Source organism: Nycticebus coucang, chromosome 2 (genome assembly GCF_027406575.1).
Source record: "Nycticebus coucang isolate mNycCou1 chromosome 2, mNycCou1.pri, whole genome shotgun sequence".
Classification (NCBI taxonomy): domain Eukaryota; kingdom Metazoa; phylum Chordata; class Mammalia; order Primates; family Lorisidae; genus Nycticebus; species Nycticebus coucang.
In genome coordinates this window covers 2418018-2661810 of record NC_069781.1, presented here as the reverse complement: position 1 = coordinate 2661810, position 243793 = coordinate 2418018, and the positions used below count along the sequence as shown (strand labels likewise).

Here is a 243793-nt window from a genome sequence, read left to right as displayed (position 1 = left end):
CCAGGTGGTACTCCTGGTCCCTCACCCTCCTCAGGACTCCCAGGCCCAGCCAGTGCCAACAGCTAGGTGTGGGAGAACATGAACCCCCATGGTTGCAGACCAAGGTCATGGCTTATCTGGCCAGGGCAGAGGATGAATGGTCTGGCCCTTCCCTTTATGCCAGGTAGAAAGCCCCAGAGGAGAAGGAACTCACTTCACAGGGTCAGAATCAGGGCCTCATCCATACCCCAGGCAGCTGTCCTCATCCATAAACTTACACTGTTAGAGCAGAAAGCCTCAGTGACAAAAGAGACTAAGATTGTTGGATGTCAGGCCCCCTGGGCCTGGGTTTGCCCGTGCTCAGCGCTCACCTCTCCCCATTTCCCAGATGAGGAAACAGAGGCCTGTGGAGGGAAGACACCCACTGACAACTCTAACCTGGACCTAGGCCGCCCAGCTGGGACCCTGGAAACAGGCAGACACTGGAGGGGAGGGGACGATGAGCCGCACAGGGGACACGTCAGCCTTGCCCTGCCTTTTCCTGTTTTCTCCATGCCCCTAAACAAGGCACGCCTAATACACATGGGTGGGCTGGAACCCCTCAGAGGTGCCCAGACACGTCTGGAGGGAGTGTCCAGGAGGCCTCTAGTAGGATGGAAAAGGGGACGTTGCACCCTGGCCCAGCCCCCAGGACTGGCTTCTACCTGCAGGAGGAGAGAAGACAGGCAATCCCTGCTGAGTACCTGGCCTCTGCCTTCACTGTCCGGGTGCTCCTCACCTCCACGGGCCTGAGAGGAAAGGGCCCCCATCTGTCACCCATTCTTGAGTGCGTGACCCAGGGAGGCAGAGGAGGCTTAGCTTTCCTCCCCAGCAGGCCTCCTCCACTCCTCCACCCCTTCCTCTACCTCCTCCTGTCCCCGTCTGCCCCTCTTCCCTCTTCCTCTGAGCTAATGAGGGCCCCTGTCTAGAGACAGCCACGCAGCAGCAGAGCCCTCTTGACAGCCAGCCCATGTGCCTCTGAGAACAAGCCCTCAGTGCCCCTCGGCATGCAGATGTGAAGGGGGCTCCAGAGCACACCTGTGTGCAGCCCCTCCTAGTATCTGGGTCCCCCAGTGCCCAAGTGGCGAGGAACTTGACATCCGTATCTGTTAGGAGTGTGTGAGGCTGCAATGCACAGAGAGAGCTGCCCACCAAACTTTACACAAAAGTCCAGGCCCAGCCACATCACCAGAGAACCTGACTCTCACCCCATCTCTGCCCACCATCTGAGCTGGGCTCTTGACCTCTCTGCTGCAGGAGAGCTGCTACAGCCCAGACAACATGACTAGGTTCCAGGCAGGAGGAAGTGGACAGGACCCAGAACACTCTCTGGTAAGACTTGCCAGAAAAGGAGGCATTGCCCCACTGGCCTCCCTACTTAAACCTCATGACCAGAGCTGATTCACATGCCCAGCTAGCCACGAGAGGGCTGGAGAGTCACCTATCTGAGCTGGGCACATGGCCACCCCCAAGCAAAATTAGATCCTTTCAAGAAAGAAGCAGGAAAGAGTGGAAGCAGAAAGGTGGCAGGAACCCCAGAACCTCCAAAGCCTGAGCAGAGAATGAGATCCAGAGGGCAAATGACTTTCCTGAGGTCACACAACTGGAGAGTGCTGGTGGTAAGAGCTGAGTCCTGGCGGCACCTGTGGCTCAAAGGAGTAAGGCGCCAACCCCATAAGTCAGAAATGGCAGGTTTAAGCCCAACCCTGGCCAAACAAGGGATCTTCCCACCTCAGCCTCCCAGAGTGCTGGCATCACAGGCAGGAGCCACTGTGCCTGACCCAATCCCCCCCCAAGTCTTGATGGATCCCAGCCAGGGTAGGATGCCTGGAACTTCAGGTGTGGTCTCAGCCCTGGGAAGGAAGGAGGCCGAGGCTAAGATGGTGGGAAGAGGTAGGGAGGTGCAGGGAGGTAGGAGCAGGGGACCCCCGGCAGCCCCCAGCCCAGCCACCCCACCCTAGCAGAAAGAAGCTGGGCCTCAGCATCTCCACTGGACAGGACACATGTAGGGGAAATGTGGGGAGACAGAGCAGGGAGCTGGGGAACTCTCTCCTCCAGTAGGGTGGGGATAGTGGGGGGAGACCAGAAAAGCCCAAGGCAGAAGGCTAGAGGTGGTGGGAGCCACACCTGCTGCCCAGGGCTCTCCATAGGCAGGCCCAACAGGAGGGAGGCAGTGGAGGGCAGGAGTCAGGTGAGCGAGGCATCTGGGGCCAGCCCTGTCCTTCTGACGCTGCCATGGTCTAGCCACCAAGCCTTTGGCCCTGAAATGCACACCCCGACTGCTTCAGAAGCTTCCCCAAACCTCTGGGCTCCATCTCCCTCTCCCGGGGAGTGTCTCTAAGGCCCCGATCTTCAGGTTGTCTTTTCAAGGCAGATGAGACCAAGGCCCTTCAATAACATTCACTGCAGACAGGGGCAGAAGGAGCTCTTGGCTTCCAGACTGCCCCAGAGGGGACAAACAGACTGGAACTCTGTCTTCAGAAAACTGGAGGAGGAGGGAGAAGAAGCCTGCCTGCTAAGGAGACCTGGGATGGACAAAGCGTGGTCCGGGCCCCTGGAAGCAGGTGAGCTTACACTGCACGCCCCTTGCCCATGCTGCTTCTGGGGCTCCAGAGGCCTTCGTTCCCCAGGGGTGGCTGGGAGCTGGAGGTGGATAGCTCAAAGTTGACCTCTGAGCTCTCCGTGGTCTGCTTTTGCCCCTGGGACCTTATGCCCCACACACACACACACACCTCAGAGCCCACCAGCACTCCAGCAGGCACAGCCCTGCCTCTGCACACGGCAACCATCTGTCCTTCCCATTCCCCTCAGAGGGGACTGCCCCCACAGCACACAGTAGGGCTCTAAGAACACTCATTCAGGGAGAGGCAGAGTCACCCTGGAACCTCCAGGTCCCAACATAAAGGTTTCTGCCCCTCCCCAGAAATGTGTATCTTCCTCCTGGAGGTCAGAGAGAGGGTGGCAGTGAGGCAGGAGGCCACTGGCACCCCTGCACAGAGACCTGGGCAGCTCTGACCCTGGAGCTCAACAGCTCACCAATCACCTCCTCCCTTAGGTGATTTTGGAGGGTTGTTTTTTTTTTGTTTTTTGTGGTTTTTTTGGTAAGGAAATTACAGATACAGAGATGGAGGAAAGAAGATGAATAGCAAATGTTAAATGCAATTTTCTCTGGGTAACAGGATTTGTGCTTCTCTACAATCTCAAAATTTTCCACGTTAAAAAATAAAAAGCCGAATAGCAGGGCATTGTGGTGGGCGCCTGTGGTCCCAGCTACTGGGGAGGCTGAGGCAAGAGAATCGCCTAAGCCCAAGAGCTGGAGATTGCTGTGAGCTGTGATGCCATAGCACTCTTCTGAGGGTGACAAAGTGAGACTCTGTCTCTACAAAAAAAATAAATAAATAAATAAATAAAAAGCAGGACAGTGCCTGTAGCTCAAAGGAGTAGGGCGCCGGCCCCGTATGCCGGAGGTGACGGGTTCAAACCCAGCCCTGGCCAGAAACTGCAAAAACAAATAATAATAATAATAATAATAAAATAAATAAAAAGCCACAGCCAACTCTGCACAGACCAGGGGCCGCCCCAAGGGGACTCACGCAGTGTATGGTGCAGTTTAGATTATGACCACCAGGTGGCAATCAAGACCAGCACATTCTGCCAGCTGCACCCTCCCAGCTCTCTGGAGGGTTTTCTGCATCCTGGGGAAGACAGGGCCCAGTGCACAGAAAGTGTCTGCTGCAGAGATGGCCACAGAGTGCCCATCCCTGGTGGGCCCTCCTAGCAGAGCCCACACACAGGTGTTGTCATCCTCAATAGATGACTGGGAAAATGGAGACCCTGAATGGAAAAGGCACTTGTCCACCTCACAAAGCCCAGCACAGGCAGGGCCTGGGCTAGTATCTCCATCTCTTAACTCACTGATTCATTTTACAAATACTTGGGGACCAATTGGCCTTATTGGCTATACCTATGGGGACCTATAAAGATGAGGGTACACACAGGGCCCTCCAGCAAACGAGGAAAGGACGTGGTTTGAGCCCCCATCGGCCGGAGTGCTTCGGTGCCAAGGCTGCCAGAGAGTGAGGATCCTGCTCTGAGCCAGGTGCGGTGCCCTCCTGAGGTTCCACCTGGGCTTCTATTTGGTTCAGAGTGTGGCTGGGAAGCTCAGCTGCCCTGAGGTCACCAGTGGCACTCCTGCCTGCCTCTCCGGATTCTGTCAGGCCCATCAGGGACACCTCCTCCATGCCCTGAAAACCCACATTAGCAAGAGCCTGGGCAGGGCCTGTCCCACACCAGCCAGGCTGAGAGCAAGAGGAACAGCAGAACCAGGGCTGCAGCCAGAGCCACTGAGGGCACCAGGTCCGAGTTTTCAGGGCCAGGGAGGACATCATCATGGACGTCTCTGGGGACATTGGGAACTGCAGACAGCTGGGTGGTAGAGACCTTCTCCTCAGGGGGTCCTGGGTGGCCCATCTGTAGGAAAGAGGCAGAGGGCAGGGCCTCCTCTGGGAAGGACCCACCTGCCTATCCTCCACCTGCCTCCCACCCCATGCCCTTGGGAAGGCCTGACATGGAGCCATGAGGTGCCCCAAAACTGACCATGGGCAGTGGCCCTGAGCCTCAGTTTTCTCCTCTGTAAAGTGGGGGTCAAAGGCACAGGGGAAGATGAGGGTCCCACAAGGTAAGTACCCACAGGCATTCACTCCCCACCTGCTTACCTTCCCCCAGAGGTGATGGGGCTAGAAAATCAGGTTCAGCCCTGCTGTGCCCCTCAGACACCTTGGCATGCAGCTTGGCCTGTTTCCCAGCACGTGGAAGCTGTTGGACTGGTCTGGAGGGACCTTTGTGCAGCTGCAACAGTGAGGCAGTGCCCTCTTCCTGCTGGAGTCAGGTGGGCACCTGGCTACATCCATCTCACAGATAGGAAAAGTGAGGCTTTACAAGAAAAGTGGCTCCCCAAAAACCCCAGAGGTTGGCAGAGGCAGCACAATAGCCTGAGGCCTGGGAACATGGACCCCCTCCTCAGTACACGGCCAGAGTTTAGACCAGGTCATTTGCTAGGATTCAGCTTCCTGGACCAGCCAAGGAAGGGAACAATCCAGGGCTAGGGATGGTCTCTGCCAGCCTCCCCAGGACCCTCCCTATTACCAGTGGGGTGTGCACAGGCCGCTTACCTTCCAGCCACAGGACCCATATCCTAGACAGGGCCTGCCCCTCAGTGGCCACAATCCCTGGTGACAGGCTCAGCAGAGTAGTATCCTGCATAGATGCACTTGGGCTCTTTTTTCTACCAAACCCGCCCTCTTTGCAGCCTCCCTCGGGGAGGGGCTGAGCCAGAGTGCCAGAATAGGAAGGATCCAGCCAGGAGCCACGCTGTCACCCCAGCTTTCGGTGTGTCCAGGCGAGAGAGGACAGCAGCTGTCCGGGGCCACAGGACAGATCCAAGGCTCCCTCCAGGAGCCCTCTTTCTGTGCTCTGAAATAAGACGTCCCTCTTGGGGGAAGAGATGCCATGAAAGGAGTGGGACTTGGGATCAAGCCAGCCCAGGCTTCCACACACACTCTGGAACACCCCTCTCCCCAATGCTGGCCATAAAACCTCAAAATAGGGCTCCTGCCTTCCTCGCCCTTCTGTGTAACAGCTGGCCATAGACAAGTCCCCTGACCTGCCTCATCTGATTGTGGGTCACAGACCCTCCATCCAGAGGGGTCTGCCCCACACCCAGGAGAAAGGATGCTGCCCAGAGAGGCCAAGAGACTCTGCACAGACAGGCCTTCCGGTGCCCCTCGGTCTGTTACAGTCACATTTCTAAGGCTGCCTGTTCTTCACGGACCCTGAGCACAAGGACAGATGGCTGTCCCCAAGTCTCTGGGTCTTCACTTCTAAAGGCTCCTATGTCATGTAAAACTTTGATTATATAAACTTGTTATGTTTTTCTCATATGAACCTGTCTTTTGCTACAGGAGTGTTGGCTGTGATCCTGACAGTGCGTACAAAGGCTCACATCCTTTCTGCCCCTACTGTTTGAAACAGCCATAATGCCCTTGACAGAAGATTCCTTAGCAAATTCAAGTTTGTCCACTCAGTAGAACCTTAAAGAGCTGTTAAAATAGAGTTATGCACAAGAACCCCCAGTTCATACCTGCTATATACCTGTTTAGCCAAAAACTGGAAATAACCCAATTGTCCATCAAAGAGTAGATAAGGAACTGTGCTACATCCATACCATGTAATGCTACGCAGCGATTTAAAAAAGGGATAGAAGGGCAGTGCCTATGGCTCAGTGAGTAGGGCACTGGCCCCATATACGGAGGGCGACGGGGTTGAATTCCGCCCCGGCCAAACTGCAACAAAAAAATAGCTGGGTGTTGTGGTGGGCGCTACTTGGGAGGCTGAGGCAAGAGAATCGCTTGAGCCCATGAGTTTGAAGTTGCTGTGAGCTATGACGCCATGACATTCTACAAGGGTGACAAAATGAGACTCTGTCTCAATGATAATAATGATAATAATAATTCGTATTAGTAATTATTGACTTATTTTACTAGTATGGTATGGTGTGTCTGTTAGTCTTGTGATGTTTATGGCAATATGGTGTACATCTTTATCTTTGATTTGGGGGTATCATTCACCACCTAGAGGTCCTGCATCACACGCTAGAAGTCATATTTTCAGGAACAATAGCACATACTAGGTTAACTAGGTCACACCCACCTAAAATTCCTCCATTCAGGGCAGCGCCTGTGGCTCAAAGGAATAGGGTGCCAACCCCATATGCCAGAGGTAGTGGGTTCAAACCCAACCCTGGCCAATAACTGAAAAAAAAAAAGAAAGAAAAAAAATTCCTCCCTTCACTTCTGGGTTTTTTTCAACTTTCTTGTCTAGAGATCATAATTCTCATCCTCTCCCACCTCCCTGTATCCTCTTTTTTTTTTTTTCTTTTTGAAACATTATCTCACTATGTCACCCTCGGTAGAGTGCCATGGTAGAGCATCACAGCTCACAGGAACATCAAACTCTTGGACATAAGCGATTCTCTTGCCTCAGCCTCCCAAGTAGCTGGGACTACAGGCGCCTGCCACAATGCCCGGCTATTTTTAGTCCTTGTTGCAGTTGTCATTGTTTAGCTGGCCCAGGTGCATGTGGCCAGCCCCGTAACCACTGTGCTATGGGCACCGAGCCTCCCTGTATCCTCTTTAACCTCCTTTCATCCTTATTCAGAAGTGCTGGGATTGGGGCGGTGCCTGTGGATCAAAGGAGTAGGGCACTGGCCCCATATGCTGGAGGTTCAAACCTAGCACCGGCCAAAAACTGCAAAAAAAAAAAAAAAAAGTGCTGGGATTACAAGTATAAACCACCATGTCCAGCCCATAAAGTTGATTTTTAAAAAGGAGACAGAAGTTTCAAGAGAAGGAATTCTAATTCACAACAGCTGATATCAGAGTAGTGAGACCAGAGAGAAGGGGAGCATTGGGGAGGGGTGTACAGGACTTTCTAGGGGGCTCAAAATCTGTTTCTTAATCTGGGCAGTGATTACAGGATGCACACGAAGATTGATTCATGGAGCTGTACATTTAAGATTTGTTCTACCTCAATTTTAAAACATGGTTAGGAGGACTGTGAGACATTATCATTTTATTGGGTGTGCCTGAGTCCCAAAGCTTATGTTCTTGATGGCAGGAAAATGCTCAGACTGTAATGTAAAGTGGTTAAAAAATAGTACACAAGCCCCAATGGCAAGGATGCACAACAGACCCCTGGGAGACTGGAAGGAAAGAGATTAAAATACTGCCAAAGGCTAAACTGCGGGAGATGGATGCGACTTCCCTCATCCCCACTTCCTCCATTGTTCTACACAGCTGTATTTTGATTATAATAAAAGGGAATATAACTTTATAGGAAGTCTTTACTATTTTAATTGGTAAAATTCGGAAATAACCCAAATATCCAACAACAAAGGATCATTTTTAAAATGTATGTGGCACACCCATGTAGCCCAACAGGGAGTGGCTCAGCCTTCTCTCTGAAAAAGTCCAAAGGGAGAACTGAAACCATTGTGTTATTTTTTGAGAATGAAATTTTCAGTTTCTGTTTTCCCTATATATTTTTTTTTCTTATTTACCTGGATGACGCACAACAAGCCCGAATTATCACCACAGTCACAGGGAGGGGACTGGGCGGGGGGAAATGGTACATCTTGACCCCTGGACTTTTCCGTAACTGCCCTGCCGACCCCTCATTCCGCGCCTGTCCACACACACACACACACACACACACACACACACACACTGCCCTGGAAACGCCACCTGATCCGCCCAGCCACGCAGGAGGCAAGGGAGTTAGACTGGGGCAGGGGTGGCCCCGGGGGGCGGTGCGGCAGAGAGGAAGCAGGGAGCGCGGCGGAGCGGGGCAAATGATCGCTGTGTGACCTTGGCGAGTCGCTTCCCCTCTCTGGCTTGGGTTTCCTCCAAGGGAGAGGGGTCCAACCGTCCGCAGGCGGACAGAGCAGTCAGCGCCTGCGAGGGCCGGGCGGGGGGGACCAGCCCATTCCCTGGCGGCCGGTGCCCTCGGCAGAGCTCGGGGCTGGGACCGCACGCGGCGGCCGCGCCCGGGAAAGCCCGGGCCGCGCCCGAACATCAGGGCAGCGAGCGGCCGTCCCATTGGCGGGCTCGGCTCCGCAGGGCCGCCCCGCAGCCAATCGCTGCAGAGGGGCGGAGCCTCAGCCGCGGTCCCGACCCGCTGCCCGCTGGGCGGATGCTGCCGCGGCTCCCGGCTGCGCCTGCTCTGCTCGCCTGCGAGAACCTGCCATGCAGCAGCCCCTGCTGGGAGCCGAGGGCCTGGACTATGACACCTTCCCCGAGGAGCCGCCCCCATCGCCAGGGGAGAGGGCGCGTGTCGGGTGAGAGTCGTTGGGTTTGGGGGACAAGGGTGGGTGCTGGGGATGGCCCTGGTCCCTTCCAGCGGGTGGCTGACTCCGGGCCTGGAGTTCCTCTGACCTTCAGTGAGTGGCACCAAGGGGCCATCGGGCTCCCTCCTGCCCCGGACCACTCTAGTCCTATTTAAGGACTAGACACCCCTTAGGAAAGGGATGACCCAAGGGAGTACTGGGCCTAGCCCCACATTGGCATAGACTAGGAGACTGAGGCCCAGAGAGGGTGAGCGGCTTGCCTAAGGTCACACAGCAGGCCTTCAGCTGCAGAGCCGGAGGCAGAACCCAAGCCTCCTCTCCTGGAGTCAAGGCCTTCAGCACCAATGTCTCCACCACAGCCATGGACTAAGGCCTGGTGAACTTCCAGAGGTGGCTGGTGCTCAGGCTCTGGGGGGCATGGAGTGGGATGCCAATCTGAATGGCTCTGGCCTCCCAGTGCTGCCCGCTGAGCTGGGTGGCCACTGGCTCAGGAAAGGCAGCAGTTTGGGAGAAGGGACTCAAAGACCCTGGTCCTTTGGTCCACCATCATCACCAGGGTGTTGCAGAACAGAAGGGTGTTCCTGGCCACTTTTGCTGCTGTGCTGGGCAATTTCAGCTTTGGGTATGCCCTGGTCTACACATCCCCTGTCATCCCAGCCCTGGAGCACTCTTTGGATCCGGACCTGCATCTGACCAAAAGCCAGGCATCCTGGTTTGGGGTAAGGACCATGTTCTGAGCTGGAGAGGGGCACAGGAGCTGGTTCCCACTGACCTCTGTCCCTAGCTAGGGACCTCCTGAAAGCTCTGCCCTGAGACTTCCACTCCAGGGCCCTGGCACCCCTTCCCCCACCTACTCCAGGCTGCCAGGGGTGTGGGGTGTGGCCAGATTGCTTTCATGAGGAAGTCAAAGCCAGGGGAGACAGCGTGGGAAGAAGTGTGTGGAGCAGCACCCCTCAGGCCTCCACTAGGCCCCCACCCCTCAGCCGGGCTGCCACAACAGCACAGAAACCTCCCTGAAGGGGAGAGGGCTGGGCTTCAGGTGCCACTGGGAAGAAGACTGTCCCCAGACAGATTGTGGGCTAATGGAGAGAAAGACCCTAAGAGGTCCAGATTTCTGAAATTTCTAATTCAAATTTAGAATTACAACATAGTAGCTAAGACAACAATAGCCAAGCTTTACTGGGCACCAAGCATGTGCCCCATGGGTGCTGGGCACTTTACCTGAGAGCTCAGTGACTCCCAGGCCCAATTGCCATGAGGTAGGAACTATCATGCTCCCCATAATACAGCTGAGGAAACTGAGGCTGTGATAGGCCTACCAATGCGCCCAAATCCTACATCAACTTAGTAGCAAAGTCTAAACTGGGTCCTGGTTATTTTGCCCTTCAGGGAATTCAAGAACCTTCAAATATTAAAGTCCTAAGGCCTTCAAATCGCAGAATTCTCCAGCATTAAAATATTAGACATTTAAACATCAGGCTGGACAAAACTGCTGTGCTGCCTTCTTCCTAGAGCAGAACTCCCCAGTCTGACATCCCTAACAAATGGTTGTCCAAATATTGCTTTTGCTCCTCGGGAGACAGGAGGCTCACTACCATTACTGAGTTCCAGACAGGCTCTGGGGTAAGCCTGGGAAAGAGCTGTCTCTAGGCTCTAAGAGGTGGGGGTGCTCAGTGCCCAGGCACATGACACCAAGGGACAGTTCTGTTGGGGTTCTATCCTGAGCACCCCCATATCTCTGCAGTCTGTGTTTACCTTGGGAGCAGCAGCCGGGGGCCTCAGTGCCATGGTCCTCAATGACTTCCTGGGCCGGAAGCTCAGCATCATGTTCTCAGCTGTACCCTCTGCAGCCGGCTACGCGCTCATGGCAGGTGCCCATGGCCTCTGGATGCTGCTGCTGGGGAGGATGTTGACGGGCTTCGCTGGGGGGCTGACAGCTGCTTGCATCCCGGTAAGGCCAGGACCTCCAGCCAGGCCCCCACTGCCTTCTGGTCTCCATGTCTCTGGTCAGTGAGAATGCTTGCCTTCCCCTGCAGCTGCCCTGGGAGCCTCAGCTCACCCTCACCAGGGCACTTAATTTGGGGGAAATTGTCCCCATGTCCCCACTCTGGACTCTCCAAACTTCCTACTCCATTTCTTGGACATGGGCAGATACATTGCTCAATTGGAGAAAACCCTCATTGAGCAATAGCAATGGCTAGAAAAGGGGAGTTCTGCCCTGTGCCCCTCTGTGGGAGGGGAGCTTTTATCTTTTCCAAGGCTCCACACGTGCCCAGCCTTTGAACTCCAGCTTTCTTCTCTAGCCTGGCAAGCCCACGGGGGAACAGAGATCACTGGGAGGAATAAGCTCACCTGCTCAGCCCCACGCTGCCCATCTCAGTGCTGAGCACTTCTGCTCGCTTTACAGTTAGGGAAACCGAAGCCAGAGGGAGGTCAGGCAGGCTGCCAAGGTCATGCAGTGAGTCACGATCAGGACCGAACCCCAACAGAACCCCCACTTGCCACAGTTCACAGGGGCCCCCTCTCCTGTCTCTGCCAGGCCCAGGAACCTGCATTCTCACCAATGCTGGGAGGGGGTGGATGTGTCTTGCAGGTGTATGTGTCTGAGATCGCTCCCCCAGCTGTTCGTGGGGCCCTGGGGGCCACACCCCAGCTCATGGCAGTGTTTGGATCCCTGTCCCTCTACGCCCTTGGCAAGTATCACCCGGCACCTCCCCTGTGGCGGCTCGGGGGAATAGGGGTGCCACTGAGGCAGACATGGGTGGAGAGGGAAGGACAGGCCCCAGAGCAGACCCTGGGCTGGGAAGCCTGGCTTCTCCACCCCACTCAGCCACCCCTGTTCCTGTGCACCCCCAGACAATTGCCCACCCCTCTCTAGTGACATGCCCAGTCCCTCACTGGGCAGGAGCACCTCTCCTGGACCAGCAGTCCTCAGACTACCTTTTAGCAGCAGAAGCCTCCACCAAACAGGAGCTCAACTGGGAAGTCCCTGGAGAACAGAGATGGGAGTGCAGCTGCAGGGGATGAGGTGGGGTCGGGCTTTGAGATAGAGGCCCAGGACCTTCCCTGCTCTGCCTATGCTCCGCCAGCCTGTCGTGGCCCTTAAGACCCTCTAAGATAAGGGCCTCTATGTGCCAGGGGCGGGCAACCCAGGTAGGCTCCTAGAGGACGTAGCCCTTGGACTAGACCTTGAAGGAGAACAGGTAAGGTTGCTTGGGGTTCTGCCTGGCCTGAACTCAACCCCTCCGTCCCCAGGCCTCCTGCTGCCGTGGCGCTGGCTGGCTGTGGCGGGAGAGGCGCCGGTGCTCACCATGATCCTGCTGCTCAGCTTCATGCCCAACTCACCACGCTTCCTGCTCTCACGGGGCAGGGATGAGGAGGCGCTGCGGGCGCTGGCCTGGCTGCGCGGTGCAGAAAGTGACGTCCAGTGGGAGTTCCAACAGATCCAGGACAATGTCCGGAGACAGGTGCAGGAGGGACAGGGCACCCAGGCCCGCAGGCCCACCTCAGCACCCCAACCCTGTGTGGCCCTAGCCAGTGCTAGGCCTCTTTGAGCCTTAGTTGCTGTCTCTGGAAAACAAGGATATTGGTAGTTCCCACTAGCCCAGGAGCCTAGGGTAGTTGGCAGTTGGGGCCTATCCCCAGAGCCAGGCTGCCTAATGGGGTCCTTCTTTCCTGGGGGAAGAAAGGAGTGGCCTCCCACCTAGCCCCAGGCTGCCCAGGGTGGGACGGCACTTGCGGAAGAGGGTGGCACAGCCCCTCAGCAGCAGCCTCATGTTTCCAGAGCAGCCACATGTCATGGGCTGAGGCCCGGGACCCACATGTGTACCGGCCAATCGTCATCACCTTGCTGATGCGCCTCCTGCAGCAGCTGACGGGCATCACCCCGATCCTGGTCTACCTGCAGCCCATCTTCAACAGCACCGCTGTCCTGCTGGTGAGTTTGCCTGCAGCGCACGCACATGAAGGCCCACAGCGGCAACTGGGGACCTGACTAGGCACCTGCTCTGTGCCCAGTGACAGGGAGACAACAGATCTGAGATCTATGCCAGGTACCCAGAGTCTCTGTGCCGTGCATCTGTTCTCACAATGTTTTTAAGGAAAGCTTAAATGTTTTAAAATAAAATACACAGGACTGGCTCAGCGCCCATAGCACAGTCATTATGGTGCCAGCTGCATGCACAGAGGCTGGTGGTTTGAAGGCCCAGGCCAGCTAAACAACGACAACTGCAACAAAAAAAATTAGCCGGGCCTTGTGGCAGATGCCTGTAATCCCAGCCACTTGGGAGGCTGAGGCAAGAGAATCACTTAAGCCCAAGAGTTTGAGGTTGGGCTGTGATGCCATGGCACTCTACCAAAGGCGACGCAATGAGACTCTGTCTCAAAATAAAAAATAATAATAATAATACACAGGACTACAGAGGAAACCAGGTTATAGAAATGTGGACCCCTTGTGACCGTGGGCCCCGGGTTCAGAGTCTCTGTGGCTTCTGCCCTTGACAAGAAGTCACTTCCCCCTTTGAACTCCAGCTTTCTTCTCTGCAAGGCAGAGATAGCAGCCTGGCTCCCAGGGCTGTGCTGAGCTCCAACCGAGAGGAGATGTGAAGATTAGTAACAGCACAACTAACAAGTCATTGCCACGCCTGAATTCTGTGCTTGCTGGGCACAGTGGTGGGCACAGCACACACAGACATGCCCCTGCCTGGGAGGCCCTAACGGCTGGAGCAGGTGCGCATAGGTGCCTGGCACATGGTAGGTGCTTGGCACCTCAGGGACCTAAGAGAGCCATGACCAGGGCTGGGGGCCTGAGACCCTGCAGCACATTGGGGACAGGATGGGGCCTGGTAGGGACACCAGAACAGCTGGCAGGATTTGTCAACTCCAGCAGCCTCCCTCCTTACAGCCCCCCCAGGATGATGCAGCCATCGTGGGAGCAGTAAGGCTCCTGTCTGTGCTGATTGCTGCCCTCACCATGGACCTTGCTGGCCGCAAGGTCCTGCTCTTCATCTCAGGTGAGCGCCCCTGCCCCAGCACCCCAGTGGCTGGGAGCTTCAGGGTCTGCCTACTCAGCACAGGTCTGGCACAGGCCAGCAGCTACAGAAAGGTGCCAGGTGCGAAGGGCTCTGCAAAAGTAGCTCTTAGGGAATTGGCCAGCTCAGAGGGTCCTGGCCCCATGAGGGCCACCTGTCTATCCACAGCGGCCGTCATGTTCGCTGCCAACCTGACATTGGGGCTGTACGTCCACTTTGGTCCAAGGCCTCTGATCCCCAACAGCACCATGGGCCTCGAGAACACATCACTAGGGGGCCCAGAGCAGCCCTTGGCCACACCAGTCAGCTGTCTCACCCTGGTGCCCCTCCTAGCCACCATGCTGTTCATAATGGGTAGGTGAAGTGACCCCCCCCAGGGGGCTGCCTCGTGCATGAATATGGGTGACAAGCACAGGGGTGGCTGAGGAGGGGGCCTCAGCAGCTCAGTGGAAAAATACAGCCCTCCCATGCCCTTGGTGGGACTGAGCTGCCCCTTCCCTCTCCCAAACAGGATACGCCATGGGTTGGGGGCCCATCACCTGGCTGCTCATGTCCGAGATCCTGCCCCTTCGTGCCCGAGGCATGGCCTCAGGGCTGTGTGTGCTGGTCAGCTGGCTCACCGCCTTTGTCCTCACAAAGTCCTTCCTGCTGGTGGTGGTAAGTGCTCCTCCTGGGGACCCTAAGGCCCTCTCCAGCTAGTCAGGGGTCCCTACTTGGGATCAGGGCTGTGCAGAGGGTTAGGCCACAGACCCTCACGGAGCTTGCTGAGCACACACCCGTCAACACAGAGGACAGAAGGGTCAAGTGACAACCTGGCAATGGCTCCTTTACAGGAAGGAGCTTGGGGAACTGTTCTGAGAATTCAGGATAGGACACAGCCCTCTGTCAGGAACTCATCTCACTCACGTACCGGGCACTGGGTGGCAGGGGCACGCTTCCCCACCCACACACCTCCCAGTTCAAACCACCAGGCCCTGAGAACAGCCCCAAGCTGAGAGTTCCAGTTGCAGTTTCCCGCTCAGGCCAGACAGCAGGCCCAACTGGCCCTTGGTGGCAGCCTCCTGGTGGCTAGAGCGTGGGGTTGTTGAGACTCCTCGAAGGCTGAGCTCCAAGAGAGGTGTCTAAACTGAGGCTGTGGCCAGAGGACCCCAGGGCAGGCAGGACGCCTCTGTGTAGTCAGGGAGTCCTAAGCAGACCCAGACCCAAGTCAAGGCCCCCAAGGCCATGCTGAAACATTTGAGTTTTCCTGGAGGCAGTGGGGAGCCCTGGGAGGTCTCCTGGCAGGGTAAGGACCAAATGAAGCCCCTACACATCTGGCCAATGCCAACAGGGGTCATGTGCTTGTCCCGGGGTGGGGGTACTGGGGCTTTCTCCTGTATGACTCAGCACCTGCTCTGCACCTCAGGGCGCATTTGGACTTCAGGTGCCTTTCTTCTTCTTTGCGGCCATCTGTGTGATGAACCTGGTGTTCACGGGCTGCTGTGTGCCTGAGACCCAGGGTCGGTCGTTGGAGCAGATAGAATCGTTCTTCCATGCCAGGAGGAGGTCCTCCCTGCACTAGGACCTTTCCTCACCTGGGGGCCAACCCTCTGGGCAGCTAGGCCTTGGTGTTGGCTGAAACCTGCACCCTGGGACAGGAGGAGGCAGCAGCTGCCAACCAGAACACAGGAAGACCAGCCAAACTGGGACAGGCCCCACTAGGACATGCTTCTTGGCGCCAGACAGGCAGCACCAGTGTCCGGCCCCAGCTCATGAGAGGCAGCAGCCATGGGCCAAGGACAGCTCAACCCAGGACCAGGCCCTGCTGAGCAACCTCAGGCCTATTCCTTACTCATGTGACAAGGACACTCCCTGCAGAAGGCTGCAGTGAGGACAGAGACAACAGGGCTGGAGGCAGCGATGTAACAGCCACCATCAGGCATCTTGCCCATGGGCAGAAGACAGGGCCCTATACCCACAGGAGTCTGTGGACACCACAGGAATATCCCAGACTTAAAAGCCAGCACCGGACCCAGTCTGGCCTCGGCCTCCTGCCCCGGCCCAACCTCTAGGGACAGGGTCTCCTGTCTGCAAACTGTGTTCACCTTATTTATAAAAATAAAGAAACCAGGCCTGTGGCCCTAGAGAGGAAGTGGGATCTGCTCCCTCACACCAGCAGCCAGGCTAGACCACAACTCTCAATCTTGTTCACCATAGTCCACTGCCCTGGGCAGGAACCCCCATGTTGCCACCCCCAACTTAGCCACAGTGGAACAAAGGGAAAGACAGAAGGGAGGCATCCCAGCCAGGGATCAGCCTTTCTGGTGCTCCAGCTCTACCCCATTGAGTAACGTGGGACATGTCACTTTCCTTGAAATACTGTGAGCAGGCTCAGGGCAGCACCCATTATTTTCTGGGCCAGTGGCCCTACTCAGCTGGGGACATCCCCACCACTCCAAACACAGGGCCCCAAGGCAGAAGGACAGACAGGCAGCAAGGGAGCAAGCTCGCCAACTCCAGCCTTTATTGCTCAAGTGCACGCCGGACAGCAAGGAGTCCACAGGAGAAGACTGGGGCATCACAGCACAGTCCAGATGGCCACATGGAGACACACCTGGCAAGGCAGGGTCTCCAGATAGCGCTCCACAGTGAGACGGAGCACTAGCTCTAGGACTCCACAGCTCCACTCACTGGGAACAAAGGGCAAGTGACCTACCCCCTCCAGCCTGTGACAAAGGGCCCACCCAACTCTGCACCCAACCCTACAGATGGCCTGCCCAGCACCCACCCAGTTTCCCACTAGGCACAGGTGCGGCCCTCCTGACACACAGCCAACTCCTCCTGCTGCCACCACCAGTGATGCTCCCTCCACAGGGGCCAGAGGGACCCAGAGTCCCACTACTTGGGTGAGAGTGAGCAGAGAGGCAGGCAGGGCCTTGCCCCACCTGGGAGGTAGACGGGTCTTATCACTGCACACGAGAGAAGGCAGGCAGGCATGTACACACACACACACACATACACACTCATGTACACACACACACACACAGCCCTTTGAGCACGGCACTGGCCAAGGAACCCTGAAGGCACATGTCCCACGAAGCCGGCCATACTGTTAACACCCCTGTCACCCTGGGGCTTGCCTGGTCAGACTCCCTACAGGGCTGCTGGTGACCCTGGGGCCCACTGAGGAGTCCGCAGGGCAGTAATGAACAGAGCCCAAGAGCCCCTCTCCCAAGCCCTGACCTCAAACACGTCAGGTCCTGGGAGACAGCCACGGCAGTGTGGGACTAGTACCTCCTCAGTAAGACCCAGCCCCTGAGCTGCAGGATATGGGGGCCCAGGGAGGAGGGAAGGCTGGGGGCTCTCCACCCAGCCCTGCAGGGCTCAGCCAGACACCGGGGCCAGCCCGGCCAGTGGAGAGACCACAGGCTGAGGCCACAGGGCGGGGGGAGGATGGGAACCCATTTCCCAGGCATCACCTCTCCCCGCACAGGCCTTACTTCTGGTGGCCTGGCACGAAGGGCAGCAGGGGATAGCTCTTTAGGGTGGGGGTGACTCTGGCCTCTGCCTGGCTCTGAGACGGCAGAAGTTCCCTGTGGGAAGGGTTTCGGGGCAGGTTGTAAGAGTACCTGAGGTGGAGGCTTGGGCCACGCCTGAGTGCTGGGCCCCCTCGTAGTCGCCAGGGAAGGCCTGCTCTCCCCACTTCCTTAGCACCAAGGCCTGGAGGAGGCAGAGCCCAGGGGCTCAAGCCAGGCCCAGGGATGTAGGGCTGTGGGGTACGTAGGGATGCCATGAGTCCAAGGTTCCACGGAACCGGCAGGAAACATTCCCACCCAGCTCTCACTGCCGAGGCTGCTGTTCAGAGTACAGAGGTGCATCCTGGGAGCACTGTGGGCTCCTACCGAGGATGGAGTGGCAGTGGAGGCTGTGCCTCAGGTGGCGATGGGAGGCTGCAGGCAGTAGTGGACAGCGTCAGGGCACTGCCCTGCCATCCCGGGCCCTAGGGCCACTACCTGCTAGAACAGTTGGGGGTGGCTCCCTCTGCTCAGTGCCCAGCCAAAAGAACCCAGAGCCAGGGGCCCAGTTAGATGTGGTCTGCTCCAGGCCTAGGCAGACCACTAGTGGCCTTCCAATGGTGTCTAGTCTGCAGAGCCACCCAGCAGAGGAGTGGGGCCATGTGGGTGCCCACGCAGAGCTGCCACAGTCTGTTCAGTTCTGCTCCAGTCCTGCAGCCCGGGCCCAGCAGCAGCAGAGGGGAGAAAAGGCAGGCAGAGGACTCCAGATGTGGGGATAGGGCAGAGGGGCCGACAGTCCAGGCTTCACCTGGACGGCTCAAACAGAACAGGGCTGCGGGCAGGGGGGAGGCCTTTCCGACCCACATTCACAGCTCCCCCTCCAAGTTCTTCTCATCCGCCTGCTGCCTCTGCTGCTTGATCCTGGCATAGGAGATTGCGTCACCCCTGGGGAGAGAGCAGGGCAACGTCATAGGGTGCAGGGGCCTGGGGCCCTACTGCCCAGTTCCTGGCCCATGTCCCAGGTGTGACCCACAGGCATTCTGATTTCCTCAGTGACAACTGCTGGGGTAGCAGGAGTCTGTGCCATTGCCTGAGTGGCACAGGCTGACTGGAAAGGTAGGCTGAGGAGGAACCACCCTCTGTTGGGGCCGTATAGCAAAGAGGGTGGCAGCTAATCATGATGCCCAGTGCAGGCCCCAGGCAGGAAGGGGTTCTTATGAGCCCACATTCGCTATTCCAGTCATAGGCTGTGACAGGGCAAGACTGGGCCACCCAGAAGTCTCAAGCTCTCTTGCCTTCATCCCCTAGAGCTGAGCACTCTGGAGGCCCTGATGAGAGTCCCGACCGCCTCTATGCCTGGTCTACCACTGGGCAAAACGGGGCCTCTCAGGCCTCCCTCACAGAGAGTCTTCAGGGGCACAAAGGGAAGTCCCACCCTGGGCCGGGACCTGCAAACATACTTTTTGCCCAGAGCAGAGAGTCCATACAGCACCCCTGTGGCAAAGGCGATGGTGTTGCCCAGCAGCGTGGTCAGGGTGAGGCTGATGATAACAGGCATGATGGCCATCCTGAGGGAGGAACAGATGTCATGAGGCGCTCCTGCCACAATCCTCTCAGGCCCCCCCAATATACCCTGCCCACTCTCAGCCAGCCAGATGCCTGCTCCTCCAAATCAACTGGGACACAGGCTCACAGCTGGGAGTCAGAAAGTCCTCAGACACCCGTGAACTATGAGCAAGGCTCTTAACTTCTCTAAGCCGTGGTATCCCCCTGTAAAGAGGGCTCCATCCTTGACCAGGAAAGCCACAGTAACCACTCAACACAATGCCTAGAACACCACCAGTGCCGCTAAGTGCCCTGACCAATACAGTGACACCAGGCATACCCCAGCAAGCAAGGTCCCCAAAAGTAAACCACATGGAATGCAGGTCCCCTTCCTGCCAGGGTCATGGAGCAGCTGGGGGCGGGCAGCAGCACAGGTCTGTCCAGCTTCGCTACCTTCTGCTGCCACCTGATGGCAGCATCCACTCAGGCTTAAACACCCTCAGGGCAAGAATTTCCAGACCAGCAGCCCTTCCTAGGCTAACTGAGCCAGGATATCCTGGTGGCCTGAAGACCAGCACTGTCTCATCACTTCCCTAGAGTGGGCTGCGTACACAGGAGGACAGGACTCACAGCCAATTGCATTGACCTGAATTTCCATTCTTGTGGGACCTGTGGTCATGAGATTTTTCTGTAGCTAAAAAATTTCAAGGCTGGGCATGGTGGCACACCCCTGTAATCTTTGTACTTTACAAGGTAGAGGTGGAGATCCCTTAAGGCCAGGAGTTCCAGACCAGCCTGAGCAACATTAGAAAAATTAGCAGGTGTAGGGGAACACACCTGTAGTCCCAGTACTTGAGAGGCTGAGGAAGGAGATTTGTTTAAGACCAGGAGTTTGAGGTTGCTGTGAGCTATGACTATACCACTATACTCTAGTCTGGTGATAAAGCAACACCCTGTCTCAAAAAAAAAATTTTTTTTAGGCCAGGCACAGTGACTCACGCCTGTGATCCTAGCACTCTGGGAGGCCAACGCAGGTGCACTGCCTGAGCTCAGGAGTTCGAGACCAGCCTGAGCAAGGGCAAGATCCCATTTCTTTAAAAAAATGGGATTTCTTTTTAGTGTTGGGTTGGGCGCCAGTAGTCCTTGAGCCCACAAGTTTGAGGTTGCTGTGAGCTATGACTCCATAGCACTCTACGGAGGGGAACAAAGTGAAACTGTCTAAAAAAAATTTTTTTTCTCAAAAATAGAAATTAGGAAGAAAAAGAAAGACCATAGGAGATAAAATTCTCTGACACTATTTAATGGGAAGTTATCAATCCACATCCATGCACACATACGATAGTAAATCTCAGTGGAAACCAAGCAAGTGCTGGGTAAATTCACACTGAACAGGTACGATGCAGCAATCTGGGTGATCGGCACACTTGTAACCATGACTCAAACTGCACAAAAGCAATTCATATAATCAAAACATCTGTACTCCCATAATATAATTAAAAGCAAGCCAGGCACAGTGGCTCACACCTGTAACCTCAGCATTTTGAATGGCTGAGGCAGCAGGATCACCTGTCCAGGAGTTCAAGACCAGCCTAGATAACATAGCAAGATTCCATCTCTACAAAAAATAAGAAAAACTAGCTAGATGTGGTGACACACACCTATACTCCCAGGTACTAGAGAGACTGAGGCAGGAGGATCATTTGAGCCCAGGAGTTCAAAGCTGCTATGACTGCACTCCTGCACTCCAGCCTAAGGGGCTGAGTGAGACCCTATCGCTTTTAAAAAAGAAAAAAAAGGGGGGGGGGGCCAACAAACTGGAAAAACATCTGCAGCAAATATAGCAAAGGATCATAAAATCTTTAATACAGAAAACACACATATCTTGCTAACATTCCAGTAGGTTAAAAAGCAAAAGCTTTTCAAATAAAAAAATGCCATTAGAATATATGGGAAAATATTTTACCTTTTAGGTGACAAGGGAATAAATATATATGTGAAAATGGTACACAGCACTGGAAAGGGACCAGGGGAGAGGCAATGACCTCTTTGGAAAGCATTTTAGTCACAGATCTTAAAATATTTTCAATGATCATACTATACTTTTTGACCAAGTAATTTCATACCAGGAAATCACAAACTCAGAGAAAGTTTTAACTGAGGGATGTTCACCACAGATTAACTGACACCGGGGTGAGCACATCGAGAAAAGCAGGACATACCCACAGAGTAAAGGTTCCTGTGAGCAGAAGCAAGGCTTCACTACACTAAGTGAAAACAGCAAGATACCAACTTATTTGTAACTGTGAAAAACAGGCTTTAACTCCTAAAGACAGGAGAGGTCAACAGAACATCAGCAGGTCAATAGGCAGTAGGGCTGTGAGTAACATTTTTCTGTTTTCCAAATAATTTTTTTTTTATTTTTTTTTTTATTTATTTTTTTAGAGACAGAGTCTCACTTTGTTGCTCTTGGTAGAGTGCAATGACGTCACAGCTCACAGCACCCTCTTGGGCTTAGGCGATTCTCTTGCCTCAGCCTCCCGAGTAGCTGGGACAACAGGTGCCCGCCACAATGCTCGGCTATTTTTTTGTTGCAGCTTGGCCGGGGCCGAGTTCAAACCCGCCATCCTCTGTATATGGGGCCAGCGCCCTAGTCACTGAGCCACAGGCGCGGCCCCTTCCAAATAATTTTTAATGAACATGTATTACTGTAGCATTGTTAAAACAGTGTTTTAAAAACCCAAAGACAACCTGTGGCTCAGTGAGTAGGGCACCGGCCCCATATGCCGAGGGTGGCGAGTTCAAACCCAGCCCCGGCCAAACTGCAACCAAAAAATAGCCGGGCCTATGGCGCCAGCTGCTCGGGAGGCTGAGGCAAGAGAATCGCGTAAGCCCAAGAGTTAGAGGTTGCTGTGAGCCGTATGACGCCTCGGCACTCTACCCGAGGGCGGTACAGTGAGACTCTGTCTCTACAAAAAATAAATAAATAAATAAAAACCCAAAGACAAGCTGGTGTATGTAGATCGGGGCTCTGTGACCGTGTATTCCAGGCGTCCTCAAACTGCAGCCCGTGGGCCACATGAAGCGGTGTGAATTGTATTTGTTCCCGTTTTGTTTTTTACTTCAAAGTAAGATATGTGCAGTGTGCATAGGAATTTGTTCTTTTTTTTTTTTTAAACTATAATCCGGCCCTCCAACGGTCTGAGGGACAGTGAATTGGCCCCCTGTTTTAAAAGTTTGAGGACGCCTGGTGTATTCCTTCTTGACTCTGCAAAACACCACCAGAACCTAGCACACATCTTGTGCTTTTACTGTCAAAACTATTAATTCTTTACAAAGGCAAAGAAAACTAGTTTGTATTTATTTCTAAAGATGATATAATGATATAAAAAACAATAACAAATATTGCTGCTGCTGCCTCTAGCCTCCTATGCCACTAAGCATTATTCTAGGAACTTCTGTGTTTTAAACTTTTTTTTTTTTTTTTTTGAGACAGACTCACTCTGTCATCACAGCTCACAGTAACCTCAAACTCCTGGGCTCAAGCAATCCTCCTGCCTCAGCCTCCCAAGTAGCTGGGGCTATAGAAGTAAGCCATGGTACCCGTTTAATTTTTCTTTTTGTGGAGATAGTACCCCACTCTTGCTCAGGCTGGTCTCAAACTCCTGAGCTTAAGAGATCCTCCCAGCTTGGCCTCCCAGAGTGCTGGGATCACAGGCATCAGCCACTGCACCCAGCCTGTACATTAAACTTACCCTGAAATTAGTTCAATCTTGTGACTCACGGATGAAGTGCTATATGTTGATTTTGTTGCTAGGACAATTTTGAAGGTATGTTTAGAAGACAATAATGTTCTCTACTCTGCAACTTGGTTTTCCCTTTCATGACAGGTAACCAGATGGACCACACTCTGGAAAGGCTGCACAGAAACACATCATACAGCCCTGCCATGATGTTTAACCATGCCCAGTTGATAGACCAAACTTCCAAACATTTCCCATTTTTCTCTACTGCATGTAACACTGCAATTCTTGCCCGTGTGCCGCTGAGCTCTTCTGATCCCAGCATAGTCACCTACCAGGTGCAGAACTGCAACTCATATTCTTAACAGTTGTCACCAAATCACTGCAAAAGGCCACGAAAGTTTAAACCTCTATAGAAAGGAAAGGACACACCTGCTCCCTGCCCACCCTCCCTGACACCCTCACCATAGGCATGGTTTTGGGGAAGTGTGCCCCAGGCCTGCCCAGCAGTCCCTCACCCGCAGTAGAAGACAGCCTTCTGCCAGGAGTGCAGCCGGTCCGCCTTCTCCGCCACCGTGTTTGCAAACTCCACGAACTGGCAGCAGAAGGGCGCCTCACACACCAACAGGATGAAGGCGTTCATGCTGCAGAGGCATGGCAAGAGACAGCGACTGAGGATCTAGGGGAGCAGGGCAGCCTCCTCCCTCCCGGGCCCCTCCTCCTCCAAATGCTTCACCTATCCCCAGAGACTCTGCACACCTGTCTCCTCAACTCAGCTAAACACTCCCAAAGGGCAGAGCCTGGTTTCTGCTTCCTTTAGCCTCTCCTTCTGTAAGATGGAGAAAAGAAGACTCTCCACCTGGTGGTGCTCTCAGCTCTACAGGTTATTAATATTACTGCCACCAACATTGCCATTAGCACTTGAAAGCTGTCCCCACCAGAAGAGGCATGGAGCCAGAGCCAGCCAGTCCACTGAGGGCTGCCGCGAGGTAGGGCAGACACAAGCAGTCCTTGGGAAGCCCATGCTGGGGAGAAAAGAGCCCCTCTGCCCAGCTCCTGTACAGGGCTGGGGCTGCTACGGCACTATGATTGAAGGTGTCTGCTCTACTGTTTGTGTTCTCTATGGAGTGGGGGTTAATAGTTACTGACACTGAGCCCATAAACACACCAGGCCCTTCCATCTGTTCAGGCCTGGGAGGAAGGGTCTGTCCTCACCCCTGTTCTGCAGGACAAAGCTCAGGACACCTAAGAGCCCACCGAGATCTGAGCAGGAGCACCAGGCCTCCCATTGCGCTCTCCCTCCGTCTGGCCAGGCAGTCTCAGACTCCCCCACACCCAGAAGTCCAGCCAGTGCCTCCTGACCAGCACAGGTTCAAGGACCCCCACCACAACAAGCCCCCAAGTCCCAATACTGGCCTGAGGTCCCTGAGGGTGTGAGCTGCATCTTGCCAACCTCTGCACCCTCTAAGGACAATAGCCCCCAAGGATACTAGCAAATTCTTGCACACCTCAGGGGGTCCCTTTCAGCCACAGCTGTGCTGCCCTGTCCTTACACACCTTCCCTCCTGATGGGATCCACAGAACAGACATGAGGTGTGTTGACCTCTGGTTCCCTGCCAACCCTGACCTGAGAGAGTCTCCCAGCTCCTCTGGGATGGCTCATCCACCCCTGGCCCGGATGGCTCTGACCTTCCAAGCCATTCCCAGGCAGTGCCAATGGCTGGTCTCCCACACCACTGCCCTGGGAGGTTCCCAGAAGGCAAAGGTCCTGTTGCAGCAGACTGGTGTTCACACATGGGACTCAGTATACACTCAATGTCTGTGGTCTCAGTCTCCACTTAATAAGGACCCCAGGTACCCCCCGTGAGGAAACCTAGGCAAAGGGGGTACTGTGAATAAGAGACCCACACCTCAGCCAGAAACCCACAAGCCCCAGACCCCTGCAGGGCAGGACAGTCACGTGTTACTCACATCATCCACACGCCAGCTGCGATGTTCAAAGGGTGGATAGTGATGCAGCTGATGAGGCCAGAGATCGCACAGGCTTGAAAGCAAGAGACAGGGTGGGCATGAGCTGGAAGGAAGGACAAGGACCCACAGGGAAGGCTACCAGGGAGGTAGCCTGAGAAATCTGAGCACCCTTTTGGGCCCTAGCACTTGGTTCTCCTCACAGCACCCAGAGGCTCCATCATCTAAAGTAGATGAGGCAACATAACTGCCCACAGGTAAGGATAGGACTCAGAGAGGTGAGGTGACAGACCCCAGGCCTCAAGGCAGTGGCAAGGCTGCAAATGGTTCTTGAAGCTCAGGGCATCTTGCCTTCTCTCCATTCCGGGGTATGGAGGGGCCTCTGACCCCAGCCACATGACACCCAAAGGGAGGTTAGGATTAAAGAGAGAATGTCTTCTCGCAATGACTCAGTCCTCGGTAAGTACCACATGTCACCATTCACTGGGCTGGCCTCACAAGAAATCCTTTGACTCAGAAAACATGGCTTAGATTTTGGCTAGAAGAGGTGCCTGTCTTGGAACAGAGATTGGAAACAGGTAAGAGCAAGTGAACTTGGACACACTCTCATCTTTTTAGGCCAAGTCTTACAGCCCAGCTCACCCACTGAAATACCAACGGGCCCCAAGGGAGATGTGTCCCCAGATTGTGGCTTCTCTGACACCCAAATGTGTACCTTGGCCTTCCTCCTCTCCCAACCACACCCCCCTCCACCTCCAGCCTGTAGCCAGCTTCAGGAGAACTCCAGTGGCCTATGAGGCAGTTCCAGGAGCTATGGGGGTGGGAAGCTGGGCCCTCCAAGGCAGCAATTAGCAACCAGCTCATTAAAGTTGCAGCAGCTCCTCCACACCGGCACCCGATCCTTTGACATGAGTCTGGAATTCTGTTTTCCACTTTCCTGTGTAACCCTATGCAGGCAGCTGGAGACAGTAGGAAACCAGATGCAATGAGCCCAGACCGCAGTAGACTGCTTTTGTGTGCCCCCAAGGTCTCCTTCTAAAAGGAAAGGACTCAAAGGTAGCACCTAGCCTCAGCACATCCTTAGGAACGTTCGCCTTCAGATGACACCAGACACGTGTGAGACCATCTTGCCCTGGCACAGAGCCCAAAGGACAGCAGGGCTTCTCCCTGCTGGGCAGCCCTGCCTGGCCTCACCGGACAGCCCTCTGTGCTGATTTACTTCCTGCAGCAGTTAGCATGTTGCCTCCAGTTCCAGCCTCCCTGCTGCCCGACCCACACCAGCCTTGGGAAGGCCAAAGTCTCAGCCCAGCCTAGCAGATTCCAGCCAGGAGTCCTTTAACAACAAAGGGCTGGAGGAGGTCTCAGTGCTGGTAACTTCCACATGACCCTCACCATGCAATCATATGCATCCAGATGCTTTTGGGACCCATGGGAAAGGTCACGCCAGCTCCTCTCTAGGCCACGTGCCCCAGAGCAACCCAACCCAAGCCTCATCTGAATGCCGGCTGCATCTCTAAAACACCTACATTCTTGCATTGTACCTTGTAATACAGAATTTGGTATTCACACAACAATGACCCTCAATCTGCAGGTGAAACTGACAATTCAAGGTGATGCGTTAAGTTCAGTTCCTTAAGAAGCTGCAGCTGTAGGCCCCACAGGTACCCCACTCAAGAAGCTGCACCTGGGGCAGCACAGATACCCCACTTTGAGAAGCAGAGACTGCACAGGATTCCAGAGTTAACTTGGAAGTTGGCAAAACCACTGACCAAGAAGGAGGAAGAGTGGTGGCCTACAGGACCACCTTAATCAGGGCCTCTTAATCAGGACCTTTCCTCACCACCACCGACCACTGTCAATCCTCTGCACTACCCACCCTAATGCCTAAAACCACCAGTCTCTCCTACAGAGTCAGACATGTGCCTGCTCTGAATTGGGGTGGGGAGGGACTCACGGCTGCCTCTGGACAAGGGCACACCAGTACAGCACACTCCTGCCCCTGCGCCACCCTGCCTGAACCTCCTTCTGCCCTCCACCCACCTGGAAAGGCTGTGGGACTTGAAAGTGTCCCTGAGAAGACATTCCTTCTGGCAGCAGGGATGGTGGCATCTGCCCTGCCCAGGCCCCAACCAGAGACAGGTGGGCGCTGCTTACCCTGCAGACCTGGCAGACAGTCCATCCCCAAGGCCTTCCACTGCACTCCAGGCAGCAGGAGGAAGGCATATCATTCAAATGACTTGTATTTGCCCCTGGAAGGCCAGCTACGGTATTCCTACTCCACTTCACTGGCAGATCTGCCTTCCTCTTTTCTTTCAGGCTTCCCTGGGAACTTGAGTCAGGCAGTGTCTGGACTGCGTTTGGGCGAGGGGGACGGTGGAAAGGCAGCTAAGGCAGCAGGAAAGGCGAGCCGACAGCGAGGACGCAGCGGAGGGGCCGCCTCTCCAGCCCACTGCCAGGTACCACCTGACCTCCAGGAAACGTCCTCCCCATTGGCTTCCTGGCACAGCCCTGACCAGACCTGCACCCGCCCCACTCACAAGCAGTCCTTGCCCCGAGGTTAGGAGGCTGCTGCCCGCGCCGCGCCCAAGTTCACAGGTGAGGCTGGCGACAGCCAGGCCAAGCAAGCGCCCGACGCATAGCTGGACAACCTCGCAGAAGCCCCACAGGTGCGTGTGGCTGCCGACCTTAACCTCCGAGAAGGCGCTGGCAGAGGGGTCCCCTCGTGGCGGGTCCGCGCCCCCTCCCTGGGTGTCTGCTCCCTCCTGGGACCGTGGCGCCGAACCAAGGTCGGCAACCATGGCAACCCAAGGACGCCAGCCCCTGTGACCCCACCCGCCCCAGAAGGCGCCCTCCGCGCCGGCGCCCCGTAGACACCGACCCACCACGGGGGGCGCATGCGCGACCAGGCCGCCGGCTCCCGACCTGATACTCACAAACGGCCCCCAGCACCCCTGACATGCGACACAGCCAGCGGTACCACCACGTTACGCTATCCTCCTGCGCGGGTGGCGCGGAGTTGGCGGACGGCGCCGTCCCGGCCGAGCCGCTCATAGTGCCGCCGCCCGACGCCCCTCGCAGCCCTCACAAAGGGCTCTGGAGCCGGCCGCGTCGACGCCGGCGCGCGGCCTTGTGGGAGAGGCGGTATTAGCATAGGGGGCGGGCTCGTGGGGTGGTCATTAGCATAGGAGGCGGGCTCGCTTGGTAGGGTCGTTAGCATAGGGGTGGGCTCAGGAGCGGACTCCTCCGCCTAGGGGCGGAGCTTATTCGCATAGGGGGCGTGCTTGCATGGCCGAACTCACTAGCATTCGGGGCGGGGCCTGTTGGGGCGCCCAGGCGGTCAGGCGCGCCACCAGAGCTTGGGAGGGGTTTCCATAGAGCAGTGGCCTGGGCGCCAGCCTCAGGGCCGGTTAGGTCTGGACTGCAGATTCCCTCGCCTTTTCTTCTCCCTGTCGACGGCCTTGCTGATAGAGCCGATTGCGCCTTGCCGTGGCGTGGGTTTTCAAGCCAGGTTTAGACAGGTTATGAGAAGAAAACTCCAATAGGGGTACAGGTTTCATTTATTGGTACCTGAGGGGCTGGAGGAGACCCTTCTACAGAGTCCCTGTCTCCTAGCCTTTTGGACGCTGGAGAAGACCTTAAGTTAGAATTGGAAAGCACTCAGCGATCAGAGGTCAACCCTCCAAGGCTGGCCAAACCCCTAAGAAGTGCTCAGTAAATGTCAGGTTCGCTCCTTTCCCTTCCAGGATGGGGGTAAGTGGGCAATGTGCTTGCAGAGGAAGCTAGGGCAGGGCCCAGCCAGGCTGTCCTCTTCCGACTCCCGAGATGGGAGGGTCCAGTAGTGGCCCCGAAGACTGGCTTGTGCCTCCAGAAAGCCCTCGCTAAATTCCATTTCAGCCTGGCTGCCCTCTGACTCCCAGTAGAGCAGCTGCCCATAGAACATTGTAGTCCTTAAACTGTGGGTCTCCCGGATCTAAGGGGAAAGGAGCAGCCGGAAGCAATAATTAGCTAGCGTTCCCAGAAGTCTAATATGGCAAGGTCTGGCACATTCAGGGCACTCACAAGAGCCCTGTCTGGATGACACTATTATCCTATCCACGAAACTGGGCTCAGGGAAATTACACCATCTCCCAGAGCACACACAGCCAGGTGCCAGAGCTGGGGTTTGAGTCAGACCTGTCAGACCTGTCTGTTTCCAGAGGCCAGGTAGAGGACAGTCCTCTCAGCCCACAAAGCCTTGCAAGGAGCTACTTTTCTGGCAAACTTGTATCAGGCGGTTAAATTGTGCTTCAGTCTTGGGTTAACCGACAGTCTATATGGGAAAAGTTATTTTCTCTTTCACTCTTGGAGTGACTCAATAAACATTGGTTAAAATATGTGAAGGAAAGTAGTAGTGATTTTGAGGGTTTTGGCCTGAAATAAACTAAAAAGATCCCCTAGCACAGCACTCCCTGTCCCATAGCAAAAACCAGACCACCTCTGTGCCCATCCTGGTGGCCTCACCGAGATGTAGCTAGCATTGGTTCCCTTGGTCCCGGTGCCCATGGCCATGGCCAGGGCATGGATGGCAATCCGGGCCTGCGGAGCCACGTCTATGAAGAGCCGGCAGCCCCCTGTATTCCTCCTGTCTGGACTCAGCAAGGGGCTGATGATTTCACCTCGGGGTCCAAACAGCTGCCTGTCACATTCTACAAGGGAGAGCAGGTGGTTGGGTTGGGTGTAGGCAACCTCAGGGACACAGGGGCCCAGACAGACTGCTGATGCCAGAGGCCAGGGACAGAATGGCACTGTGGTCAATATGGGGCTCTCAATCATAAACCCCTGCTGATCCCCTCCCATCTCCTGGCCAAGTGACTTGAAGCAAAGGCCTTAAATGCTGAGCTTCCGTTCCCTCCTCTGTCATTGAAAGGAACCATGGCATGCCCTAAGCAGGGCAGTTCCTAGATGGACCCAGTGGAGTCATACCTGCAAAGTGCTTGACACTGACTCTGGCGCCAAGGATGAGTACCAGCTGTGTCAGCTGTCCCTATCACTAAATGTCCACTGGAGCCCTTCCTGCCTGCCCCTCCTATCCTTCCTTGAGGCAGGTGTATGTTTGTGGGGTGGCCCAGAGCCTGGGAGGTGAGAGGTAGTACAAACGATGACAGAGGGTCTTGCCCCTTGGCAGGACCTGGCAGCACCTGTGGGCATAGGCCCATGTACAGCTCTCTGCTGGAGGCAGGGAGCAGCTGGAACAGAGTGGTGGTGCCTAATCTCTGCAGAGGATGAGCCCCTGTCACACCTCTTTCACCTGAGGCCTGGGGGAACCAAGAAACCTCTGGAACTATCTGGAGAAGCCCACTTCAGCCAGCTTAGTCTATTAGAAAAGGGCAATCCCCTGAGGCAATCGAGAGGACTATGGCAGGGTTCCCACAGGGCTTGGGCAAGGCAGGGACCCCTGAGAGCCATCCTCTGCCTGTGGTGTGCATGGTGGCAGGCACTTGTGTGTGTGCATGTGCATACTCGTGTGCAAGCATGCAGTATGCACTGTGCACTGGGGCAAGGCCAAAGGAAAGCAGCAGGCAGAAGGACCTTAAAAATCCTTGAAAGGGCTGAGGGCTGGGGGCAAGGGCATGGAGCAATGGCCTGAGGGATAGGGTGAGGATAGGGACCGAGGCCCACATCCCCCCATCTGCTGCACACTCCCCAGAAAGGAAGGGATGCAGCATTCATCCCAGGAGCTCATCTTGACCGCACATGCGGACCAACACTGGCCACCTCTGGGATCCTCCCATCCCAGTCAGCAACCCCTGCGACTTGCCCACTGTCCCCAGCAGCACCCAGTCAGCCCCCCTGCCTGAACTGGGCTGCCCTGCAGGAGGTGGGGGTGCAATGATGCTACCTCTGTGGACCGTTCCCGCAGCAGGCCTGCTCCAATACCGCAGCACCACTCCGCCCGCCCGCCTTTTACGGTGCTGCCTCACCACCAGCGTGTTGGTGTTGGGGCTGAAGGTCTCGCCAGCCTGCCTTGTGCAGGACTTCTCCCAGGTGAGCCGGCCCCAGAATAGCAGCATCTCCCCTGGAAGCAGCAACACAGTAAGGTGCCAGCACCCCACCCCAGGTCAGCAGGGGCTTAGCTCCAGTGTGGACCGGCAGGCCGTGAAATCCCGACTCCCCCAGCACTGGCTCCCCAACTCACTAAGGTCTCAGTTTCCTCATCTGTAAAATGGGGACCACCACACTCTGTCAGGAGATGGCAATGAAAATGAAGAATGGGAAGGCATGCAGATGCCTGCCAGGAGCTGGGACTGCCGTGCTGAAACCTAGCAAAGCCCTTAACTGACAGCAGTGGCTTGTGTGGCCCCTTTTGTGGCCCTGGACGCACCTGTGCTGCAGTTGAGGGAACTCTCAAGGACTTGGAGGGTCAGCACCTCCCCCAGGGGTCGCCCAATGGCCACGGCACAGTCTGCCTGCCCCCAGCCTCGCATGTCAATGGTTCCTATGGGCTCGAGGTGCTGCCCGCCACAGGCACCTGGAAGGGAGCAGGAGCTCTGGTGAGCAGAGCTCCGGGGATTCCCAGCAGGACAGGCCTGGGGCGCTCCCTGCTAGGGAAGGAGACAGGAGGCAGGAGTGGTCCACATTCTCCCAGGCCCAGCTGGAAGCCTTCTCAGCTCAGGGGGTCTGGGTGAGTTGGAGGGTCACCATCAAGGCACAAAGCTGCTGGTAGATGTCCCAGCGGGGAGGCAGTGTGGGAGGCAGTGCATGGGCTTTGGATCATGTAGACCCAAGTTTCCAACTCTGAAGCCTTCAAGTCACTTTACCTTGATAATAATAAAAGTGAATTTCCCTTTGCTAGGTAGGAAGTGAGCCACCCCTGAGCCTGGCCTCCCAGGCACATCTCAACCCATAGGGCGCATCACAGGGGACCAAATGCCTGCCCCACCTCTCCCAGGTTGAAATGCTTCTACAGGCCCCTCCTACAGAAAGGAGGGAGGGACGTAACTGGGCTGTGCTGTTCTTTCCTGTGGTCTGGGCAGGAACTCCAGAGTTTGGGAAGTTGGGGGGTGGAGGTGGGCCTGGGGCTGAGGTCCCTCCAGGGAAGCAGCACCAGGTGCCACTGTAGTCTGGCCCAAGGCAGCAGCTTCCTCATGGGGCACTGGGCCGGGTGTCCCCTGCTCTGCACAGGGCCCAGCCCAGCAGCCCCTCAGGGTTACTGGCTTGGGCAGGTGCTGGCAGAAGTTTGCTGGCACCGGCACCCCGGCTCTGGGTCCCAGGCAGGTGTCCTGCCGGTGCTGGACGCCGTCCCCACAGGAAACGGAGCACTGCCAAGACAGGGGAGGAGTCATAGCAACCCTGCCAGAAGGTAAGCATTGCAGTAACCACGGGCTAGGTATGACCTGGGGGCAAGCCAAGTGTCTTCATTCCACAGAGGTAGAAACTGAGGCTCAGAGAAGTCACCTTGCATGGGTTACCCACTAACTGTCACCATTGAAGCCTCTGTGACTCTAAGCCACAGCACAGGGGCCTGAGCTCCTTAGTGGGACCCTCTCCTTCCATACCCGCCTGCCCAGCTCTCACCCCCACCTGGCCCAGATACCCAGGCCTTTCTGACAGAGTCGGGGCTACAGCTCATCCCTGCCTGCTACAGCTCTTTGCCCCCATAAAAGGCACAAGCCCTGGGTGGCACCTGTGACTCAAAGGGGTAGGGCGCTGGCCCCATATGCCGGAGGTGGCGGGTTCAAACTCAGCCCCAACCAAAAAAAACTGCAAAAAAAAAAGGCACAAGCCCCTCCAGCTGGGTTTACCTCTGTCCAGGAGCTGACATGCCACCGGTAGGCACAGTCGTCAATAAGGCAGGGGACACTGGCTTGGGGCCGAACCAGAGCTGCGCAAGCTGCCTCATCCACCTCTGTGTCTCGGCCTTGGTCAAACTGCATGCAGGCCACTGAGCGCCTGGCAGTGCCGAGGCCACAGCTGGCTGAGCATGGGCCCAGGGAGGTGACTTTCCACCTGCAGAAGAGAAGACCCAGAGAGAGGCTGGGCCCCCGAAGATGGCACTGCCCAGTGGACAGGCTCCAGGACCAGGTGAGATCAGGATTGCAGCCACTGTGCCCTCCCATCCAGTCACAGGGCTGCACAGGACAGATTCCAAAAGGCTCTGCAGGAAAGACACCTCTTTCCCCTTAGTTGAGGCTTCCCTTTTGTCCCTTTTATCACATAACACCTATTAACACCCCGCCCCATACACTCCAAATAAATCACACGTGAGTTAAATGTTTAAATTTAAATGGACTCTTATCTATAATGGTGGATTTAGCAATACGGTGCTATCTATTAAATTTGGGCAGTGGAACACGGGTGTCTGTCACATCCTTTTCTGGACATTTCTGTATGCTATAGAAAAGCATTTCTATAACACAAGACTTAAAATGCAAGACTACAAAAAGAATCCAGGAAACACTTGTAGGGTCTAACCCACTCGCTGGGCCCCACAGACTTGAGCACTAGTCTGTCCTGTGTGCCAGCCATGACTCTGCTCCACGGGATAGATGGCATTCATACCCTTAGGCTCCGGTCACTGCTGCCACCTTGGGCCCCCAGGCCCCCACAAGCACAGCCGGCCAGCCAATGATCCCATTCCCTACAGGCCCTCTCCTGGTCCACTGAGCTGCCCCTTGGTCCCCACAGTGCCTGGCCTGGTGTTGGCCCACCCCAGGAGAGCCTCTCCCATCGTGCCACCCGCTGACTCACCTGGGCGGGCAGGGCTCCAGGCTGCAGGCCTCCTGGGGCTCTGGGCGAGGCAGCCCCTGGCACTGGGTGTCTGGCAGGATCTCTTCCACACCGTCCTCCCCCTGGGCCCGGGCACAATACAGGGTCCTCCTCACGACCCCGCCCCCACAGCTCACACTGCAGGCCGCCAGCTTGTACCGCCACCTGGCACAAACCAGAGTCAGGGAGGCCGAACAGCCCCGGGGCCTGGGAACCCAGAGGACCCAGGTCTCCCCTCATTTCCCAAGACCACGAAGAGACAGGAGGCCAGGAAGGGCCAGAGGAAGGGCTCCCCCTGCAGGTCCCACTTCTGCCCCTACTGAGAGGCTCAGCACAGAGGACAAAGGACATTCAGACTAATCCATTTGCAGAAAGGGAAGCTGCGGGCCAACAGCAGACGTTGGGTCAGAAAGGCAGTGGGGGGTTAGGGCGCCCAGGACCCTCAGAGCTGGCTCTAGCTACACTGCCAACAGCACCACCCTCCATTGCTCCAAACACCATTAGTCGAACTGTGCTCCACTGTCTGTCTAACAATTGTCCGTCTCCACTCTGCCCTGGGGTCAGCTCCAGGAGCCAGACACATTCGTCTGCCCTGTCCTCTGCTGTGCCTGGGCAGACTTGGTAAAGAGAAGGTGGTATATAAACATCCCATTAGCCATGTGGCCCACAACACCCCCAATCTCCTGTCGCAGGGTCACTTCACTGAACCCGTCGTGCTCACGGCCTTCCAGGGGCACCAATATGACCCACTCCTGCAGGTGAGGACACAGGGTCAAGAGGGTGGGCTTGAAGATGAGGGCCATGCCAGGACACAGACCTAGGACCACCTGTCTCCTTGGGAAGGGGAGCACTCCGGCCTGTAAGTTCTCCAGGGGGCTGGGTTGGGCCACTGACCAGCATGTAGAATGAGGCAGAGGGACAGGGTAACACACAGCTAGTGGCACCCCCCACCCCGCAGGCATGGTGCTGAGGCCTGAGTCTCCCACCTGCAGGGAGAAGGCCAGTACCCCTTAGGAGGCTCTCCCTCACTTTGCACAGCCTGGCTGCCCCCACTCACTGGGCAGGGCATGGGTCAGCCTGGCAGACCGTCCACCGGCTCCCAGGCTTCCCTGCTAGGTCACACAGCGCCTCCTCCACAGGTAACCTGAGGGCAGAGTCCGTGCACAGGAACCACAGCTCCATCAGGCCTGCAGAGAGAAGTAGGGACACCCACACCCCAAGGAGTGGGCTCAGCCGACCACAGGCCCTGGCATTCTGGAAAGCTGTAGCTGGTAGGGTGTGTGGGTTTGCACAGTCTAAAGATTTGATGAGGGGTACGAGGAGTCTGGCATGCAGCAGGTGCTGGAGAAGAGGTAGCTGCTGTTGACTGAGAGGCATTATAGGAATCACTACATGAAAATCTTCTACTGCGCTCATTATAAAGACATGGTTAAGGCCAGTTTCCTCAAATCTTTCCTTGAGGAGCATCCTCACAAAAAGCTCTTTTTGGTCTCTGTTCTAAAGAGGTTAAAGCTCTGCTGAGCAAGTAGGCAGGTGTCAGTGAACACTGCACCTCTTCTCAAAGCAGCCATGAGGATGCTGCCATCAAAACCACCGGGAGCAGCAACTCAGCGAGGACATGGAGACAGAAGCCCTGTGTGCTGAGGTGGGGCTGCCGTGTGGAAAGGAGCCAGCAGCACCTCGGACACCGCACAGAGCTGCCACAAGGGCGTCTCTGGGTGTAGACCTCAGAGAATCATCCAAGCTGGGAATGCTGACTGAACAACAAAACTGCAGGGCGGTGCCTGTGGCTCAGTGAGTAGGGCGCCAGCCCGTATGCCGAGGGTGGCGGGTTCAAACCCAGCCCCAGCCAAACTGCAACAAAAAAATAGCTGGGTGCTGTGGCGGGCGCCTGTAGTCCCAGCTACTCGGGAGGCTGAGGCAAGAGAATCACTTAAGCCCAGGAGCTGGAGGTTGCTGTGAGCTGTGTGAGGCCACGGCACTCTACCAAGGGCCATAAAGTGAGACTCTGTCTCTACAAAAAAAATGCAAGCAGGAAGGCAAACCAGCACTTGTACAGCCATGCTTACGACAGCTAAAATGTGGCAGGCGTGGTCCCAGCTACTCGGGAGGCTAAAGAGGGAGGGTCGCCTGAGCCCAGGGGTTTGAGGCTGCAGTGAGCTAGGGTGATGCCACGGCACTCTAGCTAGGGTGACAGAGTAAGACTGTACCTCAAAAAACAAATTGGAGAAACAAAGGACACTGTGTATCTTAGCGCTGATGTGGTCAGTTTGGGGCCACCTACCACAGCCCTGCTGGGCCATGAGGGACGCTCCCTTGGTGCCAGCCCTGTCCAGTGTTACCATGTCATCTTTTCAGCCACTCAATGGCACATGTAACGTGGCTGCCAGGCTCCCTATTATCGCCTGCTCTTATGTCCGTGAATGCTTTTCAGAACTAGGCAAAATGCATGTAGATAAGAGAGTTAACAATGAATGAGGGCCCTCACCTCGCCCGCAGGAGACAGAGCACGGCCCCACCAGAGGGGTCCACACGTGTGTAGCACCAGCCCCTTGTCTGGCACCACCTGCTGGGGAAGGGGCCTCTTTCCCTGGAGAGCTGGCAGCTGGCTGTGGGGAGACAGCAGGGGGTGGGTGGGGGATACCTCTAGACCTCTGAGCACCCCACACCCCATCTCCTGATCTTGACAGGAGAGAGCGGGAAGTGGCACAGGACTCGACTCGTGGGCCCCAAGTGGATGTCCTCACCACATGCCCCACTGTGGCCTGTGCAGGCTTCTAATCGACATGAGTAGCCCCCTAGCCCCGTGAGCTGGGGCTGAGAGCAGTGATCAGGAGGCCAGCCCTGCCACACCCACCAGCCATGCAGGGTGAGGGCTGGCCAGCCCCCTGGCCTAGAAGCAAGGCCACTCTGCCCTCAGCCCCCAGACCAGGCAAAAGCATGGCAGCATTTCTTTCAGCAGCAGCTGAATTAAATTCTTCCTCAGAGGCTTCCAGGAGGGTCTGTAGCCCCTTAGCCGGGCTTACAGGGTGAAGAGAGCATCCCAGGAGCACTGTGTCTTTAAGTTTGCCCTCTGACAGGGGCCTTCAGACAGCAGCCTGCACAAGCATGCTATCTTCACTCTGGCCTGGAGGACAGTGGCAGCTGGTGCCCCCCTTCTCGCTGCCAGGGAAGGACCCAGCCACCCTCATGCCCAGAGCACTCACCTCAAAAACAGGTGCCTTCTCTCCTACGGAGCTGGGCCCTGCAGTCGCTGGAGCCTCCAAGCCATCCGGCCTCTGCACACATGTCATGTTCTTCGAGGCCAGGCCTGCTCCACTGGCTGACACACATGGGCCAGGGTCTGACATCTTCCTGCTGAGGACAACCCAGGACTGTCATCAGGCCATGCTGTGGCCACCCAACTGCCGGTGCAGCCCATCTCCTGGAGGAGGAGGCAGCAGATCTGCTCCCCAGCGTCCTGGAGCCCAAGGAGGGCCCCACAAAGAAGCAAAGCCCAGGGTCTCCCCCAGAAGCAGGGCTGGATTAACTGCTTCATTCATTAGCCTTTGGGTTTCCACTCAACAGTACTCTCTGCTCATAGCCAGGTACTGTGACTGGTGCCCAGGGTACAGTGGGACAGAGCCCCCTACCCCCTGTCCCCTCCCAGGTGACCATAGGGTCCTGCACCACAGCGGGGGGGCTGGGGGGGTGCTGGGCAGGGAAGCTGCCTGCAGTGCTGTGCTGAGAAGGATTCTGAGGCTGCATCAGGCCTCAGCTGCTCTGTCTGCCATGGACAAGAGAGGGGAAAAGGGGCCCAGACTCATGTGTGGGCCACTGTAGTCTAACCCCCCAATCTCACCCTACAGCCCAGTGGCCCCAGCTGACACTCCTCCACCTGGGAGCCACAAAAACACACCACACTTACTATGGGGGGCAGGGCTCGTTGACACAGGCCTCTGACCATGCTGGTGGCTGCGGGCTCCCTTGGCACAAGGCGGCCTCCACCTGCTCCTTCCTGGCCTGGTCCAGGCAGCTGTACGTCACCCAGCGCAGACCTGGGAGGGATGAGGGAGGGCTAGGCCACCTCCATGCAGGGGCAAGCCATGCTGCAGACCAGCCTTCCCCAGGCCTCACCTGCCCCACAGCTCACCGAGCAGGGCCCATGCATGGCAGCCCACGCCCAGCCGTGCTGTGGCTTAGGCTGGAAGTAGGAGAAGGCAATGTCTGGGCGGGTAAGGTCACCATACTCCTCATTGTATTTTCTATAAACCTGTATAGACAGATGGAGAGCTCTGTTCAGGGGGCAACCTGAGGGTCACTGTCACGGCCACCTCCCCCTGGAAGCCTCTAGGCTTTCCTTCCTCCATATCTCTATTCTTTTGTCCAACAAAGAATCACCAACATTGATCTATACTGGGCTCTGGGGACAGCACAGTGGACAGGACACTGAGCCTCAAGGAGTTCTTAGTGGGCTGGGGTGGGTACAGGGCAGGTAATTACCAAACAATTTGTCAGTTAAGGGGTAGGGTATTTGGGGAGCATGGAGAAGTGTCCCTAACAGGGGCAAGTTGCAGAGGTGCTCTATGAGAGCAAAGGGCAGAGGCAGGAGGCAGGGGTGGTCCAGCTGGCTGGAGCCCTGGGCTTGGCCCTGAGAGCACCAGGTTTCATCAGGTGCCTGGGCCTATTCCTGCTTCAGGAAGGTAACTGGGTCCTGTGCCCAAGACCAGCCCAAGAAAGGGGCCAGGAAGGCCAGAGCCCAGCAAGAGATGACATTCAAAACCCGCCCCCCCCCACCACCACTGGCTCGGCACCTGTGGCTCAAGCGGCTAAGGCGCCAGCCACATACACCTGAGCTGGTGGGTTCGAATCCAGCCTGGGCCCGCCAAACAACAATAATGGCTGCAACCAAAAAATAGCCAGGCGTTGTGGTGGGCGCCTGTAGTCCCAGCTACATGGGAGGCAGAGACAGAAGACTGGCTTGAGCCCAGGAGTTGGAGGTTGCTGCGAGCTATGATGCCACAGCACTCTACCCAGGGCAACAGCTTGAGGCTCTCTCTCAAAAAAAAAAATAAATTAATTAAAACAAAACCCGCCCCCAAGATGTCTACCTCTGGCCACCCACCACAGGCCTCTGTTGCTTAAAATAGGGCTTCTTAGCCCCCCATGGGGAGTCCTGATTCAGCAGGTCTAAGAGGGGACCAGGTCTCTGATATGCACTGAGGAGGACACAGGCAGAGCCACGCGGCAGCCACATCTGGGTACAGTGTTCCCAGCACGGGGAGGTGGGTAGGCTGAGCCTGATGGGAAGGCAGGGGCCTGCCCTAGCCTGGCCTGCCCACTTTGGGGCCCAACTGCCTCTGCCAGCTGGGGGCAGAAGGCTGCTAGAGCAGAGTCGGTAGGGGCCCTGGAGCCTGGGACCCCCCCACCCAGGGCCTTGGAGCCCAGAGGTGCTCAGGGCTACCTCAGCCTGCACGATCCCTGTCCACCCCTCCAAGTGCTTCCTCAGCAAAGCACAGGTGGACACACAGATGCAGACACACACAGGTGGGCACGTCACTAAGGACACACCCAGTTGAGAAACAGCAGGAGCCAACACCCACCCAAGCTTGTTCTGCACCAGGACTGCCCCTGCACCCTAAGCACAGGCATCCACTCATCACTCTGTGCACAGCCCGCCAAGGTAAGACCCTTCCAGGCCCCCACCCATCACAAGCACTGCTCCCTAGTGGGAGTCTTACCCACTCCCACACCCCCAAGGCCTTCTCCCGCAGGTGCTGGGCACAGGCCCCCTTTTCTATTCATCACTGCAGTTTTCCATCATAGAACCCACTATTCATGTGTAAGTGACCCTGACTGAATGACCCCTAAGTGACTGCTGAATGAATGACTATGTCAGTGAACGAAGAGATGGACAAATGGGCAGTCATAGGCACTAGGAGGGCCCCCGCCAGCTCCCACCCCCGGCCCTTCTGGTGACCTGGATCTCCACGGCCTCCTGGAGGGGTCCCCGGATATGGATCTCCTCAAGGCGGGGCAGCCGGTCCTCGGTGAGGGTCACCCTGTACTCAACTCTGCCATCCTCCAGGACGGAGGGGAAGGTGGTGCTGGGGGAGATGCTTGCCTTCCCAGCCACGATATAGCGGTCTCCAACCTTCACCGCTGCAGGGAACAGGCCCTTAGTCCATGGATGCGAGCACCGACCCCCTCACACCTGCAGGAAGCCACGGCCACCCTTTCACAGAGGACACCCCAGGCTAAGGCAGGGGTGGAGCTGACAGCAGGGCCAAGCAAGGAGGGCCTTCGGCAGACAGGACAGAATCCTCATGGACAAGTTGGTGACTGTCCTCCCCAGGGCTCCCACTCCTCCTGAGAACCTCATGCATCTGACCCCAAAAAAATTCATCTGGGGCCCTGAGCCTCTTTCCAGAAGCCAGCGAGTGCTACGACCTGTTCCCCCAACAGATGCAGAACTGACACACAGAGCTGACAGGTATGGGGCTCAAGGACCCCCAGGCAAGTGTCCCCAACCAAAGATCCAAAGGTCAGGGGGAGGCACACTCTAGAAGTACAGACTCACTATGACCTTGCCCAAAGAGAGATCTGGTCCCTGCCATTGGCCTCTGAGAGGAAACACAGATCACGGCAGAAAGGAGTGTCTTTGTTTACGGAGGAGTTGGCCATGCCAAAGCTTTGGGTGGGGCTGGCCCTGCTAGAAGACTGACTTCGTGATTCAGGGAGGGTCACCTAGTGGCTGCGATTTGGCATGTGAGCCATCAATCAATCAGTCAATCACGTCTATGTGATAAAGCCTGGGTGACCGTCCTGGGCTAGTGGTACTCTGTGTGTGTGGTCACCCTCTGATGCTGAAAGGGTGCCAGGTCCCTGAGACCTGGAGGCTGCATGCTTGGACCCCTACCAGTCAGTGCCTAGGCGCCTCTTCCCTCTGCAGGTTTTAACCTGAATCCTTGCCTGTACTAAGTGTGACCATGGTGTGACAGCTCCCAGTGAGTACTGGGAGTCTTCCAAGTCAATTATACACCTGCGAGGGTCTAGAAAATGCCTTGAATTTACTGCTGGGATGAAAAGTGAGGTCACCTTGGGGCCTATGCCCCCTTAATAGACTGGCTCAAGCTGGGTGGATGACATCATCCAGTAAACTCACCCAAGTGTGAGAAGAGAGGCCTGTGGTTGGCAATGTACACACTGGTCAGGTTGGGAGTGACCGTCAGAAATGTGACATATTCTAGGAAGAAGTAAAGGAGAGATTCATGGGCCTCACAGTCACTGTGTCACAGCCCCAGGGAGCTCCCTGCAGCTGGACAGAGGAAAGCCAACAATGCCATGGGGCAGTGAAGCCCCTGTCACCAGGGGCAACCAAAATCAGGCTGGAAGGCCACCTGCCAGGGCTCCATGGCCTTGCTGGAGTTCACAGTGGGGCACACCAGAAGGTGGCAAGGCTCGCGTCCTCTGCTGACCATCAGAGCACTGGCGTCTCAAAATGGTTCCCAACCTCTTATAAATAATCAAAGTCAAGAGTTTTCCGAGTGTGACATCCCTCCAGTCTATGTGAGTCCCTGCTAGAGCATGCTGACGGGGGGAGGAGGCTTAGCCAACACAAACTGCACAGGGTCCTTGTTCTTTCTGCATCACGGCTACAGGGAGCGACTATTACCAAGGCTCCACACTTCCCAGCAGTGGCCCCGTCCCCAAAATTAGCCTGTTACAGAAGGGGGCAGAAAGGAGGAAGCAGAGGCTGAGACTGGCTGAGCTGCCCTGCCCGAGGCTCCGGGTGGCCCAGTCCTCTACCTGAGGAAGGCCCCTACCTTTGGCTCTCCCATCCGTGAAAGAGCCATTCTGTGGGCTGCAAGTGCTGTTGTCGCCTCCACACACCTGGCACACGTCCCACACCAGCTGTGAGTCCATCCTGCCATCACAGCCAAATGTCTGTGCAGAGGGAGGGCAGGGCCATGTCCTCAAGGAATGCTGGCCTCCACAGCACCCAGCCCTGCCAGCTCAGAGCTCTGGGACACATACAACCAACTGGTGACACTTCTGCAGCGTGCAACTTCCACACAGGAAGAGAGCTGAAGGGGCTCTGATGACTCGCCTAGGGTGCAGTGCCGCCCTTAACCCACTGACGCAGAGGCCGGCCATTCTCCCCTGCTCCATGCCCCCGCAGACCCTGCTGCAGCTCTGTTGGGGCCAGCACTCCCAGACCCACCCCAGGAGCCTTCAGATAGGACAGGCAGGCCTTGGGGCCACTTCCATGCATGCCTACCCGGCAGCTTCCCGACACGCACAGGCTCAGCGCCCCATTCTCCTGTGGGCTGGGTGGCACACACCGGGTTCCATCCATGAAGCTATCTCCACGCCTTACAATGAAGTTCTCCCCAATGGCCCGGCACATGTGTCTGCACTGAGCGTCCCCTGAGAGGACATAGTGGGTAAGAGCTCCTGAGAATAGGCAGAGAGGACTGGGGAGACCCCAGCAAGGGCCTGCTCAGCTGACCTGCCAGGCCTGGCTCAAGTGGGCCCTCTCACCCACCAGCCCCCTTCGGTCCTTTGCATTTGGGGCAATGGTTTCTATTCCCCCAACCATCCCTTTCCTGCCTCCTAGAGAATAATCACGATCACAACCTAATAACTAACATTATTGAATTATGAGCCAAGGAACGCCTTCAGCATTTTGCCTCCATTATCTCCTTGCATTCTTCCAGCTACCCAGAAAGGAGACACTGCTATCCTGTCCCTTTCACACATGGGACCTCATTGCCATGATAGTGGGTCATTCATGGTCTGTGGGACACCAGAGCTTGAGCCCGAGCTCTGCTCTGACCACCACCAAAGTGATGGGCAGCCCCCCAGCAGCTCGGCCTGCCCGAGGACCTCATGGCCTGGCTCCCTTGAGCCGCCCAACCCCATCCACCACAGGCCCCACCTTGACTGTGCTGGGCTGCAGCACCCCAGCGGTAGAAGGACCTGCTGCCCGGCGAGAGGTACAGTGGCTGGTCATCCGTCTCAGCGCACTGCTCAGACATGAACTCCAGCTGAGTCTTATTGCAGGCCTGGCCGGAAAGAGGCAGAGGACAGGCACAGGAGGGAGTCAAGGGCAGGGGGTCCTTGTCACTGGGAGATAGCATGGCAAGTCTGAAGCATAGGAGTTCTCTGCTGTGAGCTGGGTGATAAGAGAGCCAGCCTCTCTCCGCTGGCATGAAAACGCCAAAGAATTTGTAAAGGATGCAGGGCAGTGATAAAGAAGAAAGCCTAGAAGGCTTCCCAGGCCTGAACTTGGGAAACCAGGATTATGGTGCATATTCACTATGTGGGTGTACATGGTCAGGGGCAGACAGCTTTGTCCTGAGCTGAGTGGCCAAGTGGGCACCAAAGGAAAAATAATCGGACTTGCCCTGCTGGATGGAGACTCCAACCCCGGTGGCCAGCCGGGAAGTCCTGCCACCCCATGCACCAGTCGAAAACCCTCCCCTTGACGTCTAGGGAGGCCCTGGGTGTTTGCCTGGAGGGGGAGGACAGGGAGGATCTCATCATATGCAGAACTGTCCACAACCAGGGCCAAACCCACACCCAGGGCCATCCAAAGCAGGAGAGAGATTTTAACTCAAGGTAGAAAAGCAGCATTCTACCACTTCACACCACAGGGATGGCCAGGGCCCAAAAATGAAAAACAGCCTTGATGCAGTGGTTCACACCTGTAATCCTACCACTGTGGGAGGCTGAGATGGGGTAGGGGGAATGACCTCAGCTCAGAGTTTGAGACCTGGCTCAGCGCTGGCCACATACACCAGGGCTGGCAGATTTAAACCTGGCCTGGGACTGCTAAACAACAATGATAACTACAAGAAAAAAATAGCCAGGCATTGTGGCAGGCACCTGTAGCCCCAGCTACTTGGGAGGCTGAGGCAAGAGAATCACTTAAACCCAAGAGTTTGAGATTGCTGTGAGCTGTGGCACTCTACCGAGGCAACATAGTGAGACTCGAAAGAAAGAAAAGAAAAGAAAAAATAGTTTGAGACCAGACTGAGCAAAGTGAGACCCCATCTTTACTAAAAATAGAAAAACTAGGCTCACCACCTGTAGCTCAAACGGCTAAGGCGCCAACCACATACACCAGAGCTGGTGGGTTCAAATCCAGCCCAGGCCTGCCAAACAACAATGACAACTACAACCAAAAAATAGCCAGGCATTGTGGCAGACGCATGTAGTCCCAGCTACTTGGGAGGCTGAGGCAAGAATATTGCTTAAGCCCAGGAGTTGGAGGCTGCTGCGAGCTATGATGCCACAACACTCTACCCAGGGTGACAGCTTGAGGCTCTGTCTCAAAAAAATAAATAAATAAATAAATAAAAATAGAAAAATAGCCAGATGTTATGGCAGGTACTTCTAGTCCCAGCTACTTGGGAGGCTGAGACTGGAGGACTGCCTGATCCCAAGAGTTCGAGGTTGCTGTGAGCTATGAAGCCATGACACTCTACCCAGGGTGGCAGAGGGAGACTGTGTCTCAAAAAAAAAAAGGCTCTGTGCCTGTAGCTGAACAGCTAAGGCGCCAGCCACATACACCAGAACTGGTGGGTTCGAACCCAGCCCTGGCCTGCCAAACAACAATGACAAGTACAACCAAAAAATAACCGGGCATTGTGGCAGGCACCTGTAGTCCCAGCTACTTGGGAGGCTGAGGCAAAAGAATCACTTAAACCCAAGAGCTTGAGGTTACTGTGAGCTACGATACCACAGCACTCTACCAAGGGCAACATAGTGAGACTCTGTCACAAAAAAATAAAATAAATAAGAAGGCTGGGTACGGTGGCTCATGCCTGTAATCCCAGCACTTGGGAGGCCAAGGTGGGTGGATTGCCCAAGCTCACAAGTTTGAGACCAGCCTGAACAAGAACGAGACCCCATCACTAAAAAAAAATAGCCAGGCGTTGTGGCAGGTGCCTGTCGTCCCATTTACTTGGGAAGCTGAGGCAAGAAGATTGCCTAAGCGCGAGAGTTGGAGGTTGCTGTCAGCTATGACGCCACAGCACTCTACCAAGGTTGACCAAGTGAGACTCCGTCTAAAAGGAGAGGAGGGGAGGGGAGGGAAGGAGACAGGAGGGGACGGGAGGAGACGGGAGGGGAGGGGAGGAAAACAAAACAAGTGTCGTGGAGGGTTAGTGGAAAAACCAGAAACCTTGTGCATTGCTGGTGGAAATGCAAAATAGCTCAGATGCTGTGGAAAATGGTTTGTTAGTTCCTGAAAACCTTAAACATAGCATTACTATATGATCCAACAATTCTACTCTGGGGCGTATTACCAAACGAACTCAAAACAGGGACGCAAACACATACATGTTCATAGCAACTATTTGCACACCTTTTAGTATAATACAACCTCTTGGTAGCTAAGAGGTAGAACCAGCCCAAATGTCTATCAGTAGAGGACTGATGTCTATCAGAATTGGGTCTGTCCACACAATGGGACATCATCCAGCCACAGAGAAGAATCAAGCACAGCCACCGGCTACAACGTGGGCAAACCTTGAAAACACTGTGTGAAAAAAGCCAGGACAGGGCGGCGCCTGTGGCTCAGTCGGTAAGGCGCCGGCCCCATATACCGAGGGTGGTGGGTTCAAACCCGGCCCCGGCCAAACTGCAACCAAAAAATAGCCGGGCGTTGTGGCGGGCGCCTGTAGTCCCAGCTACTCGGGAGGCTGAGGCAAGAGAATCGCTTAAGCCCAGGAGTTGGAGGTTGCTGTGAGCTGTGTGAGGCCATGGCCCTCTACCGAGGGCCATAAAGTGAGACTCTGTCTCTACAAAAAAAAAAAAAAAAAAAGAAAAAAGCCAGGACAAAGGCCAGGGGTTATCTGGTTCCACCCACACGAAATATCCCAAATAGGTAAATCCTCAGAGACAGAAAGTAGATTTTATTTGTTTGTTTGTTTTTGAGACAGAGTTTCACTGTGTAGCCCAGGCTGGAGTACAGGGGTCTCAGCCTGGCTCACAGCAATTTCCAACTCCTGGGCTCAAGGGATCCTCCTACCTCAGCCTCCCCAGTAGCAGGGACTACAGGCACCTGCCACAATTAGCCCAGCTAGTTTTTCTATTTAGTAGGGATGGGGTCTCCCTCTTGCTCAGCTTGGTCTTAAACTCCTAAGCTCAAGTGATCCTCCCACTTCAGCCTCCCAGACTGCTGGAATCACAGGCATGGGGGCCTGGCCAGAAAGTAGACTGACAGTTGCCAGTGGGTGGGGTGTGGGGGGCTTACCTGCTTTGGTTTTACTTTGGAGTGATGGAAATGTTTAGAACTAGGCAGGAGTGGTAGTTGGACAATATTGTGAAAGTACTAAATGCTACTGAGTCACCCACTTGAAAATGATTGATTTTATGCAATGTGAATTTCACCTTAATGTATAAATAAAGAATCAAGTGCAGTTGTCCCACAGTGCACAGAGCCTCAGAGCCATGCTCTGCAGGGAGAGACCACACTCAGGGAAGGGGGAGGACACCGCTATCCTCAGTAGGACCATCACGGTTTATACAACTGTGGACTCAATGTCTCTCTCAAAAGGGACACATCTCGGTGTAAGCCACAGATGTCACCCTGGCCCTTTGGCTCCTCCAAGACCCAGCACTGGCAGCTGCCCCCTCCCTCGTGCCCACCCCACCCCACCCCAGAGAGCCAGCCTACCTGAGTGTTGCACATCTCTGCCTGCAGGTCGGCACCAACACATGCATGCCCCCCAAAGGCAGGTCTGTGAATGCCCACAGGATGGGAAGGTATAAGGTGACCGCTGCCCCAACCGGGCAATAGGGTGCGGCCACCCTCCCTGACTCTGAACAGTACCTGGGGTTGTTACACCGCCGCCTTTGTGTGACAACACCTCCTCCACAGGAGCGAGAACAAGGACTTAGGGGGCCCCAGCTAGACCAGCGTCCATGCACCGCCACCAGGCCCAGCTCCGCCAGGGAGAGACAGCGGCCCTTGGAGCACCACTGCAAGGCAAGGACAGCATTGTCTCCCACCCTCAGGGACCTGTCAACTCACTGGGGACTCCATCCATAGGGACCCCCAGTACACATGAGGACACCAGCACACACAGAGATCCCCTCAAGGCATAGGGATCCCACTCATAGGAAACCCCAGTACACATGAAGACCCCCAGCACAAACGGGTACCCTCTCAAGACATAGGGACCTCCACCCATAGGGAACCCCCATACACACAAGAACCCCAGCACACTCAGTGACTCCCAGAATATAAGGGACTCACCCATTCAGAGACCTCATATTCACAAGGCCCCCCAGAGGGACTCCACCCCTAGGAACTCCACATCCACAGGCATTTCCATGCACACAAGCACCCCACAAGACGCAGTCTCCTTAAGAACAAGTGCTAAGGATAAGAGGTCAGACCATCCGCCCAAAGGATAGTGGGAAGGTCTGGCCAGGTTGAGTCAGAGGGAAGGGGGCCCTGCCCAGGACTAGAGTGAGGCAGGAAGGCAGCACAGGTAGACATCCAGGCATGGAAGGCTCAGGCCACACTGTCACTTGCAAAAAACCTTCTCTGCAGAATGGAAGTGACAACACAATGTCTAGCCAGTTCCAGGGCTAGGGAGAAGGGAACAAGGTACAGCAGGGTGTCCAGGAGCTGGTGTTCAGTTAACACCGACAGGAGCTGTGTGGAGGCCAAGAGCAGCAGCGCTGGGTCCAGCAGGCAGCGTCCAACCTCCCACCTGTCTTGGCAGACTCAGAGCAGGACCCTGAGAACTTCCTGTCAAGCTAGAGCACCCTGCCTTCCAGGCACCGCAGAGGATGGGGTGAGCGTGCAATCAGACCGGGGGCATCCTGCTGCCCCCTCTCTGGACCTGGCCTGAGTCACCAGGAACAGCTCCAGGGCTCTCTGACCTGCCCCTTACTTCCTAGCTACTCTCACCCTGGGAATAAGGCAGCATGGCTGGAGGTACCAGTGGGAAGATGCAGGAGTGTGCAACACGCACACACACAGATGCACACACACACACACACGCACTCTCTCAACTGAGCTCACTCTCTGCTCTGACCTTCTCCACACCACACTCTGTCCCGTCCAGGAGAGGAATGAGGAGTCGGCTGCAGCTGCTTCGGTCCAGAGGGTCTGTGTGGCAGGAGAGAGCCTGGCACATGTCCTAAAAGGGGGGACAGGTGGCCAGCTCAGAGCCCCCAGGGCTTGTCGGTCATCATTCAGCCCTAACTGTTCCTCCCAGACCACAGGACACACTGACACAGCCAATTTGCTGCTCCACGGGTGCTGCTGGCTTGGGAGGACAACCCACGGCTGACCCATCTGTTGGGAACAGGGACTCTGGCCAGACCGTTCCCAAAAGGTACGTTTTTGGCTTGGCGCCTATAGCTCAGCAGGTAGGGCACCAGCCACATACACCAGAGCTGGTGGGTTCAAATCCAGCCCTGGCCTGCCAAACAACAATGACAACTACAACCGAAAAAATAGCCAGCCATTGTAATAGGTGCCTGTAGTCCCAGCTACTTGGGAGGGTGAAGCAAGAGAATCGCTTAAACCCAAGGGTTAGAGGTAAGTGAGACTCTGTCTTAAAAAAAAAAAAAAAAAAAAAAATAGAAGCCACTTCTTCCAGGGAGAAGTCACATGGACTGTGGTCCTGATGGTGAGAAGTCCTTGGTTACTAGTTAGGGTTGGTGTCCTCACTCAGCCAGAAGTCCATGGGCACAGGTCCTACAAGGGCCAGCTGCATATTATAATTTGTGGGGCCTGGTCAAACAAAAATGTGGAGGCTTTTGTTCAAACTACGAGGAAGAGCATTAAACCAAGTCACCCCAGCTGGGCCTTCGCCACGCCTGGCAGCCTGGCACCCGTCGCGGGGCAGCGCGACCGAGCAGATGGCCATCCCGTGCTGCAGGCAAACTCACAAGGTCCTCCCGGGCAAAGGTGCAGGCCACAGCCGCGGGCCCGAAGGCCACCTGGCACTGCTCATCGGCGCCGTAGTAGAGGCCAGGCTGCGCCTCCGCCGGGAGCACGGTGGGCTCAGTCCCGGGAGGGTCCCGCAGGCAGCGCGCCCGGCCTGCGCTGAGACAAAGCAGGTGCTCACGCCGCGCACCAACGCCGCGTACGGGCGGAATGGAGCCGCGAGCGCGAGGGTGGGGCGGGAGGTGTGGCCTCCTGGGGGCGGTCACCGGGTGGAGGTGGGTGCCAAGCTGATGGAGGGGCGGATCCGAGGGACTGGAGCCGATGAGGGGGGACTCAGAGGGCAGAGAAGGGAATGGGGTAGTGGATGTAAGGAGCGGGAGGGCTGGAGGGATAGGTCTGCGGGGAGAGAGGGAGTGGATGCAGGGCACCGGGTAAGGACGAATTAAGGGGTGGGCACAGGAACGGAGTGGGACAGGGGGAATCCCGTGCAGGGAAGGAGATAATTGAGGGTGTGGACGCAGGGTGTGGGATGCGAGTGGACGGAGTAGGCGAAGGGACGAAGGGAAGGGTGGGCGAGCATGTGGCGGTGGGCGCAAGGAAGGGTGGACGCGGGGTGGGAAGATGGAGGCGGGCGCAGGGGTGGGGTGAAGGACAGCAGTGGGGCGCGCGGAGTGGAGAGGGGCGCGGGGCCGCGGGGGCCGCTACCTGAGCAGGTGCTGCAGCTGCCGGCGGCTGCAGGCGGACCAGGCCAGGCCCCCGTGGGCGCGCGCGGAGCCACCAGACGCCATTACGTGGCCGCCGGGGCCGCAGTCGCTGCCGGGCGCGCCGTCGTGCTCCAGGCCTAAGCTGCAGCGGGAGGTGGCTCTGAGGGGTGGCCAGGGTCGGGGTGCCCCGGGGTCGCAGACGGGCGAGTTTTCCCACTGGGTCGACCCCTGAGCTAACAGGGCTCACCCGGTGGAGCGAGTCGCAGTCGCCTGCCTCAGTTTCTCGCTGGGGAGTTGTGCTGGCCTGGCAGGATGGTTTCTACCTCTTTTGGATAATATAAAAAGGCTTTTTAAACGTTGAAGCCCAATTAGTACAGGGTGTTGTATGTCTTGGGGACAGGTGGCAATGGGGTGCAAGGGCCCTGCTAGACTGCTGATGGCAGATTTTTTGCTCCAAGAGCAGTTTACACCAGTGTGTTGAGTGTGTGACAGTCTGGGGTGCGCAAATTCTATAGTGTAATAGTTGGAGGAAATGTGCCTGCTCTTGGCCACTATTTCCATTCCTAGGCATTAAGGCAATGGTTTCACACTGTAAGAAGGGAGCTTTTAAGTCGCCACCAGAATTTATGGGGGGCTGCTATTGGGATGGGGGCGGGGGATCGCCAATTGCCAGGCACCCCCTGGAAATCCCATGTGCAGCTGAGAAGGCTTGGTGGGCATAAAGGATGGGCGCTTTCACTTTTTATTTCAGAAGATTTTGTACTGTCAGCTCAGCACCTGTAGCTCAGCAGCTAGGGCACCAACCACATACACCGGAGCTCACAGGTTCAAATCCAGCCCTAGCCTGCCAAACAACAATGGCAACTACAACCAAAAACAAACTGGGCATTGTGGCAGGCGCCTGTAGTCCCAGCTACTTGGGAGGCTGAGGCAAGAGAATCGCTTAAGCCCAAGAGTTTAGGTTGCTGTGAGCTGTGACACCGCAGCACTCTACCCAGGGCAACATGGTGAGACTCTGTCTCAAAAAACAATAATGATAATTAAAAAATAAAATAAAATAGTCTTTAAAAAAAAAGTCTTCGTACTGTTTGAATTCTTACTGCAATTGGATATTATTTTCATAATTAAAACATGAAAAATCAAAAAGAAAAGAAACCTGCCACTCTAGGTAAATGAAAATAGGAGCAAAGGTTTGCCCATGGGTGGCGCCTGTGGCTCAATGAGTAGGGCCCTGGCCCCATATGCCGAGGGTGGCGGGTTCAAACCCAGCCCCAGCCAAACTGCAACAAAAAAATAGCCGGGTGTTGTGGCGGGTGCCTGTAGTCCCAGGTGCTCGGGAGGCTGAGGCAAGAGAATCGCGTAAGCCCAAGAGTTAGAGGTTGCTGTGAGAAGTGTGACCTCACGGCACTCTACCCGAGGGCAGTACAGTGAGACTCTGTCTCTACAAAAAAAAAAAAAAGGTTTGCCCAGAAGAATTCGTTATGTTCATAACAGGAAAAATTTGGAAAAAACCTACACATCCGACAAGAGGAGATAAATAAATTATGGGCATACTGAATAAAGTGAAAGACCTAAGGAAATGTTTGGGATATATTGTTACATTATAAGGCAGGTAACAAAGCAATGTACAGTATAATGCCGATTTTTACAAATAAAAAATTGAATTGTGCATGTAAAGAAAACTGAAATTAAATTTAAAATGTATCTCTAAGTAGTGGGATTTGAAATCTATAAAAAGTATTTTCTTTTTTTTTTCTCTTTGTAGAGACAGAGTTTCACTTTATTGCCCTCGGTAGAGTGCCGTGGCGTCACACAGCTCACAGCAACCTCCAACTCCTGGGCTTAGGCGATTCTCCTGCCTCAGCCTCCCGAGAAGCTGGGACTACAGGCGCCTGCCACAACGCCTGGCTATTTTTTTGTTGCAGTTTGGCCGGGGCTGGGTTTGAACCCGCCACCCTCGGTATATGAGACCCGCGCCCTGCTCACTGAGCCACAGGCGCCACCCTATAAAAAGTATTTTCTAATTGCTGTTTCTTTTGCTTGTTTTCTGGAAGGCAGGAAGTTTCTTTTAATTATTCAGCAATCAAAAAGGATCAGATGCCCTGTCCTAATCCCCACACGCCCTTCATACTCCACTGGGGTCCAGATGCAGGCTCCTCTGTCAGGCTCTGCAAGAGCCCTTGCCTGCCCCAATCCTGGGGGCCCCGGGCAGCTGCATACCTGTGCCCAATCTCATGAGCGATGGTGACCCCCAGGTCAAAGCCAGTGTCCTCAGTGATAAGGCAGCTCCAGGAGCGGGAGCAGACACCCCCCAGCTGGGTGACTCCCCGCACCTGCCGGTCACCATCAGGCAACTCCAGGTCAAACCTCAGCAAGAGAAGAAAGTCACCTGAGTGGTGCAAAGGTCAGCTTTGCAGAGGGTGGGTAGCACCATAGGACAGACTGCCTGATACCTGGTGATGTAGAGGACCAGGTCAGCATGCCCAAGGGCCCTGTCATCCTTGGGGTTGATTGTCCGGCTCCACTCACAGACACTCCTCAGAGATGAAGTGATGTTGGCTGTGATGTTGGGGGCATCCTGGGGGCCGATAACAGAGCTTGTGTTTGGGGGACCCAAGTGCAGTACTAACTGCCGTTGATGCATTTTTCAGGAAGAACTTACAAGAATCCGATTATGATCCCAGGTTACAGATGAGGAAACTGAGACTCAGGGAAGGACAGTCTAAAAGCCATGCTGATTAAAGCCCATGGTGATTATTCCCTGAACTCACAGGTTCCAGATCAGCCTGAGCAAGAGGGAGACCCTGTCTCTAAAAATAGATGTGTGTTGTGGTGGATGCCAAGCCAGCTACTTGGGAGGCTGAGGCAAGAGAATCGCTTGAACCCAAGAGTTTGAGGTTGCTGTGAGCTGTGAGCTGTGACACCATGGCACTCTACTGAGAGTGGCAAAGTGAGACTCTATCTCAAAATAAAATGAAATAAAACCCAGGTGGACTGAGGGCTGGAGCCCCGCCATGACCCAGGTAGCTCCCGGGCAGCCAGGGGAAGAAGTTAGTGAGGACAGAGAGAGGGTGACTCTAGGTTTCAGCTCTCTGTGGAGTGCTGAAATCCAGCTCCAAGCCTACCTGGGGGTCCCTCAGGATGACCATCTTCACCAAGTGCATTTGGAACTGAGCCCCCAAGGACGGGTCCCTCAGCAGTTCTGACCCCTGTGGAAGGACAAACAGACAAAGGCAACCTGTCTGGGGGCATGGCCAGCCCCAGGCTGCTACTGATTACAGGGGCCCCAGAGCGGGTGGGCTGGACAGGATGCTCCATCAGCATGTGGAGGAGCCACCCAAAATGCTAGTCATTGAGTGGAGAGCCAGCCATGGACAGTCAGGTGTGCTGCTGGTCCTCCCTAGCTGACGGCTCAGGGGGAGCTAATATAGCCCCATAGCTGGGCGTCATTGGCAGGCACCTGTAGTCCCACCTCTCCGGAGGCTGAGGCAGGATTGATTGCTTGAGCCCAGAAGTCTGAGGTTGCTGTGAACCAGGCTGATGCCACAGCAGTCTAGCCTGGGCAACAGAGTGAAACTCTGTCTCGAAAAAAAAAAGAAAAAGAAGAAACCCCCAAACAAGGGGATGTGAGCACACGCGATTGTCACTGGGCTGAAATGTTCATTGAGTGCTTCTCTAAGATGCATTCTCCCTCACTTCTCCCATTCCGTCCATCTGCCTAGAATGCTCTATTTGGCTTGGGGTGTACCAGCTTGTCGTCTAAATAACATGTGGTACCCATATGAGAGGATGCCCTGGGTTCGAATCCACACTCTGCCACTTCCTTGCTGTCTGCTCAGAATCCTGCTAATTGGCCTCTGAGCCTGTTTCCTCATATGTCAAATGGAGATAAAGACTTTTTCTGGTTATCAGCAGACTTAGGCCCAACATAGCTGTGACGTACCTGGCACGGGTGGGTGCTAGTGATTGGGCTATGACTGCCACAGCCAGCACCTGGCAGGACCAGAAGGAGCGTGGGCTGGAGCACTGACTTCCAGCATCTGAGAATGAAGGGGAACCCCAAAGCTTGAAAACAATAGCTTTTAAATGACTTAGAGGAAATGTTTCTCAAAGAGAAGAGAAAACGTCCCCCTCCAGGGGTTGCCGGAAAACCTAAGCAGCCCTGTCCTACTCGGGACTGGGACAGAGAGACTGCATGGGAGGAGCCACGTGGGACCCAGGCTCCCTGCAGGGGGTAGGGGGCTGGGAAAACACAGGGACAGCCCGGGCAGAAGGGTCCAGGCTCTAACACAGGGGAGTGGGACAGAGGGGAAGTTTTCCTTTTATCCAAAATAGGTGCCAAGACCTGAGACTGGGAACAAAGTGGCACTAGGTATCCTACATTCTCGGGGGAGCTGCCTGTAGCTGGGACCAGGTACACCCTCCAGGGAAACTTACCGACAAGTGGTACTGCTGGCCTCGCCACCACCAGCTTTCCTTTCACCACTCCCCATCCCTAGAGCAGACCAACCTGGGGCCTACAGCCACCAGCTGAGACTAACCTCCTAAACGTTTCTAAAATTCAGTTAGTCAAAATTGTTTTTTTAACTTTCAGTGAATTAATTTTTCTTTTCTTTTCTTTTCTTTTTTTTTTGAGACAGAGTCTTGCTCTGTCATCCTGGGTAGAGTGCCGTAGTGTCATAGCTCACAGCAACCTTAAACTCCTGAGCTTAAGCAATCCTCTTGCCCCAACCTCTCGAGTAGGGGAGACTACAGGTGCCACCACAACACCCAGCTAGTTTTTCTGTTTGTAGTAAAGACAGGGTCTCGCTCTCACTCAGGCCAGTCTTGAATCCATGAGCTCAAGCGATCCACCTGCCTTGGCCTCCCTGAGCCACATGCCCGGCCACCAGTGAATGAACTTTGTAATTTCCTTCTCGTCCTGTCTGGCAGCATTATACCATGGTTGATGAACGTGACCTGAGTTGTATTAGCTCCTCAACCTTTGTGGACACACCTCACAGCCCAGGGCATGCCATGTGCCTCCTCACTTGATAGCTAAGGTGCTGGAGGCATCTCTGCCCTTGTGGGCTATTCTCTCTCTGACATGATGGTTAGTGGAATAGTGCTCCCCAGCCACCCTCATCCCCACCTCCCAAGTGAAGAACAGGCCACAGTTTTGAGTGCCCACAAAGCAGGAAGATGACATGTCCTTTGCCAGCAGCATCTGTTTAGACTTCGGACTGTCCATCTGCCCTGTGCCCCCAGTAGGGGATGAGAGGACCAAAAGAGGGCAGGGTCGGGCGCAGACGGAGCATGGGCAGCCTGCAGACCCCTGCTAGCTGGGGCAGGATTGGCTGAGCTTCCCTTGGTCAAAAGGACACTAGGGAAGAGGCCAGTCTGGAGGGGGCCAGATAGTGAGAAGGTGGGGGTTAGCTCTGGGCTTAGAGTGGTTCCGGGACCTCACCCACCTCCACTCCAGGGAACTAGGCAGGGAGAAGAGGATGGAAGCAGAAGACCACACACCTCCCCTCTCCCAGGCCTGCACCCCAAGCCTGCACACCTGTGTTGAACCCACTGGCCCAGGGACACTGTGTCCAGAGATTCATGAGCACAGCCCACAGCCCTGCTAGAGACCTTGCGTGCACCACCCTGTGAGGGCCAGTACTGACCCTAGGGGCCAGTCCCTGCCAGGGCACTCACAATGTTGAGGTTGGTGAGCACATAGCGTTCCGTGTCCTCCTGGTGAGCCTGGTAGACATCGTGGCCCACAGCCACCAGCAGTTCTAGGTGCAGGGTGCCTGCTACAGCCCGTCTCCATCTCTGGAGGCCAAGGGAGGAAGGATGGCCTGGAGGGGAGCAGAGCACTGAGGGTAGAGGTTCTAGAAAGCAGGTACTGGCAAGCTAATAAGACAGAGGTGGGCGGGTTTGGGGAGGATGGCCTTCTAAAGTCAAGAGTGTTCACCCCACAGGAGAACCAGCATCTCATTAGTGACTGAGTGCTGAGGGCCTGCAAAAGGTCAAGGCCTAGGAAGGGGCTACCGGGCTATGGTCCTTCAGATCAGCCCAGCAAGGCAAGCCTTCCCCCTGGCTTTGCAGCTCTGGAACCCCCATCTGGGCACAGGTTTTCATGAGTAATGCCAGGAACCCTAGCAGGAAAGCAAACAAAGGGGGGGGGCCTCTGTGGTCTCTGTGGGAGGTAGGGCCAGCTGCCCTCACTGTACTCTTCCCTGGGGAGCCCTGATCAGGACCCCAGGCAATGTTCTCCTGGCTTTGGGGGGTGGGGGGCAGAGCTGGAAGGACCTGGGGCCCGGGACACACAGATGCACAGGTTCCCAGCCCCTTGCCCCAGCATGGTCTCAGTGTGGCTCCTGGCAGTGTGCATGTCTGGCAATGGCAGAGGGTTGGGTGCAAATGCTACATCCTCTGATTCTCTTCCCCAGACCACTAGCTGGCTGCCTCTGGCCCCCATCAGCCTCTTGATCAAAGTCACTAACAGCCCTGCTGGGGAAGGAAGAAGGCCTGGCCTTCTGGAGAAGTCCACAGACAAGGCTGGCAAACCACAGGGACAGTCTCCATTATAGCGAAACCCACTAGCTTTGGAGAGTGCCGGACCCAGGGCCTATCCTCTTTCCCACAGAAGGAATAAATATTTATAGCCATGGCCAGAAGCCACAGAGTGCCTGGAGATCAGCCAGCCTGACAGAGGTCACAGGGCAGGAGGGGCAGCCAGTGAGTGGCTGTTCCCTTGAGATGTTTAACAAAATCCAGGGCCAGAACCCAGCTGGGCCAGCACACCGGAAGAGCCTTATCAACTTGGCAGGAAGTAAGGGAGTTAATTAACAGGAGCGACAGCAGCTTCTCTGATCTCCTCATTGCCAGGTCCACCAAAAGCCCCAGACCACAGGATCAATGTTGAGAAGCCTTGGAAAGTCCCAAAACTCCCCCGGCTGAGCAGATACCTGGCCAAGTACCTTTGAAGGTAGTGTCAGGGCCAAAGTAGGAGGACGCCTCCTCTGGCTCCAACGCCTGAAGAAAACTCTGCAAGACAAAAAGAGGTGGATGGGGAGCAAGGAGGCGGGAGGAAGGCAGAGAGGCTGCCCTCACCCCAGCGAGCAGGGGGAGGCAGAGAGGAGCAGCCCATGCAGGGCTGGCACAAACTAGTGTCCGAATGGCTCTGAGAAACCAGCTCCCCCCTCAGCGAGCACCCTTCACCCCAGACCCCAAGCCCAGATTCCTCTGATGTGGTCCGCTGAAAGAGCAGCCAAACTGCCCCAGGGCTGTCCTCCACCCCACCCCAGGACCCACCCTCAGCACCAGAGGCACAGGAATGCCACTACTGCTGTCAAGGAGCCCACCTGCCAGACACCTGGGAGCCCCCAGCTACCCAGGAGAAGGAAGGCACAGGTGAGGACCCCCACCATGCTGGCCACACAGAGGGGCCAGCACCTCACCCAGGGGTGAAGCCTACACATCCTGCGGAGATCCAGCTTGCTGAGCAAGAGGGGCCGAAGCCTGGAGCTCGCTGGAATGTGACACTCTGCTTGCTGGGCGGGGCGACCAGGCATGTTTACTGCTGGGAGCCTCCCAAAGCAGGGAGTATGGGGGTCTGGCCTATAGCTCCTGGGCCCTGCTCTGTGATGGACCCCAGTTCAGAGCACCACTGACCTGGTTCTGCATCCCAAAGAGGCCTACAGCTGTGCACACCTGGACTCCTGGCCAAGCAACCCAGTCCGGAGGAGGAGGGAGCCCTTTATGGGGCATCTGGAGATGTGGGGCCGTGGGGTAAGGCACGCTGAGACTCCCTGGCTCTTTGGAGGGCCTCTGTGTCCCTGTCTTCCCAAGGAGTGGCCAAGCTGGAGACATCAGAGTTCTAGCTAAGCTACCCTTCTAGTCTGTGCCTCCACCAGGTGAGGGGTGGCACAGGTCTCAGAATTCATCTTCACAAACCACCCCAGCGCTGCACCTCCTGGGCAGTTCTGGTCCACTGGTTCCAAACCACCCTCATACCCTCACAGCTGCCCCAGCCCGCTCAGGTGAAGACTAGGAGGGGGTTCGCCCTCCTCTCTTGTCTCAGGGAGGACACCCCTCTGCCCCCACCTCCTCTGAGTCTTTGCTCCCCTCTCTGCCCCTCCCCCAGGGTCCCCCGCAGCCCATAGGTGTTTGCTGAGCCCCAGCAGGCAGCAGCTGCCTCCTGAAGCAGTATTCTAGGGAAAAGTGCCCCACGCAAACACACCAGGTGAGCAAGTTGTAGGATGTGTTCTGGGATGAAGGCTCACAGGCTGGGTGGGGGTGCTGGGCGGGGGCGCTGGGTGGGACACAGCACAGGAAGGTCAGGGGGCCTCAGAGAGGGAGGTCGGCACACACAGCTGTGGTGCCTCTCCAGGAGAACCAGCAGCCCACTCTCGGCCTGAGTGGGCAGCCCCCTTCTTTAAGGACAAACTTGAAAATGTTTCCAGTGGCGCCCCATTGCCACATTTCACTGGTACTGTTCAGTGTGTCCAGTGACCTCAGTGCCACATCCAGCCCCCATCTCTCTGTCCTCACCTTTCTCAACCATTGACATGGTTTATCCTCAGGCCCACCCTCACCCACCCCCAGCTTTCTGATGCCCCCAACTCCTGACCCTCTACCCACTCTCCTCCCTCCTGGCTGCTCCTCCCCGCAAAGCCCTCAGCCCCTGCCCCTGCCCCTGCCCCTGGCCCTGGGCTCAGCCCTTCCCTCTCTCTGTTTACGTACTCTCCCTGGGGGAAATACCCCAGGCTCAGTCCTAACTGCTTATTGAGGAGTCCCGAAGTGTATCTCCAGCACTGACAGCCCCTAGATTGAGAATCGCAGATCCAGCTGCTGATTTGATATCTCCCTTGGTGATTGGTGAACCAGGTGACCGGAGAGTCTGGAAAGGAACCCCTGGTTCCAGCTCACACCTCACTTGTTCTCCCTAGCCATTCCCTGAGATGGTAAATGGCCACATCCCATTGCTCAGACCAAAATTCTGAGAGCCAACCTTGCCTCCTCTCCGTTATTTCCTGTCAACTCTGCCTGCTTCCCACTCATCAGAGCCACCTGCTGTATCTCTTCACGGATAGGCTAGAGTGTGGGTGGCTCAGGTCTCCCTCAACAAGGCACCTGCCTAAAGCTGAGGGGTAGCAGACAGCCTCTGGCACTCCCCTGCCACCTTCAGGCCAAGACCACTCTTCTCTGGCAGCCACTAGTCAGCCACAGAGGGGACACTAGGACCTGGACACTTCCTCCAATGGAATATCCTTCTAATGGGCAGTCTTTGTCCCAGAACTCCCCATGGGTTGGGTTCTCCAAAACCGATTAGGACCTGCAGTGCAGGCTGCGGCTGTCCTGCCCACCTGGCTTCCTTCCCACTCTTCTTTCAGGTCAGCATCGTGGTCTGAAGCCTCTCCTTGCCATCCTCCAGCCTCCAGACTAGGAGGGGAATCATTGTCATGGACTCACAGAAATGTTTCACACTTCTAACTCTCTCTGTGACTGCCTCCCAGAGCCACAGCCTGACACATTGCCCTGATCTAAGCTGCATTGTCACTGGTCTGGGCATGATAACAGTCTCCAATGTGGCCTCCTGTCTTCTCTCTCACCTCCTGCTCATCTCAATTCTCATGAACAAGCTGCAGTCATCTTTTAAAAACACAAATCAGATTAGAGCACTCCCAGCTTTAAAGCAATGGCTTCCTGGGGGCTTCCCACTTCCCCACCTCCACTGCCAGAGGTTCTGTTTCCCCCTCTTTTGCTTATCAGTATTTGTATCAATCTTTCCATCAATAAACTCTGTCCAGTTGCTTTTAAAAAATGGCATCCTTGGGCAGCTAGGGCACCAGCCACATATACCGGAGGTGGTGGGTTTGAATCCAGCCCGGGTCTACCAAAACAACAATGTCCAAAAAATAGCCAGGTGCTGTGCCAGGCTCCTGTAGTCCCAGCTACTCAGGAGGCTGAGGCAAGAGAATCACTCAAGCCCAAGAGTTGGAGGTTGCTGTGAGCTATGATGCCACAGCACTCCACCCAGGGTGGTAGCCTGAGACTCTATCTCGAAAAACTATATATTGAAAAAATAAAATAAAATAAATAATGGCATCCTTGCCAGACATGGTGGCGCATGCCTGTAGTCCCAGCTACTTGGGAGGCTGAGACAGGAGGATGGCTTGAGTCCAGGAGTTCTGGACTGTAGTGCGCTATCCTGATCGGGTGTCTGCATTAAATTTGGCATCAGTATGGTGACCTCCTAGGAGAGGGGGGCCACCAGGTTGCCTAAGGAGGGGTGAACTAGCCCAGGTCAGAAACGAAACAGGTCAAAACTCCCATGCCGATCAGTAGAGCGAGACCCCATCTCTTTTTTTTTGCCGGAGCTGGGTTTGAACCCACCACCTCCGGTATATGGGGCCAGAGCCCTACTCTTTGAGCCACAGGAGTTGCCCCGAGACCCCATCTCTAAAAAAAGAAGAAAATGGCTTCCTTTGGCCCCTGGAAAGAAATGTCCAAATTTGGCTCGGCGCCGGTAGTACAGAGGTTGTAGTGCCAGCCACATACACTGAAGCTGGCAGGTTGGAGCCCGGCCCAGGCCACCTAATCAACAGCAACAAAAAATAGCCGGGCGTTATGGCAGGAACCTGTAGTCCTAGCTACTTTGGAGGCTGAGGCAAGAGAATCGCTTAAGCCCAAGAGTTGGAGGTTGCTGTGAGCTGTGACGCCACAGCCCTTTACTGAGGGCAACATAGTGAAACTCTGTCTCAAAAAAAAAAAAGAAAAGAAAAAAGAAAAAGAAATGTTCAAATTACTTCCTGCAGCCTACAAGTCTCTGTATCCTGTGATCCGACACCTATCCTTCTCCTACTTACGGGGTTTTAGTCTCACCAACCTTCTTTCCATTCCTCAGATACATCAAACACTTTGTGGTTCTCTTCGGTCCTCCCATTGAAATTTTAGCTCAAATATCATCTCCTCAAAGAGGCCTCCCTCAAGACACTTTCTAAGCAGCTTCTTGTTTAAGTTTGCCACATTTAGAAAATAAAAATCAGGACACTCAGGCCAGGTGCAGTGGCTCACCATTATAGTCCCCCCACTCTGGGGCCCAGGCAGGAGGATTGCTTGAGCTTAGGAGTTCAAGATCAGCCTGAGCAAGAGTGAGACCCCCAATCTCTACTAAAAATAGAAAAATTAGCCGAGTGTTGTGGCGGGCATCTATAGTCCCAGCACTCAGGAGGCTGAGGCCGCAGGATTGTGTGAGCCCAGGAGTTAGAGGTAGCCGTGACCTATGATGACTCTACAGGACTCTGGCCTGGGCAATAGAGTGAGACAGTGTCTCAAAAACAGAAAAAAAAAAAAAAGGGGACATCCTGTTAAATTTGAATTTCAGGTAAACAATAAATATTTTGTTATTATAAATACGTCTCAAACATTGCAAACGTTCCTTATTTGAAACTCCTGTTAACTGAGCATCCTGCATTTTGTCTGGTAACCTAATGCCTAGTCAATCTTTTTTTTTTTTTTTTGTGATTTTTGGCCAGGGCTGGGTTTGAACCCGCCACCTCTGGCATATGGAACCAGCGCCCTACTCTTTGAGCCACAGGTGCCACCTGCCTAGTCAATCTTTACCACAGCATAGGATAGAGCATAGGGTTAAAAGTGTTAGGCACTAGGGACAGAGGGATCTGGGCAAAATCCAAGCATCACTGCTGGCCATGAGTACTGAAACAATCCTGTCCAGCGTACTGTCCCAGCTCTAAGTCATATAATAGCAGTGATAAAATAGACGGAAGTGCAGTAAACGGAATGTGTTAGGGGAGTCCAATCCTGCAGCTAAAGATAAACTCCTTGTTTTTTAACCTTTACTCTCTCTCTGAATCTTTCCCCCGTGCTGTACATTCTCATGTCTGAGACTTCAGTAAAAGCCAGTGAGAATGCCACACCCTTGTCTCTCTGTGCAGAATGCAGCTGGTTTTGGCCTCTCCCGTCCCTCAGTTCAATGTAAATGGACTGAGTAAGTGTTATTTATTTGGTGTTCAGTGGCACAGACAATCTCATTGTATCATCTTCGTTGTTACTGCTGTCCACAATTAACTTGACTTATTAGCTTATCTGTGTTTCCCTCAGGCCCCTGTAATAAAGAAAGAAAATGAAGTAAAATTAATATAAGTAGAGAGTTTATTTGGGATGGGGTTATATTGTGAAAGACAAAATTAAATGCCCTTTATCAACTAAAACTGACCCTGAGGTTAAGAAAACAAAATTACCAGGGTGGTGCCTATGGATCAGTGAGTAGGGTGCAGGCCCCATATACCGAGGGTGGTGGGTTCAAACCCAGCCCCGGCTGAACTGCAACCAAAAAATAGCCGGGCATTGTGGCAGGCGCCTGTAGTCCCAGCTGCTCGGGAGGCTGAGGCAGGAGAATTGCGGAAGTCCAAGAGCTGGAGGTTGCTGTGAGTCCTGTGACATCATGGCACTCTACCGAGGGCGGTAAAGTAAGACTCTGTCTCTACAAAAAAAAAGAAAGAAAGAAAAGAAAACAAAATTACCTACAGGTTGAGGGTTTAGGGTAGTGTTTTTCAACATTTTTTTTTTTATCTCATAGCACTTGAATCTATAGTTAAACTTCCATGGCACACTTGAAATTTGTTGATCAAAAAAAGTTGAGCTGGGCGAGGTGGCTCAAGCCTGTAATCCCAGCACTCTGGGAGACCGAGCAGATCGCCTATGCTCACAATTTGGAGACCAGTGTGAGCTAGAGCGAGACTCCATCTCTAAAAATAGCCAGGCATTGTGGCGGGTACCTGTAGTGGCAGCTACTTGGGAGGCTGAGGCAAGAGAATCACTTTGTTGCAGGAAGATGAGGCCCAATGGAGAGAAAGAGCAGCCAAACACCTTATTTAAGAGGAAAAAGGCTTTTCTTTAGCTAGTAGAGGTAATGGTATAAAAGAATTTGAAATGGCCATGCTCCCCAACTGCCTTGGTCTTTCCCTTTTTATCTCCAGTCAAAAAGTTCCAACTCACAGGTACCTTTCTCATTGGTCAGTTTGAATCAAGCAGGAAATGCTCTTCCAGCCCCCAAAGAACTACAAGATTTCACAGAAGTGGAAATTTCCAGGTCCGGGAAGTAAAGTCTACAAATTCCTAAGAACTGAGTCACCATGAAGAGGACTCTGCAGGTGTATCCTTGGGGTCTCCTTGAGAAGACCTGTTCCCCTAGACTTCACCCTTCCTGGGTGTCCTCTCTCTGCTTGAGCCCAAGAGTTTGAGGTTGCTGTGAGCTATGACTCTATGACACTCGACTGGGGACCACAAAGTGAGACTCTGTCTCAAAAAACAAAACAAACAAACAAAAAAACACATGTAGTGAGACTAAGATGGAGTCAGGGGCAGCACCTGTGGCTTAGTGAGTAGGGTGCCGGCCCCATATACCAAGGGTGGCGGGTTCAAACCCGGCCCTGACCAAACTGCAACAACAACAAAAAAAATAGCCGGGCATTGTGGCGGGCACCTGTAGTCCCAGCTACTCGGGAGGCTGAGGCAAGAGAATTGGCTAAGCCCAGGAGCTGGAGGTTGCTGTGAGCTGTGACGCCACCACACTCTACAGAGGGTGACAAAGTGAGACTCTGTCTCTAAAAAAAAAAAGATGGAGTCAGGCAGGCTAGGACGGACATGACACAGCGGATCTGGTCGGTTTAGATCCTGCCTGACCTTCATCATCATCCCATTCTTACTGTTTTGTAAATGTATTTATTTATTTATTTATTTGAGACAATGTCTCACTCTATTGACCTGGGTAGAGTGCAGTGGCATCATAGCTCACAGCAACCTCAAACTCCTGGGCTCAAGAGATCCTCCTGCCTCAGTCTCTCAAGTAGCTGGGACTACAGGTGCCTGCCACCATGCCTGACTAGTTTTTCTATTTTTAGTAGAGACAGGGTCTCACTTGCTCAGACTGGTCTCAAACTCTTGAGCTCAGGCAATCCATCCTCCTCAGCCTCCCAGAGTGTTAGGACCACAGGCATGAGCTACCATGCCCAGTCCTGTTTTGTAAATTTAGCTTCCACCCTAAAGATACCAATCTTGAGTAGTTTAGGTAGATTGATTTAGAAAATTAACTTTTAAATTAAAATGTTATAATAAGTCACTGAGATATGCTGATTATTGTTTAAAATAAAAGTTAATATAATCAATATATTATTATTTAATAAATATATTATTATTTAATATTAATTATATTAAGGTGTCTGTGTATGTCATGTGCCTGTAATATTTCATAGTCAAAATATTCAAAAGAGGCTTGGCACCTGTAGCTCAAGCAGCTAGGGTGCCAGCCACATACACCAGAGCTGGTGGGTTCGAATCAGCCCAGTGCCTGCCAAACAACAATGACAACTACAAACAAAAAAATAGCTGGGCATTGTGGTGGGTGCCTGTAGTCTCAGCTACTTGGGAGGCTGAGGCAAGAGAATCGCTTAAACCCAAGAGTTGGAGGTTGCTGTGAGCTGTGATGCCACAGCACTCTACCCAGGGTAACAGCTTGAGACTGTCTCAAAAAAAAAAATTCAAAAGAACACTAATTAATTGTCTTTTAAAAAAAGAAAAAGTCCCATTTTCCGAGGTGTCCAGACTATGTTAAGAATTTAATGTTGGGGTGGGACACAGTGGCTCATGCCTGTAAGTCCTAGTACTCTGGGAGACCAAGGTGGGTGTATCTCCTGAACTCAGGAGTTTGAGAGCAGCCTGAGTCAGAGGGAGACCTTATCTCTAAAGACAAAAAAAAAAACAGGGCGGCGCCTGTGGCTCAGTCGGTAAGGCGCTGGCCCCATATACGAGGGTGACGGGTTCAAACCCAGCCCCGGCCAAACTGCAACCAAAAAATAGCCGGGCATTGTGGCGGGCGCCTGTAGTCCCAGCTACTTGGGAGGCTGAGGCAAGAGAATCGCTTAAGCCCAGGAGTTGGAGGTTGCTGTGAGGTGTGTGAGGCCACGGCACTCTACCGAGGGCCATAAAGTGAAACTCTGTCTCTAAAAAAACAAACAAACAAACCAAAAAAAAACAATAGCTGGGCGTTGTGGCAGGTGCCTGTAGTCCCAGCTACTCAGGAGGCTGAGGCAAGAGAATTACTTGAGTCCAGGAATTTGAGATTGCTCTGAGTTATGATGCCATGGTACTCTATTGAGGGTGACAAGTGAGACTCTGTTTCAAAAAAAAAAAAAAGAAGAACTTAAGGTTGACTTAATAAGGCCAATAAAAAGCTCATTGAAAAAACTAGCCAAATACCTCATCACTAACATTTCCTCATCTGCAGTGACTAAAAAATGCCACTTTTTTTTTTTTTTCCTCACAGCTCACAGCAACCTCCAACTCCTGGGCTCAAGCGATTCTCCTGCCTCTGCCTCCCAAGTAGCTGGGACCACAGGCACCCGCCACAATGCCTGGCTATTTTTTGGTTGCAGCCATCATTGTTGTTTGGCAGGCCCGGGCTGGATTCGAAACCGCCAGCTCAGGATTATGTGTCTGGCGCCTTAGCCGCTTGAGCCACAGGCACCGAGCCAATAAAATGCCACTTTCTGACAGATCCAGGAATCTCAATTTACTTTGGGACCTTGAGAGAATTTACCCAGTGCATACAGGTATCTAATAGCACAGTTCACCTGGGCTCATGAGAGGCTTTCAAATCTAACCTGAGATTCCTTATAAAAGGTTCCAGTAAAGCCAATTAAAAAAAAAAACCTAGATGACTAATAATTATTCTTATTAGTCTTATTCTTATTCTTATTTGCATTTTATGCAAATAACAGACCCAGTATACTGAAAGTACAGTTTATTTTGACAATTAAATTGATTCTACTATAATTTGTTTTGAGTAAAATGGGAAATTAGAGAAAAATATGATTCAAAAATAAAAAACTATAGCCCACCTATATTAAATTCTAGCCTGTCTACAATGCCAGCTCATAAAATGAGACATAGCTGTTTAACTAAATTGATCTGTTGACAGGACTAAAAGACTGCCCCCAAAATATAAAATTACATACAGTAGTCAGATTTCCTCTGATTTATTTTTTTTCCTACTTCTTAGCCCTGAGATAACATATTAGGTTTGTGTTTTTTTTTTTTTTTTGAGACAGAGTCTCATTATGTTGCCCTCGGTAGAGTACTGTGGCGTCACAGCTCACAGCAACCTCCAAGTCTTAAGCGTTTCTCTTGCCTCAGCCTCCCAAGTAGCTGAGACTACAGGCGCCCGCTACAATGCCTGGCTGTTTTTCTGTTGCAGTTGTAATTGTTGCTTAGCTGGCCTGGGCTGGGTCCAAACCTGCCAGCCTGGTGTATGTGGCCGGTGTCATAACCACTGTGCTATAGGCACCAAGCCACCTATTAGGTCTTTATTTTTTTTTAAGCAAATATCCTATCTCTGTTGGAAGCACATATTAGGTTTTTTGTTTTTTTTTGAGACAGAGCCTCAAGCTATCACCCTGGGTAGAATGCTGTGACATCACAGCTCATAGCAACCTCCAATTCTTGGGCTTAAGCAATTGTCTTGCCTCAGCCTCCCAAGTAGCTGGGACTACAGGCGCCCACCACAATACCCAGATATTTTTCTGTTGCAGTTGTCATTGCTTGGCAGGCCCAGGCTGGATTCGAACCCGCCAGCTTCAGTGTATGTGGCTGGCGCTCTAGCCGCTGAGCCACAGGCCCCGAACCTGACTGCCCTAGAACATTACAAATACTTGTCGCAATCTGCAGACTATATACCAAAAAAAGCATAGTTAGAGATTTGTCTCTGACTCTAAGACTGATTTAAAAACAACAAAAGCCTTAAGACTCAACAAACTTCTCCTGTTGGCTTCTCTGGAAGAAATCTGTACAGTTTTAAACAGTATCTGCTGTGTCTATACAGATACCTCAGGAAAAGTTAGAACCTAAATAAAAATTTCTCAATAAGTGGTGTGGCTACAACATGGCCTCACAAGTGGCCCCATACTTAACTCATTATCAGAAATATTCACTTGAATTACCCGGAACTTCAGATCAGTTCTCTAGAGACTCTTAAAACTAAATATTATCTTTAAAACTGAGCTAAGGCGGGGCGGCACCTGTGGCTTAGTCGGTAGGGCGCCGGCCCCATATACCGAGGGTGGCGGGTTCAAGCCCGGCCCCGGCTGAACTGCAACCAAAAAATAGCCGGGCGTTGTGGCGGGCGCCTGTAGTCCCAGCTACTCTGGAGGCTGAGGCAAGAGAATCGCTTAAGCCCAGGAGCTGGAGGTTGCTGTGAGCTGTGTGATGCCATGGCACTCTACCGAGGGTGATAGAGTGAGACTCTGTCTCTACAAAAAAAAAAAAAAACTGAGCTAAGGCTATAAATAAAAATACTATTGGGCGGCACCTGTGGCTCAGTGGGTAGGACGCTGGCCCCATATACCAAAGGTGGCGGGTTCAAACCTGGCCCTGGCCAAACCGCAACAAAAAAAACATAGCCGGGCGTTGTGGCGGGTGCCTGTGGTCCCAGCTACTCGGGAGGCTGAGGCAAGAGAATCACCTAAGCCCAGGAGTTGGAGGTTGCTGTGAGCTGTGATGCCACAGCACTCTACCCAGGGCGATAAAGTGAGACTCTTGTCTATTAAAAAAAAAAAAAATACTATTGTTTTGGTGGCACCTGTGGCTCAAGGAGTAGGGTGCCGGTCCCATATGCTGGAGGTGGCGGGTTCACACCCTGCCCCTGCCAAAAAAAAAAATACTATTGTTCTCATTGTGCAATCCTTAACCTGGAAACCCAGAACTTATAGATATTTATACATAATTGCTTAACAATTTCATTCTGTCACCTGACTTTATCCCGGTTAGTGTAAAAAAGCCATATTGAGCCTCTGTTTACTTCTTTATCCTAGAGTAATTTTTGAGATATATCTTCCAGATCCTACATTCCAATAACAGACTCACCCAAACCAAGGAACTTACAAGGCTTCCAGCAGATGACCTTTGATCGCTGTCCTAACACACCTCACGCTTTCTGAACTACACTATACCACCATCTGATTGTGTAAGAAGAGGTCACTTTCCCCGCTTCCTGAAACCTACATATGTTCCAGCCAATAACCAGCTTATCTTCAGGACTTAGAGGGAAAGACCTGACAAACTTGAGGGAGAATGGACTGGCCTCTGGACATGTACTTGCAACCCCTACAGTGGTCAAATTGTCTAGATCACATCATTCCCACGTCTAGCTTTATCCCCCTAAGAAAAACCAGCAAACTCAAGCTGGACCAGTAGACTACAGAACAGTACAGAGACGAGGGTTAAAAACTTCAGTTGTTTGAAACGGGAAATATAAAGGCTCCGTGCCTGTGGCTCAAGTGGCTAAGGCGCCAGCCACATACACCTGAGCTGGCGGGTTTCAATCCAGCCCGGGGCCGCCAAAACAACAAGGACGGCTGCAACCACGGCACTCTACCCAGGGTGACAGCTTGAGGCTCTGTCTCAAAAAAAAAAAAAGGAAAGAAAAGAAATGGGAAATCTATTGTTCTCAGACATCTTTATTTATTATTATCATATTTGACGTGCCCCTCGTTGTCTTTTGTTAACTGTGCTACATACTGTTCCAAATATAACTTTAAACCTATCCCCCGGGCTACGGCGGCAGAGTGGAGGTTGGGGCCGGGAAGCGACGCTTTTGACTGAGGGGGTAGGCCAGGCAGAGGCAGCAGGGACACTGAGGGGCGCAGAAGAGGACCTTTCTGGACGCCGGGGACGCTGTCATGGACCGCGCGGGCGGAGGTCGCGCCAAACCCGAGAGGAAAAGTGGCGCCGGCAGTGGGGGAAGCCCAGTGGCGCTGATGGGCTTTGGCTCTGCCTGCAAACGATCCCGGGTCTAGGAGCGGGCGCTGGCCCAGGAACAGAGACAGCACCTCGTCCCCTGGATGGGGGACCCCAAGATCCTCCCCTTCCCTCGCCCGCTTGATTTCGTCCGATGTTGACTTGATGTCCAGGACTAAAAGGGGTTTTCTGGAGCCAGCGGGGATCCGGGGACACCCTCTACCCTGTCCCCACCTCCTCCTGGTGTTCTCGGGGGAGGCGGACGGCGAAACCTGCCCCAAGGCACCGGCTGGAATTGCGCGCAGCGTCTGTCGCCGGAGGGATCTTCTCTGCTCACAGCCCCGCGCGACCCCTCACGCCTGTCGCCGGGCTGCAGTTGGCGATTCCGCGCGGTGGAAGCTGCCGGGCCGGGGGTCTGTCCTGACCGGCGCGCGGGGCCTGCCGCGCGGCGCTGCCGGGGTCGCTCCGCCCGGGCGCGGGGAGCGCAGGCCGCGCGGCGCGCTTTTCAGCACCCTGAGGCCCTGCTTAGAGGCTTCCTTCGGCTGGGCAGTGCCTATGGCTCAAAGGAGTAGGGCACCAGCCCCATATGCTGGAGGTGGCGGGTTCAAGCCCAGGCCTTGCCAAAAACTGCAAAAAAAAAAGAAGCTTCCTTCGGACCCTGTGAGTTAGTCTGGACCGTTTATGCCCCAGCGCCCCCAGTGGAGCTCCTGGACTCTGCGGCGTGACCTTCGACTCCCCCCAGCGACCCCTGCCCGATGATAATTCGAGGAGTTTGACAGAGTGAGGTAGTGGGTGAAGCTGCCCATCAGTTGGAGGTCAGTTGACTTCGTGTGGACCCTGGCCCTGCTTAGAAGTAGTGTTTTTAGGGCTGGTGTCACTGTCCCTTAAAACTGAAGGGTGGAGCTGCGATGTAGATGTGTTGCCATTATGGGCAGAGGGGGCCTGGGATTAGGGCTTCCAAAGGTATTTGATTTGAAAAGGATGACATTACATGACGTAGGTTGTTTGCTCCTCTCTTTCTTCCCAGTTTTTCTTTTTTTTTCTTTTGTGGTTTTTGGCCGGGGCTGGGCTTGAACCTGTCACCTCCAGCATATGGGACCAGCACCCTACTCCTTGAGCCACAGGCGCCGCCTCTTCCCAGTTTTTCATTCCCCCTTTCCTTCCCCTTTTCAGGACTCACAGCAACCTCTAGCTCTTGGGCTTAAGAGATTCTCCTGCCTCAGCCTCCGGAGCAGCTGGGACTACAGGCGCCCGCCACAACGCCCGGCTATTTTTTTGTTGGGGTTTGGCCGGGGCTGGATTTGAACCCGCCACCCTCGGCATATGGGGCCGGCGCCCTACTCACTGAGCCACAGGCGCTGCCCCATTTTGTTTTTTCTTTTGGCCAGTTTGGCAACACTTTTTCTGGGGCCCAGACTGAAAAGTTAACTATGACCAACCATTAACTGTGGAATAGTCTCTTCAACTGAAAGAAGCCCATCAATTGACACCCTTAAAACTGGATTCTGGCTAGGCGCCTGTGGCTCAAACGGCTAACCGCCAGCCACATACACCTGAGCTGGCGTGTTCGAATCCAGCCCGGGCCTGCCAAACAACAATGAGGGCTGCAACCAAACAATAGCCGGGCGTTGTGGCAGGCACCTGTAGTCCCAGCTACTTGGGAGGCCGAGGCAGGAGAATCGCTTGAGCCCAGGAGTTGGAGGTTGCTGTGAGCTATGATGCTACAGCACTCTACCTAGGGTGACAGCTTAAGGCTCTGTCTCAAAAAAAAAAAAAAAAAAAACTGGATTCTGCAAAGCCCTGGAACATGACTGTAGGGAGGACTTTGGAGCTGGCCAAATAGGCCTTTTCCATCCCTGATGTTTCCATGTGGAGTTAGATCTAGAAACAAGGACTCATGAAGGGAGGGTTGCCAGATCACATTGGATCTGGATCTGATGGATCTGCGTTTTGCTCAAACATGCTGTGCCTTTAAACGTTTATATTGAATATATCACCTGAGTTATGAGGCCTGCTTTTCCAAAAATAAATAAATAAATAAACCTATCCCTTGCCCAAATAAATGCAATCCCAGGACAAATACAATAAACCATAAAAATTATTTCCGTTTAAACTCTATTTCATAGATAAGAATTGTAATAATAAGAGTGGGGAATGAAAGCACATGTGGTGAGAATAAGATGGAGTCTGTCAGGCTAGCACAGATAGGACACAGCTGGTCTGGTCAGTTTAGATCCTGCCTGACCTTCACCCCTATCTCCCATTCTTACTGTTTTGTAAATTTAACTCCCACCTTAAAAATGCCCATGTTAAGCAGTTTAGGTAGATTGATTTAGAAAAAATAACTTTTCAATTTAAATGTTTTGGGTTTTTTTTTTTTTTTTGAGACAGAGTCTTACTTTGTCACCCTCGCTAGAGTGCGGTGGCATCACAGCTCACAGCAACCTCAAACTCTGGGACTTAAGCAATTCTCTTGCCTCAGCCTCCCAAGTAGCTGGGACTACAGGCGCCTACCATGATGCCAGGCTATTTCTTTGTTGCAGTTGTTTGGCAGGCCTGGGCCGAGTTCAAAACTGCCACCCTTGATGTATGTGGCTGACGTGTAACCACTGTGCTAGGGGTGCCAAGCCTCTAAGAGTATTCTTAGAAAGACTACTCTCACTGTTCTCCAGAATCCTTCTGACAAATAAAGTTTAATAGACCTATCCCCATATCCACGTATTAGTTGACAGTGACAGGAGGCCGGACCTTCTTCATCTGGACAACACGGATTGAAAATCACTGGTTTAGGGCTTGGCTGGCATGACAACTTACAAAACTCCTACAGCTACAGAAAAACCATACTCTCAATAAACTCCCTAATAATAGGAGCCATCAGGCCAATTAGCACCTCCTTTCTTTTTCCTTTTTTTTGAGTCAGAGTCTTACTATGTTACCCTCAGTAGAGTGCTGTCGCATCACAGCTCACAGCAACCTCAAACTCTGGGGCTTAACTGATTCTCTTGCCTCAGCCTCCCAAGTAGCTTCTGGGTCTATAGACACCTGCCACAATGTCTGGCTAGTTTTTCTATTTTTAGTAGAGATGGGGTCTCACTCTTGCTGAGGTTGGTCTTGGCCTCAGCCTCTCAGAGTGCTAAGATTATAGGCGTGAGCCACCAGGCCCAGCCTTGCCAGCCCCTCTCTAACTGTAATTTACAACCCAAGCCACTACACCTCTGACTGGACAGAGGACCAGCCTTTCAAACATTCTGTCCTGATAAGCAACTGCCAACCTCAAGCCTGTTTCAGCCAACGTACAGACTACACATATAAACTTCTGTGGCTCATTTTTGATGTTAAAAGCCAAATTTCTACTTTATTTTCTTTCTTTCTTTTCTTTTTTTTTTAAGACAGAGTTTCGATATATCGCCCTTGGTAGAGTGCTATAGCGTCACAGCTCACAGCAACCTCAAACTCTTGGGCTTAAGCGATTGTCTTGCCTCAACTTCCCAAGTAACTGAGACGACAGGCGCCTGCCACAACACCCGACCATTTTTGGAGACAAGGTCTCACTCTGACTCAGGCTGGTCTTGAACCCATGAGCTCAGGCAATCACCCACCTCGGCCTCTCAGAGTGCTGGAATTACAGGCATGAGCCACCACGTCCAGCCTCCTTTGCAATTTAAAAGATGTATTTAACATTCCAATTTAGAAAACGTGATCATCCATATTTAATATTCCATCTTCGACAATGTGATAGTCATGACATCTTTGTGTGAAAGAGAAAAGAAGGAAATCAATTTACAATGAAGATAACAGTGAAGAGGGAAGTGGTCTTCCCTGGTTCCCTTTAGTCACAACATTTTATAAAACAACTTAGGTAAGAAAGAAGGCTAATCTACAATCAGAGAAACAAAGGGTCTGGTTGCTTAGGTTGCAGCTACTAGTCACTGACTCAGTCCCCATACATTCCTTTAAGGTTCAAAATATTTTAAAGTTCCCATAGCATAGATCTTGAATGACTTATTTTCACAGTTGCAAGATGCCCTGAATATATGTGCTCTGATTAACAACAGTTACTAGTGGATTTTTAAAGGAAAAAAAAAGAAGGGAGCACTTCCTAACATTTGCATTTGTTCATTAAAATAACATAAACTATTGATCAGCTATAATTGTTCTTTGTAACACAAATTCCAGGAAGATAAGGGTGAAGGTCAATCATTCAAACTTGGTGTTACCGGCTCGCCGCCTGTGGCTCAAGCGGCTAAGGCACCAGCCACATACACCTGAGCTGGCAGGTTCGAATCCAGCCCAGGCCCGCCAAAAAAACAATGACGGCTGCAACCAAAAAAATAGTCGGGCGTTGTGACTGGCACCTGTTGTCCCAGCTACTTGGGAGGTGGAGGCAAGAGAATCGCTTGAGCCCAGGAGTTTGAGGTTGCTGTGAGCTGTGATGCCATGTCTACCAAGGGCAACAGCTTGAGGCTCTGTCTCAAAAAAAAAAAAAAACAACTAGGTGTTACCGAACCAATTAGGTCCATTTGCTTGTGCACAATGGAAGGTCAAAGGCAGAGAAACCAGCTTTTTGCAATGAGAAATGTTTATTGACAATCGGCTGAGCAAGAAGACAAAAGTCTAGCTCAAACCTGCCTCCTGGAGCTGGGGCTTAGGGCAGGTTTTACCGTCAGAAGTAAATAGGATTGATCTGATTGGATCTTGGATCCTGTGTCTGCTTCTTGATTCGGTCCAGCTCCTCAGTCGCAGCACCTAGGTTTTGCCTATGATTGCAGGCTTAGTTCATCTGGGCATGCTCAGGTTATGTGACATTTAACCTGGGGGGTTCCCAGGCAACCAAAACACGAGTCACAACTTTTTTTTTTTTTTTTGAAACAGAGTCTCACTTTGTCGTCCTCAGTAGAGTGCTGTGAAATCACAGCTGATGGCAACCTCCAGCTCCTGGGCTTAGGCGATTCTCTTGCCTCAGTCTCCCAAGTAGCTGGGACCACAGGTGCCCGCCACAATGCCCAGCTATTTTTTTGTTCCAATTTGGCCAAGGCCGTGTTTGAACCCACCACCCTCGGTGTATGGGATCTGCACCCTACTCACTGAGCCACAGGCGCTGCCCAAGTCACAACTTTGTTGCATAAAAATGAACTCGGTCTGTAGGCATCGGTAGCTCACTGGGTAGGGTGCCAGCCACATACACTGAGGCTGGTGGGTTTGAACCCTGGGCCAGCTAAACAACAATGACAACTGCAACAAAAAATAGCCCTGCATTGTGGTGCTGGGTGTTGTGGCAGGCACCTGTAGTCCCAGCTACTTGGGAGGCTGAGGTAAGAGAATCCCCTAAGCCCAAGAGTTTGAGGTTGCTGTGAGCTGTGACACCACTGCACTCTACCCAGGATGACAGCTTGAGACTTTGGGAGGCCGAGGTGGGTGGATGCCTTGAGCTCACAAGTTTGAGACCAGTTTTAGCAAAAAAGCGGGACGTCTCTACTAAAAATAGGGGGGGGGGGGGAAATGAACCAGGTCTGGCTTGGTGGTATGTGCCAGTAATCCCAGGGCTTTGGGAGGCTGAGGGAGAGGATCACTTGAGCCCAGGAGTTTGAAGCTGCAGTGCACTGTGATCATAGCACTGGACTCCAGCCTGGGCAACAGAGCAAGACCTTGTCTCAAAAACAAAACAAAACAAAAACTATTGAACCAAATTGTCTGAGGCGGTTACAGTGGTAAGGATATAGGACAGGTGGTGCCCCAGCCAGCTAGGTGGAGCTTGGTTGGGGTGGAGGGGTGGGAGTGGGGACCTGCTGCCTCAGCCTTGGCGGTGGCAGCGAGCAGAGGAACCAGCAGGCTGGAGGGCAGGCAAGCCACCCCCACCCCCCGCAGGAGACTCCATAGCCTGAAGGGCCAGACAACTGCTGGGGAGACACCAGCACCTTAGGTTTCCCTCCCCTTGAATTTGCGGCTGAACAGGGAACCACCATTTCCTAGGCCTGGAAATGAAAGGGATTGTAGCCATTCAATCACGACCCAGACACATTCCAGACACGCTAAATATAACTACAAAGGGCCCCTTGCGACTATATATGCCCCTAGACAAAGAGCCCTGATACAGAGAGAGAGCAAGCTTTTCTCTCCGTGCAGGGAGCTTTGGTGTTTTTGTATTCTTTTCCGTAAATAAATCCTGTCTTACCCTTGATCTGTGGTCCGCAGATTCATTCTTTGAATCCCGGAGACCAAGGACCTACTGAAGACGAATTTCCGGTATCAGTAACAATTTTAGGAAATTTATCAGATAGTCTGGAAACTACAGGGAAGGAAAAAAAAAAATTAAGTGCCTTTAATTTCCCTGGGGCATGGGCTCAGTTAGTTACTGCTATCTCCTGCTCACATCTCTCTGAGCCTGATACATTTTGCAAACTTCATGTCAACTGAAAAATCGTCACCCGCACACACTGGGGCAGGACAGCTTTATTTCTCACGCAAGGCTGCAGCCTGCCGGCCGGCCGCTCACTCCCACCAGCGGGGAAGCGCAGCTTCGGGCACAAGCCAAGTGCAAGCCCCTGGAGCGAGCAAGCGTTTGTGCTGAGCAGCCGCCGGCACCCGCGCGCTCCGCGTCAGCGACAGCTGCTCCCAGCTTGCTTCCGACGTCCGCACTTCTCATCCCCAACCCGGATGTCCGTGAGACCCCGGACTAGCCCAGCCAGACCCTCGGGCGCCGACGGTGGACGCAGCTCACTGGGTCCGTAGCTCCCTTCCGGTGCGGAACTGCAGGCCGCATGGAACCAACAGGCGGGGCTCCAGTTTCCAGCCGGTCGCGGAGACGCGAGCACTTCCGGGCCTGCGATGCGCGTGCCGCTTTGGGGCCGCTTCCGGGGCCAGGGTACGCGGGAGCCTGGGCTGGGAAGCGGAGCGGGAGGGTGCGGCCCGAGAAGCACCGCAGGCGCCGGGATGGTGAGGGGGAAGGTCCCCGCGCGCTCCCCGAGCAGCCCCGCGGCTGATTCCGGGCTTGTCAGGAAGCTCTCTCGAAAGAAAAACAAGCAAAAACGGTTCTGGAAAAACAGAGCGAACGGATTAGGCAGGAGGCCGCTGAGCGCCGCCAGTGTGGTGGTGCGGCCGCCGAAGGCACCAGAAGATTTTTCTCGGAACTGGAAGGCGCTGCTGGAGGTGAGGCCTGGGACGGGCCTTTGGTCGGGTCACTGCTCGACGCCGGGACGGGAACGGCTTGGGTGGCCCCTCAGAGGACCTGGCAAGTGGTCAGCTGAGGGGGGCCAAGCCCACGGCAGACGCGATGCAGACGATTCTAGCAGTTATTGTCCATTGATGAGAAGCGCCCAGTTACATAGTTGTTGAAACAGGGTCTCACTCTGTCGCTCAGGCTGGAGTGCCGCGGCCCCACCCTAGCTCACAGCAAACCTCCAGCTCCTGGGCTCAAGTGATCCTCCGGCCTCAGTCTCCCAAGTAGTGGGGACTACAGGTGCATTTCTCTACTCTCGGGTAATTTTGCTATTTTTTTGTAGAGACAGGGTCTCAGTATGTTATCTAGGCTGGTCTCCAACTCCTGAACTCAATGTCCCGCTAATTTTTTCTATTCTTAGTAGAGAGGTGTCTCGCTGTTGCTCAGGCTGCTCTCCAATTTCTGAGATCAAGCAGTCCACGGACCTCAGCCTCCCAGAGTGCTGGGATTACAGGCGTGAGCCACCGGACCAGTCCTTACAACCACCCTAGTTTTTTTTCCTCCCAGGTTAACAGTAGTGGAAGGAAAGAGAGAGGGGGAGAAGCTTAGGATAACCCCCCCGCCCCCAGAGAGAGACACACACCCGCGGAGACAGAGGTGGAGGGAGGCAGAGGAGGAGAAGCAGGGAGACCAGTGTGATTCAGACACAGACACACACACATAAGCAGATTCACCTAGGGAATTCAGGGACCAGTTTTTGAGCTCTTAAAATGTGCAACGCTCTGGTCTGCATGTGGGTTCTTCCGTAGTCCCCATAAGTGTGAGGTAGATACTTTTATCACCTCTATGAGGGAATAGGCCTGGAAAGGCAGCACCTGTGGCTCAGTGGGTAGGGCACCTGCCAAACTGCAACAAAAAAAAATAGCCAGGAGTTGTGGTGGGCACCTGTAGTCCCAGCTACTCAAGAGTCTGAGGCAAGAGAATCGCCTAAGCCCAGGAGTTAGAGGTTGCTGTGAGCTGTGATGCCACATTACTCTACCCAGGGAGATTTTTTTTTTTTTTTAAGGGGAGAGGGGGGCTCTGCGCCTGTGGCTCAATTGGCTAAGGCGCCAGCCACATACACCTGAGCTGGCGGTTTCGAATCCAGCATGGGCTGCTGGATTCGAAACAATGAGGACTGCAACCACAAAATAGCCGGGCATTGTAGTGGGCACCTGTAGTCCCAGCTGCTTGGGAGGCGGAGGCAGGAGAATCGCTTGAGCTCAGGAGTTGGAGATTGCTGTGAGCTGTGATGCCACCGCACTCTACCCAGGGCAACAGCTTAAGACTCTGTCCCCCCCTACCCCAAAAAAAGCTTGCATCTGGAAACCCAGCAGCCCCCCCCCCAGCGCCCTGCTTTTGATGCTGGCTGTGCCGGCTGCCTTTCTAGACAGGAGTGCTCTCTGCTTCTGTGCAGGTGGTTCTGCCACATACTCTTCCCTGGGCTTCACTCCCCTCCTTACTGCATCCTTTGGAGTTAGCTAATATTAACCTGGTTTTCTAGATGAAGAAACTGAGGCACAGACAACTTCAGAAACTTGGCCTTAGGTCACGCCATCAGGAAATGTCAGGCTGGGGTGCTGAGTTATGAGTTGATTTTGTTCTCTTCACTGCTGTTGACCTTCATGTTCTGGAGTATGTTATGGAGCCTCAGAGTGAGCAAAAGAGAATTGAGAACTTTTTCTTTTTTTTCTTTTTTTTTTTTTTTGAGATAGAGTTTTAGTTTATCGCCCTCGCAAGAGTGCTGAGGCGTCATAGCTGACAGCAACCTCAAACTCTTGGGCTCAAGTGATTCTCTTGCCTCAGCCCCTCAAGTAGCTGGGACTACAGGCATCTGCTTAAATGATCAGCTATTTTTAGAGACAGGGTCTCACTCTTGCTCAAGCTGGGTCTGGAACTCCAGGCTAGGGGATAAAGCGAGACCCTGCATCTTGAAAAGAAGGCTGCCAGGCACAGTGACTACACCTGTAATCCTAGCACTCTGGGCGGCTGAGGCAGGAGGATTGCCTGAGCTCAGGAGTTTGAAATTAGCCTAAGTAAAAGTGAGACCTTGTCTCTACAAAACCTGGAAAAATTAGCCGGCCATTGCAGCATGTACCAATAGTCCAGCTACTTGGGAGGCTGAGCCAGGAGGATCACTGGATCCTAGGAGTTTGAGGTTGCAGTGAGCTATGGTGAGGCCACTGCACTCTAGCCCAGGCGATAGAGTGAGACCCTGTCTTTTAAAAAAGTGAAAAGGAAGCGGTGGCACCTGTGGTTCAAAGGAGTAGGGTGCCGGCCCCATATGCCGGAGGTGGTGGGTTCAAACTCAGCACCAGCCAAAAACTGGAAAAAAAAAAAAAAAGGAAAAGGAGGCACCTGTAGCTCAGTAGGTAGGGTGCCGGACACATAAACTGAGGCTGGCGGGTTCAAATCTGGCCCAGGCCAGCTAAAAAGAGAAGAAAACAGTGACAACTGCCACAACAAAAAAATAGCCAGGCGTTGTGGTGGGCACCGATAGTCCCAGCTACTTGGGAGGCTGAGGCAAGACAATTGCTTAAGCCCAAGAGTTTGAGGTTGCTGTGAGCTATGATACCACGGCATTCTACCTAGGGCGACAGCTTGAGACTGTCTCAAAAAAACAAAAAAAAAGGTTGCTTATCATCCGCTCTGTGCAGCAGTCTGTGATGTTTAGTCACTCAGGTATGTGAGGTATAGAATATGAGTTTGAAATTGCGTAGGAATGTAAGAACAGGTGTAAAATTATGTATTAAGCAAAGAAATAGCATTTTCCCACAAGTGACTTGTGGGTGAGAATGAAAAAGATTTTTCCAAATCATTTAAAAACAAATTTCGGGCTACTCGGGAGGCTGAGGCAAGAGAATCGCTTAAGCCCAGGAGCTGGAGGTTGCTGTGAGCTGTGTGAGGCCACGGCACTCTACCGAGGGCCATAAAGTGAGACTCTGTCTCTACAAAAAAAAAAAAAAAACAAATTTCGGGCGACGCCTGTGGCTCAAGGAGTAGGGCACTGGTCCCATATGCCGGAGGTGGCGGGTTCAAACCCAGCCCCAGCCAAAAACCACAAAAAAAAAAATAAAAATAAAAACAAATTTCAGCCGGGCATGGTGGCTCATGCCTGTAATCCCAACACTCTTGGAGGCTGAGGTGGGTGGATTGCCTGAGCTCAGGAATTGGAGGCCAGCTTGAGCAAGAGTGAGACTCCATCTCTCAAAATAGCTGGGCATTGTAGCAGGTGCCTGTAATCCCAGCTACTTGTGAGGCCGAGGCAAGAGAATCGCTTGAGCCCAAGAGTTTGAGATTACTGTGAGTTATGACAGCAGGGTATTCTACCAAGGGTGACAAAGTAAGACTGTCTCAAAAAAAGAAAAAAAAAAAAAAATTTTTCAGTGATGCTGTAGGAAGGGCCTGTAGATGTGACTGATGTGTGTGTGTTTGTATATCCCACACAGGTTTTTCAACCTGTTGTGTATAATTTCCAAATTAAAATGTAGCATGTCTTTTGTTTTGGGTCCTAACAGCTGCTGAAACAAAAATCACAGGCCTCAGAAAAGCCTCTTGTTATCTCTCAGATGGTTTCCCAAAAGCAGCCTGAGATTATCCAGCGAAACAGAAAAGAGACCTCAGATAAAGCAAAGACAGATGAGATGGCGACAGAAGACCAAGAGGCGACCAGGGCCTCTGTTCCCACAGGGTCTAAGATGGAGAGGAAGACGCCAGCACCTGCTGTGAAGGCCGGAGGAGCAGAGCATGATGCGAAGGGAGCCAAGAAAAGGGCAGATGGTGACATAGCTGCAAAACGAGGGAGTATCAAGCATAAGAAGCGGAAAGCTGAGGAGGCGGCAGCCTCAGCCCCCAACCCACCCACTGAGTAAGTGTCAACGTTGCCGACGTCTGAGTCTCAGCTGTGGTCACTGGCATGGCTCCTACCACCCTGGCCTCCATCTTCCTCACCACTGACAATCAAGGCAGCAGCTTTACTGCCTCGGGCCCGTCTCCGTGCAGAGACCGGGTGACGGGATAGCCCCACCGTACTTTATCCATGCTCTCACCCCGATGGCATCCGTGTCTTTGTTTACTTGCTGTTTGCTTTCTCTCTGAGCATGGGCACGCTGAGGGCAGGGCTTGTCTCATGGTCACTGCTGCGTTTTCTACGCTTAGGACAGAGCTTGGCTTTTAGGAGCAACCAGTGACAATTTGTGGAATGAAAGAGTCTGAACCCAGGAAGGCTGGAATGTGAGACCTGTCCCTGCTTCTTGCCAGTTGGGGGGTCTGGGGCAAGTTCTTGACATCCTCTGCACCTCAGTGTCATCACCTGTGGTGTCTCCAAGGTGTTGGTGAGATGTGGTTCACTCAGTGCCAGGTGATTAGTTAACAGACACTGTGGTGATCATCCCCACGAGGAGGACCAGGAACCAGTGGCTGTCTCTGAATGCCTTGCCTCAAGGTAATATACTTGTAAGTCAGAGGCTGGCTTCGTGTCACCCAAGTGTTCAGGACACAATTGCTAAAGTGTCAAAAGAGGACAGGTGAGTGCATCCCTGCTAGGCTGGCTGTTGGGAAGAGCATTTAGCAAGGCAGTCCTGCTCCTCAGGATGAGTTCATGAGGGAGAAGGTCATGGGAGCACTTGGCAAGAGGAGCTTATCCTCTTGGGGTGACTGGAAAGAGCTTTTCTGGGGCAATGACATTTAAGCTGAGCCTAAGAGACAAAATTGGGCAGGCAGGTGTTCATACCTGTGTGGGCTTCCAAATACAGAGGGTGAGAGCAAGATGGCAGTGGTCGTGTGCCTTGGTGGGGTTCTGTGTTTCCATTTACAGTCATCGTGTTTATCTGTATTTTTTGATTGTTTGAAAACGCACCTATTACTATTGTAATTAAAAAGGAAACATTAGCAATTATTATATCTGGGTGGTATGTTACACGTTTCTGTTTTATGTTCTCTGTGTTTATAGTTCCTAAATCATAAATAATGAGCATATTTTCTAAATAAAAAGAAAAATGATGAAAAGAAAGCTCTGAGATGATCAAAATAACACCAGCAGCTGAGCCTCTGGGGCCCAACTGCGAGAGAAGCAGACTCCGTGCATCCCCTCTGGCCACCTGTGTCTGCCAACTGTTGGCACCACAGGGTGCTGCCTCAGTGGCTGGACCAGGGCCTTCCAGTGGTCAGCCTATTCTTGTTTTTGTCTTTTAGGGAAGACATCTGGTTTGATGATGTGGACCCAGTGGATATTGAAGCTGCCCTAGGCCCAGCGGCAGCCAAGATAGCAAGAAGACAGCTGGGTCAGAGCGAAAGCAGCGTCACGCTTGTGAAGGAGCAGGCCTTTGGCGGGTATGCTCAGCTCGGGCAGATGTTTGCTCAGCCTTAGAGGGTGTTCTGCAGGCAAGAGGATGCTTCCCTTTCTAGTTGAGTGGGCAGGTACCTCCTAGGATCCTGCTAAGAACCGTGACACACCACTTGTGACAGGCACCGAGCTTTTTCTGTGCAACACTTAGTCTGTGGTCCCTTCAGGTGTGACCTGGAATCCTGAGTCCTGCAGTGTTTATTAAGCTGGAACTTTTGATTTCCCTTCAGCCTGACCAAGGCATTAGCCATGGATTGTGAGATGGTGGGCGTGGGCCCCAAGGGGGAGGAGAGCATTGCTGCCCGTGTGTCCATCGTGAACCAGTATGGCAAATGTGTCTATGACAAGTACGTCAAGCCGACTGAGCCCGTGACAGACTATAGGACAGCAGTCAGCGGGATACTGCCCGAGAACCTCCAGCAGGGTATGTCATGAACGCAGAAGGGGAAGTAATAACTGGATTTACCTTCTCCCTTTGTTTCCTTTTCTGTTCAGGAACATTCATCACATCAATATTTCAATATTCCTGACACATCTCACCTCCCCTGGGTGATGGGTTGTGAAACACAAAAGGCACCCACAGAGGCTTTAGGACCAGGACCTGTTCCAGAATGGCTTTGTACTGCGCAGCATAGGGCCACAGTGGTGTGTTAGAGGACCAGGAAGGAGGTCTCTGGGCCGAGGCTTGGGCCATGAGGAGGACAGCTGTGGGGGGCGGTGCAGATCATGGGATCCCATAGACCCTGGTGAGGGCTCTGGGAGTTGCTAGGGAAGCAGATCGTGAGCAGTGAGAGGCCTGGTCTGGCTTAAGTTCTGGGCTTCCCTCTGGCTGCAACATTGAGAATAAAATGTAGGGCCATGAGGGTGGAAATAGTATAGTTTGTTAACAGGCATGAGCTAGCAGGAACCTGGGTCAGGGAGGTGGCCACTAAGCAGTGACCAGATGTGAGTGAGGGAGGTGGCCTTAAGAAGTGACTAACCAACCCATACAGCTGAAGACTGAGGGTACGGGTTAAGAGGCAAGGGCATCCAGGAAGACTCCAAGGCCAGGTGGTCTCCCTGCACCTGTCTGTTCTCTCTCCTCACACTGCCCTTCTCTGCTTTATCTGGCGTGCACAGCCACCAGGGCAGCCCTGTCACCAGTGTCTCTTGGTTCCGTTCCTGGGAGGGAGGCTGGTCCTGCTCAGCTCTGGCCAGTAGCAGGCAGAGTCACATGGTGTGAGTGTGGTCACTGGAGCCCCTCCCTGTGGGTATAAGGGGTGGAGAGGAAGGGGTTTCACACAGTGGGAGGTGGGGTAGTCTCTGAATCTCCAGAGGGTACCCCAAAAGGTCCCAGAAAGCAGTCAGAGAGCATGGGTGTATGGCAGCATGTCTCCCACGCTGGCTGGTGTGGGGGGTGTGTGTCTTATTTGCATTGGAATATGTGAAGCATAGGCCCTGGTTTGTTATTAGGAAACCAAGGTCAGATAGCTCTGCCTAGTGGTTCTGAGAGTTCCAGTGCTCACTCCTCCTGTGCAGGCCTCGGGCTGTGTGCAGACACGTTCTCCCTCACCCCGGAGTGGCCCTTGCAGCTGCCCCACCAATGCCTGTGAGGCACTTCTCCCTAGTGGGTGTGGTGGCTCCAAGTCACCCCCCTTGTGGCTTTGTGGCCCTGGCCTGTTGTCTTAGGTATGACCAGGGGTGAGAGGGGCCTCCCCCTCAGAGAATGACAATGAATTATATGTTGCTGAAAATTGCTGCTTTGTTTTGATTTTTTAGGAGAAGAAATTGAAGTTGTTCAGAAAGAAGTGGCAGAAATGCTGAAGGGCAGAATTCTGGTTGGACACGCACTGCATAATGACCTCAAGGTGCTGGGCCTCAGGGGACTTGGGCCATGGCTCTCCCACACATTACACTATCGCCCTTAGCTTTCTGAAAGCAGAAGTGTCATCATGGGAGTCCAAAAGTTTGTTTAAATGTGTGCCCTATGTAGGGACCACTCCAGTAATGGCACTAGATACTGTTTGTTGGTTCTTACCGCATTCTAGGAGCCATGCCAAGCACTTGTTGTAAGCCATAGACCAGGGTCCCAGTACCAGAGAGGCTGCAGCTCTGTCTTCCCGCATCTGGACTTACATTGTGCCTTTCATAGGACACTTTTTTTTTTTTTTTTTGTAGAGACAGAGTCTCACTTTTATTTTTTTTTTTTTGTAGAGACAGAGTCTCACTGTACCACCCTCGGGTAGAGTGCCGTGGCGTCACACGGCTCACAGCAACCTCTAACTCTTGGGCTTACGTGATTCTCTTGCCTCAGCCTCCCGAGCAGCTGGGACTACAGGCGCCCGCCACAACGCCCGGCTGTTTTTTTGTTGCAGTTTGGCCGGGGCTGGGTTTGCACCCGCCACCCTTGGCATATGGGGCCGGCGCCCTACTCACTGAGCCACAGGCGCCTCCCCAGAGTCTCACTTTTACCGCCATTGGTAGAGTGCCATGATGTCACAGGACTCACAGCAACCTCTAGCCCTTGGGCTTCCGCGATTCTTCTGCCTCAGCCTCCTGAGCAGCTGGGACTACAGGCGCCCACCACAATGCCCGGCTATTTTTTTGTTGCAGTTTGGCCGGGGCTGGGTTTGAACCCGCCATCCTCGGTATATGGGGCTGGCACCCCACTCACTGAGCCACAGGCGCCACCCTTAGGACACTTTTTTTTGAGACAGAGTCTCTGTGTTGCTCTCGGTAGAGTGCTGTGGCATCACAGCTCATAGCAACCTCAAACTCTTGGGCTCAGCGATTCTCTTGCAAGTAGCTGGGACTACAGGTGCCTGCCACAACGCTGTGCTATTTTTTTTGTTGCAGTTGTCATTTAGCTGGCCTGGGCCAGGCTCAAACCCGCCAGCCTGGGTGTATATGGCTGGCACCGTAACCACTGTGCTATGGGTGCTGAGCCCATAGGACACTTTTTTTTTACCTAGTGGACAGCCTAATACCTAACAGTCCTACCTTGACCAGGCCCCCTCCCTTGGGAAACCTGCCTACACTGGAGGGTGCTCTCTGCTGGTCAGACCAGTGTCTTGCCTGTGACTGCTGTCCCTGGCTCTGGCACTGGGAGCCTGCCCAGTGACCCTGATGGGAGGTATCAATTCAGTACACCTCTACCACCCTGGGCAGAAAGGGTGCCATGAGTCAGGGGCAGTGCTCCACCCAGTCACAGGAGGCCAGAACGAAGTCAGGCAGACGGAGTGTGAGCAGGCCAGAGAGTGCGAAGGAGTGTGTGTGCAGCCAGTAGTGTATATACATGGAGGGTGCCTATATAGGGCATGGCATTACAGGTGTGAGCCACCATGCCCAGCCAGGTTTTTTTGTTTGTTTGTTGTTTAAGAGATGGGATCTCGCTCTATCACCCAGGCTGGCCTTGAACTCCTGAGCTCAAGTGATCCTGCTGCCTCAACATCCTGTCCACCAGGTACAAACTAAAAATGAAAATGATTGTTATATCTTCTAGGTGCTGTTTCTGGATCATCCAAAAAAGAAGATTCGGGACACACAGAAATATAAACCTTTTAAAAGTCAAGTGCAGGTACTTAAGATGAATGTGACTCCGTTGTTTTTCTTTTTAACTTTAAAGCTGGAAGGAATTATAAAAGTAGAGTTCAGGTAAATGAGTATGATGGAGGACAAGTCCTCCACACACTAACCTGTGACGGGTCACTGGATAGAGGGTGATGCTTCTGTCATTTCTGCTCCAGAGGGTGCCAAGGGGACAGCTGCCCCTCTTACAGTAAGAGGGGGCTGAGTGTGGGAGACAGAGGTGTCCTCCTCCGTTGGCTGATTCAGGAGTTGGGGCTCGGCCGCCATCTCCTCCCCTGGTGGTTTGGTTCCTGGGCAGTCTGCAGAGGCTCCTGACCCAGCTCGCTGTGTGCTGTTTTCTTTCTTGGCAGAGCGGAAGGCCATCCCTGAAGCTGCTTTCAGAGAAAATCCTGGGGATCAGGGTCCAGCAAGCAGAGCATTGTTCAGTAAGTACACCTTTGGGAATTGGGGGCATTGCCTGACCTGGAAACCCAGGCTTGAGTTACCTGATGGGCAGATACAGGTGATGCCTGAGCACTTTTTTTTTTTTTTGTGGTTTTTGGCCAGGGCTGAGTTTGAACCCGCCACCTCCGGCATATGGGACTGGCGCCCTACTCCTTGAGCCACAGGCACCGCCCCTGAGCACCTTTTTTTTAGGAAGACTTTGGTTGAAAAAAACCAGAAATGGCAGCTAATACTTACAAAATCTTGAATCAAGTCTAAATATTTACACTTAACACTTAGCACAAACTGTTATGTTGTAAGTAGAGAAAAAGTCACCAGTCTAAATTGAAGGCCCACTAGAAGACTAGGTGCCCAGGCAAGCTGGCCCCTGCAGCACTACCACCACCCTCACCCCTGGTAGCCCTGCTTCTGCAGGACAGAGTCAGCCTCAGTAGTGCTGTCTCAGCGCTCTGGGCAAAAGGCCTGCGTGCCTGCCTGGCCTTTGTTCCCTGTCCAAGCCTGCCACCCACCCACCCCCCACCTTTGTCATCTGACGAACCCAGAAAGGTGACATATTTGTTACTTGGCTTCCTTGGGTTTCTGTTTCTTCTCCTGCAGACAGGAGGTCTGCGTCACAGAGGTGTGCTGACCACCAGGGCTTCCCACCTGCTGCTTCACATCTCTTTCCTCACATTTCCTCCCTCACCCTCCTGCAGGTGTCTTGCTCAGTGGCTGGCGTGAAGGGCTCAGTGATGGGGGTTGGCTCTGGGTGGCCCTTGGTTATGCTTGGCGCCTGCTGAGACAGTTGCTCTGTGTCGCCCAGGTTCAGGATGCCCAGGCGGCCATGAGACTCTATGCCATGGTGAAGAAGGAGTGGGAGAGCTTGGCACGAGGCAGGCACCCTGCAGGGGCCGCACCCGACAGCCGCAGTGATGCTGCCTGACAGACGCGGCCCTGCTACTGCCCCTTCTGCTGACTTGCAGTAGCACCTTGGTCCCAAGGCCACCTGACCAAGGCACGAGTGCATCAGGTCTCCCCCAAAGCAGCACGCTACTGAGAACTTCTTCTTGACTTGTGGTCTAAGAGGCCTTCCTGCCATGTGTGTTTGGGGGCAGGATGGCAGGGATGTAGCAGGGAAGAAAGTTGGAGGCAGCCTGGCAACCTCACCATCTGCTGAGCACCAGAGTGGAATGGGACGTTTGGGCTGTTGGCCTGCCTGGTGCTGGACTTGACAGACTGTGGTGGGATTCACCCTGGGTCCAAAAGCAGAAAGCATCATGAGTGCTCAGCACCTCCTTCCTCTAAGGAGGCCCTTTTTCTTCCCTTGTCTTGGGTGATATGACGAGCTTTGCTGGACCTGAGGGACCCCGGCCAGTGTTTGCACTTAGCTCCTGAGAAGCAGCTGGCTGGTACAGCAGCTACTCACTGGACAATTTCCTGTGGCCATTTGGACTTTCAGAGAAGCTCTTAGGGCTGAGGCTCCCTTCTCCCATTTATCTGAGTTGGCCCCAAGATTAGCTGGTAGGTGAGGACCAGCAAGAGCTTCTCCCACAGCACGTGACATGAGGCACCGCAGTCACTTGGACATTTATTTCTGGATGTTAGTGGACATGCTGCCCTTGGGCTTTGTAAGCTGGGAGCCGAGTGAGTGCCTCTGGGCAGCCTGCAGCCTTTTTGGCCCAGGTTTGAGATTCCGTCTGGGGACTGAAGTCCAGCACCAGTTGTACTGACAAGTGCATAAAGCTGCCCAGTGGCCATACACACAGTGCCAGCCCACTGGGGTGCTGTTGAACATAAACACAGATGCACCTTGAATGTGTGGTGGAGGCCTAGCATTGTCCTCACTGGAGCAGTCTGAAAGGACTGTGGGTCCAGATGGCTGCCTGGCCAGGCAGGGGAGAGGTCTATGTAGACAGGGATAAGTGCCCCACTGGCCAGTCATGGCCTGCTGCTGAAACAACTAAGGCACTCTAGGAACTGGCCTTGGGCCTTTTTATTAGTCAGCTCAGAGATAAACATGCTGGTCCCGGCAACCATCTTCCTGCTGCCATACTCCGCCAACCCCAAGGGCAACATTGCCTCCCTCCCTAGGCAGGGAAAGGAAGAGTGGGCATTTCAGGGCAGGGGGAGAGTGTACTTGTTATGGGAGGCCTGTGGGGTGTCTGCCTCCTGCCCAGCGTCAGTGGAGGGGGTGGCCACCTCCAGCCTCAGGAGCACTTTTTCCACATAAGAAACCAGCTCCTGGGAGGAGGAAGCAAGCAGCTAGTTTTCACAGGCAGTTCAGTGTCCAAAGCAGTTACTTGGGTGTTTTAATCCACTGATTGTGGACAGAAAGTTTTCTTTGAGAAGGTATGGTTATCCCTCCCCTTTGGGTTGATTTTGGCCCGGTCATAGGAATGACATAATAGGAGAAGAGTAACTACTACTCTACATGTGGCAATCAGGCCATTCCACAGAAAGGTCTTCCGGGTTGGCAGGAATTCCTGCTGCCACTCACCAGGCTAGAGGTGAAGCGCTCCTGGACCTCCTGGGCCAGGGCCTGGACTCCTTGGGACACCAGCTCCGGCAAGATCTCCTCTGTGGTAGAGCAGAGGCTGTGAGGCCAGGGTCCCACCCAGGTATGCCTATGATTCCCAGGCCCTTTGCATCACCCTTAGCTAGGATGGCACCTGGTGCACAGTGGACGGCAGAAGATGATGGGTGAACGGGAAGTTCCATAGGGTTGCAGAGTGGGGGCGAGTCTGCTCTGTGGGCTCCTTCCACTTGCCCTGTCAGAGCTGAGCAGGGTACCTCTGACCACTGGCTCCCATGGCAGGGGAAAGGGGTGAGAAGGGGGTTCTCACTATAGGAAGCCAGGTGAGCCAGCAGCATGCAGAGGTTCTCTACCACCTCCGGGTCATCCTTGTACAGCTGGTATGTTTCCTTGATGAGGCCAAGGCCTCCAGTGTCCTCCTGTACCACCACCTGGAAGGCCACCAACTCTGGGGGTGGCAGGTAAGAGTGAAAGGGAAGAGCCTCCCCCCAGGAAGAAAGGTCACTCCACTCCCTTCACCAGGCCCATCCCGTGGCTGAGTAGCAGAGGCCTGGTTGGGCCCCCCAACCTGGAACAGAGTTGGGATGGGACCTCGTCATGGGGTGCCGAGCATACAGGAGTGGGATAAGAGGAGCCAAGTGGTCGCCAGTGTTCTGAGGAGAGCTGCATGGAGTAGAGGGTGAGCCCATGGTCTGAATGGGATCAGTCCCAGGGATCTGGTGTGCTCTATGAAGAAGTATCAGGCCTTGAGTATGCCAAACGCGTTGAGTGGAACAACAGGTGGAGTCAGGCAGGCCTTGTGTGTTCAGGACAGGAAGTCATGTGGTAGCCTTGAGTAGCAAAGTTCATCAAATGTGTGTGGGAGTCTCAATAGCTATTTCTGAATGGTAGGACTATAGATCATTTCTAATGTCTTTTCCTTTCTGGTTTTTGTTTTTTGGTTTATGGCAGCAAGTAGACAAGGGTGGGGGCTGGGTTTTGCTTCCACTCCCTGGTGGCAGCCCCTTCCCAGCCCAGGCTCACCTGACTCTTTTGCCAGGCTGGCCAGCCCCCGGTAGGCATTGTTCACCAGCAGGACTCTGTCTTGGCACAGATGAATGCTTTGCAGGAACACTGCTGCCACCTGCTCGAACTGGCTCTCTCCTATGCAGCCTGCAGGGCCGGGTGGGTTGGGTGGGCCTTGTTGCCGGTGAGTCCACTGCCCACTCCTCCCAGCTCCTGAGGCCTTAGTGCTCACCCAGCAAGGATAGCAGCCAGAGCACCGCACAGCCGGCTTCAGCCATCTCCGCATCCGTGGGGTAGGAGCCCAGCACCTGGATGATGAGGGCTGGGGCCTTCTCCAGGGGGGCCTTGTCCACAATGACAGCTGGGGCCAGGACAAGCATGTGAGCAGATAACCCCGTCTGCTGCATCCCACCAAGGACAACAGCAGACCTTGGGGTGGGGAGCAGTCAGATGTCCTCAGAGGAGGAAAGGCAGGAGGCATGACTACCAATTTCTGGAGGAAAGGGATTAACCCCTGGGAGAGGCTCGGGGAGTCTTGCACTTTGAGTGTTGGCAGGGCTGTCTTGGGTTTCCCGGGCTCTGTGGTTGGTAGCCCACTTTCTCTTGGGCACTGCAGAGCCATGATGGTGTCTCGGGAAGAAGCAGCACAGGGCAGAGGCCCGATTGTAAATCAAAAATCAGAATAGGCCACTGGACACCAAGGCTGACCTGGAGCCAGGACTGCCCAATGGACAGAGCCCTGAAGCCCCACTCCACAGCACAGGTGCCTCTTCCCGCCCGTCTTCCCCCAATGCACAGAACCCTGAAGTCCCACTCCACAGCACAGGTGCCTCTTCCCGCCCGTCTCCCCTGCTTCAGCTTCCAGCCCCTAGAAGAGTCTCTCTTAGGTCGTGGCTGTCCTCAAGTGTTCAGGGGATTGGTGTGGAAACCCTCAAAGGCTGCCAGAGGCAGTTGGGGAACAGCTGAGGAAGGGGTGTCAGCCCCAGCGGACGGAGGGCCCCTCACCATCCACCAGGAGGGACCAGAGCAGGCCCAGGCCATTGATGCACATGTCCCTGTTCTCGCGAGCGCTGACCAGGTGTTCCAGGATGTGCTCGAACAGCCCAGCCTTCTGCAGCTCCTCCAAGGCCGATGCTATGGGCACACCAGCAATGAGGACCACGGAGGGTCGCCTTCCGGGAAGCCTTCCCAGAGCAGCTCCTCCCTCTGGTCCTTGGACACTGCAGTCCCATTTGACCTGAGTACCTGGTCTGGGCCAGGTCTCATGTCCTTGTGAAACTGGAAACAAGGAGACGTGGCCCTGGCCCTCAGGGAGCCATCCCTCTCCTGGGCCACCATTACAAGGCTGAGTCTAGTCTCTGTAGCTGCCCCTGCTAGGCCACAAGGAGCAGGCCTGTGCCTTCCAAGATGGGACCATGGTTAGGTCCTGTTCCTGTGGGATGGCCAGTGTGCAGTCTGCCCAGTGCCATCCTTTGCTCCCCAAAATGAACCCAGTGATGTGTGATCCACTGTACAGTCTGTGTGGTAAGGACAGAGTGGTGGGGCTCAGCAGCCCGCCCTGACTCTTGCTGTCTGTGGGACCCATCCCCCTGTTGGGGAGAACAATGCCTACCCACCAAGTGGATGAGGGGCATGGAACCCACAGCCTGGTCCCCTGTGTGCTCTTTGTGTGACCCTCTCCTCCCCATGGCCCTTGGTATGCTGTAGGGAATGGAGGTTGGGGGGGAGGCATTGGCCCCCAGCCTCTCAGAAGGGGCTATGCAGTAGATAGTGAAGTCCGAGGCCATGCCTGGCAGAGTCAGGAACCACTGAATGCAGGAATAGAAGCTTGTCATCAAGATGGGGAAGGAATTGGCACCTATGGCCTCAGTGAGTAGGGCACCAGCCCCATATACCAAGAGTAGCGAGTTCGAACCTGGCCCCAGCCAAACTGCAACAAAAAAATAGCCGGGTGTTGTGGTGGGCGCCTGTGGTCCCAGCTACTTGGGAGGCTGAGGCAAGAGAATCGCCTAAGCCCAAGAGCTGGAGGTTGCTGTGAGCTGTGACACCATGGCATTCTACTAAGGGCAACAATGTGAAACTCTGTCTCTAAAAAAAATAATAAAGATTGGGGAAGGAACAACCAACCAGCCATGGCAGTTGTATGGCCTCAGAAGTAGGCCCCACACTACCATGTCCAGCCAACCTGTACCCACACCAACCCAAGCCCCATTCCTGGGTTGCTGCTGGGGGGCAGGAGTAGCTGCAGGCGCACCCTGGCTGGTGGTGATGGTCAGCAGGCTGTAGACAGAGGCAGTGAGCTGCTCCAGTTTGGGGTGGCTCCTCAGGGTCTTCAGGAGGGTGGAGAGAACAGCGCTGTCACATGGCACCTCAGCTTCTGGGTCCCGTATCAGCCCTGCTCAGGGGGAAGAAGAAGATGGCCCTTAGCCTGGGGGTGGGGGGGACAAGGCACACAAGCCGCCTCCCCTCTGGGGAACAGCACTTAGGAAACCCACATCTGCCTCCTGGCCCAGAGCAGGACCCCACAGAGGCTGCCCTGAGGGAGGGGGCAGGGCTGCCAGCTGTGAACATGAGTGAAAGTTAAAACTTCAGGGTTGAAACTAGAAAGGCAATGATTTCATTTGGCTTAAAAATCAAAGATCAACCTTTTCTTCTTTTTTTTTGTAGAGACAGTCTCACTTTATGACCCTTGGTAGAGTGCCATGGCATCACACAGCTCACAGCAACCTCCAACTCCTGGGCTTAAGCGATTCTTTCGCCTCAGCCTCCCAAGTAGCTGGGACTACAGGTGCCCGCCACAATGCCCGGCTATTTTTTGGTTGCAGTTCAGCTGGGGCTAGGTTTGAACCTACCACCCTCGGTATATAGGGCCGGCGCCTTACCAACTGAGCCACAGGTGCTGCCCAGATCAACCTTTTCTTAATGCCTCAAAGATGTATTGGAGCCCGGGCCCTTGGGCTATCAGCTCATCTCTCTCACCTGGGGTACAACCCAACCTTCTTGAGGGTCACTCTGGAGGACTCCATTGTGTCCAGCTCATTTCATAGCGGGGACAAGGAATGATAGGAAGCTTGTCCAGGCCCAGAGAGGCCAAAGGCAGGCGTGGAGTGAAGCCTCTGTCTCGGGCTCCTGTCCTGTGCCCTCTCTGCTTCGCTGGAAGGGGTTGGGTGGGCATAGCAGGGTGCTGTCTGAGAGTAACTGGTGTGGGGAGACACAGGGGTGCCCACCTTGGCCCAGGCAGCGCAGCAGCAGGGAGCAGGCACTCAGCTGCACGTCAGCAATCCGCTCGTGCCGCCTCATGACGGCCACCACCACTTCCACCAGCTCCAGGGGCCACGGCAGACCTGGCGGGGCAGGACAGTTGGGTGGGTCTCATGGGGCTAAGAAGCCGGAGGATGCTGGGCCTCTCTGGCCCCTGGTGGACAAATGGAAGGGTGGAGAGAGGCACTCTTGGAGTCCACCACATGCATGTAGGGGTGGCATTCCCATCACTGACCTTGCTGGATGGAGAACAGGGTCAGCGGGGGAGAGCACCAGCTGTGGGGCAGTGACAGGGATCAGCCTGCCCACTACAGAGGGCAGGCTGGGCCCCTCCAGCTCTCCACGCCATGTGCAGGGGAGGCAGGAGGCAGTGCTCACTGATGCCCTCCTCTCCACAGCTATTTCCTCAGAGGAGGGTGGAGACAGCAGAACTGATGGGGAGAGAGACAAAGGCAGGATGCTGACCCACAGCAAGCCTGTTTCCAAATGGTACTCTTAGGGTGGCCGTGGCCCTGCAGTGATGGGGAAGGCCCACCTTCTGGGAGGGGGCCAAACAGCCTCTTTTAGTGTCCTCAGGAAGGTAAAATCTCCCTTGGCATGGACTTGATCCTGGCCAAGCTTAGCTATGCAAGGGGCAGGGGCATGCACAAGGCCCATGTGAGGTTCCGCTACCTCTGATGCCCCCACCACTGGGACAGCCCTCAGTGTGTTCTTGGTACACATTCAGTGGGTGGACAGGTGCCGGACAGCTGGTTGGATGGAAGAGTGAGCAACACAGGCAGGTGAGCCAGGCTAAGTGGAGAGAACTTACGAAGGCATATTTTGGCAAAAAACACTTATTTTTTTTTTTTTTGAGACAAAAAGTCTCAGTCCCCCTTGGTAGAGTGCCATAGTGTCATAGCTCACAGCAACCTCAAACTCTTAAGTGATTCTTTTGCCTCAGCCTCCCAAGTAGCTGGGACAACATGCACCTGCCACAGTGTCCTGCTAATTTTTCTATTTTTAGTAGAGACAGAGTCTCACTCTTGCTCAGGCTGGTCTCAAACTCCTCGAAAAAACACCTGCCTCAGCCTCCCACAGTGCTGGGATCACAGGTGGGAGCTACTATGCCCAGCCAGCAAAAAAATTATTAAAATCATTGAGAAGGGGTGGTGCCTGTGGCTCAGTAGGTAAGGCGCCTGCCCCATATACCGAGGGTGGCGGGTTCAAACTCAGCCCCGGCTGAACTGCAACCAAAAAATAGCTGGGCATTGTGGTGGGCGCCTGTAGTCCCAGCTACTCGGGAGGCTGAGGCAAGAGAATCGCTTAAGCCCAGGAGTTGGAGGTTGCTGTGAGCTGTGTGATGCCATGGCACTCTACCGAGGGCCATAAAGTGAGACCCTGTCTCTACAAAAAAAAATCATCGAGAAGATTAAGACTCCTCAGTGGAAAGTGCTGGGAAGGGGTTCTCATGTGTTTTCAGTGGGTGAATTGGTGTCTATGGAGAGCAATCTGCAGTCTCTGGAAACATTCTTCATGTCTAAGAGTGTATCTTACAGAAATGCACGTATACACATCATAGAATACATATCATGGTATATGCGCCACATGCACGCATACACATCATAGTATACATGCACACATACATGTCATAATATATACATCATAGGGCGGCGCCTGTGGCTCAGTCGGAAGGGCGCCGGCCCCATATACCTAGGGTGGTGGGTTCAAACCTGGCCCCGGCCAAACTGCAACCAAAAAATAGCCGGGCCTTGTGGCGGGTGCCTGTAGTCCCAGCTACTCGGGAGGCTGAGGCAAGAGAATCGCTTAAGCCCTGGAGTTGGAGGTTGCTGTGAGCTGTATGAGGCCATGGCACTCTACCGAGGGCCATAAAGTGAGACTCTGTCTCTACAAAAAAAAAAATAAAAAATATATATATACATCATAGTATACTTGCACACACATCATAGTATACATGGAATGTGCATGCATATGCATCATAGTATACACACATATATGTCATAGTACACGTGTCACAGTATATGCAGCACATGGACAAAAATACATTATGGTATACACATATAGCATACATGGCACGTGCATGCATACACATAGTATATATGCACATATACATCATAATATACATGTCATAGTACACACAGCATGCACCTGCATATACATCATAGTGTAACACACACACACAGTACACACACAGCATGCGCCTGCATATACATCATAATATAACACACACACATCACAGTACACACACAGCACGCGCCTGCATATACATCATAGTATAACACACACACACTTAGTACACACAGCATGCACCTGCATATACATCATAGTATAACACACATATCACAGTACACACACAGCATGCACCTGCATGTACATCACAGTATAACACACACATCGGAGTACACACACAGCATGCACTTGCATATACATCATAGTGTAACACACACATCACAGTACACACAGCATGCACCTGCATGTACATCACAGTATAACACACATATCACAGTACACACACAGCATGCACCTGCATGTATATCATAGTATAACACACACACATCGGAGTACACACACAGCATGCACCTGCGTATACATCATAGTATAACACACACATCATAGTACACACAGCATGTACCTGCAATATACATCATAATATAACACACACACACTTAGTACACACAGCATGCACCTGCATATACATCATAGTATAACACACACATCACAGTACACACACAGCATGCACCTGCATGTACATCACAGTATAACACACACATCACAGTACACAGACAGCATGCACCTGCATATACATCATAGTACACACACACATACACATCACAGTATACAGGGTATGCACCTGCATATACATTATAGTGCCTATGATACTGGAAAGTAGAACTTAAATCCTCTGGATGGTGGGCTAGGTGGTGATGATTTCTCCTGGATCCATTAAAATCAAGTGAGAGGAGCCACCCCCTGGCCTCCTTCTCTGCTTGGTGGAAGTGGTAACATGGAGTAACTCCAGGCTGCTTGCTACCCAAGCACATGGCAAAGACACAGGACCCTTCTAGGAACAGAGACAAACCTCCAAGATATACGATGACACCAGCTAGGAGAACGTGAGTGAGGGGCCAGTACCCTGGAGGCTGTGGAAAGCAGTGGGGTTCCTACCTAGCTCATCTTCAGGCATCACCAGAAGCTTCTTCATGGCCCGGAGCTGGACTTCAGGTTGGCTGGAGAAGTTCTGCATGACTTCTGCAGAGGGCAGGAAAGCAGAAAAGGATCCTTCTGAGAGCGGGGGCATTGCCCACCACATGGGCCTGGCTGCCAGATTTGTCATCTCCCTGGACCCATGTGACCATGAAACAGGGTCACCTCCACTTCACAGATGAGTCCACTAGGGCCACATGACAAATCCAGGTCTGAATCTAGGAGCTCCTGAAACTTGGTACAAACTGCCACTTACTCTAGGCACTGAGGAGGCACACAGATGTGCTGTGTGAGGAAGGCCACCCAGGGCTGCTGTGTGCCAGGGATGGAGGCAAAAGGCAGGGAGTTCTGGGGGGTGGGTGCTGAGTGGGCCATCTTAGCTGCTGAGGATTTGTGTGGCAGGAACAGAGAACGAGGTGGGGCCAGGCTATGGAGATGAACTTTGTGCTATACAGGTAACCAGGAGCTCTGGAGGGTTCTTGAGCAAAGCAGTGCTTGGGATGGATGGAGGAGCAAGTCCAGTGTGAATTGCCAAGCAACCCTCTGCCTTTGTATCCCCAATATCACCTAAGATGCTGGCGACATTGCTTCCTAACAGCATGTCAGTGATGAATTCAGGCACCATCGGCCTGTGCAGGAACAGAGTGACGCACGAGGACTTGAATGAGTTCCTCACGAAGGTGATGTCAATCACATCCCTAGTGGAGGAGCAGAGGGAACCAGTGAGCCAGGGAGACTTTCCTGACACACCCCGTGTGGCTTTCCTGTAGAGGACGCCAAGAACCAGATAACCTCTGAGCAAGATGATTTGCAGCTGGGAGGCGGACCCTCGGGCGATTGGTCCACAAGTGCTCCTTCCGGAGAAAGAGCTGAGCCCATGACGATCCTTAGGCACGTAGTCATTGTCTAATTGTCTACTCCCCTCACCTGTCTTGTGCTGGCTCAATAAAAGGCTACTGCGGGGCGGCGCCTGTGGCTCAGTCGGTAAGGCGCCGGCCCCATATACCGAGGGTAGCGGGTTCAAGCCCGGCCCTGGCCAAACTGCAACCAAAAAATAGCCGGGCGTTGTGGTGGGCGCCTGTAGTCCCAGCTACTCGGGAGGCTGAGGCAAGAGAATCGCTTAAGCCCAGGAGTTGGAGATTGCTGTGAGCTGTGTGAGGCCACGGCACTCTACCCAGGGCCATGAAGTGAGACTCTGTCTCTACAAAAAAAAAAAAGGCTACTGCGGAGGTTGCTCGGGGCTATCCTGCAAGCTTGTACTTCTAATCTGTATCAGGCCTGGTTCCTTCCTGTGGAGATTGAGTCCGGGGATATAGGGGCTGCGCCACTTTCCCTCTACCTCTGGCTCAGGGTTGCTGGTTGGGACAGAGGCTGGACATAACCCTTCTGTTTTGGAATCCATTTGGCAGAGTCTCCCACAATGTCCTTAGTGTCTGGCAAGTGTCCCAGCAGTTCCACTCTGGGGACTTACTCTGCAGAGGCACAGGGCTCTCTCCTGGGCTGTGGGGGGATGTCCTAAGCCTGGGCACTTGCCTTTGTGTGCCCTTTCCTCCATAAAATCATACAAAAATTCAGACTTTATGCTATGTTGGTATAAAGATAAATATAGCCCACGCTGGATTCATTGTTACCTATTATTTTTTTTTCTCCTGATTTTAAAATTAAGTTAAAATTAAAACTTTTTCCTGACCCCTAAGTGCATGGTGGGGCCTCAAGTCTGTGCCTGCCATGCCCTTGCTCCAGCATTCAAAGACGTGCCTGCAAGTGCCTTCCACTGCAGCAAAGCCCGGGGTGGCCACAGCATGGAAAAGCCCAATTGTGCCTGTGATGGAGTTGTCATGGAAGAAAGCCAGGGATCCGCGTTTAAGTGGAAAGACGAGGTAAGGTAAGTTAATAGGTTAAAATGTGACCCATAGGAACTGTATTAAAGGACCGTGGCATTAGGAAGGTCGAGAACCACTGGGTTCAAATAAAACCTGACCCCAAGTTCACCTGATGGTTATTCTATCCAAGGGGTTGATCTGGAGCATCAACGGCAAAAGACCCACGAAGATGTTGGCATCTGGAATCTGCTTCATCTCCATTGTCTTCAGGACGCCGTTCAGGATGCCTGGGCCCTGGCGGAGGGACTTCCGCAGGTGCATGGCTTCCGTGTCCTTCAAGGGAAGAAGACACTGTTTTGTGCATTCCCTCAACTAAAAACTGGGCCTTGGCCACCAGCAGAGGACATGCTGGGAACAAGGAACAGCAATTAGAGGACCAGATGCAGCTGTTGCCTGCGGGAATGTCAAGACTCCCTGGGGGCAATTCTATGAAGAAACTGGCAGGACACAGTGGCTCACGTCTGCAGTCCCTGTACTCTGGGAGGCTGAGGCAGGATTGCTTGAGCCCAGGAGTTTGGGCTGTAGTGAGCTATGATCCTGCCACTGCACTTCAGCCTGGGTGTCAGAGCAAAACTCCCCTCTCTTTTTTTTTTTTTTTCGCTTCATCAGCCGAAACAGCAGAAGGTATGATTTATTGTATACTGGTTACACTCAGCCGCACGCGAGAACAGAATGAGTCCAGGACGTCAGGTCCAATGCAAGGGACCGATAGGACTGTTTTGGTGTGAACAAGGTGGGTCTCTTAGGGGTGGTCTTGGTGATTGGATGGCGATGAGGTCTTAGATGCACTGAGAGCAAGTTCTAGACAGTAGCATGCAGTCCAGCAGCTTGTACTAGCCTCCTTAGCCTCTTCACATCTCATGTTCCTTCTCTTGTGGCCTTCACGAGTGCACAACCAGGCGGTTTTCTTGGACCTCTGCCTCATCTTTCTCCTTTTGCGCTTCAGCCTGCGCATTCGCTTCTTCCTCCACTTGGCTCTCATGGCGCGGAGGTTTCTAGAAAGATGGCGCTAAGGCCGAGAGCTTTTTTTTCTTTTTTTTTGAGACAGAGTCTCAAGCTGTCACCCCAGGTAGAGTGCCGTGACGTGATAGCTCACAGCAACTCAAACTCTTGGGCTTAAGCAATCTTCTTGCCTCAGTTTTTCTATTTTTTTTTAGTAGAAACGGGGTCTCGCTTTTTGCTCAGGCTGGTCTCAAACCCATGAGCTCAAGCTATTCACCCACCTCAGCCTCCCAGAGTGCTAGGATTACAGGCATGAGCAACCGTGCCCAGCTCCCATCTCTTCAAAAAAAAAAAAGGAGGAAGAAGGAGAAGAAATAGCTGCTCAGAGAAAGTAGCATGGGCTGTCTCACAACTCTCCAATCCAGTTCTGCCAACAAAGTCCCTGATGTGGACCCAGCTACAGGAGGTCAGCGTGCCACTTGACAGAAGGTTAAGAGTGCCCAAGTCCTATGCTGTCAGGCTGGGGCTGCAGCCAGGCACTTCCAGGACATGACAAGCCCCCAAAGCAGGAGGCCCTCATTTCCCTGGGGTCTCCTGAAGGAAGGCAGTGTGGCAAAGTGCCTTAGCAACATGGGATGAGGATGCTAGGGCCCAGCCAGGTGCTTGTGCTCTCTGGAGACCTTGGTGCGTGGACCTGGGGAAGCAGGGAAGCTTCCTTGCTCCTGAGCACAACAGGCACAGGGGCCTGGCCACCTGACCGCTCCCCGCTTTGTTTTCTGAGTGCAGAGGATAGGACCCCAGCCTCCCTGCAGCCAGGGTGGCCATGGAAGCCTTCCCTCGCCCCTGCCAGCCGCAGACCTGGTGCAGGGGCCCCAGCAGGGATAGGATCGAGAGCGCACATGCTAAGGATGTGCAGCAGTGCCAGCCCCGGTGTGTCTGGACTACACAAGCCGAGTCCCATGCTTGCAGCTCTAACAAGGGCACCTGAATTTGGCTTATCCTCTGTCAGAAGTCGGTGACAACTCCTGGAGCTGCTGTTAACACACAGCCTACCAGTGGGTGGGGGTCTGAGGGAAGGCTCCTGAGGCCTGGGCATAGGCACAGAATGAGGAAGTTAAGGGCAAGCCCCCGCCCCTGGCCCAAGCAGCCCCTCACTTCCACAAAGGAGCAGCTGGTCATGTCGAGGATGATGCAGCCCAGGGACCAGATGTCAGATTTCTGACTGAAGGAGAATTCGAGGGCTTCAGGTGCCATCCAGGACTTATGACGGGGGTCTGTTGGCAGGAGCAGAGTGAGGCCCATTGAGTCCTGGGCCCTCTGGGGGCACTGTGCCCGCTTGGGTGCCCTTTGGCCACTCTTCCTGGGAGAGATGGAGACATACTAACTGTGGGGGAGCAAGAGGACCCTGGTCGGCTAGACATCTGCCTTGACCTTGCAGCAGTGAGGCTGTCCATCTCAACAGCGCCCACTGGGCTGGCCCTGTGTGTGCTGGGTGTCCGTGTGCCCACTCTGGCTGCATGAGTTCAAAGGAGAATGTGCCAAGGTTAAAATCCGCACTTCTCTGAACACCTTGACCCCTCTAACGGTCAGGACCTTGGGGCAGAGTTCTAGTCGCTTTGCCCTAGTTCCTAAACCTGAACCCTAGGCAAGGAGCAGCAGAGCAGGGTCCTTGGTCAGTCTTGTAGTCCCTTACTGGCCTCAGGTGGCCCCTCCTTCACTAGACCTCCCTTCCCCAGGCAAACAGCAACTGGCTGGACTTCAAGGACCCTGCCACCTGCACCTCCAGTGGCCCCATCTTCCCACCCATCCACACACTGTCATCCAGCCTACCACCCACCCGTGTACCCAGTGATCTAGCCACCTTACCACCCACTAACCCATCATCCTCTGTCTACCGAGGATAGAGTGCCACCAACTGCCAGCTGGGACTCTTCTCTGGAACTTTTTTTTTTAAGAGACAGAGTCTCACTGTATCACCCTTGGTAGAGTGCCATGGCGTCACAGCTCACAGCAACCTCCAACTCCTGGGTTTAGATGATTCTCTTGCCTCAGCCTCCCAAGTAGCTGGGACTACAGGCAGCCACCACAATGCCCAGCTATTTTTTTGTTGCAGTTTGGCCAGGGCTGGGTTCGAACCTGCCACCCTCGGTATATGGGGCTGGCACCCTACCCAGTGAGCCACAGGCACCGCCCCCTTCTCTGGAACTCTCACTGTGGTGGTTCTCTCCACCCACAGCTATTACAGGTTTGCACTCCAGCAACCTTTGTCCTGACATTTTGTCCAAGGAAAGACCTCATCTCCCCTTGCCACCTGCCCCTCCCATCTCTGTGTTATTTTAGGGTTCCACAGAGTAATCCGTGTGGAGTCAGCGCCTGGTACGTGGCAGGTCCTCTGCCCATTTTAATTTCCTTCCTTTAGACGCTGCTACATTATTTTCCTAAATGCTGGTGTCTTCTTTTTTGTTTTTGAGATTGTGTCACTCTGTGCCCTGGGTAGAGTGCCGTGGCATCAACCCAGGCCCCAGCAACCTCAAAATCCTTGGTTCAGGGTGGCGCCTGTGGCTCAGAGGGGTAGGGCACCAGCCCCATATGCTGGAGGTGGCAGGTTCAACTCCAGTCCTGGCCAAAAACTGCAAAAAAAAAAAAAAAAATCCTCTGCCTCAGCCTCCCGAGCAGCTGAGACCACAGGTGCCTGCCACAACGCACAGCCAGTTTTTCTATTTTTAGTAGAGACAGGGTCTCGCTCTTGAGCTCAAGGGATCCTCCTGCCTCAGCTTCCCAGAGTACTAGGATTATGGGTGTAAGCCACCATGCCCCACAATGCTGAACTGGGTGTCTTCTGAGCCCCACATCTGCCCCCTTGGTCCCACTCCTGCTCAGTCAGGCGAGGGGAGCTCTTTGGAGTCCACACAGCAGGGGCTCTGTGGGGACCTCTGAGCAAAGAGCAGTTTGCCAGAACCTCATTCCAGCCCCCAGGAGCAGCCCCTCCCTCCTCGCCAGTGCCACTCCTGCAGCCACCTTCCTCTGCGCGGACGTTCCACTTGGCTTCGTCGACCATCAGCGTGTGGCAGCTCAGCTCCTGCAGTCTGCAGTGGCTGCTGCTGACAAGCACGATGTTGGAGGGTTTGAGGTTCCTGAAACCAAGAAGGGACCCTCCTGGGTGCTGCGGGGCTGCTGGGTGGCCCCAGGCTGGCATACGCCTGGGCACCCAACTCCCTGCCCACACCCCAACTGCTTCTGCAGTGGCAGCCCACGCCCTCCTCTCTTCTCCAGAGAACTCCCCTTATTTGCCTGTTTTTTCACTAATTGTTTCCCATAAACAGACAATATACTTAGTTATTTTTTTATTTTTTGTGGCTTTTGGCCAGGGCTAGGTTTGAACCCGCCACCTCCGGCATATGGGACAGGTGCCCTACTCCTTGAGCCACAGGTGCCGCCCGTATACTTAGTTATTTTAATCTGAGGGAAAAACCCAATCACACGCAGGAACACACCCAACCACTCCAAGGCCCCTCAGTCAGCACTGTGTTCACCAGCTACCCAAGGCCCTCAGTCAGCACTGTGTTCACCAGCTACCCAAGGCCCTCAGTCAGCACTGTGTTTACTCCTTTGCAGGTCTCAGTTGTGCATTAGGGCTGGGTTTGCAGCCACTGTGCACTGTCCGGAGACACTGACGCTGAATCGTGAGCATTCCCTCTGTACATGTGGTCTGCCTATTTTTCTCTTCTTTAAATAAGATTTTGTTGGCTGGGTGCAGTGGCTCATGCCTCTAGTCCCAGCTGCTCAGGAAGCTGAGGCAGAGGATCGCTTGAGCCCAGGAGTTTGAGGTTGCTATGAGCTATGATGATGCCACTGCACTCTACCCAGGACAACAGAGTGAGACTCTGTCTCAAAAAACAATATATATATATATTGGTATTTATAATCAGAGCCAATTCCCAGCCCCTACAGACTATGGATTCTGAAGCCAAGAGCCACACTGCTGGTAGGTGGGATGGGGTGTGCTGTACCCAACACTGGGCCCAGGGGAGGAAGCCCCCCTCTTTGTCTTGTACTTCAGAGCAGCCTACCCCGACCATTGCACCTCCATGCAGCTGTGCACACGTCAGGCCCTGGCACTGCTCAGAGGAGGGCACCATGCTCTGCTCCAGGGAGGGGCTCTGGAAGGCTGGTACCTGCCACCCCATCCTGTACCCATTCTCAGCCCCCAGCAGACTCTGCCTTTTCTCCTGAGGCAGCAAACCAGTCCCTGGAGGTGGCGGCCTTGGTCACCTGTGAATGATGTCCAGCTGGTGCAAGTATTCTAGTGCGTCCAGCACCTGGCCCAGCACATCCTGCAACCACTGGGGAAGAAGCAGAGACACCAGGATGGGAGGGACTCCCTCCGGCTGCTTTTACGTGGGAGACCACTCAGAGCAGCAGCGGGACAGGGAGCACATTCTCTCCCGGCGGCTTGGGGCAGACGTAAGCCAGGTGTGTGCAGCAGGGCAGCTCTGTCTCCAGGCTCCAACTCCTGCCTGCCTCCCTCCTGGAGGCCCTGTGTGCCCTGGGGATCCAGCCCTGTGCCCCCTCCCCAGTGGCCACGAATGTGGGTTGTGGCCTGCACTGCCCAATGCCAGCTGGGAGTCTGTGGCAGCCCCACTGTGGGTAACAGATGTCAGTGCCTGCAGTGGCCGTTTGGGGCCTGCTCCTTCATGTCCAGAGAACGAAAGAGCCCTGAGAGAGACACTTTGGAAGCATCTGTGTCAGGCACCAGCTCCATCTCATGTCCAGGATACTCGCCCCTAGCACCCCTGAGTTCGAGGGGCCGATGGGCAGGATGCCAGGCTCACCCTGCCCCGCTGGAGCTGCTCCACATCACTGACTGGGCTTCTGGGAATCTTCTGTGTGTCAAAGGCTTATACCACCACAGACCAACAGAAAGCCCACCCAGTTTAGCCTCTGAGCCCGAGCTGAGAGGGAGCATCAGGCTGCCGAGGGGATATGGTGCTCAAAGGCCCCAAACAGCCTCTTCAGAGCAAAAGCAAGCAAAATTCGGGTGGCGCCTGTAGCTCAGTGAGTAGGGCACCAGTCCCAAATACCAAGGGTGGTGGATTTAAACCTGGCCCCAAACTGCAACAAAAAAATAGCCAGGTGTTCTGGCGGGCACCTGTAATTGCAGCTACTTGGGAGGCTGAGGCAAGAGAATCGCCTAAGCCCAAGAGCTGGAGGTTGCTATGAGCTGTGTCACCACGGGACTCTACCGAGGGCAACAAAGTGAAACTCTGTCTCTTTTTTTTTTTTTTTTTTCTTTTTTTTGTAGAGATAGAGTCTCACTGTACCACCCTCGGGTAGAGTGCTGTGGTGTCACACGGCTCACAGCAACCTCTAACTCTTGGGCTTACGCGATTCTGTTGCCTCAGCCTCCCAAGCAGCTGGGACTACAGGCGCCCGCCACAACGCCCGGCTATTTTTTGTTGCAGTTTGGCCGGGGCTGGGTTTGAACCCGCCACCCTCGGCATATGGGGCTGGCGCCCTACTCACTGAGCTACAGGCACCGCCCAAAAAAAAAAAAAAAAAAAAAGGGCAGCACCTGTGGCTCAGTGGGTAGGGCGCTGGCCCAATATACTGAGGGTGGCGGGTTTGAACTGCAACAACAAAAAAATAGCCCGGACATTGTGGCGGGTGTGGCGGGCACCTGTATTCCCAGCTACTCGGGAGGCTGAGGCAAGAGAATCGCCTAAGTCCAAGAGCTGGAGGTTGCTGTGAGCTGTGTGACACCAAGGCACTCTACCCGAGGGTGATAAAGTGAGACTCTGTCTCTACAAAAAAAAAAAAAGCAAGCAAAATTCATGTGGCAGAGATCACAGCAGTAAACAGGACTAAGCTTCCCAAAGAAAACAGAGCATCTTCACACCCTCAGGGCAGGAAAGGTTTCTCAAATCAGACTCTAGGCATTGACCTTAAAGCCGTGTCAAAAGGCATCATTAAGAAAGTGAACTGGGGTGGTACCTGTGGCTCAGAGAGTGGGGTGCCGGCCCCATATACTGAGGGTGGCGAGTTCAAGCCCAGCCCTGGCCAAACTGCAACAACAAAAAAATACAAAAATAAATAAAAATTAAAAAAAAAAAAAAAAAATGAAAGCGAACTGGGTGGTGCTCGTAGCTCGGTGGGTAGGACGCCGGCTACATATACCGAGGCTGGCAGGTTCGAACCCAGCCTGGGCCAACTAAACAATGACAACTGCTACAACAACAAAAAAAGCTGGGCTGTGACACCACAGCACTCTACCCAGGACGACAGCTTGAGACTCTGTCTCAAAAAGTAAATAAACAAATAAATAAAAAATACGAAAGTGAGCTGGCAAAACACAGCTTGGGAAAAGATACTCTGGGGCCTTGTCTGAAACATGTAAACAGCTTCTACAAATCAAGAAGGGAAGTCAAACAACACAAGGATCTTAGTGAGCAAAGACCTGAACAGGCCCAGAAGACATCCAAAGGGCCAGAGTACGCTCACTGCAGTTACTGCTGAGCTGCAGATCAGAGCTGTCATAAAGGACCACTGCCCACTAACGTTATAAAGACTGACGCAGACCACGGATAGGCGGGGCGGCTCACGCCTCTAGTCCCAGCACTTTGGGAAGCTAAAGCAGGAGGACTGCTTGAGCCCCGGAGTTCCAGGCTGCAGTGAGCTGTGATCATGCCTGAGTGACAGAGCAAGACCCTGTCTCTAAAAATCAAAGACTGACAGAGTAAAGTGCTGGTCAGGACATGGGACCAGCACAGCTCCCAGTGAGAGCACATACTGGCTCAACCACACCACGCTGAGATTTGAGAAATGTCTGGAGTATCGACTAAAGCTTCACATATACCACTCCCAGGAATTTATCCCGCAATGCTCAAGGCACTTTTTTTTTTTTTTTTTTTTTTATGAGACAGAGTCTCACTCTGTCACCCTGGGTAGCGTGCCGTGGCATCATCACAGCTCATAGCAACCTCACACGCCTTGCCTCAGCCTCCCAGTAGCTGGGACTACAGGTGCCTGCCACAACGCCTGACTAGTTTTTCTATTTTTAGGAGGGATGAGGTCTCACTGTTACTCAGGCTGGTCTGGAACTCCTGAGCTCAGGCAATCCACTCGCCTCAGCTTCCCAGAGAACTGGGATCACAGGTGTTCCCTTATTCACAACAATCCCAAACTGGAAACACCCACACACTCAGCAACACAAAAACAGGTGAACAGCCTGTGATGCCCGGCAGAGGAGGGGATGCGGCCGCAGAAGGCCACCCTCGGGTGCACTGCACAGTACAGCATGGGGCTCAAAGCATCCGGCCGAGTAGGGGAGACCAGACCCGAGTGCGACATGTGTGAGTCCAGTTCTATGAGCTCCTCCACAGGGAGCGTCAGCGGAGTCCTGGGGACTGAATGGAAACTTCCTGGGGTTCCGGGCATGCCCTCCACCTGGGCCTGGAGGAGGGTATGGGCATACACGCACGTTAAGGGCATCCTGCCATGCACTTGGGGCTGTGCAGGCCACAGAGCACAACACCTCCAGATAGACATTTAAGAAAGAACAAGACCCCAGACCTCAGCAGCCTTCCCCCCCTCCATGCAGGGCCTACGATGCACAGTCCCCAGGCCTGGAATCCCAGAGGGTGTCTTACCTTGGGCTCAATGACCTCTTTTGCCTTCCTCTTCCTCTCAATGACATTCTGGAAGCTGACCTTGTTGAACTCCATCACCAGGCAGAGGAACAGGGAGGAGATCTGCTGGGCATAAGGCCCCTGAGCCAGCTGCCCTTGGCGGTGCCCACTCCAGAGCCTCCCTGAACTGGACTGGCATTGAGTAGGGGCATTGCCCACAGAGGGGCTCACGTGCCCCTGCTGTCCCACACCCAGCCCTCCCTGCTGTGCTCCACGGAGGGGCTCACGTGCCCCTGCTCTCCCACACCCAGCCCTCCATGCTCTGCTCAGGAGGGCACCATGGCGTGCTCCACAGAGGGGCTCTAAAAAGCCACACCTGCCCCCCAGACACTGCACGAGTGGACTCTCTGCCTGGGACCACTGCGTAACCCTTCTCTGAGATAACTGCTATCCTCAGGAGTCCGTCCTGACTGTGACTCCAGCACACCAGGCTGGGGGCTCCAGTGCTGTGCTCCCTCCCTGGTGAGACACCTTCTGGCTTTTCTGCACCCTCCTGAGAATATTAGGGGGTTTTCAGAAAATATTTGGGGGTGTGTACAGTGAGGGCCCCTCCCCAAGACTTTCAGGGTCCCACTGGGTGGGGGGAGTTATGTGTTGGGGACTCATAAGTCCTGCCCAGACCCCGAGCTGTCAGCCCCAGAGGAGATACTATTGACACTGATGCTCAGCCTAAGGCCTCCTGTCCTTCACCTTCAGTGCCCCGTCTGGCTCAACCTCCCTCCCTCCATCTCAGGTTCGTCCAGAGTGGCCGGGAAGCTCCTGGCTCTTTCTGAAGATGAGAACTCATACGGCCTATGAGGCGCAGCTCAGAGTTTGAACCCCACTCCGCTGCCTATTAGCTGTGTGGCCTCAGGAACTCCTTAACCTCTGCGAGCCCCAGGTTACACCAGGAAGAGGACAGTAGTTCCTGCCCTGCAACCCTCCCTGTGCACAGTGATGGACACAGCTGTCGCCCAGACTGTGCAGGGCTGCAAAAGGCCACAGGAAGCAGAGACCAGCTGCCCATGGCCAGCTCCTTCCGTGAAAGCCAAAACCCTGGCAGTGGCATAGACCCTCTGAGCGCCTTTGGCTGCATAGTGAGCTGATGCACAGAGTGCTGGCACGGGCCTGGGCCACATGCCAGCTGGGAAACCTGTTTGTCTTTGGCTCTGTTTCTTCCTCTGTAAAATAGGAGAGTAACCCCTCCTACAGCCAGATCACTAGGGCTCACAGGTGCACAGAACGCCCTGCAGTAGGACCTGGCCCCAGTCAGGGCCAAGTCAGGGCTGGCTGTGTTTAGACACTGCCACTGCTCCCCGAGGGCTGCTCTGTGCCCAGTGTGCTTTTCTATAGCCCACTAGGTGACAGCTGCCCACAGGTGCCAGCTGTGACCCACCTCCTCGTTCCACGTGATAAACAGCTCTTTGTACACAGCAATGTGGGTGTGCTGAAGCTTCAGCAGTGGCATTAGCTGTGGGGATGAGAGCAGAGGAAATGAGGTCAGGGAGACAAGGCCTCTCAGCTGTGCTCTTTGGCCACATAACCAACCAAAGCTCTGAGCTGGGCAGGGAGCAGTTCAGGGAGGCCATGCAGCCTGGTCCCATATCCAGCACGTGCTGGCTGTGCTGTGTGGCTGAGACAGGCTTTTCAATCTCTCCAAGCATCATGTTCTTATGCAAACGTGGGTGACAGTGGCCTCTGCCTCACAGGGATGTCCTGAGGACAAAGGAAGCTGATGCAGGAGGAGTGCCAGGTACGCAGGAGAGAAAGCACAGCCAGGCCTGGCTGAGACGGTGCTGCTGCTGGAGGGAGATGTGCCCATGGAGGGAGCCAGTGCTCCTGCCACAGCTCAAAGTGCTTTGAAAACAAGTCCAAGCGGGCAGCACAAACAGCTTCCAGAGAGCTGCTGAGCCAGAGGGCCAGCATCCGTGATGGAGGGGTGGATGTTGAGGCAGGTTGCCCAGCGGGACATGGAGGGGAAACAGCAGCATGGAAAGCCGGGGCAGCGTGGGCTTCATGTGGGCATCCCACACTCCTTTCTATTTGTTGCAGTAGCCTGGGCCTGCCACTGTGTGCCAGTCATGTTGTGGACCAAAAATGTTTGCTGGCAAAGCTCAAGAGCTGGCCATTTCAGAAAGAAGACAAACAAGAAGCATTAGATAGAAGGGGACACATGTGATCTCATGTGAAATGAAGACAGGCAAAGAAGAACTGCTCAGAGCCTTTGTACAGCAAACCAAAGCTCCTGCAGCTGCCACTGCTGCCGCTGTGAAGTGGATGTCACCACCGTTCAGGGCAAGTGATAGAAGTAAGGGTAATTTATATTTTCTTTGCTAAACAATTCTCTATTTCTAAATATTCTGCTATAACACATATATATTTTGTTTTTGAGACAGAGCCTCAAGCTGTCGCCCTGGGTAGAGTGCCGTGGCATCACAGCTCAGAGCAACCTCCAAATTCTGGGCTCAAGCGATTCTCCTGCCTCCACCTCCCAAGCAGCTGGGACTACAGGCGCCTGCCACAACACCCAGCTATTTTTTTGGTTGCAGCCATCACCGTTGTTTGGCTGGCCCAGGCTGGATTTGAACCCGTTAGCTCAGGTGTATGTGGCTGGTGCCTTAGCCGCTTGAGCCACAGGTGCCGAGCCTGTAACTATTTTAATCATTGCAAATAAAACAGTCTTTTAAAAGGTGGTTGTTGGTAATTAGCCTATGCCCTGCCTAATATTTAAACTTCTTCTTCTCTGGAACACGTGTTCTAGGTTGTCAGAACTATATTTAGAAGTATCTTTCTTGGCTGGGCGTGGTGGCTTCTGCTTATAATCCCTCCCCCCCAGGGAGGCCAAGACAGGAGGATCCTTTGAGATCAGGAGTTTGAGACCACAGCAGGACCCCATCTCTACTAAAAATAGAAAAAATTAGCTGCGCATGGTGGTGGGTGCCTATAGTTCCAGCTATTTGGGAGGCTGAGGCATGAGGATCCCTTGAGCCCTGGAGTTTGAGGCTGCTGTGAGAGCTATGTGATACCACTACACTGCAGCCTGGGCAACAGAATGAGACCTTGTCTCAAAAAAAAAAAAAAAAAAAAAAAGAGTGTTCTAGGCAGAGGCTCCCTTCATGACCTACGGCTGCTGGCTTCATAGCTGGGACAAAACTACTTGTGAGCCTCCATCCCTCTATCCACATGACCCTTCACTCAGTCCCTCCAGAGTACAGAACACAGGCCAGCAGTGGTGGCTCAGGCCTGTGACCCCGGCACTTAGCACACTCTGAGAGGCCACGGCGGTGGATCCCTTGAGTTCAGGAATTCGAGACCAGCCTAAACAAAGCAAGACCCCCATCTCTACTAAAAATAGAAAAAAAACAAAACAAAAAAACAAGGGGGTGGGCGGCGCCTGTGGCTCAGTCGGTGGGGCGCTGGCCCCATATACCGAGGGTGGCGGGTTCAAACCCGGCCCCGGCCAAACTGCAACAAAAAAATAGCTGGGCGTTGTGGCGGGCGCCTGTAGTCCCAGCTACTCGGGAGGCTGAGGCAAGGGAATTGCTTAAGCCCAGGAGTTGGAGGTTGCTGTGAGCTGTGTGAGGCCATGGCACTCTACCGAGGGCCATAAAAAGTGAGACTCTGTCTCTACAAAAAAAAAAAACAAGGGGGTGTTGTGGCAGGTGCCTAGAGTTCCAGCTACTCAGGAGGCTGAGACAAAAAGGAAGCTTGAGCCCAAGAGTTTGAGGTTGCTGTGAGTGATGCCACCATGGCACTGCATCCAGGGCAACTGAGACTGTCTCAAACTCATACACACACACACACAAACAAAAAGTATACAACACAGTTTGTGTGTTGCACCATGTTACTCTAGAGAGAAAACCACCAGCATTACCTCCTCCAGGGCTTCATTGGCCTGATGCTCATCAATGCATTCCACCTGCAGAGGCACAAGAGCACTGCTTAGTGAATGTGTGGTAAACCACCACCAACAACACCATGACCACCACCGTCATTACCATCACCATCACGATCATCATTACTGCCACCATCGCCACGACCATCATCATCACAACCATCACCATCATTACCACCAGCAGCACCATGACCATCACCACCACTATCATCATCATCACCACTATGACCATCACAACTACCATCATCATTGTTCCCCAGGGGTGCCAGGCTCCCACCATTCATGCCCCTGCCCTATGGCACAAGGCAGGGCCTGAAGTTGTTCCTAAGGCAGAGATCTAAAAATACTTGGAGAAATGAGAACATCTTTGCTCTTGTTGCAAAGATAAGGTTAGGATAGCATAATATAAACTCTAAGAAATCAGTAAAGGATTCATTTTCAGAAACCATTTGAAAGCAGGAAAGAAAATAGTATGTTTGTCCTAAAGCCAAAAAATGATCTGGTTGGTATAGTATCGATCTCACCGCTTCATTCCTTATCCAGCTCATGCGGCAGTCCCCTCTCTTTTTTTTTGTAGAGACAGAGTCTCACTTTACTGCCCTCGGTAGAGTGCCGTGGCGTCACACAGCTCACAGCAACCTCCAGCTCTTGGGCTTATGTGATTCTGTTGCCTCAGCCTCCAGAGCAGCTGGGACTACAGGCGCCCGCCACAACGCCCGGCTATTTTTTATTTTGTTGTTGCAGCAGTTTGGCTGGGGCTGGGTTTGAACCCACCACCCTCGGCTTATGGGGCCGGTGCCCTACTCACTGAGCCACAGGCGCCGCCCAGGCAGTCCCCTCTCCTTCCCTGAGCCTGCCCTCTCTGGGTGGAAGAGGGTGTGTGGGAAGGGAAGGGCTGGTGGTGAGGGCAGCGCAGGGCTTTAGTCTGCAGCACACACAGTAGCAGACTTGAGTAGATACTACCACCGGATCTGGTACCAGGTCCTTACCCAGAAATTCTGCACACCAGACTTACAAATGAAGTACTCTTGTAATTGGGGGGGGATCACGGACCATAATGTAAAGTTAGTGACTGGTCCCCAGACCCACGTAGAGACCCTGGATGCCGGCACTCTGTCCTGCGGTGTCCAGGGCAAAGGCCTAAGTGAGCCGTCCCGTCTTCCTTTCCTCCTGTCTCAGGGGGCTTAGAAGTGGGTGAAGCTGGACACTCTGAAAGCCTTAAGAAACGTCACATTGTTTCACCCAGAAATCTCACTCCTAGGAATTCTAAAAAACCATGAGGATATTTATCAGAGTTGTTTATACATAGTGAAAAATTGAGAGCAAGCTAAACACTCAACCCACATGAAGGGACAGAATGGGTCACTTGGTGGCACATGCCACAAGACAGAGCCACATAGCTGCTGACCTGATGTGGGACAAAGTTCTTGATGCATCAGGTAAAAGAAAGTATACCGTAAATTTCAACATACCTTTTTTTTTTTTTTTTTGAGACAGAGTCTCAATTTTTCGCCCTTGGTAGAGTGCCATGGCGTCTAGCTCAGCAACCTCAGACTCTTGGGCTCAAGCAATTCTTTTGCCTCCCGAGTAGCTAGGACTACAGGCACCTGCTACAATGCCTGCCTATGTTTTTTTTTTTTTTAGAGACTGGGTCTTGCTCTGGCTCAGGCTGGTCTTAAACTGGTGAGCTCAGGCAGTCCACACGCCTCGGCCTCCCAAGTGCTAGGATTACAGGTGTGAGCCACCTCGCCCGGCAACATACCTTTCTTGTAAAAGCAAAACTTTACAAATGCCTGGCCTTGGAAAAAAAAGACTCCTATCTGCACTCCCCTCTCCTGACTTTTATTTAGAAAAAAGTAGTGTGGAGAGACCTGTAAGACGACGACGGCCGCTGGCCTAAAATGGCGGAGGGATGGGAAAAACCTAACCTGTAGAGATAGCTGCTCCCCAGAAACAGATGACACGCTAACTGCTTGTACTACATTAGGCAACCTATAATGGAGCCCCTTCCCTAAGCCGGGGGGCCCCCTCCTCAGCCGGTGAGACTCAGTACAGAGACGTCCCTCCAGCAGGGCTTTAGACTCTGTAGGGAAGATGAGACAATTAGGCTTTCTCGCCTGAGGGCCACGAGGAGTCAGATTATTTTGAGTAAGGATGATTAGTCAGGCAGGTGTCCGTGCTTTCTTAAGTAATGGTCATTAGGCGTGATTCAGAACCACTGTTGTTCTGGCCATTACTTAAGGCTTTCCACCCGGGGGGACGCGTCGGCGCTGCCTGCAGGGCGCCCCACGGGTTTGTCCGAATCCCGTGTGAACCTTCCTGCCTCAAACCCTGGCAGTACAGATTCCATTTCAGGAGAAAGAAGAGGAAGGAAGAGGAGAGCTTGCTTTTTTCCGAGCTGTATCATTTCTACAATAAAGTGCCCTTGATCCTTCCGTTGGTGTCCTCGTCCCTGCTGGTCAGCGGCCCTGCGACACCGACAAGTAGCTGTGCTGGGTGCAGTGGCTCATGCCTATAATCCCAGCACTCCACTGAGGCAGATGGATCACTTAAGATCAGGAGTTAAAGACCAGCCTGAGCTAGAGCAAGACCCTGTCTCTAACAATAGGCAGTCAGCCTGGCGCCTGTAGCTCGGTGGCTAGGGCACCAGCCACATACACCAGAGCTGGCGGGTTTGAATCCAGCCTGGGCCTGCCAAACAAATGACAACTACAACCAAAAAATACCCAGGTGTTGAGGTGGGCACCTGTAGTCCCAGCTACTTGGGAGGCTGATGCAAGAGAATCGCTTAAGCCCAAGAGTTTGAGGTTGCTGTGAGCTATGACGCCGCGGCGCTCTACCGAAGGCGACATAGTTGAGACTCTGTCTCTAAATAAATAAATATAGCCAGTCGTTGTGGCAGGCACCTGTGGTCCCAGCTACCTGTGAGACTGAGACAAGAGAATTGTTTGAGCCCAAGAGTTTGAGGCTGCTATGAGCTATGATGCCACAACACTCTACCCAGGGGTATAAAGTGAGACTTGTCCGGACCCTCTGTTCGTTTGGACCACCCTATTTTGACACACACAAGAGTGTCCTACCGCAGGCCTGCACTCCTACCTTGCCATGCCAGCTCTGGTGAGGAGTGTGGTGGAAGGACCCAGAGCCCAGTATGTGATGGGAGCCCTCTGTGAACTTTGGCTACCCTCTCTGGGCCACCTCCTTTTAGGTAAAACTGGTGACCCTGCACTGAGTAGCACCAGGTCCCCCATTGAGGTGGCCTGAATTAGAATCCTCTTGGAAACTGCGACTTTGGCTAGTCTGGAGCTGCCCTGAGCCTCATTGTCTTTTTTTTTTTGGCCAGGGCTGGGTTTGAACCCACCACCTCCGGCATATGGGACCAGTGCCCTACTCCTTGAGCCACAGGCGCCGCCCGGGCCTCATTGTCTTTGGCTATAATCCAAGGTCATTGGTCTTGCTTTGCAGGGTCGACATCTGGCAGCATGAGATTTGCAAGTAACAACCAGCTTCCCTGTCAAAGACCAGATTTGTCTCCCTAAGTTCTGGGGGAGAGGAAGAGAGTACAGGCACACAGGGATGGCAAGCCTGTGCTGGGGAAATCACATCACCTCTATCAGGTCGCCATGGGGCTGGCATCTTACCTGCTTTATCACATGCTTCACTTTGGTTTCTGTTTCCTCCACCACCAGGTTCACCCCTAAGGCCCCAGGCCTCAGTTGGTACAAAATCTACCAGTATGAAAGAGAGAGATAAAATAGTCTGGCGTTGTGGCAGGCACCTGTAATCCCAGCCACTTGGGAGGCAGAGGCAGGAGAATCGCTTGAGCCCAGGAGTTGGGGGTTGCTGTGAGCTGTGATGCCCCAGCACTCTACCCAGGGTGATAGCTTGAGGCTCTGTCTCAAAAAAAAAAAGAAAAGAGAGAGACACTTTTAGGAAACACACACGGCTTTCTGCACTCTGATGTGCACGGACTTGTAGGCCCTGCTGCTCTTCCTAACGCTCCCTGACAGGCTGGCAGGCACCTTCTCTCCCTTTTGTAGAGGAAATGACCCCAGAGACCAGGAAGCCCCTGACTGGCAGAAGCTGACCCTCTCACTGGGGCCAACTCTGGAGTTCTTTCTATAACTCCATGATCCTTCCTTGACCTATAGTGAGGACCAGCCAGACCTCCCTAGAATGGACTTATTCCCACTCTAGACTCCACTCTAGAGCTCAACTTCCAGCATCTACCTCTCAACTGGGCTTCAAACAAGAAAGTAACTGGTCCTGCAATTGGTGCAGTCATAGTCAGAGCCCCCGTGTGCCTGCACTGTGCTGAGTACTTCACAGCCACCCTCTGTGGTCAGCACTATTACCATTTCTGTGTTTACACTGAAGGAGACTGAGGTGGGCAAAAGGACCACCTGGACTGGATAACTTTGGAGTATGACTCCAGAGCTTGAGACTTGAGCCAAACCTACAGAGGAATGGCCAGCATGTCAGAACTCTGTGCACAGAGGCCCAGGGTGGCAGCGTGGGGTGAGCCAGGGACTGCTGGATGCCAACGCTGATCAAGCATGCAAGGGGGCAGGAAGCAGAGGGTTATGGGGATGGAATTCCCAGCCCAGGGGCTCTGGGAGTCCACAAAGGCCCGAAGATTCTGTAATCTGGCTCCTTTGGGCAGCCTGAATCCTGCCCATGGAATAATGGGGACAATGCCCAGAGCAGCCCTAGCTACAGGGACCTGAAAGCAGGGCTGGTGTAAGAATGCTCTGGCCAGCTGGGCCTAAGCACATGATGGCTCACACCTGTAATCCCACCACTCTGGGAGGTCAGGGTGGGAGGATCCCTCCAGCTCAGGAGTTTGAGACCAGCCTGAGCAAGAGAGAAGCCCTGTCTCTACAAAAAATAAACTAGCTGGGTGGCCAATGCCTGTAATCCTAGCACTCTGGGAGGTCGAAGTGGATTGCTTGAGCTCATGATTTTGAGACCAGCTGGAGCAAAAGCAAGACCCTGTCTCTACTAAAAATAGAAAAACGGAGGCAAGAGGATTGCTTGAGCCCAAGTTGGAGGTTGCTGTGAGCTATGACGCCATAGCACTCTACCCAGGGCAGCAGCTTGAGACTCTGTCTCAAAAAAAGAAAAATGAGCTGGGTACTGTGGCGGACATCTGTAGTCCCAGCTACTTGGGAGGCTGAGGCAGAAGGATCACTCAAGCCCTAGAGTTTGAGGTTGCTGTGAGCAAGGCCGATGCCACAACACGGTAGCCTGGGTGACAGAGCAAGACTATGTTTCAAAAAAAAAAAAAAATTGCTCAGGCCTAGGCCCACTGAGGCAGGAAATGAAACTAAACCTGTATCTTTCTTTTTTTTTGCAGTATTTTGGCCGGAGCCAGGTGTGAACCCGCCACCTCTGGTATATGGAGCTGATGTCCTACTCCTTGAGCTAAGGTGCCGCCCCAAACCTGTATCTTAATCAAGTCTTTTTTCCCCTGAAAAAGTAACTTACAGGCCGTGCCTGTGGCTCAGTGGGTAGGGCACTGGCCCTGTATACCAAGGGTGGCGTGTTCAAACCCAGCCCCAGCCAGGCGTTATGGTGGGCCCCTGTAGTCCCGGCTACTCAGAAGGCTGAGGCAAAAGAATCGCCTAAGCCCAGGAGTTGGAGGTTGCTATGAGCTGTGTGACACCATAGCACTCTACTGAGGGCGACAAAGTGAGACTGTCTCAAAAAAAAAGCAAACCAGTAACTTACTTTAAAAATCCTCCGGCCACAAGCCGGGCTCTTCACACACAAAGAGAATTATCCCAAAGCGAGAAAAATTTAACCTACAAGTTGTTTCCAACTTAATAAAATTTTTACAAATAGTGAACCTAATATTTAATAAAGCTGACGTACTAAGTATAGAAGAATTTAATGAAACCTTCGCTCATTTCTTTCTGCAAGCTTTTCTTCTGATTTTGTGAATTTTCCAGGTCCGGGAGCGGTCCAACACCCTCCGGCACCCGGCCAGGCATGTAGAGTCTACTCGGCTCAGAGAAGGGAAACTGAGGCCCAGAGAAGCGAAAGGCACCCAGGAGGGCACCTTTCGAGGCTCGGGGTCAATCTGCAAGCTAAAGGCTGCCGCCGGCCCGGGGCCGTGACCGTTAGCCCTCCCCGAGGGGCGCACCTCGTACTTTTCCATGGTCGCTGGCTCTGACACCGACTCGCCCCGCCCCGCGCTGGGTGCTGCTGGTGAGCGCCGTGAGCGGACCCCGACCTGAGCATGCTCAGTGGAGGCCGCACGGGGCGCGCACCCACCCTGCGCGATATCCCACTCGCGCGTGTCCGCCGCGCCCGCGCACACTCCCGGCCCGAACGGCATGGCCGCGGCTCCCGCGCATCCCTCCGCCCGCCCTCAAGCCCCGCCACCTTAAAGGGACAGCGCGACGCCTGATGCGGACTTGCAGACGAGACTGGCTCGTGGGGGGCGGAGTCTCGAGAGGGCTGGGCTGGGCTGGGCTGGGCTGGGCTGGGCTGGGCTGGACTGGGCGGGGGGGCGGGGCCTCCAGCGCGGCTGCATGAGGCGCACGATCCCTTTAAGAGGGGCCGGGGCGGGCCCGGAGGCTTGCGGCCCCTTTAAGGCTTGGCCTACGTGGCACCCGCCGGAGCCGCCGCCGACGCGGAGTGAGGCCGGCCGCCGGCACTTCCTGTGGAGGCCGCAGCGGGCCGGGCGCTTACAGGCTGAGCGCCGAGCGAGCGAGCGAGCCAGCCGAGCTCAGCCTCCCGCTGCCGCCGCCATGGGCCAGAACGACCTGATGGGCACGGCCGAGGACTTCGCCGACCAGGTGCGGCCCTCTGGCCCCCGCCCCCGTGCCCCTGCCACGGCCCGATTGGCCATGAGGCCCGGCCCGCCCGGCCCAGGCCGCCGGGCCGGCGGGGACCACCCTGGAAGCCCGCAGTAGAGCTCCGGCCGGCAGCGCGACCCGAGCCCTCTCCTGTCCCACGGGAGGCCTCCGCTCTCGGGGCTCGCCGCCCGGCCCGGCATCAGCCCCCTGCCCAGCCTCCGGGCCCTGCCTCCCCTCCTCGGCGGCGAGCGTGTTCTCGGGCCCCGTCTTGCCCAGCTTAGCCCGGGCGGTCCTGGAAGGTGGGAGCTGGGAGTGGTTTCCTCCCGGCCTCCCGAGCCCTCGGCCCGGGTCCGGGGCGGTGTTTGGGGCGAGTCTACGTGTGAACTGTTGGGTTTGGGTCTTCTAGTGGGCGGCCTGAGGGGGCGGGCTGGGGCGCGTTGTCGGACTGGCGGCCGGGGGTCCTCCCGGAGGAAAGGGGGCGCCGTGAGCTGTACCTCAATACTGGAAGCCAGGGCTCTGTGTTTTTCTTTCTGTTCCCCAGATGTGCGGGACTCGCGGGGCCCCTTGACCCTTTCTGCATCTTTTCCTCCCGATTTGGACTCTGCCCTGGGGCCGAATGTAAAGGGTGTCTGTACACTGGCCTGGGAGGAGGGGAAGCCTATCTCCCGGTTCTTTTCCTCCCTGAAGTGTACAGGTGGCATTCTGAGCAACAGGGAAGCCCTGGAACAGGCTGTTGAGTAACTGTTGAAAGCATTCGGAGACTAGGTGGGCAGGAAGAAATCTGAAATGGTGAGAGGACAGAGCTTCCCCCTCTTTTTAAATTAAGTTTGGCAGAAAGAAGGCCATGGTGGCTATTTAGGTGTATGCCTTTTACTTCCGAAAGTATCCCGTTAAGTCTACAAATTAACAGCCTGTCCCCGCAGGCAGATCCTCATCTGGCCGACTTGCCATTTGTTCCTTGGTTTAGTTTACTTAATGTATTTGTGGCTTTGCCAGAGTTTGAAGTAGGTACGGTTAAATTTTCAATTTTTCTGGGGGTGGTACTGAGTCAGCAAACTCGGAGGCCTGGACTTAGTGTAGTGGAAGGCTTGTGACTGTGTGTGTTTCTAAAAAAATAAGAGCGTTTTCTGATTGGTCAATGAGCTTTTATGTCGCCCCTCTTGAGGGGTGATAATCTTTCTAGTGTGTTGTCCTCATTGAGTTCTTACTGCACTTTCCCTTTGAGCTGATATTTTAAGTCAATTTTGGGGTAAAAAGTATATCAAGTTGAAGCAGTTTCTTTCTAAGGTCATGATTTTGTATTCAAAGGCACACTTTAAAAACTGCATTCCTCACAAACACAATCCCTATGAAAAGCTCTCTGGAACCAAGTAGGCCTTTTTTGTTTGTCAGTTTTCATTGACATAATTTCTAGTGACCCAATTTTATTTCCCCAAGTAACAACTCCCTCAGAAGATGGCTCCTTTAGCCGGGGGAAGTACGAACACTCACTCTGCAAAAGCCTGGTTTTGCAAGTGAATTTCATAACCAAATCTAGATAAAATGTCTCCAATCAAGCTGCTGCCAGCTCTCAGATGATACACTCTCCTGCTGAAAAAAGTTCTGAATCTCCTCACGGAATCCTTTTTTCTTCTACTCTGCATGTTTCATTATGTTTTCGACAAAAGAAGTGGGCCCTTGTGAGGGACACGGGCTGACCTTGACCAGGTTGCTGAGGGAAAGCGAGGCCCTGCATAGCAGCTTCCAGTGCCTGGTGTTCCTCTTTGGGCACAGGTTGAAGGGAGAATCTGCAATGTGGTGGAAGCAAACAGGAGAGTGGGTCAAGGCCACTCTGTCAGAGCTCAGGCCCCCCCCCCCCACCTTGGTTAGAGTCTGCCTTAGGAGCGCAGAATATGTCAGCAGGAGCCTCTGTACCTCTTTGTGGACAGTGACTCTCATGATCTCACAGCCCAGATCAGGACCCTCTTCTGCTATAGGCAGGTAACAGGTGCGAAGCAAAGTATGCAAAACAAAATATGGCTTCCTGTGGACAAAGTCTGACCATGTTGGGGTTGGTGCTGCTATTCTTTTTGACTGTTATGCACATTAAAGCTTCCAGTAATAAAGGACGGAGAATCTGGGCTTTTACATGAAAAGACAATGGAAAATAATCATGGAAGTCACTGATCAGATAATGTGACACATCCATTTGTTCTAATCTTGTCTTCAGAAAACAAAAGCAAAAATGAAGTGTCAGGATTTGACCTGAAAGTCTGGGCTGCTGAGAGAGACCTCTAAAAAGCTTTATCTGCCACTTCCAAGTGTCCTCTTATAATTATGACCATAATACTGAACCTTTAGCTGGGCCTTGTTCTCAATGCACCTGGTGTATGCAAGGGTGACCTGTGTGACCCTTTTGACTTCAGGAGGTCAGCCGTAGTGTCCCTGTCTTCTGATGGGCAAAGGGAGGGTTGCCAAGGGCTACACTGACTGGTGGTGGGGCTGGAGTTAGTCCTCGCCTGGTTACCCGAAAGGCTGAGCTCCTTGCCGTCTTCCAGTCTGCAGAGTTCGACCCATGGGCAGAGCAGTCTGGTTGGTTTCTGCTGGCAGGCTCTCCCCAGCTGCCTTGCTGTCTCTCTCCCTCTGGCATCAAGCTCCCTGCCCTGGCAGCCACGGATAGTGTCCTCTTGCCCCCAGGAAGCCAGAGTCTGAAGAAACTGCTGAGACGTGCTCTATTGCAGGAGCTGGGCTCTGGGAAGCAGTGGGAAGGGACCAGAAACTCTAATAAACTCAGCAATCCAAAACAATGTCCACGCAGGCAGCTGCTGCTCCCTGCACATTTGACTCTGCAGAATGTAGCTTCAAAGCACGTTCACACATGTAAATGAGAATATTACACTTAATGGGTTCTGCCTGATGGCTCATCACCAGGGTGACAGAAAAGCTGCATGGGGCCTGACTCTCCAGGGTGGCACAGCTAGTCTTGGGAGCTGGCCTTAGTTGAAATTGGGTATTGTGGGTGGTCCTGATGAGGACACCTGAACCCCACATGTGGTACACGGGCGCTGGGAGGCTCTTGGTGTCATCATGTGGGTGGTGGTCTGGTGGGCTCTGTGGTACCCTATTAAAAGACTTCCTCTTCCCACCACAAAGGAGTGTGGAGAGACGACCAGGAGGTGCAGACTCACCTTTCCCCGCACGTGCTGATCTTAACAGGGTTCGGGGTGGAGAAGTTGGGGAGAGTAGAGTGTGGTCAGTGAAGCTCCTCCCAGAAGATGGGGCACAGCCATCCTTGGTGGGGCCTTTCCTAGGGTTGGGCTTTTTATCACATGTAGGTTTTTTGTAAAGTGAGGCTATCTTCTTCAGCATAGGGCCAATGACAGGTGACACAGCCTGCCCCTCCTGGTGCAGCACTTAGAAGGAGACTTGTTGGAAGTCTCAGTGAGTCACCAAACTCTCGTGGCAGCCCTGACTCATCTGGTGTGAGGGAGTCACTTGGCCACAGGTCCTTATCCCTGGGGTTTGTGGACTTCAGTTGGCCCTTGACAAGGGAAGTCCTGGTCCTTGGTGAGCAAGGAAGTCTGACCTCCCTTTTTCTCACAGTTCTCATTTATCAACAGTTGCAGGCTGCTTTGCTCAATTCCTTCTTGTCCTGAATGTGAAGAGAAAGTGGGCTTTCTGTGTGGTATGGGAGTGGATGCCCAGAGTCATCTCTCAGCCTGGGTATAATTAACCTTCAAAAATCCCCTGCAACACTCTCAAATAATAGCCCTTTTAGGTAAATGTCAGCTTTCCACATTTCTCCATGTGGATGTCATCTGCATTTCTGAACCGCATCTCACTGGGTTCTCAGAGAGTCCCGATGAGACGTCTCAAAAGTGATCTGCCTGTGTCATCTTTTCCCACAAGCTGTCCAGGTCAGTGTCCACCTCTGGCCCCGCTGCCTTGGTTCTCTGATGAGGGGACAGTCATGGGTTTTAGTGCTCGCAGTGTCTACCTGGGCAGCGGCAGCACTGGCCTGTGACCCATTGGCTGCGGGCTGGCTGCCTGCAGTGGCCCATGTGCTACAGTCCCTTGGTGCTGCCCACACTGCCTAAGTTGTAGATTGTCCCTGCCATGCTGAGGAGATGCTTTCTAGAGCAACATGATGTGGCTACAGTGGCCAGGTCTGCACAGTTGTGACCCACATGTGTGTCGAAGATAGGTTCACACTGGGTCGGGTCTTGTCCTTAATCCTGGCTTTTCTTTCAAATTCATTCCAAACAGATTGCCCCTCAGGTGGTAGCTGATTTAAAGGACTAAAGAATGGTCAGCCTTCTGCCCGAGCCGCGCTGGCCTCCCTTTGAAACCAGAGCGGCCTAGGATGCCGAGTGGAGCAGGGCTGAATCTTTGTACTTTTTCTCCCAAAGCAAAGAGCTGCCTCCATCTCCTGGCCAGGCCTGCCAGGGCAGGGAGGTATGAATTGCCTGCCTATCCCACCTTGTTCTTTTTTTGCTCTTTAATCTTTTTGACCCAGACACTCAAATTAAGAGTAGCCGTCTCATCAAGGAAGATTTTAGACACTGCCTTAGCCTCGTGGTTGGCAGTTGGGTGCTGAGAGAAGGTTAGACCACAGCCCAAGGGCTGGGTCTTGTTTACACGTCTTGGGTTCAGCAAGTGGCTGACAGCCTGCTTCTGGGAGCAAGTCAGAACACCTCGGATGTCTGGGTTTCAATTTATCTCTGTTACCTTCAGGGTTCATACTGTCCCCTTTGGAGTCCTCTCTGCTCCAGTCTCCTGAAGAGAGCTGCTGTAGAGCTCTTCCTTCCGGGATTGCTTTTCTGCTTTTCCCCAGATTTAGAGGAGGTGAAGACCTGTGTTGTTGCCAGACTCCTTAGGGCCCTGATGTGAAGGTTGCCACATTAGAGCCGTGCTGAGTTGGGAGCAGAGGTGGTGGTCTCTCCTCTCTTCCTCCTTGTGAAACCATCCGGGCCATGAGACAGAGCCCAGGCAGGCGTGGGCTGTGTGGTGTCTGCTGTCTCCTGCCTCCTGGCATGGCGCAGTGTGCTCACACTACACACACTCACGTCTTGTCTGTTCGCCTGGCCTCTCAAATTTACATGGATGTATTTGGACCTCTTTTTTACAAAAAGGTCTTTCTCCTTTTCTCCTCTGCTGAGTTTAGACTATTAACGTTGGAACAGATCTTAGCAACCATTCATCCAGCTGTCTTCACTCTGTGGAGGACAGCAGAGACCCCAGAGAAATAACATGGCCTATGCACGGCCATACATTGCCCTCACTGGTTGGTATGGGATGGGAAAGGCCTCAGGACTCAGCCTCTGCTTCCTTCTCCAGACCTGCTGGGTTGATTCTTGGGGTGTCTGTCTCTGCAGTTTCTGCCATCACTTCAGTAAAGGTTAGGCACTGAGTAGGCTCGGTGGGGAGTAGGCTCAGTGGCTAGGAGAAGAATGGCCACCGGGCTTTGTGAGCTCTGTTCCTGCCCTCTGGGAGCTCAAGTGATTGGGTCAGGGCCCTACTGACAGGCTGAAGGGGATCTGAACCTCCCACCAGGTGCCCGATAGCTGAGACAGGTGCTCCAGCAGCATCTGGGACTCTGAGCCAGCAAGTGCTAAACAGGGAGGTGCACTGTTCTGGACACAGTCACTTACTCCCCAGGTAGGTCAGCACTACGAGGGCCTGTGTGGCCAACACCAGCTCACCTGTCCTATGGTGGGGTCAGACTCAAGGGTGCCCTTTAGACCTGGCCTCTTGACATGTCGCTCTGGTGGGTGGGTCCCTGATCTTTCTCCTGAGGACCTGCCACGTTATCGCAGTATTTCTTCCACTTTGTGCCAATCGTGAATGGTGATGAGAGAGACGGGGACGGGGTGTACCTGTGTGACATTTGTACCTGGCATTCAGCAGTGCATGTTGGTCTCCTAATCTAGCCATCATAAATGACACCACTTGGAAGGGAGAGAAGGAAGTGATAAATGTATTTATCTCTTTGACCTTTGAGAGTTATTTTACACACATTTTTGTTGGAACAATTGTCCATCATCGTAGCTCACTGCAACCTCAAATTCCCAGGCTCAAGTAGTCTTCCTGCCTCAGCCTCCAAGTACCTGGGACTACAAGTGGGCGCCACAACACCCAGCTAGTTTTTCTTTTTTTTGAGACAAGAGTCTTACTTTGTCGCCCTCGGTAGAGTGCTATGGCGTCATAGCTCACAGCAACCTCCAGCTCTTGGGCTTAGGCAATTCTCTTGCCTCAGCCTCCTAAGTAGCTGGGACTATAGGCACCTGCCACAATGCCCAGCTATTTTTTTGTTGCAGTTTGGCCTGGGCCAGGCTGAGACCTGCCACCCTTGGTATATGGGGCCGATGCCCTACTTACTGAGCCACAGGCGTTGCCTTCTTTTTTTTGTATGTTTGTTTGAGACAGTCTCATTTGCCATGGGGTCACAGCTCACAGCAACCTCTAACTCTTGAGCTTAAGCAATTCTCTTGCCTCAGCCTCCTAAGTAGCTGGGACTACAGGCACCCACCACAACGCTCCGCTATTTTTTGTTGCAGTTGTCGTTGTTTAGCTGGCTCTGGCTGGGTTTGAACCCACCAGCCTCGGTGTATGTGGCTGGTGCCATAACCACTGTGCTAGGGGTGCCAAGCCCTGGCTAGTTTTTTTGTTTTTTTGGTCGATGGGGGTCTCACAATGTTGCTCTGACTCTAATGTGTTTTTAATTTGGTTTGGGTTACATAGGCTTTAAAAAACAATAATGAAAATCACAGTGCTTTCTAGCCATTAGTGATACCAATTTCATGTTTCTTTTTCTTTTTATTTATTTATTTTATTTATTATTTTTTTTGAGACAGAGCCTCAAGCTGTCACCCTGGGTAGAGTGTTGTGGCATCACAGCTCACAGCAACCTCCAACTCCTGGGCTTAAGTCATTCTCTTGCCTCAGCCTCTCATGTAGCTGGGACTACAGGAGCCTGCCACAAAGCCCTGCTATTTTTGTTGTTGTTGTTGTTGTCATTGTTTGCCAGGTCTAGGTGGGATTCGAACCTGCCAGCTCTGGTGTATTTGGCTCGCGCCTTAGCCGCTTGAGGTACAGGCACTGACACTCATGTTTCTTTTTAGAGATGGAGTCTCACCCTATTGTCCAGGCTGGGCTCAAGCCATCCTCCCACCTCAGCCTTCTAAGTAGCTGGGAACACAGGCATCCACCACCACCATGTGCGGCTCCGGTTCCATATCTTAAAATTATCACACATCCTAGAGGCGGGTGAAAGATTCAGAGATAACATGCTTTGAAAGGCAGGACCTGGGTTGGGGACACCCTAAGGAGGAGTCGTCTTCTCAGCCGTAGCTGGTTTCATGATTTCTTTGTGTTTGTAGGCGACGTGATAAAATACTGCTTTGGTGGGCAACGTGGTATAGGTGTCAAGGGCAGGGATGCTGAAGCGGGGGCAGAAGATGGGGAAGACCCCAAGACGGGTAAGAGATTGAAATGAGTCCCTTTCCTACAAGCTGCGTTGTGTGTTTCTAATTCGATGAGTGAGCCAGAGCCCAAGAAGAGTAAGACAGGAGCAAAGAAAAACGAAAAAGCAGCAGCAGGAGAGGACCCACCAGATAACAAAACCTCACCCGGGGCAAATCTGCCACACTCAAGATTTGCTCTTGGAATGTGGAGGGGGTTTCGGGCCTGGATTGAGAAGAAAGAGTTAGATTGGGTAAAGGAAGAAGCCCCGGATACTCTGTGCCTCCAGGAGACCAAATGTTCTGAGAACAAGCTACCCACTGAATTTCAAGAGCTGCCTGGACTGTCCCATCAGTACTGGTCAGCTCCTTCAGACAAGGAAGGGTACCGTGGTGTGGGCCTACTTTCCCGCCAGTGCCCACTCAAAGTTTCTTACGACATTGGTGAGGAAGAACATGATCAGGAGGGACGAGTGATTGTGGCTGAGTTTGATAAGTTTGTGCTGGTAACAGCCTATGTACCTAATGCAGGCCGTGGGCTGGTGTGACTGGAGTACAGGCAGTGCTGGGATGAAGCCTTCCGCAAGTTCTTGAAGGGCTTGACTTCCCAAAAGCCCCTTGTGCTGTGTGGAGATCTCAATGTGGTTCATGAAGAAATTGACCTTCGCAACCCCAAGGGAAACAAAAAGAATGCTGGCTTCACCCCACAAGAGTGCCACAGCTTTGGGGAATTGCTGCAAGCTGTGGCACTGGGTGACAGCTTTCAGCACCTCTACCCCAACATAGCCTATGCCTATACCTTTTGGACTTCCATGATGAATGCTCGAGCCAAGAATGTTGGTTGGCGTCTTCACTACTTTTTGTTGTCCCACTCTCTGTTACCAGCGTTGTGTGACAGCAAGATCGTTCCAAGGCCCTGGGGAGTGATCACTGTCCCGTCACCCTATATCTAGCGCTGTGACACCTCCTCCAGATTACTCTGGGAAATAGGTCTCCCAAACTGCCATTCCTCCTTCACTCTCTAGCACTGTGTTTCTCATCCATAAAAATAATTTATCTTCCAACCAGGATCCTGTGACAGACTTAGGTTTCTGTTTTGTGGGGTTTTTTCTTTTTCTTTTTTTTAAAATGACATTGAACAAGGGCTACTGATTATTCCTACTTCTGTTGAGCTATCCACATGAAAATAAAAAGCCATAGTTTAAAAAAAAAAAAATTATCAGGCAGCGCCTGTGGTTCAGTGAGTAGGGTGCCGGCCCCATATGCCGAGGGTGGCGGGTTCAAGCCCAGCCCCGGCCAAACTGCAACAACAAAAAAAATAGCCGGGCATTGTGGCGGGAGCCTGTAGTCCCAGCTGCTCGGGAGGCTGAGGCAAGAGAATCGCGTAAGCCCAAGAGTTAGAGGTTGCTGTGAGCCGTGTGACACCACAGCACTCTACCGAGGGCGGTACAGTGAGACACTGTCTCTACACAAAAAAAAAAAATTATCACACATCCTGGGGTACTGAGGCATGTGGAGGCTGGGACATGTTAGCGTTAGTTGTGACTGTACTGAGTGCTCTTCAGAGCCTAGGGCTTTTCCCTGCTAGCCTGGAGACTTTGGATAACTATACAAGTGCAAGCTTTATTCTTTGCCCAACCTTGAGGCCCTCCAGGCCCCTGAACATGGTTCTGTCTGGAGGATTCAGGGTGGCACTGGGAAGCCTGGAGTTCAGACCTCACCCTTCCCTGTGTGTGACCAACAGGCTAGGGTCAAGTCACAGCATCATGCCATCAGAGCAGCCCAGGGACCCCTTCCTCCCAGATTTAGTTTGCCCCTTTGTAGCACAAGGGGTTGTGCTACAGCAGTGGGGATGTGTGGCAATGGATGTGTGGCACTGTGGTGCCACAACAGGGGCTGCCACTATAGCCAGTGGGCAGAGGCCAGGCATTGGCTCCACACCTGCAGTGCCTGGGATAGCCACACACAGAAGGCCATCCCAGAGCCACCAGTGCTGAGGTGGAGAAACTGGACCAGAGACCTCTAGGGGCCTTTTCAGAAGTCATTCTGTGATTTAACTTATTTCTGCTTCTCTTGAAAAGAGCAGCTGTGTGTCTTGTGGCAGTTTCACCCCTGGTGACTATAGCTGCCACCATTGGAGTAGGACACGGTGAAAGGGGCTCATGCCACGTGGGCCTGGTGCCGGGTCATTCATCTCTGGGACCACTGCTTGGGTTGTCGCCTGTGTGCAGACTTACAGGGTGGTGCTTGGGGGCCGCCCTGGGTCTGACGATAGCCCTCCCTTCTGCAGCACCTTCTCATCCTTGGTGCCCTGTCTCCATGCACGCCCGGCCAGGTGGTGCCTGGCTGGGTCTGTGCCCCCCGCCACAGCGCCCTCACCCCCAGTTTCTGTGGCCCTGCAGTTCCTCCGAGTCACGAAGCAGTACCTGCCGCACGTGGCACGCCTCTGCCTGATCAGCACCTTCCTGGAGGACGGCATCCGCATGTGGTTCCAGTGGAGCGAGCAGCGTGACTACATCGACACCACCTGGAGCTGCGGCTACCTGCTGGCCTCCTCCTTTGTGTTCCTCAATCTGCTCGGACAGCTGAGTGCGTGTGAACAGGAGGCTCTCCCTCACCTCCAGCTTGGCATGCCAGGCCCGGGTTCAGTTCTCGAGCATTCATGTGGACGCTCTGCCTGCAGTCCTGGGCTCATTGCTTTAGGGCTTATGAAGTAGCACCTGTCCAAGCCCCAGAGCTGGGCACAGAGGGGCTGGGTTGTTGGGGAGGGCCTAAGAGAAGCTAAGGCTGGTGGGATGTAGGTAAATGGAGGACAGATGGCACTGGCCAGATGGAAGCTCCTCAGGACCTCTTCTGCCCTCCCTCGTGCCTTGTGGGGGTGAGAAAGGGACTTGCCTGTTCTGGAGCTCCCCACAGTAAGGCAGTCACTTGCAAGGGAGCTGCCTTCCAGACTTGAGGTTTGACTGGTGAAGTCCAGTTAGCTCATCACATGTTCTTGCCTATTGTTACTTCTCCCAGAAGTTGCTTTTCACTTGGGTAGGTGGTTTGGCTGCAGCTAGACTAGAGGGCCAGGCGAGGTGGCAGTGTGCCACGATGGTGTCTCCTCACCTGGGACTGGCCTGGAGCCCCTAACCCTGGCTCTTCTCCTCTCCAGCTGGCTGTGTCCTGGTGTTGAGCAGGAACTTTGTGCAGTACGCCTGCTTCGGGCTGTTTGGAATCATAGCTCTGCAGGTACATGGGGTACAGGAGGGTCTCATGTTGGGATCACAGCACTGCAGGGATGAGCAGTGCACTGCAGGGTCTCAACTCTCATTTGCTTTGGTGGAGCAGAGCTCCTGGAGAGCCATTTTTAAGGGGTCAGCATCATTCACCCTGTGGGTGTCTCTGCCTGCCTGTTCCTCCTTTTCTCTTCTGGGGAAATCATTGGGGTTTGCTCATAGCAAGCTCAAGAGAACCAGACAGCCATGCAGGGGCGTGGAGGATGGTCCCCTCACAAGTGGCATCTCTGGATACTGGCCCATCTTTTGCCATGTTCCTGAGATTCCTGTGACAAGGGACATCACGAGCTGCAGCCAGGGCACTATCACTTCATGAAGTGCAAACCTGGCCACTCAGAAGGAATGCTGAAAATCGGGTATTTTAGTCCAGGTCAGTGTCTCAGTCACCTGGTTCTCTGGAGCAGCATGGGCACAACTCTGATGACTAAACAGACAACTGTTTGTTTAAAAGGACCAAGGGCCTGTCACCACACTCTGAGAAATACTGAACCAAATATCTGAACTCGGAGCCTCAGGGTCCTAAATTGGTTTTGTATGTTTTATATTGCCTCTTGTATTGGAAAACCTGCCTAAGGCTGTTACTAACTTTGTGGACTTGAAAATGCTGAGACTCATGTCTCTTCTTCGTCCCCCACAGACGATTGCCTACAGCATTTTATGGGACGTGAAGTTTCTGATGAGGTATGTTGATGATGAGGTGTACTTTCACTGGTTTAGTGTTTCCTTCTCATGCAGGTTGAACATCCCAGATCTAAAACCCCAGAATCTGAAATGCTCTAAAATCTGAAGATTTTTGAGTGCCAGCGTGTCACTCAGCGAAGTGCTTGTTGAAGCATTTCTCAGTTTGGGTGTTCAGATCTGGGATGCTCAGCTGGTAAATATTCCAAAATCCAAACAATTCTGAAATGCTTGGTCCCGGGCACTTCAGTTAAGGAATCCTGAGTCTTCATCCCAAAGCTCTGTAGCTGCTGGTTGGAGTTAGCTTCCTCGGGTCTAAGCTGAGCCTCTGAGCCTCAGGTTCTGTCGTGGGCAGCGCAGTGCCCTGTCTGAAGCCCCTGGAATAGAAGTGACAGTGAAGCAGTGACCTGCTCATGGGGACCCCACTGGCCCAGCAGTGAAGCCATGATGAGGGCTTGGTCCTGCGTGTGTGCCACTGCTGTTAGTTGTAAAGACTCCTCTATTTCCTGGGCTGTGTAAGATTTTACATCGGTGGCTCGGTCCCTGTAGCACAGTGTTTACGGTGCCAGCCATATACCCCGAAGGTGGCGGGCTCAAACCTGTCCTGGGCCAGCTAAACAACAATGACAACTGCAATAAAAAATAGCTGGGCGTTGTGGCGGGCACCTGTAGTCCCAGCTACTTGGGGGGCTGAGGCAAGAGAATCGCTTAAGCCCAAGAATCAGAGGTTGCTGTGAGCTGTGATGCCACAGCATTCTTCCCAGGGCGACATAGTGAGACTCTGTCTCAAAAAAAAAAAAAAGATTTTACATCACTTTAATGCCAGCTCCAGGCCCCTGTACTGGTTGGCCTGTCAGCAGAGGGCTGGTTTGGAGAAGGGGAAGGGAGGACCCTTCCTGTGCTCACCCCAGGATCTCCCTGGATCTGCTGTGATGAACGGATGCCTGCTGAGCTCTGGCTGCCGTTTCTGATCCTCAGGAACCTGGCCCTGGGAGGAGGCTTGTTGCTGCTCCTGGCAGAGTCCCGTTCTGAAGGGAAGAGCATGTTTGCGGGAGTCCCCACTATGCGAGAGAGCTCCCCCAAGCAGTACATGCAGCTGGGAGGCAGGGTCCTGCTGGTCCTGATGTTCATGACACTGCTGCACATTGACACCAACTTCTTTTCTGTGAGTACCGGGTACCTCCCCACCCTGCCATTGTGCCTTGGTTGTGCGCTAATGTAGCCTGGGGAACTGTTAAGAGGGAGCAAGTTCCTCTGATCCCATCAAAACATCCAAAGACTGTCCTCTCTGTTGTGTGCCAAGAAGCTGCCTTTCCAGCAAATTAAGCCTGGACCCTCCCTGACCACTGGGGTACTATGTCCAGTGCTCTGGTCCTCCCACTGTTGCCAAGGCCGTCTGTGCAACCTCTTGTGTCCCTTCCTTGCTGTTCCCACCTTTGTCCAGTGCTTCCCGTGTGCCAGGTGTCAGGGCACAGAGTCTTCCAGGAGCTGACTGAGAGCCCTGGCAAGGTGCCCAGGAGGGCTCCTGGTGCCATGCGGAGAGGGGAGGGTGTTCCTGGTGTGAATGGCCCAGTGGGCCCAGAGGCACCTGGGAATTTAGCTGCAGCTTAGAGATTCATCAAGGGCAAGTGGCTTGTAATAGCTGGAGACTTTCTTTGACTTTTCCCCAAACCCTTAATGCTTCCGGCACGTTGCTTTACCTACCACCTGTCCTGCCTCTCCTGTGTCTCCACCTGCCATCTCTTAGCAGCAACTGCGTCAGCCTGGTGCAGATACTTCAGTGAGAAGAGGCAGTTGGAACATTTGTTTATCTCTTTTTTCTCTCACATTTATTTTGAGTTTCGTATTTTTTGACCCATGCAGATTGTCCAGAACATCGTGGGCACAGCTCTGATCATTTTAGTGGCCATTGGTTTTAAAACCAAGCTGGCTGCTTTGACTCTTGTCGTCTGGCTGTTTGCCATCAACGTGTACTTCAATGCCTTCTGGACCATTCCAGTCTATAAGCCTATGCACGACTTCCTGAAGTACGACTTCTTCCAGACCATGTCAGTGATCGGGGGCTTGCTCCTGGTGGTGGCCCTGGGCCCTGGGGGTGTCTCCATGGATGAGAAAAAGAAAGAGTGGTAACAGTAACAAGTCCCTGCCCTGTCTGGCTAAGACCTATGGCCATCGAGGACTGGTTCAGGGTGGATTCAACAAAACTGCCAGCATTTATGTATTCTCTTCCCTCCCCTCCCTTGGTAAAGGCAAAGATGTTTGGAGAACTTTATTTGCAGAGACTCCTGGAAATGGATGATAAATCTGCTCTGAAGGGGCGGTGCCTGTGGCTCAAGGAGTAGGGTGCCGGTCCCATATGCCAGAGGTGGCGGGTTCAAACCCAGCCCCGGCCAATAAAAAAAAAAAATAAAATAAAATAAATCTGCTCTGAAGCTGCAGTCTGGCACCTGACTGCTTTGTGCTGGCCAGCTGGTCCCCTCCCCCAGACTTTTGGAGCCAAGTGAACAGCTTGGCTGGTTGTGGCCTCTCAGTCCTATTTTTGAGGGGTTTTTTTTGGTGGGGGAGGAGGCCTTCAAGCTATACTGTGAGCAGACACATTTGTGTATCATTCAAATTAGTCTTCCTCTTTTTAAGTTTACATTTTTAGCTCAAACTACTAAATTGTTTTGGATGGTTCAGCCAAGTACCACACCTGGTACAAGTTAAACACCTGTATAGAAACAGTGACAATATTTGAAGAGCCACAGTCCCAGAGCAAGGTAGCAGTAGAGGGCCATGGGGGCTGCAGTTTCTGGTGACGGTCATCAGTTAGAAAACCAGCTCTGATGGCCAAGTTCTAGCCTGGCAACACCCCGGACGCTTTAGTGATTTGAGGCAGGGATGAGGAGTGAGAAGTCCTTGGGGCAGCTGCTGCTGGCCACCTGGAGTCCAGCAGTGAGGAGGCCATGCAGGACAGGACCTACCCAGGGCAGCACAACCTGGCTGGGGCCCTCCACACTGGAGCCCTGTTACCTCACACTGACATCTGGGGCCTATCCCTAGCAGCACTTGCCCTGGGGCCAGCTCCACACACTCTCACAAGGTTAATGCCTGCTCAGACCGTGTCCATTTGCTATGCTGAATGCAGCCAAAATTACTTTTCACAATTTGTGATGCCTTACTGATTTGATCTTGATCCTGTATTTAAAGTTTTCTAACATTGCCTTATACTGTGTTCCTCTTTTTTGGGGGGTTTAATTGCTTGTTGTTCCCTGCTCATCTGCACCATTAATGCTGCTAGGGCAGTCAGAATCTCTGTGGTCCCTACATCCATCTGGAGATAGGCTGGCTGTGGCTGTCCCAACCAGGCTCCAGGTTCTCCCATCTCTCGCCTGCTGGCTCTATAGGACAGAGGCAAGGCCACTTCTGCCCACCAGTGCTGCTGGGATCCCTACTGGCCTGCGCCCAGACCCGTCTACCCTGAGGGCACCACCTCAATGTGCTTTGTGTCCCAGCCAAGCTTGTCTCAAGATGTTTCTAAGTCCCCCTATAGGGCCCACCTCTGTCTCCTAGTATTTATAAGACCAAGCAATGGCTTCAGGACACAGGAGTTTGTTTTTCCTTGTCACTCAGATGCTTACTGCACAGAGTGGCTTCTAACTCAGTGTCTCAAACTTGGCAGGGCCATCTCCTGGTCCACACCCACCTCCTGTTAATGCAGGGTGACGGCTGTCACATCACACTGCCGAGTCTCCGTTTCTCTGTGGCCACTGTTGTTTGGTTAGGTGGTGGAAACCAGGTCGACCCCAGCAGCCCCTGGACCCTGTGTGGAGCCTGTTTCCCCAGCCCTGAACAGGCCAACACCTGGGACGGGTGCCTTTGCCAGGAGGAGGAACGTGTGATCTACCAATTGGTTCTGGCAAAACAATTTTTTTTTTTTTTTTGTAGAGACAGAGTCTCACTGTACGGCCCTCAGTAGAGTGCCGTGGCGTTACACGGCTCACAGCAACCTCTAACTCTTGGGCTTACGCGATTCTCTTGCCTCAGCCTCCCGAGTAGCTGGGACTACAGGCGCCCGCCACAACGCCCGGCTATTTTTTTGTTGCAATTTGGCCGGGGCTGGGTTTGAACCCGCCACCCTCGGCATATGGGGCCGGTACCCTACTCACTGAGCCACAGGCGCCGCCCTGGCAAAACAATTTTTGAAAAGTTTTTTGCTTTATGTGGGAAACAGATCTAAATCTCATTTTATGCTGTATTTTATATCTTAGTTGTGTTTGAAAACGTTCTGAATTTTGGAAACACATCAAAATAAATAATGGCATTTGTTGTATGCAGTGTGATGCTATGGGGTTGCCCTTCTGAGCTGGCCAGGGCTCTCCTTGGGACGCTGCAGTGGGCAAGGTCATTCTTCAGGCTTCTGTGACGGCCCATCCCTCAGAGTCCCTGCTGCTTCTGGGCTGTCGTTGACAGGACCCCACTATCTGCCAAGCAACCCTGCCATAAGGGGACAGCCAATGTCCTGAGACGGACAGCCAGTAGGTCAGAAGACAAGTTCACCTAAGGAGGACGGGCTGAGGCTCTCTGAGCACCTTTTATTAACTTGACTGAAAAGAGCCAAAGTTCTTAGGTTTTCGGTGATGATTCTTGAACTTCTTTTTTAGGTTGCCCGGCTGCTTCTGTAGCATGAACAGAAAATTCCAATTACTGGAGCCTTTCTAACCCTGTGGGGAGGGGCTCCCCCAGCCAGAAGATGGCTGGCATTAGTGTGAAACACCCCGGGTCCCCTCCCAGCTCCAGGATGAGCACACCGTGGAAGAGCAGGGTGCCTGGTCACCCGCAGTGACGACCCTGACCTCCCCCAGCCTGAGAACAAAGGCAGAGGTGATGCCCAGTAATCAGGTCCCCTCTTCTATGGTCCACGCCAGCCACAGCTTGAGATGGGGACAGGGTCCTCCACTCAGAGCAGGGTCCCGACCCGGTTCAAGGAACCCAACTTCCACGAGGAAGCAATGGACGGCACATGCGACCACCCCACCAGGCAGCAGCCTTGGCTTGGCTTCTACTGGACACGTTAGTTGGGAATTTCGTGAAAAAGTTCAATTTTTTTGTTTTTAAGAAATTGAAAACCATCCTTGCTGCTGGGCTAGCAGCCTAGAGGTCATGGCTCACCTTCCGACGCTTCCGGGCCCCTTCCATCTCCTTGTGGGTGCCAGCACCCTTCTCGCGTGGGGGCCTTGGCTTCTCGTCCTCTTCATCTGTCAAAATGTTGTCAGTGCCATCCCTGTTCTCAGTCCCTCCCAGGTCCTTCCTGGTGAATAGCTCAGCTACAAAGACCAGAGGACACAGCTTAAGGTTCTGTGCAGAGGTGCTGAGGACACCCAGCGGGAGGCAGCAACTCAGAGCCAGAGGGGACAGGGCGATGGGGCTGGTCCTGCTTACGTGGGTACAGGTCTGTCATGCTGTCATCACTCAGGGCACCCCCCTCATCACTGGATGTGGGCTCCCAGAAGGCTTCTCTTGGGCGTGACCTCCCTTCTCCGTCCCTCTGGTCTTCCCTCCTTCTTCTCTTCCCGTGTAGCAGACAGGCAGGGACAAATTCCAGCCCTTGCTTCTGACACTCTTCATCTGGGAGAGAAGCCAGCATGCCCGGTACTCCAGGCCCCACCTTCTTGGGCTCCAGCAAACCTGGAGGGCTGTGCTGTGCCGTGGGTATGGGCAAGATGGCGCTTGGCTCAGCACCTATAGCTCAGTAGCTAGGGCACCAGCCATATACACCAGAGCTGGCAGATTCAAACCCAGCCAAACAATGACGACTACAACCAAAAAATAGCTGGGCATTGTGGCGGGCACCAGTAGTCCCAGCTACTTGGGAGGCTGAGGCAAGAGAATGGCTTAAGCCTAAGAGTTTGAGGTTGCTGTGAGCTGTGGCACCACAGCACTCGACCAAGGGTGATACAGTGAGACTCTTGTCTCAAAAAAAAAAAAAAAAAGATGGCACTTGTCCACTGGGCTATGACTACTTGTCCAGCTGGACTACAGGAAATAGTGGCTGGGAGGGCACAGAGCAAGCCCAAGACAGGCTGTACCTCAGTAAGTCCCCAGCAGACTTAAGTCCTCCCAGCACAGCTGGGAACTTGTCCAGGATTGCGGGGCTCAGTGGTAGTGGCTAACTGGCCCTTAGCTTGGGGGGGAAGTTGAGAAGGGTCTCACTGGGATCACCATCACTGTCCCCTCATGGACTACAGAGATCCTGGAGAGTGCCCTCTAGCCCAGCATGGCTCCCTCTGGTGTAGACAGTGATGTCCCACCATCATTTCTCATGGGCTAGATAAGCCATGCTGGGCCCTGGCCCTGATGTCACTGTTATCTCTGGCACCCACTCCCATGGCCACAGCAGCCTCACCAGCACTGGAGCTTGCAGGTCCCCTCATGGCCACGTTGACTGCTCCAGACCACTGCCCTGAAGGGGCCTCACCACCCCTAGTCCCATCTGGGCTCCACGGTCCATCATCAAACCCACTCTCATTTGTGGGACCTCCTCCTCCTCCAATCTAGCACCTTCCTGCTCACCCATAAGCAGCTGAACACAGACTGGAGAAAGGCCAAGCCCAGGTGGGGCCCTTGGGTCTAGAGCAGTGGTTCTCAACCTTCCTAATGCTGCGACCCTTTAATTTAGTTCCTCACGTTATGGTGACCCCCAACCATAAAATTATTTTCATCGCTACTTCATAACTATAATTTTGCTACTGTTAGGAATCGTAATGTAAGTATCTGATATGCAGGATGGTCTTAGGCGACCCCTGTGAAAGGGTCATTCGATCCCTAAAGAGGTCACGACCCATAAGCTGAGTACTGCTGGTCTAGAGGCTTATGTGAGGTGCCAGTTTTCCCACCAGGCCACTTGTCTTCCTGGGGCACGGAAGTCTATGGACATGCCATCCCATCTGAAACTGACCTGGATCTGCCCCCTAGTGGGGCAAGATGGACATCCCCCTCCCCAAAACCCTCCCATGTCTCCCCTGCCTGACTCAAAAGGCTCCTTCCAGCCGCACCCCTCCAGCCTCTGCCTTCCACAGCCAGCTCCATCCACACCACCCCTCGAGTGCCTTTGCCAAGGTTGCCAGGGGTCTCCAGGCTGTCAAATCTCAGTCACTGCTCTGTTCTCAGCCTCCTCTCTCTGGGCTCCCCTCTGTATGCTGGCAGGTGAGCTCACCTATCTCTGCAGAGCAGGATTCATGCCATCTGAGCATGGGGCTCACTTTCTCAATACCCACCTTCCCGACACAACTCAAACTTGTAATCCCTCACAAAACCTGCTCTTCACGCTCCCTCTCCTGCCTTAGCCCTCGTGTACTCCTAGTTCTCAGCCAAGGACACGAAGTGCATGGGGGACTTCTTTCTTCTGTCCCTCAGTCCCAAGCAGTTGTCGCCTCTGGATCTGCTCCTGCTTCCAGTCACCACCTTCTCTGGGGTGACTCTGTAGCCAGTTCCCACTTCGACTGTCTCAATGAACCCCCTGCACGTGCTCCTGGCCATGGCCTGCAAGGACCTCTGTGATCTGGTCCACCCATACACGGAGCCTCCCATAGCCAAGCACCTTTTGCCTGAGATCTCTGCACTCCGTGGACACTGGCCTCTGCCTGAAGTGTGTGGCTCCCTCAAGCCCTTCCTGCAGACTCCTTCACTTATATCCACACTTGTCAAAATATACAATCGCTCCTGTGCCTGCTTCTGGCTGTGTGCCTATCTACACTGAAAGCTCCAAGAGGTCAAGGGCCGCTGTCCCTCTCTTCATCATGCTGGGAGCTAAGTGGCACTAAAGGATGACTAAGACACCTCTTCTGCCTTCAAGGCACTGCCCATGTGCCTGTGTGCTCTGATGGAGGGACTTACATTTTTGTAGAGCTCTCTGGTACCGCTGGCCCTGGGTATGCCTGAGCACGTGCTCAGGGGACTTATTGATGTGCCGCAGGGTGAGTTTGCAAAACAACTGGTGCCTACAGGGCAGGGAGACCTAGGTTGGTATGGACAATCACAGCAAGGACCCAGACCACAGCGTGACAGCACTTAGAAAGCCCCTCCCCAGACAAGGAAGCACTCCCTAGGAGGGCAAGGGGGATATGTAGCCTGAGCTTCAGGAATTTTTTTTTTTTTTGTAGAGACAGAGTCTCACTTTATGGCCCTCGGTAGAGTGCCATGGCCTCACACAGCTCACAGCAACCTCCAACTCCTGGGCTTAAGCGATTCTCTTGCCTCAACCTCCCGAGTAGCTGGGACTACGGGCGCCCGCCACAACACCCAGCTATTTTTTGGTTGCAGTTCAGCCGGGGCCGGGTTTGAACCCGCCACCCTCAGTATAGGCTTCAGGAGTTTTAAAGCTCCCCAAGCAATTCCACTCTACAGGGAGCTGCAGACCTAGGTTGACTGGCTGCTCAAGAGTTTACCTGAAAAATAGGTACAGCCAGGCTCACACATTGCCTCGAAATAACTTAACTCAGAGTGGTACACTCAGTCTGACAAAGCTCAGCGCATGGGAGTACTCGCCAAGCCCTCTCCAGGCTGAGATGACCGTCACCCTACACTGTCACCTACATCAAAGGTCCCTTCCGAGGCAATGATGAGACCCTGGCCCGGATCACACGCCCGTGGTGTGCCCCACACTGCACCAGGTCGCCGCAGCCTAGGTCCCAGGGCTCCTCTGCCCTGTCTCCCGGAGGAGGGCGCTCTGGAGTTCGCCCCTGAGTCTCCCGGAGGGGCTCGGGAAGCGGGGCCCAGGGAGCAGCTGTCCCGTGTTCTGAATCTGCAGCCCCACAGTGGCCACCTACGGGTTTTTGGTGCTGGGCACGATGTGCGGCTCAAACTCTGCGTAGTCGAAGGCCGCGGAAGCGCGGATTAGCCGCTGGTACTTCTTGCCGCGGGTGTAGACCTGGAGCTCGGGTAGGCGGCAGGGCAGTTCGTGGCCGGTCAGCGAGCATCTCACCTGCGGGTTGACAGGAGGTCGGGGGCCGCCCTTTTCCCGCCCTCTCCCTTCCCCCTCTCGCGCCCTCGCACCCTACCCCGCGTGTCCCCTCCTCGCCACGGACCTTGAGGGCGCCGGGCTGTAGCCGCAGGCTCGGGTGCTGGCGCAGGAAGGCCTGCACGTCGGCCTCAGGCTCGCTCATGGCCCAGCAGCTCCCAGGACGCCGCTCCCACCACGTGGACTCGGGGGCGGGGCTGGGGCGGGGCTCGGCGGCGCCCCGGAAGCAGAGGTGTCCCGCGCCCCGGAAGCGCCCGCGGGCCCGGAAGCGATGGCGGTGACGGCGGCGCTGCGGCTGGGGCTGCGGTTCGCGTTCGCGTGCGCAGGACCGGTGAGCGCGGGGCCCGGCTGGGCGGGAGGAGCGGGCGCGGGACGGGGACGGGGACGGGAGAGCACTCAGCCAGCCAGCCTGTCCCTCTTGCAGGCCCCGGCCCGCGCTGCCCGGAGGAGCGTCCTTGGGGTACCCCCTTGCCCAGGTGAGGAGACTTGGGCCCGGCCTAGGTCTTGGCCCTGGTGAAGAGCACCTGCCTTCCGCCCCGGCGATGGGGTTGTGGGGTTGAAGTGAAGCTGCAGCTGGGCGTCGGCTCCCCGGAGAGTAGCGGAGTGACGTTGCACTTCATGTGCCTTTGATGGCCCCGGGCTGTGCGCCGGGCGCTGCTCTCCTGTAGTCCAAGGCCGACTTCCCAGCGTCTAGTCCAGCTGATGAGTGGCCAGCCCAGGGTGGACACGCAGGACTCTGGGAATCCAGAGTAAAGCGCGTCTGGCTGCCGCAGTCACACGTGTCCTTTCAGTGCACGGCAAAGGGTATTTTGCTGTGAGTAGATGCCCGGCACAAAGGAAGGGTATTCTACAGAATACCTGTGTTGCTTTCGGCTGGCGGGACCTACCCTCTCAGAGCGTCAGTACATTGCTTCATCTGTGCGTGCATGATGAGCAGCGAAGAAAAAAGCTGGTAGGAGCTCTGAGCCACTACCCTGAGCTGATATCATCTTTCCCTGCATAGCACAAAGCCAGCAGTACCTGCCTAAGCTGCTTACTTAAATACTTCTTGAGTAAACGATTGACTGAGTGACTACCATGCATCTTAGTGCAATAGAATACATCTTAGCATATTCTCAAATGAAGAGGCATGAGTTGGTTACCTGAGTTACCCTGGGTCATGGTTGGTGGCCAAGCCCCTAGATCTCGTTTATTCAGTCTTCAAACATCTACTGAGTGTATGCCGTGTGCCCCTATGCTGGGCAGGGTTAGGAGCGGGGCTGGACACAGGCAGGTTCTTCTGTTTGGCTTCGTGCAGCAGGTTTTGGTTTGTTCTGTACTCCTGTACCATGTCTCAGGCAATATTGGCGGAGTCGTCTTGTGAAAGTGGCTGCTAACATTTGTTTGGTCTAGGGCTTTAGATCCCTTGCCCCACGTTTTGAAACTTTCTCCAGGAGTGGCCTGGAGGCCAAGCAGATGTGGCAGTTCTGCAGCAGAAGCACCTGCCACAAAAGTGGAAGAGGACTCCTTTCTCCAGTGGTTCCTGCTTCTCATTCCTGTGACTGCCTTTGGCTTGGGGACATGGCAGGTAAAGATTGGCATTTGGCGGGCGGCGCCTGTGGCTCAGTCGGTAAGGCGCCGGCCCCATATACCAAGGGTGGCGGGTTCAAACCCGGCCCTGGCCAAACTGCAACCAAACAATAGCCGGGCGTTGTAGCGGGCGCCTATAGTCCCAGCTGCTCGGGAGGCTGAGGCAAGTGAATCGCTTAAGCCCAGGAGTTGGAGGTTGCTGTGAGCTGTGTGAGGCCACGGCACTCTACAAAGGACCATAAAGTGAGACTCTGTCTCTACAAAAAAAAAAAAAAAAAGATTGGCATTTGGCTTGGACGACTTTGAATCCCGGAGCCTGCTGTCATCTACTCTGGCTTGTGCTCTGTTTCTATAGGTCCAGCGTCGGAAATGGAAGCTGAAACTGATCGCAGAATTAGAGTCTAGAGTTCTGGCCGAGCCCATCCCTCTGTCAACAGAGTGAGTGTGGCTGCCCACTTGGGCCCCATCTTATTTGAGATCCGCAGTGGGGCCTGGCTTCAGCTGGCCCCGCTTGACAGTACCTTTGTCAAAGTCACTTCACTTTGTGAAGCTATGTTGAAGTCCCCTGATGTTAGTAGAAAAATCTTATTTTTGATCCTGGGTGTCACCTTTTTTTTTAAGTTCACTATATTTGAGGGATTCTCCCACAGGACCAATGACCCTGTACTGTGGTGATTCTTAGCTGTGGCAGAGGGCTGGCAACATAAGTCTCCATGTGAGAGCAATATTTAGAAAAGGGCCCAGACAATCTACTGCCATCTCCCACTCATTCAAAAGCACTGTCCCAGAGAGAGAGTTACATTCAACAGTTTTTCATTCAGGTAGCAAACCATGTGCTGTATTTGGCTCACAGAAATAGCTTTAGCTCAAATATTTTATTAATTTCAGCATTTGTATAGGAGTCCACATTTTTAAATGCTCTTGAAAAACTGAATTCTGGTAGTGCACATCCACATTCCTACATGGCATCAAAGTGCTGGGGCTACAGCCCCCTTCAGAGGGGAATGCCCTCCAATCCCACATACTCCTGAGCCTGCCTTTCACCTTCCTATGTTACCTATCCGGTCCCAGTGGGCTTTGTAGTGTGTGGCCTCTCTCAGGGGACTTTTCAGTCAGACCTTCCTCAGCCACTACTCTTCTCTGTGCAGCCCAGTGGAACTGAAGGCACTGGAGTATAGGCCAGTAAGAGTCAGAGGGCATTTTGACCACTCCAAGGAGCTATACATGATGCCCCGGACCATGGTAGACCCTGCCCGGGAGGCTCGAGAGACTGGCCGAATCTCCTCCTCAGCTGAGAGTGGGGCCTATGTCATCACTCCCTTCCACTGCACTGACCTGGGGTGAGTCAGCCATGTGGGGAGCCACCCTGGACGGTGCAGTCAGGTGTACTAATTACAATTTCCTTTATAACCCCAGGGGTGGTTATAAGGGGACTCCAAGATTCAAAGGTTCAGTCCTTTGAAGAGTGGGGAATTCCTAATTGTGACACTAAGTGAGCCACCTTCTTAGCTCATCTAACTGACTTATGTGTGTTTAGCTCTGGAGAAATTGCTCAGTGGCCCACCCATTAAATGCTTGTGGTGGGCCAGCCACTGTGGCTCACGCCTGTAATTCCAGCACTCTGGGAGGCCAAGGTGGGAGGATCGTTTGAGCTCAGGAGTTAGAGCCTAGTCTGAGCAAGAGCAAGACCCTGTTCTGTATACTAAAAGTAGAAAAATTAGCCAAGTGTTGTGGCAGCCACCTGTGGTCCCAGCTACTTGGGAGGCTGAGGTGGGAGGAGTGCTTGAGCCCAAGAGTTTTTGGTTGCTATAATACCACAGCACTCTACTCAGGGCAAAAGAATGAAACTATCTCAAAAAAAAAGGAGAAAAAACATAGCCTGGTGCAGCATGAGGGACAGCAGAAGAAACTCAGCCTTCCCCAGAGGGAGTTAAATTGGAGGCAGCTCCCCAGTGAGCTGTTTGGTCCAAATCTTTAAGAGATGGGACAGCATTATAGGCAACGGAAATAACAGGTATGAGAGCACCCGTATATTAACTGGGGAACTAGAGGATGAACACACAAGTGAAAATACATGGGGCTTTTATTCATTAATCCACAGGTCTCTGAGTTTTAGGCCTAGGACGGGGCCCTAAATGCTGTGTTGCCACCAGGCTGAAGTGTGCCAGGGTGGTTCCTGGGGCTGCCCTGTTTGAGAGATTAGAGGTAGCTGTGGCAGGGGTTCTGGGCAAGGTGGGCATCTGAACTCTGGCCATGACGCTTGGTCACGGACCTGGGGGTGCAAAAAGGAAAGCAGAAGGGAGGATTTACCAGAAACCTCTAAAGCAGGCTGGGAAATAAAGGGGAGGGCAGGAGGCTCTCACCAACCAATGGGGCTCAAAAACTGAAGACTCGCACGGTGTAGCCCTCTAGGTCCAGTTCCCACCGACTCAGTCCTGTCTTAAAAACCTTGGTGCTGGGCAGCACCTGTGGCTCAGTGAGTAGGGCACCAGACCCATATACCGAGGGTGGTGGGTTTAAACCCGGCCCCGGCCAAACTGCAACAAAAAAAAGTCGGGCATTGTGGCAGGTGCCTGTAGTCCCAGCTACTTGGGAGGCTGAGGCAAGAGAATTACCCAAGCCCAAGATCTGGAGGTTGCTGTGAGCTGTGATGCCACGGCACTCTACCGAGGGCAATAAAGTGAAACTGTCTCTTATAAAAAAAAAAATCTTGGTGCTAGGCCAGGCATGGTCACGCCTGTAATCACTCTCAAAAGCCAAGGCAGGTGGATTGCCAGAACTCACAGGTTCAAGACCAGCCTGACCCAGAGTGAGATCTCGTCTCCAAAAATAGCCAGGTATTGTGGCAGGCGCCTGTAGTCTCAGCTGTTCAGGAGAGGCTGAGGCAAGAGTTTGAGGTTGCAGGTTGCTGTGAGCAACAGCACCATTGCACTCTACCAAGGGCAACAAAATGAGACTCGTTTCCAATAAAAAAAAAAAAAAAAAAAACTGTGGTGGTATAGTTGTCAGTTGATAAACATAGTTCAAGAACCTTTCCCCATCTGAAGTAGCATCATTTCACTATTCTAGAGCCACAATCCTGGTCAATAGAGGGTTTGTTCCCAGGAGGAAGGTGAATCCTGACACCCGGCAAAAAGGCCAGGTAAGAGGCATTTTCCTTTTCAAAAAGGGCTGTCGGAGTTATCCAGTCTCCACTTAGCAGTCTCACACTTTCCTTCATAGATTGAGGGAGAAGTGGACCTAGTTGGGATGGTGAGACTGACAGAAACCAGGAAGCCATTTGTCCCCGAGAATAATCCAGAGAAGAACCATTGGCATTATCGAGACCTGGAGGCCATGGCCAAGATGACAGGCGCGGACCCCATTTTCATTGATGCCAATTTCCGTAGGTTGTGACTGGACTCAACCATCCCAGAAACGTTAAAGCACTTCCCAGTTACTTTTGGGCCCTTACTGTCTTGTTTGGGGGTGGGTTGGGAGGTGACAACTCAATAGCAGGGAGACATTCTGCATGGCAAGTTCTGGGGAAAGGTGGCCACATACAGGGCTGGCAGGTCATAAGTGAAAGCCCTCACTGCTGGGGAACTGTGGCAGGACTGGGTTGTGAGGAGTCTGCTGTCTCTGCAGAGAGCACAGTTCCCGGAGGGCCCATTGGAGGGCAGACTAGAGTCACCCTGAGGAATGAGCACCTGCAGTACATCCTTACCTGGTGAGTCCCGGCTGTCCTCTGGCTCCCACCCGTTCAGAACACTGCTCAGCCTACCACTTTTTTTCTTTCCACCCAAGGTATGGACTCTGTGCGGCCACCTCATACCTGTGGTGTAAGAAATTTCTCCATCGGACACCTGGCATGTAATGACTTGGCCCTGTACATAGATAATTAGGAAGTTGCTGAACAGACAAAAGCAGGTTGATCTTGCACCAGATCTTGTACCATTGATGAAGCCCTGACCTCTTCCTGACTCACATGAGATGACTGTTTTGTTTCAAAGCCAGTCTCAAAAATTCTAAGGTGGCTTGATCAAAACCTGACTGGCTCTACAAAAATAAATGGTGGTGTTCACTTGTTAATCACAGCTACTTTGGATTGAGGATCCCTTGAGTTCAAGGTTATAGTGAGTTTTGGTCAAAATGTTTTGCCAGCCTTAGCCGGGCGTTGTGGCGGGCGCCTGTAGTCCCAGCTACTCAGGAGGCTGAGGCAAGAGAATCGCTTAAGCCCAGGAGTTGGAGGTTGCTGTGAGCTGTGTGAGGCCACGGCACTCTACCGAGGGCCATAAAGTGAGACTCTTTCTCTACAAAAAAAAAAAAAAAAAAAAAAAATGTTTTGCCAGCCTGGGTGACAGCTAGACTCCCCCCCCCCCCACTATAAAAACCTGACAGGTACATTACATTATTAGAGGACTCTTGAGCCCTGTGAATAGGAGATGTTACCCCTGGATTAAGAATTTACTTGACAGCTCAGCATCTGTGGCTAAGGTGCCAGCCACATACACCTGAGCTGGTGGATTCAAATCTAGCCCAGGCCTGCCAAACAATGATGGCTGCAACCAAAAAAAACAGCCAGAACGGTCTGTAAGCTAGTGTATGATGCCCCATGATCATATCAATGTACACAGCTATGATTCAATAAAAAAAAAAAAAACAGCCAGGTGCCTGTAATCCCAGCGACTTGGGAGGCAGAGGTGAATTGCTTGAGCCCAGGAGTTGGAGGTTGCTGTGAGCTATGATGCCACAGCACTCTACCCAAGGTGACAACTTGAGGCTGTCTAAAAAAAAAAAATTAACCCAAATCCAGTAACTTTCAACCCAAAAGATGCTCGAGATGTTGGCTTGAATATTTATTATTTTTATGTACAGAAAACTCAACAGTGTATGTTTAGCCCAGTTTAGTGGCAAGTTCTTTAGCCTTTGCCTTTTCCAGCTTAGCAATGCGAGCCACTGACTTTGGACCCAGGACGTTGCCTCCCCAGTGACGGCGGATCTGAAACAGAAGAGGCAGTCAGCTTGACCTGTCATTTTTGGAGGCTTTCAAAGCATGTTACTTTCCCATCTGGCTATCACAGGGTAAGAGCCAGTTTGGGAGGGGGAATGACAGTACTTTCTTTAAGACTGCATCTTGCTTCTTACCTCATCGTATCTGTCATTGTAATTGGTCCTGATGGCTTCCACCAGCTTAGCTAGAGCTCCTTTGTCTTCCCTAACAAAGCAAGGGTAAGAAAGGGGGTGTTTTGACCTCTTAGTGCCCCTTCTATAGAAAGCTGGAATGCCTTCATCTTTAGCTGAAAATGGCCTTTTGCCTCAGATACAATGTGACCACATGATTTATTCAGGTGAAGAAATTCTTAACCATCATTGGCAAAGTCTCTAAACCTGAGGGATGCTTTAGGCAAACTGGAATCTGGGGTCACATACTTACGAGTTAACCTGCGTGAAGGCCACAGTGGTGCAGGTCTTCCTATGGACCAGACGCCCCAGCCTGGCCTTCCCCTTGATAATGCAGTAAGGGACCCCCATCTTCCGACATAGGGCAGGCAGGAAGACAACCAACTGTAAGAAAGTGTTGGGGAGCACATTCTGACCAAAAGTGATGTTCAAGGTTTAAAACTCATGCATTTGCACTTTGCAAGGTAATTCATTGAGAGATTCACATCATTGCAAGAGCCACATCCAAGCTAAATCCCTGGCCAGTACTGTCCTCAAACAAACTGTCCTGGTCACCTGCCCCATGCCAGACTCAGTATTAAGCCTACCCTATTTTCTAGGTAGGGTCTCTAGGTTAATAGAGGACAGAGACCCTGGGGTCAGCAGTCAGTACTATACCTCAATGGGATCCACATCATGTGCAATCACCACCAGCTGAGCCTTCTTGTTCTCCACCAACGTGGTGACAGTGTTAACCCCTAGAACACACATAGCCACTCTGCATGAGCACTCATGGGCACTGCTCTGGTCACAAAATGTAGTTACTAGGTAGGCCCAGCTGTGACTCAGTGTTAAAAAGCTCGATTTTACTCTCCACAGTGATTTCAGGTGAAGACATTTGTACATCATTGCAGCAGCCTGCCCCACAGTTCACCTCCCTCTACCTGCCGGAGGCATCCACTCACCTGCTCTAAGGACAGGTGGTCTCTTAGTGGGGACATCTCCTTTGCCCGCAGCTTTCTTCTCAGCCCGGGCCAACAGTCGCTGCTTCTTTTCTTGCTTTGTCTCTGGTCTGTACTTGTGGGCCAGCTTAAGCAGCTGAGTAGCTACGAAAATACTTTGGGTTAGGCTTTAGTTTAAGTTCAGATCCACACCCTCAATGTAATATAAATACTAAACCACTGTCCTAGAATAACATAACAATAACATAATAAACAATCCTTAAAGAAAAATCTAACGCCACGGACACAATCTCTTCCATTAGGCTACCCTCCTGTTCTGCATAATAAACCCACCCACCTAAAGATCCCCTCTCCCTTTCCCATATCATTATCCTATTAACTGTCAATGATGCTATGTGACACCGTCTTCATTATCTTATTAACCGTGCCCCTGCCCTTCCAAAGGCTGGTCCCTACCACACAGCCTCACCTGTTTGGCGGTCCAAGGCCTGGGTGAACTGATTAATGGCGGGAGGCACTTTCAGCCGCTTGTAGAGGATGGCTCTTTGCCGCTGCAACCGGATGTAGCGGGGCCATTTGACAAATCGGGTGAGGTCCCTCTTGGGCTGGATGTCCTGTCCTGAGGAGTAAGGTCACCACCATGAGCGTGGCACAGAACGCTGTCAAGTGCGTGGTTGATGCCACTCTCAACGGGGGTTGGTGCATCAGCGATCTTGGTGGTTTAGGGCGTCATCACCATCGCGCAGATAGCAAATATTCTCTCACATCATCTGCACACAAACACCCGCAGCCAGGGCGGTACAGGGTATATGGCGCCGTTGCTGAGCCGGCAGGGCCGACGGCCTCGAACACAGACCTCCCAGAGCCTACAGAACACAAGCCGACCCTTGGGAGCCCTGGGCAGACCGCGCTCCCCGCTTCACACTCACCAATGCCGAAGTTCTTCGGCCTTTTCTCGAACAGAGGATTCACTACCTTCTTGGCCTCCTGCTTCTTCACCACGGCGGGGGCCGGGGCCACCTTCTTCCCCTTGGCCTTCTTCCCTTTCGGCTGAGCACAAAGAAAAACCTTGTCAAGCGGCCGCCTCTACTCGTTTCTTCGGAATCTCAGACTAGGCCCCCAAAGGTGACAGAACAGGCAGCTCGGGGCCACCCTTGCCAGTGACCTCGACAAACAACTGTTCGCTTTCGAGCGCCTGGGTCCCGTCCACTGCGAGCCCACAGGGCGACGCCGCCCTTCCCACTCTCCTCCCCAGACCTGGCGGTACGGAGACCAAAGCACCCCGCTCCCGGCCGCCGGAGTTTCCAGCAAAGCCCGATGTTTCCGTGCCAGACCCAGTAGGGCTGCCCTATCCCTGGGCGGAAAAAGTAGCCCTGTGCGGCGGCGCCCGGAGAAGGATGGCAGCGGATAGAGCTGCAACTCGGGGCCGATACTGCACAAGTAGAACATACTCACCATCTTGAACCGCTGGAGCAGAGAGAAAGGATAGGGAATTGTGGGTAATATGTAGGAGGCCTCGGAGATCGCGAGAACTGGAGCCTGCGCGGGATTTCAGATTTAAAGTGACAGATTTCCTTTAAATCGTAAAGTTGGGAGCGGAGCTGTTAAGCGGCGGTGCGGCCGGAAGGCTAGGGCGGGGAGAAGACTGCGGCTGTCTGCCCGGCCTGGTTAGCGACCCCGGTAAGTGTGGACTTGGGAGTGCTGGTCTCGGCGCTCCGTCTGGCCTTGCAGACGCGCGCTTGGGATTCTCAGGCTCCCGAGCTGGGGCGGCTTCTCTTAAATGCGACTTTCCCGCCCCTCAAAACACTGGCACGGAGAGAACACGGTGGGTTCGTTCGACTGTTCGCGAGCTCCTAGCGAGCGGCTCTGCGAGTTGAGTCCCAGGCCGGAAACACAGGCTGCAGGGCCGGGGCTGGGGTGGGAGCCAGAGGGCAGAGGGGCCCCGGGGGCGGGTGCTAAGTAGGAGAGTGTGACGCCTGTAAGACCCTGTCCCTGCAGCGGGGCGGGAGGAGCGGCGGGGCAGGGAGCGGCAGGAAAGGTAATTGCGCTAGGGTAAGGTCCGAAGGCCTCGCTGGATGAGGAGGGGTTGAGGATGGGAGCAGCCTGCTGAGAAGTCCTACCCGGACACGCTCAGGGCCTGTGCCTTGAAAAATTTGGGCTGGAGCCGGGGCAAGGGGTGGTGGGACTGTTTCTACCCCAGGAAGAGAGATGGGCGAATGGGAGTCCCAGCCCGCTGCAGCGCCTGCTGAGCGAGCTCGGCTGTGCTTGAAAGGTTGAGTCTGTTTGGCAGACAGGGAATCTCCAGAAACCTGCCGTGGTGGGGTGGGGTGCAGAGGCTGGCCACACTGAGGTGGGTCGTGCACTCTGGGTCCCAGGCCCTCGCCATGGCCCAGCAGAGAGCCCTGCCCCAGAGCAAAGAGACGCTGCTGCAGTCTTACAACAAGAGGCTCAAGGACGACATCAAGTCCATTATGGACAACTTCACTGAGATCATCAAGACTGCCAAGGTGGGTCCACCCCTGCCCCCTCCGGGGACCTCCTGAGGGATGGGGTGGGGGAGGGTGGGGGAGGGAGGAGAGAACCAGTGATTGGCCTACCCTGGTGAATAGTGGTCCAGGTAGGGCGTCTGCTCTCGACAGCACCCACCATACATGGAACCCATACTTTGCTGGGGGTGGAGGTGGTAGGGATGTTGACAGTAACAATCAGGTCAACAGATGAGTGAGCAGCCGACTAGTTACAAGTCCTGGTAAAACAGAGACTCTGGCCAAACTGCCTTGGTTACAAATGCAGCTCACTAGTGGCAGTGGATGGGATGGAGACTTCAGTGCCTCTGTTTCCCTCACACCCTGTGGTCCTTGTGATGTTTGAAGAGCTTATGAGGCAGTTACCCAGGGTCTTGGCACAGAGGGAGTGACCACAACCCTGTGCTGTTGCGAGTGAGCTGGAGAGAAGCTGAGGGGGTCCCTCCAGGCAGGTGGAGTGAGCCTGCTGACCGCTCAGCTACACCAGATGGGGCTGGATCTCACAGCTGCTGCAGACTTGCTGACTAGTGGGATGACGATGGGAGCCTTTCTGTGGTGCTCACTGTGCCAGGCCATGTCCTGTCCGGCCCAGTCTCCACAAGAGTGCCACAAAGGGTGGGGCAAGGTGGCTCAATCCTAGCACTCTGGGAGTCCAAGGCGGGCAGATTGCCGGAGCCTAGGAGTTCAAGACCAGCCTGAGCCAGAGCGGACCCCATCTCTAAAAAAAATAGCTGGGCGAGGCAGCATCTGTGGCTCAAAGGAGTAGGGCACCGGCCCCATGTGCCAGAGGTGGTGGGTTCAAGCCCAGCCCTGGCCAAAAACTGCAACCAAAAAAAAAAAAAATAGCTGGGCATTGTGGCGGGCACCTGTAGTCCCAGCTACTTGGGAGGCTGAGGCAAGAGGATTACTTGAGCCCAAGAGTTTGAGGTTGCTGTGAGCTGTGCCCCACCCAGCACTCAACCAAGGGTGACAAAGTGAGACTCTGTCTCAAAGAAAACAGTGCCACAACACAGGTGCTGTGCCCTCCACCCATACTCTGAGGAGGATAGTAGTGACTGGCAGAGCCAGAGTTTGATAGCTGTCCCCAGCCCATCCCCTTACAGAGGCCTGTCTAGATTGATGACCAGACCCTCTAGCTGGATGTTAGATCTGCCATTAACCACCGGTCAACCACATTGCACTGCCCAGCTGCCAGTCCAGGCATCTTTGAAAATTTCTTGAGCTAATGAGGGTCAGATGCCTTTCATAGTTGCCTGGCAACCAGGAAACAGTTGGAAAATGTTTGCTAAAAAACATTTTCCTGTCCTGTCCCGTATGTAAAAAACATACATTGTCCTGGCCAGCTGGTGTGGATCACATTTATAGTCCTAGCATTCTGGGAGGCCAAGGTGGAAGGACTGCTTCAGCTCAGGAGTTAAAGACCAGCCTGAGCAAGAGCAAGACTCTGTTTCTACTAAAAAAAAAAAGCTAGGCATTATTGTGGTGGGTGCCTGTAGTCCCAGCTACTCAGAAGATTGAGGCAGGAGGATCACTTGAGCCTACGAGTGTGAGGTTGCTATGAGCTAGGCTGATGCCACAGCACTCTAGCCTGGGCAATAGAGGGAGAGTGTATCTCAAAAAATAAAATAGGGTGGCACCTGTGGCTCAAAGGAATAGAGCACTGGCCCCATGTGCCAGAGGTGACGGGTTCAGACCCAGCCCTGGCCAGAAACTGCAAAAAAAAAAATACATACATGAAAAATATACATTGTCCCTTTACTCATCAGTTCAACAGTTTATTGAGTGCCTGAGTGAATGCTACCGTGCCTACCAAACAGGGCTCCCCCACCTCAAAAAGACTGGGCCAAAATGAGACCCTATCCCTGCATCTGGCACAGTGGTCAGCTTGAGCTGGGCTTCTGTCCTTATAGTTGCCTGTCATCTCCCTTGGAGCAGACCCAGAGGGGTGGGATTGGGCCTTGCCAGGGGCCTAACAACACAACATGGGTTTGTAGAAGGCACCTAGATGGGGTGTGCTGTGTTGAGCAGGGGTGGAGACGTCCTGACTGGTCAGCTGAACCAATTCTAAGTTTTCTTGTCTGCCCCTCAGATTGAGGACGAGACCCAGGTGTCACGGGCTACTCAGGGTGAACAGGACAATTACGAGATGCATGTGCGAGCTGCCAACATCGTGAGTTACCAGGGCAGAAAGCATAGACTGGGCTCCAGGAACATCGGGTCCCTATGGAGGTGTCCTGGGTAGAATGTTGGTCAATCCAGCACTGTCCTACTGAGCAGCAGAAGGCATATACAGAGATCTTTTGGTTTTACTCCCTGGAAACTTTTAAGAACAAGATGGATAGCAAATCATCTGTCAGGAGATTGTCTTTAGTGAGAGCACCTTGGAGAGAGTCTGGGCCGATGGCTGCTGTATCCGCCTTGTACCTGTGCAGCCATTAGTAGCACAGCCCTTCTGCTGACCTGAAATTCCCTGAGGTTTTTTATGAGTGAAAAGGCAAATTTCTGAATGGAAATGTATATGTGGTTTAATTCCTTCTGATGTCAGTAGGTAACACAGCCAGCATGTCCCTGAGTGTGTGTACGTATGGTAAACATGTAGGAAAGGGTCCCAAGGGATCCTGCCCACCTGGCAGCCCTGCTTGTCCTGGGTGCCGTAACTTTAGCCGTGGGACTGAGTTTTCAAGTGTGGAGGTAATTCTGGTTGGAGGTCAGTCCTCTGGGTGTGGGGATAGAGGCTGAGGTGAGACAGGGCAGGAGCAGAGGGTGAGTCCCAGGCACAGCTGAGGAAACCATGGCTCCCAGTGGCCACTGTCCCCCTCACCCCACGCCTGCCCTGGTTCTGGTGGTCATAGGTCCGGGCTGGCGAGTCCCTGATGAAGCTGGTGTCTGACCTCAAGCAGTTCTTGATCCTCAATGACTTCCCATCAGTGAACGAGGCCATTGACCAGCGCAACCAGCAGCTGCGTGCACTGCAGGAGGAGTGTGACCGCAAGCTCATGGCCCTGCGTGACGAGGTCTCCATTGACCTGTACGAGCTGGAGGAGGAGTATTACTCGTCCAGGTACAGATAGGGCTGGGCCCCACTGAGCGGGCCTGCCCACCTGGGCTCAGCCAAGACGTAGCCCTGAAGGGCTTCTGTTTTTCTAAACCCTTGTGGGTCTTGGCAGTGGAACTGGACAAGTCACAACAGTGTGGGGTCCTGGGCCTTTCCCACAATGCAGCGTGATGGAATCAGAGGACTTTTGTTACTTGGGGAGACCAAGTCTGGGGGGTGGGCACCTACCTGGCATCTCCCCGAGGCCCTCAGCTAAGAGCCTCCTCCTCCTGCCCACTGTGCCTTGCTGCTCCTCTTAGCCCTACAAGTCAATATTCAGACATTCTAGCCAAGGCTGACTGGCCCCTCTGGACCCCCAGGCCACTATTTATGTTCAGGAAATGAGTGCTTGCCCAGGGATGCAATTCCATGTGGCTGTGACTGAACCCACGGTGTGGAGTCGGGGGACAGTCCTGGGAGGGAAGAAGGAAAAACTCAAGCAGAGGCTTGGCGCCCGTGGCACAGTGGTTACTGTGCCAGCCACATGCACCAAGGGTGGTGCGTTCAAACCCGGCCTGGGCCTGCTAAACAACAATGACAACTGCAACAAAAAAAAAATAGCTGGGCGTCTTGGCGGGCACCTGTAGTCCTAGCTACTTGGGAGGCTGAGGCAAGAGAATCGCTTAAGCCCAGGAGTTTGAGGTTGCTGTAAGCTGTGATGCCACAGAACTCTACTGAGGGTGACATAGTGAGACTCTGTCTCAAAAAAAAAAAAGAAAAGAAAAACCTAAGGAGAGAATGGTATATAAGCTGGGCCTCGGGGGTGTGGATCTCCAGTTTCTGGTCAGCTCATCCTGTTCACAGAGCTGGAGCCTCGTGGGGCCACATAGAAGCCTGAAACCACGTGAACTGAAGGGTCCCTGAGAAATAAGAGTCCAAGTGTGTTTATGTAGGGGGAAACTGAGGCTGGAAGCAGGCATTGTCCTTCTGCCTCCATTAGGTTAGGAAATTAAGATTTGGCCTGGCAGACCAGAGTCCACAGCCACCCTACCTCCTGTCCTGGACAAGCCTCCTTTCCTCCCTGGTTGTCAGTCAAAAATGCCACGCTCTGCCCTGCAGCCATGCTGGTGAGTCCAGTTATCCTGAGCTGGCATGGTCTGGGACTTGTTTTCCCTGCCTGGACTCAGTGTCACTGCCCAGCGGGAAGAGTTCTAGAGTTTTCCACAGGATTCTGGGGCCATCTGTGGTCCCTAATACTCACCAGTTCAGCAGACAGGTGGCAGGTCTCCCACCTGCCAGGAGCCCTTGCAGACCCCTCTAGGAATGTGGCTCCATAGACTGGCTTGACTGCCCTGGACCAGGAGCTGTGGGGTGAGGTGTTGGGGAGATCCATCCATGGCCACACACAGGACCTGGACAGGACCCAGGGTACCTGCATTCCAAACTTTCCCCATCCTCCCCCAGAGATTCTGTCCTGTTCACTCCAGCCACCCCAGGTGCCTCAGGAAGGCTGCTGGCCCCACTCCATCACATAGCTCCTAAGGCAGAGGCAGTTGGCCCCAAAGGAGGGTCACCCCCTATGGCTCATGTGCTCCCTCTGCCCCACGCTCGCTTGCCCACTCCATGCTCACTCATTTGCTCTTTCTGGCTCTGCCTCTCCCTCTCCACTCTCCTCGGGGCACCATGGTACCTGGTTGGTTCTGAGACTGGATACTGGGTTGACACTAGGGCAAGACCAAGCGAGGGGGTCAGGGCTGCCCTTTGTGCCTTAGGACCCATGGGCAGGACTCCCGAGTCATGACCACAATGGTGAGAGTGAGCTGCTTTGTGTGCCAGGCCCTAAGCCTTCACTCTTACCCAAGCTGCCCACGTTGGAGGTGGGGATACCTATTGGGGGCCTCCCACTGAGGCAGGGAAGTGCAAGGGCCTGTGTTCCTAACCACTGCCCTGTTCAGGCTGAGTCTCAGGCAGGCACTGACCCAGAAATAAGACAGGGTCTCTGCCCTCAGGGAGCTCATTGCTAAGTGCAGTGACTCCGAAGACCCATGAACTCCTGTACCTGGGAAGGGGAGAGTAACAGGCCCAAGTGGAAGCAGGGCAGGAAGGGCCTGCCCAGGTCACACAGCCTATCGTGGCTGGGCCAGGCTGGCTTCCTCCTTTAAGGAGGTGAGGGCAGCCCGCTTAGCCCCCATTTTAGCTGGCCAAGTGGAGGAGGGGAAGCAGGCCTGGGCATGGGCCACGTTTTCTTAACTCTGCTTCTGTCTCGCTCCCTGGCTCTCCTCTCTGCCTGCTCCTGTCTCGCCCTGGGGTTTCTGGTGGCGGAAAAGTGCCAGCCTTTGCGAAGCTAGTGACCTGCCTCTTTGCGAAGCTTACTGGAGGCTGGACGTCGACACAGACTCTGCTGATGGCCTCTCGGCCCCTCTGCTGGCATCCCCGGATCCCAGTGCTGGCCCCCTGCAGGCCACAGCCCCTGCCCACTCCCACGCCAGTGGACCTGGGCCCACAGAGCACGCCTGAGTCTTGGGGCTGCCCTCCCAGCCCTGGCTCCTCAGGAACCAAACCAGAGCTCCCTTGGGATGTGCACCTCGGCCTCACTCCTTTTAGCCCTGGTTCTCCCATGGGGACTTAAAGACCCCGGAGCCACTGTGTCCTCCCTAGGAGCCTCATCAGCCCAGCCAGGATGGTTGAGAGTTGTTTCTCCAGCCACTTCACATCCTTCCTCCAGGCACCTCCTCTGCTGCCTTCCTGGCCAGCCAGGTAGGAGGAGGCTTCTGGGACAGGTCTGTCCTGCCAGGGACTTGAATAGTGGGGCAGGCAGGATACCTAAAGATGGGGGAACCTGACCTGAGCATGTTGTTTGAAATTGGGAGGGGCTCTCAGAGGACTGTGCTAGCCAAGCCTGTGTCCTTTCATTCAGCTAGGGCTCCTGGGCAAACGTCGTGGCCCAGTGACTGCCCTGATAGGGCTGAGTGAGGGGACTGCCCACTCATGCAGAAGCCTGCTGGGGGCTCCTTCCTTAACTTGCTGCCATGTACTTTCTGGCTGTCTTGAATAAAATCTCTTTTGCATTGGTTCCTCTTCCTTCCTCTCTCCTGATCAGTCTAGGAACACCCTTGATCGCCTAGCCCTCCGCCCTCTAAGAATGAATGAAAAGTTGCTGCCCTCATTATGTTATGGAGTGCAGGTATCTGGACCTCTGATGGTGTCCAGTCCTCATCACCCCCAAGTCAGTGCTGTTAGTACCTGCATTTCAGAGAGCAGAGGACACATGCTTAGAAGGGGTAAGGTGCCGTGCTCACAGCCACAGAGCTGGGAAGTGAAGTGGCACAAATCAAGACTTGATGTCAATGCAGAAGCCACAGCCCTAAGCAGGAAGGAGGTATCCACACACCTATAGAACTGGGGCTTCAGACCTGCCCCTAGCTGTGAATGTGTTTCATCTCTTCCCATGAGGGAAACTATCATGCCAATATGTGATGAGGTGACAGCCTGAGATCCATCACCATGGCCCCCAGCCCTGCAGAAGGTACCAGATAGGCAGGAGCCTAGGGTCCAGTCCTGGCTTTGGCTTCTAGGTGGTCTGGGGAAGTCATTTCCCCTTTGAAGGAGTTTCCACACTGTTAAGATGAATAATTTTTTTTTTTTTTTTTTTTTTTAGAGACAGAGTCTCACTCTGTTGCCCAGGCTAGAGTGCAGTGGCATCAAACTTTTGGGCTCAAGTAATGCCCCTGCCTCAGCCTTCCAAGTCTCTGGGACTACAGCATGTGCTACCATGCCCAGCTAATTTTTGTATTTTTCTGTAGAGACAGGGTCTCACTGTGCTTCCCAGGCTGCTCTCAAACTTCTTAGCTCAAGCATGTCACGTATAAAAGTGACATAAAGTACACCCACACAGACCCTTTTAGGGGGTTTCCCTTTTGCACCTTTGCTTGCTTTCTCCTACATAAGACCATCTGAACCTCAATTTCAAACCTAACCCCAAAGTATTTATCAACTTGCCTTTGTAAGCACCATTCTCCTTCACAGCCTGTTAACCATCATCAGAACTAAAGTCCATTACTCTGTATCATAGAATATCCATGCTATCTTCAAATTTCCTCAATTATTCCTCAAGTCTTTTTTTTCTTTTTTTTTTGGGGGGAGGGGTGGGGGTCGCGTAGAACAGTCTCACTCTGTTGCCTAGGCTAAAGTGCAGTGGCATCAGCCTAGCTCACAGCAACCTCAAACTCCTGGGTTGAAGAGATCCTCTAGCCTCAGCCTCCCAAGTAGCTGTGACTACAGGGGCCTGCTACAACGCCTGTCTAATTTTTCTATTTTAGTAGAGATGGGGTCTCACTTTTGCTCAGGCTGGTCTCCAACTCCTGAGCTCAAGGGATCCTGCCACCTTAGCCTCCCAGAGTGCTAGGATTATGTGTGAGCCATTGCACCTGGCCCCCAAAACTTTCTATACATTTTTATTTTGCATTGCATTTGGTTGGCATTTCGTGCAGTTTTATTTTTGTGTGTGTGTGTGTGTGTGTGGTTTCTGGCCGGGGCTAGGTTTGAACCTGCCACCTCTAGCATATGGGACGGGCGCCCTACTCCTTGAGCCACAGGCGCTGCCCTCGTGTAGATTTTTAAAATCTAAAACAGGACCAGAGTGGCAGTGAGGCAGAAGTGGGTCAAGTCCCATTCTGGGTCTACTGTGAAGGTAGGTAAAGCCAGCAGGATTTGCCAAAGTGTTGGATGTGGAATGCGAAAAGGAGTCTGAGTGGCATTGAGGTTCTGGCTCAAACACCTGGAAGAAAGATGCTTCTTAAGCTTAAATAGGTGAGGCAGGGGAAGGAGGGGAGTCATCGGAGTAGTCAAGCCCATCCTGTGCATAAAACATCACCTCATTGCAGAAGCTGGGGGAAAAAATTATGGTTTAAGGTGAATCTTAGCAGCAGCCCTTTCAAATAGCCTCTGAAAGCTGTAATCGAAGACCACAAGCTTCCTATTTCCACCGCAGGGCAACCTAGCAAGAGGCTCTGCGGACTGAGCAAAAACAAGCCAGTAATTTCCCTGCGTAGGAACTGGGGTGTGGTAGTCCCCAGGCTAGGGGCCTCGCCTTTCTCCCGCCCCCTGTCTCGTAAAAGACAAGTCCCGTGTTAAAAATCTTAGTCCGTGGCTCAAGCGGCTAAGGCGCCAGCCACATACACCTGAGCTGACGGGTTGGAATCCAGCCCAGGCCCGCCAGAAAAACAATGTCGGCTGCAACCAAAAAATAGTCGGGCGTTGTGACTGGCACCTGCAGTCCCAGCTACTTGGGAGGCGGAGGCAGGAGAATCGCTTGAGCCCAGGAGTTGGGGGTTGCTGTGAGCTGTGGTGCCACGGCACTCTACCCAGGGCGAGGCTCTGTATCAAAGAGAAAAAAAAAAATCTTAGTCCGTGATTCTACTTCTCAGAGCCAAAAAGTCAGCGCCCCAGCGGGTCTTCCCTGAACACCCCGTTCTGTCCTTCTCGAAACCCCATTTGTTCCATTCCCCGGAGCGCCCTCCTTAGCCCGCGCCTGATGTGACACAGCTCATCTATGACTTAGCTACCAGTCCTCGCCAAGACAAAACCTTGACGAGAACCTGTCAGTGAGTGTTTCCACCCCGCTCGCCCCGCCTGCGCTGCGCTGCGCCCGCCACAGGCTGCGGCCCCGAGGGTTCCACTGCTGTGCTGCGCGTCATCTACGCGCTCAGCCCTGCTCCCGAGCGCCGGCAGTGTGGGCGAGGGGCTGAGGTCCCGGGGTCAGCATCCGGCCTCCAGCCCGGCCCACAATGCTTTGCACCTCTGCCAGCGGGGCCAGACCTGGCTAATCGAGCCCCCGGGCGGGCGTCTCGGCGCTCGGCTGCCGGTGCCTGTGCACGCGGCCGTTTCCGGCGGTCCGGGCGGCGCGGCTGCCGAAGAGTTGTGCGGAGCTCAGCATGGCCTCCCTGCTCGCAAAGGACGTCTACCTGCAGAGCCTGGCCAGGAAAATCTGCTCCCAGCCCGGCCCCGAATCGCAGAAGCGCCAATTGGGTAAGACGCCGGCCGGGACCCGGGTCTTCGGGTGGGCGGCAGAGTTTGTGAAGTAACGGAGGAAAGTGGGGGTGGCGGTTACCGCGATCTCCGTTTCCTTGTTACGGAGTCAGCCTGAAGCTGCCGCCGGGCCTGAGGGATCCCGGCCCCTGCCCGGCTTGCAGGGAGGAGGGAGCCGCGTGGTAGCTGCTGTCCGCCGCCGCGCGTCCTGAACTGGTCTCGGACCAGAGACCCCGGTCAGTCGGCGAGAGGTGCCCTGTGGCCAGGGTGTGGGGAGGAGCAAGACGGGTGCGCACAGGAGGCTCCACCCCTCCGGGCAGTGGCCTGGAGGAGGGGACGCCGCAGGGTTTAGGGTGGAACCACCGGACAGTTTTTCTTTTTTATACAAGGAAAGTTTATTCGTTGTAGAAAATCCGAAAACTTAGCAGCTGTTCCCTGATTAACTTATCCCAGTCTGAATTTCCAGTTTTCTCAAATTCAACCTGTTTTATTCTTTGCCTCATCTCTCGGTTGCTTATAAGATAGAATCATTTAACAGCTCTAACATCTTCGATGAGTTTTTTCGCCACAAGTCATAACTTCTGTCTTTTACTTTTCCTATGTGTGTATTTAACTGGGGACAATTCTACTTCTACTCTACATACTCATCTCTCAAATTGGAAATGTAAATATTTTGCCCATCCGTTAAAATGAAACTTGTGTCTTTTTTTTTGGCTGGGGCTGGGTTTGAACCTGCCACCTCTGGCATATGGGGCCGGTGCCCTACCCTTTTGAGCCACAGGCCCCACCCAGTGTGTCATTATTTTTGATAATGGCTCCTAAATCCTGATTTTCTGTCTGCATTCTTCTGAGATCAAACCGTTTTCAAGACTTTACTGCCTGTTGAATGGGCACACAGATTGGGATGGCAACTGTTTCTCATTCTGTATTCCAGCAGGCAAAACTAAAGGCTCAGAAGCTGGTGGACAACCAAAAAAGAAGAGGAAGAAAACACCAAAGAAATTCCAGAAGCAGGAGGAGAAGGCTGCTGATACCAAGGCTAAGTCACTGAGGAAGAAGTTTCTAGGAGATTCTGGGGATAGGCCAGAGGAAGCCAAAGAGAAGGAGCCTTCCAGCTCCACAGCGGCCCCTGCAGGTGAGAGGCTCCAGGGTATGCAAGGGTAGGGCAGAGGTTGGGCTTCGATGCGGACTGGGTCCCCTCTGCTCCTGAGAAAAGGCACTGTAAGGCACACAGGGATGCCATAGGGTCCCCAGAGAGCAAAGATTACAGCGGGGCTGTGGGTGGACAGGATCCGAGGACTTGTATGGTGGTTCCAGGCCACGTGGTGCCCAGGATGACAGGGGACAAGGCCATGTCTCTCTGAGGACCTGAGTCACAGGCTGCAGAAGTTGGAAGAAAGAAGAGGTGGGTTGGCTTCTATTGCAGGAAGTGTTTCCTCATACCACAGTACTACTTCATGAGGCAGTCTGTTGCCTGCCTTGTAGGATGCTGTAGAGACCAGTCCAAATTGAAAAAGTGGAATAGAATTTACTGGAATTGTCCTGGAGACCCATGATTGGCCTGGGGGCTGGGAGTGGAATGGGGAGGGCAGTGAATAGAGACTTAGGCTTAAATCCGGGGCCCGGTTTAGTCTTCTCTCTGTCCCTGCAGATGGCCTGGCCACAGGGCCTGATTCTCTTTTTGCCCTGGATGTTCTTCGCCAGCGACTGCATGAGAGGATCCAGGAGGCCCGGGGCCAGGTAGGTAGGGAGCTCTCAGAGAACACTGGGGGCGCTTCCCTTGAGCCTCATCTGTTCCTACATCTGCACAAGTCCTGCCAGGGCCACAACTGCTTTTTTGAGAAAGCAGGTGTAGTCCTAGCTTTCTTGGAGAACCTCAATCCCCAAGGTCCCAGCCTTCTCCTGGCCATTCTGATGCTGTTGGTTCTTCCCTTTGCTGGGCCTTGGAGAGAAGCCAATCCTTGCCCGTCCTGGGAAGCTGCCTTTGCTGAAAACCACCTGGGCTGGGGACTTGCATCTGTTCCTCTAAATGTCACGGTGTTCCTGTCAGTTGGACCAGTACTGATGACCAGTCCAGCCTCAGTTTTCTGTTAAGTGACAGTGTCTCCCCTCCAAGTTGGCCTTGGCCCACCCTTTCCCTGGGGTCTTTTCCTCAAGATTCTTTCTGTGAGGGACAGTCCCTAGTTTCCCACCCTCCCAGGAAAAGCCCAGTGGTCATCCCTGGGGTATGATGTCTGGTTCCTCAGAGGTGGTCGGACTCTAGGCCCTCTTCCCTACAGCACAGGACTAGTTTAGTCTCGTGTGAGGCTCTCTTGATGGCACCAGGGTGAGAAAGATCAGAATTCGGATACACGTGAACAGAATGGGTGGTGGTCAGGACAGGTGCTCAGGCTTGAAGACTTGTCTCCAAGTTCTGGATGGCAGTATGTGAGACTACCTTTGTGACGTGACCTAGCACATGGTAATTGCCTGGAAACCAGAAGCCCTGATTCTTACTTGGGACCCCTTGTTCCTTCTGGGTCATATGCATTTCAGCAAATGATCGTGTTCTGTTGCAGCACTTAGTGAGCCCTTATCCTGCCCATGTTGCCCCTCAGGTGCTTTCTAGCCCTGATGCCCTCTCAGCCATGCACACTGGGGGCCCTGAGGTTGGGAGAACTTTAATGTGTGAACACCTGCTTTTCCCCCAGGGTAGTGCCCAGGACTTGTCCCCTGCCACTTTGGAGAAAAGACGGAGGAGAAAGCTGGAGCGGGACCGGAAGAAGAGGAAGCGAAAGGAGCTGCGGGCCAAGGAGAAGGCAACCAAGGCCGAGGAGGCTGCTGAGCCTGCCCCAGAGGCAGCCTGCAATGAGCCTGTGGAGCCAGTGGGGCTGATCTTCAACAAGGTGAGTGGGACTCCGCACCTGTGGGCGCCAGCTGCTGGCCTGGGTTGAGTGACTTTCCTCTGGACCCTGCCACACATCTGTAAGTGGTGCCCAGTAACTGAGCTGGGGTGTGTGTGTGGTAACAGCTGTGAGATTGTCACTGACTGTCACTGTGACTCCTCCCAAGGTGGAGGTGGGTGAGGACGAACCGGCCAGCAAGGCGCAACGGAGGAAGGAGAAGAGGCAGAAGGTGAAGGGGAACCTCACTCCGTTGACAGGCAGGAACTACCGGCAGCTGCTAGAGCGTTTGCAGGCACGGCAGAGCCGGCTGGAGGAGCTGCGGGACCAGGACGAGGGGCAGGCGCGAGAGCTGGAGGCCAAGATGGGCTGGACCAACCTGCTGTACAAGGCCGAGGGCGTGCGCATCAGAGATGACGAGCACCTGCTGCAGGAGGCCCTGCGGCGCAAGGAGAAGCGCAAGGCGCAGCGGCAGCGCCGGTGGGAGAAGCGCACGGCGCACGTGGTGGAGAAGATGCAGCGGCGCCAGGACCAGCGGCGCCAGAACCTGCGTAAGAAGAAGGCAGCCCGGACGGAGCGCCGCCTGCAGAAGGCCCGCAAGAAGGGCCGAATCCTGCCACAGGACTTGGAGCGCGCTGGCCTGGCCTGAACACCTGCCCAGTGGTGTGAGGCCAGTGTGTCCCATCACTCTGGCTTTTGGGCTTCTCCTTGTAGAGTGGGTGGCATTGAGCTTACCTCTTGAATTGAGGGCTCAGATCATGCCTGCAAAATAGATGGTCCAGGGTGGCACAGTGGCTCACACCTGTAATCCCAGCACTCTGGGAGGCTGAGGCTGGTGGATTGCCTGAATTCAGGAGAAGGAGACCAGCCTGAGTAAGAGTGAGACCCATCTCTACTAACAATAGAAAAAAGAACAAGCCAGGCATTGTGGCGGGTGCCTGTAGACCCAGCTAATAGGGAGGCTGAGGCAAGAAGATTGCTTGAGCCCAGGAGCCCAGTTTAAGGTTGCTGTGAGGTATGACACCATGGCACTCTATCAAGAGTGACAGAGTGAGACTCTGTCTCAAAAAATAAAAAAGTATTGCCACCATCTCCTCGGAGGCATTTCTCAGATCTTGCAGAGCCCAGGGCAAGGGTAGACCATATCCAGTATTCTCTGTGAGGCCAGAAGGCTTACCAGAAGTTCGTAGAGTCAGGGAAGGAGCATTGTGGACAGGGGTTGGGTGGGACAGGCCATAGGACATGGAGAATGGCTTTTGCTGGCCCAGGAGGAGGCAGAGCCCCAGAGTGGATGGGTGGACTTCTATAGCACAGGGGAAGCGTCCTAGGGCAAGACACCAGGCCTTTTCCCACTTTCTGGGACTCTACCCATTTTGATCTCTTTTCTGCTCATCAGAAGCCCTACAACAGCATCCTCACATTTGGAATTCACAGGAGCTGTGCTTTCTGGGTTGGGGCAGGTGGGGGACTCTACCCATTTTGATCTCTTTTCTGCTCATCAGAAGCCCTACAACAGCATCCTCACATTTGGAATTCACAGGAGCTGTGCTTTCTGGGTTGGGGCAGGTGGGGGACTGTTGCATGGGTATCTCTGAGCCAGCTGTGGCCAAGGGGGCTGTGGTGTAGACAGACAGGCCTTCAGTTCTTCCCTGCCCTTACCTGGTCAGGGGAAAGAGCAGAGTCCAGTGGCTTCTCATCAACGTGCATTTCTGGAAGCAGAGTGGCTCAGTAGTGTGGCTGGTGTTTCCTAAGTGTCTTGATGGAAGGAGACCACACTTATTGATTGACTGCTCAGAATGAGCTCCTGGCCGGGTGCAGTGGCTCCCACCTGTGATCCCAACACTGAGAAGCCAAGATAGGAGGCTCTCTCTAGGTCAAGAGTTTGACCTGGGCAGCGTGGAGACCCTGTGTATACAAGGAATACAGACTGGCAGGGCTAAATGTAATGGAAGTTTTTCTCCCAGCTACGTGGGAGGCTGCAGCAGGAAGACCACTTGAACCCAGGAGTTGGAGGCTGTAGTGAACTGTGATTATGCCACTGTACTCCAGGATGACAGAGCAAGACCCTGTCTCTTATTTTTTTATTTTTTATTTATTTATTTATTTATTTTTTGTGATTTTTGGCCGGGGCTGGGTTTGAACCCACCACCTCCAGCATATGGGACCGGCGCCCTACTCCTTGAGCCACAGGTGCCGCCCAAGACCCTGTCTCTTAAAAAGGGGGGTGAGGAGGTGGCGCCTGTGGCTGAGTGAGTAGGGTGCCGGCCCCATATACTGAGGGTGGCAGGTTCGAACCCAGCCCTGGCCAAATTGCAACAACAAAATAGCTGGGCGTGGTGGCGGGCCCCTGTAGTCCCAGCTACTCGGGAGGCTAAAGCAAGAGAATCACCTAAGCCCAAGAGTTAGAGGTTGCTGTGAGCTGTGACGCTGCAGCACTCTACTGAGGGTGACAAAATGAAGCTCTGTCTCTTAAAAAAAAGGGGGGTGGGGGCAAGAGCAAATGAGTTCCCTCCTCCCCCAAAAATTTAATCTTTAAAATGGGTAAAACGGTCCAAAGGCACAACAGTAAACTGACTTTCTGGCAGTGTCACATTTTAGATGTACCCACCCTTGTCTGGTGGCTGCACTGAAAGTAGTTCATGGAATTTTTTTGTTGTTGTTGCAGTTTTTGGCTGAGGCAGGGTTTGAACCTGCCACCTCTGGCATATGGGGCCGGCACCCTACTCCTTTGAGCCACAGGCCACCCAGGGAATATTTTTTAATGAATGATTGGGCTGGTAGGCAACTTAAAGAGAGTGACTCAGCTGAGATTTTCTAGACTTAGAGGAAGGGAACTGTCTTAAGATGTGGGAAGCCTGGGGTGGCGATGAAGTACACCTCTTGAATCTCCTTTGAGAAATAACTTTTTTTTTTGAGACAGAGTCTCACTTTGTCCCCGTAGGTAGAGTGCTGTAGTGTCACAGCTCACAGCAACCTCAAACTCTTGCCTCACCCTCCCAAGTAACTGGGACTATAGGGCCTGCCATGATGCCCAGCTATTTTTTTTTTTTTTTTTTATGAGACAGCCTCACGCCGTCACCCTGGGTAGAGTGCTATGGCATCACAGCTCACAGCAACCTCCCAACTCCTGGGCTTAAGCATTTCTCTTGCCTCAGCCTCACAAGTAGCTGGGACTACAGGTGCCTGCCACAACGCCCAGCTAGTTTTTGGTTGTGGTGGTTTGGCAGGCTCAGGCTGGATTCAAACCCGCCAGCTCTGGTGTATGTGGCTGGCGCCTTAGCCGCTTGAGCTACAGGTGCAGAGCCCCAGCTGTTTTTTTTGTTGCAGTTGTCATTGTTGGTTAGCTGGCCCAGGCCGGGTTCAAACCCACCACCTTCTGTGTATGTGGCTGGCACCGTAACCACTGTGCTACAGGCGCCAAACCCAGTTTTTTCATTTTTAGTAGAGATAGGGTCTTGCTTTTTGCTCAGGCTTGTCTCAAACTTGTAAGCTCAAGCAATCCACCTTCCTTGGCCTCCCAGAGTGCTAGGATTAAAGGTATTAGCTTCCATGCAGGCCTGAGAAATAGCTTATTTATCTGCAATGGGTGTAGACGATTGGCAGCCTCCATCCAGCTCTTTGACATCTGAGTCTGCCTTGGCCGTGAGCTGAAGCTACATGCTGCTGAGGTGGCTTAACGCTTGACAACCAGCACAGGAGGTGTGCTGGGACCCAGCATTCTGCCTGAGCAGGGCCCCTCCAACGAACAGACTGCTCTGAGTTGCCCATTGGGTTCTGAGACAGTGGGCTGTGCATGGTGACCTGAGGTCTCCCTGCACAGGCCTGTGTCCTGTCCTCATCTTTCATGGCCTGTCTTGTCCTGGATGGCTAAGCCAAGCCTCCTATTGATTTTTTTTTTTTTTTTTTTTTTTGAGACAGAGCCTCAAGCTGTTGCCCTGGGTAGAGTGCCGTAGCATCACAGCTCACAGCAACTTCCAACTCTTGGGCTCAAGCGATTCTCTTGCCTCTGCCTCCCAAGTAGCTGGGACTACAGGCGCCTGCCACAATGCCTGGCTATATTTTGGTTGCAGCTGTCGTTTGGCGGGCCAGGACTGGATTCGAACCTGCCAGCTCAGATGTATGTGGCTGGCACCTTAGCTGCTTGAGCCACAGGTGCCGAGCCATCTCCTATTGATGTTTAATCCCCAGTGTTCGAGGTGGGACCTCAGGGAGGTGTTTGGGTCATGGGGCCTGGTGCCATTTACAGGAGTGAGAACTGACTGTTGAAGGGCCTGGTATTCCCCTCCTGTCTCTTTCCCCTTCTCCCACCATGTGTTTTGCACACCAGTCTCTTCACCTTTCACCATGGAGGAAACAGCCCAAGTCCTCCAGACACAGGTGCTGATGCTGCGCTTGTACAGCCTGGAGAACCCTGAGCCAAGTAAGCTTCTTCATAAATCTCCAGCCTCAGATGTTCCTTTATAGCAACACAAAACCAGGGGCTGCCCCCTCAGGCTCTGTGCATTCCTGCCTTGTCACCGTGTGTGTTTCCTGGAGGAATGAAAGTGACACAAAGCTCCCAACACATTCCAAGCAAGAATTATAAAACACACATATACCCTGGCTATCTACGAATTACTCTATAGAACATAAGGCGAGATCTTGCAGTCTGCCACCCTTAGCTAGGGAAAAAAGCACTCCCCACAAATGCAGACAGCTGATTTTGCAAGAAGAACACTGAACGCCTAAGAAACAATAGGAAAAGTAAGTCTACACCCTGTAAATATTTTCCACTTAAAAGGTCAGTTGTTAGTCAACAACTAACAGGCCCACTGGCTAATGCCTATAATCCCAGCACTTTGGGAAGCCAAGCCAAGAGGATAGCTTGAGGCCAGGAGTTTAAGAGCAGCCTGGGAAGTACAGCATGATCCCATCTATACAAAGAATAAACTCAGCAGCTCGGCGCCTGTGGCTCAAGTGGCTAAGGCACTAGCCACATACACCTGAGCTGGCAGGTTCGAATCCAGCCTGGGCCACCAAACAATGACAGCTGCAACCAAAAAAAAAATAGCCAGGTGTTGGGGCGAGTGCCTGTAGTCCCAGCGACTTGGGAGGTGGAGGCAGGAAAATCGCTTGAGCCCAGGAGTTGGAGGTTGCTCTGAGCTGTGATGCCACAGCACTCTACCCAGGTCGACAGCTTGAGGCTCTGTCTCAAAAAAAAAAGAATAAACTCGGGCGGCGCCTGTGGCTCAAGTAGGGCGCCGGTCCCATATGCCAGAGGTGGCGGGTTCAAACCTAGCCCCGGCAAAAAAAAAGAGAATAAACTCAGCTGACATGAGGTGATGCATGCCTGTAGTTCCAGCTACGCAAGAAGCTGAGGCAGGGGAGAATTGTTGAGGTCCAGAATTTGAGGCTAGAGTGAGCTGTAATACTACCAATGCATTCTGGCCTGACCACAGAGCAAGACCCCATCTCTTAAGAAGAGTAAATACAATTAAAAGTATAAAAGTTGGCCGGCCCAGTGGCTCATGCCTGTAATTCCAGCACTGGAAGAACAAGGTGGGTGGATTGCCTGAGCTCACGGGTTCAAGAGCAGCCTGAGCCAGAGTGAGACCCCATCTCTAAAAATAGCTGGGCGTTGTATCAGGCACCTATAGTCCCAGCTGCTCAGGAGGCTAATGCAAGAGGATTGCTTAACCCAGGAGTTTGAGGTTGCTGTGAGCTGTGATGCCACAGCACACTACTCAGGGTGACATAGTGAGACTGGCTCAGCAGCTAGGGTGCCAGCCCCATATACTGAGGGTGGCCGGGTTGAAACCCAGCCCTGGCCAAACTGCAACAAAAAATAGCCAGGCGTGGCGGGCACCTGTAGTCCAAGCTTTTCGGGAGGCTGACACAAGAGAATACCCTAAGCCCAGGAGTTGAAGGTTGCAGTGAGCTGTGACGCCACAAAACTTACCAAGGGTGATAAAGTGAGCCTGTGTCTCAAAAAAAAAAAAGAGAACATAATTTAAAAAATAAAAATAATGAAACAACCAGGTGGTGTGGCAGGCACCTGTAGTCCCAGCGACTTGGGAGGCTGAGGCAAGAGAATAACTTGAGCCCAAGAGTTTGAGGTTGTGAGCTGTAATGCTGTGACACTCTACCCAGGGTAACAGCTTGAGATTCTGCCTCAAAAAAAAATTATTAAAAATAAAAAATGGAGGCTCAGAGGCTGTAGCTCAAGTGGCTAAGGTACCAGCCACATAAACCAGAACTGGCAGATTCAAATCCAGCCCCAGCTTGGCAAACAACAATGACAACTGCAACCAAAAAATAGCCGGACGTTGTGGCGGGCACCTGTAATCCCAGCTACGCGGAGGCTGAGGCAAGAGAATCACTTAAGTCCAAGAGTTGGAGGTTGCTGTGAGCTGTGATGCCACAGCCCTCTACCCAGGGGGACAGAGTGAGACCCTGTCTCAAAAAAAAAAGGTGAGGGAGAACAAACTCAAAAGGTAAATGGAAGGCTAAGAACATAAATCTGATAATAAAACTTGATTCTCTGAAGAATAATAAAGTCAGCAAAGCTCTAGTAAGATTTATCAAGAAGCAATATAAACATATAATTACTAACTATGAGATTAAAAGAGAATGTTTTCACATTTTACTACAAATGAAGTAGAAAACTTTTAGACAAATACAAATCACCAAAACTGACTATGGAAGAAATAGAAAGCCCAGGAATGTGAGGTTGCTGTGAGCTATAATGCCACAGACTGCCCAGAGCACAAAGTGAGACTCTATCTTAAAAATAAGTAAATAGGCTCGGTGCCAGCCACATACACCAGAGCTGGCGGGTTGGAATCCAGACCAGGCCTGCCATACAACAAGGACAACTACAACCAAAAAATAGCCGGGCCTTTTGGGGGGTGCCTGTAGTCCCAGCTATTTTGGAGGCTGAGGCAAGAGAATTGTTTAAGCCCAAGAGTTTGAGGTTGCTGTGAGCTATGATGCTGCGGCACTCTACCCAGGAAAACAACTTGAGGCTCTGTCTCAAAAAATAATAATAAGTAAATAAATAAAATAAAACCCCAAAACCATTGGCTTGGCACCTGTAGCACAATGATTATGGCGCCGGCCATATACACTCAGGCAGGTGTGTTCGAACCCAGCCAGGGCCTGCTAAACAATAATGATAACTGCAACAAAAAATACAGCCAGGTGTTGTGGCGGGTGCCTGTAGTCCCAGCTACTTGGGAAGCTGAGGCAAGAGAATCGCTTAAGCCCAAGAGTTTGAGGTTGCTGTGAGCTATGATGCTGCGGCACTCTACCCAGGAAAACAACTTGAGGCTCTGTCTCAAAAAATAATAATAAGTAAATAAATAAAATAAAACCCCAAAACCATTGGCTTGGCACCTGTAGCACAATGATTATGGCGCCGGCCATATACACTCAGGCAGGTGTGTTCGAACCCAGCCAGGGCCTGCTAAACAATAATGATAACTGCAACAAAAAATACAGCCAGGTGTTGTGGCGGGTGCCTGTAGTCCCAGCTACTTGGGAAGCTGAGGCAAGAGAATCGCTTAAGCCCAAGAGTTTGAGGTTGCTGTGAGCTGTGAGCCAGGGCGCTGTACTGAGGATGACATTGAGACTCTGTCTCAAAAAATAAATAAAAATAACCCAAAACCATTTATAACAAAAATTCCCAGCAGACTAGGAATTCAGAGGATTTCCTTAATCTGACCAAAGATCAAGATGTGGGACTCACCTTGAAACTCCACCTTGAAACTCCACCATCTCCACCTGGGTCAGCCAGGTGGAGACAGATTAGAAGGAAGGCTCCATGGATCCTCAAGAGGTGAGGTCCACTCGGCGCCCGTAGCTCAGAGGCAAGAGAATTGCTTAAGTTCAAGAGTTTGAGGTTGCTGTGAGCTGTGATGTCACAGTACTTCTGAGGGCGACGTAGTGAGACTCTGTCTCTACAAAAAAAAAAAAAAAATTCTAAATTCAGTCTTTTTGAAATATTAAGACCACCAAAAATATGAGAAAGACATATTAGGCATATTTGGTGCATTAAAATTGCATAAGAAATATTGTCAAATATCAAATGGTGGTTAATTTTCTGTGGATTATGTTTGTATATATACATATATGGTCTAATTATGAAATATTAGTCTGTGTTAATATACTTTATCAGTAATAATTTTCTTATTCATAACTGAAAGTGTTTTTTGTATATATTATTGGTAATAAGTTTGTGATTTAGGGAGGTGTCTATGGCTCAAAGGAGTAGGGCACCAGCCCCATATGCCAAAGGTGGTGGGTTCAAACCCAGCCCCAGCCAAAAAAATTAGTTTTTGATTTATAACAAAGTGTTTTTTGTAACTGGCTAAGTCCAAAGTTTATCCTTCAGGAAAGTAATGAAAGGTTGACAGGTTGTCTTGAATACAAATTCCTGATAACTTTGGAGAGCATATATCATCACATTAAAAACAAACTTCCAGGAATTTAATTAGAAAGCTAAAACAGAACAGAATTTTTTTTTTTTTTTTTAGGGACAGAGTCTTACTTTGTTGCCCTTGGTAGAGTGCCGTAGCAGCACAGCTCACAGCAATCTCCAGCTTTTGGGCTTAGGTAATTCTCTTGCCTCAGCCTCCCGAGCAGCTGGGACTACAGGCACCCACCACAATGCCTGGCTATTTTTTTGTTGCAGTTTGGCCAGGGCAGGGTTTGAACTCACCACCCTCAGTATATGGAGCCGGCGCCCTACTCACTGAGCCACAGGCACCACCCACCAGAACAGAAATTAATTACACAGGCCTGAACTAAATTTTGTGACTTTGTTAAAAGCATTGCTGATTCTGTGTTCTGTTTTCCAGAAGTCAAGAAAATGCTTTTCCATCTTTTGAGTTATTTATAGTTTTCAGCAATGTATGTACTTATCAGCAAAACGTGAAACACTTATTTTTCTCTCCTTGATTTCTCTGAAATTTGAAAACCATTTGTAGGTATTCTTGATTTCTGACAATATAGTTATTTGCATAAATTCAATAAAAATCTGTTTTCTTTTATAAGGTACAACCAAGGCTTTGACTGGAATGACATTGTTAGAGCTACCCAGACTGCATTAAGGAATTAAGGTTGACTTTATAAGGCCAATAAAAAGCCAGATGAAAAAGTGGCCAAAGAGCAACTAAAGTCAAAAAAGACAAAGTTGATCACTTCATATTGGTCAAGGGAAAAATACAAGAAGAGGACGTTTCAATTCTAAGTATCTATGCACCCGACTTAAGTGCTCCCAGATTCTTGTTGAAACAGACCTTACTCAATCTGAATATGATATCCTATAACACCATAATAATAAGGGACTTTAAGACTCCTCTTATAGAGCTGGACAGATCCTCTAAACAGAAATTAAACAAAAATATAAGGGATTTAAATGAGACCCTAGATCAACTGTGCTTAATAGACACATATAGAACACTCCATCCCAAAGATAAAGAATATATACTCTTCTCGGGCGGCGCCTGTGGCTCGGTAAGGCGCCGGCCCCATATACCGAGGGTGGCGGGTTCAAACCCTGCCCTGGCTGAACTGCAACCAAAAAATAGCTGGGCGTTGTGGCGGGCGCCTGTAGTCCCAGGTACTCGGGAGGCTGAGGCAAGAGAATTGCTTAAGCCCAGGAGTTGGAGGTTGCTGTGAACTGTGTAAGACCATGGCACTCTACCAAGGGCCATAAAGTGAGACTCTGTCTCTACAAAAAAAAAAAAAAAGTATATACTCTTCTCATCACCCCATGGAACCTTCTCCAAAATTGACACAGAACAAACCTCTACAGAATCAAAAGAATTGAAATTTTACCTTGTATCTTCTCAGACCACAAGACACTAAAGGTGGAACTCAACTCCAACAAAAATGTTCAACCCCACACAAAGTCATAGAAATTAAACAACCTTATGTAATGACAGTGGGGTGCAGGAAGAAATAAAACAGGAAATCATTAACTTCCTTGAGCATAACAACAATGAAGACACAAGCTACCAAAACCTGTGGGATACTGCAAAACCAGTTCTGAGAGGAAAATTTATCGCTTTAGATGCCTACATTTGAAAAACAGAAAGAGAGCACATCAACAAACTCATAAGCCATCTTATGGAATTGGAAAAAGAACAATCTAAGCCCAAACCCAGCAGAAGAAAAGAAATATCCAAAATTAAATCAGAGATCAATGAAATTGAAAACAAAAGAATCATTCAGAAAATTAATGAAACAAATAGTTGGTTTTTTGAAAAAATAAATAAAATAGATAAACCTTTGCCCAGACTAACTAGAAATAGAAAAGTAAAATCTCTGGTGGCGCCTGTGGCTCAGCGGGTAGGGCGCCGGCCCCATATGTCAAGGGTGGTGGGTTCAAACCCGGCCCCGGCCAAACTGCAACAAAAAAATAGCCGGGCGTTGTGGCGGGCGCCTGTAGTCCCAGCTGCTCGGGAGGCTGAGGCAAGAGAATCGCCTAAGCCCAGGAGTTGGAGGTTGCTGTGAGCTGTGTGACGCCACGGCACTCTACCAAGGTTGATAAAGTGAGACTCTGTCTCTACAAAAAGAAAAAAGAAAAGTGAAATCTCTAGTAACCTCAATCAGAAATGATAAAGGGAAAATAACAACTGATGCCACAGAGGTACAAGAGATCATCTCTGAATACTACCAGAAACTCTATGCCCAGAAATTTGACAATGTGAAGGAAATGGATCAATATTTGGAATCACACCCTCTCCCTAGACTTAGCCAGGAAGAAATAGAGCTCCTGAACAGACCAATTTCAAGCACTGAGATCAAAGAAACAATAAAAAATCTCCCAACAAAAAAATGCCCTGGTCCAGATGGCTTCACACCAGAATTCTATCAAACCTTCCAAGAAGAGCTTATTCCTGTACTGCAGAAATTATTCCAAAAAATTGAGAAGGAAGGAATCTTCCCAACATGTTCTATGAAGCAAGCATAACCCTGATACCAAAACCAGGAAAAGACCCAACTAAAAAGGAGAATTTCAGGCTCAGCGCCTGTGGCTCAAGTGCCTAAGGCACCAGCCACATACACCTGAGCTGGCGGGTTCAAATCCAGCCCAGGCCCACCAAACAACAATGACAGCTGCAACCAAAAAATAGCCGGGGGTTGTGGTGGGCTCCTATAGTCCCAGCTACTTGGGAGGTGGAGACAGGAAATTCACTTGAGCCCAGGAGTTGGAGGTTGCTGTGAGCTGTGATGCCACAGCACTCTACCCAGGGCGACAGCTTCAGGCTCTGTCTGAAAAAAAAAAAAAAAAGGAGAATTTCAGACCAATTTCACTAATGAATATAGATGCAAAAATTCTCAACAAAATCCTAGCCAATAGATTACAGCTTATCATCAAAAAAGTGATACATCGGGCAATGCCTGTGGCCCAGTGAGTAGGGCGCTGGCCCCATATACCAAGGGTGGCGGGTTCAAACCCAGCCCCGGCCAAACTGCAACAAAAAATAGCCAGGTGTTGTGGCAGGTGCCTGTAGTCCCAGCTACTGGGAGACTGAGGCTAGAGAATCACCTAAGCTGAAGAGTTGGAGGTTGCTGTGAGCTGTAACGCTACGGCACTCTATGAAGGGCAATGGAGTGAAACTCTGTCTCTAAAAAAAAAAAAAAATAGGCGACTGCAGCGGCCATGGTGCAGGCTTGGTACATGGACGAGAGCCCCGAGGAACCCAGGCTGCCCATCGTCTCCAACCCGGCTGCCCGGTGGGCCTGGAGCAACTGCGCTGGCTCGGGGTGCTCTACTGGAAGCTGGATGCTGACAAATATGAGAATGATTCAGAATTAGAAAAGATTCGCAGAGAGAGAAACTACTCCTGGATGGACATAATAACCATAACCAAAGATAAACTGCCAAACTACGAAGAAAAGATTAAGATGTTTTACGAGGAGCACTTACACTTAGACGATGAGATCCGCTACATCCTGGACGGCAGCGGGTACTTCGATGTACGAGGCAGAGGACAAATGGATCCGGATCCACGTGGAGAAAAGGGGCATGATAACGCTACTGCGGGGATCTATCACGGCTTCACGGTGGACGAGCAGAGCTACGTGGAGGCCGTGCGGCTGTTTGTGGGAGACCCAGTGTGGACGGCGTACAACCGGCCGGCTGACCACTTGGATGCCCGGGAACAGTACGTGAAGTTTCTGACACACAGCATAGCGGTGCTCTCTGGGAACTGACGTATGCCTTGTGAAGGTCCCTGATGGAATATAAATCATTATCTCTTAAGTTTTGTTTTGTTTTGAGACAGAGTCTTACTTTGTCACCCTCAGTAGAGTGCGGTGGCATGTTCACAGCTCACAGCAACCTCCAGCTCTTGGGCTTGGGCAATTCTCTTGTCTCAGCCTCCCAAGTAGCTGGGACTACAGGCCTGCCACGATGCTCGGCTATTTTTTTTTTTTTTGTTGAGACAGGGTCCCACCCTATGCCCCTGAGCAGAGTGCAGTGGACCTGGTAGCTCACCACAACCTCAGACTCGGGCTGCGGGCACCCCGCTGCCTCAGCCTCCGGAAGCCGCTGGGATTACAGGCGCTCGCCGCGGCGCCCGGCTGGGTTTTTCCATTTTTTTCACGAGTCGGGGTCTCACTGTCGCTCAGGCGAGTCTCGAACTCCTGAGCTCAAGCGATTCTCCCTCCTCAGCCTCCCACAGTGCTGGGATTACAGGCGTGAGCCACCGCGCCCGGCGCTCGGCTATTTTTTTGTTGTGGCGGGGCTGGGTTTGAACCCACCACCCTTGGTATATGGGGCTGGCACTCTACTCACTGAGCCACAGATGCCGCCCTTCTCTTAAGTTTTGTATGGTAGACTTAAGGCTAAATTATCTATCCTGTACAAGATTATTTGATCAGAATGTTGTTTAATGAAAGGAGCTAAAACTGATTTTTACGTGGGAGCAACTGGAAATGTGAACAGGTCCCCTGTATTTTTTCTTAGTTGATCAAGACTCACAGGCCAGTACCCTGCACTGTGTGAGCGAAGTTTTCATCTCAAACACACATGAAAATTTCACCTCCCCACACACAGCTCCTCAGATTCCCATTTTGGATGTGATGCCGCCACACTTGCTTTGTATGAAGGTGTCATAGTAGATAACAGCTAACCAGACAAGACACTTTCTCCTCCCAAAATTACACCTTGTGGTGGAGACAGGTGTGGGGAAGAGCTCGCGTGACGCGCTCACTCTATGAATTGCTTACGCCACTTGCTCAGAATAAAGGAACCACCTGGATTTGAGCCTGTGCTTTATAGTCAGGTGTTTGTGGCATTTTGCGTGATCCAACCACCCGTTTTAGAGTCTCTATGATTGTACATGTTTATAATTAATATATATATTTTCTGTGTTAGTATTGTTTCAGAAATTTTTAGGTTATTTTGAAATCTAGTTTTCGAATTTTAACAAGAATTGGTACATTATATTTCTCCTTAACAATTCTGAGATACAGTTATGTATAATCTTATAAAAACCAAAAGTTGCCTTTATATTTTACAAGGGCAGGTTGTTTCCTAAGGTCTGGGGGGTCTGTTTCCCACTGCACAGAGGAAACTCAAGCCTTAGACATTCGAGTAAACCGTGTCTTAGCTTTAGGATTAAAATGTATGTGGGTAGCGTGGTAATAACACAGATATCCTGGGGCTGGCTCTGTCAAGTAGTGTTCTATTTTAATAATTAAAATGTGTGCTGATCTACTGGTTTTGAGGGTTTTTCAGAGATTCATTTCTAAATGGTCATTATAAATGGAACTTGTTCATTTTTAAGGATGAAACATTAAAAACAGATTATTACTTAAAAAAAAAAATAAATCAGTGCGGCGCCTGTGGCTCAGTCGGTAAGGCGCCGGCCCCATATACCGAGGGTGGCGGGTTCAAACCCGACCCCAGCCAAACTGCAACCAAAAAATAGCCAGGCGTTGTGGCAGGCGCCTGTAGTCCCAGCTACTCGGGAGGCTGAGGCAAGAGAATCGCTTAAGCCCAGGAGTTGGAGGTTGCTGTGAGCTGTGTGAGGCCACGGCATTCTACTGAGGGCCATAAAATGAGACTCTGTCTCTACAAAAAAAAAAAAAAACTATAAAAAAAATAAATCATACATCATGATCAAGTAGGTTTCATGACCAGCAAGGCTGGTTTAACATATGCAAGTCCATAAACATTTTCCACCGTATTAACAGAGGCAAAAATAAAGATCATATGATCCTCTCAATAGATGCAGAAAAAGCATTTGATAAAATCCAGCATCCTTTTCTAATTAGAACACTGAAGAGTATAGGCATAGATGGCACATTTCTTTGTTTTTTTGTTTTTTTTTTTTGTAGAGACAGAGTCTCACTTTACTGCCCTCGGTAGAGTGCCATGGCTTCACACGGCTCACAGCAACCTCCAGCTCTTGGGCTTATGTGATTCTCTTGCCTCAGCCTCCAGAGCAGCTGGAACTACAGGTGCCTGCCACAACACCCGGCTATTTTTTTGTTGCAGGTCGGCCGGGGCTGGGTTTGAACCCACCACCCTCGGTATATGGGGCCGGCGCCCTACTCACTGAGCCACAGGTGCCGCCCAAGGTGGCACATTTCTAAAACTGATTGAAGCTATCTATGACATACGCACAGCTAATACTTTACTGAATGGAGTAAAACTGAAAGCTTTTCCTCTTAGAACTGGAACCAGACAAAGTTGCCCTCTGTCACCTTTACTATTCAACATAGTGCTGGAAGTTCTAGCCAATACAGTTAGAGAAGACAAGGAAATAAAGGGCATCCAAATGGGAGCAGAGGAGGTCAAACTCTCCCTCTTTGCTGACGACATGATCTTACACTTAGAGAACCCCAAAGACTCAACCACAAGACTCCTAGAAGTCATCAAAAAATACAGTAATGTCTCGGGATATAAAATCAATGTCCACAAGTCAGTAGCCTTTGTATACACCAATAACAGCCAAAATGAGAGGCTAATTAAGGACACAACTCCCTTCACCATAGCTTCAAAGACAATGAAATACCCAGGAATATACCTAACAAAAGAGGTGAAGGACCTCTATAAAGAAAATTATAAGGGGCGGCGCCTGTGGCTCAACGGGTAGGGCGCCGGTCCCATATGCCGGAGGTGGCGGGTTCAAGCCCAGCCCCGGCCAAAAAAAAAAAAAAAAAAAAAAAAAAATTATAAAACCCTAAGAAAGGAAATAGCAGAGGATATTAACACATGGAAGAACATACCATGCTCATGGATGGGAAGAATCAACATTGTTAAAATGTCTATACTTCCCAAAGCAATCTACCTATTCAATGCCACCCCTATTAAAATACCAACATCGTACTTTCAAGACTTGAAAAAAATGATTCTGCGTTTTTTATGAAACAACAAAAAAACGGATATAGCTAAGACAGTTCTTAGTAATACAAACAAAGCCAGGGGCATCAGCATGCCAGATTTTAGTCTGTACTACAAAGCCATAGTGGTCAAGACAGCATGGTACTGGCACAAAAACAGAAACATAGACACTTGGAATCGAATAGAAAACCAGGAAGTGAAACTAACATTTTACAACCTCCTAATCTTCGATAAACCAAACAAGAACATACCTTGGGAAAAGACTCCCTACTCAATAAATGGTGCTGGGAGAACTGGATATCCACATGTAAAAGACTGAAACTGGATCCACACCTTTCTCCATTCAAAAAAAATTGATTCAAGATGGATAAAGGCCTTAAATTTAAGTCATGAAACAATAAAAATCCTCAAAGAAAGCATAGGAAAAACACTGGAAGATATTGGCCTGGGGAAAGACTTCATGAAGAAGACTGCTGTGGCAATTGCAACAACACCAAAAATAAACAAATGGGACTTAATTAAACTGAAAAGGTTTTTTTTTTTTTTTTTGAGAAAGAGCCTCAAGCTGTCACCCTGGGTAGAGTGCAGTGGCATCACAGCTCACAGCAACCTCCAACTCCTGGGCTCAAGCGATTCTCCTGCCTCCGCCTCCCAAGTAGCTGAGACTACAGGCACCTACCACAATGCCTGGCTATTTTTTGGTTGCAGCCATCATTGTTTGGCGGGCCTGGGCTGGACTCAAACCCGCCAGCTCAGGTTTTATGTGGCTGGCGCCTTAGCCCCTTGAGCCACAGGTGCTGAGCCACCTGAAAAGCTTTTATACAGCTAAAGAGACAACAACCAAAGCAAACAGACAACCTATACAATGGGAAAGGATATTTGCATATTTTGAATCAGACAAAAGCTTGATAACTAGGATCTATAGAGCACTCAAATTAATCCACATGAAAAAAGCCAACAATCCCATATATCAATGGGCAAGAGACATGAATAGAACCTTCTCTAAAGATGACAGATAAATGGCTAACAAACATATGAAAAATGCTCATCATCCCTAATTATTAGAGAAATGCAAATCAAAACTACCCTGAGATACCATCTAACCCCAGCAAGAATGGCCCACATCACAAAATCTCAAAACTGCAGATGCTGGCATGGATGTGGAGAGAAGGGAACACTTTTACACTGCTGGTGGGACTGCAAACTAACCTTTTTTGGAAGGAAGTATGGAGAACCCTCAAAGAACTCAAGCTAGACTTCCTATTTGACCCTGCAATCCCATTACTGGCATCTACCCAGAAGGAAAAAAATCCTTATGTCATAAGGACACTTGCACTAGACTGTTTATCGCAGCTCAATTTACAATCACCAAAATGTGAAAATAACCTAAATGACCACCCACCCAGGAATGGATTAACAAGCTGTGGTATATGTACACCATGGAATACTATTCAGCCATCAGAAAAATGAAGACTTGCCCGGTGGTGGCTCACACCTGTAATCCCAGCACTGTGGGAGGCTGAGGCAGGAGGATTACTTGAGCTCAGGAGTTCAAGGCTTGTCTGAGCGAGAGTGAGACCCCAACTCGTGAAAAAAATGGAAAAACCCAGCCGGGCGCAGAGGCAAGCGCCTGTAATCCCAGGGGCCCCGGAGACTGAGGCAGCAGGGTGCCCACAGCTGGAGTCCGAGGTTGCGGTGAGCTCTGACGCCACTGCCCTCTGCTCAGGGCATAGGGTAGAACTCTGCCTCGACAAAAACAAACAAACAAAAAAAAGAAAACCAAAAAAATGGAGACTTAATAGCAGGGTGTTGTGGCGGGCGCCTGTAGTCCCAGCTACTCGGGAGGCTGAGGCAAGAGAATTGCTTAAGCCCAAGAGTTGGAGGTTGCTGTGAGCTGTGTGATGCCACGGCACTCTACCGAGGGCCAAAAAGTGAAACTCTGTCTCTTAAAAAAAAAAAATGGAGACTTTACAGCCTTCATATTAACCTGGATGGAAGTGGAAGACATTATTCTTAGTAAAGCATCACAAGAATGGAGAAGCATGAATCCTATGTTCTCAATTTTGATGAGAGGACAATTAATGACGATTAATGACATGGTGGGGGTGGGGGAAGAGGAGAGCAGAGAGAGAAAGAAGGAGGGAGGGGTGGGGAAAGGAAGAGCAGAGAGGGAAGGAGGGAAGGGGTGGGGTCTTGGTGTGTGACACACCTTTTGGGGGCAAGACACAATTGTAAGAGGGGACTTTACCTAACAAATGCAATCAATGGGGTGGTGCCTGTGGCTCAAGGAGTGGGGCATCAGCCCCATATGCTGGGGGTGTCAGGTGCAAGCCCAGCCCCTGCCAAAACTGCAAAAAGAAAAAAAAAAATGTAACCTTGCTGGGAGCCAAAACATATCACAAAAATGCCCCTTGCTATCTTGATTTTACGAGCAAACTATTCTCAGGAATTCAACCGTAAACAGCAACGGTACTTTCCCCTTGCATATCTCCTCAAAAATGCACCCCCCGCCTTAGGGTCCTTCTCCTAGTAATTTTCCAGGAACTAGCCCCCTCCCTGCCCTGCTAGGAACAGCCCTTAGTTACTTCCTCGTTTGAATGCTTATAAGCCCAGCTGAAAAAATAAACTCTTCGGAGCTTGATCAGACTCTTGACTTGCTCTCATTCTTTCGTGTCTCTTGTCCCCTCATTCAACTGACCCCTTTGTTTCCCAGGTCCCCGTTGAATTCCCCGCGGGCCGGGGCATAACCTGGTTTCTTGTACTTGAAAAAGAAAAGAAAAAGAAAAAGTGGCCAAAGCTGGACCCAGTAGCTCATGCCTGTTCTCCTAGTGAGACAGGATACTAGAGAAGGGTGAGGTCTAGGAGAACAGGTCTTCTCAAGGAAACCACAAGGATAAACCTGCAGGGTCCTCTCCATGGTGACTCAGCTCTTGGGAATTTGTAAACTTAATTTCCTGGAACTTGGAAATTTCCACTTCTGTGACATCCTGTAATCCTGTGGGGGCTGGAATAGCATCTCCCACTTGATTCAAACTGGCCAACGAGAAGGGTACCTGTGCGCTGGAACTTTTTGACTGTACATAAAAAGGGAAAGACCAAGCCAGTCAGAGAGCGCGGCCATTTGGAATTTTTCTATACTATAAGCTCCCAGCCAGTGAATAAAGCCCTTTCTCTTATAAACATGGTGTTTGAGTGCTCTTTCTCTCCCTTGGGCCTCGACTCCCTGCAACACTAGCACTCTGGGAGGCAGAGACAGGTGGATTGCCTGAGCTCACAAGTTCTTTTTTTTTTTGTAGAGACAGAGTCTCACTGTACCGCCGTCAGGTAGAGTGCCATGATGTCACACGGCTCACAGCAACCTCTAACTCTTGGGCTTATGCGATTCTCTTGCCTCAGCCTCCCAAGCAGCTGGGACTACAGGCGCCCGCCACAACACCTGGCTATTTTTTGTTGCAGTTTGGCAGGGGCTGGGTTTGAACCCACCACCCTCGGCATATGGGGCCGGTGCCCTACTCACTGAGCCACAGGCGCCGCCCCTGAGCTCACAAGTTTAAGACTACCCTGAGCCAGTGAGACATCATCTCTTAAAAAAAAAAATAATAATAAGGCGTTGCCTGTGGCTCAAAGGAGTGGGGCGCCTGCCCCATATGCTGGAGGTGGTGGGTTCAAACCCAGCCCCAGCCAAAAACTGCAAAAAATAAATAAAATAAAATAATTTTAAAAAATAGCTGGGTGTTGTGGTGAGCAACTGTAGTCCCAGCTACTCTGGAAGCTGAGGCAAGAGAATTGCTGGAGCCCAAGAGTTTGAGATTGTTGAGAGCTATGATACCACAGCTATCTACGGAGGGCAACAAAGTAAGACTCTGTCTCAAAAGAAATTGATTCTGCTTTAATTTGTTTATAAAAAATGGTAAATTAGAGAGAGAAAAATACTGTTCAAAAATAAGAAACGGCTTGGGGTTTGGTACCTGTAGCTAGGGCACCAGCCACATACACTGGAGCTAGTGGGTTCAAACCCAGTCCAGGCCTACAAATAACAACTACAACCAAAAAATAGCTGGACATTGTGGCAGGTGCTTATAGTCTCAGCTACTTGGGAGGCTGAGGCAGGAGAATCGCTTAAGCCCAAGAGTTTGAGGTTGCTGTGAGCTGTGGTGTCAGGGTACTCTACCGAGGGCAACAGAGCGACTCTGTCTCAAAAAAAAAAAACACCTCAAGGCTCAACAGAAATCAACTGCACTGGGAGGAATCTGTGCAATATTAACACTGTCTGCTGTTTCTATGGAGATACCTCAGGAGTAATTGGAACCTGAATAAAAATTTCCCAGTAAGTGATATGGCTACAATACGGCCTCATGAGTGGCCCCACACTCAACTGATGTTCAGGAATATTCACTTGGATTGCCCAGAACTTCAGATCAGTTATGTAGGGACTTGTAAAGCTAAATGTTACTTTTTTTGGGGGGGACAGAGTCTTACTATGTCACCCTCGGGGCAGTGCCGTCACAGCTCAGAGCAACCTCAAACTCTTGGGCTCAAGTGATCTCTTGCCTCAGCCTCCCAAGTAGCTGGAACTACAGGCGCCTGCCACAACACCCAGGTATTTTTTTTGTTGTAGTTGTCATTGTTGTTCAACTGGTCCTGGCTGGGTTCAAAACCATCATCCCCAGTGTATGTGGCCGGTGCCCTAACCACTGAGGTACAAGTGCCAAGCCAGCTAAATGTTATCTTAATAACTGTGCTAAGGCTGTAAATAAGAATACAAATGTTCTCATCATGCGAAGCTTAGCCTTGAAACCCAGAACTTGTAGATATTTGTATGTGACGTGACTGCTAAATGGCTTCATTCTCTTACCCTGGACACGGCCCTGACTTCATCCCTGTCAGTATAAAGAAGCCAGATTGAACCTCTGTTTACATCTTTACCCTGGAGTAGTTTTTGTTTTTTTTTTTGTAGAGACAGAGTCTCACTTTATGGCCCTTAGTAGAGTGCCGTGGCATCACACAGCTCACAGCAACCTCCAATTCCTGGGCTCAAGTGATTCTCTTGCCTCAGTCTCCCGAGTACCTGGGACTACAGGTGCCCACCACAATGCCCAGCTAACCCTGGAGTAGTTTTTGAGATGTGTCTTTCAGATCCTGCACTGCAGTAACAGACCCACCCAAACCAATGAATTTACTCAGCTGGCCTTGGACTCTCTACCCAAGATGCCCTCCCGATGTTTTTAAGACCTCCAGCAGAAGACCTCAGATCTGTCAGAGGACACCCGTTCACCTCCTGAGCTACACTACACCACACTCTGAATTGCTTAAGAATAGGTCCCTTGCCCTGCTTCCTGAAATCTACGTACATTCCAGTTGGTAACCAGGTTATCCTCAGGACTTGGAGGGAAAGACCTGATGAACTTAAGAGAAAGTGGACTGGCCTCTGGGACATGCTACTTGTAACCCCTACAGCAGTCAAGTTTTCTGGATTACAACATTCCCACATCTAGCCTTGTCTCCCTGAGAAAAACCAGCAGACTCAAGCTGGACCAGTGGACTACAGGACTATGTGAAAATGAGGGTCAAAAGCTTCAGTTGTGGCTTGGTGCCTATGGCTCAAGCAGCTAAGGCGCCAGCCACATACACCTGAGCTGGTGGGTTCGAATCCAGCCCGGGCCCACCAAACAACAAGGACGGCTGCAACTAAAAACTAGCTGGGCTTTATGGCGGGCGCCTATAGTCTCAGCTACTTGGGAGGCGGAGGCAAGAGAATCGCTAGAGCCCAGGAGCTGGAGGTTGTTGTGAGCTGTGACACCACGGCACTCTACCAAGGGCGACATAGTAAAACTCTGTCTCAAATAATAATAATAAATAAATAAAATAAAATAAGGCTTAATGTGGTCTTTGCTTTGAACTTTTATGTATAAAACTATGATTTGGGGGTGGCATCTGTGGCTCAGTGAGTAGAATGCCGGCCCCATGAGGGTGGCAGGTTCAAACCTGGCCCTGGCCAAACTGCAACAACTACAATAAAAAATAGCCAGGTGTTGTGGCGGGCACCTGTAATCCCAGCTACTCGGGAGGCTGAAGCAAGAGAATTGCCTAAGCCCAAGAGCTGGAGGTTGCTGTGAGCTATGCCCACGGCACTCTACCGAGGGCGACAAAATAAGAATCTGTCTCAAAAAAAAAAAAAAAACTATGATTTTGGATATAGAAGAGAGCAGTCTTGGAGAGGCTACTCTCACTGTTCTCCAGAATCCTAGCCTTCTGACAAATAAAGTTTGGTGGACCTGTCCCCATCTCAGCATGTTGGCTGATGGTGACAGGCGGCTGGCCTCTCTTCATCTGGTAACACCCATAGTGGTGTCAGCCTGACTGTCTTGACCCTGCAAGTGATGTGGGCCTCCTGCATGTCCCCCTGAGGTTTACTCTGTGGCACAGAGCTGACAGGGGCGTGGGGTAAGGAGTCTGGTGCAGGGACCCCCCCTTTTGCAGCTGTGGTTGCTGGTTCGGTGGTTGGGCTGGCTCCTGGCTCACCTAGTCTGCTGTGCTCTGAGGTGTCACCTTGCTGTGTTTTCCTCATCAGCAGGGAACGTGCTGTGCTGCTTTGGTGCCTTTTCTCCTTTCAGAATCCCTGGGTAGTGGCTGCTGCCCTCCAGGAAGGAGCTGGGAGGGAGGGAGGGCGAGGGGGGCTGGGTAGCACCCCCTCTCCTGATGCAGTGGCAGGCGGGCTCTCCAGTGCTGGATGCTTCTGTCCTGAGCCCCCCAGGGCCCTCCTCATTGTCGTGATCCCCTCTTCTGGTGAGACCTGCTCAAACCCACCCGCTCTGCCTTGGTCCCCACCCCCCTCAGCCTCCCACCCCTTCCTCTGGTCCCCATCTGTTGCCCCTGTTCCCCCACTGTGGGGTTCTGGCCCTTCTAGCAGAGCCCACAGAGCGGGGGGCCTTCTTCCTCTGGTGCCCCCTGCAGGGTTTCCTGTTCCAGCCTCCTGGCCCTCCCCAAGCCCAGGCTGCCTGCCCAGTCTCTGGCCTTCCAAACACAACAGGCTCCAGTGGCCCCTGCCCTCTTTTCACGGGGGCCCGAGGCCACCACAGTGGAACCACGTCCCGGATGAGGGACTGCTGAGGCTGGCTCTGCCTCTCTCTCACTGGGCTGGTGGAGAAGGCGGGTGCAAGACCCTGGCAGGGAGGCAGCCAGAGCTGAGCGGGGTGAGGCTGAGGTGCCTGGCCATGCAGGCAGGGAGGAGGCTCTGAGGGCTGTTGGCTGATGGGCTGTGTGGAGGGAGTAGTAGGGAGCAGACTGTGGCCCCACCTTCTCAGGACTACAGCCATCAGCACTGTCCAGTCTGAATGGGCTCTGGACGAGTGCAGCCTCCTGACACCATATAGTGTGCACCAGGGCCTGCAGCTGGACACAGTCAAGTGAGCAGGGCTGACTCAGACCTGGTGTGGTGTCCAACATCCCTGCTGTGCTGGTTATGGGGAAGGGCTTCCGCCAGGAAAGTCTTAGACACAACCTTGGGACCCCAAACTCACATTTTTTTTTTTTTTTTTTTGCAGTTTTTGGCCTGGGCTGGGTTTGAACCCGCCACCTCTGGCATATGGGGCCGGTGCTCTACTCCTTTGAGACACAGGCACCACCCCTCACATTTGTTTTTTTAGACCATGTTGTTGTTTTGTTTTTTGAGACAACCACTGGGCCAGGTGCAGGATCCCAAACTCGCATTTGTGTTTCATTTTTGTTTTTGTTTTTTTCTTGAGACAGAGCCTCAAGCTGTCACCCTGGGTAGAGTGCTGTGGCATCGTAGCTCACAGCGACCTCCAACTCTTGGACTCAAGCAGTCCTCTTGCCTTAGTTTTTCTATTTTTAGTAGACAGAGTCTCGCTTTTGCTCAGGCTGGTCTCGAACTCGTAAGCTCAAGCAATCCACCCGCCTCGGCCTCCAGAGTGGCAAGATTACAGGTGTGAGTCACCTCGCCCAGCCCCGAACTCACATTTGTACTCAAGTCATTAACCTTTTGACCAACATCTCCACCATCACCCAGGCAACACTAGTCTCAGTAGCCTCACCTCTATTTTGCCTTCAATTTTTTATTTTATTTTATTTTTTTTCAGAGTCTCACTAAGTCACCCTCGGAAGAGTGCTGTGATGTCAAGCAATTCTCTTGCCTCAGCCTCCCTAGGAACTGGGACTACAGGCACCCACCACAACACCTGGCTATTTTTTTTTTGTTGCAGTTGTCTTGTTTTTTGGCAGGCCCTGGGACAGGTTCAAAACCACCAGCCGGCGCCCTAGCTGCTGAGCGACAGGCGCCGAGCCTTGCCTTCTTTCTTGAAAGTCATTTTACTTGGGTGTTTAATTGTGGGGTGAAAGTTTTTGTTTTGTTTTCTTTTCTACAATTCTTTAAAATTGTGCTCCACTGTCCTCTCACCTGCATTGCTTTCGATGACAGATCTGCTGTCACCGTTTCTTTGTACATATGGTGTCATTTTCGTTTCTGAGTTTCATACAGGACAGTTTCCAGGGATATGACTTCTGATTCATTACATTTTTCTTCTGCAATGTCTAATCTGCTGTTAATTCCATCCAGAGTATTTTTTATCCCTTGGAGTTCAATTTGAGTCTTTTGATATTTCTTAGTGTAACAGGCTTATGCTTTGATTAACCCTCCTGAACACAATAATGAATACCATTTTGCTGTACTTGTCTCTTTGCTGTGTGATTTTTGAGTATGTTCCCATTAATTGATTTTTACTCACATTATGAGTCTTATTTTTCTGATTCTTTTTCACCTAGTAATTTTGGATTGGATCCCAGACATTATGAATTTTATCTTGGGTGTCAGATATTTTTGTATTTCTTTAAATATTCTTAATAGCCAGGGTTTGTCATGGGTGCCCGTAGTCCCAGCTACTTGGAAGGCTGAGGCTAGAGGATCACTTGACCCAAGAGTTTGAGGTTGCTGTGAGCTGTGATGTCATAGCACTCTACCCAGGATGACAGAGTGAGACTCTGCCTCAAAAAATAAAAAAATAATAAATAAATAAATAAATATTCTTGCTCTGGATGCAGTTAAGTTACTTGACAACAGTTTTATTCTTCCGAGGCTCGTTCTTCTGCTTCCCTGGACTGCTGGTAGAAGCATAGTACAGGCTGGCAGTCCAGAGGACTGGCTCAGGAACCAGGCCTCAGTCCCCCACTGCTCTGCACACCGACAGTGGTGGGGGTGGGGAGGGTGGAATGTTCAGCAGAGTAGATAAGAAACCAGTCTGAGAAATGTTGAGATAGAAATCAGCAGCTTAGCAGAGGAGTTAGAAAGCAGCCGCAGCTATCCAGCCTGTGGGCTGTAGCTTCCCCTCATTAAGCCCCTACCATAGTGTTATTTGATGCATGATTCAGTACTTTACTTTGTTTTATTTTTGAGACAGAGTCTCACTTTGTCACCCTTGGTAGAGTGCTGTGGCATCACAGCTCACAGCAACCTCAAACTCTAAGGTTTAAGCGATTCTCTTGCCTCAGCCTCCCAAGTAGCTTGGACTACAGGTGCCCGCCACAACACCTGGCTATTTTTTGTTGCAGTTGTCACTGTCGTTTCAAACCCGCCAGCCTCGGTGTAGGTGGCTGGTGCCGTAACCACTGTGCTATGGGCATGGAGCCCTCAGTACTTTATTGTCCTTTACCCTGACACTCCTCTTCCTTGAACAAAAAACCACTGGTTTAATTGAATGGTGAGATTGTTAACTTCTCACTTTGTTTCTTGTGTATACATACCCCCAAAGTCCTAAAAAAAAGCTCTTGGGAATTTGGTTCAGAGCAGTTCCTATCTGCCTCTCTACAGGCCAATATGGTGTCCATCTGTCCCGGTCTCTCAATAGAAACTTTGCATGTGAATTTCTCATGCCGTCTCTTCTTCCATCTGCCAGACACGCCCCCGCCTTCAGGAATTCTCCGTCTGCTGTGTTGTTCTCTCCCTAGGACAGGGCTGCCCTGGCCGCCATTCTAAGGCTAACTGGGCACCACTCTTGAAGTAGCACCCTTCTTTCTGATGACCATGTATTGTGAGCTTTTTTCCAGGCTGGCTGCTGGGAACTATTTCCAGCCCTATTACTGTTACGGGATCCTCCCTCCACCCAGCTCTGGGGTTGCTCGACCTGCTCTGTGGCTCTGTCCCTTGCCCTGGGTATTTTTGTTCCATGTGTGGAGTGATCAATGCGCAGCTGACAACCTGGGAGGAAACTGGCAGAGCCTGCACTCCATTTTACATTTTCTTTTGATTTTTATTTATTATTATTTAATTTTTTTTTTTGAGACAGAGTCTTACTATGTCACCCTCGGCAGAGTGCTATGGCATCACAGCTCACAGCAACCTCAAACTCTTGGGCTTAGGCGATTCTCTTGCCTCATCCTCCCAGATTGATTTGTAGCTGGGCCCACCGGCGCCCGGCACAATGCCCGTCTATTTCTTATTGCAGTTGTCATTGTTGTTTAGTTGTCCCAGGCTGGGTTCAAACCCACCAACCTGAGTGCATGTGGCTGGCGCCGTAACCACTGTGCTACGGGCACCCAGGCTATTATTATTTTTTGAGGCAGAGTCTCACTTTGTTGCCCTTGGTAGAGTGCTGTGGCGTCATGGCTTACAGCAACCTCAAAATCTTGGACTGAAGCAATTCTCTTGCCTCAGCATTCGAGGCACCTAGGACTATAGGCACCTTGCACAACACTCAGTTATTTTTAGAGACAGTGTCTCAGTCTTCCTTAGGCTGGTCTTTCTTTTTTGTTTTTTGAGACAGAGCCTCAAGCTGTCGCCCTGCGTAGAGTGCTGTCACATCACAGCTCACAGCAACATCCAACTCCTGGGCTCAAGCGATTCTCCTGCCTCCACCTCCCAAGTAGCTGGGACTACAGGCACCCACCACAACACCCGGCTATTTTTAGGTTGCAGCCATCATTGTTGGTTAGCAGGCCCGGACTGGATTCGAACCCCCAGCTCAGGTGTATGTGATGTATGGGATTGGCGCCTTAGCCACTTGAGCTACAGGCGCCGAACTATTAGGCTCATCTTGAACACCTAAGATCAGGCGATCCTCCCACCTCAGCCTCCCAGAGTGCTAGAATTATAGGCATGAGCCACTGTGTCCAGCCTCTAATTATATATTTTAAATATTGGATTCCTTCATTTAATATTCCTTCATTTCCAGAGAAACACTTGTAGGGATCACAGCGAAACTTGCCCTTTTCCCTTAATCAAGGTTTGCTGAAATAGCTGGGCATTGTGGTGGGTGCTTGTACTCCCAGGTACTTGGGAGGCTGAGGCAAGAGAATCACTTAAACCCAAGAGTTAGAGGTTGCTGTGAGCTATTACGTCAGGGCATTCTACCAAGAGTGACAAAGTGAGACTTTGTCTCAAAAAGAAGAAAAAGGTTTGGCGCCTGTGGCTCAAGCAGCTACATACACCTGAGCTGGCGGGTTCGAATCCAGTCCGGGCCTGCCAAACAACAATGACGACGGCAACCAAAAAAATAGCCAGGCATTGTGGCAGGCACCTGTGGTCCCAGCTGCTTGGGAGGCAGAGGCAGGAGAATCGCTTGGGCCCAGGAGTTGGAGGTTGCTGTGAGCTGTGATGCCACAGCTCTCTACCCAGGGCGACAGCTTGAGGCTCTTCTCAAAAAAAAAAATGCTGAAAGATCAACTTATAATTATGGCAGATTAATAAGAGAAAGGTTTATTTTCAAATACCATGTGCATGGGGAAACCACAAAAATGATTCCCAAAGTCTCAGTGATGGTCAGAGGCCTTTGTAGATGCTTTTTGGAAGGGAGGAGGGAGAATGTGGAAAGTAGAGGTGCAGGAAGTGGTTGCTGGGGGAAATGGGTAGAGGGGGGACAACAGATTGATTTGTAGATTAATCTGAGAGACAGATACTGCCCTTCAAATGACCTTGGGGCCAGGCCTATTAGCATGGAATAAGAAAGTCAGCAGCCCCTTTCCATCCATAGTCAGGCTCCTCAGGTTTTATGTAGAGAGAGGAAAGGCCTAGTCCGAGGCTTTCTGATCACGAATGGCCTTTAATTCAAAATGTCCTTTATGGGGCAGCGCCTGTGGCTCAAGGAGTAGGGCGCTGGTCCCATATGACAGAGGTGGCGGGTTCAAACCCAGCCCCGGCCAAAAACCACACAAAAAAAAATATATATATATCCTTTATATCAGGGAGTCGGATTTTGGGGTAAAATTTCCTTAGCTCCTTCACACTTCTTATTACTGCTTCAGAATCAATACACTTTTCAAGGAAACAACACACATTTTTTGATTTTTTTATTGAGGTAAAGTTCACATAAAAAATGCACCATTTTCACCACTTTGCAGTGTGCAGTTTAGCGACTGTCAGTACACCCACAGTGCTGCCTGCCGTCCCCACCATGTGCTTCAGAGCTTTTCTGTTGTTGCAGTTGTCATTGTTGTTTAGCAGGCCCAGGCCAGGCTTGAACCTGCCAGCCTCAGTGTATGTGGCCAGCGCCCTACCCACTGAGCTATGGGCACCACCTTTTTTTTTTGAGAGCAAGAGAGAGGGTCTCACTCTCTGGCATTGTAGCTCAGGGCAACTCAAACTCTTGGGTTCAAGCCAGCCTCCTGCCTCAGCCTCCTGAGCACCTGCCACTACACCCTGCTAGTTTTTCTTTTCTTTCTTTCTTTTTTTTTTTTTTGAAACAGAGTCTTATACTGTTGTCCAGGCTAGAGTGTAGAGGTGGCATCATAGCTCACAGCAGCCTACCCACCACAATGCCTGGCTAGTTTTTCTCTTTTTAGTAGAGATGGGGTCTCTCTCTTGGTCAGGCTGGTCTTGAACTCTTGAGGTTAAGGTTCCACCTGCCTTGGCTTTGAGGGCTTGTATTACAGGCGTGAGCCGCAAGGCTGGCTTAGCGTTTTTTTTTAAGCTTCCTATGTGGATGTCTTTCATTTAAAAAAATCAAACAAATAAATGGGTTAAATGAGGAACTGGAGAAAGACTGGCCATGCAAGAGCCTTGACTAGCCGAACAGGAAACCAAGGGGGAGGCATGCCAAGGCCAGCCTTGAGGATCCCTCTGGCCATGTCATGCTTTGTTATTTTTTGGTCTCACTTTATCCTCCTTGTCCTGTCACTTGTACTTCCTCCTATCCTCTCCCAGGACACCTGTTGGCCTCAGACTCCATCTTGGCAGAAACGAGGGAGAGGGATGCCCTGTTTTCCAGAGGGGTGCAGGGCACCCAGAGTCTCCAGAGTCCCCAGAGCTGTGCAGAGGCTGGAGGACGGCCTCACCCCTTAGAACCTGGGGTAGGTCAGAGGCTGGCAGAAGAGGCAGCAGAGTGAGATGACCAGTGTATCTAGGAAGGTGTTGGACTAAGATGAGACTGAAGTCACCTCAGGGCAGGTGGCCAAAGGGATGAGCCAGGGAAGGGGATTTTGCAATTCCCTGCCCCCAACATGTGGTATTAGGTGCAGAATCACAATGGGGTCCAGGCCTGCCTACAAGACTAGGGCACACTCTCAGGGTGCTCCATGGGAGGGACCCACTCCTCCAGCCCTGTGGCCCGGGGCACAGAGTGGTAAAGATTTGAAGAGGAGAAAAGATAGCCCTGGAGAGCAAGGTGACAGAGTGGGTCATTGGCCTGGGCTTCCAGCTCCCTCTTGCCTGGCAGGAGCCTACACAGAAAGCATGAACTGAGCTGGATGCGGTGGCTCACGCCTGTAATCCCAGCACTCTGGGTGGCTGAGGAGGGTGGCCTGAGCTCAGAGGTTCGATACCAGACTGAGCAAAAGGAAGACTCTGTCTCTAAAAATAGCTGGGCATTCCAGCAGGTGCCTGAAGTCTTGGCTACTCAGGAGGCTGAGGCAAGAGAATCGCTTCAGCCCAAGAGTTTGAGGTTGTGACTTTGCCTCAAAAACAAAACAAAACAGAAAGCATGAACTGAGGAAGACAATGGACAGTGGAAGTCAGCGGACTGCCCTCAGCTGCTCCCTCCCTCCGAGCTGCGCCCTGCTTGATTACCCAAGGGCACCGATAGAACCAGATGTACCTGCTCTCCAGATAGGCCTCCCGGCAGGGGCATGACAACCTCTCACAGGTGACAGCCTCTCCGGGGGACAGCCTCTCAGAGCAGCCTCCATTGAGGTCTTTATTCCAGCTGATCCTTGCCTCCATGTGTAGTAATCTCAGGACCAGGAACCTGCCCTCTAGAGGAAATGGTAAGGCCAGGAGAGTGGTGACCTCCAGGGCCAGTAGCTGGAGCCAAGTGGGGTCAAGGGAGGGATGAGGCTGAGCTGGAGAGGAGGGGTGCCCAGGATGTGGGGTCCATGGCAAGGGCTTGATCCTGACAGCAGAGGGAAGCCATCTAAGAGGCCCTGCCCCTGTACCAGCTGAGAAAGTGTCTAACACCTGGCCTCCAGCACTGACTGGAAAATCTGGTTCCTGTCCAGTGGGACTGACCTGGCCAGCTGCCCCTCCCAGATCAGAGCAAACCAGGAGCTTGCTGAGATTTTTCCCTGCCCACAAGGGACACGTAGGCTTTGTCCTTCGGGTGGTTCCTTTCTGCCTGAGCCTGAGCCTGAGGCTGTGCTTCCCCTCGGCCAGCCCCTACTACTCCTCAGCCCTAGCTTCCTAGCACCTGGCCATGGAGCTCAGAGGTGAGTGGGAGGGGTGGGAGCTCTGGGGTTGGGGCTGTGGCTCCCTCTGAGATCCAACCATCTGACCAGGGCCTCATAGCTGCCACTACAGACAGAGGTTCAGAGGCAGCCTGGCCAGGAGCTGGCAGGGGCTGAGAAACTGCACATGGGCAGCGATGCTGGGCAGCGGTGGTGGCACGGGGCAGCAAGACAAGGGTGGGGGTGGGGGTGGTCGAGTAGAAGGCAGGCCCTAGGTGAGATGACATACGAAGCTGTGACAGCAGGTTCTGCCCCTGGAGAGGAGCTGGAGGTCCAAGCGTTATGCCCAGGAGTTCCCCAGAGACCATACAGCCAGACAAGCTGAATTTGCAAAGGAGTCTTTTTATTGATGAGCCAGCCAGCAACTGCCTCCGTGTCCCAATGAGGGGCTTCTGAGACCAGCCCCGAGTGCTTAAGGGGTTGGGTTTTTAAGACTTGGTCTGCATCCTGGTTGGCACGCAGGTTGCCTATTTTGCTGTTAGTTAGTCATACATCTTTGTTTTAATATTTTCCCCCTATACATCTTAGTTTCAGTACTTTCCCCATACATCTTAGTTTCAAGTTTCAGTATTTTCCCCACCTGGTATTGTTTAAAGGTCAGTCTTGGAACAGTTGGTGCCTCCCGGTCCGTTTCCCAGGGAGTTAGCCAAGCAAGAAACTGGGAGTGAACTAGAAGCAAGAAATTAATTCCCATTTATCTTGGGAGTGAACTAGACTTCATTTTTTTTTTAAAGCTTACAGTCCGGAAATTTGCCAGGAGCTAACCGGTATTTTTCCACTTTAGCCTAGGTCTGACACTCTCCTACTTTAGCCTAGGCCCACTAGGCCTAACACAAGGAGGCAACAACAGCAGATTCTTCTCTCTGTTCCCTCCTGGCTCTTGAGATTGGACTGGCAAGGGGACAGGAGCTGCCAGAGCCTTCGAAAAGGGGACTTGTGGTCATTTAGGGAGTCCAGGCTCAGTGCCCCTGTGCCCCCCTCCTCCAACAGATGCCCAAAGGAGCCTATCTTTTGGGAAGAGAGACTGGGAGGTAGCCACTGCTCTCTCCCACCACAACTTTGACACATTCAGTCATTAAAGTTCTCTTGAGCTTTCCTTGAAGGGAGGCAGCCAGACTCTCTTCTCAGACTGGGCCTAGGGCAGGGGCTCTCCAGAGATATCCTGTCCCCCTGGCTCAGTACCCATAGCAAAGTGGTTACAGCGCCAGACACATACACCGAGGGTGGCAGGTTCAAACCCAGACAGGCCAACTAAACAACTGCAACAAAAAAAAATAAGGGCAAGTGTTGTGGCAGGTGCCTGTAGTCCCAGCTACTTGGGAGGCTGAGGGAAGAGAATCAGTTAAGCCCAAGAATTTGAGGTTGCTATGATCTGTGATGCCACAGCACTCTACTGAGAGCAATATAGTGAGACTCTGTCTCAAAAACAAAAAAAAAGAAAAGAAAAGAAAAAGAGGGTGGCTCCTGTGGCTCAGTGAGTAGGGCGCTGGCCCCATATATTGAGGGTGGCGAGTTCAAACCCAGCCCCAGCCAAATTGCAACAAAAAACAGCTGGGCCTTGTGACGAGCGCCTGTAGTCCCAGCTACTCAGGAGGCTGAGGCAAGGGAATCGTCTAAGCCCAAGAGCTGGAGGTTGCTGTGAGCTGTGACACCATAGCACTCTATCGAGGGTAACAAGGTGAGACTCTGTCTCTAAAAAAAAAAAAAGGAAGAAAGAAAAGAAAAAGAAAAAAGAAAAGAAATCCTGTCTGCAGACAGATGGGAATGTTTGCTGCTTGCACCCGCACTGGTTTCCTGAATCTCCCTTTTCTAAGCACCTGCCATTTATGCACAAAGCAGGGAGGTCCTTGCTGTGGGTGTGGGTAGTGGGAATGGTCACCCTCCCACACATCCGGCCAAAGCCTCACAGCTCAGACTCATGGAGCAAAAGCAGAGTCCAGAGCACTAGGTGGAGGGCTTGGCAACCTGACTGTGCACCAAGACTGGAAGTTCCTGCTCCCTGAAAGACAATGACCACACCTCTGAGAAAGCCACGATTTGGTGGCTGTTGTCAACCTAGAGAAAGAAACTCAGAGAAACAGGCTTTCTAAAACAAAAGGTGTTAATTAGGAATAGCAAAAGCTTACAACCCAGAGAATGCAGTTGTGAAAATCCCAGGCATGCCCAAGGAAAGTCAGAAGCAAGGGGAGTTTGTAAGGGAGAAGCCCAGCGCCATGCCGGAAGCAGAGCTCTCTGGGCTTGGGAACCCTCAGGGAAGTCGCTGGTGGAGACAGCCATTGCTAGGCAACTGTCCAGTCTGCTCAGCTTTATTTATTTTTCTTTCTTTTTTTTTTTTTATTAAATCATAACTTTGTACATTGATGCATTTATGGGGTTCAGTGTACTGCTTTGATATACAATGTGGAATGCTTACATTGAACTAAGTAACACATCCATCACAATTATACTCATTTCTTAATAGTTTTGAAATGTACCATTGCATCATGCACATCAGGTGAGGTCCCCCCAAATACCCTCCCTCCTCCCATATCCCCCCTCCCCTCCCCTCTCTCTCCTCTTCCCTTCTACTTTCTGGACTATAAGTGTGTTTTGCCATTCGTATGAGTGTGTAGGTGATTATATATTGATTTCATAGTAGTATTGAGTACATTGGATACTTTTTCCCCCCATTCTTGAGATACTTTACTAAGAAGAATATGCTCCATCCAGGTAAACATAAAAGTTGTGAAGTCTCCATCCTTTTTATGGCTGCATAGTATTCCATGGTGTACATATACCACAATCTGTTAATCCATTCGTGGGTTGATGGTCACTTGGGCTGTTTCCATGTCTTGGATATTATGAATTGGGCTGCAATAAACATTCTGGTGCAAATGTCTTTGTTGTAAAATAATTTTTGATCTGGTTATATACCTAGTAGAGGAATTGCAGGATGGAACGGTAGGTCTATTTTTAGTTCCTTGAGTATTCTCCAAACTTCTTTCCAAAAAGGTTGTATTAGCTTGTATTCCCACCAGCAGTGTAGAATTGCTCCCTTCTCTCCACATCCACGCCAACATCTGTCGTTTTGGGATTCTGTGATGTGGGCTACTCTTACTGGAGTTAGATGATATCTCAAAGTGGTTTTGATTTGCATTTCTCTGATAATTAAGGATGATGAGCATTTATTCAGGTGTTTGTAGGCCATGCACCTGTCTTCATCAGAGAAGTTTCTGTTCAAGTCTCTTGCCCACATAGAAATAGGGTTATTTATTCTTTTCTTATTGATTAGTTTGCCCACATAGAAATGGGGTTATTTATTCTTTTCTTATTGATTACATTCTAGTTATCAGACCTTTGCCGGAAGCATAACCTGCAAAAATCTTCTCCCACATTGAAGGTTGTCTGTTTGCTTTACTTACTGTGCTCTTGGCTGTGCAAAAACTTTTTAGTTTGATCAGATCCTAGTAAATGTATTTTTGGTGTTGCTTCAATTGCCCGGGGGTCCTCTTCATAAAATATTCTCCCAGGCCAATTTCTTCAAGTGTTTTCCCAGCACTCTCTTCTGGTATTTTTATAGTTTCGTGTCTTAAGTTTAAATCTTTTATCCAGTGAGAATCAATTTTTGTTAATGGTGAAAGGTGGGGGTCCAGTTTCAGTCTTCAGCAGATCGCCAGCCAGTTCACCCAGCACCATTCGTTAAATAGGGAGTCTTTCCCCCACTGAATATTTTTTTTCCGCACTGAATATTTTTGATAGTCTTGTCAAAGATCAAATGACCATAAGTAGCTGGGTTCATCTCTTGGTTCTCTATTCTGTTCCATATATCTACCTCCCTGTTTTTTCCCAGTACCATGCTGTTTGTATCACTATAGATTTATAGTATGGCCTGAAGTCTGGTAACGTGATACCTCCTGATCTGTTCTTATTTCTGAGTAATGTATTTGCTATTCAAGTTTTTTTCTGATTCCATATAAAACGAAGTACTATTTTTTCAAGTTCTTTAGTATGACAATGATGCTTTAATAGGGATGGCATTAAATATGTAGATTGCTTTGGGTAGAACATTTTAACATGCTACAGGCGCTGAGCCTGTTTGTTTTTCTGTTTTTTTGAGACAGAGTCACCTTCTGTAGAGTGTCTTACTGTCATAGCTCACAGCAACCTCAAACTCTTGGGCTCAAGTAATCCTCTTGCCTTAGCCTCCCAAGTAGCTGGTACTACAGGCACCCACCACAATGACCAGCTATTTTTAGAGATGGGGGTCTCCCTCTTGCTCAGGCTGGGCTATCCACCCACCTCAGCCTCCCAGAGTGCCTGGATTATAGGCATGAGCCAGGCCAATCAGGCTTTTTTTTTTTTTGAGACGTCTAAGCTCAAAGCAACTTTGAACTCTTGGCTTCAAGTGATCCTCTTGTCTCAGCCTCCCAGGTAGCTGGGATTACAGGTGCCCGCCACAACACCTGACTATTGTTTTTTAGAGATGGGGGTCTCCCTCTAGGCTCCTGCTCCTCTTGAACCTGTGAGCCCAGGCAATCCACCCACCTCAGCCCTAATTAAAAGATTTTTAAAGTAAAAATCTCATTCTTTGACAGAAAAAAGACTTAGTTTCCCAAATAACACCCAATATGGACAGTTGAAGTATTACACAAAATGATACACAAAAATTTTTGTTATTCCTATTAACATCATAGGAAAATCTTATTCAAAAGGAGAAAACTCGGTTTGGTGCCTGCAGCACAGTATATGGCGCCGGCCACATACACCAAGGCTCTTGGGTTCAAACCCGGCCCAGGCCAGCAAAACAATAACCCCCACCACAAGAAAAAAATAGGGTGTTGTGCCAGGTGCTTGTAGTCCCAACTGCTTTGGAGGGTGAGGCAAGAGAATCCTTAAGCCCAAGGGTTTGAGGTTGCTGTGAGCTGTGACGCCCCAGCACTCTAACTAGGGTGACAGAGTTAGACTCTGTCAAAAAAATAAATAAATAAAAGGGAGAAAACTAAATTATTTTGTTGCATTAGTGTATAAATGATAAGGTCAATTTTAACAAAATCTTTTTTTTTTTAGAGACAAAAAAATCTCTAAAAAAAAAAAAAAAAAGTCCGGTGCAGGTGGCCGGCGCCATAACCACTGAGCTACAAGCGCCGAGCCAGAGGCTTCTCATTTCCCATGGTCTTTAATTCAGGCTTCTTTATGCTAAGTCGTCACATTTTGGGGTGATACTTCCTTCGGTCCTTCACGGGAATCCGCAGAACGGGGCTTAGGGTCGGGCGGCCGGGCGAGGGGGACGCGGAGAGGGGCAGCCCTCGGGGTGGGGGGTGGGCGCGGCTCTGACCCCGTGGGGCGCCGGGGCCCGGGGTCTGCGGCCCGAGGGCAGCGCCGCGGAGGTCGGAATCTCTGCGGGCTCCGTGAGGGGCTGCGCCCGGGGCAGGTGTCCGGCGGGACCGCGGCGCTCAGGCTGGGGGTTGTCGAGCGGGTCTCCCCGCTGCTCCGCTCCCCCCGCCCCCGTCCGTGCCCTCTGGAGTGCCCGAGTCTCCGGCCGGCTGCCGAGCGCGCTCCCCTAGCGGGGTCCTGCACCCACGAGCCCGGGCGGGGGGCGGAGCGGGCCGAGCCTGGGTGCCTCGGGCCCCGCCCCGGGCCTCACCCCGCGCCGGGGAGACGCGAAGCCATGGCCGAGCCGCTGCGGACGCCGGGCGGTGAGTGAGGTTCCCGGGGCCCGAGCGGAGCTGCGGCGGCCGGGAAGGTGGGCGACGAGGCCCCGGAGCCGGGTGCGGAGCGGCCTCCAGGCGGGTCTGGCGCTCCGGAGACCCTGCGCCCTCGGACGCGGCGGGCAGTGTCTGGTTAGAGCCGGCGACCCCGGATGCTACGGCCGCTCCCCCCGGCCCCTGAGAAGGCCCTGTCCCCGGGGCAGGGCGCCCAGGGGCCCGCGTGGCCTAGAGGAGCCTCTGGCAAGTGAGCCTCCCGCAGTTCCAAGGCCCGGCGTGGCCGGAGCGCAGAGGAGGAGAGCGCGCCGGCGGGTCGGGGACGCCGGGCGCGGGGGAGGGAGACCGGGCTGAGCTGCCCGCGCCGGCCAATACGCCCTCCATTAGAGCCCTGTTCGCCCACACGCGTTTGTGGAGGGAAATATTTAGTTGGGGCCAGAAAGACGATAACTCAGACCTGGGCTGGGGGAGAGGGGCCTCAGATAGGCGGCCGGAGGTGGAGGGGAGGACAAGAAAATTCCCGGTGGTGGTGGAGTCGAGTCCTGCCCTCGGCGAGGCTCACAATCGTTGGTGTTTGCTGGAGCCAGGCCCGTGTTCAATGTCCTGTGGCGCTGGGGAGAACCCGGGGGTGAGTACCGTGCTCACTGACCCGTGAGGAAGCAGGAACCCGGGGCGCCAGGGGCGTCCTTGCCGCAAAGGCGGGAAGGGCTGAGCAGCAGCTCGGACTCGGGTCTGCCCGACCTTCCTTCTCGCTGCGGCGCTTCCCAGGTTTTCCCTGTTCCCTCCTTGTGGTCTTTCTTTCCCCTCCCCCAGTGTATTTTAGTCGCTTTTATACAATAAACTGCACATAAGGTGTACTGTTAGACAAGTTTGGGCACGTGTACACGCCGTGGAACACTCGCCCAGTTGCACTAATGAACACATCCATCATCCCCAGAGCGCCGTTGCCGATGGTTTCACCTCCTAGTTGGCCTCTAGTTAGGAACGAGATTGTTCCACCTGCTCCGGAACCCTCAGAGGACCAGGGATGCTGATGTTGGTCTACACCCCTGAGGCTTCAGGGTAGGTCTGGTCCAGTCATGGACCAGAGAGGAACGTCTGGAAGACTAAGTTGAGGTGTTTTGAAAAAAAATGGCCACAAACTAGTGGCCATCTCGTGAATTCATGTGCTGATTCGGCCATGCAACAAATACTTGTAAAACGCTGGTACACAGCACCAGGCCTGGTATTGGCAAGGAGACCTGCCTCAGTCACCTTAGGAGCAGGTGGCTTCAGACACATGAATAGCAGAGCCTGGTGTGTGAAATCTGGGAGACAAGCATGCCAGGGCAATGGGCCCCGAAGACCCTGTCCCAGAGTCCTGGGTGTGTGGGGAGGGCAGGAGGTCTGAGTGATGGGTCAGAGGGGCAGCTGAGGACATGGAGTACAGAGCTGGCAGAGAGGAGGCAGTTGGGGGTGGTGAGCTGGCTGCTGTGTTACCAAGTCAAAGTTACAGGATACTTGGTCCTTCACACCGGTCCTAGCGTTCTGAGGACTGGCAAACCATCTGGGGCTCTGGACAGCACAGCTGGTCTGGCTCAGTTGTGGGTCTCTGGTGATAAGAGGAGTTGCAAAAAGCCTGCTCTCCCTGAGCACACTCTCACCAGCCCTTCTTCTCTCACTGAGTCTTGCTCTCCCTGAGCCCTGCTCTCACCCCCCCCACCCCACGCACACACACTGAGCCCTGCTCTCACCTGGCCCCCTGCTCACTCTGAGCCCTGCTCTCACCCTCCCCCCCACTGAGCTCTGCTCTCACCCTCCCCCCACTGAGTCCTGCTCTGGCACACACCCCCTCCCCGCCCCCTCACACACACACACTGAGCCCTGCTCTCAGTCCTGGTCTGGCTCTTGCTTAAGCTGGTCTCGAACTCCTGCAGCAATCCATCTGTTTCGGCCTCCCGGCGTGCTGGGAGAACAGATGTGAGCCACCATGCCCAGACTGGTTGGATTTTACCTGCCAGTTAGCAATTTGTTTTCTATGTCTTATGTCTTTTTGTTCTTATGCTCATTGTATACTGGCTTCTTTTCCTTTAAATAGATATTTCCTAGTGCATCATTTTAATTCCTTTGTTCCGTATGTGTGTGTGTATATATATATATATATTTTTTTTTTTTTTTGGACAGAGAATCTCACTGTGTTGCCCTCGGTATGGCATCACAGCTCACAGCAACCTCAAACTCTTGGGTTTAAGTGATTCTCTTGTGTCAGCCTCCCAAGTAGCTGGGACTACAGATGCCCACTACAACGCCCGGCTATTTTTTATTGCAGTTGTCATTGTTGTTTAGCTGGCTGAGGCCAAGTTCAAACCCGCCAGCCTTGGCGTATGTGGCTGGCGCCGTAACCACTGTGCAATAGGTGCCAAACCAAGTGAGTTATTTTACATATTCAATGGTTTTTCTTTTTGAAACACAGTCCCACTCTATTACCTAGGGTAAATGTGTTGGCATCAACACAGCTCCCTGCAACCTTGAACTTGTGGGCTTAAGTGATCCCCACTGACCCCCACCCCCCACCCCGGCCTCAGCCTCCCAGAGTGCTACAGTTACAGGTGTGAGCCATTGAGCCTGGCTCTGAAAGAAAATATTTGTAATACATGTATCTGGCAAAGGACTTGTATCCAGAATACTTAAACAAATCCTACAGCGCAATACAAAAAAAGGGAAGCAGCTCAATTAAAAATGAGTGAAAGAGGGCGGCGCCTGTGGCTCAAAGGGGTAGGGCGCCAGTCCCATATGCCGGGGGTGGCAGGTTCAAGCCCAGCCCTGGCTGAAAACCACACACAAAAAAAATGAGTGAAAGATTTGACAAATACTTACTACAAAAGAAATGCCCAGTAAACATGTGAAAAGATAGTTGCCTCGTTAGTCACTGGCCACGGTGAGACATCCTCACACACCCACTGCAGCAGCTACAAAGAAAAAGACCATCAAGTGTTGGTAAGAGCATGGTGAAGCTGGAGTTCCTGTGCATTGTGGAGCATTCTACAACCACTTTAGAAAACAATTCATCAGTTTCTTTCATACTTAAACACACCCTTAGCATATGACTTTCCCTTTTCGCTCCTAAGCATTTACTCAAGGGTAATGAAAACATATAGCAAAGAAATACCTGCGCATGAGTTCTACAAGATTGTCTGTAGTAGCCCCAGACAGGGGAAAACTCAAAATGTGTGTCAATAGGGGGCAGATAAACGAAAACATGGAATATTAACTGTGGCACCATACTTAGCAACAAAATGAATGAACACTTGTTACGTGTGAGAACAAGATGAATCTGTGTTCATCTATGAACACATATGTTATGTGACTTCAGCCACCCTTAAGAATCACCTGTTCTATGATTCCATTTATATGAAATGCCAGGAAAGCAGATCAGTCCTTCCCGGTGGGCGGGAACTTACTGGGGTGATGTGTTGTGTATCTTGTTTGGGGCAGTGGTTTTATGTGTGCACCTGTTGTTCAAAGCTCATCAAACTGTATACCTAAAGTGGGTGCATTTTATTGGATATAAATTATGCTGCAATTGAAGTTGATTTTAGAAGTTTTAGGCCAGCATTAGTGATAGTACTGGGAAATGGCCTTCGTGCAAGCTGGACCACACATCTGCCATCCCTGGGTGAGAGGAACTGGTGCCTGAAACAGATAAGTTTCCCAGCCTGACTAAGCTATTGAGCTACCAGAAATGAGGCATCAGTGAAGGCACACATCTGAGGAAGCCCTGCTGTGGTGAGCCACATCCTCCCTGGGACAAACCCCCTGGGGCACCAGCCTCCACTCAGTGGGCTCACTGCTGTCCTCAGCCCCTCCTCCAGCCAGAGCTAAGGGGGTAACCCTCAGGCCTCTGTTCACCCACAAAGTCTATTTTAACACCAATGCTGGACTTTCAGTGAAAATTAAAACCTAGAATTTTGGAAAAAAAAAAAAGTTTTAGGGCTGGGCCCAAGGCTCATGGCAGTAATCACATCACTTTGGGAGGCTGAGATGGGTAAATTGCTTGAGCTCAGGATTTGAGACCAACCTGAGCAAGATCCAGACCCTGTTTGTACTAAAAAGAGAAAAACTAGCTGGTCCTTGTGGCAGGCACCTGTAGTCCCAGCTACTGGGGAGTCTGAGGCAGGAGGATCACTTGAGCCCAAGAGTTGTTGTGGTTTTTTTTGTTTTTTTTTTTTGAGACAGAGTCTCACTTTGTCACCCTCAGTAGAGTTCTGTGGCGTCACAGCTCATAGCAACCTCAAACTCTTGGGCTTAAACTATTCTCCTGCCTCAGCCTCCCAAGTACCTGGGACTACAGGAGCCCACCACAATGCCTAGCTTTTTTTAGAAAGGACTGTCTCGCTCTGTCTCAGGCTGGTCTCAAACTGTGAGCTCAGGCAATCCACCTGTCTGGGCCTCCCAAGTGCTGGTATTACAGGTATCAGCCACTGCACCCAGCTGAGCCCAAGAGTTTGAGGTTGCTGTGAGTTATGACACCAAAGGACTGACTCTAGTCTGGGCAAAAGAGTGAAACTGTCTTTAAAAAAAAAAAAAAAGAACCAAGTGTGGTGGCTCACACCTGTAATCCTAGCACTCTGGAAGGCTGAGGCAGGTAGATGGCCTGAGCTCAGGAGTTCCAGACCAGCCTGAGCAATAGCAAGACCATCTCTAAAAAATAGCCAGGCATTGTGTAGGGCACCTGTAGTCCCAGCTACTAGGGAGGCTGAGGCAAGAGAATTGATTGAACCCAAGAGTTTGAGGTTGCTGTGAGCTGTGATGCCACCGTACTCTAACAAGTCTCGCCAAAGTGACACTGTGTCTCAAAAAAAAAAAAAGACTTTCTGTGGTTTCCATGTGCATGAGGTACTTGGGAGAATTGGTGGCGGAAGCTGCTCTCGTCACTCAGCCTGACCATGAGGCTGCTCAGCCTTCCGTGGATGGGCGTCAGCAGTGATGTGATGGAGTTTGTTCCAGCGCCATTCATTTTGGCCTCCATGGGAAGGGGGTACTCAGTGGGAAGGGCTCACTGGGAGGCTGGGTGACTCTGAGAGTCGAGGAAGCAACTGTGGGGCTGGCCAGGGAGGAACAGACCATCCGGAGAGGGGTTCGGAGAGACTGGGGTTGTGCCCTGGTATCCCCTGTGGGGGTCGGGCAGGCCTGACAGATGGAGGCTGGTCACATGACAACACTCAGCCAAAGCACCAAAGTGGGGCAGGTAAGAGGGGGTCAGGGTGGTCTGATTTTCCACTGGTATTTTCCAGGACAACCAAACTGCCAGTACCTCCGTCCTTTGATTTTTCTCCTAGTGACACTTGTCTTGGTCCTTGCTGGGTAAGAGTCATCTTGGTCCTTGCTGGGTCAGAGTTGTTTAGCCGTGGGAACAGCCAAAGCGGCCAGTCAGACTCTGGGGCCCCTTGAGTAAGCCCTGCCCCTATTGTCACAGAGTAATGTCCCTACGCTGTCTCCAGCGGGGCCACCCTCCACCTGTCCCTCATTCAAACCTCTCCTGGGCAGTGGGCTTGTGTCCCCCCATACAGACAGAGAGTCTGGGGCTGGGAGAGCCAGTCACTCACCACCACTGTGTGTCCAAGAGTTGGGAAGCAAGCACCCTCCTGAGCTGTTGGTCACTTCCAGATGTAGCAGGTCCTAAACCAGAGTGAAGTCACCGGCCAGCTATGCTGGGACATCTGTGGACACAGCTGTAGTGGTGTGGAGGCCGTCCCCAGGGACCCCAGGGATGTGCCAGTCCCCTGGGCTGGCCCCGTGGGCGAGAGGGAGGGACAGGTGGCCTCCACACTGCGTCCTGAGCAGCTCCCTTGTATGTACCCTCTTCCTGCAGCTATTGGCTTCTGAGCCCCAGAAGTGAGATTCTGGGGAGCCTGGGAGCAGGAGCCCGGTGAGTGGGGGTGAAGGACAGGGGGTGGAGGATGCTGCTGGCCGCAGGGTGAGAGGCTGTGGTTGTTGTTCCGGGTCCTCCTGCTCCTCCTAGGCCTCTCACGAGGGGCTGTGGTCTCTTAACTCCCCTGGGCATGTCCAATCCCTGTCCTGCCCCTCCCCAAGCAGCCTGGTTAGTTAGTGGATTCAGGTGCCCAAGCCCAAGACTGGCAGTCTCCCCTGGCCTGTGTCACCCTGGCCTATACCTGATGTCCCCAAGGCTTGCCAGCTCTGTTATCAGCAGCCCCCACACACTCTGGGCTTCTCTCTGCCTGCCCTGGTTATACTGTCCTCTGCAGTGGTCTGGTGTTCCTCTCCCTGTCTCCATCTGCCATATTCCTGCTGTCCACATAGAGGCTAGAGTGACCTTTGTGGAACATAACCTAGGATGCCCTCTGTGGCCTCTCCAGCCTCAGCTGTCCCATGGCCCTTGCCCCGCGTGCTCCAGCCAGAGCCCTGACCCCCAGGCCTTTGTCCACACTGTGCCCTCTGTAGGGCTACTAGCCCCTCCCCCCCACTTTGTATCTGCTAGTTCCTACTTATGTCAGTTGTCTGGGGCTGCAGAGCACACAGCCCACTGGTGAAGGAAGGTGTTACAGCCACTGGTCAGCATCCCTCCCCAGGGCTTCATCTGCCTCCCTTCACTGACTGGGCACAGCTGGGCTTATGTCCCTGGAGCCTCGGGTGCTCTCAGGATGAGCCAGGATCATCTGGCAGATGCCTTGCACTTCTGGAGGGTGGTGCTGGTTCTCAGTGGAGACACCTGGGGCATCCCCATGGGCCCAGGCCTCTGCTTAGCTTGGTTGGGAAGTTTCAAGACAAGTGTCCCAAGAAAGTTGGAGCAGGAGCCATACCGCCTTTTAGACCCTGGATTCATAAGTCACCCATCATCCTTGTGCTGCATTTTATTCTTAGAAGGGTGGAAAAGCAGACCCTACCTCTGAGCAGGTACCCAGGACCCTGCACCCCACAACTCTCAGCGCAGACAAGCCTGTGAATGTGTGGGCCCCGGGCTCAGCCAGGCAGAGCCCATACTGTGGAGTCTTCCGCCCACCTCCACACACAGCGTCAGCAGTCTGCCCCTACTTCAGAGGACTCTGCCTCACTCTTCAGACCACCACTGTGCCCTCCTGCCAAAACCCCCGGCTGTGTTCCATCCCCTCAGTCGGGCCCTCACTTCTGCCCCTGTGTTCTCATTCTGCAGAGCAGCTGCTAGACAACCGGACAGCCTGGCCATCATCCAGCTGCCCAGGTACAGCATCCTCCTCACTGTCCTCCCTCCCCAGTCTCTGCTCTGACTTTGTTCAGTGGCATGGGGGACAGTCTCTGCTCTGACTTTTTTCAGTGGCATGGGGGACAGTCTCTGCTCTTTTTTCAGTGGCATGGGGGACAATCTCTGTTCTGACTTTGGTCAGTGGCATGGGGGACAGTCTCTGCTCTGACTTTGGTCAGTGGCATGGGGGACCCTGCTCTGTCATGCAGCATCACCACCAGTCACTTCCAGAGCCCTCCTGGTCCTATAGAAGAGATGCTCTGTCCCTGTGAAACACTAACTCCACACCCCCGAGATGCTGGCATCTCTGTTCCAGGGCATGGTGCAGGGAATGGGACTTCTCCAGCCACCTGAGCTTAGAGTCCTCACCTTCATCCCTGTTATAGCCCATGTCCTTTTCAAGGCTGACTCCCTGTTTTGAAACACCATGATAGGACATTCAAGTGCACCTTTTTTTTTTTCATTTTTGGGACAGAGTCTCACTCTGTGCCTGGGGTAGAATGCTATGGCATCATCATAGCTCACAGCAACTTCAAACTCCCAGGCTCAAGCGATCCTCCTGCCTCAGCCTCCTGAGTAGCTGAGACCATAAGTGCCCGCCACAATGCTCAAGGTTTTTTTTTTTTTTTTTCTATTTTTAGAAGGGACAGTCTTGCTTTTGCTCAGGTTGGTCTCAAACTCCTGGGCTCAGGCAATCCACCCACTTTGGCCTCCCAGAGGCATGAGCCACCATGCTGGGTGTGCAGCCATTATTGATGGCTGAAAATGTACCAGGCTCTACAGCACTGTAGGACTGACAGTGCTTGGTGCCCCTGCTGGGGCTGGCCCTGTGACAACCGTGGGATGCAGATGTCGCCTTCCCACTTCCCACACTGGAAAGCCGGGCTCTGCAGTCACCAGCTGGAGGGCAGAGCAGGCTTCAGACCCAGGTGGGATGGATGGTCTGTGTACCTGAGGGCTTCCCTGGGAGGGACCAGGGACGGAGGCCACATTCAGCCTCCTCTCTCCCCACAGTGAGTTAAAACTTGACCTAGGTTCCCTTCCCCAACCTTGAGCCCAGGGGTAGGCAGTGTGCCTGATATCACTGAGCTCCTCTGAGGGTCTACAAAGGCTGAATGAGACTCTGAGCTTTAGCCCCACCCAGAGGCACTAAGATGTGGGGGCTGACCAGGCGGGAGCCCTGTGTCCGAGCTGCAGCTGCCACAGAATCCTCATGCAAATCCCTGCGATGGTGTTTTGTGCTGCAGGATGGTCTACACCCAGCCTCAGGTGCTGACACCCTCGTGAGTAAATCTACTGTCATACGCCCTGGCACAGATGCTGTTCTGAAGATGCTAAAGGTGGTCATTGATTTCAGTCTCAGCCCAGCTTGCTTTGCCAATCTTTTCCTCTTTAAGTTTTCTGGTGTCTTGAGTTTGGAGGCCATGTAGTACTTTACTCTCTTTCCCTTTTCTCTTCCTTTGGCTTGTGTTTCTTGTTTCCTGTCCCCCTTCCCACCTCTTTACTGCAAATCTGCTTCCCTGGTGGCTGAGCAGGGTCTGATGTGCAGGGAAAGCAGGAAACGCCTGCCCAGCTGCAGCTGGGTTGGCCTCTGGTTGGTTTCCTGGCTGATGCCACATCTCTGTGGAAGGGTGGTCACAGGGGGCAGAGGCTGAGTGGAGGGTCCCGAGTGGGCGCGGCTGAGTGCCAGCGTGGCATGGGTGGCACTCCTGCTCTCTGCTTTTGCAGTAGGAGGGACGTCCTGGTTGTGACCCCTTGGTTGGCTCCCATCGTCTGGGAGGGGACTTTCAACATTGACATCCTCAATGAGCAGTTCCGGCTCCAGAATGTCACCATCGGATTAACTGTATTTGCCATCAAAAAGTAAGCAGGCGATGATGATGGGGACATCAGGGGTGGGGAGGGGGTGGAGGAACCAGCTTTGTCTTCCCACAGGGTGGAAGTTAAAAAGTCCTTTGCTCAGTGGCCTAAATGATCTCTTAGAAGCTGCCCAGGTGAATAAAGCCCTTCTGGGGGAGGGAGGGACTGCTCTCACCACAATGAGAGCCCCAACCTCTGTCCCTAGCTCTGTACCTGGGCCACCCCTCCAGCTGAGCAGGCAGCAGCCACTTCTCACTCAATACAAGGCTCCAGGTGGTTCCTTTCACTGACTGGTGATGGTGGGGGACAGAAGCATGTTTGCCTTCCTTGGCTGAACAGAAGAGGGTGCTGGCCACACCTTAGTGCTCAGGGATGGGCAAAAAAGGTAGTGGACCATGAGGCTGGGGTCCGGGTCAGGCCAGAGTCACAGGTATCAGGGGAGACCACAGGCAGGCAGCTTGACCTCTTGAGCCTGTGGAGAGCCAGGCCAGTGACAGTGGTAGTCCCTAGGACTGCCGTGGGGCACAGATGGAAGTGGCACCTGCATGCCAAAGGTGGCAAGTCCTGCTGCCCAGTCCTTGGCCTACGATGGTGCTGGGGCCTTTGCAGCCCCTTTACCGATTCAGATGTGGGAGAGCAATGCCCCCCCCATGCCTAGGTAACAGCCAGAGAATTCCTATTCCAGTTCCTAGGGAGAAAAGACTGGAGAGAACCCCTGGGGAGAGGCGGCTCTGTCAGGGCCCTATGTCACCACTGTGCCTGGTCTTCATGGTGAGAGCAACACATACACATAGTACCAGGGGCTGGACCCAGCTCCTGCACTGGGCTCTATCTGCCCCTGGGGCATGTGCAATGTCCCCTCCCTGCCCATGGTGCCTGCTCTACACACCCTGGTCTTGGGGAGCACGATACACTTTCTGGAAGGTGGGGGAGTCCCCATCGCAGGGAGCACATGGACTGGGAGCCTGGCCACTGAGACAGTTGGAGAAAACTTCCTGAAGGGAGAGGAGGGACCTGCCGGGGATGTGAGGTCCGTGGCCTTCACATCTCTTCCCTTTTGTTCTGTGTCCCCATGGGGCTAGACCGATCCCAATCCGTGGACAATCAGTGGAAGGACCCGGTCTTACGAAATCAGCTATCAGCCGCTCACTGAGCATTTTGCCAACAAAACTCTCTCAAGCTCACAGGGCGGAGCCGCTGGGTGTAGAGATCCGTCATGAGTCGGGGAGAGCCGCTCCCCGTGAGGAGCAGGCAGGCAGGGAGCTGTGTGTGTGTGTGGTGGGGGGGGGGTGCGGGGGGGTAACTAGACCCCAGAGCTCAGGGTCCAGCTCCAAGTCTGCTGCGTGGGCCGCCTGAACCTGGCCTCTCCTTCCTCAGAGGGGAGCGGGGTCTGTCCCTGGGAGAGGAGAGGTGGCGGGAGGCACAGCCCCGGCTCAGGGCAGGGCAGGGGGCGCGGTGCTTTGAGTCTCCCTAGGCCGCAGGGTGTCCCCGCCCGCAGAGTGGCCGTACTTTCTGTGGCAGGTACGTGGTCTTCCTGAAGCTGTTCCTGGAGACGGCGGAGAAGCACTTCATGGCGGGACACCGGGTCATCTACTACGTGTTCACCGACCGGCCGGCCGCCGTGCCGCGCGTGGCGCTGGGCCCGGGCCGGCGGCTGCAGGTGCAGCGGGTGCGCGCCTACGCGCGCTGGCAGGACGTGTCCATGCGCCGCATGCAGATGATCGCCGACTTCACCGAGCGCCGCTTCCTGCGCGAGGTGGACTACCTGGTGTGTGCCGACATGGACATGCAGTTCCGCGACCACGTGGGCGTGGAGATCCTGTCACCGCTGTTCGGCACCCTCCACCCCGGCTACTACGGGAGCCCCCGGGAGGCCTTCCCCTACGAGCGCCGGCCGCTGTCCCAGGCGCACATCCCGCAGGTCGAGGGCGACTTCTACTACATGGGCGCCTTCTTTGGGGGGTCGACACGGGAGGTGCAGCGGCTCGCCAGGGCCTGCCACCAGGCCATGACGGTCGACCGCGACAACGGCATCGAGGCGGTGTGGCACGACGAGAGCCACCTAAACTGGTACCTGCTGCACCACAAGCCCAGCCGGGTGCTGTCCCCGGAGTACATGTGGGACGAGCAGCTGCTGGGCTGGCCGCAGATCATGAGGAAGCTGAGGTTCGTGGCGGTGCCCAAGAACCACCAGGAGATCCGCAAGTCTGAGCTCAAGAGCCCAGCGGCCCTGCCTCCCGCCCCGGGCACCGGGCACTAGGACACTAGGGTGTCCTGTTTTGTTAGGAGAAACAGCTGAAGCCTAATCCTCCCCCCACCGGGCATTCAGGAGGACCTGGCGCCAGTCCGGCAGACGCGCGCGCCTGCACAGACAGCACTGAGGCCGACCCCACCCACCCCAAGTTCAGCGCCCTTGGCCTGGACTCTTGACCTGGCCACCTGCTCCCCCTCCCCAGTCCCTCTGAGCGCTCCCAAGGCGCCTGCAGCCTCCAGGAGACAAGGGGGTCTCAGCCCCTCCTAACAAAGGACCAGGGATGAAGGGCGCTGCAGGACACAGCCTCAGGAGGCCAGGGTGCCAAGGTGCTGGCTGGCCCATGGCTTCAGCTTGTCTCAAATACCTTCCTCTTCTCACAGACCCCTCCCAACCTGCGCCCCTCCCCTCAGAGAGACTCAAGCCGGACCTGGGATGCGAGGGAATAGCAGCTTTTCCGTGGGTGTAAACCCGCTCCTGTAATTATTAAGTCAAGAAACAGACTACAGGAGATGAGATGACATGTAGCGAAGATCTTTATTTAGGGGTTTGATTTTATACCTTTCTAGTCACATACACACTTAATCTATTATCTATTAGTTTCACCATTACTTCAATTTACCTATGTGAAATCAACTAAAAAGGAAATATCCTGTTACCACATCAACACAATCACTTTTTTTTTTTTTTTAATTTTTTTTTTTTTGTGTAGAGACAGTTTCACTTTATGGCCCTCGGTAGAGTGCCGTGGCCTTACACAGCTCACAGCAACCTCCAACTCCTGGGCTTAGGCGATTCTCTTGCCTCAGCCTCCCAAGTAGCTGGGACTACAGGCGCCCGCCACAACGCCCGGCTATTTTTTTTTTTTTGGTTGCAGTTTGTCTGGGGCTGGGCCTGAACCCGCCACCCTCGGTATATGGGGCCGGCACCCTTCGACGGAGCCACAGGTGCCGCCCAGGCTTACGGAATTTTTAACTCTAGGGAAACCAACTCTGTGTGTGTCCCAGGGGGTGGAGGGGGGGCCAGGTCCCTTAAGCCTCTGGAAGAAAAGCAAGTCGTTTTAAACTCACACTGAGTTCACTTTGTGTGCTTGATATAGGATATGTTTATTTCTAAATATTATCCTACACCCTTCTTGCTCAAGCCACACACCCCAGCTGTCTTCTGTGACTGAGTCCCCAAACTGCCCACAAGTCCTGCCTGCCTGCCAGCCTTTTTTTTTTTTTTTGAGATAGTCTCACTTGGTGGCCCTCTGTAAAGTGCTGTGGCATCTTAACTCACAGCAACCTCAAATTCTTGGGCTCAAGCGATTCTCTTGCCTCAGCCTCCCTAGTAGCTGGGACTACAGGCGACCGCCACAACACCTGGCTATTTTTTAGAGACAGGGTCTCGCTCTTGCTCAGGTTGGTCTTGAATTAGTGAGCTCTGGTGATCCGCCCGCCTCAGCCTCCCAAGTGCTGGATACAGGTGTGAGCCATCCCGCTGGGTGTTCCCAGCCATTTTTGATCAACCTCCATTTCTCCCAGCCAGGTCCAGGCCAGGTTCAGTTCTGCTGGGATGGCAGGAATAGCCTCCCCTGGTCACCCAGCTTGTGCTCTGGGCACCTCTGTCAAGACATCCCTCAGCAGCCATCAGGGCCCCGCGAGGGACCCTGCCACCTGGAGGCTATGTGCTGCCAGTGTTCCCTCCTGTCCTCATCCCCACTCAAGTTCAGACCCAGGTGGCCTGGAGCTGAAAGTTTAGACTTTGGGGGCTCTTAAAGGAAAAGAATAAAAACTGAGGCTCCAGCAGGAGTACAGGGAGTGGGAAAGGCAGTTGCCTGCTCCCTCCTGCTTTCCTCCCAAACCCAGGCTCCTGCCCCCAGGCCTTTCCTGGGTCTTTTGTCACAGCCCTCCTCACTTCCTCAGGTCAGTGCTGACATGGCAGTGGCAGAAGGTCCTTCCCAGGCTGGCCACTCCAAAATAGCACCCCATCTGCCCTACTGCCTTTGTGTGCCTTGTTTTTCAGCACCACAGCATTTAAAAAACATTTTATTTTGAAATTATGACAGACAGCTACCACCTATAATCCCAGCACTCCGGGAGGCCCAGGCATTTGAAACCACCCTGAGCAAAAGCAAGACTCCATCTCTACTAAAACAACAACTAGGGCGGCACCTGTGGCTCAGTGAGTACGGCACCAGCCCCTCATACCAAGGGTGGCAGGTTCAAACCCAGCCCCGGCCAAACTGCAACAAAAAATAGAGCCAGGCATTGTGGCAGGTGCCTGTAGTCCCAGCTACTCGGGAGGCTGAGACAAGAGAATCACCTAAGCCCAAGAGCTGGAGGTTGCTGTGAGCTATGATACCACACCACTCTACTGAGGGTGACAGAGTGAGACTCTGTCTCTAAAAAAAAAAAAAAACTAGTTAGATGCTGTGGCAGGTGTCTGTAGTCCCAGATACTTGGTAGCCGAAGGCAAAAGGATGTCTTGAGTCCAAGAGTTTGAGGCTTTAGTCATTTTAGTTGTTAATTTTTCAGAGAGATGGAGGTCTCACTGTGTTCCCAGTCTGGTCTTGAACTCCTCAGCTCAAGTAATTCCCCTGCCTCAGCCGCCTGAGTAGCTGGGGCTGCATGCCTGTGCCACCATGCCCAGCCTGGTTCTCTGATTATAAACTAAGGCTTATTCTTCACTTGGGTTGTTGTGTCACCTGTAATTTGACTAAGGGTGCTGGAGAGGCCTGCCCTTCTCACTGTTGGTCTTATTACAGGTTAACTTTCCTCATGACTATCATATTGTCCTATATGGATGTGAAATACACTCTGTTAAATTGAAAAGGAAATGAAAACCTGCCATAAAGAAAGAAAACAAACTAAAAGGAAAAGAAAATGGTAACTATTTGGTATAACTGTCAAACTTGTTAATCTTGTATAGAAAATGATGTAATACTGGCCAGGCGTTGTCACTCACAACTGTAACCCCGGCACTATGAGAAGTAAGAGTATCCCTTGCGCTCAAGAGTTCAAGACTAGCTTGAGCAAGAGGGAGACCTGGTCTCTACTAAAGACAGAAGAACCAGCTGGGAGTGATGGCTCGGTGCCTGCAGTCCCAGCTACTTGGGAGGCTGGGGCAAGAGGATCACTTGAGCCCAAGAGTTTGAGGTTCCTGTGAGCTAGGAGGCCCCCAAACTCTACCCAGGGTGACAGAGTTGAGACTTGGTCTCAAAAAAAAATTGTAATCCTATCCAGTTTGTTTGTTTTCTTCCTTTATGCTGAAGGAGCCAAGGAAATTTCACCCTAAAATATGGCTCCTTGGTATAAAGAATATTTTAAATTAAAGGCCATTCATGAGGAAGAGGCCTTTCCTCATTTACGTAAAACCTAACTAACCAGATTGGGAATCGAAAGGATGCGGCTGATTTCCTTTTGTGAATGCTGGCAGACCTGGCCTCAAATCATTTAAAAGATGATACCTGGCTCGGCACCTGTGGCTCAAGCAGCTAAGGTGCCGGCCACATACACCCAAGCTGGTGGGTTCGAATCCAGCCTGGGCCTGCCAAACAACAATGACGGCTGCAACCAAAAAATAGCCGGGCATTATGGTGGGCGACTGTGATCCCAGCTACTTGGGAGGTGGAGGCAGGAGAATTGCTTGAGCCCAGGCATTGAAGGTTGCTGTGAGCTGTGATGTCACGGCACTCTACCCAGGGCGACAGCTTGAGGCTCTGTCTCAAAAAAAAAAAATCTACAAACCAAAAAAAAAAAAAGAAAAAAAATCCACAAATCAGTCTGTGTGCCCCCATCTACACACATTCCCCCCAGCATCTACAAATCAGTCTGTTTCCCCCCATCTACACACATCCCCCCAGCAACCACTTGCCACACCTCTACTTTCCACATTCTCCCCTCTCCCTTCCAAAAGGCATCTATAAAGTTGTTTGACCATCACTTAGACATTGGGTAATCACCCTGATGATTTGTGGTTCCCCCCATGTGCATGGTATTTGGAAATAAACCTTTCTTTTATTAATCTGTCGTAATTGTGAGTTGATCTTTCAGCAAACCAACCAAGGAAAAAGGGCAAGTTTTGCTGTGATCCTTACAATACACAACTTGACTTATAACTTAATGGAACACTGACCCCATTTCTCTGGAGTCTTTGTCCTGGAATAGCTGTTCCCACCTTTTCAGCTGAATAAACTCTTTAAAGGTGAATTCTGACCCTTTTTTATTATTTCAGGTTGACAATCTTGTATCCTGAAATCTTGCTGAACTCAATTATCAATTCTAGAGGCTTGGTGGACTTAGTGAGATTTTTTCTTGTAGACAACTGAAAATAGGGCGTTTTCTTTCCTTTCTTTCACCTCTCTGTACCATTTATCCCCTGTGTCTGCTATGCTGGCCAGGATGTCCACCATTTTGGGGGTCAGAGCAGAGAGAGGACACGTCTTTGCCTTCTCCTCAGCCTTGGGGAAAGCATCCAGTCTGAACATCCAGTGTGGTTTTAGCTGTAGATTTTCTTCCCCCATTCTTAATTGTATTGAGGAAGTTCCCTGCTATTTGTAGTTTTCTGAGAGTTTTTAATAGATGTTTTTCTGTATTGATTGATATCGGAAACTAAATAAGCCCAGCCCACTGAATGGACCCATACTTGGTTAAGGGAACCCCAGAGAAATCTTAAAACTGACTTGAGGAGAAGGGAAGTTGGACATACTGACAGGTTAGGCCTCCTCTGTTTTGGAAGACACTGAATCATTGACTGGCCTAGGCCACATAAGACAAAGGCGAAAGCAGATCTGCAGGCCACTAATTTGCTGAGCACATCTCTTGGGCCGTGGGTATACAGATGTCCTGTAGTTCATCTCTTTTTAACAAACTTCCCTAGCTTAACCTAAAACATTTTTAAGGGCAAGGCACTGCGGATCACCACAGTAATCCTAGCACTTGTGGAGGCCAGGTATAAGGGTCTCTTGAGGCCAGGAGTTCAAGACTAGTCAGAGTATAATTGAGACTTCATATGTACAAAAAACAGAAAAATTTGACTCGGCACCCATAGCTCAGTGAGTAGGGTGCCGGCCACATACACCAAAGGTGACAGATTCAAGCCCAGCTAGGGCCTGCTAAACAACAATGACAACTACAACCAAGAAATACACGGGCGTTCGGGCAGGTGCCTATAGTCCCAGCTATTGGGAGGCTGAGGCAAAAGAATCACTTAAGCCCAAGAGTTAGAGCCTGCTGTGAGCTGAAACACCATGACACTCTACCAAGGGGTACATCATGAGACTCTGACTCAAAAAAAAGGAAAGAAAATAGAAAAATTAGCCAGTCACATTGGTGTGGCTTATAGTCCCAGCAGCTATGGAGGCTGAGGCAGGAGGATCACTGGAACCTAGAAGTTTGAGGTTGCTGTGAGCTATGATGCCACAGCACTCCAGGCAGGGTGACAGAGCAAGACCCTGTCCCAATAACAAAACATTTGAAGCCCTTAGACAAAGCTTAATTTCTTTAACCAATTACAAAGTGCCCCCTCCCCCAAATGCCGTGCCTTTTGGAGCCGAACCAATGTATGCCAAATGAAGGAGCTAAGAAAATTTCACCAAAATATGATTCCTTGGTATAAAGATTATTTTTGAATTAAAAGCTATTCATAATCAGGAAACTCTGAACAAAGACTTTCTTCCCTCTACCTAAAATCTTAAAGGGCTCTGGACTCCTTATCACATGCTAATAGTCCTGACCCTAAGGTCATTTGAAGCACAAAACCTGTCCCTCAGGTTAATTTACTAATCAATGTTTCCCTCCATCTACCTATCCCCTCTTAGCAACCATTTACTACACTATACTTTCCAGTTTCTCTCCCCCCTCTCTTCTAAAAGGCATCTTTAAAAACCACTCACTATCCGTGGCGCCTGTGGCTCAATGGGTAGGACAGCAGCCCCGTATATTGTGGGTGGTGGGTTTGAACCCGGTTCCAGCCAAACTGTAACAACAACAACAAAAAATACCTGGACATTGTGGCAGGTGCCTGAAGTCCCAGCAAGAGAATGACCTAAGCCCAGGAGTTGCAGGTTGTTGTGAGCTGTGATACTCTACCCAGGGCTATAAAGTGAGAGTGTCTCTAAAACAAACAAACAAAAAACACTGACTATCACTGAAACTCTGAAACTTTGGGAAATCATTCCTGTGGTTCCCCCCATGTGCATGGTATTTGGAAGTAAATCTTTCTCTTATCAATCTACCATAACTGTGAGTTGATCTTTCCAGTGTACCAACCTTGGTGGGAAGGGCAAGTTTCCCTGAGACTCCCCTTCACACACATGTATAGATAAGTAATTCCTGTCTCCCTAAAATGTGTAAAAACAAACTGGAAACCAGATGCCTTGGGCACATCACCTTAGGGGCCACTGGTCACACACTTGCTGCTCAGAATAAGCATCTTTAAAATCCTTTACAGAATTCTTTCTTTTTTTTTTTTTTAATCTTTTTCTCTCTCTTTTTTTTATTGTTAAATCATAGCAGTGTACATTACTGCAATCACGGAGTACAATGTGCTGGTTTCATATACAATCTGAAATATTCTCATCAAACCGTTCAACGTAGCCTTCATGGCATTTTCTAAGTTATTGTATGAAGACATATGTATTCTGCCTTTAGTAAGTTTTGCCTGTACCCATTCTAAGATGCACCGTAGGTGTGGCCCCACCCATTGCCCTCCCTTCACCCTAACCTCCCGCCTCCCTTCCTCTTCCTTGGCCCTTTCCTCATAGTCTTGTGCTATAGTTGGGTTATAGCCTTGATATGAAAGCTATGAATTAGCTTCCTGAAGAGCTGGTTTAGTTATGGCAAATTTCTTCAACATGTGAATGTCATTGAAGTATTTAATTTTTTTTTTTTTTTTTTGTAGAGACAGAGTCTCACCTTATCGCCCTTGGTAGAGTGCTTATGGCATCACACAGCTCACAGCAACCTCCAACTCCTGGGCTTAGGCGATTCTCCTGCCTCAGCCTCCCAAGTAGCTGGGACTACAGGTGACCGCCACAATGCCCGGCTATTTTTTTGTTGCAGTTTTGGCCGGGGCCGGGTTTGAACCCCCCACTCTTGGTATATGGGTCCGGCGCCCTACCCGCTGAGCCACAGGCGCCGCCCTGAAGTATTTAATTTCTTCGTCATAAATGAAACTCAGTTTAGCTGGGTACGGGATCCTGGGTTGAAAGTTATTTTGTTTTAGGAGATTAAAAGTTGATGACCATCCTCTTCTAGCTTGAAAGGTTTCAGCAGAGAGATCTGCAGTTATTCTAATATTCTTGCCCTTGTAGGTGATGGTTTTCTTTCATCTGGCTGCTTTCAGAATTTTCTCCTTCATATTAACTTTAGTGAAATTGATTATGATGTGTCTGGGGGATGTCTTATTTGGGTTGAGTTGTGCTGGTGTTCTGAAACTGTCTGCTATCTGAATTTCCAAATCTCTTGGCATGTCTGGAAAGTTCTCCTTCATAATCTCATGGAGAAGATTCTCTGTACCTTGTAAAGCCACTTCATCGCTTTTGGGGATCCCTATAAGATGAATATTGGTTTTCTTCTAATTATCCCAGAGCTCTCTGAGAGAGTGATCTGTTTTTGCCCACCATTTCTCATCCTCTTTGAGAGTTTGGGAGCGTTCGAAAGATTTGTCTTCAATGTCAGAAATCCTTTCTTCTGCTTGCTCCATTCTGTTACTGAGGGATTCTACTGTGTTTCTCAGATCTTCTTGTTTCAGTGTGTCAAAATCTTTGATCATTTGGTCTTTGAATTTGTTGAATTCTTGAGATATCTTTTGGGTTACTGCTTGGAATTCTAATTCGATCTTATTTGCTATCCAGATTCTGAATTCGATTTCTGACATCTCAGCTATTTGTTTGTGCATGGGATGTTGTGCTGTGTCTGCCCCATTGATCCTTGGGGGAGTTAATCTACTCTGATTATTCATATTGTGTTGCATGACTGGAGACACGAATGAACAGCAGCATTGTCGTGGGTGTAAACTCGCTCCTGTAATTATTAAGTCAAGAAACAGACTACACAAAATGGGATGGTGTGTGTAGCGAAATTCTTTATTCAGGGTTTAGATTTTATACTTTTCTAGTCATGTATACACTTAATCTATCATCTGTTAATGCCATCATTATCTTATTTTACCTATCTGAAATTAACTTGAAAGGAAATACTTTGTTATCATATCAATACAATCACTTTTGTAGTAAACCTCTTCTTCTAAACACTTACTAATTTCTGAGCAGGTATCTGAATAAAGATCACAAAGAAGAAAGTAGCCACAGGGGACAGACTTAATGCAAGAATATCTTCAAGCATTCACTCAATTTACTCAGTATGAAGTAACGACTGTGTCTTTCCCTCAAGGCGGAGTACCTATAGACCTCTGACAATATGTTGTTAACATACATCAATCCTCTGGCCCGTATCTCTGAGGAAGGGTGGCATGCCCTTTGATCTCAGGCTTCACGGGGTGCACAGCTTCAGAGAAATGGCTTATGGAATGTTTAACTCCAGGGAAGCCAACTCTGTGTGTGTCCCAGGGGGGCCCAGGTCCCTTATGCCTCTGGAAGAAAAGCAAGTCATTTTAAACTCACACTGAGTTCACTTTGTGTGCTTGATGTAAGATATGTTTATTTCTAAATATTATCCTACATTTCCCCTTTCTGTTTTTTGATGAATATTATTCATATCTGTCATCATTAAAGCAAACACCTGCACATAATGTTCATTTTCACTTTGAGCATGCTTCATTTTCTTACAAATTAAATATAAAACGAATCCAATAATTAAAAACAATGCTAATGATCCTACTGAACTTCTTATAAGTTCTTGTATTTTTGGAATAGGATTTATTTGTTCAATTCCATTAGCTATGCCTTGTAAAATCTGATCTCCATCTATTTTTTGTAACTTATTTTCAAAAGTGGAATATACTTCATGTTGTAAATTTACAATTTCCTTAGTCAAATTATCATGGTTTAACAAACGTTTTTTAACATTCTCCCAAGGAAATTTACTCTCATTATATTTAACAGGGGTTATACAAAATGTAGTTACATTCCAATCACATTTTAACTTCATTTGTTTTTTTAAGCTAACTAATTCATTCCCCAACATAACAACAGCTTGTTCTAAATCAGCAATTTCATTATATAATTCAGGGTCAATTTGTTTTTGGGCAGTCCATAATTGTTCAGAGTTTTTATGCCAATCAGCCACAAAATTATGGGTTCTGATTCCTTGAGTTAAAGTCACCCCAGAGGCAGCAGCAGAAGCTGTCACTGTAATAATTCGTAGAATGGCAGCAATCAAAAGTCCAATAAATCTCTTCGTTCTTTTCTTTTTCTTTCTTTCTTTTTTTTTTTTTTCTTGTAGAGACAGAGTCTCACTGTACCACCCTCGGGTAGAGTGCCGTGGCATCACACGGCTCACAGCAACCTCTAACTCTTGGGCTTACGCGATTCTCTTGCCTCAGCCTCCCGAGTAGCTGGGACTACAGGCGCCCGCCACAACGCCCGGCTATTTTTCTGTTGCAGTTTGGCCGGGGCTGGGTTTGAACCCGCCACCCTTGGCATATGGGGCTGGCGCCCCTACTCACTGAGCCATAGGCGCCGCCCATCTCTTCGTTCTTTTCAAGACTCGATCAGCCAGAAGTTGAAGGACTGTCAGGGCAGGAAATTCTTGCCACGGTCTGGTTAAATTCACTGGCATCTACACACCTGTCCTGGCTCTCAACAAATACAGCTGTTCCTTTTGAGGATCGAAACTTAGAGAACTATTAATACTAGTAAACAGTGACACACAGGACAAAACAATCCTCCTGTTTTTTCATTCCACTTTATGTTGCCCTTAAGCCACACAAAGGGCAACTGAACACAAGCTTGAATGTATCTTTCATCATGGGCAGTAAATTCCATACCATAAGTATGGGGTGTGGTGGTTTGATGATAAAACAATCCACCAGTCCAACCCTTCATAGGTTTTAGGGCTGCTGCTACTTTCCACAAATGATTTTGTTTAGGAAAGCCATAAATTCCAGGTGCAGGGGGTGCAAACCCAACCTCTGTCCAACTCGTAGGTGTTATCATATTAATATTAATTTTATTTTTATTTATAGGATAGGTAGTCTCATCTCTTGGCAACTCAATGTTAATAGGTCTTTTATTACTATCAAGTAAAGTCGCTTTTGGACTCCAGTCCATTATAGGACCTTTAGAAGTATTAGTTAAGAAAAAAGTTTGGGGGCGGCACCTGTGGCTCAAGGAGTAAGGCGCTGGCCCCATATACTGTAGGTGGCAGGGTCAAAACCAGCCCCGGCCAAAAAGCTCCAAAAAAAAAAAAAAAAAGAAAAGAAAAGAAAAAAGTTTGATCTCCTTTACATCGAGTCCAATGCACCCATTCCTTTTGTAATGTAAAACTGTGCTCTTTACAAGAAGGAGCTTCCACATCTATAGGAGTAAAATGTGGGATAAAACGAGAGATGGAATTAGCACTTAGCATAAACATCTCATGTTTGATGTCATTCCCAGAAACTGGCCAGTCATAATGACTTAGCCAGTACTGTACAGTCATATTTAAACACTGATATTGTTGACCAAAACAAATAGGAGGGCCAGTGACCCCAGAAGTATAATTAACAAGCTTCATTCCCTCTTCTTCAGGTTTAAATGGTCCTCAGGTAGCATAAGGTCCTGGGAGCCAGACAGATTCATTTGTAAATATGGGGACTGTGGGTTCTGTCCAACTAACCCCTCGCAGCAGTGGTGGATTAGGGACATAAGTCCAATAATTAAATTCCTTTCCTTCTACAGTTGAAATAAGGAAAGCAAACATTGCTAAAAAAATATTCACAGGTGTCAACTTATGCTTTTGTTTGCATAGACTTGTCACAGCGGCTTTCACTGTGTAAAATATGGTCTGTTTTTAACTGTTCTTGAATTATTTTATTAAACACTTCTAATTTTTCATAAGGGAGCGGCCACTGTTCAACCCATATCGGTTTATCTGTTCACCATTTTAACGGCAGGGCGAAGCGCTGAACAGGAGCCTCTATATAAAACCCTCATGAAGGGCAGGCAAGCCTAGTCCAGTTTTGTCATTTCCCATTCTTACAATTTCAGGCTTTAAAGTAGGAGTGGGGTCAATGGGATTATAACCCATATTCATCATTATAGTCTTGGCTGATTTGGAAATAGTTGGAATAGTAATCATGGCTCCCCACTGTTGTAAAAGATCTCTGCCCCAAATAGATAATGCAATAGGAGCCACATAAGGGCGTAGTTGAGCTTTCTGACCCTCAGGACCAGAACAGTCTAAAGTATTTATACTTTGTTCAATATCAGTTAAAGTTCCCATACCAACAAATGTAGCCTCAATTTTCTTATTTGGCCAGCCCCTAAGCCACATGAAAGAAGCAATTATCAAAACATCAGCTCCTGAATCTACTAGTCCAGTAATTGCTGTTTTATCAGCAAAAGTTACTGTACACTGAGGTCTGGAGTCATTAAGGAAAGTATGCCAAAAAACCTGTTTTCTAGTGCTGCCAAAGCCACCTTTTTGCTTTACAGGAGCGGCCTGTCCTTTATGATAAGGCGGTATTAAAATTTGTGCAATTCTTTGACCAGCTTTTAATTTTATATTCTGGGTAGAAGAAGCCATAAGCATAATTTCCCCTTGAAAATCAGAATCAATAACTCCAGGATGTATGTTTAAACCTTCCATTGTTAAACTGCTCTACTTAAAATAAGCCCCACAGAGTCTGGTGGAATAGGGCCATAAATTCCAGTCTGAAGTTTTCTAGGCTTTTGTCCAGCTAAGATTTCTTCCTCAGACAGTATTGGTATGTCTAAAGCTGCACTTCCTTGAGTTGCATGAAAGAGATCCTGAACATGTAATTTCACAGGCTCTATTTCCATTAATTGTTCTGATTCGCCTGTGCATGTGTTATCCCATTGTCCACTGGATTTTGAGGGCTTGTATTGTTCATTCCCAGGCCCCAAGCTGGGCCCTGTACCCGTTTTTTGGATCCTGTGCTGGAACAAATTCTACCTTGGGCAGCAGGAGTTTGCCGTCTTTATCCTTAACAGATCTACATTCATTAGTCCAATGTTTACCTTTTCCTCAGTGGCAGCATAGGCCAGGTGCTTGCGGCTTGATATCCTGAACTATAGCAGCTGGAGCACTTTCAGTTTTAGCTTTGCTACATTGAGAATGCAGATGCCCCATTTTTCACAATTAAAACATTGTGCTTTCTGGGGTGGTGCCTGTGGCTCAGTGAGTAGGGCGCCAGCCCCATATACTGAGGGTAGTGGGTTCAAACCTGGCCTCGGCCAAACTGCAACCAAAAAATAGCCGGGCGTTGTGGCGGGCGCCTGTAGCCCCAGCTGCTCGGGAGGCTGAGGCAAGAGAATCGCGTAAGCCCAAAAGCTTGGAGGTTTCTGTGAGCCGTGTGATGTTATGGCACTCTACCAAGGGCGGTAAAGTGAGACTCTGTCTCTAAAACAAACAAACAAACAAACAGAAAAACAACATTGTGCTTTCTTTTTAGTTCCATGAAGTGCCTCCACCAAGGCTGCAGCATTAAGCTTTGCCTGAAATGTTCCAGAGCCAATATCCCTACAAGTCTGGAGATTCTGTTCAATGGAAATATTGTCCTGATTTTTGACAGGTGTCAGGGCCAACTTACAATTTGAATTGGCATTCTCAAATGCTAATTTTAGTAAAAGCATCTGTCTGGCCTGTTCTCCAGGAACAGACCTTTCAATAGCTGTCTGAAGTCTACCTACAAATTCAGAATATGGTTCATTGTTTGCTTGCATGATTCTTGTAAAAAACTGTTTAACCCCATCTTTTTCCTCTACTCTTTGTCAAGCTCTAATACAAACATCTTTAACCTGCATTAATACGTCTTGTGTTAATTGCAGCTGTTGGTGAATGTCAGCCACAGGGCCAGTACCCATTAAAGAGTTAACTGAAGTTCCCTGAGCTCGGTTTTGCAAAGTTGCCTCTTCCAGCCACCAAGCCTTGAATTGTAAAAATTGACCAGGGCAGGGCGGCACCTGTGGCTCAGCGGGTAGGGCGCCGGTCCCATATGCCGGAGGTGGCGGGTTCAAACCCAGCCCCGGCCAAATTAAAAAAAAAAAATTGACCAGGGCTCAAGGTAGTACAAGCTAAAGATTCCCAGTCAGCAGGAATAAAAATATGATTTGTACAATATGAATTTAAAATGCCAATCACAAAAGGAGAAGTAGGTCCATAAGCACAAACGGCATCTTCCATTGTTCTTAAAAATTTTACTTCTATAGGAGCATGTTCAGCAGCTCCTGATTGACCATTCTCTCTAATTTCCCTAAAACAGGATATGCTTGTATAACAGGTTCTTTATTATTACCCAATTCTGAAATTTGAACTGAGTTCTCATTAGATATAGCCAATTCGGAAACATCTAAAGAAAGTGATACTGTGCAGTGAAGCGAGTATCTGGGGGATTAGGCCACACAGGATAGATTCCTGGTGGAGCATTATGATGTAAGGGGTCTTCCCTCCAGACCATAGGACCTGCTGGTGCAGAAGGAGTTAGAGGCTTGTAAGGTGGAAGCACATCTTTACAAGAACCTGCTTTAGCGCTTGCCCTAGAGGGGAGTATTTCAGCTCTGTTCTTTTCTAAGAAGGCAATTCTTTGATTCATGGTTTGAAAAATTTTGGCCATAACCTTTTTAAGATGTTCAAACTCAGACTCTTTTTGAGCTGACTTATCAGCCATTTCCACTAATTCTGGAAAGCTCTCTGCATCACTGTCTAGACTAATTAAGTCACCCACATATTTCTTTGGAGGCTTATTAAGCTGGGGCTCAGAATGGGAATCCAGCATATCATATTCATGTTCAGATTCTCTGAGACTTTCTGCAGCCTGATCTGGCTGGTCTAACTGACCCAGGTCGGGCAAAGGAAGCAGGGGTGCTCGTCAGTGCCAACATCCTCAGTCTCAGAATTTTGCTCAGAACATGTCTGAAATGGTTCCAACGCGATATGAACCAGTTGATAGGTTGCCCATATTTCCCTGCTTATAAAATTGCCTTTTTGGTGGGTATGATGCAGAGCCCGACCCACTTTCTTCCAGACTTTCAAATTAAGCTGGACTTTCTGGTCAGGTGTAAACCAGCGGCAATGCTTACCAACCATATGGAAAAGTTCCCTCAGGTTACTGGTTTTTACCGGAATTTTTGTGGTAGAAATCAGAGTTTTTAAAATGGCAATATGGGGCGGCACCTGTGGCTCAGTCGGTAAGGCGCAGGCCCCATATACTGAGGGTGCGGGTTCAAACCCGGCCCCGGCCAAACTGCAACCAAAAAATAAAAAATAAAAATAAAAAAATAAAATGGCAATATACTGGTCCTCCAAAGAGGAAGAGAGCTGAAGACTCATATTATTTCCTCCCATGTTTCTTGTTATGCTGGAGATGTCCCACATACTCTGTGTGGCAATTGCACAGTCCCAGTTACAGGGTTCTCAAGCTTACCTCAAACGGCTTCAGCGAAGATCTCTCCAAGGCATCCTGGTGGAGGCGGCTGTCCTCCAGCCCAGCATCCAGAAAGTCTTTCTGTTCCTTCGTGATCTCCTGATCCTGCCAACTACACCAATATGTTGCGTGACCGGGGACACGAACAAACAGCAGCTTTGCCGTGGGTGTAAACTTGCTCCTGTAATTATTAAGTCAAGAAACAGACTACACAAAATGGGATTGTGTGTGTAGCAAAATTCTTTATTCAGGGTTTAGGTTTTATACTTTTCTAGTCATGTATACACTTAATCTATCATCTGTTAATTCCATCATTATCTTATTTCACCTATCTGAAATTAACTTGAAAGGAAATACTTTGTTATCATATCAATACAATCACTTTTGTAGTAAACCTCTTCTAAACACTGACTAATTTCTGGGCAGGTATCTAAATAAAGATCTCAAAGAAGAAAGTAGCCACAGGGGAACAGAGTTAATGGAAGAATATCTTCAAGCATTCACTCAGTTTACTCAGTATGAAGTAATGACTGTGTCTTTCCCTCAGGGCAGAGCACCTATAGACCTCTGACAATATGTTGTTAACATACGTCAACCCTCTGGCCCGTATCTCTGAGGAAGGGCAGCATGTCCTTTGATCTCAGGCTTCACGGGGTGCACAGCTTCAGAGAAATGGCTTATGGAATGTTTAACTCCAGGGAAGCCAACTCTGTGTGTGTCCCAGGGGGACCCAGGTCCCTTAAGCCTCTGGAAGAAAAGTAAGTCATTTTAAACTCACACTGAGTTCACTTTGTGTGCTTGATGTAGGATATGTTTATTTCTAAATATTATCCTACATATTGCCAGAGTTTTTCTGTTGATTTTGCCTCATGATTATTTTTCACTGTTGCCTCTGGCCATCCTCAGAATTGGGGCAGTGTTTCTCCAAGATTAGACCCCAGTGGGATCACTCTATTGTTGCTGGATCTTTGTAGGGAGTGGCCCTGGGTAGTTCCTCTGGGGCTGCCCCAGCCAGGGAGTTCTGGTTGTGGAAGCAGCTCTGGAGTGTGACACACCTGGATCCAGCAACAGGGAGGGAGGTAGTGTGCACGGTTCTGGGAGTGCCGGGCGCCTAGTGACTTTGGCATAGAGAGCCCAAGGCTCCAGCAGTCTCTATCCAGTTTAATCTTAAAATTCCATTTTAGGCTGACATAGTGGCTCACACCTGTAATCCTAGCACTTTGGGAGGGCAAGACAGTAGGACTTGCTTGAGGTCAGAAATTGAAGAACAGCCTAAGCCAGAAGAGCAGGACACCTCTCTGGCTCGTTTCGGGTGGCTGGGATGGGCATGGCTCAGGGGCCTGGTGAGGAACTGGCTCCCTGGGGAAAGACTGTGTATTCCAACACAGAAATGGTGAGAACAGAAGGCCGGCTGCTTACAGCCCTGTCAGTGCAGCAGTGCCAAGAATGCCCATCAGCGCTGCCGTGGGACCCCAATCCCACTACCCTCCACCCTCTTCCGCAGCCACCACCTCCACCCTACAGACTTCTTTCTTTCTCTCTTTCCTTTTTTTAGAGACAGAGTCTTACTTTATTGCCCTAGGTATAATGCTGTGGTGTAACACAGCTCACAGCAACCTCCAACTCCTGGGCTTAGGCCATTCTCTTGCCTCAGCCTCCCGAGTAGCTGGGACTACAGGCGCCCATCACAACGCCCAGCTATTTTCTTGTTGCAGTTTGGCCGGGGCCAGGTTCAAACCCGCCACCTTCGGCATATGGGGCCGGCCCCCTACCCACTAAGCCACAGGTGCTGCCTTTATTTTTCCATTAACAATATGAGCATGTGATTTTTCTGCTTTAGTCTTTTTTTTTTTTTTTTTTGTAGAGACAGAGTCTCACTTTATGGCTCTCGGTAGAGTGCCGTGGCCTCACACAGCTCACAGCAACTTCCAACTCCTGGGCTTAAGTGACTCTCCTGCCTCAGCCTCCCGAGTAGCTGGCCTCCCAAGCATGTACCCGCCACCCTCGGTACATGGGGCCGGCACCTTACCGACTGAGCCACAGGCGCCACCCCAGCTTTAGTCTGTTAATATGGCAGATTACTGACTGATTTTTCAGTACTGAGCCAGCCTTGTGTGCCTGAATTCTGCCTGCTGGTGTGTTGCTGGCAGATGATTTGTGTGTCTTTCTTTCTTTTTCTTCGTAGAGACAGAGTCTCACCCTGTCACCCTCGGTAGAGTGCTGTGGCATCTCAGCTCACAGCAACCCCCAATTCCTGGGCCTAAGCAATTCTCTTGCCTCAGCCTCCCAAGTAGCTAGGACTACAGGCGCCTGCCACAATGCCCGGCTAGATTTGTGCATCTTTCTTTCTGAGGAGTATTGGCCTGTATTTTGAATTTCACTGCTTTTTTCTGATTTTTGTATCATGGTAATATTGGCCTTCTGGGTGCCCCTGCAGTGCTATTTTCTGAGAGTTTGCAGAATTAACATTTGGGAGAACCTACCAGTGAATTCACCAGGCAGGCAGTGGGGAGCTGGCTGGCTCCAGGGGAAGCCATGGGAGTGGCAGTTCCTCCCCCCAGACAGGGGATTGCCCAGGGCTTTCTGGTCACCATGCCCAGATATGGGGCAGGATGGGGAGAGAGGTGAGGCCTAAAATCTGTCAGCAAACATCACAAAACAGAGTCTGCCCTACTAACATTCTATTATTCTTTTGGTATCCCAGGCCTGTAGTGACAAAACCCTGGATTCATTCCTGAAACTGGAAATTCGTGTCTTATGTTTTCTTTGTCATTTTGGCTAAGGGTTTGTGAATTTTATAGGTATTTTCAAAAACCCAGGTTTCTTTTCTTTTCTTTCTTTTTTTTTTTTTTTGAGACAGAGTCTCACTTTGTTGCCCTGGGTACAGTGCTATGGCATCACAGCTCACAGCAACCTCAAACTCTTGGGCTTAAGTAATTCCCTTACCTCAGCCTCCCAAGCAGCTGGGACTACAGGTGCCCGTCACAACACCCAGCTGTTTTTTGGTTGTAGTTGTCATTGTTGTTTGGCAGACCTGGGTTTGAACCTGCCAGCCCTGGTGTATGTGGCTGGCACCCTAACCATAGAGCTATGGGCCCTGAGCCCAGGATTTTGTTTTATTGGTTTCCTGTATTGTTTTTCTGTTTTAAATCTCACGTTTTCTGCTCTTTATTATTTCCTTCCTTCTGCTTGTTTTGGGTTATTTTGTTTGTCTTTTTCTGTCTTGTTGAGGTGAGAGCCCTCACTAGAGTGCTGTGGTGTCCCAAACCAGTGCAGCAAGGGGAGTGAACCAGAGTGGAATTGGTGGGGAATGAGGAAAAAAGAAGGGATGGAACCAGGAGGACTGACTGGGCTGATGGCTACAGCCAGCACCAAAGCACAAAATCAGCTTTATTTCATAGTATCTGTACAGGGTTATCCAGGGGGAGGAGGCATAGACAACATGGGAAAATAGCATAAACAAAAGACATAGTTTTGGTCTTACAGTACAATAGGAAAATGTAAATAACAAAGACAAACCATCTTGTTAATGGTTTCTACTCAACTTCATTAGCATATGACAAGATGTAAGAAGGGCAAGATCACAAGGATCTCAGCATAGTTGACAAAACAAAGGTAGAACTATGTGACTTAGTGGTTACTACTTAACTTTGTTAGCATATGACAAGGAGAAAGGGAGGGATCTCAAGGGTCTCTGCAATAACTAGACAAAGAAAGGGCTACGAGACTTCTGGTAGAGGAAGCATGAAGAAAGGAATATGGCTGTTTTAGGAACAGAGTAGAAGCAGCTGGGGGTTCATTCTCTGAATGTTCCCCAGGCTGTGAGGGCTCTGACATCTCACAGCCTGCTCTCTACACTGTGGTGTCATAGCTCACAGCAACCTCAAACTCTCGGGTTTAAGCGATCTTGCCTCAGCCTCCCAAGTAGCTGGGACTATAGGTGCCCACCACAATGCCCAGCTATTTTTAGAGATAGGGGTCTCGCTCTTACTCAGGCTGGTCTCAAACCTGTGAGCTCAGGCAATAAAATCAACCTCAAGCTCTCAGAGGGCTGCATTACAGGCATGAGCCACCATACCCGGACAAGACTCCATATATATTTTAATTTGGGGTCTCATTATCAGCTTGCTCCTATAGGAGCTGGTAGTGTTTCATATAGAACACGTGTGGTGTGTTTTTTTCTTTTGACAATTGTCTCAACCAGCTGGCGTCTGTGGCTCAAAAGGGTAGGGCGCCTGCCCCATGTGCCGGAGGTGGCAGGTTCAAGCCCAGACCCGGCCCAAAACTGGAAAAAAAAAAAAAACAAACACAGACAATTGTCTCAACCATCCAGCATGTGTCCTTGACTACTAGTGGGAGGAGACAGGGAATAAATAACAAAGTAAACTCTGATGATGGCAAGTACTCCTCCTAGTAAAGTTTTTAATTTTCTAAGGGTTGAAAATCAGTCTTTCCACACGTTTTGAGGGCTCTACCTGCTCCATGTCTGCACTAGGACATGGGCAATGTGTGAGTTTTTCTTTACTGTGTCTCTTATGACTTTTAAATTAAAAAAAAATTTTTTTTTGAGACAGAGTTTCACTATGTTGCCCTCGGTAGAGTGCATGACGTCACAGCTCACAGCAACCTCAAACCTTAGGGCTTAAGCAATTCTCTTGCCTCAGCCTCCTGAGTAGCTGGGATTACAGGTGCCCGCCACTGCCGGGAGCCAAAACATCTCACAAATATGCCCCTTGCTATCTTGATTTTACGAGCAAACTATTCTCAGGATTCAACCGTAAACAGCAATGGTACTTTCCCCTTGCATATCTCCTCAAAAATGCACCCCCCGCCTTAGGGTCCTTCTCCTAGTAATTTTCCAGAAACTAGCCCCCTCCCCGCCCTGCTAGGAACAGCCCTTAGTTACTTCCTCGTTTGTGTGCTTATAAGTCCAGCTGAAAAATAAACTCGACGGAGCTTGATCAGACTCTTGACTTGCTCTCATTCTTTCGTGTCTCTTGTCCCCTCATTTGACTGACTCCTTTGTTTCCCAGGTCCCCGTTGAATTCCCCGTGGGCCGGGGCACGCCACAACGTCCGGCTATTTGTTGGTTGTAGTTGTCATTGTTGTTTGGCAGGCCCATACCCACCAGCTCTGGTGTATGTGGCTGGCACCCTAGCTACTGAGCTACAGGTGCCGAGCCAGAAACATGGTCCTTAAAAATCATGTAGCACTTTACCTTGGTATAGAGTGCTGTAGTGTCATAGCTCACAGCAATCTCTAACTCTTGGGCTATAATGATCCTCCTCCCTAGCCTCCTGAGTAGCTGGGACTATTGGCACCCACTTGCATGCCTGGCTAATTTTTTTTTTTTTTTTTAAGTAGAGACAGGGTCTTCCTCTTGCTCAGGCTATCCTCCCACAACAGTCTGAGCTCAAGCCATACACCCACCTTGGCCTCCAAGAGTGCTGGGATTATAGGTGTGAGCCACCATGCCTGGCTTGTGCAAAACCTTTTTAACTCAATCAGGCCCTGTTTATTCATTTTTGCTGCTGCTGCAATTGCTAGTGGTGTCTTCATAAATTCTTTTCCAAGGCCAATAAGATTGAGAGTTTTTCCCACATTATCTTCTAGGGTTTTTATTGTTCCATGTTTTAGATTTAGATCTTTTATCCATTGTGAGTTAATTTTTATAAATGGCCAGAGGTGCAGGTCCAGTTTAATTTTCTTACATGTGGCTAACCAGTTCTCCCAGACAATTTTATTTTTATTTTTGAGATAGAGTCTTACTATGTTGCCCTCGGTAGAGTGCTGTGTCATCACAGGTCACAGCAACCTCAAACTCTTGGGCTCAAGCCATTCTCCTGCCTCAGCCTCCCAAGTAGCAGGGACTACAGGAGCCCACCACAATGCCTGGCTATTTTTTGTTGCAGTTGTCATTGTTGTTTTAGCTGGCCTGGGTTGGGTTCAAACCTGCCAACTTCTGTGTATGTGGCTGGCCCCATAACAACTGTGCTATGGGCACTGAGCCCCAGCACAATTTTAAATGGGGATTTTTTTTTTCCTCTAGTGAATGCTTTTTTTTTTTGTTTGTTTTTGAGACAGAGTCTCAAGCTGTCACCCCGGGTAGAGTGCCATGGCATCACAGTTCACAGTAACCTCAAACTCTCTTGGGCTTAAGTGATTCTCTTGTCTCAGCCGCCCAAGTAGCTAGGACTACAAGTGCCCACCACAATGGCTGGTGATTTTTTGGTTGTAGTTGTCATTATTGTTTGGCAGGCCTGGGCTGGATTCGAACTTGCCAGCTCTGGTGTATGTGGCTGGCACCCTAGTTGCTTGAGCTACAAGCGCCGAACTTAGTGAATGCTTTTGTTTGCTTTGTTAATGATTGGATGTCAATATGAGACTGGTTTTATCTCTGGATTCTATTCTGTTCCAGAGATCTATGTTTCTATTTTTTGCCAATTCCATGTTGTTTTGATCACTACAGACTTGTAGTGTAACCTGAAGTCTGAAATTAATGCCTTCCAATTTATTCTTATTTTATAGAATTGTGTTGGCTAATTGAGGTTTTTTTCTGATTCCATACAACATGTAGAACTATATTTTAAAGATCTTCAAAGTTAGACAGTGGTATTCTAGGGGGAATTGCATTAAATCTGGAGTGATCCTTCACATTCTTTGTTAGATATATTATGACCAATAGGACAGAATTTCAATAATACCATGAATGGCATTATATCTTTGATTCGATTCCCAGCTTGGCTGTTGTTGGCATAGATGAAGGGTACCGATTTGTGTACATTGATTTTATAAAGTGAAAAGTTGCTGTATTTCTTGATCACTTCTAGGAGTCTTGTGGTAGATAGAGTCCTTGGGGTTTTCCAGGTACAAGATCATATCATCTGTGAAGAGCAATAATTTGACCTACTCTGCTCCCATTTAGATACTTTTTTTTTTTTTTTTTTTTTTTAGAGACAGAGTCTCACTTCATGGCCCTCGGTAGAGTGCCGTGGCCTCACACAGCTCACAGCAACCTCCAACTCCTGGGCTTAAGCGATTCTCTTGCCTCAGCCTCCCATGTAGCTGGGACTACAGGCGCCCGCCACAACGCCCAGCTATTTTTTGGTTACAGTTTGGCCGGGGCCGGGTTTGAACCTGCCACCCTCGGTATATGGGGCTGGCGCCTTACCGACTGAGCCATAGGCGCCGCCCTATCCCAGCTATTTTTTAAGTAATTGTTGCAGCTGTCGTTATTTTAGCTGGCCTGGGCCAGGTTTGTACCCGCCCACCTCTGTATATGTAGCCGGCGCTGTAACCACTGAGCTACAGACGCCACCTGCCCAGCTATTTTTTGTTGCAATTGTCATTGTTCTTTAGCTGGCCCAAGTTGGGCCCGTAACCACTGTGATAGGGCACTGAGCCAATTTCCTGTTTTTGTTTGTTTGTTCGTTTGTTTGTGACAGAGTCTTAAGCTGTCACCCTGGGTAGAGTGCAGCAGTGTCACAGCTCACAGCAACTTCCAACTCTTGGGCTCAAGAGATTCTCTTGCCTCAGCCTCCCAAATAGCTGGGACTACAGGAGCCTGCCACAACACCCGCCTATTTTTTTTCCCACCATTGTTGTTTTACCTGGCCCAGGCTGGGTTCGAACCCACCACCCTCCGTGTATGTGGCCAGCACCCAACCCACTGAGCTATGAGCACTGCCCAATTTCCTGGTTTTGTTATCAGGATGATATTAGCTTCATACATGGAGTTGGAGAGGATTCCTTCTCAACTTTTTGGAATTGATTCTGCAATATAAGTACTAGATCTTCTTTGAAGGTTTGGTACAATTCTGATTTTGGAGCTTGAAATTGATCTGCTGAAGAGTTCTATTTCTTCTTGGTTGAGTCTAGGGAGGTGATGTGATCCCAAAATTTTGTCCATGTCCTTCATGTTTTCAAATTTCTGGGCATGGATATGTTTGTACTATTCAGTGAAGATCTTTTGTATATCTGTGGTATCAGTTATTGTTTTGACTTTTTCTTTTCAAATTGAGTTTATTAGAGATCTTGCTTTTCTGTGTTCAATTAATCTGGACAAGAATATATCAACTTTATCTTTTCAATGAACCAACTTTTCGTTTTGTTAATCTTTTGAATAATTCTTTTGTTCTTGACTTCATTTAGTTATGATCTGATTTTGGTTATTTCTTTTCTTCTACTGTGTCTGGGATTGGCTTGATCTTTCTTTTCAAATTCCTTGAGATGAGTCATTAGTTTGTTTATTCATACTCTTTCTGATTTTTGGATGTGGGCATTTAATATGAAAATTTATCTTAAGACCGTCTTTGCAGGGCAGCACCTGTGGCTCAACGGAGTAGGGTGCCAGCCCCATATGCCAGAGGTGGCGGGTTCAAACCCAGCCCCAGCCAAAAACTGCAAAAAAACACAAAATATACTCTTCTTAAAAAAAAAAAGACTGTCTTTACAGTAAAACATAGGCTTTGATAGCTTGTGGCCTCCTTATCATTCTGTTCGAGGAATCTAATGATTTCCCTTTTTTTTGTAGAGACAGAGTCTCACTTTATGGCCCTCGGTAGAGTGCCGTGGCCTCACACAGCTCACAGCAACCTCCAACTCCTGGGCTTAAGCGATTCTCTTGCCTCAGCCTCACGAGTAGCTGGGACTACAGGAGCCCGCTACAACGCCCAGCTATTTTTTTGGTTGCAGTTTGGCCGGGGCTGGGTTTGAACCCACCACCCTCGGTATATGGGGCCAGCGCCTTACCGACTGAGCCACAGGCGCCGCCCATGATTTCCCTTTTTATCTCCTCTTTGACCCAGCTATTATTTAGCAATGGGGTATACAGAGTCCAGATTTTGTGAGAATGAGTGTTTCTGTTGACACGCAGTTTGACTTTTATTTCATTGTTGTCTACAAAGATAGAAGGTTGAATTTTTATGTTTAAATTTTTGAGGCTTCATTTGTGTCCGAGGATGTGATTAATCTTTTTTTTGTTGTTTGTTTGTTATTGTTGGATTCATTGAGGGTACAAGAAACCAGGTTACACTGATTGCATTTGTTAGGTAAAGTCCCTCTTACAATCGTGTCTTGCCCCCAAAAGGTGTGGGACACAACAAGGTCCCATCCCTCATTTTTTTTTTTTTTTTAAGGGATGCACGTCATAGCTCCCAAAAGGAGTGGAGTAAGTTTAAAGAGACAGAAAACCTTTATATTTTTTGCCATTAGTTCAGGCTATTCTTCCCTTGGGTAGGGCAGACGTCCTGGTCGAGTTCCAGCTACTGCATCACGACCACTGGACACGACCCCCTAAGTGTCCCCACCCCAAGACCCCAGTTTCCGTCTGGACAGTAGAGACCGGCGCCCGTCCGCGGGGCCATTCGGTAATTCACCGAGATGGGCAGCTGGCGCCTGGTGCAGACCGGAGCCATGGCGCCCACCGCACACGGGCTCAGTCGCGAGCCGTCCTGGTTGCCCCTTGCGCCTCTCCCTTCTCCCCGAAGAGCAGACGCTGGTTAATAAGGGAAGACGACGAGGCCTCTCGGGACCCCCAGCCCAGATGACTCCCAGCGCCGCCCCGGCCCTGCGGGGGTCTCCAGGGAGACGCGCCCGGCCGGCTCTACGACGGCCGATAGAGGGCGCTGCCGCACGTTTACACCAAGAGAGGGCGCGAGACGGCGCCGGTTGGTCCTCGCGGGCCGCCGTCCATGTTATAAATGGTGCGTCGCGTCCTTCTGCGTCTTTGTCGAGTAGCTGCGGCGGCCATGTGCGGTTCGGAAGGGTCTGGTTTTCCAGCCCTGCCCGTTGGGGATGGCGCCGGTGGCGGCATTCTTCATGGCACGGCTCGGCCCCCGTGACGCGGCCGCTGGCGGCGTGCTCGGTCTGCAGGTGGGAGCGCGCGTTCGCGAGAAGGAGCTCGCCCGAGGTCCCGGGGCCTCCCCCGGGCGACCGAGCTCAGGCTCCGGGTGCCCTGCGGCCTCAGCGCTGCATGCTGGGGTGGGGGCGTCCCGCATCTGCGACGACGCGGCGCAGCTGCCTCACTGCAGCTCGCAGGACCAGGCGGAGATTTAGAGCTTTTCTTTTATCCGCGCAGGGGAAACGGGTCCCACAGGGGGTGCAGCTGTGTCCCAGGGTGGGGAGGGAGCTGGCCCCATACGCGTCGTTCACCGCTCTTACCCAGGGAACTTGGGGAAGTCTGGCGAGATGTGGCGCAGTGGGTGACTCCGGATCCGGACAGCACGAGAGCACCCTCCCCCGCCATATTTATCCATGAGCCTTCCGCACCGGCTGCCTCCCTGAGTTGTTGAGCCTTTGTGTGGAACTCACGTGTTTCTGGGTGTCTTTTAATATTATCACTACTTACTGCGTTCTGTCCAAAAGCTAGGCGATTTTCGTATTGCAGAGGGTGTGAGTGTTACTGCTTAGCGCGGTGGGCTCCTGGTGGGAAGAGGAACTGCTTGGGGGTTTTCTGGTGGGTACTGTCTGGTCCCTAGATGTCCGCAGAGGTGCAGCAGTTAGTATTCTGTTGGCTTTCTGACAGCGCCACTGTGTGTAGCCTGAATTTGCACACACACCTACCAAGTTAAGTGGGAAGTAAGGGTAGAGAGTTATATGGGTTGGATTTTTCTAGATTGGCCCTTGAAGGCAGGAGCTTTCTGGTGGCAGGGACCCTTCATAGTTCTGTCTCCCTGAGACCAGCTGCACTGTGATGTTGCCAAGACTTGAATGAAATGTTGGTTTCTTCTCTAGGGAGTTTGTCCGCTGGAAACTGCACCTGTGAGGGATGCTGGCATCTTGGGTAAGTTGATGCATTGGTACTGGAACGGGTTCACTCACTGCTCAATACAACCATCCCCTTCTGTGTGACGTCCTAAGTGTCTGGGGACTGATTGGCTCTGCCTTAGCATGGTAATGAGAAGCTCCCTGTTATGACAGGGGGATAAAAATGTAAATTATTCCATCTTCAACACCAGCTGCCCCTAGAGGCGTTGCAGATGTGGCTGCTGTGCCACATTTGTGTCATTGGGGGCAGAGAGAAAGAGGCTATGTCTACGCTCAGTGTTCTACCCTGTGAACACTCGAATGATTATTAGTCTGACACATGGGCAATGCCTTAGCCACCGGGGTTGGTGCTGCTCCCCTTGCTGTGGTTCTGTGGCCTTCCAGTGTGTCCATGCTCACCAGTAGCTCCTTGAAAAGTTCAGCATGGTGGGTGCAGAATTCTGGAGTGGGCCTCCTGGCTGGCATGGTGGCCATCCCGGTTTATCCAGCACCTCTCAGTCCTCAACTTTATAACCCTCACTTCGGGCCATTAGATTCTGAAAGGCAGCAGTGGGGAGGTAGAGGATGCCCTTAGCAGCAGCAACTCTGGTTGATAATATTTGCTAGGTGATTCTTACTGGCACCTTGTCGAAGGGGTGGTGTTTCAGAATCACCTAGGAACGCCCAGCACTAGGGGAGGTTTACTGGCACTTGGTTTAAATAATGACAGCCAGCTTGTGTTGTGCTCTCACATCTGGGCCAAGTGTTCTCATTATTTAATACAGGTAGGACAGTGACTGTTAACCTCTAAGGATCAGCATACCGTGTGAGCATTGGCTAGAATGATTGGGCCAGCACGGCCTCAGCCAGACTGAGGTAAGTGGACAAAGCCTCAGCCCTCTGAGGCACCTGCCACTCAGGCTGCCCTGCAGACGCTATTCTGGACCTGCCAGCATCACAGGTGTGGCTGTGCTACTATGCCTGTGACATCAGGGCAAAGAGAAAGTGGCTATTTCTACGCTCAGTGTTCATAAACCAGTGAGCACTAAGAATGGTTTATAGCCTGACATTTCTTTTTTTTTTTTTTTTTTAGAGACAGAGTCTCACTTTATTGCCCTCAGTAGAGTGCTATGGCGTCACACAGCTCACAGCAACTCCAGCTTCTGGGCTTAGGTGATTCTCTTGCCTCAGCCTCCCAAGTAGCTGGGACTACAGACGCCTGCCACAACGCCCGGCTATTTTATGTTGCAGTTTGGCTGGGGCTGGGCTTGAACCCACCACCCTTGGTATATGGGACCGGCGCCCTACTCACTGAGCCACAGGCGCTGCCCTAGCCTGACATTTCTTAATCACAGTGAGATAGCATTTAGTTTTTCTTTGGGACATGACCTCACCTTTTCGCTCCTTGGTGGTGTGTGCATTGGCTATAGTGCTGTGCTTTCATATGTTTCTGGGAACAGCAGTCACATCTGCAATGCCTCTAGGGGCAGCTTTTGCCTCTCCCAGGGTTCAGTGTCTTTCTTCATAAAATTGGGGAAATGGGAGTTGCTGCTGGCATTTCATTGGCAGAGGCCAAGGACAGTGGAGTGTCATGCTATGCACAGCTGGCAGCACATCTGAAGGGGGGAAATGTAACAATTCACAGATTGGATTTTCTGGAAGTGGTTCAATGACTCCAGGTTAGAGAAAGAAGCATGGTCTGCTTCATCACCCTTGTTCATTTTTCAGATCCAGAAGTCGAGAAGGATGTCAGAGCAGAGGTACAGCTAAGACTCGCCCTTCCGGATGCGTGCACCTCAAGTGTTGCAACCTGGCTGTCTGTTTCCGGAGGTCTGCCTGCCCCCAGGGCCATGCAGCTGCAATGTGTGCATTGCTTTTATTCCAAGGATGGGCAGGCCGACACTGGTCTGCCCACTGCCTGTGACTTCAGCCTTTCCTTTCCACTTCGTGGGGCCTTGTGCACCATCTGTCCAGCTGGACCACCCCACCGACTTCATATTACCTTGATCATGTCTTCTAAAAGTCTCACCTCAGTTACTTGAGGCCAGGAGTTTGGGGCCATCCTGAGCAACATAGTGAGACCCCGTCTTTCCAGAAAATTTAGTATTAGTTAGATATAGTAGCTTAGCCTATAGTCCACCTCTTTGGAAAGCTGAGGCAAGAGGATCACTTGAGCCCTAGGGTTTTGGATTATGGAGAACTGTGATGATGCCATTGTACCCTAGCCTGCGTGACAAAAAGAAAGGATTAGCATTAGGGACGTGGGCACTGTAGTTGAAATTTCTTTCTCTTTTTTTTTTGAGACAGTCTCAAGCCATTGCCCTGGGTAGAGTGCCGTGGCGCACAGCTCAAAGCAACCTCAAACTCTTGGGCTTAAGGGATTCTCTTGTCTCAGCCTCCCAAGTAGCTGGGACTATAGGCACCTGCACGACACCTTGTTTTTATTTTTTTTGGTTGTAGTTGAATCCACAATCTCCCATGTATGTGGCTGGCACCCTAGCCACTGAGCTATAGGCACCGAGTCTGCAGTTGAAATTTCAAGCGAGAGTTGTTATGGAAGGATTTGGTGCATTTCAAGGATAGTATTTGTGTTGGCAAACTTGACAATAAATTAGTCTTGAATTGAGTGGACTGTATCTTGACTTGAACTTTCCTCTGGGCGACAGGCTGAGTCTCATGAGCAGAATATGGACCAGAATACAGGTCCCCTGTAGGGAATGAGTGCTCAGTACAGGGCCTCTGGTTTTTGTGGAGTGGGTCAGGGATAAGCTGCTATGGCGATACACTGTCACTTGGCTGTCTCCTAGAGAAGTTTTAAAACGAATGGCTAGTTTTTGTGAATTTTTATTTTAATTGTACTTTTTGAGGTTTATTTTTTGTTTAGCAGGCCTGGGCTGGGTTCGAACCTGCCAGCCCCAGAGCATGTGGCCAACACCCTAACCAAAATTGGTTTTAAAAAGACTGGAAATCCAGTTTGGCAAATTGGTTTTTTTTTTTTTTTTTTTTTTTTTTAGAGACAGAGTCTCACTTTATGGCTGTTGGTAGAGTGCTGTGGCATCACACAGCTCACAGCAACCTCCAGCTCCTGGGCTTAAGCGATTCTCTTACCTCAGCCTCCCGAGTAGCTGGGACTACAGGTGCCCGCCATAGCACCCGGCTATTTTTTTTTGTTGCAGTTTGGCCGGGGCTGGGTTTGAACCCACCACCCTCTCCATATGGGGCCGACACCCTACTCACTGAGCCACAGGCGCCGCCCTTGGCAAATTGGTTTTAAAGAGACTAGGGAACACTTTGCCTCAGCCTGTTCATGATCTTTATTATAAACTATGCCATAATCCAGAGATGGGGTGCTATTTATTGGCTACTTTCAAGAATTCCTGTCCCCTTGTGTCCTCATTAATCACCCTGATAGCTGGAACAGCTTGAGAAGTCTGAGGCGGGGTTGCCCGAGAACCAAGCCAAGAGCAGCTCCCACTGGAGTGCCTGGCTGCAGGGGGATGGCACCCCTTGGCCTGTGGTGGGGCCTGTGCAGCAGGGGCTGGGGATGCTCCAGACACTGGGCATCACAAAAGTTATTTACATCACGTTCTTTAGTGTAACAAAACCCAGTGAGGCCAGCCTAGGTTCCCCCTAGAATCAGGCTCTAGGCCCTCCTCTGCCCTACTTGCTAGAGCCTTTCCTGTGAGTCCACAGGGTCCCATCTGTCTGGGCTGCTGTAGTCCAGCCTGCCCTGGTGCTGGGGTGGGTCTGCAGGGGGGTGACTTGTGGAAGTTTGCAGCAGGATTCCTTGAGGGAGGGGGAGGCCACTTTGTGGCTGGTCCCTCAGGGTGATGGGGGGGAGCACCACCCCCGGGGCTAGGAGTACTTGGTGTTGGAGATTGTCTTCCACAGCAGGGCCTTGAGGTGGCTGAGCACCAGCGAGTGGTGGGCCTCCACCTGGCTGGCCAGCCCACTCAGCGTGGTGCAGGTGCGCAGCTGTGTGCCTAGCTCCTCGCGGAGGTCTGCGGGAGCACCAGGCAGCAAGTAGTCCCGCAGCAGCTCGCACACCTTGGCCAGGTTGGGCTGGATGAGGTCACCCTTGCACTGCCTCATGAGCCTGTCGCACGGAGCCCTGCAGTCGCGGCCATAGGTGCAGTCTGCACTGTGCTTGCAGCGGCGGCCCTGCAGGAAGCGGCGCACTGTGGCCTCGGGTGCCACCTGCTGCAGGTCGGCCATCTTGAAGTCATAGGTGGCCGTGTATCCCACATTGGCCAGAGTGGTTTCACACATGTAGAAGGTCCCGTAGGAGCCATGGAAGAGTTCCTCCACAAACTCCAGCAGGCCGATGGCGATCTTGGCCCGCCAAGGCCACGCGGGCCCCAGCCACTGCTGCAGGGCATCCTGCAGGGCGGGGGGTAGCAGTGGGCGCAGCAGGGGCGGCAGTGTGGCCACATGCCAGGGTCCGTGGGGGACACCTTCGGTGAGGTAGAGGTCCCCGCAGTAGCCCAGCAGCCGGGAGGCGTGCTCCTTCTCTTGCAGGGACAGTAGCAGCAGGAACTCGTTGCGCTGCAGCAAGGCCCACACGGACTTGGCTTCGGCTAGGGACACCCGGCTGTCCTTGTTGAAGTCGGCCATGAGCAGGACCTGGCCGACCAGCGCTGGCAGCGATGGCAGGTCTCCCAGGTTTGCCTGGCATGTGGGACCAAAAGGAGGGAGCCTTGGTTGTTTAGGAGCCCTGGGAGCACGATCTCCCCTCACCTGGTCCTCTTGGCAGGGTGGCTGTGGGCAAGACTAGTGCATCTGCCAGGGTGGGGGCCAGGCTGCAGCCGCACAGCTGGGGCACAGTGATGGACATGGGCCCTCACTGGCCTGTGCTCCCTGGCCTGTGCTCCTGCTGCTGCCAGACGGTCAGACCTCCCTGATAAGCAGCTGTGTGGGGAGCCTGGGCATTGGGCACAGGAAGCAGAGCCTGGCAATCCCTTCATCCCTGAGCCCTTATTTCTACCTCCCAGCCTGCCGTTGGCTCCTGCCACAATAGACCCACCAGGTCCTCTGTCCTGGCCCCTGCCTGCCCATCTGCTGCCACCCCCACCCCAGAGAGACTGCTTCTCTGGCCTGCCTCCTGCCCAGGGTTACCTATGCCTGGTCGTGCATTTACACCGTGGGCACGTAGGTGCCAGGGCTGCCTGCTGCACACATCCTGGGCGTGCAGTCTGCAGCTGCTGCAGAGAGCCTGCCGTCCCCCCAGCAAAGGTGACTGACCTTGAGGAAACTGAGGGTCATCTCCCGGAATTCCTTAATCGAGGTGCCTCGGGTGGGCTTGTCAAACAGCACCAGCTCCCGCCGGGGGACTGCGTCCGGCCGGGCCTTAGAGTCCAGGACTTCCTCAATGCCACACTTGATGGTCACATCCTTGTTCTGCCAGAGCCCACTATACACCTGGATGGGAGCGTAGGGTCCTCTGTGAGATGTACCCCTCCCACTGCAGGGGTGTCCCCACCCATTCACCCGGTGGGCCTACCTGCTGGCTGGGGGCTGAAGACAGGCAGGTCCTCCACTCCACCTTGTGCAGCTCGCACAGGTCCTGGCAGATGGAGCCAGAGATGATACCCTTGCGGTACTGGTCACACTGAGGAGACAGCGCAGGGTGTGGGGGTGCAGAGGCTAAGTGAGCCCCACACCCCATCTCACACCCACCTACTGGCAAAGCAAAGTGGCCATTGGGTTGTAGGTAGGCATTTAAGGCTAAAGCCCCCACAGTCTGTGCCAGGGCCCAGCATGCCCCCAATTACCTGGAGGTAGCACTTTTCTCAAAGAGACCTCAGACTGCTGGAGCTGGTACCCTGGCAGCCTCAGGCCCAACACCAGTCTGACAGCCACGCTGTAGGCCAGCTGGGTAGCATGTAGGAGCTGTTGCTGGCTTACTGCAGGATGGGCCTGTCTCTGCAGGGCAGACCCCCTCCCTGTCCTGTTGGGAAACCACCACACTCTAATCGTCCAGCCCAAGCCAGTGGCCTCAGGTAAGAATAAAGACTTAGAGGCACCTCTCAGGCCTAGCAGGCTGACTCTGGACAATTCAGGCATTGGCCTATGAGCCAGGGGATTACATGCATTGCACTGTGCTACTCACCCCCCACCCCCAACTCCCTACTCTTCCTTCCAGCCTCTCAAGTACTGAATTGGCACCTTCCATCAAAAGAACACGGGGCAGGCTCCCAGCACCAGAGACAGGGTCAGCAGACACAAGCCAGATGCGGATCACATAAGCAAAGGGCACCCTTCGGTGTAAGCAGGTTTCCTGAGTGAGGGGCCCTGGTCACAGAGGGACAGCTAGGCATTAGGCTGTCCACCAGGTAAAAGAAGTGTCCTGTGAAAGGCACAATGTAACACCATGTCCAGCTGGACAGAGCTGCAGCCGCTCTGGTACTGGGACCCTGGTCTAGCTGGGGCTCTCAGGACAGCTCCTGGTGCTAAGCTTCTCCCCAACACGACTGCTTCTGAACAGGTTCCCACGTTGTCTCTCTTCCCAGGGACTTAGTCCCTCCTTCAACATGCCCTGGGTGCAGGTCCCATAATGGTGTCCTGCCCGAAGTGTGGTCAGGGCAGGACTTCCTGCCTGGCCAGTCTGCAGGGCCCCCCAACGTGAAGGGGCTGTTGCCAGGGGAGCCAGAGCCTATCTGCCCCCAGCCTCCACCTCCTCATCTGTGACTACTCCCAGCCCCTCAGGTATCCATGTGACCTGGGGCCAGGCTCTGAGCCACAGTTGACTGTATCAGGACAATTCGTCACCATCAGCTTGGAAGACAGCACCCTGGGGCCTGACAATTGCTCCCAGCCCAGTCTTTCCTGCCAGGCCGCCCCTCATTAGGCAGCCAGGCAGGGAGACACCAGTGGCAGTAATTAAATCAGGCCCCACCCAGCTCCAGACAGAGCCTTGCAGCCCTCAATCCCAAGGGAAGGCAGGGAGCCAGAGGTGAGGAGCTCTGGAGTTGGCCCTTCCCTCTCAGGAGCCTGGAGCGGCTCCTGGATGTGGGACTCCTGTTGCCTTGGAGTACAGCCTGCCAGCCAGGCTCAGAGGAAGCAGGGGTAGGCTGTGCAGAGCATCCCTGTCCTAGAATAGGGCCATAGGACACCAGGGAGGGGGACAAAAATAAGACTGAGCCAGCCAGAAGCCACAGACTCAGGCACGTGAATCAGTAAGGCAGTGCCTAGCCTGTGGCAGCAGGAAAACAATAGCTTTCCAAGACAGAAAGGGCAACTAGGACCAACCCACACCTTACAGGCAGGGTCGTTTGTTCCAGGAGTTTTCTCGGACCCCCCCCCCCCATCAATGCTTTTAGAGGGCTTCTGCTCTATACCTGAACCGCCAGAGCACCAGGACCTGGGGGAAAGGGGCTGGGGACATGCCAGGTACAGGCCCATGGCCCACCACCAGGCTGGGAGCCAGGGCTCCAGGGGAGATCCTCTCATTGTCCCAGCACCTTCCCTGCATGTCACCAGGGCTGTAGGAGCTTCCATCAGGTCCCCTCACCTCCCAGTCTTGCTAGTACATGAGCTGTGATCCCTAGCACTGCCCCCCTGAGGCAGGCAGAAAAGGAGGGGACATCCCTATGACCCAGGGGACAGGCTTTATAGAGCCAGGCTTGGCAATGATCTTTAGGGAGGCTGGCACAGCCCAGGGACACTCCTGCTGGGCAGAGGGCTGGGAAGATGCAGGCTCCTCCTGTTTGGGGGGCACGTCCTGTTCCCCCAGTAGGTGCTCAGAACACATGTACCGATGCCCTAACTCCCTGCTCTCCTCTCCTCACCTACTGCCTGGAGCCTGACCCTCACCCCCTTGGTCCCAAGGCTGCAGTCCTGTCCATGATGTGTCCACTCACAGTGTACCCTGAAGCCTTCACCTGTGGCCCTGGGACCAATGCACATAACTCCCATTCTGCTCAGAGGCCCCTGGACTGTGGTGCAGGGCTGTGTTCCCCCAACTTATGCCTGATGCCCTATAGGCCACAGTTGAGCACTTACGAGATGGACCAGGGCATCCCCAATGGGACAGATGGGCTCCCAGGGGGTATGGCCTGGCCTGGGAGGTACTTAGCAGCCAGTGCTCAGAGACAGGGAGCTCCAGAGCTAGTAACAGTCCCCCAGGACCAGCTGGGTCCCAGGAAGTTCCTGGGTCTCATGGGCTCTGCCCACCTGTGCCCTCTCACTCCTCCTCCCTCATAGCCACCCCTATCAGACAGGCCTCTGCAGGGCCCAGGCCCTTGGGAGCCAGGTTAGTGGCCAGAACGGCCTTCTGGAGCCCTCCTGTGGCTTCAGTAGCCACACAGTTCCCCAGGGAAAGGTGCCTGTCAACACCTCAAAAGTTCCTGCTGCAGAGAGTGGAGGCATCAGAATATGGCCATTGGCCTCTCCAGGGCTCTGGCTGCTGGGCAGGACAGGTGGGGGTGGGGCATCAAGATGGCCATGGCGGGCTCGGTGCCTGTAGCTTAAGTGACTAAGGCACCAGCCACATACACCTAAGCTGGTGGGTTCGAATCCAGCTCGGGCCCACCAAACAACAATGACGGCTGCAACCAAAAAAATAGCCAGGCATTGTGGCAGGCGCCTGTGGTCCCAGCTACTTGGGAGGCTGAGGCAAGAGAATCGCTTAAGCCCAGGAGTTGAAGGTTGCTGTGAGCTGTGATGCCACAGCAGTCTACCCAGGGCGACAGCTTGAGGCTCTGTCTCAAAAAAAAAAAAAAAGAAAAAATAAAGCTAAGATGGCCATGGGGGTCTGACGGGTTCTGGGTGCATCTAGGGTTTTCCAGGACAGCAGAGCTGGTGCTCCTTCCCCCAGCCAGTCACAGGGAGTGCAGAGGAGTTCGTTCACACGCTCACAGGCACACTCACCTCACGTGCACATTCTCACGTGTGCAGGGGGGAAGGCTCCAGAGGCCACACCCTGCAATGCTCTGGTGGCCCCTGGCCCCAGGAGAAGCCCTTAAGGCCATCAGGGAAGTACACAGGGTCCTCCAGTCTGCGGTAGTAAGGATAGCTACACATCCCAGCCCCCCCCCCCCAAAAATGTCTCTGGAGCCCACCTGTCTCCAGGCACTGGCCTGTCCAAGCTGCCTATGCTCTCCCAGGCACCTGTAGTAGTCCCCTGCCCTCTCCCCTGGCTGGTAACCCTCTACGCCAACCAGAGGCTGCTCTTCGGGGTGCGGATTTCACCTTGGAGCCCCCACAGCCTCCTGGCTGTGGGCCCAGGGAGGAAAGTACCTCCTGGCTGGGTGCAATATCTCATCCGAAACACCTGGGTGACACTTACAATGACCACCTCGCAGACGCGGCCGCGGCAGAGCTCCGAGTAGGACGAGTAGTGCAGGTACACCATCCAGCTGCCCGCCAAGACGCCCAGCCAGACCAGGAAGACAGACTTGAGTCTGAAGCCCGGGAGCCGCCCCTGCGCAAGGGAGCCTTGTGAGGAAGCGTCCTCAGTGGCCCTCACTCGAGGCCCCAGTCTCACTGAAAAGGGGCCACCAGTGCCCCTCTAGCTTTCAGCACCATACCCACCGCTAGCTCAGCATCTCCCTCCTGGCTCCCTCCTGCCACAGTGCCCACAGCTGGGCCTGCAGCTGGGGGCTGATGCCTCTCAGACTTTAAATTTCACAGGCAGGTAAAAATAAATTTCAAAATGAGGGAAATAGAGAGTGGCCAATTCTTTATTTTGCTGAATAAAGATACTTCATAGAAACCCCTTCCTGTCTTGCTGGACTTTCATAACATTTTCACCTCTGCACAAGGTCAGATGGGCACACCTGAGGGCTGCGGAGAGCCCACCTGCCTGAAGGGATATTGCTTTTCCTGGTGCACTGTGGAGGGTGGGAAGGAGGAGGGTGAACACAGTGTGGCCCTCCACACAGTGGACTCTGTCCAGCCTTGAGAGGAGCGACATAAGCCATGACAGGGATGACCCTTGAGAACATCATCTTAGTGAAATGAACCAGTCAGATCCCACTTATCTCAGGCCCCAGAGTCGTCAAGTCCACTGAGACAGGAAGAAAGGTGGGTGCTGCTCGGTGGGGGTTAGGGGAGTCAGAGTTTCAGGGGGACAGAGTGGCTGGCTGAGATAATGGAAAATTCAGTGGGTGGACAGTGGTAGTGCCAGAACAACATGAATGTCTTAATGATACTGAGGTGCACATATAAAAATAGTTATGATCAGTCTTGGCTCATAACCGTAGCTCAGCGGTTAGAGCGCGGGCCACATACACCAAGGCAGTGGGTTTGAATCCGGCCTGGGCCTGCTAAACAATGACAACTGCAACAGAGAAATAGCCAGGTGCCCTGGCTGACATGTGTAGTTCCAGCTCCTTGGGAGGCTGAAGCAAGAGAATCACTTAAGCCTAAGAGTTAGAGGTTGCTGTGAGCTGTGACGCCACAGCACTCTACCAAGGGTGACATAGTGAGACTGCCTCAAAAAAAAAGATGGTAAATTTTATATTATGTGTATTTTATCACAATTAATAAAATATAACCAGCCCCTGGCCCCACAGCCAGAGGATCTAACCCTAATGTTGGGCTCTTATAGAGGGCTCCAGCTCACTCTGCCATCCTCAGGCCCTCTGCCTTGGTTTAACCTGCTGGCAAGTGCACTCACAGGTGTGAGGATCAGGTTTTGGGGACACAATCTCCTATCCAGCTCTCCCAGTCAGGTTTCCAAGGGTGACAGCAAGGAACAGGTGGGCATGACCTCCCTTTCTAACATTCTGCCCTGGCAAACTGCAGCCCTGACAAGGTGCTGTCTGGGAACAGCCAGCAGAAGGGACTGTTACCAGGTGGCTTGTCCCAAACAGGTGCTAAGACATCTCTCACCCACAGCTGAGAGCAGGAAGGCCCAGGACTTGGGGGCCAGCCTCCCCCCAGAGGAGGCCCTGCTGTTGGCATCAAGCACCCCCTGTGGCCTCATCTCCACTGCTGCTAGAGAGGGGCTGTACCAATGGACCCAGCTATGGTAACACCCTCCACAGCCCCAGGGCCGAGCAGCCCCAGTCAGAAGCCATAGGCGTAGGCATCAGCTGTGTTCAGTCCTCTTGAGATCAGGGGTGTGGCAGGAGCCTCCTTAGAGAAATGGGGCCACTAGCTTCCTACCAAGGACAAGGCTCAGCCCAGCCACTGGGTCATTTTTATGCTTCTTTCAAGAGCGGTGGACCTGTCTCTCCTGCTTCCCTGGCACCAACTCACTGGGCAGCCACCCAGGAGGGGCTGGTCAGGAGGAGTCCAGGGAACTGGTACATTAAAGCTGGCCCAGGGTGGGCAGCTACATTAAAGATGTCCATGGCCCAGGTTGGGCCTCCATCCCCTCGGGCCCACTTGTCCCTGGCAGTGCATCTGTTTCCGTCAGATTTGTCCAAAACAAAAAACAGGAAAGCAGACAAATGGTGGGGACAGGGGCAGGGGCAGCAGCTGTTTTGGCAGGATAAGGTCAGAGGACTTCCGGCTATCCCATCTGAGGGAGCACACCCGAGGCAGGCCGAGTGGGGAGGGCCAGCACAGGCTGGGAGTCTAGGGGACAGCCAGGAAGTAAGCAGGCTGTGGCCATGCTGGACCCCGGGTTGACTGGGTTGGACAAAGTGACCCAGAACTAGAAGCTGCCTGCAGGGTCCAGCCTAGCCAGACCAACCCGGGCTGTGGCTGCTCCCCCAGGTCTTACCTAGCCCTCCCCAGGAGATGTCCCTGCCTCGTGTGGAGCCTCCACTTTTTGGCCTAGGGAGTAGTCTTTCAATCCCTCAGCTAGCACCTTGCCCAGCGCTGAGCTGGGACCACTGTACCCTAAGGCTCAAGGCAGACAAAGCATCTGGGATCAGGGGGTCACACTGCAACCTGTGAGTTTCCGCCTCCAAGCCCACTGCCTGAAAACGGAACTGAGGCGGGCCAGGCTCTGGGCAAGGATCCTCCAGGGAGAGAGGCCACAGAGGTAGGGCCACCCTGACCTCCTGGAGAGCCTGGGAGGAAGTCGGGGTGGGAGGGAGGGTTCCTTGATAGCTGAGGCTGTCTGGCCAGACCTCCTCAAAGCAGAAGGTGACTGTAGTCCCAGCTACTCGGGAGGCTGAGGCAAGAGAATCGCTTAAGCCCAGGAGTTGGAGGTTGCTGTGAGCTGTGTGAGGCCACGGCACTCTACGGAGGGCCATAAAGTGAGACTCTGTCTCTACAAAAAAAATAAAAATAAAAAAAATAAATAAATAAAAGCAGAAGGTGAAAGAGCTCCTGGCTGCTAGAGCCCAAGACAGCCTGGGCTTCCCCAGTAGATGGTGACTGGTCCAAGGTCACCCTGGGATCAGGGCATGGTCTCTGCTTTATGCCTGGCTGAAGTGACGACCCAGGGGATGTCAAGTCCTTCCTAGAGCATTACTATGTGTCCAGGTTTTTACAAAAGAAAAACAAATCTTATTTTTTAGGTAGGGAGAAGAGGAAAGGACTTTGGTTGGTGTGGCTTCTGGACCCCGGGAAGCAGGGTCAAGACTAAGGGCGGGCGGGGGCAGCCAGCCCTCAGCATCAGCGGTGCCAAGACCCTTGCCCATCTCCTCCTCAGCCCTCCCCTCTTCCCTAGTTCTCTCCAAGCCTCCCCAACCCCCACCCGGGCGCTCGTTAACCCTTTGTGTCCTGAATCAGGCCCATTCTCCGCGCTCGGCCTCACCCCCCAGGGCTGGACACCGCCCTCCCCCACCTCCAGAAGCGGCCCAGTCCGCGCGGCGGGCCGGGAGGGGCGCGGACCCTGGCCCGGCGCACGGACGCGGCGCTTACCTGCAAGCCCTTGGAGAAGGGGCAGAAGACCACCAGGTGCGCCAGGCGCCGCAGCCGCCGCATGGTGGGCGCCGGCCGGGGCTGCGCGGGCCCCGCGGCTCGCTCGGCCTCAGCCCCGGCCCGGCCCGCAACAGCCGCCACTACCTCGCCATGCGGGCCGCGCGCCCCCGGGCCCGCGTTAAAGGCGAAGGCGCGCGCCTTTCTGACCGCCGACCGCGGCGCTGGAAAGCGGGGGCGCGCTGGAGGGCGCGCGGGGGCGTGCGGGGCGGGACGGGGAGGGCGGGGGAGCGCGGGAGGCCGGGCGGGGGCGCGCGCGGCGGGGGCGGGGCTGGGAGTCGCGTTGCCGCGGCTCGGGTGAGGAGGGGGAGGGCGGCGAGGCCCCGCCCATCCTCGGACCCCTCCCTCCTGGAACGGGCTCTGGGGCTCGCGGCGGGGGCGGGGCCGGGGCGTGCGGGGCAGGGTCCTTGGCTTCCCCAGCTAAGTTTGTAGCGCCGAGGAAGCCACCTTTTCACTTCCCTGCGTGATTCTGCGGGGTTCCAAACGCTCCGGGGCGCGCGGCCGAGGGCGCAGGGAGAGGCTGCCTCCAACGCGCTGGAGCCTTCGGGGCGAGCCCCTCCTCAGCCGCTGGGCGATGCCGCTGGCTCTGGG

General features: G+C 52.2%; 13 protein-coding genes, 5 non-coding genes and 2 pseudogenes across 42 annotated transcripts; 11 read left to right on the top strand and 9 right to left on the bottom strand.

Annotated features, from left to right (window-relative positions):
• The first annotated feature begins 8745 nt into the window (after window positions 1-8745).
• On the top strand, window positions 8746-16073 carry SLC2A6 (solute carrier family 2 member 6). 3 transcript variants are annotated; one of them, XM_053558333.1, is made up of 10 exons: window positions 8746-8911; window positions 9477-9639; window positions 10665-10871; window positions 11514-11613; window positions 12176-12387; window positions 12705-12857; window positions 13824-13932; window positions 14119-14304; window positions 14462-14607; window positions 15356-16073. In XM_053558333.1, exons 1-10 carry the CDS (start codon window positions 8820-8822, stop codon window positions 15509-15511), a joined length of 1524 nt encoding a protein of 507 aa, XP_053414308.1. In that variant the 5' UTR covers window positions 8746-8819; the 3' UTR covers window positions 15512-16073. The 3 variants fall into 3 exon arrangements, with proteins under 3 accessions (XP_053414308.1, XP_053414326.1, XP_053414317.1); XM_053558351.1 differs by lacking the exon at window positions 10665-10871 and having other exon boundaries at window positions 8747-8911; XM_053558342.1 differs by lacking the exon at window positions 14119-14304 and having other exon boundaries at window positions 8747-8911.
• Window positions 16074-16430: 357 nt separating this feature from the next.
• On the bottom strand, window positions 16431-27871 carry CACFD1 (calcium channel flower domain containing 1). Of its 3 annotated transcripts, none has more exons than XM_053558309.1 (5): window positions 27631-27871; window positions 24701-24773; window positions 23248-23373; window positions 18905-19012; window positions 16431-18389 (listed from the first exon to the last, which is right to left on the bottom strand). In XM_053558309.1, the coding sequence occupies exons 1-5, from the start codon at window positions 27746-27748 to the stop codon at window positions 18311-18313; spliced, it is 504 nt and encodes a 167-aa protein (XP_053414284.1). In that variant the 5' UTR covers window positions 27749-27871; the 3' UTR covers window positions 16431-18310. The 3 variants fall into 3 exon arrangements, with proteins under 3 accessions (XP_053414284.1, XP_053414293.1, XP_053414274.1); XM_053558318.1 differs by lacking the exon at window positions 27631-27871 and adding an exon at window positions 26852-26987; XM_053558299.1 differs by lacking the exon at window positions 27631-27871 and adding an exon at window positions 26738-26876.
• Window positions 27872-28212: 341 nt separating this feature from the next.
• On the bottom strand, window positions 28213-56499 carry ADAMTS13 (ADAM metallopeptidase with thrombospondin type 1 motif 13). Its single transcript, XM_053558283.1, has 28 exons — window positions 56383-56499; window positions 55999-56065; window positions 54728-54873; window positions 52171-52254; window positions 51499-51623; window positions 51266-51412; window positions 49047-49187; window positions 48344-48500; window positions 47482-47586; window positions 46266-46414; window positions 46110-46173; window positions 42363-42489; window positions 41703-41851; window positions 41248-41368; window positions 40587-40667; window positions 39402-39583; window positions 37559-37694; window positions 37350-37479; window positions 36649-36799; window positions 35931-36051; window positions 34500-34629; window positions 33425-33607; window positions 32479-32683; window positions 31677-31995; window positions 31059-31205; window positions 30576-30752; window positions 29198-29382; window positions 28213-28667 (listed from the first exon to the last, which is right to left on the bottom strand). Exons 1-28 carry the CDS (start codon window positions 56497-56499, stop codon window positions 28416-28418), a joined length of 4098 nt encoding a protein of 1365 aa, XP_053414258.1. The 3' UTR covers window positions 28213-28415.
• An 18196-nt stretch (window positions 56500-74695) lies between these two features.
• REXO4 (REX4 homolog, 3'-5' exonuclease) lies at window positions 74696-86413 on the top strand. Its single transcript, XM_053558164.1, has 8 exons — window positions 74696-74980; window positions 78548-78897; window positions 80223-80360; window positions 80604-80797; window positions 82132-82220; window positions 83855-83929; window positions 84291-84365; window positions 85187-86413. Exons 1-8 carry the CDS (start codon window positions 74765-74767, stop codon window positions 85304-85306), a joined length of 1257 nt encoding a protein of 418 aa, XP_053414139.1. The 5' UTR covers window positions 74696-74764; the 3' UTR covers window positions 85307-86413.
• Window positions 86333-116270, bottom strand: STKLD1 (serine/threonine kinase like domain containing 1). Of its 10 annotated transcripts, XM_053558158.1 has the most exons (20): window positions 116048-116270; window positions 112392-112478; window positions 108730-108774; window positions 106252-106326; window positions 104838-104939; window positions 104461-104640; window positions 101464-101534; window positions 100210-100325; window positions 98347-98465; window positions 96359-96522; window positions 94934-95064; window positions 94328-94411; window positions 91129-91245; window positions 90156-90296; window positions 88907-89035; window positions 88134-88262; window positions 87920-88048; window positions 87207-87344; window positions 86861-86940; window positions 86333-86604 (listed from the first exon to the last, which is right to left on the bottom strand). In XM_053558158.1, exons 1-20 carry the CDS (start codon window positions 116252-116254, stop codon window positions 86479-86481), a joined length of 2370 nt encoding a protein of 789 aa, XP_053414133.1. In that variant the 5' UTR covers window positions 116255-116270; the 3' UTR covers window positions 86333-86478. The 10 variants fall into 10 exon arrangements, with proteins under 10 accessions (XP_053414133.1, XP_053414129.1, XP_053414136.1 ...); XM_053558154.1 differs by having other exon boundaries at window positions 86861-87344; XM_053558161.1 differs by lacking the exon at window positions 87207-87344.
• Window positions 115312-130155, top strand: SURF4 (surfeit 4). Its single transcript, XM_053558200.1, has 6 exons — window positions 115312-115553; window positions 125395-125581; window positions 126147-126223; window positions 126908-126951; window positions 127927-128113; window positions 128812-130155. The coding sequence occupies exons 1-6, from the start codon at window positions 115506-115508 to the stop codon at window positions 129076-129078; spliced, it is 810 nt and encodes a 269-aa protein (XP_053414175.1). The 5' UTR covers window positions 115312-115505; the 3' UTR covers window positions 129079-130155.
• LOC128563114 (DNA-(apurinic or apyrimidinic site) endonuclease-like) lies at window positions 123067-123953 on the top strand (annotated as a pseudogene).
• Window positions 130156-131495: 1340 nt separating the features above from the next.
• On the bottom strand, window positions 131496-136155 carry SURF2 (surfeit 2). Its single transcript, XM_053558248.1, has 6 exons — window positions 136014-136155; window positions 135756-135910; window positions 134824-134927; window positions 132370-132555; window positions 132100-132254; window positions 131496-131606 (listed from the first exon to the last, which is right to left on the bottom strand). Exons 1-6 carry the CDS (start codon window positions 136089-136091, stop codon window positions 131526-131528), a joined length of 759 nt encoding a protein of 252 aa, XP_053414223.1. The 5' UTR covers window positions 136092-136155; the 3' UTR covers window positions 131496-131525.
• On the top strand, window positions 136150-141591 carry LOC128563111 (surfeit locus protein 1). The gene is made up of 9 exons (XM_053558214.1): window positions 136150-136277; window positions 136371-136422; window positions 137380-137513; window positions 137871-137953; window positions 138664-138855; window positions 140585-140657; window positions 140738-140900; window positions 141143-141224; window positions 141302-141591. Exons 1-9 carry the CDS (start codon window positions 136218-136220, stop codon window positions 141369-141371), a joined length of 909 nt encoding a protein of 302 aa, XP_053414189.1. The 5' UTR covers window positions 136150-136217; the 3' UTR covers window positions 141372-141591.
• Window positions 141592-142350: 759 nt separating this feature from the next.
• RPL7A (ribosomal protein L7a) lies at window positions 142351-145133 on the bottom strand. The gene is made up of 8 exons (XM_053558240.1): window positions 145075-145133; window positions 144549-144669; window positions 144089-144238; window positions 143623-143763; window positions 143336-143415; window positions 142932-143062; window positions 142643-142712; window positions 142351-142496 (listed from the first exon to the last, which is right to left on the bottom strand). Exons 1-8 carry the CDS (start codon window positions 145075-145077, stop codon window positions 142392-142394), a joined length of 801 nt encoding a protein of 266 aa, XP_053414215.1. The 5' UTR covers window positions 145078-145133; the 3' UTR covers window positions 142351-142391.
• LOC128580125 (small nucleolar RNA SNORD36) lies at window positions 142808-142874 on the bottom strand. The gene has a single exon (XR_008378462.1). It is a non-coding gene; the product is annotated as a small nucleolar RNA SNORD36 (small nucleolar RNA).
• LOC128580124 (small nucleolar RNA SNORD36) lies at window positions 143497-143571 on the bottom strand. Its single transcript, XR_008378461.1, has one exon. It is a non-coding gene; the product is annotated as a small nucleolar RNA SNORD36 (small nucleolar RNA).
• Window positions 144320-144394, bottom strand: LOC128580136 (small nucleolar RNA SNORD24). The gene has a single exon (XR_008378473.1). It is a non-coding gene; the product is annotated as a small nucleolar RNA SNORD24 (small nucleolar RNA).
• Window positions 145134-145159: 26 nt separating the features above from the next.
• MED22 (mediator complex subunit 22) lies at window positions 145160-152249 on the top strand. Of its 3 annotated transcripts, none has more exons than XM_053558264.1 (5): window positions 145160-145299; window positions 145995-146126; window positions 148234-148314; window positions 148997-149205; window positions 151506-152249. In XM_053558264.1, exons 2-5 carry the CDS (start codon window positions 146004-146006, stop codon window positions 151693-151695), a joined length of 603 nt encoding a protein of 200 aa, XP_053414239.1. In that variant the 5' UTR covers window positions 145160-145299; window positions 145995-146003; the 3' UTR covers window positions 151696-152249. The 3 variants fall into 3 exon arrangements, with proteins under 3 accessions (XP_053414239.1, XP_053414228.1, XP_053414248.1); XM_053558253.1 differs by lacking the exon at window positions 145160-145299 and adding an exon at window positions 145306-145444; XM_053558273.1 differs by lacking the exons at window positions 145160-145299; window positions 148234-148314 and adding an exon at window positions 145306-145444.
• Window positions 152250-154975: 2726 nt separating this feature from the next.
• On the top strand, window positions 154976-159253 carry SURF6 (surfeit 6). Of its 2 annotated transcripts, none has more exons than XM_053558185.1 (5): window positions 154976-155205; window positions 156143-156340; window positions 156857-156945; window positions 157896-158090; window positions 158257-159253. In XM_053558185.1, the coding sequence occupies exons 1-5, from the start codon at window positions 155112-155114 to the stop codon at window positions 158734-158736; spliced, it is 1056 nt and encodes a 351-aa protein (XP_053414160.1). In that variant the 5' UTR covers window positions 154976-155111; the 3' UTR covers window positions 158737-159253. The 2 variants fall into 2 exon arrangements, with proteins under 2 accessions (XP_053414160.1, XP_053414148.1); XM_053558173.1 differs by having other exon boundaries at window positions 156140-156340; window positions 158257-159250.
• Window positions 159254-169737: 10484 nt separating this feature from the next.
• LOC128574542 (acireductone dioxygenase-like) lies at window positions 169738-170291 on the top strand (annotated as a pseudogene).
• Window positions 170292-187957: 17666 nt separating this feature from the next.
• Window positions 187958-205939, top strand: ABO (ABO, alpha 1-3-N-acetylgalactosaminyltransferase and alpha 1-3-galactosyltransferase). Of its 9 annotated transcripts, XM_053558097.1 has the most exons (8): window positions 187974-188076; window positions 190556-190588; window positions 199049-199118; window positions 199627-199683; window positions 200926-200973; window positions 202242-202277; window positions 202723-202857; window positions 204376-205939. In XM_053558097.1, the coding sequence occupies exons 1-8, from the start codon at window positions 188064-188066 to the stop codon at window positions 205112-205114; spliced, it is 1131 nt and encodes a 376-aa protein (XP_053414072.1). In that variant the 5' UTR covers window positions 187974-188063; the 3' UTR covers window positions 205115-205939. The 9 variants fall into 9 exon arrangements, with proteins under 9 accessions (XP_053414091.1, XP_053414072.1, XP_053414079.1 ...); XM_053558116.1 differs by lacking the exon at window positions 190556-190588 and having other exon boundaries at window positions 187958-188076; XM_053558104.1 differs by lacking the exons at window positions 187974-188076; window positions 190556-190588 and adding an exon at window positions 193707-193769.
• Window positions 205940-230594: 24655 nt separating this feature from the next.
• On the top strand, window positions 230595-230724 carry LOC128580318 (small nucleolar RNA SNORA17). The gene has a single exon (XR_008378615.1). It is a non-coding gene; the product is annotated as a small nucleolar RNA SNORA17 (small nucleolar RNA).
• A 593-nt stretch (window positions 230725-231317) lies between these two features.
• Window positions 231318-231455, top strand: LOC128580303 (small nucleolar RNA SNORA43). Its single transcript, XR_008378602.1, has one exon. It is a non-coding gene; the product is annotated as a small nucleolar RNA SNORA43 (small nucleolar RNA).
• A 2193-nt stretch (window positions 231456-233648) lies between these two features.
• Window positions 233649-243278, bottom strand: DIPK1B (divergent protein kinase domain 1B). Its single transcript, XM_053558072.1, has 5 exons — window positions 243146-243278; window positions 239670-239804; window positions 235884-235991; window positions 235625-235801; window positions 233649-235051 (listed from the first exon to the last, which is right to left on the bottom strand). The coding sequence occupies exons 1-5, from the start codon at window positions 243206-243208 to the stop codon at window positions 234239-234241; spliced, it is 1296 nt and encodes a 431-aa protein (XP_053414047.1). The 5' UTR covers window positions 243209-243278; the 3' UTR covers window positions 233649-234238.
• Between the last annotated feature and the right edge of the window lie 515 nt (window positions 243279-243793).

Coding starts and splice junctions, on each gene's coding strand:
- SURF2 (XM_053558248.1), bottom strand. CDS start 136,091: ATGAGCGAGCCTGAGGCCGACGTGCAGGCCTTCCTGCGCCAGCACCCG. Junction 135,911..136,013: donor TACAGCCCGGCGCCCTCAAG/GTCCGTGGCGAG, acceptor GTCAACCCGCAG/GTGAGATGCTCGCTGACCGG. Junction 132,556..134,823: donor CCAGAGAGCTCTACAAAAAT/GTAAGTCCCTCC, acceptor CTTCTCTCCCAG/ATGAAGAGTGTCAGAAGCAA.
- SURF4 (XM_053558200.1), top strand. CDS start 115,506: ATGGGCCAGAACGACCTGATGGGCACGGCCGAGGACTTCGCCGACCAG. Junction 126,224..126,907: donor TTGGAATCATAGCTCTGCAG/GTACATGGGGTA, acceptor CGTCCCCCACAG/ACGATTGCCTACAGCATTTT. Junction 128,114..128,811: donor TTGACACCAACTTCTTTTCT/GTGAGTACCGGG, acceptor TGACCCATGCAG/ATTGTCCAGAACATCGTGGG.
- SLC2A6 (XM_053558333.1), top strand. CDS start 8,820: ATGCAGCAGCCCCTGCTGGGAGCCGAGGGCCTGGACTATGACACCTTC. Junction 8,912..9,476: donor GGGGAGAGGGCGCGTGTCGG/GTGAGAGTCGTT, acceptor CATCATCACCAG/GGTGTTGCAGAACAGAAGGG. Junction 12,388..12,704: donor AGGACAATGTCCGGAGACAG/GTGCAGGAGGGA, acceptor TCATGTTTCCAG/AGCAGCCACATGTCATGGGC.
- LOC128563111 (XM_053558214.1), top strand. CDS start 136,218: ATGGCGGTGACGGCGGCGCTGCGGCTGGGGCTGCGGTTCGCGTTCGCG. Junction 137,514..137,870: donor TTGGCTTGGGGACATGGCAG/GTAAAGATTGGC, acceptor CTGTTTCTATAG/GTCCAGCGTCGGAAATGGAA. Junction 138,856..140,584: donor TTCCACTGCACTGACCTGGG/GTGAGTCAGCCA, acceptor TCACTATTCTAG/AGCCACAATCCTGGTCAATA.
- RPL7A (XM_053558240.1), bottom strand. Junction 142,713..142,931: donor GCCTTCACGCAGGTTAACTC/GTAAGTATGTGA, acceptor TTGCTTTGTTAG/GGAAGACAAAGGAGCTCTAG. Junction 142,497..142,642: donor ACAATGACAGATACGATGAG/GTAAGAAGCAAG, acceptor CTTCTGTTTCAG/ATCCGCCGTCACTGGGGAGG.
- ADAMTS13 (XM_053558283.1), bottom strand. CDS start 56,499: ATGTGTAGGCTTCACCCCTGGGTGAGGTGCTGGCCCCTCTGTGTGGCC. Junction 36,800..37,349: donor AACGAGCCCTGCCCCCCATA/GTAAGTGTGGTG, acceptor GGTTGTCCTCAG/CAGGAAGATGTCAGACCCTG. Junction 30,753..31,058: donor TTCCCTCAACTGCAGCACAG/GTGCGTCCAGGG, acceptor TGCTGCTTCCAG/GGGAGATGCTGCTATTCTGG.
- CACFD1 (XM_053558299.1), bottom strand. CDS start 26,876: ATGGACTGTCTGCCAGGTCTGCAGGGTAAGCAGCGCCCACCTGTCTCT. Junction 24,774..26,737: donor AAGTCCCACAGCCTTTCCAG/GTGGGTGGAGGG, acceptor CTTGCTTTCAAG/CCTGTGCGATCTCTGGCCTC. Junction 19,013..23,247: donor AAGGCTGTCTTCTACTGCGG/GTGAGGGACTGC, acceptor TTCCTCCCTCAG/GATGGCCATCATGCCTGTTA.
- DIPK1B (XM_053558072.1), bottom strand. CDS start 243,208: ATGCGGCGGCTGCGGCGCCTGGCGCACCTGGTGGTCTTCTGCCCCTTC. Junction 239,805..243,145: donor CCTTCTCCAAGGGCTTGCAG/GTAAGCGCCGCG, acceptor TCCCTTGCGCAG/GGGCGGCTCCCGGGCTTCAG. Junction 235,052..235,624: donor TGACCCTCAGTTTCCTCAAG/GTCAGTCACCTT, acceptor CCCACATGCCAG/GCAAACCTGGGAGACCTGCC.
- ABO (XM_053558086.1), top strand. CDS start 198,952: ATGGAGGCTGGTCACATGACAACACTCAGCCAAAGCACCAAAGTGGGG. Junction 199,684..200,925: donor AGCCTGGGAGCAGGAGCCCG/GTGAGTGGGGGT, acceptor CTCATTCTGCAG/AGCAGCTGCTAGACAACCGG. Junction 200,974..202,241: donor GCCATCATCCAGCTGCCCAG/GTACAGCATCCT, acceptor TTTGTGCTGCAG/GATGGTCTACACCCAGCCTC.
- STKLD1 (XM_053558154.1), bottom strand. CDS start 116,254: ATGCCACCTGTACACTTCAGGGAGGAAAAGAACCGGGAGATAGGCTTC. Junction 104,940..106,251: donor TTATCACGTGGAACGAGGAG/GTGGGTCACAGC, acceptor TATGCCCAGCAG/ATCTCCTCCCTGTTCCTCTG. Junction 94,412..94,933: donor CAATGTCGCCAGCATCTTAG/GTGATATTGGGG, acceptor TGCCCTCTGCAG/AAGTCATGCAGAACTTCTCC.
- MED22 (XM_053558253.1), top strand. CDS start 145,400: ATGCGACTTTCCCGCCCCTCAAAACACTGGCACGGAGAGAACACG. Junction 145,445..145,994: donor ACTGGCACGGAGAGAACACG/GTGGGTTCGTTC, acceptor TCTGGGTCCCAG/GCCCTCGCCATGGCCCAGCA. Junction 148,315..148,996: donor ATGTGCGAGCTGCCAACATC/GTGAGTTACCAG, acceptor TGGTGGTCATAG/GTCCGGGCTGGCGAGTCCCT.
- SURF6 (XM_053558173.1), top strand. CDS start 155,112: ATGGCCTCCCTGCTCGCAAAGGACGTCTACCTGCAGAGCCTGGCCAGG. Junction 156,946..157,895: donor TCCAGGAGGCCCGGGGCCAG/GTAGGTAGGGAG, acceptor CTTTTCCCCCAG/GGTAGTGCCCAGGACTTGTC. Junction 158,091..158,256: donor TGGGGCTGATCTTCAACAAG/GTGAGTGGGACT, acceptor ACTCCTCCCAAG/GTGGAGGTGGGTGAGGACGA.
- REXO4 (XM_053558164.1), top strand. CDS start 74,765: ATGGTGAGGGGGAAGGTCCCCGCGCGCTCCCCGAGCAGCCCCGCGGCT. Junction 78,898..80,222: donor GCCCCCAACCCACCCACTGA/GTAAGTGTCAAC, acceptor TTTGTCTTTTAG/GGAAGACATCTGGTTTGATG. Junction 80,798..82,131: donor GCCCGAGAACCTCCAGCAGG/GTATGTCATGAA, acceptor TTGATTTTTTAG/GAGAAGAAATTGAAGTTGTT.